Raw genomic sequence first — 288,358 nt, 5'->3', positions numbered from 1 at the left:
GATATTTTCCTTAAGTGCGTTTGTAAGTATGAAATAAAGCTCTCTCAACCCAAAACTGTCATTTCCACATTGGATTATAACTTTGAGTGCGCCGTTATAAGATACCCCTCCCTGAGTCTAGGGAGCCTTTACAGTAATGATATTGATTTGAAAGCTGTTGAAATAACATCGGGCAGTATCTCTCTCAGAACAGTAATCTCACCCATGTTTCCCATGTAATATCCTTTACTCATCTGCTCTCCTGTGAAAGCTAATATCACTTGAAACGGGTCGAGGGAGAAGAAACGGTGCACTTCTGCGGTTTGTTTGTTTGCACTGAATGGTGGTCTATAGCAATTATAAACCAGAATGGTGAAAATAAGGATTAAGTTCATCCAAGTACATTATATTGAGTTTTAGTGAAGACAAACCAACCTCTCCGGGCCCTCAGAGGGACGTGTTCATACAGCCACTTTAATGGCTCCTTGGCCCACTGGCCCGTGTGACGCCATTAAAGTGGCAGTCTGTCGTAAAGCAGTGACAGAATCACCACATTACAGCTGGGTCACTCACCATGAAAACAACTCTGTCTCCAAATCAATACTGAGGCCAGGAGAGTCATCTACGAAAAGGAACACTTGGTGTAAAATTGGCTTTTTTAGTCCCAAAAGTTGCATTCGTCTTGACCAAAAATGTCACGCCTCTATTAAGTTACAGATATAATGTTTTGCGATACTGATATATCTAATATAGAGCATAGCCTGTAATAGTGGTGTAACTTGTTATTTGATCCTGTGTTTGGCCTTTACCCCCCCCGCAGCTCCAGGATGCTCTGAAGTGCCAGCAGTGCCACAAACAGTTCAGGTCCAAGGCCGGCCTCAACTACCACACCATGGCTGAGCACAGCACCAAGGTACGGAGTGCTCAGAGAGCTAATGTTTCGCTGCTGTCACACTGACCCACTAAACGAGTTGTTAGTTATTAGACACTACAGCAAAGCACTACACACATTCAGGAGGTGACACACTTACACTTGTGACTCTCGTATGGAAATCCACCGTACGCTACAGCTAGTGTCAGTTTTCACCGTGTCTAGTGAAGGGTGTCTTGCTTTTTGATTCACACATACGAATGAATCCACATTTATAAAAAAAAAAAAAAAAAAAAGCCTGTTTCTCCCTTGAGTTATATTACATTCATCTGGTGCGTATTCATTGTGGGTTCTAAGCCCGACTCTAAAAATCTCATCTTGAGGTTTGTAAACGATCAAACAATTGAACTGTTCATGTTGATGGCCCTTGAAGTGCTCACGTTTCTGTCTGCAGCTGTCTTAACTCCGACAGCAGAGAGCTTCATTAAGATATTATCATGACGCTCCTGCATTAGAGCAATGGCGCTGCTATGAAGTTTGCTAAATTATTCAACACTGCCTTGTTCGGAAAATTCAATGGAAAATTAATGAATGTACGTGCGTGCACCGAACCTTCTACCACATGTGTTTTTGTGTGGTAACGCTTTCCAATAGTTTATGATAATAATTGGGAATATGCATGTATGTGTAAGGGGCTTTGTCTGTGTATGTTTATCATTTGAATAGTGAAGATAGATGACTGCCATGTTTGACATCATCATTTGTCTTCAGTCTGGACCTTTGGTGGCTGTTTACCTTCTTGGCGGCATTCCAACAGAGAAAAAGCTCATCTCTCAGTGTGTAGAAACTAAGGTATCCTCAGGTGCTCTTCCTCAGCAGACTTCCCAGCAACATTTCTCATGTTAGGTTATTCAAAACTTTTGTGACAAGCTGTGCCGCCTGTGATTGTGCTCCAGACTCAAGTAGCTGCTGATTAGAGAAGGCTCTCATCATTAGCAGGTCTCACTTGTGTCATTCTCTTCTTTTTTCTCTTTTCTATCAACAAGAGCTTTTGAAACAGCAGTTCATTCAAAAGCAAACATCTAGAAGAATCAGACGCATCTTAAAACATATCCCTCTTAGAACTTAGGTGGAATTGTTTACTTTGTTTTCCAGTAGGATGTATGCTGTCCTACTGTGACGTATGAGCAATGTGTTTGGGCTCAAGTTTGCGAGCAAGTTAGGCATTGTATTTATATATAAAGTATATTATTAAAAGCATTTCAATCTATGAAGAAGACAGTTATCTTGAGTTTTTTATTGGTGTAAAGACATTTCTTTGTGTGGCCACAGTACACAACAAGTGATATGCTTGGTGAGAAAATAAAATGTGTGTTATTCCTGTAAATACACTAAGATATTGTATTCTCCAGCGTTCCTATCAGTTGCTACAGCATCATTATATCGGTAAATCAATGTGTTTATGTACCGGGAACTGTAAACAAATACCTTACTGAATTATCTGTGCTTGTTTTTATTGACTAAGTCTCTCTCTTTGTATCCTTCCTTTGAAAAGCAGATTTACTTCAACCTTGTATAATGTTTGCTATGATTTGATTTGGCGTTTGCACTCTCCCTGGCTCCAATGTGTTGTCAGTGTAGTCACGTGGCACAGCCCAAGTGCATTGTGGGAAAGATACAGAGAGCACAGGGGTCACCTTTTGAGTTTGACCTTGCAGTTTCTGCCCTGATCCCACCGCCTCTTCTTTCACTCATCTTTGCTCTTTTGCTGTCTCTGATGGAGGCATTAAGAACACATGCTGATGCAGTTTGATGTGCTCTCCTCCTGCCAGTGTAAATCAATGGCTGAGTTAGTGTCTGTTCTCTTACCTCCAGGCATGAGCTGTATTTATTTGAAGTGTTGAAGTACTCTAGTATATCTCCTTTCCTTCTTACCCTTCCAGAGAGCTTAGGTTGTGTCTCAGTCATGTCAGTGCTTATCTTTGTGTGTCGACATGTAAGAAAACACATGAAGTCCGCTCCACTGGGACTCCTCACTGAGGCCAGACTCTGCACAGTCCTCTGCACTTTCTGCTTTCTTCTCCCTGGCAGCTCTGCCATCTGTTGTTCTGGTCTTGGCTGGGGTTTGGCACCAGCCGACACTCGGGTGAAAACACGAGTTTGACAGTTGTCATAAACATGCCTTGAGTAACAGCCTCACCAAGAAACCATTTAGTGATCCTGGCACAGTGAGAACAACCCGAGATGGAAAATACATTCTCCTCACAATTTTGCTCAAAATAAGGAGGGATGGGGAAGTGTTGTGGTGCGACACGCTTATGCAGCGTTGTGTTTGTTCCCCCGCAGCCCTCGGGGAGCGAAGGCCAGACGGGCGACGAGCTTGAGGAGAGAGAAAGGCTGCGCCGAGTGCTCAAACAGATGGGACGAATCAAGTGTCCTAGTGAGGTATGCGCTACGTCTTTCTTCCTGTGTCCCTTTCTCTTTTCCTTTCTCCCGTTCTTGTGTCCTTCATTTCTATTTGTCCAACTTTCCTATCTTTCATGTCCCATCTTCCTCTCTCCTCGTCTGCCAGTTTCGATTTTCTTTCTCCCTTTTCCTCAGGCTCTTCTTTGTGTGTCTGCCTCCTCTTACCTCTCTCTCTCGCTCCCTTTTCCTTTATGCCTTGTTCTTGACATGTTGCCCAAAACCACATCAACACTCTGCTTCCCATTACTCACACTACAATGCAAAAAGCAGAGAGAAAGAGCTGCAAAAAATAGACTCTCTACTGTGACATGTTCTCACACACAGAAAAAATGAGCAGTTTCCTCCTGTTTGTCGTTCAACAGTAAAAACGAACTATTGACTTATTGCAGTAATATTGTTACATTTCAGTAAAAGTACACGTTATTAGGATTAAGCAGTTTCTCAATTACTGTAATGTGTGTTTTCATTCTGTCCTCATTTCTGTTACTGGCCTCACACAATCACTATTTGTGCAAACTCACACACATTTATACAGGGCTGCTCAGCCCACTTTTCCAGCCTGATGGGCTACCAGTACCACCAGAAACGTTGTGGCAGCGAGTTCTCTGACGATCAGAAGCCTGTGTTTCTGTGCCAGCACTGTGGAAAAACCTACCGCTCCAAGGCTGGCAGAGATTACCATGTGCGCACCGATCACTCCTCAACCATCACCACGACAGCCACCACCAACAATAACGGCAAGGACTTTATCACTGATACCAACAACAACACCGGGAAAGATAAGGTAAGATCACCATGGAAACCTTTTGCCCCAATGTTTACAAGCATTTTTACTAGTTGACTAGCAACAGTTTCCCCATGTGCCACTCAAAAGAGGTGTCCTACTGCTTCCCCAGGTTGTCTCTGAGGAGTCTCCATCATTAGGCCACAAGGAGCCAAGTCCACTTGAGAAAGCACCATCGGGCCACTCTAAGGAGAAGGAAAGAGAAGCCAGGGAAAAGGACAGGGAAAAGGAGAAGGCGAGGGAGCAAGTCAAAGAAAAGGTAGCACAGACTGCGAGCCAGGGGGATGACTTTGACCGGACGCCCAGCGGCAGAGTGAGGCGCCGCTCTGCTCAGGTGGCCGTGTTCCACCTGCAGGAGATAGCAGAGGACGAGCTGGCCAAAGACTGGGGCACCAAGCGCCGCATCAAGGACGACCTGGTGCCTGACAGCAAGAGGGTGAGGACACACCAGACATTCCCAGCACACATAAACATATGCTCTCACACTTAACACACCTGCAAATGTACAGATATGGGGCAGCAATGTGAAGTGCTAGAAGACACAACTATCATCACACACAGCAACACAAACAGGGTTAAACACACATCAAACCCATCACTGTCGTTCAAATGTTCCTAAGAGACACCAGATTTAAGTGGTCAAATAAAGCAAAAAAAGATGTCACTGCGTATCTGTTTTTTAAATACGTACTTCAACATTTTTAACATGCACACTGATACAGATGTTCTCTCTTATGTGTAGTTAAATTACACCCGTCCTGGCCTCCCAAACTTCAGCCAAGAGCTATTAGAGACCTGGAAGAACCAAGTCAAGGAGAAGGGCTTCATCTGCTGTCCCAATGAGGTAAGAACAAGTACTGCTTCACAGTAATCTGTCATTATGTATAGAAAGATACTAACTGTATTAGAAACAAACAAAACGCTGGGTTTATTTCTGTTTTGTCTCAGAACTGTGAAGCTGTCTATTCCAGTGTATCGGGACTAAAAGCTCACCTTGCCAACTGCAGCCAGGTATAAACACTCACCTTTACCTCTGTAGTTATTCTAGTAGATATTAGAATACACACACACACACACACACACACACACACACACACACACACACACACACACACACACACACACACACACACACACACACACACACACACACACACACACACACACACACACACACACACACACACACACACACACACACACACACACACACACACACAGAGTTTCCCCAGAATTTTAACAGATTGTTCATGTTGTAAACATACGTTTTTTTTAAATATTTTAAAGGAGGTTACGGACGTTGCTTTTTTTATTGCTCTATTGTTTTTGTATTGCAGGGAGGTGGAGAACTGGGAAAGTACACCTGTCTGATCTGTCAGAAGGAGTTTAGCTCAGAGAGTGGTGTGAAGTACCATATCAGCAAGACACACTCACAGGTGGGTCCTTCTCAGTGTATACTTCACAGACTTAGATATTATATAGTATTACTTAAAGTACTCTCTTATAGGCAGAACTTTCATGTCTGTTAACGTACAGGGAAGAGATTCACGAGGTTGGTATTTATATATTGTGAAGAAGGTGTTACTGTATGCATATCATGTGAAAACAGGTTCTAAACTTGTATGGACAAGTTTATATAGCGATATTGACAAAAACGTCAATAAAACCTAAAACTGATCAAGTATTTTCTGACAGATAAATATATTTTGTTGATACAAAAGCAACAGACGCTCATATTACTGTATAGAGACATGTTTTGCGGCACCACTCACTACAGTATAAATGTTACACAGTTATACACATGCTTCTGACAGTGTGCTTATGGCTTTAGAACTGGTTTCGTGCAGCAGTCAGTCAGGTGGTCTCTACTACCAAGAGTAAAGCGCCAGAGGACAATGGGGTCAAGGCTGAGGTGAGGAACGGTGCCACGGCTGGTAAGAAGAGGGGCCGCAAGCCCAAAGAGCGCCCCCCCGTGGTTGCACTTCTCCAAACAATTACTGAAGCTCCTACTATTTCTCAAAACTCAACCCCTGCTGTGACCCCTTCACAGTCCCCCTCCCCGCTCCCCGACCCCTCGGACAGTGCTGCCCCAGGCCAAAACAGACAGCCCCTCCCCTCCAGCGCCAGACGAAGCAAACCGTAAAGGCTGTTATTGTCAGAGTAGCTCTGCTTTTGTCCCCCCAGGAGCCAGAGAGGAGTCTCGCTGTAAATGTTGTGCCAGGAAGCTAAGAGACCTTTCTAACTCCACAAGGACTTGGCACTGAGAAGAAAGTAAAATCAACCCTTAGGAAGTCAAACATTTAGGACAGACTTTTTGAAATCCCAGCGTAAATGTGTCTACTGTTATAAACAATGCTCATGTAACAGCGGGGTTTGAATTCTCCATTCCACTTTTGTCTCCTTTTGAATACACATATTTCAGTTTCTGTACTCACAGCAGGGGTGTCAGTAGTATTTCAAGATAAAATCCTGACTACTACATGGTTAGTATTTTCTAAACAGAGGTAGTATTCCAAACAGAGGCAGAGTAATTCTCTCTACAATATCAATGTTGTGTTTGAGAGGTTTTAAAAAGGATATTCTATTAGCATGGTGAAGTCATTTAATGATAGCTAGTGTTTTCACATTTTTTCCACAGATATACTGTACTGTGTACATAAACAATATCTATATCTATATATCTATATACTCAAAGCAATGATGCCATCTGTCATTCTAAAGCCTGACACGTCCAAGTAGATCATGAGCAGTCAGAATCTTTTGCAGTGTGTGCTGTAGTGCAATGTTGCTTTTACATTTGTTTTTTCCTTTCTTGTTTCTTCGTTTTTTTACTTTTTATTATTCAAGTAAGCAAATGTCTCATAAGCTAAAAATATTGGTCAGTTGTTTATGATTTCACTTGAGTGATATTTACTTTTTGTTTCATCTGATTTTAGAACATTATGGTGAAAGGTATCTGCTTAGACGACTATAATTAGGTGATTATTTCTATACTTCTTTTACACTGAAATTAATTAGCAGAATAACCCAAAAAAGTGATTGTTTGAGATTTTCCATTAGAAACGTATATGTTAATAATTAATATGGCATTGTTTAATCGATTTTAAACAAAAAAAAACTTGAAGCATATGTCTAAAATAGGACTGGCAAAGCTTAATGATGGACAGAGGGAAGAACTTTGTGTGAAGCTTGTTGCACCATTGCAGCACAATCAAATGATGTGACACCATTTTAAAGGAGGCCATATTTTGGCTACTGCTTTAGCTTGAATCAAAGAGCTGAGGAGAGAATACAAATATCTTTTATAGAGGTTGAGGGAAATAATCTTTTATTAAACAGAAAATTTGCAAATGAAGATTCACTTTTAATGATGTATATGAATTAGTTCCTGGATGCTCAAAGTTATTGCCTTGCACTTTAACCCCTTAAACCCCTCTCGCTCCCGTCTTGTATTTTTGCACTCCAGGAGTATTCAACCTTAACCTAGTGGCTCTCAGGCACAGGAGCGGGGATATTTAACTCTGATGAAAAAGCTACAGAAAACTACATTTGTCTTTACATGGGTAATAAGCAGCATGGTTAACTCTTTCTAGATAGAATCTGTAATCTAACACAACCGTATAATTATAACTCACAACACAAAGCCATAACAGGTCATGGCTGCTTTACCGATTAAAGTTAGTTTAGTTTAAGATTAAAACAATAAGAATGATGAAATACAAAATGTGTGCAATCAAAGAATATGTTCACTGTAACATCTCTAAAGTTAATACTTGAATCCACAGTTTTATTAAAGATTTGAACAAATTAAAACTCCATATATATGTGATTTATATTTGGAGTTTGTGTCCATACAAATAATGCTTGTTAAAAAAAAGACAGATTGTAAATCTATTTTATATTCTCTTGTGTGTATAACCCATATAGCAATCTGATAGCTTTGGATACAGTTGTGATGTGGGGATATTCTGGTAAGATAACAAGGGTGCTTTACTTGCCACTCTACCTTAAGGACCTAAACTCACAAAGTCCACTCATCCATCCTGCCACTCTCTCCTCACTGGCAAGTCATCAGAATGTTGCACCAACAAATGTCAATGTCATCATTTAAATGGACGACCGATGTCAGCAGAACATTTTCAAGAAACATTGAATTTGAAATAAATGTGTCCCAGGTGGTGTCATCCCTACGCCGTGACCTTTTATATCGTAAAGCAAAGATAGGAGCTGAATTCCTCCTCGATTAATCAGCTGATGGAGTTTTGTTCGGGTGGGGATGATTATGCATGTGTCCGTCTCTGGTAATGGGATGGACCTTTATCTTCTATCCAGGTTCAGCAGACGGAGAGGATAAGTTAGACAAGCACTGATGGGTCTTTGGACCTTTTTTCGATATGAGTTATCCTGACCTTGTGTGTGAGCGTGTGTGTGTGTGTGTGTGTGTGAGCGTGTGTGTATTTGTACAAAACAGTTAGCACCTTTGTAAAGACTGGATGTCGGAAATGGTAACACTTTTTGTTGAGTTTAATGCTGTGGCACAGAATCAGTTCATCAGCTGCTTGTTACTCGTGTCATTAATGACGTCACATTGACTGTGTTTACCTGACAAGCTTTGGTGTTGCAATATGATAGTTAGGCACTGCTTTTAACAGTGGGTATTTTATATTTTATCTCACCCTTTACTATCTGTCTTCCTATGATGTGGAAAACACATATCTATCCCGCAGTGTAAGCTAACTGCAACATCTTTAGATAGTACAGCAATACACCATATTTAGCTGGTTTGGTTGGCTTGCTGATATTTTGATATGGATGTGTCTTCTCAAAAATGTATGGCTTTTTCACTTCCCCTACTTTTATTTCTTTGCTTTTTAAATATTATTAACTCTCAAACAAAAGGGTGAAAAGATTTGTAGACCACAAAGAACATTGTAAGCCCATGTGTCGGCATACACTGTTATTTGATCCATTTTGATGATGCCCATAAATTGATCTTTTTCAGTGCACATTGACAAACACATTGAGCGAGTCCTTTATTACTTGTTATCTATTCAATATGGGACAACAAGGCATATGTATGTGTGTTTGTTTCTGTATTTAGTGCACTTACTATACCATGAAATAGGCTTGAAATAGGAGTGTTGTTGGAGCTTTCTAGTTACCCTGACTGTGTGTGGTGTGACTTTTGTACCTGGGAAAACAGCAGGCTCAAGTGTCTTCCCTTTGTCAGCAATGTTATTTCCAAACCAAGGTTAATCCCTAGACATCCCATTAGAAAGCCTGAGAATTTTCCCCTTTTATTTTGACAACTCTGGTGTGTTTCTATCCAATAAAACCTTCTTCAAAAGCAGGGCCATTGTGACAAAACTGTTGAGAGTTTTAAGAGATGTTGTAGCTTATAAATGGTTATGATATAAAGGTAACAAGTGAAATGAGACTAATGATGTATTAAAGATTTCCATATCTGAAATTGAGCTGTATAGATCCTAACATAGGAGGCATCAACACCTCCTTTGAGTCTGAACATTTTTCTCCCAAACTTGTTGTATTACCTGTGCATTAATATCCCTCGACTGATTAATAAAGGTTTGTTGACTAAATTGTGTGTAAACTGTGTCCACTTGTATTTAAATTGAGCTGTCAACATTTAACTAGTTGTTTTAGTTTACCTTAATTTCTCACAGTGATAATTTTGAGAAATCAACCACTTAAGGGCAACCTAAAGTGCCATGAATAAACCTACCTTTTTATTTGGTACAGTACATGAAAAAAACCTAAAATAATGTAATTAGCTGTAGCTAACTAGTTTGCGGTTATAGATAAGTCATGCAGAGCAATGTAGGTTAAGTAGCAGACATGATTGCCAAGAACGCATCAGTAACAGTTGGACTATCATCAATATTGGAAAAAATGTAATGTTTTTTTTTAATACTAATGCTATGTAAGATATGACTTTATTGTTTATTTTTAGATATCTTTCTTTATCAAACAGGAATGTATTCTCGCCTTAGGTGTCATGAACACCCTGTATAAGACCAATGTGCTAAAAGGAAAATTAAATTACACATAATTTAATAATAAAGATCATAGTCAGGCCAACAGGTGTTTAAAGGTTTGAGTTATTTCATAATTTCATAAAAGTGTGAAGTCATAGAAATATATTTTTTATGTTTATGATAATAATTTATGATAAGCAGCACTGAATCACACAAAAGTGAATACAATATGCCAATGTATTTGGTAAAATAGAGCACAATGATAACAGTCTGTATCAGGCGCATCGCCTGGCAAGCCCCGGATGTTTTTTCTTTAGCCCCGGACAATTCTCCCTCAATAGTATAATGCATTAACCGTGCTTTACCGGAACCTCATCATGACACTAGAGAGGACGGCAGGAAAGTAATTTCCCGTGTTCAGTGAATGCAACATCATGTGACAATGTTTAAACTGTCAGTCGGACTCGGAGTTTTTGAAGATGGACATAAGAAAAACAATTCTTAAAAAAGACGACAATTCTCAAGTGGTGGCTCACACAACAACCCCAGAGCCACCACTTGCGCCAGGTAAACAAGGTATGTAAATGTCAGTAAACTTCCAAGTTATGCGAACATGTAAGCAAAGCATACATTACAGCTACGTTGTTGACGTTACTTTGAATCGAAAAAGCTAAACCGTTAGCAAGTATCTATAGCTAGCCAGAGATATTAAATTAACACTTTGTCATACAATATAAATGTTATATTTTTTAGCGTTACCTGGTGATTTCAAAAAATCCTCTCTAAATGTTGACGTGCTGTCAGTGTTCGACATGAAGCTAGAAGCTTATGGAGCTATTTCAGGGTCATAAGTTTTGATCATTCCAAAAAATACAATTTATTTGAAAGTTCAAGTTTTTATCCTGAACTCTGAAAAATACAATGATGTATTCAAAATGAAAATAAGTATTTGAAATCATTTTTCAGGTTGAATATTATTTTGATTCAGTTCAGCAATTTTTTTAAATAAAAATATTTATTTTCAGATTTCACTTTTAGCCTATAGGCCTACATATTTTGATATTTTAATCCTTATTTTTTTCAGTTACATTTTTTATCGTTTTCAGATTCAAAACAATTATTTTTTCAGTTTCAAATCTTGTTTTTTCAGGTTTCACATTGCTTTTTACCTTCAGATCGTTTTTCGCTTTCAGATCTTTTTTTTCGCTTTCAGATCTTTTTTTTTCGCTTTCAAACTTTTGACCCTTATGTTGCTTGGGGGGGCGGGGCTTAGCAAAGAGTAGTTTGGCATCCTGAGTGACAGGCCTCCCTCTGTCATGTTGCCTTCATGGATGTTAGGTAGCGCGAGAAATATAACTCAATACTTTCTATACACGATACTCCCATGATAGGTGGGAAATAAAACTGATACCAGCGTCAAAGTTCCGTTAAGCGAGCTGTTGAGCATCGTAGTTAGCAACAATCAAGGTATAAGCGCAATAAGATGTGCTAGAATGTGAAATTACGTATCCGCAACGAGCCAGCAGGTTGTTCTGGTGGACCTGACGCCATCCCCCGCTGTCTCACGGAGAGATACCGCAGGTCCTTCCTTCCTGCAGCGGTCAGACCATACAACCAGCACAGCCTCTAGACCCCGCACAAAACAACTCAGACTATAACACCTCTTGTTGATAAATACCAACTATGTGCAATATAGTACATATGCCGTTAAAAACTGTGCTGATAAATCCGCAGAACTGTTACAGGGTGTGTATTATGTAAAATGTGTAGCTTTAAAATATATAATTTCTTTTTTTAATCTTTAATACTTTTTTCATGCATGCTTTAGGTAGCATTAAGCTGTCTTTGGCTCTTCTCTGCTGTAACAATGTAAATGTATCCCCTGTGGGACTAATAAAGGTAATCTGATTCTGATCGCAAAAACCAAGCCAATACTATGCTGCGTTCATGGAGCTACGTGGAAGTGGGGAAGGACAATGCTTGATTGCGGATACGTAATTTCACATTCTAGCACAGTTTATTGCTCTTATACCTTGATTGTTGCCAATCACGATGCTCAACAGCTTGCTTAAAGGAACTTTCACGCTGGTATCAGTTTACCACCAATCACGGGAGTATTGTGTATAGAAAGTATTGAGTTATATTTCTCGCGCTACCTAACATCCTTGAAGGCAACATGACAGAGGGAGACCTGCCACTCAGGATGCCAAACTACTCTTTGCTAAGCCCCGCCCCCCCACGCAACATCAGGGCCAAAAGTATGAAAGCGAAAAAAAATTCTGAAAGTGAAAAACGATCTGAAGGTGAAAAGCAATGTGAAACCGGAAAAAACAAGATTTGAAACTGAAAAAATAATTGTTTTGAATCTGAAAACGAAAAATCTGCAACTGAAAAAAAATAAAGATTCAAATATCAAAATAGGTAGGGCCTATAAAAGTGAAATCTGAAAATAAATATTTTATTCAAAAAAAATTGCTGAACTGAATCAAAATAACATTCAACCTGAAAAATGATTTCAAATACTTATTTTTATTTTGAATACATCATAGTATTTTTCAAAGTTGAGGATAAAAACTTGAACTTTCAAATAAATTGCATTTTTTTGAATGATCAAAACTTATGACCCTGAAATAGCTACATCGAAGCTACCTTACATTACACAGTCACAGGGGAGTGATTTGTAAAATATCCATATAGAAAAAGAAAATCTGTTTACAGTTCTGTTTCATATGGGTGTTGAAAGATGTATCCATATCTCTTAATTTTGCTCTCAAAGTGCACCAGATTGATGCTTTTAACTTCAATATTTAAAAACAAATCTTCCCGGGGGAGCTTGCCCTCGGACCCCCCCAGAGGAGGTGAGGACCCCCCAGAAGAGGTTAGGTCCACCCTCCACTTGTAAAAAAAATAGCACTTTAACCCTGCTTACACCTATATGCTGTGAGCTGATCATCGAGCCTTCATTGTAACAGTCGTAAGTGTAGGCCACTGTGTATGTGCGTGTGGGGAGTTTTGCAGTAGAAATGTCCACTGTAGCGCCCGGTGCCTTAATGTACCTGAATGTGAACTGTGGGCTAAGCCCCGAATGTTTCCAGGTCCAGGAAACGCCCCTGGTCTGTATTCAGTTGTAAAATCTCACACGTGGCCTGTTGAACCCATAGACTGTATATATAAGGTTGAACCTCACCCATTGCCAGCTGTTAGGAAGGCGCTGTGTAGTGTGTGTGTTATATACTGTAGCCTACACACTGCTGGCTGTATCGAAAGTGCAGAACAGATGCATTCTGGGGCTTGAAGTCCATACGCAGGACCAACGCTGAGGTAGCCTCGGAATGGTGACATATGATATTCCTACAAGATCCATGATGCCTCAGCACTAACTCTGCCCTCGACAGCTGATTGTCAACAGTAGCAGTGTCTGCCGTTAGCAGGGAAGAAAGGCTCTCAAAGATGGAGAACGAAGAGATAACTTCTTCTGTGTCGAACAGGTAAAACTGTTACAATTAAGAGTGTTTTTTAAGACCATTGATTTCATATAACACGACTTTTTTAGCCGACTTTTATAAAATAAAATTCACAGGCAGTTGGTTAGGCTAAACATCTTTACGGAAACACGACATGTCAGACTGTGCGCCTTCATTGGATCTGTCACTGTAACGTTACCATAAAAGCAGTTAACATGTCGCTGTCATGGCAGGGAGGAGGCATAACTGTTAGTTTATTACATCTGTCATATCAACGCAGTATACTTCAAGTTCTTCGTATTGTCCACTCCTTCGCTTAGTTCTCATATTTTACACGAGGTGCCCCTCCTTTCATAACGTCACAGTCATCTTGTCAAACCAGAAAAACATAAAAATAATTAACATGACCTCAAACATGCTAGTGTGACGGTTGTCCCAATAGATAAATCAAAAGCCTCGATTTAGCAGTTACATGCATTTTTCTTTGAGCAGTGGGAGGAAGCAAGGCATTTTCTGCTGGCACTGCAGCATGAGTAAAAGGCTATTTCCTGAGAAACAAATGTCCTCCTTCTTGTGGAAACGAGGCTACAAATAGAGCTCACATTTGATTTAGGTGACTATTACTCTAGCTGAATATACATGACGTCATACTGTGATATCGACTCAGTTTGACCAATAGTATGTTCTTGTAACCACCCACAGCAATAGTAAAACAACTAAACTTGGTACACTACTGAGCCACAAGAGGGTGTTGCTGCATTGGTCTATCCACTGAGGGGTTATTCCTGTTTACACTCACTAAACCTGTTCAAAAAGCATTATGTTTAACGTGACAAAGCCATACTGGAATGAATATTCAGGGTGGAGTCAACACACTAGCTTTGAAGTATATCTTGACGACGTGAAACTGGCAGAAATATGTGAGCACAAATGACTGATAGCACTTTAAGTTGCTAAATATAATGTTACCCAACAAGAAGCATTTTAATCCACGCCTGAAAACATAAACAAAACATATTCACAAATACTTAATTTAGCACCATTATGGTTTGTTATTTTGCCCACCCCAAATATCTACTTACATAACTGTCCTAGTTTCCAAACAAGATAAGACAAGCATTTGAACTTTGGATCCTGTTAAAGGATATCTTGTACCTTTTCATGGCCCATGTGACTTCCTTTTTTTCATTTAAGACATTCACTTTCATTAATGACGAAATTATAAAAGTATTGCTGAGACACAAATAGATATGTCCATGGTTATAGGTTGCATATAATCTGTAGTCTAGTATTTCTGTCGCTGTACTTACAATATTAGCAAATGTCCATTTCACTTGGCCCTAAGACCCTTCAGAGTGTCTCTGTTGCCAAAGACAGACAGCTGAATGTTTGGCATGGCAACCAGTTCAGGCTTCTTGTTTCGAGATGGCTTTCTTGCTCTGCAGCTGTCCCCTGACGGCAGCAACAGCGACAGTCTTAAAGCTGCAGTGAAGAGAGAAACAAAAAAACAATTAAGTACCGTGGTTCCCCCCTGTGGTTTGAACAAGGAAGTTAACCGAAATGAGGTCTTGTCAAATCCATACTCCAAATTGGAAAAAGCTTTTAAATGTTGGTTTAAATCTTATTTAGTAGCGTCTCTAAGCCATGTGGTTCTTGAGCTGTGGCCTGCTCAGTTCTAAAGTTTGTTTTTGCTGCACTGGGAAACAATTAGTTTGCCTCCTCTGATCCCTGAGAATAACGATTTGTTTGTCTGTGCAAGTTGTGGCCCGGGAGGAGTGCGAGTGTGTGCACGTGTGACTTTATGTGTTCTGTGTAGGAAATGGCCTAGGGTTGTTCCTCTGTCAGCTGATAGAGCAGTAGTGTTGGGTTTCATCATGCTGTTTACTCCCCAGCCTTCACTGTGAGTGAAGTTAGGGAGGGGACTACACACATTCTGTTTGTGTATGTATGTTTGCTATGTTGTGCTGACGTCTCCAGAGTCAGGCTGATGTAAGGCTCATAGAGACATGGCAGCTCCCTGCAGGGCAAAAAGCACATTGCCTCCCTCTCTGCCCTTCCCTTCTGTCAACTCCCCCCCTCTCTTCTCACCCCAGCACAGCCTAAAGCAGATTTGTTTTACCCAGCTGGTTTATCTATGTCTTTATTGCTCTCTCCTAGTCCCTTCTTGACTTCTACACACATATTACAACACTGACTGTCAAAAACAGATGACCCGGGCTTGGCATGTGTGTATTTGTGTGTACCAGAAGTGGGAAGGCTCTAACCTGGCGCTATTAATACCACCTAATGAACATAATCTGTAGGGCAGGTTATCCTCTTACATTTGTTGGCCGGACGACTGAGGGGAGGAGTAAAGCACAGGGAAAGAGGAGGGAAAACTGTGCTGTACTTTCACATTGAGGTCGCTCTCTTTACCAAGCTGCAGTGCCTTGTCTCTCCCTCTATTGATCCACTGAATAGAAGAAACAGAAAGCTAAACTGATGTTAAAAGTTTCGTTTCTCATTTGATCTTATTCCCCTCATATTGCCCAACCTCTAACTCTGTCTCTCTGGATGTTTTGCATCTGAGGGCAGTGCTGTTAAATGCTCTATTGTGCGTGAGTGTGTATTTATACTGAATATACTTGTTGGCAGTAATATTGGATTAAAACACAGACTGTGCAATACACACAGTGGGAGCCTCCCATATCTTTCTCCGGTTATGAACTCTCTACCATCCTACTCAGGAGCTAGAATATCTGGTTGTTGGACTCTAAGATCTGATGGCAGGTAAGTGCATTTTATTTATTTATATATTTCATATAATGTTTTTGTGTGCACTGTAGTTACTTCAGGTGTACTTACCAATTGAGTATTTATGCTGTTCCATTCTGTTAGAGCTTCTCTCTTTAAAGAGTTCATAAAGACAGTCTGAAGCTCGCTTTGATACGGCCCGGGAATATTTGCATCTGTCATGAAACAACAGGAACTCCATGCGAGTGACTTTTTAAAAATGTTTTTGTCCGGATACCCGATGTTTTTGTGGAAAATGTGGTAAAAAAAATTTTTTTTATAGATTTAAATTGTTCTGTTATACAAATGAAAAGGAGTCAATACAAATTGAAATGAAGTAAAGAGTTAGTTAAGTTGTGTTTTAGGTGTTTTGTATGAAGAATGATGCGAACAGTAGAATGGAGTTTAGATTGACTTATTTCAAACAACATGTCATGGTATTATAAATATCAATTTCAAAGAAAAGTAATGCTCCATAGATTCAATGTTGGGGTTTTATCAAAGGAATCTGCTGCCTTTAAGTGGTCTTTGGCCCCCTCTTCAAAGCAAACATGTCTGGGATTTCTAAGAAGGGAAAACAAAACAACATGTACTGTAAGCCAAGTCCTTCCGAGTTATGTACTGCTCCTGTTCCTGCTAATAGATGGTCTCTACCCTGCAATCAATCCAATCCACTTTACTTCTATAGCACATTTAAAAACAACAGTTAAACAAAGTGCTGTACATCATCAACTATATAAAAACATAGCATAAATACATACAAAAACAGACAGGACATGAAACAAATGTAAGACACGAGACGATGAAACCAGATCAGAAGCCACAGACTGAAAAACTGACTTAAAAACAATACAAAACACTAGTAAGATAAAAACCCACATTTAAAAGCACAAGCGTCACCTGGCCTGTAAATGCAAGGGAAAAGAAGTGGGTTTTTAAGATTTTAAAACAGGCAGAGTTGGAAAAAGTCTAACCTGGAGGGGCAATTTGTTCCATAATTTTGGAGCTGCAAAGGCTCTGTCTCCTCGCTGCTTCAACCTCGATTTAGGGACGACCAGAAGGAGTCTGTCAGCAGACCTCAGTGACCGTGTGGGTGTGTATGGTTTTAAAGGATCTGCCAGGTACGATGGGGCTAAACCATTTAGGGCTTTGTATGCAAACAATAACATTTTAAATTGTATTCTATAATTGACTGGTAGCCAATGTAAAGAGGCGAGTACAGGCGTAATATGTTCACGCCTGCCTGTCCTTGTAAGGAGGCGTGCAGCAGCATTCTGGACCAGCCGTAGGCGAGACAGGGAAGCCTGGCTTACTCCGATGTACAGAGCATTGCAGTAATCCAGTTTAGTGGATATGAAACAATGTATTACTCTCTCAAAGTCATTAAAAGAAAGGAAAGGATTGACCTTTGCTAAAATTCTTAGTTGAAAAGATCAGACCTCTTGACACCCCGTTTCTTCACAAAGAAGCATTTCACTAAGCATCGAGTAATGTCACTGTACTTCCTACACAAGGGAATGATTCAGCACATCCAACTTCTCTTTTATGGCACCCGGGTTCGGCTTTAACTGATAACTCAGGTGGAGTGTGCTGTGCTCGATGATCTATGTGTTCTCTCAGTCGTACATGATCGATACTGAAGCCCACTCCCCGGCTCCATCAAAGCTCAGGTGACCCTGGTCCGATTTGAGCGATCTTTGGTCTCTCTCGTTTGCTTTTCGTCTGACTTGTGACACTCCAACTGGAGATGTGTATGTGCACAAAGAGTTGGAGGTTGAAAGGTGACTGATAAATAAAGGTACATCTAGGAATGCTTAGTTAGGGTATCAAGCTGTTTACAACCCTTACAGTTTGGAGGACTTGAATACTGCTTTGTGTTGCTAGAAACTGTCACTCAAAGAAACGTATATGGCACTACACAATAATACTTTGTTGTCAAGATTGAAGTTTCAAAGCTTTATTGTTGCTACAGTTTCTATGGCAAAGACAACGTTGTGTCCCAGGCTCAGAAATATTTACAAGACAAAACAATACAGAAATAAAATAATGCAAGACTATTTGCAAGTAAATGCAGAAGTAAACTATATACAAATAAAATACAATAATCTAAATGTTGAAAGACCAACGTGCAAGTAAATGCAGAGGTTTATATCCATTTAAAATAAAAAAAGATAAGCAAATTATTAAATGTTAAATGAATGATTGTGCAGTGGAATAAATACTGCTTATTGTAATAATAAGTACATGTATGAACTGCAAACAGATCAATGCTATAAAGTTGCTTCAAAGTTGTCAAATCAAGTCTGAAATGTTTCTTGAATCTCAGCAGCTTTATTTGCAACATCATCAAGGACACATGACAAGAAACAATAAAACAGACTATTACAATCACTGAAGACATTATTAAAGACATTATCATAAACTAAGTTGTTATCTCAGGATTGACTGGGGCACAATAAAGTGACTCCCTGTTGGAGGCATGGTAAGGGTCCGAGGCATTGTGCCTGGCCCGCCTTCACTAGTTGTTATGGTAGGTTGATTCATAAAGTTCCTCAAAGGGTCTTTGAGAATGCTTTTATTTACATATTTTGAGTTTGTGGCGATGCTTGATCGCCACAAATCCTTTCGGCTATTTACTATTTATGACATGAGTGTTATAAAAGTGATTGGAACACTGTTGATGTCCAAGTATTTTGTGTACGCCAGCTAATGCACCACAGAGACCACAGACCTCGTCAAACTAATAATAATCTAGACGGGTTTGTCAACAATAGATGAGTTATTTGTATTGTTGTTCTCTGCCCTGCATTTGAATGAGTCACAACCATTAGCTGGATGTTCTTCAGCACCACAGGAATGCTCTGCTGTTTCTGTTATGCTCTTCTTAGTTTTTTTAATTGTTTAGTTTTTCTTGTGCAGCATGAATGGACTTGGAGCTACAACTCAATGTTGTGAAACCATGATCTGCAGAAGGACAATAAACGATCTTTGAGTCATGTCCCACAATAAACACTATTGTTCTCTATGTTAGCCAGATACTGTTACGAGAGTGCAAAAGCCATTTGATGCTGTTGAAATAATAGAAACAAAGGTACATGCATCTTCTTTGTGGAAATATACTGGTATTGTGTTGCAAAGAAGACATGATGCCCAACCTGTTATGTTTGAATAGTCAAACATGCAAATTCGCTCTGTACCCGGCTCCCATTGGAGGCTTATGCCTGTTTTGAATGTGCTTCTTTTACTTTCTTTATGATGGCCTTTTTTAGCTTTGCTTTCTGTCAAAACACTGTCGTGTTACTGGTTACACCCTTAGTGTGTTACGAATACTGGAGGACAGTAGTCATGTTCTTCAACCCAGTTAACCTTAGTGTACTTTGATGCGGCAGTCATAGTGTACACAGTATGGGACAAAGCTCACCTGTTAAAGATGTTTGAACATTAACCCACGAGAGGACGCAATACCTCTAACTCAGGGACGCTAATTGTCAGTTAACAGGGTCACTTTTGTCTTTCTGCTTTTCTATCCCACAGTTGCAAACACGAATTGACAGACTGTCTGTGTGTTTGTTTGATCACTTTTATGAAAGGATTATTTCTCCTGTAGATTACATTTTCATCGTGATAGTTATGTTGTTCTTGCCATGCCTTATTGGCTGTTTAACACCAACTATCACCACTGTCCAATGGGACACTCATCAGCAGTGGTTGTGCTGTCAATCAAATGGTTTACTAAGTTAAATGACAACCCCCATCCTGCTGTCAAGCCAAAGCCCTTGTGTTATATAGCATTTGATCAAATACAAGTGTTTATATTTATGGGGATTTAGTTCACGTCTGGGCAAATAAAAGGTCAAGAATTAGTAGTTCTCAAAATGTATAGAGTTGTATGCTTAGTCATTAATGTGTTCAGTTCCATACGATAAAAAAACAAGAGGACAGAAAGGTAATTGTATACTTTGTTTTGTTTTTTGTTGCTTTGCAGTGGAGGTGGTGAGGGATCACTGGACCGGCTTCTCCCCGTGGTAACCACAGGCCTTTCACCCAGGAAACGGACCACCAGCCAGTGCAAGTCTGAGCCCCCTCTCCTACGCACCTCCAAAAGAACCATCTACACTGCCGGCCGCCCCCCCTGGTACAACGAGCATGGAGCACAGTCCAAAGAGGCCTTCGTCATTGGTAAGACACAAAGAGTTACACGCCACAATGTAACAGCAGTAATGGTTTCTTATTTTGCATATCTTTGTATCATTTAGAGGACTTGCAGTACTCTAGTAAGTTGCATTGTCATAGAGAAAAATGCATACTGACACATAATGCCAATACATATTTTTTTCTAGTGGGTTTTAAAAACGGAAGGAAAAGCAGCCCTACACTAGATCATGTGCTTAGTGTAAGTAGTCTTAGTGTTTAGAATTGAGTCCCTTGCTGTTACACCTTGGTAAGATCCCTGGTATGTGTCTCTGCCTGTCTCACTATATTCAGATAATAGCCTGAAGCCACTTCAAAATTAACTTAATTTGCCCTGTCAAGCTAGCGCTAGTGAGTTATATCCCAACCTAGCAAAGGTATTTTTTAATACATTTTGCAGTTCAACTTGTATGCAAATATTATCTGATGTCTTTAATGTTTTGTCACAGGTCTGTGTGGCGGCAGCGCTTCAGGAAAGACAACCGTAGCCAGGAAAATAATTGAAGCTCTAGATGTGCCATGGGTTGTCTTACTCTCAATGGACTCTTTCTACAAGGTGCGTTTTAAACTATATGTTGTGTGTCCATTCATCTGCCACACACTTTCTTAGGAGGGTGGTTTTGTTAGGTTAAGATTGTCTATTATTTAGAATATAGCTGGCCTGGATTCTGAGATGTTTTTTCATATCTTGACATCAGTCCAAAGGCTTTCAGATTCTAGAGATAAAAACTTCAGGACTCTAATAAACCACTTCTACTTTTTTTGTATTAAGTTGTATCTATGACTGATCTGGCTGCTTACTACGCAGTGCCCTGAAGGAAGGGAGAGAGTGAGACTAAGTGCAGAACGCAGAGTGAAAGAGATAATACGAGTGCCTTTGGATCCAAGAGGGGGATTTAGGATAAGGGGAGTGAATGAAGAGAAAAGAGACGGAAAGGACTACATTTAAAAAGGCAGATGAGTCAAAAGAAAAGCGCAGCGATGGGCAAAGTGGGAGAGAGGAAAAGGTTTACGGAGGGCAAGCAAGCAAGAGCCATTTTTCTTGCCCCTGTATTCCTCCTCCGGTATCCGGTTATGTAATCCTGCCACCATCTGACAAGCTGTGCGGAGTAGGAGGGATTTACCCTCAGCTAATGATACTGTAGTCCTCAGCAAGGGGCCGGTTCGACCACAGTATTCCCAGAGGTCACCATCCCAAACATTTAGCCTGTCCAAAAAAACATTTCATAATCTTCTGTTTCGTTTTCTTCATGTTGGTTCAAATGCCCCAGGGTAACACCAGTTTATCATTTTTAGAATGTATTCAGTTCACTGGAGAAGGGGGCGTTGCTGTTTTGAAACTGCCAAATACCATGTTGTGGTTTTAATGATAGACTACCCTAGGGCACTCGCACGCACACGCACACACACACACACACACACACACACACACACACACACACACACACACACACACACACACACACACACACACACACACACACACACACACACACACACACACACACACACACACACACACACACACACACACACACACACACACACACACACACACACACACACACACACACACACACACACGGTACAGACGTCACAGTGGCGCATGATGTTCTCCTAAATTTAGGTCTCCTAACTTCAACAGCTCTTTAACAGTAATCTGTGTCCAAGTGTTTTTGCATAAACTGGTGTAAATTACAGTGCCTTGCAAAAGTATTCACCCCCCCTTGGCATTTTTCTTGTTTCATTGCTTTAAATCATTTAATTTAATTAGATTTTTGGAGAATTTGTATTATTTGATATACACAATATGCCTACAACTTTGAAGATGCAAAACATATTTTTTTATTGTGAAACAAACAAGAAATAATAATGAAAAAGAGAAAACATGAGCGTGCATAACTATTCACCCCCCCAAAGTCAATACTTTGGAGAGCCACCTTTTGCAGCAATAACAGCAGCAAGTTTCTTGGGGTATACGTCTACAGTATAAGCTTGGCACATCTTTCCACTGGGATTTGTTTCCATTCTTCTTGGCAAAACTGCTCCTGCTCCTTTAGGTTAGATGGGTTTCGCTCGTGTACAGCCATCTTTAGGTCATACCACAGATTTTCGATTGGATTAAGGTCTGGGCTTTGACTAGGCCATTCCAAAACGTTGAAATGTTTCCCCTTAAACCACTGTAGCGTTGCTTTAGCAGTATGCTTTGGGTCATTGTCCTGCTGGAAGGTGAACCTCCGCCCAAGCCTCAAATCTCTGGCAGACTGAAACAGTTTCCTCAACTATTTCCCTGTATTTAGCTCCATCCATCACTCCTTCTATTTTGAACAGCTTGCCAGATGAAAACATCCCCATAACATGATGCTGCCACCACCATGCTTCACTGTGGGGGTGGTGTTCTGAGGGTGATCAGAGGTGTTGGGTTTGCGTCTGACGTAGCGTTTACCTTGATGGCCAAAAAGTTCAATTTTCGTCTCATCCGACCACAGGACCTTCTTGCACATGTTTGGGGAATCTTCCACATGCCTTTTGGCGAACTCCAAACATGTTTTCTTATTTTTTTTGCGACTCTTCCATAAAGCCCAGCTCTGTGGAGTGTACGGCTTACTGTGGTCCTATGAACAGATTCTCCTCTCTCTGCTGTGGAGCTTACCAGCTCCTTCAGGGTTATCCTCGGCCTCTTTGTTGCCTCTCTGATCTCTCCTTGCACGGTGTGAGAGTTTTGGTGGGCGGCCCTCTCTTGGCAGGTTTGTTGTCGTGGCATATTTTTTCCATTTTAAAATAATGGATTTAACGGTGCTTCGTTGTCTTTAAAGTTTGTGAGATTCTTTTATAACCCAACCCTGTCTCATACGTTTCCACAACTTTGTCCCTGACCTGTTTGGAGAGCTCTTTAGTCTTCATGGTGTCGTTTTCTTGCTCAGAAAGGCCACTTGCTGTGGTATGGAAGACGGAGGCCTTCTACAACAGTTGTATAATAATAATAATAATTAATTAATATAATAATTAGAGATAACGAGGCACTTGATTGCACACAGGTGAACTTTATTTAAATAATTGTGTGACTCTGAAGGTCTTTGTTTGGGCTCAATAGCAAAGGGGGTGAATACATATGCACACACCACTTTTCAGTTTTACATTTTTTATGTATGTTTCAAAATGTGCTCTTTTTTTTCTTTCACTTCACCAATTTTCACTGACTTTGTGTGGGGTCTTGCCATAAAATCCCCCCAAAAATATTATATTTTTGGCACGGGGGGTGAATACTTTCGTAAGGCACTGTATATGGCAAACCATTACTTGAGCATGTGTCAAAACATTTTATCAGTCTTTTTTTATCTTATGTTTGATATGCAAACGTTAATGTGTGCAAATACAAATCCATAAACTGAGACAGGACATTATTTTCTCATGAAATCAGTTTTTAAAGCATCTTTGCAAGTTTGCTGTAATTTAATGCCAACATTGTTGTGATCCTCAGGTCCTGTCCCCAGATCAGCAGACTATGGCTGCCAGTAACGACTACAACTTTGACCACCCCGATGCCTTTGACTTCGATCTGCTGAGCCACACCCTGCGCAAACTCAAGCAGGGCAAGAGTGTGAAAATCCCTGTGTATGACTTTACAACTCATGGGAGGCAGAAGGAGTGGGTAAGGCTGAACGCACATGTTAAAACACATGGCAATGCACTTTGTAAGTTAATGAATAAGCTTGCTGGCGTAACTGCATATAATCTCAGTTTCTCTGTTATCTAAGAGGTTTTCAATCCACCTCACCAGAGAGTCACATTTCAAATCTACTGCTCCAGATGGTCACTGACGAGCCATTTTTTGTATTCTTGTTTTAATACTTTCATGTCCATCTCCACTAAGACATTCCCCCATCACCTGCATCTGTCAACGTTTGATTGATCATGATGATTGTTAAAATATAGACATTATGGCTGCTCAATTATGGCAAAAATCATAACCTCGATTATTTGGGTCAATAATTGATATCATGATTATTAAAAACAATTATCCATTTACTTTGAAAACATCCATTTATTGGAGAATTTCTTTTTAACATTATGTTTTGAACAGTTGATTACCCTGAACTTTAAGTATAATTCAACTGAAAAACCAATAAAAAAAATTAAAAAAAAGTAATAATAAAAAGATAATCGTTTTATTTCGATTACGTTGTTTTGGTAATCGTTGCAAGCCATAATCGTAATTGCGATTTAAAATACGATTGATTGAGCAGCCCTAATAGACATGTGCTTTCTGTATGACCATGCACTGTATGTCTGTTCTACTCTAATAACACCTGCATGTGTGTCCTCCGCAGAAAACTGTGTATGGAGCCAGTGTTATCATCTTCGAGGGAATCATGGCCTTCGCCGATAAAAAGCTCTTGCAGGTAGGGCAAACTTAATCTCCTCTAAATTGTTTAACTAGTCATCGTAAAGAGCTGGTGTCAGGTTCATTCTGATGCGTGCTTCTGTCAAACATGTTGTTATTTGCATAATATGGGAGGTCACCTTTTACTGCTGTCACATAAACCAGCGATGTTTATGCAAAAACAAGCTCATCAACTTTTTCAAATGTAAAATACGCAATTTATATATAAAAACAGGGGATTGTATCTTATATTACTGATATCTGCATATTCATCGGTTAATAAGTGCCAAAGATATTTTGAAGGGGCAAACTTTCTCCACCAGAGAGCACTGACAAGTTCATTGTTCCACCGTAAAATGTTGTTTATTTAATAAGCTTTTATCCTTATCTATTACTTCCAAATTGATTTATTTGGATTTGATTTGATTGACATGTTTTTCAACTGCTGTTAAAAAGCTGTCTTTTGACATCAGCAGATGTTAAGCATTCAACTACAATAAATAGTTATAATCATTCTTTAAAAAACGAATTGCCATTTTGCCACCTGTTCAATATCATGCTGTGCTGTATATATGAATGTGAATAGGATTGCTTTTTAAATCACTAAAAACACTGCCCCCTTATTCTTGCTTTTAGACAAGTAAGTGAAACACATCTGTGGTAAGGTGATACAAAACAAAAGCTGAATAACTTACAGAGAATGAATAAAAGTCACCGCATACGTGTAGCTCCAATGTGATGTTAAACAAAACTGAGGACATTTTTTTTTTCCCGCTGAATTCTCTTCATCAAGGATGCATTGTTTCATATTTAAAAACATTTTTTTTTCGGAGCATTTCAAACTGATTGTCAAGAAAAAGCACGGGTAACATTTCCAATTCACAATGACTTCAAATATCTTGACACAACAGGAACCACACGTGATCCTAGAGTTTTACACAAAAATAAGCAGAAAGAGTATATTTATTTTCTTTTTCATTTTGTTTTCATGTTCACATTTCCTCTCCGTTTCATGTTGTCCTGTCAGCTGCTGGACATGAAGATCTTTGTGGACACAGACTCTGACATCCGGCTGGTGCGTCGGTTGAGGAGAGACATCACAGACCGAGGCCGAGACATCGAGGGCGTCATCAAACAGTACAACAAGTTTGTAAAGCCAGCGTTTGAGCAGTACATTGAACCCACCATGCGGCTGGCTGATATTGTGGTGCCACGGGGTACGTGCATTCTCCACACACACATATTGAAACACACATGTACACACAGGTATATTATAGCTTATTATGTCTTCATTGAACAAGGACCATGCATACAAATACATCTCAAAAGGAGAAAGATGATCTTATTTCCATCTGCAGTCCTTGGGCAGGTTCACACAAAACCATCAACAAAAACTAAAAACATTTCATAGTCTCGATCCAAGTACAGTTCTATAAACTCAAATACAGTACAAGTATATGACAATTCATTTCAACTAAATATTCAAATTACAGTCAAATTAGTTGGAAGGACTGGTTGCTTAATATCCATTTGTTTTGCACCATGGGGAAAAAGAGTGAAAGTATGTTCACTATTAAAACTCAGGTTACTATTACAATGACAGGGAATAAAGAAAAAAATTATTTTGTTAGGAATTTGATCAACATTGCATTTTACTGCTGTTAAATGAATAAGACACTGTATATTTTTGTAGACCTATGATTCTAAGTTAACATCATGCCACCTTGTTTTTGTCGTCCCGTCAGGCGGTGGCAACATGGTGGCCATCGATTTGATTGTTCAGCATGTCCACAGTCAGCTGGAGGAGGTAAGAGAGGTCTCACTACATGGTGTTTTAGATTTTAGACATGTTAGTATAGCATTCATTTAGCCTCTCTGATTTCTGCTTTCTGTTGGGATGCTCCACACTCAGATGTGTGTAGCATCAACCAGCCATCAGCTCCGTCTGTAAATACAAGCTCCATCCCTCCCTCTGGTGGACAGAAGATGAACCACACTAACACATTAAAGGGCAGGATAAATGTGATGAATATGTTTCTGTCTGGTTTAGTGAGTGTGAAGTTAGATATAGATGTTTTGAAGTATTGTGATACAGTAGCAGTTATTGTAGTCCCTTTAGTCTGTTTCAGGATTTACTTATTTGTTTTACTTTAAGTCTCCAGTCACGATTTTTTACTTATTTGTGTCTAAAATTAGTTAGAACTGTATTATTCCCGAGTTACAGCCCTAATTGTAAAACAAACAAAGTGAACCTGAAACCAAAAGATTGAATGTTCATTTCTGGAAAAACATTTGTTATGTCTTTTGGTAATTGATTACATTTTCTGCTTCTACATATTCAACTGGTTAAGATGTCCTTCAAGGTCAATCAATTTAATGTAAGCCTTTTAAAAATGAATTCACATCATAGTAACGTTAATGACAGGGTTCTTACGGTCATTAAAAACCTGGAAAAGTCATGGAAATTCAAAATGCTAATTCCAGGCCCTGGAAAAGTTATGGAAAACAATATTTTTCCCAAAGTTTTGGAAAACTCATGGAAATGTAACTAAAGTTGCATCAAATATAATTTATATTTGATCTAATCGCCAAAATAGTAATACGATAACGATAATAAATACTGTATCGTACAGTAATGAAACTTAGAGGTATTTTGCTGCTGAGAGATTTGAGTTGCTTTAGCGTGTAGAAGCTAGTAAGCCTACTATTTGATTTGTTTTAGATAGGCACAACATGTTTCATATGCAGACCTTATTTTCCTGTTCCATCTTAAAATAAACGATTTTCAGTGGTACGCTGAGAAAGAGTAATGTTTTTGGTCATGGAAAATGAGGTAAAGGTCATGGAAAATCATTGGTGAAAAAGTGTGGAGTCGGCTGACTAGCAAAAACAAAAAAATACATGTGCAGTTAAATAAGCTATTTAACTTTTACCATTTGCTTTAACACTATTAATCTTCAGTTGATAATCATCCATAACATACTAACTTCAAGACTTTACTTTAAATGTATAAGTGTTAAAAGCTTTCATATCAATTAAAATATGATTACATTTTAAATATTTGTTCTGAAATAATTCAGTCCTGATGAGCAAAGAGGTGTCATCAGTTGCACGGCCCTGATAGAAACCCCATGGTTCATCCTTCAGAATAATCCCTTCCACCCTGATCCAGAGTGTGCTGTTTGACTTTTGGATTTGTTTGACAACCTGCACTAACTTTCACCAAAGGCCCATTTTAGCTCGTGGGGAGCACTTTGTTAGTTTGCTCTGTTTCTCCCCACCATACACACACATTAACACACATGCTGATGTACTGCTTTCTCACCCTCTCTCCCCCCCCACTTCCCCGCATTGCCCCCATGGCTCTCAGCGCGAGCTCAACGTCAGGTAGAGTGGCCTTTATCCTGTCTATCGTTCTCTCCTCACCATCTGTCCCGTTCCCCCAGCTTCTTACGGGGAGAGAGGAAAAGAGGCCAGCTAAACCAACCTCTAGCTTCCACTGATCTGCTGGCTGCCATGGCACCTCACCATGTGGCGCTGTCTTAACTCTACAGCAAATACCACTAATTGGAGATCAGTCAGAAGAGCATGAGACTATGCCAAAATATTGTAGTCCACCCTGACTTACTATAATAACTACTTTTAAAACCACTGCCAACATTACATTTAGATCAAAAGTTTGGATGTGGTGTGGTGCAGCCAGCATTTCATGTCAAGCAGTTGGTTTTTCTTCTCTCTACCTTTTTTTAGAGAAATGACAACTTACACTCTTCCTGCCTGCTGTGTCTAAAAATACACCAATGAGTCAAGTCACTGACCCCTCCTCTCAGTGGCAGCACGAATAGGAGAGAGAGACTATAACAGAAGAGAGAGAGAGAGAGAGAGGAAGCTCTTGCTGCATCTATTGTTGACTATCACATACCTCAGCCACACAGAAAGTTTCCAATACCCTGCTACAAAGCGCTGAGTTTTTCCATTGAATGTCGGCCACAGTATCTGAGACAGACACAGAGAGAGAGAGAGAGAGAGAGAAAGAGAGAGGAAGTGAGCTCGCTGCCTGTCTTTAGACACAGGATGTGCCAAGGCCTGTGAGCTGAAATATCAACCTTTACTGTTCTACAAGGTGAAAGAGTGACAGCCGCACGACAGCTCGCGCACCTCCCACGCAGCAATTGATGCACGTCTATAGATATCAACATCTGATCAAAAATCTATTTTCCCACAGAATCTGTAAATAGCTTTCGAAGCATGTCCCGTTGCTTAAATCATCCACTTCATCCTGATATATGAAATGCAGAGATATTCTTTATCTTAAAATGGGAGAGTACCTCTGTCGGAAGCACATCTGACAATGTAAAGCTGTCACACTCTTCACTGCGTGTGATAATCCCTCCATCTCTCCATCCACCTGATGTTGTCTCTTCTCATTTTTTCCTCCTTTCTGTTGTTTTTTTTGTTGTCTTTATGTCCCGTGTTGTGATTGTTGTGTTTCGTCGAAAAAACTCCCTATAGAGGAAACTCCGCTGGGATATGTGAGCAGATTCGCTATGATTTCTCTTTTCTTTGCATCTGGCTAGTGTGTACTCAGTGACATAGTGGACACTGTAGTGTCAACATGACTGCATCACTGAGGATTTGTAACAGTGTGTTGCTCTAGAGCCAGGGTAGACCCAGCTAACTACATATTCAAACCTAATGTTAGTGTGTGGAGTCCGAGGGAACTATTACAATAGTAGAGACCTATTGTGCAAAATGTCCATCATGCATATATTCATTACACACAGTGACATTTCCTTCCATATACATTATGTTAATTTAACAACTGATCAGCTTTCATTTATTTTCCATTATCACGGCCTCTGCTGTTGTAATTTCCCACAGAAATACTCAGGCACTGTGAGCTTTGCAGTTTTGTGCTTCTGCATTTTCCCCAAGCCATCCTATAAAGTGGTTACACGATACCATTATCTCTGCTCTAACTACTCCTCAGAAGTTCTTTGTGATATACTTTGTTTTCTGCATGTACTTACACGTCGGTGTGGGTTTGTTTGTTTCTGAATGTGCGTACAGTACTGCGTGTGCACGCTTGGGTGTAAACCTGCACACTTCATTGTAATTATGTGCATTGTATTCATGCTTCTGTCCATCTTCCCTCTTTCCGCTGCTCTCACCCCGCACCACCCCCGCTCTACTATTTGTTGCCGTGGTTACAGAGCAGCACTGGCTTCTGCACACCAGGCCCAACCCCTCCCCCAGACCCTCAGTGTTCTGGACAGCACACCCCAGGTTAAGGGCATGCACACCATCATCAGGTATGAGCTAAGAAATCAACATCTGTTTCCATTAAAGGAGAGAAAAAAACGGTTGTGTACGAAAGCTGCCATCATCATAAATCCTGTACCGTTCTTTTGTTCATGACCACATTTAGAAACAAGGAAACCAGCCGCGATGAGTTCATCTTCTACTCCAAGAGGCTGATGCGTCTGCTGATTGAGCGAGCACTCTCCTTCCTCCCCTCGCAGGTGATAAACACCTATTTATACTGTTAATTATGTCACGGTGCTGCATGAAGGTGCTGTGATCTTTTGTATGAAGCAGGAGATTATTGACTATGAACCATTAGATATCTGGGCGTAGATAGAGACGGGAGAAAGAAAGGCTGATATTGCCAATGGGTAGGAAGAAGCTGACAAAGCAGCAGAGCCACATACAGTACAATGTGTGGCCTTGAAATGGTGAAAGAGAAACACAAATGGGAGCTGAATGGAAAAAGAGTAAGTGCTTGTATTTGCTGAAAAGAGAGTCAGATGGAAACGTATTGAGTCACCACAATAGAAAGTTTCCATACCTTAACCATAAAATACAGCTTAACACACATGAAATGATTGACTTCTAAAGAACACTACAGTGCTGTGATCAGCATTGTACTCACACTGTTATGATTTTTTATATTATCTCAGGTCCACTTAGTGCAGACCCCCCAGGGAGAGGATTATGAAGGCAGGACTTTTGACGGGAGGAGGGTGAGTGAACTCCATTTACTTCCTGACGACCTTTTTTAATTTTAAGGACCATTGAAAAGAGTTTTGATGCAATTAACCTCTGTTTTAAATTATTATTATTATTTTACTTTCCATTTGTTTTTCTTTAGATCACAGGCGTGTCCATCCTGCGCGCCGGGGAGACCATGGAGCCCGCTCTGAGGGCGGTGTGCAAAGATGTCCGCATCGGCAAAATCCTCATCCAAACCAACCAGGACACAGGAGAACCAGAGGTACAGATTCGAAATATGCAATTTGTGTGAAACATATTGCATTAACTTCACTTTAATCTACTTTTATTGTCCTTTTTCACATATGGAAACTTAAAAAAAAACATGAACAAATGATTTAACAATATTTTACAATGACTTTCTTGCAAAGTCATGGTCCTGTTGTTCCATCCTACTTTTTGCTCATATCATACATTAAGAGGTAGCTACAGGATAGTACTTTTAATCCACTTCCTGTTAAACATTTTCAGCTTCATTACCTGCGTCTACCAAAAGAAATCAGTGAAGACCACGTGGTCCTGATGGACTGCACTGTGTCCACGGGAGCTGCTGCCATGATGGCTGTGCGAGTCCTCCTGGTGGGTGCGCCTGATTGGTCACAAGTCTATGCTGCTTGCAGTGAATCGCTTCCCTCATGTATTCTTTAATCACGTGTGTGTGTTTTCATTCCCAGGACCATGACGTTCAGGAGAACAAGATCCTGCTCGTGTCCTTGCTAATGGCAGAGATGGGAGTCCATTCGGTGGCGTACGCATTCCCACAGGTCAAAATCATCACCACTGCTGTCGACAAGAAAGTCAACGACCTCTTCCACATCATACCTGGCATTGGTGAGTAATGTTGAAATGAAGATATGCTGTTATTGCATTATATTTACCGTCTTTCCCCGCATTATCAATACTTGATGTCAATTATATTTCAGTTTAAATTAACGCTGACGTTCTCTCTGTTGTAGGAAACTTTGGGGATCGATACTTTGGAACAGATGCACCCCCCGACTGGAGCGACGAAGAGATGGATGAGCCCAGTTATTGATTGCATTTTTAGCAGTGTACTAAGTTATTAGGTGATTCAGAGCCGTGCATTTCGGAGGACAGTATGAGGACGTACCCTTTGCTGCTGTTGGGCTGTAACGTGTCCTCCAAACCAAACCAGGGGCCCTGACAAATCAACTGAAACAGAACAAAACATTGCTTTGTACAGTCACCTTGTTTGAATTTTAAAGTATATTATTTTATCTCATGTAAATGCTGTTGTGAAGTGAGTTATTTTTACATGTTGTCCAAATATTTTATTTTACTTTTTAAATTAATGCAATCTCTGAAACTTGCTGGCATGTTGCTTCGAAAATAAATCTTTGGCCTTAAGCCGTGTACTGTAGACGACACACTGAATGTGAATTTGCACGTGCCGTAAAAGGAAAAGACATCAAGCTTTTAAGGTTATTTTAAACCATATACCTTCCTCACAACTTTCTCAAAAGTAAAATCGGAACATGAACTTGTGTTGCTCAACTTCCATCGCCGTAGGCACTTTCTGAAGACCATTCGATCGAAACAATGCGTGGGTGTAGCCGTCTTTCTTTCAGCTCTCTGGTTCACACTTTTTCCACTTTGTGAATGCTGACCCAACCAGTTAGGTTAGAAAAGCCTTTTTCATTTTACAGCCAAAAGTATGTGCTGTATATTTATGCAGCATATCATTCATTTACATATTTCTATGTATAGACCTGACCAGTCAGCAGGCCAGTTATGTATCTTTTTAGCTGCAATGAAAATAGGTCATCTGCATTCAATAAAAACCGATTTAATGTTTATTTCAGTGTAACCCCTCCTGATGAATGCCTCTGTATGTGCTGCAGTAGCTGGCATTTGTTGGTATAAAAAGGGGCTGTTGAGTCAGGGATGCATATGAACTCAGAACATCTACATGTCCTGTCAGTGCCTGATATTTATACTTAGTATAAGTATTACAATTAATGAGATCGGTCTGTTAAAGTTGGTGCCCCTTTATTTTGTTTTAAATGTTTGCCAGGGTTTGTTCGCACTCCACAATGTTGGTTCATTTGGTTACTGTATTTGAACTGTTGCAATGAGAAAGAGGAATGTTGAATATTCATTTTGAAATTGAAATGTAGTTTCATTAATAGGATCTTCAACAAGTTCACAATTAATTATTATTATTATGTATTGCATAATTTGTTTACAAAAAAATCATTATATAGGCCTTTATATATAAATATATGATAATTTAAAAAGCTATTTATTTGTACTTTTTCTTTTTACATTTCTTTGACAAAAACAAATGTACACCCTTAAGGGGAAACACATACAAACGTGAAAATGCAACTTGTAGCCACGTTAGCTACAAGCACTGTTACTACTGTCGGCTCACCATTAGCATTTCTCCATGCAGTCACCTGCCACTGTGCGCCGGTTACTGCTGAATACAACTGTCAGTGAGACATTGAACTGAACATTCATCCATTGTGTTTGCAGCCTGTTTGACTGCGTGTTGTTATGTGTTTACTGCTGCTGCATGTTTTTATATGTTCAATAAAAGTGCAGTTTAGCTTTTTAAATGGCTCAACGTGTATTATTTAATTGATGTCATATTTTCAACAAGCTTACCCCAGTTAAAGTCTTTAGTGTCAGTTAAAACCATGAGGTCAGGGTTATTAAAACACACAGCACTAAGCGTATACCTCTAACTTCTATATTGTTTCCCTTCATCAAACATTGTAACACCTTTAGTTGAAAATGAACAGGAAGGATATTGTGGTTGTCCTCTTCTCATGGAAAGGAACCTTGATATCTCCCATCACTTTCCATAATTATCACTCTGACAGCTGTCAAGACGGCCGCCACGGTAACGTTTGATTGACACACATTTGATGAGGCTGATGGACAATTACAAACCAGCAGCGTATTAGGCAGATATTGACCCACAAGAGGCAGCTTTCTTCACAGGAAGGGGGAGTGAGGATGACACTCAAAAGACGTGCAAGATCTAAATTTATCAGGAAGCTCGGCAGAAGCATTTTTTATTCTTGTGCTCTAGTTTAATCCAGAATTAAATATGCAGCTGTCGTACAACTGAAAGCTTTTATTTTGTTGTTATTAATTGTTTAATGTTCTTCAACATTGAAAATGGCTGACTTCTGATGAAAATATAATAACCAGTTACATTAAGGCAAGGCACATTTATTTATACAGCACCTTTCAACACAAGCAAATCAAAGTGGTTCACAAAAAAAAAGTAGATGTGCAGTGCTGGTGTAAACATGTTATAAAGTGATATTTTAAAACGTAATAATTAGCTGTCTATTTAAACCTTTGTTGGCGGCTATTCATTTTTCAGTCACAACATGTATCACTCCCTCTTCACCAAAGCATAATATTTCTACTTGCCATTGTTTGGTGACATTCCTTAAATACTTTTTTAATTCAATGCATGTGTACTTTATTTCTTAATGTCAAACTGCATGAAAACATCCTATTTGGCCCTTTGAGTGGAGATGTCAGTGGAAAGTTTACCACCAGCACTGACAAACAGGAAGGTGGTTGGTGGGCGGGTGGGTGTGTGTGTGTGTGTGTGTGTGTGTGTGTGTGTGTGTGTGTGTGTGTGTGTGTGTGTGTGTGTGTGTGTGTGTGTGTGTGTGTGTGTGTAATTGTGTGTGTAATTGTGTGAGTTGCATCCTTATTCGTAGTTCTGAACACGATGAGGTCACAGCTTAGTGAGGGCAGCAGGAGTGGCCTTTTTTCAGCTCAACAACCTGCCTCTTTTTCATCCTCCCTTCAATAGCTTGGCTCAAGGTTGATCTGCTCTCTTCCTGTGCGCCTTCTTTTGCTCTTGACTTTTCAAAGATGAAGATTGTTTCCCTGTCTGCCTTCACTGGGTCCGAGGAGTCAGAGGGTCTGCCATGTGGGTAAGAAGTACACAGAGGAAGCTCTTAGAGAGAAGGAGACTTCACAAACTTGCCACAATCCTCCATTATTGTGTTGATTGGTGCGAGATGAAAGGGAGGAAACATAAAACATAACTTTGTATTTATGGTTGCTATTTGCTTGGTTAATGTGCTATCTGGGAGAGAGTGTGTCTAGATTGTTAATGTTGAAGTGATGGTGTGAGTAGGCCAACACAGCAGTGGCTTAATGCAGAGAGTTGAGGATGAATAATTCAGACGGTGGATTTCTGAATCATGAGAGGAGGGTTTGGATTAGTCTGCTGAAAAGGGTAAAGTATTGTCTCTCCATTGCTGCCCTTTCACTCTCGCTTTATCGGTGTGTTTGTGTTCTCCTGTGCTCTCCATCTGCATAGTTTATCATGAGAGTTACATTTCTAAGAGACGGGGCTATCCTCATAAAGTCAGGCCAGGGTGATTTAGATATTTTTAGTATGTGAGGCAGTGTGTGCATTAGGCTGAGTTCGAGAAGTGTTTAATTGCTCACTGAGTGGTTTCAGTGCATTAGCTAACAACAGAGAGCCAGATGTGGTGTTATTTTTGAATGAGAGCATTTACACACAGCCTTTCATGTATTGCATTGTTGACTTTATGAGATTAAACCTAATATATTGAAGTTAGATTACATTTTAGACTGGGAACAACACCTGTATCCTTCTTTCAAGATAAACGGGATAAATATTTTACAGCATAATGTGGAAATATAAAACCAAAATCAACCAGAATATTTCAGTTGTTGCTTTAAGTAATGTTTTTTAAATTGTATTTTTTACATTTTTTTTTTATCTAATTGGGTGAAATTTTTTTTCTGCCGCCAAAATTCTAACATTCACAAACAGTCTATTTTGGTCACAAACATAACAAACCTACAATTCAGCTTATTTTAGGAGATACTGTTGTTACATTTAAGATAATTAGTTAAAACTATTCTATAAGTGCAACCAACACTATTATGTTAATGTGCTTTCTTTCTTTTGATAAAGTTGTGTTTGTTCAAATAAATGGTATTGCATAAATTACCTAGAAGACCACAATTACGTCAAATGTACATATATTACATATTTTTAATCAAGTTATTTTGTTTTTGTTGAAGGAGTTGCGCTCAGTGTGGACACTGTGTGCTGAGGCTCGTGGAGCCCAAAGTCCGCTGTAATTCTTGAGTAGTTCTTCGAGGACTGTCCTACCTGAGAATGGTGATTTCAGGCTCAATCTCAGGTTCGTCAGCCCATGAAAAGCTAACTCACGCCAGCAGATTAGGACGAGAAACACCAAAAAAGAAAATCTGCCAGGACTGTGATGATATGCATTCTGTTATAAAATAAGCAAAGATCTAAACATCAGATAAACAACCTGATTAATAATTAGTTTACTGTTTAATTTCTGAATATTGCATTCAATATCTAAAACTTGCCTGACTTTATTGTCAAAATATACCTTTCCGGTCCTTCTAATATATCGAATGAAATCAAATAATGCATATCCAAACAATGTGGCAAAAATTATTTCTTCCACTTAATACAAATGACAATAATATATTTAAATGGCCTTTGAAAGGGGCTCTTATCCTCACACTGACTTCCCCAGGTAAAATATTAAGACACAGCAGCAACAGTTCCCCGAACATATCCCCAGTAGAGGGAGCAGTGTACACACTAACCAGAGAGCACAGGCTGTCACTGATGTGAACATTACTTTAGTTATTTTTTATTTTATTTCAAAGCTAAATCACCTCAATCAACCATTCAAGGATTTAAAAAAAAAATGTCTTTATGAATGGCTACATAATTACTGAAAATGACTGAAAGAAGGATGGTGAAGGTCACCTCACAAGCTGCTTTCACATCGTAACGACACGAGGACAGAGCTGAAATCTGATGTTATTTTAAAACAAGACTTATATTTTATTATATGTACCCACGTTTTATGATATATTTAACCTGGTTAACATTGTTATTGGATCCTACTTAAGAATAAAGCTGGTAATTCATTCTGCTATTATTATTATTATTATTATTATCTTATTTGACATCTGCAAAACAAATAATTTCTGTTAACAATCACAATTTGTCAGACTAGAATAAATGATGAATGCCAAATAAAATACCAAATACAGGATGAGAAAGTATTTCTATGTACTTGCATTTTCAGTACCTTCATGTTGTCGTACTGATGAGACGTGTTAGTGAATAGAAAAGACAGGCTACCGGATATTATAATCCTTCATGGAGGGATACAGTCAATGTATATTTTATTTGGTTCCAGAAACTAATTTCAATATTTTATGCAGCTATTATTTATATATCATTGTTGTGCATAGATTGTCTGTGCCGAAAAATATAAAAGCTTAAATAAATGTTAAAGAATCTGAGAATTTCTATTTCGGCCAGTTAGTAACGCAAATGTAATTCAACATGTGCTTAATCATCCTGCATAAAACACAACCCTAACCCTAAAATGTAATAAAACTCTAGGAAACACAATAATTATTGTCGGGTATCTTTTCTCAAAACTATCCAAAAATAGTACTGTCAGATGCACCGTGGTATTTGCAGCATCTCGTAACACTTCAGTTTCCTTTTTTTCTCTGAAAGCCGACTTCTAGATTGTTCTGGTCGCTGTCAGCCTGGGAGATTCATTCACTTTGTGTCTTTGCTTTATGAACTGTTTATTAGAATAAAAAAATGATGTGAAAATGATTTACCAAAGGCATTGAACAAAGCGGCATTCAACTTTAGGAAGCACACTCTTCTTTGTTTTTCTTGTTAGATTTGTACCGTGGCATCTGCAAAATCTTTCAGGAGAATATGTGGCAAGCTCTTTTTCACATTATGACCTTTCACTTAGATGTATGTATAAATCAAACGTTAAACTCACAGGTGTCAGATTTTGTACAAATGAAATCCTTTCACAGTTGTTTTTAATTGAGTTTGATAATGTTTGCAGTTCTGTTTCCTACTAACTATCAATGCAATGTTTCCATACCAGATAATAAGAGCGCTTCACTGTTACCGTATTATGTTACTCCAGAAGCATGTTATATTTACACATGTCAAAATCATACAGTTAATGGTGAAAGGAAATAGAAAATCCAACTTTTGCGTCTCTGACAATGTTTCTTTTTTATCCAACAGAGCAAAGTTGAATAGAAGGCATATGATATTTTTCTGGAGAGGGTGAAAATGTTTTCTGCGCCTTAAAAACAAACATGTGCTTTGGGTTTATTAATGTATCACAATGTCCGCCATTGGTTTATTGGCCCATGTTGGTTTTCAGGTATTGTTTTAACTCAAAGGTCTTTATGAAAAGGGTCTAAAGAGACAGCAGGTGCACCCTGTCACACCGCAAATGAAGTGCCGCTACTGTTGTTATTTTTGTTTCCCTACTATGAACCCACATTATCTTTTATTCTGGTTTGCAGTAATCAAATTAAAACAACTTGGTTAAATGTAAACATATTCACAGTAGCTTTCTGTCACTGCAGGCAAACTGATTTAACAAGCACAAGGAAATGGGTCCTGTAGAAAATGGACAAGAGGAGTGTGTGACCCCGGTGACCTTTCTTTCATCGGGGTTAAGGGTCAAATTGGGATCCAGCTCTCTGTGGAGAGATTAAACCCGGTCACCAAGGTAACATAATGGGCAACCTGGATGACCAGGGTCACATCGGTGAATGCTGACTCAATGTATATTACACACTGGCTTTTATCGTATGGGTGAAGAAGGGAACCTGCTTATTTCTGTCATCTGTCTGTATATTGTTCAATTAAAAATAAATGTTTTTAATATTGGAATGACTACAGTCTGTGTGCGTTTGTGTGTGAATGTGTGTGTCTTTTCACGCTAGCTCTCCTGGCTTTAACCTTTGTTGCCCCACAGCGTTCTGTTTGTGAGTCAGCTGACAGGGGGTTGAAGGGTTTTGAGCTTGTCGCCCGGGGTCAGTTGGCTCCTATGAATGAGTTGAATGAACATGTGCGTGGACAGAAAAGACAGATCATGGTGGCCAAGTGTGAGCCAAGGCGGCTGGCAAACAGCGCAGTCTGAGCCTCGGTGAGGATGTTCAGGTCAACTCATGTCACGGAAGAAAATAAAAAGGGGCTCGACTTGAAGGAATTCAATTTTAATCATATTTTTGCCAAATTATTGCTGGTTTATAAACAAAACACATGATCAGATTAAAGTTGTTGCTTATGGGCACTTACTATAATACTCCCATGTCTTAGAGGCTTTTGTCATTTAATAAATTGTACTTATTTTAGCCCATTGCCTAATTCATTTCATTTACAATTGAAATAGCTTAAGATAGCTTTTACTTGAGAAGTAACAGCTTAAGATAGTTCATATATCACAATAAACGTTTAAAATTAAATTATATGTAACTCTCGTGGTGATGGATTGTGTGTGTGTGTGTGTGTGTGTGTGTGTGTGTGTGTGTGTGTGTGTGTGTGTGTGTGTGTGTGTGTGTGTGTGTGTGTGTGTGTGTGTGTAGAGGGTTGAAAGGTGTGGTGTGAGCTGAGGTCAGTTGGTTCCAGCTCCGAAGAGAGCGCCGCCGCGGCCTTGGAACAGAGTGGGGGTGGTTCACTTCCCTTTTCCCAGCCCCACGGCTTCCTGTGAGCACTGTAACCGTTAACCACACCCTCCTCCTCTGGCCTACACCCCCTCACACCACCACCACACACCAAGCCCTAGAAAACCCTCTGCTCATACACCTTCTCTCCCCTCTTTCTCCTTTATTCCCTGGCCAATCAACACAAGCACACACTTCAACAATAGTCCTCTTTTCTCATACTGTAGTGGTCACACCTCTCTCTGACAACAATCTCTCAGTTTCTCTCTGCTGCTCCGTGCCTGACCTCCCCGTTAGCCAACTACAAGTTAACACGAGTGTAAGCATGTTTGTGCTTGACCCAGGTATGTCTTCGCTCCTGATGGGAGTCCGGTCAAATGCCAGTTTCTCGTCCTCAAGCATCTCATTGAAAGATATCCTAAAGATCCTGTATCTGCTTAGCAACTGCTGAGTCACAACTGAAAGGTGTCTGTAAGCGGATACAAGAAATACATTTGTTGTTGTTTAATTCTTATAAGTAGAATAAAACAACAGAAATGCCTAAAAGTGTGAAGCCATGTTATAGCCACGTCTGAATACACCTACAGTACCAGCATCTCGCTTTTCTCTCATCAGACATTGTTCTGCGGCAGAGGAGAATTGTGAACGAGATCTTGTGCGTCAGTGTGTGTGTGAGTGGGCGTATATAAGCCTGTGGTCTGTGGAGGGACAGTAGAGATGTGTTGCAGAGTGTGTGTGTATGTGGGGGGGTGTATACATTGTGTGTGTGTGTGAGCTAGAGGGTGTTTTGGGGGCTGGGAGGGGGTAAGGTCTACTCCTCAAAAGGGAGTGCTGTTCCCGTAGGGGGGAGGAGGAGTGAGTGTATGTGGGGGAGTAAGTGTGGGGGCAGTTAGGCCATCTGGACTGTGAGGAGGCTGAAGAAAAGGGAGAGTGTGTGTGTGTGAGAAGAGAAGGAGAGAGAGAGAGGGAAAGAAAGAAGGAGGGAGAGACGGGATGAGAGGAGAGATGGAAATTGAGGGTGTGGGAGAGAGGATGGCGGTACGTGAAGAGCAACAGAGGGAGGAATGTTGGTTGTGATCATTACGCAAAACATTTCCACCGAAGTACTCAACATCCTGCAATATCTATTGATTTTCCTCGATGGAGACACAATGAGTGTGTGAAGGCGCATCTGAGCATAGGATAAGGAAAAGACGTTGTTTCAAAGCCTCAAGGTAGCTCTTTCTATATAATACATTACAATGAGTAATTATCTGTATAGCATTAGATTGCCAAAGTCATCCCACCATTATATTGGCAATTTTATTTAACCCTCCTGCTGTCTTCGGGTCAAATCTGACCGATTTATTATTTCATGAATCATAACTTTTTTGTTTTACATTCGATTGCATTAAGGCTTTATGATATCCTTCACAGTAGACATTTGAAAATATAAAATAGCTGATCACCACTTTAATTGCATTTTGGATGATTTAGTCAACTTTGTAACACCCATGGTGTTCCCGGTCAAAAATGACCACCAACACACACACACACACACACACACACACACACACACACACACACACACACACACACACACACACACACACACACACACACACACACACACACACACACACACACACACACACACACTTTAAATGTGTCCCCCCCCCTTAGTGCCCAATCCCCCCATGTGAATCACACCTGGCATACGCAATACATGTTCAGTGTCTATTCTTTGTATATTTACTGCAGTTTTTCATTTATACCAGTAGTCTGATACAATATTTACAGTTTGAAAGGGTCTTAAATGACATTTGGTGATGATTAATGGTTTTTGTGTTCGTGTAATAGCAGTTAAAACAGGACACCAAAGTAAGGGGGGAAAACGAAGACAATAGAAGGGTTAAGTAAAGTGTGAGTATGAGTTGAAGTGCAGATTGAACAATGTTAGACCTTGTGTTTTTATTGGATAATGTTAAGTATAATGCATAATGATATTTAAGTTAATAAAATGTTTAATTAAGAAACATGTTATCTTCACACAGACTTAATTCCAAGCCAATATTTCTCAAAATGGTTATGATAATACATCAATATTTCTATCAATATGTGTATACTCTTAACACCAAGTTCATAAAGATGTCCCAAAAATGTTCAGATGCCTCAATAACTCAGCTCACAGAGGACAAGAAATAAATGGACACATTGGCCTATATTCATTGATCCATTATGTGAAAATGTTAGGGGCCAAAGCTAAACAATTGAATTATGTAGGATGATAATTAGTTGAAATTACATTAAAGTATACCCTTATAACTTCCTCATAAGGAGAAAAGACACACTTGTAAGAATGTCAGGTGTGATTCAGCTCAGCCTTTTGGCAAGAGGACTGTGAGCTAAAAGACACTGGCAGGAACAGGGTTAGCACTTTACACTTAACACCTTACTTAATTAGGTTTTCATTCAATCTTGCAAAATAAGGTAGTGATGGCGAGATGAAGCCTTATGAAGCTTTGAAGCTTTGAATCTTTTCCAGCCAACTGGTTCGCAAAAGGGTTCATCTCATGAGGCTTCATTTGAACTTTCTTCCCAATGAGTAAAGCCTTAGAATAACTCTAAACAACGAACATTAAATCATTTTTTCATGTAATCAATTTGTATCAATATTGTACAGGCCATAAGACTATTAAACACCTGAACTTAACACCTGAATTTATTCATGTATTTATTTATACATTCATGTATTTATTTATACATACACATTTTTTTTCATATTTATTTATTATTTTATTTATTTATTTCCACATTTATTTATCTCTACATTAATTTATTTGTCTATGGGCCCGGGTACAGGAGGGTAATATGAGTGTTGTGGTTCCACCGATCTGAAGCACTACCTGAGCAGTCACGTGGTATCGAGGGGCAACGAGGCTTCGTTTTGTCATCGATGACGTCACTGGCCTAAAACGATACAAGCCTCGATACACGCTTCATCAAAAACTTCCTGGATTACTCTAACCACGCTCCGAAGCCTCGGCACAGTACGTAACATCACTAAAATAAGGTGGATTAAAAAGGGTGTTTGTGATTTCAAACAAATCATTTAAAGCATTATGTTTATTCACCTGGTTGATTGTGTGGCTTTTAGTTACAGCTTTCACACACACCAACACTAATTTCCTTAATTACTTTCTGGCAGTGCCGTAACACGGTTGTGATTGGCCCCGTTGCAAATATTGTTTTGGGGCTCCCCCCCCATCGCCCAAAACATAAGCGCACGCTGATGCGCTCACACATACACGGACACACACAACCACTCATAAGCGCCAAATGTAGGCTATCAACAACAGCCTGCCCTGGCGTCAGACCACCACAGCCAGACAACGGCACAGCGAACTAATCACACAATCACTTTAAAGAATTAATTGAGATTTCGAGGACGATGTATGACAAAACAAACGGTCTAAGTTCGTCAGTTTAGCTGTTACATCTCTTTGTTCTCTCTTGTCCTTTCGCTTTTGAGCTTTCTTGTGCTTTGGTTTGCTGTACATTATAAATGCAATCTATTCCATTTTTTATAATGCTGCCGAAATTGCTGCTGCTAGCTACGGTACCTATCTTTTGAGGTTGATTAAACGGTTCACTCGTCACGCAAGGTATCACATGACATGAGAGGGAGCAAGGTAACTGGACAGACAAATTACAAATACATTTAGGTTGCTTGGTCACTTTGAAGACTGCGTGAACCGGTCAATGCCATTGGGGCCCCCTCTCTGGCGCTGCACTGGCTGCACCGTCGATAGTTACGCCACTGCTTTCTGGCATTTTTCTGGCTGATTTCTAGAGTTAAAGGAAAATCTGGCTAATGTATCTCATGATATTCGGCCACTATGTATATATTCCTTGAGTTGCAAGTTAATCATAATGAAAATTAGCACATTTAGAGATGTGGGATAGGATTACTTAAAAAACATGGTAGATGTTCCGGGGAAAAATATACCCAAAAACTCTCAATCAAAATGAGTTTCTAAAGTTGATGCATTAATTGTGTCCCTTACCTGTAGGTGCAGAACCATGCCTCAAGGTATTACATTTTCCATCAGATTATTACTGTGTGTAATTTTTTTTTGACATTTTGTACACTCTAAAAACGAATTCAGGCGACCTTTCACCTCCACTTAATTAAATGCATGGTTGCAAGATAAAAGTGTGAGTTAATTGATTTTGATAAACATTTTAAGTTGCAAACATTAATTTATAAGTTGTGTTGACGTAATAATGTTGGTAATTACATCAACTTAATATTGTGTGTAATTTGAACTCTGATTTCTGCGTTAATTGACTTAAAACAAAATTCAAGTTGTAGTAAGTAATGCAATTGTCTTGATAACTTAATTGTTCTACACCTTGAGTTAAGGATTTCAAGTCCACTCCCACTTACCATGCCTGGACAAGTTCCGACAGTTAAGCCAAATAGAAATATACAAAGGACATTTTAAGGTGAGTGTCATCTTTTGTCATTCAAATACAGTAGATAGCCTTGTAGTTGCACTGCATAGGCAAATTGCTGTTTGACCAAAATTAGCAGCCTTTGAACTGTGAATAGTTCTGTGAGAGGATACAAAGTAGTAGAGGCTACTGTGAGAGTAAAAATACTTTGGGTACTTTTGTGATATCGCTTTTTATTAAAAATGAATCTCGGTGAAGCAGATCAAGGACATGCTTCTTGAGGCAGGATCGTTATTTAGAGTTGTCATTGAAATGCAAGTTGTTGGCAGTCACCCATTCAGAATACATTCATTTAGGTAATTTCTATTTTTTTTACTTTTTCAAAAATAGCACAATACAATTGAAGTACGCAGAGAACTATAGCCATCCGCTGCCTTGTCGTGTAACTTGGAGAAAAGGAATAGGACCTTTTCAAGGAGTTTAGCGACGTAATTAAAAATCTTGAAATGAAATAAAATCCATGGGCACAGTGACACAGGACAAAAGCACTGCTCTCTGTCAGTTACATTTTGAAGCATATTGCACTTTTGGCCACACCCTAATCAATAATATCTTAGCAACGTTCAGCATGGACAGGTTTTGACAGCAATGGCATGGGAAAAGGATTGTATAACATTTGAAAAGTGGCTTCTGCTCTTCACTTAACCAGTTCACATATTGTATGGAACCTGCAAAAAAGATGAGAAGATACACTAAAACTTGTCCAAATGCATTTAAACACTAGGCAAAGTACTCAAAACCACCTCTGTGTGTCTTCAGGACCACATTGCCATGATGACACACACATGCAGACTCAATAGGTGAAAACAATACCAGCGTTGCTTTAGCAGCTGGTAATAATGGCTCTGAATTAACTAAGAGGGACAGTTTAAAAAGTATGCATTTACCTAATTCATTATCTCTTATGCGCTAACCTATTATTTAATGTGCTTCAAAAGGACATGAATATCGCCTTCATCAGTGACCGGTCCACCCCAGGATCTGACCATACGATGGCAACCATCATGGTCGAGGGAAACAAATGAATGAGCAAGCATTCTGCGTTAAATGTGTTCATATTGTTTGAAATAATGACTGTCGGCAGTGTAAACATCTTTGCTACATCTTTTGTAAAATTGATGTGTGTGATCTGCAGATTGGTGGCCATTGAGAGTTTGTTTCTGTAGCTTTACAAAACTTTACAGATTTTACATATTTGGCACTGGTTTTAAATATGCAAAGGCCTCTAACTTCGTTGTGATGGCAGCATTTATTTGCTGTGTCCCCATTTCCAATGGTAATATGGCTAATGTGTTTATTTATTATTTGTGGGGCAATTTAAATTTGTGTTATTTATCTTTTTTTTCAAGATTTAAATGAAGCTCAGCGCAAGTTCTTTCAGGAAGACATATAAGATATATATAAGATATACATTCACTCCGCAGCTGCTTATAATCAGCTCATCACAGGCATTCTCTTTAACCTATTACATTTCACCTCATTCTCCAGCAGCCAATCAACGTGCTGCAGACAAACTATAAACTGGTTCTCCTCTCTCCTGCAGTCAGCTGTGATTTCAGGTGTTCATGCACCTTATCATATGGCATGTGTCAATAAATGTTCAAACAAAATGAATTCTCTCCTGATTGAAACATCATGTGTTGAAATAAACAACTGCAGGTCAAAATAAAAAGTGAATTGCCTAATATTTTTGTTGTGGAATCAATTAATTTCTTTCTTTAAAGGCGAAAACATGAAAAAGCTAAGAAAAACAACGATTGAATACAATATATTTGGAGCAACTTAATTTATAAATTGTTGTCAACTTAAAAACGTGTGTTCACAATGAGGGTAATTAAGTACATACAACTTAAAATTCCTTTTAAATCATACGGTAAAACAAGTTGGAACAACTTCATATTTTTATTTTTATTTAACCTTTATTTAACCAGATAAAAAGCATTGAGATAAAATCTCATTTACAATGCTGACCTGGCCAAGAAGGCAGCAACGTTACACATAACACATAACACAAACATATAAAATACAGAGAACATAACTAAGAAAACAAAAGACGAAAAAAAGCAGTTACTACATTGTGCACATTAGGACAGTAAGAAAGGCACTACTTATTACTGCAAGAGCAGCTGGTGGTAAGGACTTCTGACAACTTCAATTTAAAACAGGCTATAGAAACAAGTGCCGTCAGTTTGAGGCGTGATTGAAGGTCATTCCAAGACCAAGGACCATAATAAAAGAGACTCCTTTTTTCAGCCTCAGTCCGCACAGCAGGAACCTGGAACCGTATCAAGGCACTGGATCTGAGGTTGTAAAAGTCACAAACTGGAGCAAATCTGGCACATATGTAGAGTGGAAGATTTCCTAAAATGGCTTTATACATTAATAAAAATCAATGCTGCATCCTACGCATAGTGAGTGAGGACCATCCAGTTAGGCTATACAGTGTGCAATGATGAGTCCTATAGGGTGCATTTGATATATAACGCAGTGCAGCATGGTAGAGTGGGTCAAGTTTGGCCAAGACAGTGGGACAGGCAAATCTATAAATGGTGTCACCGTAGTCCAGCTGGGACAGGAATAAGCCAGAGACCAACCTTTTACGGGATGAAGTTGAAAAACAACATTTAAGTCTGTAAAGGAAGCCAAGACTGAATTTCAATTTCTTTGTTAGAACTTCGATATGGTGTTTGAAGTTCAGATTACTGTCCAACCAAAAGCCAAGATATTTGTAGATATCAACAAACTCAACAGAGACGCCATCAAGGGTGTCAATGGAGAGGCAAGAGGACGCTGACTTGGGAGCAAAAAGCATTGCTTTGGTTTTCTTACTGTTCAAAAGCAGTTTGGAATCAAGAAGTGCATGCTGCAGCGTGATAAAATCAGATTTTAAATTGGAAACGGCCATATCCAGAGAAGGAGCACATGAATATACAATAGTGTCATCAGCATACATATGATAGGTAGAAAATTGCATCTGATTACAAATATTGTTTACATATAATAAAAAGAGCAAAGGCCCCAAAATAGAGCCCTGTGGAACGCCCTTCTCCAAGGTGACAGGGTCAGAGACAGTGCTACCCAACCTGACGCATTGAGTACGGTCGGTTAGATAACTCTGAAACCAACAAATGGCATTATATTATTAATATTTTGAGTAATCAACTTCAAAACTTGTGTTTATGCTACCAATTATTAAGTAAGTGGTAATTAAAAACACCTCTGATTGTAGAGGAAAATCCTTCTCCCCTAACTCAAATAACGTTGTTGCTTTAAGACAATTTCATTAGAAGTTGTCTTAACTCAATAAACATCGATGCAAACTGTTGCGTTGATTTTCTTTGTTGAGCCAAGGCATTTGTTTTTAGAGTGTATTATCATAAAGAAAAGCATGGGTGATACTAATAAGATTAACCATGACTGTTCTCTTAGGGGTCTCAGTAAGCCATGACAGAGTGAAAATAAGCCAGCATGCACAAAACCAGTACCCTGAGCAACTAAATGGAATCCAGCCGTTATTAAATCTATTTTTTACACCTTTGCTTTTCCTAATGTGACATTTCAAAATGTCTTCCATGAAGAAGGCCTCTGGAGGAGATTAACCTTTGAGGGAACACCTATAAACCCTATGTTCCTCACACTAAGTAATTTCATGCTGTGCATCCAGATTTACTGTTTGGCCCTTGTGCCAGATGGGCAAAAGTATACCCTCTTCAACACAGGGCCACATGATTAGATATCAAACCATGAAATCCAGCTGTCTTGTTGATGCAGCAAGCATGGATTTTTTGGGGCCCTTGCCATCTTGATGGGCCCCTGGGACAGTTGTCAGCTTTGGCTGGTTAGTAATGCAGCCTTAACACTGTGATGGTTGCTGGCTCTTGATTAATGACTATTATTGTAAGTACTCACCACATGAGGGAGAATTTGAGTCTCTCTGGAGAATCAGACAAGACTAAAAAGTGGCGGACACTTTGTTCTTTACAATAAATATTATTTCTATTCAAATGGAGTTTGGTGTTAAGTGCTCTCCATGGAGAAAGGCAACTTTTCCAGCCAAATCTGAGATACGCACAAGATACGTAATGATAGTCAGATATCATAGAGTTTGTTTAAGGACATGAGCAGTTGTGTAAGACAGACTACAGAATCAAGGTGAATTAGATTTGAAGGTTTAAAGAGACATACCACATGTTCTTTGGGTGTCAGCAGAAGATAAAAGGTTTCGTTACTGCCCTTGGATGTTTGCTGATCAACATCCCCTTCTCATCAACACATCACATCCCACCCCCCTTCTCTCTGCCACATCAATACCATCTCCTCCCCCAAGACCTTTCCTCATCCCATCCCCTCTCCTGCCCTGAGCTCCTCGGGCCCTCCTGGCTGACGGGTCAGCAGGGGTCGGGGGCTTGTGACTCCCTCGTACATGCTCCGTCCTCTCTCTCCTGACCCCACTCTTGTTCTATCACTTTCTCTCCATCTCCTCCATGCAAACACTCCTCCTTTTGTTTCATTATTTGACCCACTTTTCCTCTCTTTCTCCCTCCATCTCAGTTTGTCTGCTTCTTCGCTGGCTCAAGCTGTTCTTGGATGGCGTATTGATTGGGGTTTATATTCACCTTCACTCACATCCTCCCTCTCTCTCTCTCTCTCTCCCCGAATCAGACTCTCTCTTTTTTCTTTTGTTCCCCAGTGTACTGTAATGCTCAAACCTGTTTGATCTGTGTGTTTGTGTCTGTCTATCTATTGCTTTCCTAAATGTCTCCATTTACTGTAAGCTCTACCACCATGCTGTGCTCAATTTCTATCTCCACCTTCAGCTCACACACACACACACACACACACACACACACACACACACACACACACACACACACACACACACACACACACACACACACACACACACACACACACACACACACACACACACACACACACACACACACACACACACACACACACACACACACAGTCTGTGCAGTCTGACTTGTGGCTCACATTTAAAACGTTTGTCTGATCTTCAAGTCATTTTTCCCTTTGCTGTGTGTGTGTGTGTGTGTGTGTGTGTGTGTGTGTGTGTGTGTGTGTGTGTGTGTGTGTGTGTGTGTGTGTGTGTGTGTGTGTGTGTGTGTGTGTGTGTGTGTGTGTGTGTGTGTGTGTGAGAGACACAGAATGAGAGTATGTGTAGAAATGCCATAAGCCAACGTTTCTCAGCATGTTAACCGTGAGTCGGATATGGGGCTTGTTTTCCCAAAGGCCACTGGTGTTAAATCATAATTTTTAAGGAACGCATGGGTAAATACATTGAGTACCTGAGTGGATTTACATACAAACGTACGCACACATACACTGTGCAAATACACACACATACCCTCAGAGTTAACACAAACACAGCCAAGGGGAGGGGCTGTACTTTACCCCCACATAGCTGAAGGGAGAGGAGATGAGGTACAGGAAAGAAAAAAATTAGAAACCAAATTAGAGGAACTGGTCAGGCGAGGAGAAGAGGCTGAGAGGAGTTGGAGGGGAGGGAGGGTGGAAAAGGGTTGAAGGCAAGGAGGGCTAGGACAAACAGAGCCAGTGACCTGAGGAGGGAGTGTCTGAGAACCTACCCAGCATGCATCAACAAGTAGGCTGCTGAGAGGACAGAAATACGAGTTACAACAGCTCACGGTGAAAAAGAGCGAGAGCACAATGTCGAACGTGTGTCTGCGCGAGTCGTCTTTGTCCAGCGGCCACCTTCTGACCCTTCCCTTGTATGTGCGTGTCTATTCTTACATAGCAGCCCCAAAAGATCCCAACAAAAGCCTTTCTTGTGTCCACCCTTATCACTCCCTGCCCCCATGCTGACCCCCTCCCCCCCCGCAACATGCTTCATCATCACCCCCCTCACACCTCAGTGAGACAAACACAGAGAACACAGCATCATAGGATGTTTTTCAAACTCACACAACACACATCGAGCCCCAACTCCCAATCCAGATGACTGACTGCTTCATCCCACGGCTTTCCAGTCAGCCTCTCCTTCTGAAAGAGTGTAAAGATCTGGGAAATGTTTTAACTCACAGAAAAAAAGAGTCAGCAGGGTGAGGCTGGATGAAAACACTTATCACATTATCGTCCCGATGACTCTTCCGGTTGTCGGTGCAGTATTATCGTCACGCTGAAATGCATGACAGACACTCATACTGCACCAACATAATGAGTGATGAATATTCCTCCACATAAAACCTCCCTTTACTTAGTGGTAAGACAGACAAATGGGATACTTACACATTACAACCTCCTACTACCGTGACCTCCGCCCCCAGCCTCTTCTAACTCTCTCCCATTCTCCCTCTCTCATCCCTCTTCCAGATCCTTCTCCCTTTCTATCTCCCTGTCTTCTATTGCCTCATCTCCTTCTCTTGTTGGTGTAAGTAAGCAGCTTAAACACCTACAGGGTGTGACATTGGGGCCCCACGCGCCTCCACATGCAGTTAGTGCGGGCGGGAGAAAAGCAGCGCTGAAAAGGAGAGCGTTTTATCCGTCTATTCTGTGTTCCCCTCTCTGCCTGGCATCGGTGGCACAAGTGTGGTTAAGGCAAAGCCAAGGCTGTCCCCTCACATTAGCCCGGGCTGAGCCAGACAAGCCGTCATCCCCCCCGCAAGACTGTCCTCCACTGCTCATCTCACCCTCTCTCTCTTTTCTCATCCTCTTTCCTCCTCTCCTCCGCTCAGCTCAGCTCTGCCATGGGCACCGGTCCCCAATCTCCAAGGTGATTATGACAAAAACGAACGACCCCCAAGAGACGAGGCCAGCAGAGATAAGAGAGAAAGAGGAGGATGGCAGAGGGAGAGAACGAGGAGGAGGAGGATGAGGAGGAGGGGATTGGAGATGATGTAACAGGGAATTTTGGCTTTGCGTTAAGATTTGGGTTGAGAGTCTCAGAACCAGCAGTTCATATCAGCCCATATCTTTCTATATCTCTATCTCGCCATCTTATTTCAATTATCGTTTGCAGGTAGAACGGATTCAGGGAGGTATCCGTGGGAGAAGGTAACTGATTATATTTACTCATGTACTACAATGGAGTAGAATATGAAGTAAAGTGCACTTTTTACCCCCCTATAATTATCAACAAGTGTTGTTAATTAAAGGTCCCATGTCATGGCCATTTCTACTGATCATATTTCCATTGTTGAGGTCTACTAAAATAGATTCATACTGTGCAATTTTCCAAACTCACATTGGTTTCTCATACAGCATCTCTGTAAAGTATGTGTATTCACTCTCTGTCCTAAATGGCTTGTTGGAGCTCCTGCACCCCCTCCCTGTGAGCTCAGTGTGCTCTGATTGGTCGGGACGTTGAGAGGCTCGTTGCTGCGATCTGCTGCGAGGCGCGAACGAGCCTCTCGGCGATACAGCGAGAACAAGCAAAACTCATCCTGAGTACACACAAACACTCACAGCCGAAGTAAAAACAATAAGTGTGGCTTGATATTGAGTAAGAAAAAGGTTTATAACTCTGTGAGCATGGGTCTGAGGAGAGCATTTCTCCGTGATCCCAACTTAGCAGCGCGAAAAACGTTTACCTTAAACAGTCGTGGTAGATACCTTGTTTGTTTTAAAAATCATAAATACACAAACAACAATGAGTACTTACAGGTTGTGTACCCGAATCTCCCGCTGGTCCAAACAAAGTAGGAACAGCATCGTTCTTCAGTGCCCTACACTGTACATATCCGGCATGAATTGCTGAAAGGTTTGGGAAGCTTTGTTTCGTGAAAGGCTGTCAGAGGGTGTGGCCTCTGGGTATCCCCACGTCAGAGTACCCAGGAAGAAAATGAGAAATCTCCAACGAGGCGTTTTGGGGAGGTCTTTTCTGTGTTAGAGTTGTACTCCCTACAGGGTGTACTTTGAGGGGTTTTGATCCTGCAGACCGTTTACATGCATAAAAACCGTCATAACACACAAGGGGACGGGTAATAACCGGAAAAGCATGACATGGGACTTTTAAGATATATATTTTTAAAGGGAGATCGGGGCTATTCTGGATAATGAGCACATTCTACTTTGTGCTTTGTTCCATACATTTCTGTAGGAACATTGTCAATGAAGGACAACAACATGTGAAGCAACTTGTAAACACATTGACATAATATCACATTTTTAGTATTTTGAACCCATTAGTATTATCAATAGTTGCTTATTTACTACTACTGTTGTTGGTGTCTACCCACTCCTGAAGGAAATATCTGGGGCCGTATTCACAAAGCATTTTATCTTACCGCTAGGAGTGCTCCTAACTCGCGCTAAAACATTTTACGTAGGAGTTTTTTCTTAAAAGTTATTCACAAAGCCGCTGAGACCTACTCATACTAAGGATAAATCACTAAGAGTGACGCGCCGTTGCTATGGATTACGTTGATTCTCGTGCATGAGTTTAGAAGCGGTCAGTACGGTGATTGGTTGTTCAGAGCAGGCGGTCTCGGTGAAACTCATCCGCAACATCCCACAAACGAGCCCACTAAATCACCGAAAAACAAGGAAATAGCCTAGGCTAGAAATGTATTCCTATCAAATAGTTATGGACAGTGCAGTTAGCAGAATACACGCATGATGACAAGTTTGTGCAGACCACGATAATGACGTTGTATATGCACGTTAAAGAGAGAGAGAGCAAACAATACAAATACGTAAATTGCATTAAATCAAGGGGGCAATTAAAAGCACCCTGCAAACTATTATCCAATGAGCATATTTCCAGCACTTAAACACTTTCAATAACAGCCCATACCGCCGTTCAAGTCCCCCTATCATGATGAATGAAAACAATCTGCGTGTTGATGGAATGTACTTTCTTTCTATTGACGAACACGTCCTCATCTTTTGATGGCGCAATAATTTTTATGTGCGTCCCGTAAATAGCACCGACCGCACCGGGCATACCTGCAATTGCCATGAAGTTGGCTTTGATCCTGTGTAGTTGTTGATTGTCCAAAGGAAACCGGATAAACTGTTGGATGATATGTGGTCTAGAGAGCGCGATGATGGTTTGGTTTATGGCACAGCTGACTGATGGTTGCGATATTCCTAAATCGTCGGCATTGCAAAGTTGCATTTTCCCTGTTGCTAAATATCGTAGTGTTGCCAAACATTTTATTTCTGGACTAATTGGGTTATTCCTGTTAGTCGGGGATGTTATTGCATCCTGTACTAATTCCACAACAAGTTTGATACCCTCACGATTTAGCCTATATCTCTTGATCAATTCACAGTCTTCCATTGTCTCCAAAACATTTCGTCTCGCAGCCATTTTCAGATTCTTTGTGAATAGGTCTTACTGAGTTAAGAGTCCTCTCGAGGACTTTTAAGCTCTCCTAAACTTAGGTGTCACTTTTAGGCCTAAAATACTTTGTGAATTGCTCTTAGTGAATACAATTAGGAGTCCTAAATTTAAGACTGACACGCCCATTATGTTTAGGAGTTTCTCCTAAATTCGCCAGTTAGGAGCTACTTTTAGCCCTAAGATCCTTTGTGAATACGGCCCCTGATCAGGTTTTAACAGCTGCCTGCTGAGGCCGAAAAATATACTATGTATGTGTAAGTGAGAGGGAACCAAAACAATAAAGCTTTGAGCTGGATGGCTGAACAATGAATAACTATAAAGCTGTGTACAGGGGAGAGGAGCTAAACTCAACTGATAACTCTCTGTAGGTTTATTATTACTGATCGTGTTATTTGATACGTTGTACGTTGTAAATGTTATCAGCTTTAAATACATTATTTGGATTCTTCCTCTATCAAAAGTAGATAGAAGGATGAATGGATGGAAAGATAGATAGATAGATGGATAAAGTAGATAGATAGATACATAGATACATATTGTAGATGGATATATGCATAGATAGATACATAGATTGGTTGTACATAAGTTCATAGCTAGATTGTAACTAGCACACATTATATCCTAGCCCTGTGAGGGTCAGAAATAATTTGTTGTGGTGCGGAATGGGGTCGTGACCCCAACCGGTCAGCGGGGTCAAATCTAACAGCAGCACTGAGCCCAAGAAGGTCGTTAAAGAGACAGAGAGGCCTGGTGGGGGGGAACTGAACGGGGGATGCTGTTAACCCCTTCCCCTGCCTCCCTGTAGAAACGAGAGGAAGCAATGAAAAAGGAAATGTAGTGAAGGAGAAGAGATGAGAGGTCATATTATTGTAGCATAGCAACCCAGGTTTCAGTGTGGGTTGAGGCAGGCAATAATATATAATATTGCAGAGAGGTTAGACAGCTTAGAAGAACCTTTCAAGATGGATGTGGAAAGAGAGGTGCACTTTCTGAGCAGAAGAGGGGGAGGGAAGGTAGGAGAGGGGGTGGGGGTGAACAGAGTTGGTGGAAAAAAATAGCCTAATCCTCCCATCTCCATCCACTCCCCCCTTCGTGTCTCTCTCACTCGCTCCTTCTCTTTCTTTCCCTCCCTCTCCCTCCGCTATGTGCATCATTAAAACAAGCAGAGTAGTGTTCCGAGCGTGGGGCTGCACTGAGACGGTGACCTCCACAATAAGAAGATGTTCTTGCTTCGGGGGAAGAGAAGGTCGTATTGTACTCCTCTATCTCCCTCTCTCGTTCTCCTACTACTTCCAATGAAGTAAATGAGATTTGGAGAGGGGGGGGGGGGGGGGGGTAGGACAGTGGAGGAAGGGATCAAGAGGGTAGACATGCAGAAAGAGAGACGGAGATATTGAGATGAAGAGACAGCAAGGGCAGTTTAATGTAGGATTCATAACACAGCGAGCGGGAGGTAAGATATGAAAAACAAGGAAAGATCTGAATTCCCCTGAAGTAAAGTGGCTAGGAGGGTTAGAGCGAAGCAGACAGGGGCCGAAACCTCAGAAACGCAGCGTATAAAAAGCCTGAATTTGAGTCTGCCTATTTTTCATTTGGGAGGAAGATTATGCCTGCCCTGAAATGGGGAAAATACATGTGTTTTCTCCAGACACGCAGATGGACGGAGTGAGGTCAGCCAGGAGTCGTCCTTATCAAAAAACACCGAGACTTGAGGGAGGACTAGCGCTATCTGCATCCTCGTCCAGCGGCATCTTTCCATCATGTACATACAATACCCACAAAGGCCCCTGTAGGGAGGGAAGGAAGTCCTATGGGTGATACAAGGACAGGCAGTGGTGTGAACACCCCCCCCCCCCCCCTCCCCTGCATGTCACATTCACACAGGAACAAAATGTGTGGGCAGCGGACACAAACACATTCTCTGTATCCTCCAGATGATTATACATCCTTTAAATCCACTAACCTCGATTCATTCTGCTTCTCCTTGTATTCTTCCTTGCAATTCATTCATTATCACTTTTCTTATGAAATCTGCTCATTCTTTGGATTCCTTTCCACTTTTTATTAATGCCATCCTTGCTTCCTTACCTCTTGCCCCTCAATTCTTTCCGTCTTCTCTTCCTTCCTACCTCTTGGTTCCCATACTCTTAATTTGCTCTTTCCCTCTGTGGGTGGACTCTTTATAAAAGCCTTGTCGTTTCCCAATACTGATTTGAGTATCACTAAGCTGCACCTTCACACATATTGTTGTCTCACACCTTGTGCCAAATATTCCTTTGTAAAGCCTTCCCCCATCCCCTGCCTGCACCTGGTAGAGATAGTGCTTTTCCAGCTGCAGGCCCTGCTTTCTATACAAGCAGGGCTAGGATGGCAGAGGCAGCACACAGCTGTTCCCCTTGGTAAATTGATAGTGAAGGGTAGTGGATGTGGCTTTGAAAGAGCCAAGTGCTATTTTTACGACAGTTGTAGATTTTTTGCTGTTTAATTTGATGTGACCAATTACGCCACTGCATTCCTCAGCAGGGGGGCACGCTGGGAGAGCAAATTAATACTCGACTTCAAAAAGTTTTCCAAAAGTGCGTTAGCTCATAGTTTGTCGCTATTCAAACGCAAGTCATAACGAAGCGATCTGGTCTCACTTCTGCACTGAGCAAAGATGTGTGTCTCTTCTCTTGTCTGACTGATTTTTAAATGCTTTATCCCAAGCCTTAGATACAAACTTTTAAAGTAAAAACAACAAGCAATAATCTTTAGAAGAGGGACAGTCCCATTGGATAAGCAGCATTTCAGTCTGACACACTAACCCCCCTCCTAAATGCAAACACACACACAAGTCCACAACACATGCATCACCTTGTGTTTCAAGGACCCTTTGTGAACATAAGTACCACACACACACACACACACACACACACACACACACACACACACACACACACACACACACACACACACACACACACACACACACACACACACACACACACACACACACACACACACACACACACACACACACACACACACACACACACACACACACACACAGAGACACAAACCACCGTCGTACAGAATTCTTGCTTGCCCCCTCACACCACTACTCTTCCTCCTGAGTGGATTGTTGTGATGAGTGTTCCTAGGAATGAATACATGTGTAAGTGGCCTAATGATGCCTAAACCCATCGAAGAGCGGACAGAGGAGGAGGGAGAGGGAAAGGGGGGAGAGAGACAGGAGGCTGATTTTGAGGAGGTGATGCAGGGGTGGGCCGGGGTCATGCTTGTCGTGTCAGGCGGATCGCAAGGCCTCGTTGGCGAGGGAACCGGCTCTGAGTAAAGCAGCTTGTTTCAGGCAGGGATTGTGTTTGGGGAATTTTGAGGGAGAGACAGCGATATGTGCCTGGGCATTACAGAACTACAGCCTTAATCCACATGGCCTGACATTCTCCCTTATCCAGCCCTCGGCAGCCAGCCACCCAGACTGATGGAGGCACGGCTCTACCCCCTGCTGCGCATCACTTTCTCCACACACACAATTTACACACACACACACACACACACGCACGCACGCACGCACGCACACACACACACACACACACACACACACACACACACACACACACACACACACACACACACACACACACACACACACACACACACACACACACACACACACACACACACACACACACACACACACACACACACACACACACACACACACACACACACACACACACACACACACACACACACACACACACACACACACACACACGTACTACACATTATGCTTTGCCACCAGCTCTCTTCCCCTTAAACTTTTCCCACTTCCTCAAACATAAAGTGATTCCTGATTACTGCACATTATTTCCTGAGAAACAAGCCCCTCCACAGTTCCGCATTATACGGACATTTACACACAATTGAACAATCACACTCCTGCCAACAATACTAAATTTAACTTAATCATTTAAAAAATATATAGGCAGTCCTATACTGTACTGCCAGTTATTTTAATCAGTCAAATGCCTTGTACGTGTTACATACAGTGCTTTCATTGGTGAAAAGTACATTTACTACTGTACTTCAGAAAATATTGTACTTTTTATTCCACTTCATTTTTCTGAACACTACAGTTAGTAGTTAAGCTATTTGTCAGACAATTAATATATACATTATCTTTTGCACTAAACTATCTAACTTAATGTAAGGAATTAAAAACTAGACACACATCCAATCTACAACTCCGCTGCTATGCTGTATTCCAATTGAGGAAACCATACTGACATCTGATAACATGTAAAAGATAATAGAGCCATAACCAGGGCTATTTTCTGCAACATTTTTTTTTTTTTACTTTTTAAACTTTTAAAAATATTTTGCTGATATATCAAAAACAATTTAGTTGTATTCTGGCTACTGCAAGTTCACTTAACTTAGTATTTGTATGTTGTTTTATTGGTACATTAGCAAATGTAAAGGTTCTGAGTACTTCTTTCACCTTTGAGTATTTGGCTACATACATTTATTTAAATTCTTCCCTTGCATCATTACTTAGCTATTTCTAGCTGTTTATGAAACTGCTTCCCAAATCTCTCTATAGTCCATTACAAGCATTCAAAAAGGTTTGCCCCCTCATAACTTCCCCTATAACGTACAAAGTGTAATGAGAAAAATCCATCATGTGTGAAGGGGAGAGGTCACGTTGGTGGAATTACCCCAGACTTTTTTTTTTTACCAAAAACCGGCCTGCATGTAGAACATCACATGGCTCAGAGAGGTGTTTTCCAGCCAAACAGTGTCAAACTGTAAATGTCAGTGTTGTTTTTTATACTGTGACTGACTGGTGTTTTCTTGTTTATGCCACAAGAGGGGGTAAGTTACAGTAAGCCTGGGGTCCTTACTGAGCCCTATGGCAACAGACGCACAAACCAGAAGCCCCATGAACCACAAGAGACTCATGACAACCCCCTGCTCACATCTTAGCCCACAATATAATAATAATGATACTAATAATAATAATAATAATAATAATACTAATAATAAAACTGTAGATAATTATGAGTAGTCATCTTAGTATTATTATGTCGTGTTTTATTACATGACATAATTTGCCTGAGTGTGTGTCTTACAGGAGTGGGACTCGCCTTAGATCAGATGGATACTCGCGGTGTGTGTGTTCACGTTGTCTCATTTCCTGACTCTGCCCAGAGAGAGAGAGAGAGAGAGAGAGTGAGAGAGAGAGAGAGAGGAGATACGGGGACACAGAGAGAGAGAGAGAGAGAGAGAGAGAGAGAGAGAGAGAGAGAGGATAGTGAGTGTAGGAGGGAGAGTGAGATAGAGAGAGACGGTGAGAGAGGAAGAGAAAGAGACATAGAAATGCACAGAGGAGAAGGAGGAGGAGGGGGAGGCTCCTGATACCAAGACACGGAAAAGCAGGGGAGGGAAAGAGAGAAAGAGAAAAAAGGGGCTGGTGGAGGAAGAAGAGCCGGGAGTGGGAGAAAACAGGGGGAATAACACTTAAAGAAAGCATACAGAGGAGAGGAAGGACAGTATAGTGCTTTGGACATCCCCTCCTTTCTTCTCCCAGGCTGTCACACCAGATTGGACTCCGAAGGACCGACACCGCGTCCACCCCAGACCCCATGGGGTAACAGGTATGTCTGACTTCCTTATATCAGTAGTAGCTCCCTTTTTACCAGCACTGAGCCCCGATCCTCTGCTAACAGGTTTCATTGAGACGGTGGCGGGTATAGCAGGATTTCCATGCGTTTATATCATGTCAACAATTAGTTTAGTGCCTCGGAGCCATCGCGTCTACAGCTGATAGTTGGTAGGCGCACAGGTTGGAGACATGACACGATGAAACTCCTTGAAATCGTTGCGCTGTTACAGTTGGCCGTCGGAAAAGCTACTGTATACGAAGGCCTGTCTTTATGTTTCCGCTGATTTCTTTTATTCCAGTCCATTGGCATCATGTTAGCCACGGCATGAGTGTATTTCTGACAGCTAAATAGCCGGGCGAGTGAGCAGGCGACAGTCTGAAAGTACGCCTACCTGTTCCATACGTGATCGCCAGCTGTCTGTTGCGCGTGTTGATATTTGGAGACGCTGTCAGTCGTTGATTCGCACATTGTACATTTCACACACTATGAGAGAACACAGGCAGGTGATTTTCAATGGGAAAACGCTATTGATGATTACTTCAATTTGTCTGGACTTGTGTTTATGTTGGCAAACTGCTCTAACATTTAAATACATGCAATTAACTAAATGGATAACCCAGTTGCGCAAATATTATTTAAATACACGTCATACACCTGCACACATGTATTCTTTGTACTTTTAAGAAATATCCCGCACGCTGAGATATACAGTAATATGCAACACTTGCAGACACATACGTGATCCTCTGTTTGGCTTTCTGTCAGCTGATCGAGTTGAATGAAAACAGCCGATCCTGGGGAAATTTGCAAAGTTTTGAACAGCGTGACAACCTATCGCCTACATCGGCTGCGGGGAAATTGTCGTGCACAGATACCATGATGGCACACAAAATAAAGGGTGATGCTCCGTGCAGCCGTCTGGAGGGGATTCAAAATGAAAGCGCTCAGAGGCTGGAAGACAAGGGCTTAAACCCTCCTCCTTCTCCCCTCGATTAACCTCCAAAAGGGGGATTTCTCCAGCTGGAAATGTCTGCTGCGTCAACACCCAACCCCAGAGTATCAGACAAGACAAGATGAGGGGGGATTTTGTTTACAGATGGTGCTGCCTGTCGGTGTATTTTTTCGAATTGTTGAGCTACCGCTGATAATTATCTGATCCGTGTGGAGAGTTAAAGTGTGGCGTCAAGTGTTTGTTGGCGACTGGAGCTGAAAGCGTCTCTCCCTCGCTGGTTCCCTGTCTGTCTCCTGCTCTGTGTGTGTCTGCTGTCTGTGTCTGCCCTCTCAAACCGGTCAGTTCCGTCTTCCTCCATTTTCTACCATGCTTACCATGTGAGGAAGGGGAACAGCCCCACTTCATTCACGCTCTGTATGTGTAAACAGTGAGTCGTGCTCCTCCATCGCTGCCTGCTGCCAGGTGAGTCTCCAACAAAACAATCTGTCAAAGTAACACAGAGCTCAGCTAATCATCATCTCTGCACTAGGGTTTCCCAACTTTTTTAATAAAACCAGCGATTGACCCAAAGATTCCTTTTTTATTGTTTACTTTAATTATTACACTTGTTGGGAAATGCAAAGCGTTGTTGTTGAGTAGATAATAGTAAATGTACATCTACTGAAAACAAATTAAGAAACTCAGTCGTTCTAGGCTGCTAACTTTAGGCAAATTATACCACTACACATTTACTAGGAGATCCTCTGCCTCTCCAGAATAGTCTCTGTGTTTTTATTTTATTCTAGTTTGAGGAACTTAAAAGTGCCAGCCAGCCATGTTTTACTTTGCTTTCAAGTTTACACTCTCAGTTTGAGTTGAAACAGCACAGACAGTTAGATCCAAGTATTTTACTCTGTTTGACAGTGGCTAACTGGATCTGTGGGATTAAGAGACAATCTAGTGATTTTTTCCAAATTGTCTTAAGCCTCACTGGATTTGTCTTCTTGTTTTGTCCTCCCTGCTGTGGAGTTAAGGGTTGGTGCTTGATATGTTAAACCCTCCAAAGTCTTTATTCAGTAATTCAATTACTGTAAGCTCGTGTTGCATGCATGTTCATCCGTGCTCATTTTGTAACTATCGAACAGACGGTAGCTTATCTTTTGTTTTAAATCTTGACAATCCTCAACTATAATGGCATTGCCACACCTTGGCATCTAGGCTCGGAACTTCTCCCAGAATGCTTTGTGTCTGTGTTTTTGCCCCCTGCTCAACCACTGAGGTTTCTTCCCCCGAGGTAGATCTGTGTAGTGTTTCCATTACAAGAGCAGTGGACATCAGTGTGTGCATGTGTGTATCTTTGTGTGTGTCTGCACCTTCTCCATCTGTGTGTTCCACGGGGAAAATATAATACAGACCAAGACAGCAGCTACAAGGATGAGTGGAGGAGTAGTGTAGGCGAGATCGGCCGAAAGATGGAAAAAATATTAGCTGCTCGTGTGCTTGTGGGATTGCAAAGGAGGATTTGAAGCACTTTCCCTCTTGTGTTATCTCTCATGAATGGACCTTTTTAAAGTTGATTAAACATTATAGGTGAATTGAATCTATATTTTTTAGGTTTTTCTTGGTTTAAAGCTGATGTGCTGTTTGTTGAAAGTGGTGGAGTTGTCACTCACTTGGATTTTTGTGGTGAGGGTGTGTCAGGGTGTAAAAAGAGGGTGAGAATATGAGACGAGGGGCTTGGTTTGGGTGGGAGTCAGGTTTGGAGCTTGTGACACTTGCCTCTTCACTGTTTGCGTGTGTGTAAGCCTGCTGGTATGTAGGTGGTACTCCTGAACTGTGTGGTAGCAGGTTAGTCTGTTTAAGTTACGCAAACCCTGAGGATAGTGTGCTACAAGAGTAAATGTTTTTATAGACAACCTGACAATAAACTGAGCAGTAAGTTTAAATCTGGTGTACATTCCCTAGATATATAGACAAAAAGAGGGCAAATGATCCCTAAGCACTCATTTGTTCCCTGTTAGCCACCTTGTACTCCATTCATCTCTCTGTCTCTATCTCTCTCTCTGCCAGTTTTCTCTTCCTGATCCCCCCTCGGAGCTCACTTGTTAATGGGAACACCTGTTTGACTAACACACTGCAAAATGAACCATTTACACTCGCGTGTACACATCGTACATGACACGCCAAGGCTCTCCTGAGTTTTCTGACAACTCTGTCTTCCATTTGTCACACTGTGAATATTATCATTCTCACGTCGGATTTGGAATCAAGACAGTTTTGCAAACATTAACCCCAGTATCCAAAGCAGCTCCCTCCCCCATCCCCTAATAACTCCCAAGGCTTTTTAGCTTAACTGCCTCTATAGCTCATTGTGCAGTGCTGAATACAGGTGTTCCTAATCCCTGTGGGGTTACACGGATGCTGTGGGGGGGGGTTTGTGTGTGAGAGTTTGTGTGTAACAGCTGTCTTCCCTATCCGGCTATCTGACAAGCTCATCCTCCCCCCCAGCAGATAGAACAGGTGAGTTTAAGATATTCCCACCTCAAAATACACACACACACGCTCACCACACAGAAATACTCTCCAACACCCCACTTGTCTTTTCACGTAGGTGTTAATATTTCATAGCTGTGTGTGTGTGTGTGTGTGTGTGTGTGTGTGTGTGTGTGTGTGTGTGTGTGTGTGTGTGTGTGTGTGTGTGTGTGTGTGTGTGTGTGTGTGTGTGTGTGTGTGTGTGTGTGTGTGTGTGTGTGTGTGTGTGTGTGTGTGTGTGTGTGTGTGTGTGTGTGTGTGTGTGTGTGTGTGTGTGTGTGTGTGTGTGTGTGTGTGTGTGTGTGTGTGTGTGTGTGTGTGTGTGTGTGTGTGTGTGTGTGTGTGTGTGTGTATATGCACCTGCGCGCAAAGCAGAATGTCAATGAAAGCAATAAGCTCTCTTGTTCTTTCCTTTTGTTCTTTTGTCTATGAATTTTAAATTAGGAGGTAATTCTCAGCTTTACCTCTAATTTGTATAATCTACAAGCAAGAATTGAAAGTCCAGAAGCGTATTTATAATTTGATTGTTGCTAAAAGATAAATGCAAAGAGGGTATTTGTTCAGTGAAAACGACAGGTTGTCTGAATCTTTCTTAGGAGTTGTTGATATTGCAAAACACCTTTTTGGATCACACATTCCAGAGAAAAGAGAAGATGGTTTTCAGTTTGTGTGTTTTTATCAGGGTGTGTGTTTCTTTTATTTAGGAATGCAGAGCATATCAACTCACTCCAACCAGAGCCTCGTGATCACACAATGCTTATCAGCGTCATGAGTTTTTTTTCTGAAATTTACAACATTTTCTAACAGCAGTTACCAATTGCATCAAATGTCCAGCGTCGGTCCAGCCTTGAAATAGAATCCTCTTTATGTGTACAGTACTCCTAATTGTTGCTTTTATTTACTGTGGATTTTCACTTTTTCAGATGCTGTCATAACAAATATTGCAACAATTAAAGTGAGGATGGCAGTAATTTCACACGTCAGGTTAATGCATTTCAATTAGCTTTCTGAAAAGGAAAGTAAAATGTAAAGGATAGAAATAGTATATATTATCTCCAGACTATATTTTTTGCAAAGAATAATTAGCATTAATGTGACTTTCTTATAGTGGTATGTACTGTAGGCCTATAATGCTTTGAATTTTGAAATACCTCCAAACTAAAACTCACCTTATGTTTAAAGATATCCTGACTGAAACTTTTAAAATGTTTATAATGTATACAACGTTATGTTAGAAAGCTAAAAAATGTGTTTTCTCACTGTTCACAACTCTTTGAAAGATCACATTGACCTGCATGACAGTGATTCTAATTTCCTCATTAGAAACCGCTGATATGACTCCACTAATGAGCTGACAAGGGACCGGTTATTGTTTTCATGATTTCCATTCTTTCACCAGAAACCGACAAAATATGTTGTCTTCCTAAACAGGCTTTCCAACTTACCCTAAATTATTTAACTACTTGAAAATCCTTACACTTTTTTTTTGTTATTTAATGGTTTCCACTTGTCACTTTATATGTCTCAGATGTGCAGGTTGGGCATCGTATTGCAGTATAATTATCTAGCTGAGCAGGACTGGTAAACGAGGGGGAAAGAACTGTCTACACACACACAGAGACAAAGATACACACACAAAGTATTTACCAAATATTTAGTCATATCAGCTACACACTTTGCAGAAGGATCACTATATTTTTAGACCCATTTCATAAGCTCATAATGAAATGAAGGTTTTGGTTGGTAAAAAATGTCTTTGCAGCGTACCGACAGCTGAAAGCCTTTTATTTGAATGCGGTTGTTAGTTGTTTTTTTCCGAGTGAAAGAGTTTGTCTTTTATACACACAGTGTGAGTATTTGATGAGAAATTGAGCGGCTTTGAGCAAATACATCTTTAGAAACAGTCAACTAGCCTCGGGCTGTGGCTGGTGAGAGATTTCCATATCAAAGCTCAGGTGAGAGAGGGAGACAAGGGAGGCAGAGAGAGGAAGGAAAAGAGGGAACGTTAAGGGGAGAAAATGGAGGGAGGGAGGGGGGGGGTTGATGAAACAGACATCCACTCCGTAAGAGTTCTAGCCCTTGTTATTCTGTCGCTTTTGTGTGCAGCACAGTTTAGTCTGTGTGTGTCGGTGCTGTCTGTCTCAATCTAAACTCCTGCGTTTAAAAAAACAACCAGAGGGAAGGTTGGAAAGACTCAAATACGAACACCTTTCTGTACTCAAAACCACACAAAAACTGTCTCCATAACCTTCTGTTGACTGGAGCTGACCGCAGAAACAGTGTGTGGAGAAGAAAATGGTTTTCTCCCAACGATACTGCCTAACATCTGACCTGTGAGCTTCTGCCAATATTTGGATCCCTGTTTAATATTATTACCAAAGCATAAAACCATCTTTTTCCCTGGAAATATTTATCTTCTTTAGCTATAAGCATCAGACCTGACCTCCATGGAATTGATGGCGACACTCTAATTAATGGATAGAGTTTTCATTTGGCGCTTTCAAACGCGTGTGTGCCTCTGTGTGTGTTTCTGATGAACATTATCCTGCTTTGTGGAGTTTTGTAATCCAGCCATGGACTCTGGCTAGAGTGCTAAAGTGCTGCTAACAAGGCCTGTTTAACATTCTCTCCCCTGCTCAACATACAATTATTCCACTTCGCTGCCATTAACATGTACAGTAGGACTGGGCTTTTAATTGGCCTGATATGACTAATGCCAGATCAACTTGGATTTGCTAATTAGTTTTTGCTTTAAAAGTGCCATCAGGACATGAAATATTCATTGATGTGAGGTGGAGCGAGGACTGTGGGTGGTATTAGTGGGATATTAGTGGTATAGGCAGGCTGTTCCAATGTGCTGGGAGAAGAAGATTGAACCTTCATTGGCCTGTTGTGGTCGGTTATTCATACTTTGGGTGAGGTGTTAGTTTTTCGTCATAATTTCAGACACCCACACAAAGACACACGCACACATTCATCCAGCGTACGCACACACCACCTCCATTCTCTGCATCACAAGGCCACCTCTTCTTCTTCTCCAGCCCCCACCTCCTCTCTGTCTCTCCTGATCTCACCTCCCCCTCTGCCCTCCTCCCCCTTCCCATTATTTCAACTCTTCGTTTATTTCTTGCCTCCTCATCTCACATCCTTTTATTTTCTCCTCACCTTTTCTGTCCTCCTCCTCCTCTCTCTGCTATTCCTCCTCATCCACCTTCTCCTTTTCCTTTTCCCTCCCACTCCTTAATCTCCAAACTCTCCTCCTCCTCCTCTCCTCCTCCACCCCCTCCTCTGCTGTAAGTGGGCCAGGTGCCTCCTGTGGCCTCCCCTACTCCATTTCTCATTTTTACCCTTCCTCTACTCCTTTTCTCATTTCTACCCTCTCCCTGTTCTCTTTCTCATTTTTATCCTTCCCCCTGACCCTAGCTCATATTTATACATCCCCTCAATCCAACAGTTAGCAACCATTGAACGTGTTTTCCAGTTTTCTGCTGAAACAGAAACAATTGTTGTCAAGATAACTTTTTGGTTTAGGTTAGAATGTGAGAAGAACTTGGATTATTTGTATTCCTTTTTCAGCACTGAAAAAGTGTAACTTTATAATCAGTGATTAAAATGGAGGGTTATGATTGCTTCTGGACACTTCATGAGCTCCCCTAAGTCAGTTCCCTTTTATTAACAAGAGGTGAAGCCAATCCAAATGTGAACAGAAGTGAGTAGGTTCACATCCCCTTTTCAGTGGTGAGGGGCAAATTTCCCCAACGGCCTTGTTGATGCGACTTCCAACGTTGCATCCACACATACATCACGATGCATACACACATCCTCATTGTTACTGTCTTTGTGTTCTCTTGTCGCCCTGTGAATGCACACAGTGAGCTGGCAATGTGCTTTTCACCTCATCTCGTCCTGTCTATTTTATTTTTTCCCCACTCTTCCTCTTTTCATCCATTGTCATTCTGTCTGCCTTTGTCTCTGGCTGGCTCTATCTCTTGTCCTCTTCTTTTTTACTCTCTCTTTCTCACCCCCGCACCCCTTCCTCTCTCCCTCCTGTCTTATGTGCCACCCCCCTTCTCTCGTTTGTTTTCGTGTGCGCGCTGGTGTGTCACGAAGGGGGTGGCGGTTGATTGTCAGTGGTTGGTGGTTTGGATGGACACCTGATACTGGCACTGCCTCACGATGTGGGAATGTGTGACTTCTTCAAAACTAGGTTTCCAAGGTGGGTGTTGTCCTTAGCGATGGTGAGCAAGAGCATGGGAGTTTGCACAGTGGACCTATTGTCTCTATACCTCTCTCTCTCTCTTTGTTTCCCTTAAGTCTGGTACTGTACTTAAATGTAGAGTTCTTTCCATGTCTGTCGTTAGGGAAAAGAAGCAAAAGCCTGCCAGCCATTGCTTTTCATGTTAGTCAACAGGTGACAGTCAAACGTCAAACCACATTGGAGCAGACGTGCTCTGAGTGGATAGACTGACAGATAAGAAGGAGGTAGAAAGGATGACAGGAGAGGACAGGACAGAAAAGAGGATCCAGGTGAGGCATTTGTCTGGTCGTTCTTCGTCAATCACAGTGGACGTGGTATAGCCTCAAGCCACGCCATGCAAAAGTCCATAGAAGAGTTCCATCAATTACACTTAAACAAAGGAAACTCTTCCTGAAACTTTACTTGAAATCTGCTGTTTGTTTTTCATCAGTTTCCTTGCTGCTATTCCTCCCTGAAGAGCCAATCACGGCACAAACAAGGAAGACAAAGAACTTCAATGATTTTGCGTCTTCACTGATCACTATTAGAATTTACTCAGCACAAGACCGCAAGCCGGTCTGTGTTGGAACTGTTAAAAAGATGGCTGAAGGGGCAGACCCTCAGTATCGATGCTACGTATTGATGAACGTCTGTGGTGATACACTGTGCGGCATATTGAACTCTTAAGTCTCGCAGACAAAATTAAGTGTCCTCCATGTTCTCCAGTAGTCCAGTTAGCAATGCTACAGTAGAGTAGAGGAGCCCACTGAGGCTCTGCAACCATCGATCTCGAGTTACACTGACGCCCCATCCGTCTTCCATTCTTCTTTTGTTTTCTTCATCACTACTTTTCTTATATTGCTTTCTTATTTGTTCCCCATCTCTCTTCACTTTTCCTTTCCCTCTTGCATCTCCCGTCTCCCACCCTCCTTCTTACCCTTCACTGTCTCTTTTCTGACTCCAAAATGTGAGTCTCTATATTTAGATGCTCCTCTCCTCTCCCCTTGATTTCTCTCCCTTTATCTCACCTCCTTTTTTCCACTGTTGAAGGACAGATTCTCTAAAGCGCTCCAAGATTCATCAGTGTTGTATAGAAGCTGCTTTTTGATCAGCCTGATGAGTGACAACACAGCCTCGGGCTATTATATACAAATGTGTTTTTATAAACACTTCTCTATCTATATGTAAATCAATTTGCTGTTCAGTTGTTGTCCGGGAGGCCGTGGGAGCGATGGTAAGTTATAAGGGAACATTGCATGTAAAGGACTAGGTTAATAAAGTTAAATTGTGTTTTTCTTGTTTGTGTGTGCTCAGGAGTGTTTGTGAATGAGATTAGCTGGGAGTGAAGTCTCTTTTAATATTTGCTCAGAGGGGATGGAGGGTGTGCCTGTTGTCCTTGTGAGTACACACGTAAGACGCAGAATCATTGCTCCCCTCTTTGCGTGAGCTCATTGTAAGCTGCGGCCCAGTGTGGATTTGAGAAAGATTCCTCTGTTTGCCGTCTGACAGAGCTACAGTCACACCACGTAACTCTTACACACACAAACACACTCTCTGGACACCCGCCTCGGCAACAGATAGCTACTGGCCACCAGCAATGAGTCACCATCATTCAGTCATTCACTTGCACATTGAAAAACCACACATTTGAACAAACAACAATTAGCTTTAAGTTCACAGACCTGTATTCCTTTAGGGCTGGTAGTGTTGTACCATATGTTCACTCTTGACATTTTCTTCCTCATGGTAGCCGTTTGTTTAATTTCCTTTATACTGATCATCAATTGTTCTACAATATATGTGTGTGTGTTATAGTGTGAGACCTTTGTAGCTGGTGGCTCTTACAGCTCGGGAACAGGCCGCCTGGGTTGTGTGAGCTACAGTCATGTACAGTCGTGTCTAGCTCGGTCGTGACAGCTTCCTTTTTCGCTGTGACAGGTTTTGTTTTAAGACCTATGAAAGGGTCTGGACAATAAGATGCAGACACACACACACACACACACACACACACACACACACACACACACATATATATACTCACTTTGAAAGGCTCGTTGGCAGAGACAGAGATCAGGGTTGGTGGTAAATGGAAGTTGCGAGCTGCTCTATAGACGTATACTGTCGTCATCACTTTAGCCACAAAGCTATTTGGTTGTTTCTTTCAAACTAAACTGAGATTAAATGAAAAAAAGCAATGAAACTGGAAGACAAAAAGCAATTGTGGGTTAAAGTGAGTAAGATGCAGTAGGGGTAAATTAAAAGAAAATTCTGTTGAGTGGAAATCAAAAGTAGGCTCAGCTAAAGGTAATCAAAATGTGAATTATAGCGTTTCTGTTACTCAGAATTGTTTTTGAAAAATTCAATTACACTCCAATTACTGGGCTGATATATGTAAGGGTTTGGTTGTTTAGTTCCAGTCATGGGATGTCTTCAGCTTGCTTTGATATTTTTGATAAAATAGGCTTCCAATTTTCCACCTATTTTGAGAAAGCCCTTTTCCATTCTAACATGTCAGAGAAATGTTTTTTTCAAGTTTGGAGAACTTTACTGGCCTTCACACTAAATCCCATCGAACACTTTTGGTATGAACAGGAACACTGACTGTGAGCCAACATCCCTGCAGCCAGGTTTTAAAATATTGTGGAAAACCTTTCTAGAAGAGTGGAGCCTCTAGCAGCAGAATAATAATGCCCTTGGTTCTCAGATGAGATTTTCAACAATTACAAATGGCTATAATGTTCGGGTGTCCACATGCTTTCGTGTTTATGAACAGCACAGAATTGAACTAGAAAATCAGGCTGCTCTGTCTTTCATCTATTGAATGTTCACAGTTTGGGAAATATTATTAACACTTGTCTTCCTTTTCCCTTTTAAACAACTACACTGATATAACTCAAGGCTTGTTTTTAGCCTGTTTGTCAGACTGATCATCTTTAATTGCCCAGTATGACTCTGAAAATTAAATGATATGTTAATATTTTACTCAGGTTTAAAAAATTATAATATTGGCTTTGGTTTTAAAAACACGAAGAGTATTGATTAGTCTTTTCACTACTAACTCTGGTGGAGGAAAGCAAAAGAAAAATACATGATTTATTTATGACCAAAAAACCACAAAAAGTTCCCAGAAGTCAGAAACTGACAATGTCCTCCCTCTAAACTCCCCCTCCCCGGAAGTCCCTTGGGACTATCAGAGGTTGTCGATGAGAACATCATAAGTCTGATGTAGTGATGAAACTTGGTTTTATACCAAGATACCCCAACATTGAAGTGGTCGTTGTGATATGGGATCCCCCCCTACCATTTCCCCTTACCAGCTCCGAGCTGCAACACCACAGACACTCCCTGCAGGTTATTTCACTTCCCTGTTCCACACTGATAGGTTTGTCAAAGAAGTAGCCCCTTCCTGTCTTTGAATTATACCTAAACCTAAATCATTATTTGACTAGACTAGAGTACAGTATTGCAATTTATTATTAAGTCTGTTTGATGATTAATGATAGAGCTAATAGAAACAACTCCAAACAAATATCCTGTTCAACTCTGATCTCAATACCTTCAAGTTTAGTAGATAAATGGACGTTGTTTTGACATTTAAATGACTCCTCCTGACACAGCTCAGTTCATCAGGGCTCCACCCTTGTTTGCATAGGTGGAAAATCCCAGCTACCCTCTATGTTAGAGGCAACACGTATAGAACAAAAGACTCACTGTTTAGCTATCTGTTCCCGTGCCTTCACCTCTTCTCTCCTCTCCTCCCCTATTTCTGACTTTCACATCCTTCTTATTCTCCTATCCTTTCCTTGTTCCACTCCTTTATTTCCGGCTCTCACTCCTGTTTCTCCCTCCCTCCTGTACAGCCCTGTTTTTCTTGCATCTCCGTTGTCTTACAATCCTCCTCATCCGCCCCTCTCCCACTCTCCCCCCTCCTTTCATTTTGGGTTCTCCAACAGTGGTAATGAGATGTTTCATTATTTGCATTTCACAGCTTTTAATAGAGAGAGAATTTAGGCTAAGCCCCGGGTCGTCAGTCAGGGAGTTACCATGGGAGACATAGCAGGCTTAGGGGCCTAGAGAGAAAGATAGCCCAGAAACTACACTCACATACAGACACACATGCACAACGGTAAAGAAGGGAGATATAGAAAAAGGACAAACAGAGATAGGTAGGGCTGATATGACTTATCTCACTCGTTTTGAATATGAATGTCAACTATCTAAAGCTTAAAGGTTTGTTGAGTAACTCAAGGTGAAGTTAGTCAGGTAAAAGAGTCACTTCTTAGAGTCACACTGTGTTTCAGGTCACTCTAGGATGATCCCTTTCCATCCTTACTATGCCTGGATTTCCATAAGACGACACCAGGCTTAACACCTGCGTGGCCAAAGGTAATGGGACCAGGTGTCGGACATAGCCCGGAGCTGCGGAATTGTGCACCTAAGTGTCCTAAGGGTCCTAAGCCGGACAGGAGGCTTAAAGAGGTAGATCTTTTGGCAGGTACACTGAATGTGAACATGCGCAAAAAAAGCAAGAGTGTAAGGTGTTCAGGTGTAAAGGTGGAGGGTCCAGGTATTGTTTAAGGGCGGTGGGTGTCGGAGGGGACTGAGTTGTAAGAGAGCGATGGACGGAGGGAGTAGCGCTAAGTCTCCCTAAGCCTCCTGGATCCTCTTTGGTCCCTCTCCACATGACATGGCTATCCTTCTATGAGTCAATCTCTTCCTCCACCTTGACTTTTTGGGCGCTGGCCAAAGAAACAGAGAGCGGACGGAGAAAGGGAGAGCAAGATAGAGGTGCAAAATGTGGCGTGATGGGGAAGGTGGAGAGAATAAAGGTGGACAGATGGAGGGTGTGGGATAAAAGAAACATGAAAACGGAAGACAGGAACACATGCAGGGATGTCTACAGAAGAAAAAACGAGAGACAAACATGAACAGAACCGTATTTCCAACAGAAAATAAAGGCCGCTAAGAATGAGGCATTCACAGCTAATGGCTTTGATGTATTAGTTTTTCTAATTGCAGCTTGCATGCCTGCGTGCGAGTGTGCGTGTGTGTGTTATTTCTGTCCGTGCCTGCCTTGTTGATGGGCTGCCACCCTGGCTTGTCCCGGAAGGCTGCCAGCTCCGTCGGATTGGGGATTAACCCCGGGATAATGGCCTTGATGCCCAGTTGAGTGGAAGCAAAGCTGTTTAAAAAATATTGGCTGCCTGAGTCATTCTCCCCTCTCTTCCTGTCTCCCCATCTTTCTATCTTCAGTTGATCTTTTCTGCATTTCTCTTTTCTCTCTGTTTTTCACTGTTCTTTATTCTTTGGCTATTTACCTTTTTCTATTTTCATTTGCTCCCTCTATGTGTAACCTCATCCAGTGTTCCTAATGACCTTTAATGGGCCTCGCATTTGCAAATGTTCAGCTAACATCGGTAACATTAATCACACATTCATGATTTTATTGTGGATTTGAAGAAAGTAGCAGTAAACCTTCGCAGTCTAATACAACTTTTATATTTTCTTTAAATGGAAGAACTAATATATTTTACTCTGGGAAGTAATGGCTGTTTTTAATCATACTTCAATCATGTGTTCGGAGAACAGTGCCTCCATTGTCCAGCCGGATATCATTTTAATTCCCCTTATGCATGCTGTCATTTTTTTCATTTTATTGGAAAATGTTGCTTTCTTCCTGTACCTTTTTAAGAATGTTAAATGATGTATCATATAATGTAAAAGATTCTCTTTCACATCTTTGTTCTTGAGGCTAAAGTCATTTATTCACTTTAGTTTTTTTTAAAGCTTTACACATAAACTCTTTTGTGCAGACCTGACAACTTTTTTTCAGAAACTGCCCACCATGATATGGTCGTGTTCTGGTGCAAGTCTGCAATAGAAACGTGTTGCTTTTTTTGTAACTGAGGCTGGGATAGTTGACAACATAAATGCCAATTCTTGGCTACTGAATCCTGACATGATATCCCCCTCCTCCTCCTTCTTCTTCTTCACAATTATTCATTTCTTCAATCTCAGGCCAGTTTTTACTGCATCCTCCCTGCTGATTTAAAATGACAATGCCAAGATAAAAGTAGAGATGTGAAAAGGAGGGAATTCACTGCAAATAGAGTATCTTTAAAAGTAGAAATGATATGTACTGATAGTGTGATCCAACATACATATTGGAGACGTATTGCTGCACTGTGTCAGTATGGAGAGTTTACGAGTTAGCCGAAGTTACTTATGTGAAAATCTACCATATACGTTTCCAGCCACCTGTTTACACCACTCTCTAAACTCTGTTTTGATGTAAACCAACACTTTAGGAGCGTAAAACTCCATTATGTTATGGTTGATAGCTGGTGACCATGTTTGCCTTGCATTTGGTGCTGGACAGAGCATACAGTCAGTTTATGAAGTTTGCTAAATATAGCTTCTGCTTATAGAAATAATGCTCATGAGATGGCAGTGAGAGGGGTTCAAAGCAGTGAATTAGCTGCCTATATACCCAAAGAATGAGCTGAAAAACCGATGTGGAGCTGAGATAAATTATATGAGATGATTGTCTTATCAGAGCTATCACTTTTGAAAGTTATATTTAAATGATCAATGTTTGCTTTAGTAATTTTTGTATTTACAGAAACAAGTTCAGTCAGCACATCAAATGTATCTTTTTAGATTTTCTCAGTCTGCTTTTGTCTTAATTTATTTATAGGAATTTATTTATTTATTTTACTACTCCCTCTGTGAACTCGAGTTTGACATTCTCCTCCATCCAAAGTCGTTTTATCAAATAATGAGCAGAACTGTTACATTCATTGAGCAGAGGTTCACAATTTGAATGTAGACTGATTAGCTGAGGGTGGCAATTTTACAAGCAGCACACCGGCCACTAAATTAAAATATGCCCTGACCAACTGGAAATCCCTTAATTTTAAATAAGTACAACTGAGAGTATACGAAACTGCTCCGATAGTGCCAACACACATAAAGAAACCTGCAGACCTTGTGCCTGCAAGAATGATAATAAGAAAGCAGACCAGTTTGCTTTGAGTTTTATTCAATAAACTATGTTGTGTTTAATACATTATCAACCTGTTTGAAGATGTTTTGTGTGTTGGAAGACCCCAATGTGGTGTGATGTATCAATACCCCTTAAAATCCCAGCATGAGCCTGCTGTGAAAGCTCTGAATGTGAAACACCTCGTGCAAACAAAGTATCTCTGCCTCTGATCCAAAAGGACCTTGCACACTGTCTCCCCTCGGTCCCATGCGGTCAAGGAGGTTTTGAAAGTGGCTCGGAGGGACAGGCTGAATTAAGAGAAACACAAGAAGGAGGAAGCCCCATTCTCTCACTCCATCACACGTCTCTTCTCTTTAGTCGTCTGGCCGGGGCCTAAAGTGACTTTGCCTTGATGTGACCAGGACAAACCGGGTGTGATGCCGTGACGGCTCTGCTAAGCGTGTCAATGTGTGTGTTTTTTTGTTCTTGCATGTGCTTGTGTATTTAGGGGCAGGGTATATGTGTGTGTGTGTGTGTGTTTTATGGGGGGGATCGGGGCTCTTGATTTTGTGTGAGGGAAAGGAAGGGGGGTTAAGGAGGACAGTCACTTTTGATTTGGCTTCAGAAGGGTGACAGGGACTTGGAGCTCCGGTCGCATGCTTTACTGAAACAATCGTCTCTGACCACAAAATATGCGCTCTCAGACTGTCAACCTGCCTGCTGATGACTTCTCCCTTGTTTTTTTTTCATGGTGAAATTTCATAGAGGGATGGAAAGCTTTTTTTCTGCTCTGTGACATCCTGAAAGCAAGCTTTAGTTTCTGTAGCCTTGGTGAGGCAGCTAATGCTTTGGATGAGACACAAATGTCTCTGCCTTTCTCTCTTTATCTGTTTGTTCGACAAGTTCATTTTATCTTACCTTCCTCTATCGTTTCAAGTGGGGAAAAAACAAGGCTGTACTCACATGGTACAAGTATCAAGTTTTGGCCTTTTTGATGGTCAAGGCTTGAAGGGTAAGATGGAGTAGGTCTCAGAGAAAATAAATAATGAACACTGGAGTGGCTTTTCTGGGTGTTTACCTATTGTAATAGAAGCGTTGGGATTGGTTCATCTGGAAAAGGGCTCTTTGACTGGAGGGAATTGGAAATGCTGAAATTAAACGAGCCAATTTGGCGAGCGAAGAGTTTAGAGGTCAAAGCGCACTCCATTAAAGTGCCACCTCTCTGCCTAACTACTAACTCAGTATGTCTCTGAGTCTGTTGAAGCAATACAAGACCTCTCCCTCTCTTCCTCCTAGGCCTTTGCTGCTGTGCTACCCTTCACTGATCATTGTTTTTGTTGCATTTGAGGCACCATTTAACATGGTTTTGGCTGCAATCAGAGACCCACATTCACATCACATTCATAGTCGCACATTTGCTGAGAACATAATACTCCTTGTCCCACATACTTGGTTGCTAGATTTTCTTAAACCTGCCAAAATCCTGAATGTTTTACTGTATAAAAGGATTTTCAAATATATATTTTCTTATAATCCTCGAGTGTTATCTTGTTATGCAGATCTTTGTGGTTTGATTTATGATTTTGAGACCCAATACAATAGAGCTGGATCTACTTTCTCCCCCCAAAATACTGACAGTGTGGATTATCTTGAGTAATTGGGGCACTGTTTTTCAATTAAGTGAGCAGCACACTTTTAATTGCAATCCCCTCCATCATATTGGAGGGAAGGCAAACATCTCTGAGACAGATATCCTTTAGCTAAGTAGGTAGAAAAGGTATTGAGATATTTCTCTCAGTGAATAAATGACTTTTTGACATCCCATGACTGGAAGTCGTGTTTGTGATTCTCAGTCAGAGCCAATCTTATATACCGGGACTATTCAATTTAATGTGCCAGTGGCCCTGAGAGAAGAAGAGCAAAGAGAGGAGGAGGAGAGCCGCTGTGTCTTTAAAACCCTCGGTTTCTCTGCAAAGGTGAGAGGTGAAGACTCTCAATACCTCCATGAGGGCAATACAGAAAGAAAACGATGACTCAAGCTTAGACTGCCAATAGATGTGAGCTGAAGGAGAAAACTTTTGCTTCAAAACTTGCCTTTCAAAGGGACACTGTTATTCTTCATTCTCGGAATCAAGTTTTTTTCTCCATACTATTTTTTATTTCCTTGACTTAAATAAATGCCAGTCAAAGTGAAAAGTTGTGAGAGAGCCGTGCATTAATACAAGACAGTTTTGGGATGTTGTTATATATTTTTTTTTGGAGAAAGAGAGGCTTCAGCAGTTGTCACCGTCACTCCATCCATCACTACAGCCCGTCCACTGCTGTTCATGGGAGGTGTGTTTGTCCCAGTGGACGTGGGAGACACTGTGGATTTATCTGATCTTACAAGCCATCAGGTTGAGCAGAGCTTTGCTAAACATGACCTGAAGTGTGCCGGCCCCCGAGCAAACGCTGCTGTCACCTTGGCCAACCCGAGCTGTCATCTCTCAGAATGGCCCATGAGAGCTGACAGCTGTGGCGTTCCCAAAACAAATCACTGCTGCGTTTGGTAACACTCTGCGTCCCCACGATTTAGCCCTCACCAAGACGAGAGCGGGAGCGGCGGCTGCTAATGCTCTGGCTAATGCACTGCCTGACTGTGTGTTTGTGTGTTCTTCTTCCCCCTCTGTGAGTGTTGGTGTTTGCAAGGACTTATGAGGTTGATCTTTGTTTTTCTGCCACTTAGTTGAATGGTTCAACACAGAGCAATATTAAGGTCAGCTTTTTTTTCCTTCTGCTATCCTTTCTATGTGGCCTTTACCTGCATTCCTTCTATTGAGTTAGCTCAATATTAAATTAGAAGTCATCTAACCTGAAGACAGCAGAACATATCAGGAAATATGAATCCAACCATATGTTAGAGATCAAGTGGGACCAAAAGCTAGTCAAATCTTTTTCGGGTGAACATTCTAATCTTGAGCTTTTATTGTAAGCTGCAAAAAGATCCTGTCAATCCTGTCAATGAATACTGAAAAGTTGTATCTTCATTCACTGACAGTTGAGCAGGTCCACAAATTGTCATTAAGGATCTTTTTCTGTGTAGTTTTCAGAAAAAAAGAAGAAGACTGAACTGTGATAGATCAGAAACACCGAGGTGAAGGTTCAACAGAGACTTTCCGTCTCAACTAGACAGATGATTAAATATTCACAGTTGAGAGAAGGATGAAGAACAAAATAACAAGGAACTGAGGCTGTTTATTGATAAATGTAATGGTAAAGTGGTTTGTACTAAATGAGGTGTTTTTCTCCCTCTCAACTGTTTTGTGAAAGTGTCACGCTTTTTAACTGACAATTTTAATGAGCTAACCCACACACACACACGCGCGCGCACACGCACACACTCACACACTCACACACCAATGGACCTGTCAGACACGGTTTAAACACAGAGATTTTTGACTATTTGTTACTGGGCTGTTTTTAGACATCAAACTACAGCATTTGAGATGTGGTCTCTATTGATGTCATTGTTTTTTATGTCACAGTCATTACTGAGATATCCTTACCCTGGCGCGTCTTGAAAGGAGAGGTTCAGCTAAATTTACTTATTTTTTTCCCCCTTACGTGAAAATGAATCTGACATTCCAAGCAAGGGGTTTTAATATAGCTAGAGCCATCATCCATGTATATGGACTTAACAGAGAAATACCTGAATATGTTGCCAGAAAAGTGGCTTTGATGTCATTTTCCCTGTACTATATCTCTCTGCTTCTGTACACTCAAATGTCCATACTGTACAATTGATGGCACACTATACTTTATGTTTTGATATTACAGCTGAAGTAAACCTATTGCCTGTCTTTGTTTTGTTTCCCAGCAGACGTTTTGAGGAGAGGCTTTTGTTCAGCTACACAGATGAACAACAGAAAGGAGGACATGGAGATCTCCTCTCACTACCGTCAGCTCCTCAGAGAGCTCAATGAGCAGAGGCAGCATGGCATCCTCTGCGACGCCTGTGTCATTGTGGAGGGAAAGATCTTCAAGGCCCATAAGAACGTCCTTCTGGCCTCCTCACGCTACTTCAAGACTCTTTACTGCCAGGTAAGGGACTGCCACACCTGGGAAGACGGGTCGAGGGAGTGTGTTAGGTCCTTGTTTTTCTCTCCGATCATGCTGTGTGTTATAAAGCAATAACAGAAGGTGCATTTACTGTATGAAAATAAACAAGACTGTTAATAATAATCTTTCTCACCCTTCAGGTTAAAAAAGGGGCAGACCCTCACCTCCAGACTACTGTCACTCACCTGGACATTGTCACTGCGACAGGCTTCAAAGCCATACTGGACTTCATGTACTCTGCGCACCTCGCCCTCACCAGTAAGAACGTGATCGAGGTCATGTCAGCCGCCAGCTACCTTCAGATGACGGACATCGTCCAGGCCTGTCACACCTTCATCAAGGCGGCGCTGGACATCAGCATCCGCTCTGAGATGGCCGATGAACTGACCGACTTTGAGATGGGAGCTGTGGCTGCTGCCGGCATAGGTGGAGGAGGAGGAGAAGGAGGAGGAGGAGGAGGAGGAGGAGGAAGAGGAGGAGGAGTGGGTTTAGCAGGAGCAGGGGGTGGTGCAGGAGCAGGTTTAGGAGGAGGAGGAGGAGGTGGAGGAATCGTGGGCATGGCTTCTGAAGCCCTGGCCTCCATCATGTCTGGTCGCAGCACCTCCCCTTGGCTCGTCCGCCGCACCAGTCCGGCCAACTCTTCTGGGGACTCAGCCATCGCCAGCTGCCACGAGGGAGGCAGCACGTATGGCAAGGAGGACCAAGAACCCCCTAAGAGCCATGAGAGCCAGGAGGAAGCCTGCCACGACTCCCAGCCCGCCTGGCCACACGACTACAGGCCTGTCACCGTCAAAGAGGAACAGGTGTCCCCCGCCTCCTCCTCACATCCCCGGGACACTCCTAGAGGGGCCGCTCAGAGCCAGGGGGAGGCTGGGGCTGGAGGGGCTGCTGGAGGAGCTGGAGAGGGGTCCTGGCAACCCCTCTCAGGGTCAGGGCGCAGGAAGAACAGGAAGAACAAGGACACTGTCAGGCACATTACCCAGCAGGCTGAGAGGAACTGGGACAGAGAGCGGGACAGGGAGAGGGAACGGGACAGTAGGCCTGGGTCTCCCCTGCCCTCCATGCTGGCTGTGGCCGGATGGAACTACAACGGACAGGAAATCCCAGGTAAGGCTGACCAACCTGCTCCATACACTGTTTACTGTCTCCCTTCTTTGAAAAGGTTTTACTGATATACACAAAACGCACTCACACGATATGTGAGAGTAAACCATGCTTTTTCAGATCCAAATAATGTTTTTATAATGGATTTTTTAGTTTGGTTATTAGTTTACTGTCACCAAAGCAGGTGGAATTGACTGTTACTGGCTCTTGAAAATGGAAGGATGGATGCAGGCCAAAAGAAAGCAGACCTGCACTTACGTCTTGGAAAACACTTTGTGGCTCTCAGTTGATGACTTTGAGGTTTAAGAGTCTCCGAGAGTTGATGCAGTTTCCTTGTTGGCCTCTACTCGTTATCTTATTAAATAATTAGTTAATGACCGGTGAGATAATACGATTGGGCGAGATAATTAAGTGAGTGTGTTGTTTCAAAACGTAACTATAGTGAAATCGTATGTGTGCTTCTCTTTCTAACACTTTCTAAACAGATGGGCAACAGGTGCAATTAAACTTGTTAACAATCCTTACAGTTTACTGGTATAAAATGGCCTCCTTTCCCCAGTGAGTTGAGATTAGCCAGGTTTTACACCTAATGTGTCAGTCCTAAGATACTTATCTTAAATCTTGGAGGTGTGAGGTAAAGCCTTGGTCAAAGCAGACGGTAAATACAAAACTCCTCTTACTGCCGTGTATGTAATACACACTCCCACATAAACAGGACAATGCATTCACAAACACACACACACATTTATTTTTGAGAAAGTGTCTCTTGTTCCTCAGCCTTGCAGAATTGTTTAGTGAACTCCTTTACACCACCAACTAATGCTGAAAAACATTTGACTATGTGTGTGATTGTGGTCGCGTGTCTATGAAAGTGTGTGTGTGTGTGCACATTGTGCGGGGCCCAAGGCGTCGATAGGTAGATCATTAAAAGTAAGAGAAGCTAATCCTGGGCGCATTAAGGGAGTTGGCTGTGAAATGGGCACACGAGCCAGCGAAAGAAAACAGGATAATTGAATTGACCTGGGTCACTGCACGGATTACCAGCTCCTCCTCGCCTTCCGAGGCTCCTCCCCCTCTCCCTGGGGTTTAGGGAAGGACCTTCTGGAAAGGGCAAAAGGAGGGAAAAGGAAACGAGAATGGTGGATAAGAGGGTTGAGGAGAGGGACAAGAAAAACAGAGCCAAAAAAAGACACACAGGGGGAAATCTTAGCTTAACTGTAAGTGTCCTAAGCCCATATTTTGTAACCTTCAGTCACACATTATTACGAGGCGAGTACACCTTTATCTCATCTTCACACACACACACACATACACACACACACACACACACACACACACACACACACACACACACACACACACACACACACACATACACATACACATACACATACACATACACATACACATACACATACACATACACATACACATACACATAAACACACACACACACATACACACACACACACACAGTTGGACAGTTTCTTGGTGTGGTAAAAGAATGAGTTTTATTCTGGCTGTGGTGACGAGGCAGCCATTACAAGAAAAGTGTTTTATCACCTAAAGGTTAGAGGAAGTCTAGTGTTGCTACTGGTGTAGCGTCACCTGGTGTTAGACAAAAGACAACCATTTATCTGCCTTTCAACTAGGTTTCAAGACCATACTCATAATAAAAAAAGAGCAGGGGGTGACAAATCAAGAGTCTTTGTACCTTGAGGTTATTAACTATTTGGGTCTGCCATTTAGCAGTAAAATATCATGTTACCAGTGGGCTTACCTGAAGTTTGAGAATGGCAGTGTATGACAGTCAGGATAGGTTTCATATTGTGTGTCGAGTCAGTTTGCAGGAGGTGGTTTCTGTGTGTTTAGCGAAGGTCTGGGGGATTGCTGAACAGGTTTAGTGAGGCCATTGTTGGATCGGGGGTGTTGTGATGGTTTGGTTGTGGGAGTGCTCTTCTACTCCTGTCAATGTGATGCACATATATTCTTACAATATAAATCCTTCCAAGTGAGGTTTGTGGGCTATTTAAGTCAAGGTAAAAAATACCCTGGATCCCTGTGGATTTACGAGAGTTTGTCTACTTAAGTCTTAAGTCCCTTTAAGTCCGGATTTTGTCACCTGCATTAGAAGATCCGAAACAGATGTACAGGCATATGGAAACGCCAAGGAATTAGAAAGTAATGTACGATTCTATTTAAAGTTTTTAATTACAACAATGACAGCATTAAAGCGGGGTCAAGGTATACTCTAAAGATTTATCACATAAGACATAGAAACAACTTTCTATCCAATAAGAAAAACCCTTGCTTACATATTAAATAATATTAACTTAAAAATAAATCTTCACTGTGATTGGTGGATTATTCCTCTAAATGGCAGGCGTACAGCGTGTAGTTTTGATGAAGCATACAATATAAGCATACAGGTGTCAATTATGTTTGTAACCTTTTAGAGTATTTTATTAATCGTAAGGTGTCCTTGGGCGCAGTGAAACGCACCTCCAAATAGAATTGTATTAATGTTATTATTATTAATGATATAAAATAATATCAATGTAGACCACATCAATCTTGATAAATTACTTTTATTGACCATTCCAATTGTCATTACATTTTCTGTCGAACAAGTAATAGACTATTTCAACTTGTCACAGCAGGAAAAAGCAAAGATGTGATTAATCACAACAACGATGGCTCCGTTCAATTAGTTGTCCCAGTAAACCTTGACAGTAATACAGTAGGCACAATATCAGCACCCTGAATGTGATACCCATGAATAGAATGCTACCATTATAAAATCATTAAATACAGCTATGCATTTCCTGCTATGACATTTCTAGATGTCTGTTGTGAGAAGCGCTGTTATTGATTAATGAATTGATCCTTTTTAGCAATACGAGTCCTTTTTTGTTAAACTGTATTTCAACAGTTTAGGGTTATTCGTTCTAATAAGATTAGGGTCGGTTTTTGGAAAATACATTTGGTTTCCATGAAGTGATATGGAAGGTTTAAAGGAGAAAGGGCACCTTTAGTCTGGAATTAGCTTAATTGCTTCATTATTTATTGATGAGAAGTGCTTGGACACACACTCTATCTCTCTCTCATTCGTCTGTGATCGGCATACATGCTTTGCTATTAGTAACGCTTATACTACATACAACACAAGGCCTGCTTGACTGAGGATTTCTCTGGATTACACTTTAATATAGGGACAATATACAGTATAGCTGTGTGAAGGCTCAGTGTATTTGTGCAGAGCCGTTTCAAAGCGTATGTATGAAAATGCTGTGTGCCAGTGTTGACATAAACAGCTGCAGGAATTAGGATTTGTTTTCTTTAGATCCCCTTCCCTTGCAAACATCTGCTGTGTTCACTTGATGTCATTATTGAGGCCACTAAGCACTCAACTTCCCTTTTCTCTCTCGCTCGCGCTAATGTTGATCTCCCCCTTTCTAATGCTCACCTTTTCTGCTGCCACAAAAATTTGAAATCTTACATGAAAATCAGCTTCACTTGCATTTCAGTGATCTGATCATGTGTGCATATTTTTCTACGAAATAATATATTAAATGTGACAATTTTTGATGAGGGGAGTTTTAAATAGTCTCTACTTCGCATGCCTGCTTATGTGGTAAACCTATAATTACCTGGAATTATTTTTAGTTTGCCCCCCGCTGCTGCTTACAGACCTGGATTAAAAAGCATCTGCAAATCAAAGACTGAGTGTTTTAAAAATCAAGCATGAAGCTTTTGCAAAAACGATTTAGTATATACTTATTTTATGCCTCATGTGAGCCTCTTTTCTAGTAATTCAATCTAGTGCTGAAACCCTGACTTAAATAATCAATTAGCTTATAAACATAAAATAACACTATTTTGATAATCAATTAATCATGTATCAAGCAAAAATGTCAAACAACAGTTTCAGATGCATACATTGAGGATGAGCAGCTTTTTTCTGTTTGTTTGATTGTAAATGGAATATTCTTTGCTTTAGTGGTGTTGACTTGTCATTAACAAAACAGTCAATTGAAAGAAATCATCCCAAATTGAACATCCTATCTGCTGTATATTCTGAATTAATCACACAAACTACAGCTACAGTATACTACACTTTATCATTTTGAAGTGTTTTATATATACTGAACAAAAATATAAATGCAACACTTTTGTTTTTGCTCCCATTTTTCATGAGATGAACTCAAAGATCTAAAACATTTTCTATATACACAAAATAACCATTTCTCTCAAATATTGTTCACAAATCTGAAAAAATCTGTGATAGTGAGCACTTTGCTGAGATAATCCATCCCACCTCACAGGTGTGGCATATCAAGATTCTGATTAGACAGCATGATTATTGCACAGGTGTGCCTTAGGCTGGCCACAATAAAAGGCCACTCTGAAACGTGCAGTTTTGCTTTATTGGGGGGGTCTGGGGGGGTCCGAAAACCCTAGGGTTAAACCCTAACCCTAACCCTAGCATGTCACCCATTGAGCATGTTTGGTATGCTCTGGATCGGCGTATACGACACCGTGTTCCAGTTCCTGCCAATATCCAGCAACTTCGCACAGCCATTGAAGAGGAGTGGACCAACATTCCACAGGCCACAATCAACAACCTGATCCACTCTATGCGAAGGAGATGTGTTGCACTGCGTGAGGCAAATGGTGATCACACCAGATACTGACTGGTTTTCGGACCCCCCCAGACCCCCCCCAATAAAGCAAAACTGCACGTTTCAGAGTGGCCTTTTCTTGTGGCCAGCCTAAGGCACACCTGTGCAATAATCATGCTGTCTAATCAGTATCTTGATATGCCACAGTGAGCTGGGATGGATTATCTCGGCAAAGGAGAAGTGCTCACTATCACAGATTTTTTTAGATTTGTGAACAATATTTGAGAGAAATGGTTATTTTGTGTATGTAGAAAATGTTTTAGATCTTTGAGTTCATCTCATGAAAAATGAGAGCAAAAAAAAAAGTGTTGCATTTATATTTTTGTTCAGTGTAGATATATATATATATATAATACACATATTGGTAGTTTGTATCATTATCTTCCATGATAAAATATACTATATCCTGCCACTTTATTTCAGGATTAAAACTTAATGAGTAAATACTTTATGTCCACTTTCTGCCATTTGATATTTCAGTTCTTTCTTTTTAAATAAAAATAGGTGTTTGGAAGACATAGAGAGAGGACACGATCAATCTATCCAAACTTCACTGTTAGATTGAGAAGAAGCCTGAGCTGGTAAAACAACAGTTACAGTAACCATTGATTTCATTCCTCCTTCTTTATACTTGGGGCAGACACCAACTTGATCTTTATCCCACATAATAACAGCCCTGGAAATACTTTTGTTTTGTTTTTGCTGGTATTAAAAAAACACTCACACACACACATGGTGACCTTTAGTGGCAGCTTGGGGGATTTTGGCAATCCAGTACATGGCCGTTATGATGTACACACACACACACACACACACACACACACACACACACACACACACACACACACACACACACACACACACACACACACACACACACACACACACACACACACACACACACACACACACACACACACACACACACACACACACACACACACACACACACACAGCTTAGAGCATCTGATTATGTAGACATGAACAGTTCAATCACACGTGGGTTGTTGTTTCCATTTCCCTCTAGCTGTTGCACACTGATTACATCGAGAATCTTTTTTGATATCTAACATCTTTATCTGACTCTCTTCCTCTCCTCGCTACGGCCCCAGAGTTCCCCTCCTCAACCACTAATACACACACGCTTACGCACAATGACACACATACACATACCCACAGAGACAAAGAAAAAAGTGAAATCATTTTACTGTGTAACCTTTTTCCGCCGTATTTCTGCAAGTTCGGGAGCGCTGCAGTTTGTGCTACATGTTTCGGCTTGTTTGAGTTTAGACCTTCATCCTCTGGAGCTCCGGAGCCTCGACTCACCTGGGGCCCCTCAGACAGGAGCTCTCAGAACTGCCCTCTAGTTTGCACTTCCGCATAAACCTTCTCTCTTTTTTTTTTTCTCTCCTTCCCTGCTCTTGTCTCCCCAAGTCTCTGCAGTCTAAAGGTGAACACTTGAAATAATGAATCGGATCCCCCTTTCGCCCCCTTCCTCTCTGTATTCCAGTTAAGACTCTCCCCATAGTATTTGCACTTCATTAAACTTGAAATAGGTTTAATATTTAAAACACCGTGAACAGATTTCCACCCCCTCACCCCACACACACCTTTTTCCTCTACCTTCTTCTCGTTCTCGGCTTAATAATCTACTCTCATATTTCCTACCTAATTCACTCCTCCTTCATTAAAAACCAAAATAGATTTAATATTTTAGGCTGTGTGGACTTAATTTTTAACCCCTTTCTTCATGGATTGGGGCTTGGCACACTATGGTTCAGATAACCCATCGTCTCGGGGCCTCTCCCCCCTGTATTTTCTCCTTTCTGTCTATCTCTTTCTCTTTTCTTTTTTTTGTGTGGCTCCCGGTTCGTCTTTCTCACTTTTTCCAGAGTCAGTCTCAGTCCTGTCTCTTACTGTCTTTGTACTCCCGGCCTCTCTCTGCGTCTCGCTCGCGCTCCCCCACCCCCTGTTTGCTCTGCTTCTTTGTCCTTTGCCTGTACAGATGATTTTAGCCCTTTCCTCCCACCCTATTGACTTTTGTGGCCTGCTCACCCCACCTCCCTCAGTTTCCCCCACTCCCTCCATCCTCTCCTCCCCCTTTTTGTGCTCTGTTAAAACACATACATACACACACTCATTTCCCTCTCATCTGTCCTTTGTATTTTACACAGAGGGGTTGGCATTGAATGGTCGAACGTTAGTCAAAATGTGGTTATTTCCACTCTATCTCCTGTCTTCCTCCCTACTGTCAGCCTCGTGATCGCTCCCCACTAAATACAAATCAAAGTTCCATTATCACCGTGGTAACCAATCATTTCTCAACGCCCACCAGCCATCTTTGTCATATGACCTCACATCCTGCTGGACATTATGGGCAGTCCACCAGCTAAAAAGCCCCTTCTCCTACACGCCATCAAACACACACACACACACACACACATTCACACAATTTTTCACACTTTTGCTGTCTGTCTTTTTCTCTCACAGCACTATCTCTCGCTCAGTTCTCAATGCTGACACCTGCTCTATTTATAATTTGGTTAGCTTTAAGGGAGCCATTTTGGACAGGAAGCTGCTCCCTCCCCACTCCTGGTTGTGGCTTTTTTCCAAAACGCCAACACCCCCTACCTCTCCACCTCCTGCCCCTGAAACAGGCCGGAGAAGGATTGCTGGGCGGAGAAGAGGTGGTATGTGTGTGTTGGTAAATGCATGCATTGGTGGATGCGTGTGTGCAGGGGGGTTAAATATTAGCCATCCCGCTCACATGGGTTGGGCCCATGTGTTTTAGTCAACCGTGGCACTCACACACACACACACACACACACACACACTGTCCTACCCAGCACATGCATTCATAACATTGCAAATTGCAATACATATCCCTATAAATCCTACATTTAGATGGTTAAACTCTGTCTTTACACACACTCATTGGCATTGATCGCAAGGGTCTACCCAGAATGCATCCTGACAGGATGTCCTGTTGGCAAAGCGCAGAGTGAGTTTCTGTGGTTGAACATTCAGAGCAGTACCCCAGAGCTTAAACCCCACACATCAAAACACACACTTCAAATTCCATCCTAACCCTAATGTCTATACACAGCTACATTAATGGTTGTGGTTAACTCTGTACAAGAAACACTCACACTTTACAACTCTGCTCTGTTATTTATTGACATCCTCATAAAGTGTAAGTCGCACTTTATTTAGAAATATATGTGTGATGTTGGTGTGTGGAGATTTGACAGAGAAGAGAAGTGTTATGAGTTTTGAAGCTAATTAGAGCAATTGGGCAATCACCTTATTTGCCTTTCGCACCCCCCTCTCGTAGTTTGAAACTTCTGGTCTAAGCTATTAGTTTCTATCCTTGTAATCATGGTAACAAGTAGCCTCTTGCAGCAAGTACACACTACTTTTGGGTGATTTTGAGCCAACAAACTTGTGCAAATACTTTAAAATCAATCATATTTTTTTATATCTGAAAGAAAACTGAGCCAGTCCTCCTCTTCGATGAGATCCGTGACAAGACTCCTCGCTTGGAGATATAAGATTGAGATATGTTGTGAGAAGGATGCCTCGCTCCTCTCCTCCAGTGATCTGATAGCCAGTATTGGGCCCTGTAGCCATGAGCCTGGCAGCAGTGCTCACTGTGGCTTATGTGTCACACTGTACCCAACATTCACCAAGAGCTAGTCGAGCGCAAGCAGCCGAGATATTGAGACTAGTAGTGTGTTTGTGTGTGTGTGTTTGAGAGGGAGAGAAAGAGAGGGAGACATATAATATACAGTGGCAGACTGACTGACAGGAGGAAGCAGAAGCAGGAACCTTTTTTGCGAGTTTAACCTTAAGAAAGTGCTTTACAGTAAGCCCATGACTGGATCTGTGCTGTCTTTCTTTCTCTTTCTCAGTCAACCTGAAGTTCCTCTTTCCCAGTATGTTTATTTTAGAAAGGTGGCTTTGTTCTATTTACCGTACCCACTCCCTCTGCGGCCTCTCCCCCCGTCAGACCAGTTAGAAAGGGGGAGCGAAGTAGAGAAGGAGGGGAGAGAGGGAGGGGGGTGCCTGCGCATGATGTTTGGACAAACGGACAACCCGAACAGGATATAGAGGTCTACAGCCTGTGGGTGTGTCGGTTTGGCCGAGGCGCAGCTCGCACACACACACACACACACACACACACACACACACACACACACACACACACACACACACACACACACACACACACACACACACACACACACACACACACACACACACACACACACACACACACACGTACACACAATCGTGGGAGTGTTCCGCTGGAGGGCAAAGTCTCCCTTCCTCTTACACATTCATTCTCTCCTTTCCCCTCCTTCCCCTCATTCCCCTTTTTCCGCCGTCACACCCCTCCACACCTCCTTCCTTTAGACCTCTCTTGCTCCTTCATCCCTCATTCTTTCTCTTGTGACAACCCCCCCCCCCCCCTCCCTATCCTTTTGAAAAGAGGAAAAAAGAAAGTGTTAAAGACACAGAAGAGTTGGCCAACAGCAATGAGAGACTCGGAGGGAGAGGCCAAAATCACCGCAGGCGACAATTATGGCTCGGGCTGTGTACATACAAGTGTGTGTGTGTGTGTATTTGTGTGCGCGTTTGATCGTTATAGATGCGATGAAGAAACTATCTGTCCTTCACAACTATTTGTCCTCTCCTTCTCTCTTCTATCCATCCTTCCCTCTGTCTGTTTGGACCATACTTCCCATCCCCTCAATTCACACTGTCACTTCTGTTTTTACTCATCTTGTTCACTGAAGCTACAGCCACTGCTTATATACAACGTGTGTGTGCGTGTGTGTGGTTTCACATTGAGTATAGGGGCGTCAAATGACGGAAGGGCTGTGGGTGATGCTTCCTTCTCATCAGTAGGATCTGTAAGCTTCTTTTTGTTTGTAAAAATGAAACTTCCTGGTGGTGTTTGAAATTTCCTTCATTTGACTTTTACCTTGTGAAAAAAAGAAAAATCGAGCTCTACAACAGGTTGTATAGAAAAGAATGGTACAGTATGACATTTTTTTTTCATATTGTTGTGTATTATTGATATTCTTTTCGGTTTCACCTCCCTTTATCAAACAAGATGTTCCACTGAAGGTCCCCTGCTGTACAGACTGAGGCCAGTCAAGGGGCAGACTATGAGAGAAGACTTGTCAATGTCATTCGTTCAGACATGTTTATAACAATAGCAAACCTTCTCACACAACCTTTAAAAAAATGAAACAAGTAACAAGAAAATATGTGGCTCATCGTGACAATCAGAAATGTCCCTCAGCTCTGTTGATATGTTTAGTGTCTTTCACCTTATTATTCTGGTCTTGGATGTTTTGGTTCACGTTCATGTTAGTCTCCTAATAAACGTAAAAACCCAATACACTCCATCTCAGCACTAAGCTGAAGACACATTTAGCGATGAGCTGCTGAACATAGTGGAGAATTTAGCACATAACAAGCCAGATATTTTTCTCAGGAGTAAGTAGAGGCAAAAACAGCTACAGATGGAGTAAATATTGGCACTCGCCTTGTTACCTGCGACAAGACTTCAATTTCTTGAAGTTGCTTGTATTTGCTGAATGTGTAAATAACTGCTTACTAGTTTTCCTTATCAACTTAGATTGGAATCCTTTATCAGTGATGATTATTGCTACGTTTATATAGGCCCCAAAAGTACAGAGAGGGGCCAATATGAGGACAATGAAAGATTATAATCACGTTTATAATGAAAAATGCAATGCTGATAAAAACATGTATTAACTTTGCCAATTTGTTATGCTTTTCTTTGTTTAAGTTTGTTAAAAACCCATTGTTTTTAGGTTTGTAAATCAGCAGGTGAAGTATATACACATTTAGCTTTACACAAGGAAGATATTTCACGTTTTCAGAAAGACAAATACAAAAAATAACTCAATAAGAGCCTTCATTCGAATGAATAGAACTGAAATCAGTACTTTGGCTTTCAATATCCTCTGCTTATTGTCATTATACACCTGGTGTTACTTTTACAGAAAGAGGCCAAACTCTCCTTTGTTCTCTTTGCACCCCACACCTCAGCCAACCCCTTTGCCCCATATCAACCTGCCTTCCTGTACTCCTTATTGTTCACCTTCCTCCCCCTACCTCTTTGCAACTCTTTCCTCTTCGCTACCCTCATACACCAGCAGCAGCATACAAACTCCATGCAATCCATTTGATCTCCTTTCTACTCTCCTTATCTCTCTCCTCAGCCCCCACCCCTCTTCCTCGTAAGTCAGACTCTTATAAGCCGAAATTGTGTTAGTTTCACCTCCCGCGTATTTATCAACACTTATTCTCCTGTTTGAGACCACATGTGACCTGAGTGAAAGAAACTAAACAGTTTTCAGGGTGTGAATTGATGGTGAACAAGATAATACTTCAGTGCCTGAAAGTGACAGATCAAGAGAAAAGAGGTTTCAGAGTTATAGAAGTGTGAGATAGATAAAGACAGAGTGTATGTTGTGTAATTGTCGCAGCTTTTCTTTCTTTTTGTGGTTGGGACTGTTTGGCCTTCCCATACTTACTCTGGCCTCAGAGTCATCCAGCTTCAAGGCTAAGAGTGTGTCTCTGTGCATAGATGTGTGTTGTACAGGATAGGAAAAAGGGAGCGATGGAGGTCAGAGGTGGATTTGATAGCGCAAGACACTTACACCCCTCTCTCCCCTCTCCACCTCCATACCCCCTCTATTCAGCCTTGATAAGTGGAGCCGCAGTCTGTGGGGGTTAGGGATTCCTGTCTGGCATAAACACACATAGAAGGACACACACACACACTGGGATCCGCCCGCTCTGCATTCCTGTGTCCGACTAAGGAAGCAGCCTAGCCGTCTTCCCCTCCACTCCCAAATTATCCCCTTCTCCTAAAGTCACTGCATACTTATCACCCGCCTCTCTACCTCTCTCCTCCACTCTGACTCATACATACCTCCCCTATCTACCATATATTCGTCCTCTCTACCCTTCCACTGAGCATGTTGCAGACCGCATGTCTAATCATCTCGTAGTGTGTCGTAAAATGTTTCATTAGAGCAAGTGAAGCAAAGACCTGCCAGTGCAGTAACATATGTTATTGTCTCCTTATTGTGGTGCTCAAAATCTATCATTTTTAATAACGGTCTTGGTCTGCCATCATACATATTATATGTATATATATATATATATATATATGTATATATATATTATAAATAAACTGCATTCAAATGAATCCATTGTTTTTGCTTCAAAACCATCAACATTTCTGTTATTTAGTTTGATCTTTGACTGCTTTTCATTTTTTGCTCATTGTTTGAACTTTTACATAATACTCTTTCCCTTTACGCCATCTCTGCCTTTCACCCTCTTATCATCCCCTGTTTTCACTGCCTCCCCTTTTGCTATCTGGCTCTGTTTTATATATTTTACCCCTTTCTCTCCTTCCCTCCCTCCCTCATTCTCTTTCTCCCTCCCTTTCAGGGGTGTGTAACAGGGGTTAGGAAGGGGTCATGTGGTCCTGCGCTGCCCTTCTCTCTAATGGCTTCTTAATGAGAGAGCCAGAGATGGACAGTGAAGAAGGGAGAGGAGCAGTTTTGAGAAGCGGGGTGAGATCTCAGTAGTTTTGCTCAGGGCACTGACTTCCTGTGCCTGTGTATCCATTTGAAGCTGTGGGGACTGTGTGTGTGTGTGTGTGCGCACGCCTGCCTATTTGACTGACCCCTTGCTCCATTTCAAACCCTTTCCGAGCTTTATATTCCTCTCCGGGGAAAGAGGAAATGACACGTTTGTAGCCTTGAATAAGCGCCGGGGCTCGTCACACGCAGTGTCCACTGGGTCTGGCTCGGTGGAGGAGAGAGGGGGTTTGTGCTGTGGAGGTGAGGGAGGGTGTGGGGGACGAACGAGGCCCGCTCTTTAATTTGCACTGCTTCTGCTGATTTGATCATAAGCAATTAATCTCAATGGCTCAGCTCGGCTGCAGTGGGGGAAGCGAAGATGAACACAGTCCTCTATGTGCATGCGGCCCTCGCTCTGGTTTTTCCCTTCGTCCACACAGTGTCATTTCTACTGTTCTTACTTATTATACTCAGCATCGTTTATGGGCGAGCATGCTGAGGGAATTTTTTCTTCCTAATCTCACACGATTCCAACCTACAGGAAAATGTTAACTCCCTTGTAAGTTTGAGTTATTACAGAAAAATCACTCCAAAGTCATCCTTTTAATAAAAACAAGTGTTAGTACTGCATGTCTCAATTTCCAACTTTGGATTCAGAACTGCGTCAAACAACGACTGCTGAGGTAATGTGTGATTCAAGGTCCAGATCTGACCTTACTTGGTCTTGAGATCCATCCAAGTTTTATCAGCTCAAGAGAGACACAAATCTCCGCTTATCCACCAACACTAAGTATGTCGCTTTCACAGGTTGTGCCCTCTCCTCCACGTCTCATTTGTCTCACTTCCTTCCTCCGTGTAACTTCAGTTGCCCGTCTGTGGGAGACAAACATTGCGACCTCCTTCCCTAACTAACTCTCCCTTTCTGCACAGCCGCTCTGCCAGTTTTCCATCTCCCTCTATCTCCCTCGTCCTTGGTTTCCCTCTCTATGGCACCGTCCTCCTCTCATGCTGAGGCCAGAGCTCTCTCCATTGTTGGAGGCAGGTTGCCAAGGATACAAGCACAGAGAGGCACAGTCTTAATATCATAAGATGGGAGAGATGAGCATAGAGAGAGGAGAGGGGCAATAGCTCTTGTGCTCTCTGTTCACTGGGCAGCACGACCCCACACACTAATGCTCTACAGGGAACACGTCACACCCCCGGCTCCCCTCTCTGTGGAGGGTCCCTCTGTGGACGGAGCACAGTGACATTGACTGTGTTTTCAGAAAAACCCTTGTGCTGGTCATCTGCTCTCTGCTTGCCTGTTGCGACTGGAGTGTTTGATCGTACTTCTTCATGTGGTGTCTTTTTTGTGCATTTGTCAGGCAGCAAACTTGTCAAACAATCCAACCTGATAGTGTTATTTCCGTAAAACAGGGTGAAAGAGTGGGCTAGTGTCTTCAGCAACAGTATACTACATACAAATTGTGAATTGTTCTGACTGCTAGTGCACAGATCTATTTTATTATTTAGTGTGACACTAATATTTTTGGAAAATGTGTAAAGATTTGTAGAAAATCATAACATGCATGAAACAATGCTAATAGGTTTATTTTAAATTATTAATGAACAAGGAGCAGGAGAAAACAGTTACACTATATTGTTACTTGTATATTTTGTTTTGCATTTTGTTTTATAGCACACCGCATAACTTCACACAGGAAATAAAGGGAGAGAGAGGCAGATATAACATGCAACCACAGTCCCTAGATGGAAAATAGAGACGCTGCGCATATGTGTAGACTCCTTAAAGGTGGGGTAGGTAAGTTTGAGAAACCGGCTCGAGATACACTTTTTGTTGTATTCCATGGAATGCTCTCAACATCCTGATAGCAGTGAATATTTGAAGTACTTTGACAAAAAATTCATAAAAAAATGTCATCTGTGGAAGCCGTAGCGCTGTAAAAAGCACAACCAATCATTTTAACCGGCCCAGCTAAAATAACTGGATGGCCTACCTGCCTGTCAGCCTTCCATCTGTGCACAAACTTATCTCGTGCCCTCATTGGTCATTTGCGCGTTCGTGTGTGTTGGAGGAGGGGCTCTGTAAGGAAGTAGTACATTTTTTCCGGCTGTGTATTTTCAAATTCTAGCGCACTCGAGCTGGTTTCTCCAAAATTACCTACCCCACCTTTAACATGATACACTGAACTGTCAGTCTTTTAGAAAAAACACTTTTTAAAAAGCAGAGCTGTGTTTAAGTCCCTGATATAGCTAAAAAAGAAACACAGCCACAGACAGCAGATGCACACACTGTTGTGTATACATTTGATGTCTTTGTACTGATATGTTCAACATGTGCAGTCGCCAGATCTGAAGACGCAAACAGTCCGTACGCGTACGGTCATACATTTTCTATTATTCATTTTGCAATCCTCTCCAGGTGAACAAGATGGAAACGTATTGACTTCGCCAAATTTGTTCGACTGTTAAATCCATTATCAGGGAGCAGTTAAGAAGTTATTATGGCTAGTTAGTGGCCCTGAGCTTCTGAGCTGGTTAGTCAGAGTGTGTTCACCCTCAGTCTCTGGACAGCATCCCCACCCAAAGTATTGTCGCTTTCCATTATCCCTCCTCTCAACTGCTCTCTCCCACCTCACCCTTCAAACATGACCCTGGACGGTGCTGGGCCGAGCTTTTGGGCTCTTGCCCGCTCACCGGTTCCTCCCCAAGCGAAGACATAACCACTTTCTCTCTCTCAGTCTCTCCATCGCTCTCTCTTTTGCTTTTAACACAAAGCCCTGCGTGTCTGCCTTCCTTCCCCACCCAGCATTCTTTCCCCATACAGACTTCTCCCCCGCTCTCTCTCTCTGTCGACTTCCCTTCTACCCGCCAACTCGCTCAGCCTCACCCTACCTTTCATTAGCCCACTCTTTATCTCACTCCGCTCACTCTCTCCCCTTCACTCTGTTATCTCGCCAGCTTTTACACTCCCTGTTCTCTCTTTCTCTCGTTCTCCCCCCTCAGTTGCTTCGGCTTTTGTTTCTGATACATCTTCATTTATTTCTCTCTTTCCCTGCTGACCCTATTATTTTTATACACTCTCTCCCTCCGCCATCACTCCCCCTCTCTTCCTCTCTCCCTTCCTCTCTCTCTCTCTCTCTCTACCTCCCTCCCACTCCTCTCAGTCCCTCTAAGCTGCATTAACTCCCCAGATTACCTTGAGCCCTGCAATCCTCCATCCCCCACACACTCACCCGCTCCCTCTCTCCCTACCTTCCTTCACTCATTCCCTTGTTCACTCATACGTCCACATTAAGGCGGCTAATTTTGAAAACAGAACGTTGAAAAAAAATTAGTATTTTTTTCATGTTCTTTTTAGAGAGATCTCCGTCCACACCAGAACACTTGAAAAAAAAGAACCTTTATAAATCTGTTCTTATTGCTGTCCTTTTTTGAAGAATGCAATAAAACTGTACATCACTGCCAAGAAAGATACAGCAGACTGTCACATCCTGTTATCTGTGTATCCTATTTTAAACACAGCAGAACTCACTTTATATGTTTCTGTTGCAGACAACTGAAAGAGAATACAAAAAGCAATTTTATCGTGGGTCATCAAAGCTAACAGCGTGAACGCAACTGCTGAGATGATGTATTGTGTGATATTGACAAGATAAATGATCATAGAAAGCATAAAGGTTTATTGACCTCTTCTAAATAAACTGTTTTAAAAAACAGAAATGTTTTTTAGACAATTTTGAAACAGGTTTTACATGTTTAATACACTGTGTGAATTTCTTTATGACTGTTAGCACCTGAGCTAATGCTTAACAACAGTCTTCAGGCTATCTTACTTGAGAAACCTTTAGCTCCCTTCAATAATTCTATTAAATTAAATTCCTTACAATCATGAGAAGGAAGTGCCAGGGAGGATAGGGGGGACAGCAGGGATTATACCACACATACAGACAAGAGACAAGAGAGGCTGGGAGCCCGACTAGTCTGCTACAGAGTGTGGCCATCTTCTTAGCAGCCCTAAAAAACTAAATATCCACGAGGCAGCGTGGGCCAAATCTGCGGGGTCCACACCATGGTATCTTCCTTGAGTATTTCAAATGTTGTTAACATAAGGAAACATCACAACAGAAAAAAGCGAAAGGCGCACTAGGGCTTCACTTCCTTTTACAAATCCCCAACAGCTTATATGTTGAAATGTACATTTTCGTTGTGTATTACTAACTTATTACAATACACACAGTTGATGTCCTGAATGCGTTTTAGTCTGTTTTTGGGGTCTTGAAAGCACCAGAGTAACGTGGACAGCGAGAAACTTGCATCTTCAAATTTAGCTGGCTCGTTCACCCCCACCATCACTAACCACCCTCCCTCCCACAGCCTCTGTAACCTCCCCCTCACCTCTCCTTACTCCCCCTTCACTCACCCACCCACCCACACTCCATCACCCCACCATCCACCTTTCACCCCACCACTCTTGCAATCGCTCTGCTCCTCTTCTCTTCTCTCCTCTCCTCCCCTCCACCCACACTCTCTCTTTTACTCCGAGCCCCCAGCAGTACCACCATCACCACCAGCACCATCATCTCGCTCTCTATCTCTCTCTCTCTCTCTTCCTTGTCTTTTACCACTCTCTTCCCTCTGTCCCTCCCTCCTCTAAAGCCTTCAGGCTCTGCTTGATTTATGCTTGCCCTCCCTATCCACACACACCACACCACCACCACCACCACCACCACCCACCCTTCCCTAGCTCTCCTGGAGGTTGTGGCCCGACTATAGTCCCTAAAAACAACAGAGAGCGCAAGTGAGGGAAAGAAGACAGAGAGAAAGGGAGAGAGAGAATAACAACCTCTTTTCCTTTCCATCCTCCCTCCTTTTTAACCCAGCATTTTTTTCATTCCCCTCTCCCACACTGCTTTTTAAATTGCCTCTGAATTCTTGAGCTGTTTTAGTGCCTCACTCCCCCTTCTCTGCTGAAATTACTTTTTTACCCTCTCAAACTCTGGCATGCTGAGGAAGCAAGTTCCACCTTCCCTCCCCTCTTTGTCCACTCGAGGACAAACACGCACTAATCGCATGTCCAAGTGTGCCGAGCTGCTTGTAAAAATACACTTGCGATGTCTTGTTATGAAGCATGTCGCTGTAATGTCGCACGGACAATGCAGCGCACAGCAAAGTCTTGTGACAACACAGCTTTTGTAATGCCTTGGCCTTTTGAACCTCAGGCTGGCCAAGCCATTACCAGGCCGACTTGGGGCAATACTTCCTTATGCACACACAAACACACACTGACATACACACACAAAGATACATAGTGAGTGAGTCCTTCTCTTTTGTTTGCACTCCCATACTCAAACATGCACACAAGCCCTACTTTCTTCTCTGACAGCTCTCTTGTGGTCGACAAGCCTCAGTAACTCGTTGCTTAACCACCAATCTCTCCATTGTGTTTGGCTACTGTCTCTGTTGATTTGAAGGTGTGTGTGTGTGTGTGTGTGTGTGTGTGTGTGTGTGTGTGTGTGTGTGTGTGTGTGTGTGTGTGTGTGTGTGTGTGTGTGTGTGTGTGTGTGTGTGTGTGTGTGTGTGTGTGTGTGTGTGTGTGTGTGTGTGTGTGTGTGTGTGTGTGTGTGTGTGTGTGTGTGTGTGTGTGTGTGTGTGTGTCAATTAACAGCAAGATCATTTGTTTGTGTGCCATACTGTAAGTAGCGGCTGTGTATCAATTTACTTCATTCATTCATCTATCTGGCAAAAGTATTTTTGGAAAACAGAACTCTTCATTTAGAGAGGAAGGGGGTACTTGGTGAGATACACACACACACACAGAGACATACTCCTTGAACACAATCAGAACAGAAGATCAGGGGTCAAACTGGGTCAGCTGACCCTTCCCTCCCTTTTCAGGCCCTCTCTTTCCTTCTATTTACTGCGTCAAAGCGTGCTCTCTAATAATACAACTCCCCTTGTGAAACACACACACACACACACACACACACACACACACACACACACACACACACACACACACACACACACACACACACACACACACGCACACACTTAACTCAGATATACAGTGCACCTTCCAACCACAGCACCATAAAACTGTATCTTCTATCCATTAGCCGTAACTCTCTCAATGGACGATAAATGCAGTATCCCTCACAACACATTTGAAGTATAGTTCAACACACACATCTTTTTATTCCAAGGCAAGTCTTATTCCGCCTTTGCTTTTTCCCACTCAAGCCTCCACATAGCTTGCAGCATCGCTCACGCACATACACACAAACACTCACATGAACAAAGAGAAGCACCATTTCCACATATTTGTCTCTCCTTTTTAAAAGGGGTTTTATTTAGCATAAATGTTGAAGCCAAGGGTGCCTGGCTACCATGGCAACCAAATTAAACGGAGGATCTCTTCAGAAAGCAGAAATCTAAATTATTCGGACTCTTTTATGAAGGGGAAAATGAAAATTCCCTTCACTGTAGAGAGGCCACTGCACTGTAAAGGCAGAAGAAAGGAGGGGAAAATAGATGATGGAAATGCTATTGTTTTTTTGTATCTGACCATGCCGTTCAAAGCCATATCAAATGCCATTGAAATTCATAGGTTGTCTCATGACAAACAGTACGTTAAGACTCAGCATATGTGCACAAAGGAATGATGTAACCACAGTGTCTCTAAAACTCCAGATAAACCTATTGCGTCTGAAAGACAGCACAATATGTGTGTTTACAAATCCTCTGAGAAACCCGGTACACGTATGATGAAATCCATAAGCTGCGTGCATAGGATTAGGTGCAAGTCTTTCTGGTGTGGTAAATGATTTTATCTGTCGGAACAGGATGAGGTTTAAGTAACACACCATCTACGCTGGGCCCGATAAAGCTTACATAAGTGAAGGAGGATTATGTAGTATATTCCGATTATTTGGTACGGAAGCCTGTTTGTGGTCAGCCGAATACTAATTTCTAATATCTCACGCTTAGTCTCAGAAATGCGGATAAATCCTCAGAACGCAGGATGCTGTTTGTGGCACGGCAGATTGTGTCGGAAGGACGGAGAGAGTTCTTTCCCTAATGTGTACAGCACAGATGTTAGTTTCACACATTTTCTGAATTTTGACTGTTATGTGCGAGGAAATCATAAAGCTTTTCCATAACTCGGCCATTTAATCTGCAGAGTGTGACTGAAGCATTGTTACTGTATAGTATGAAGAGGGCGGACATGTTCCATCTGTAGATGCACGAGTCCAAGGGATGCTGGGAAAAGTGGTCAGGGGTCATTCGCTCGTCCAATGAACAGATGAGTGGAGGGAGATGGGGGTCAGAGAGGTGACCCTCTTTTCTCCCTCTCCCTCGCTTCCTCTCCTTCCATTTGTCTGCCTCTCCTTTCTACCTGTGTGTGTGTGTGTGTGTGTGTGTGTGTGTGTGTGTGTGTGTGTGTGTGTGTGTGTGTGTGTGTGTGTGTGTGTGTGTGTGTGTGTGTGTGTGTGTGTGTGTGTGTGTGTGTGTGTGTGTGTGTGTGTGTGTGTGTGTGTGTGTGTGTGTGTGTGTGTGTGTGTGTGTGTGTGTGTGTGTGTGTGTGTGTGTGTGTGTGTGTGTGTGTGTGTGTGTGTGTGTGTTGTTGGCGTTGTTGGCCCACAGCAGATCTATGTTATTGATTGACTCTTGTGGCTGCTGGGCTGCCCACTGAAGGAGGGGGCAGAGCTCTAATGAATTCCTGCACCTCATGCCCCTTGCGCCAACCCCTACACCCCCTCCTTAATTAACTTTGTGTGTGTTTGTGCGCGGGTTTGGGAGTGGGTGTGCGTGGATGCATGAGTGTGTGTTTTGTGTGTATCTTCTGTGCTTCCTCTACAGCTCAACACCCCCGCTTCTACACCCGCCTTTTTTTTGTATCTTCCTCTCTCTCTCTTTCTGTCCGTGCCTCCTCTCCTCTGTCTTCATTCCTCCTACTTTATCTCCTCTTTTTATATCTTCCTCTGCGAGTAGTTTGACGGCCGCGGATTACTTCGTATGTGTGTCACTCTTATCTGTCACATCTTCTCCCCCCCGTCCTCAATACCTCTATCTCTTCACCTTTCGGATCTATGCGTGTAAGTGCAACTGTGCATACAGAGCGTGTATCCAGCCATCTGATCTGTGATCATTAATCTATACTGAGCATGAGAAATGACTGACACTGTGTGTGTGTGTGTGTGTGTGTGTGTGTGTGTGTGTGTGTGTGTGTGTGTGTGTGTGTGTGTGTGTGTGTGTGTGTGTGTGTGTGTGTGTGTGTGTGTGTGTGTGTGTGTGTGTGTGTGTGTGTGTGTGTGTGTGTGTGTGTGTGTGTGTGTGTGTGTGTGTGTGTGTGTGTGTGTGTGTGTGTGTGTGTGTGTGTGTGTGTGTGAGAGAGACAGAGTGGTCAACATTGACCTAGTAGGCTGTGAAGAGGCGTTTTACCCATCGGTATTCCAGACGTGGAGGCGAACTACTGTCTCTGTCACCTTGACTCCCCCTGCAGCAGATGAGCTCTTGGCTGCACAGGAAACACTTAGCTACTGTAGTCAAAATGGACAATAGGGCTTTTCTGTTCTCTTGCTCCCATTTGATATTTTCCTTCTGTCTTTATCCTTTGCACCTCGACTTGTTTCTGTTCTCCATGCCCCTGCACATCACCCCTGTTTGCCTTCATGTTGTTTATTCACCTTTTAGAATGTGCCATTTCAGCTGTCCCTGCATGGGCTTTTATTGAATGGTAGACTTAAATATTAGGATGTCACAAGGTTTCTGTCCAGAACAATCACGCATATTTACGCACACACAAGTCTGCATTAGTACTCACTTGTGTGTGTTTGTTTTACATTTAGACAAACCGTTCTTTTAAAGTCTATCTGCCTGTGATGTGTATTTTTGTCTAAGTCTTTGTTAGAGAAAGAAACCTGTCATCAGTTAAATGTCAATTAGAAAGTGTGTTTGCATATCTATATTTGTGTGTGTGTGTGTGTGTGTGTGTGTGTGTGTGTGTGTGTGTGTGTGTGTGTGTGTGTGTGTGTGTGTGTGTGTGTGTGTGTGTGTGTGTGTGTGTGTGTGTGTGTGTGTGTGTGTGTGTGTGTGTGTGTGTGTGTGTGTGTGTGTGTGTGTGTGTGTGTGTGTGTGTGTGTGTGTGTGTGTGTGTGTGTGTGTGTTTGTGTTAAGCGTAGTTTTCGTCAGCGGTGTTGTCTGACAGTCTTGTAGATCTACAGTGGAACCTCCAGCGACATGTCTACCGCTGACAGCTTCTTTACACACTCTGCTTTCAACGACACTGACGGCTAAACACACATACGCGCAGACATCACGCACACACACAAACCACTTCTATGTCTGTCTTTCTCTCTCTCACTGTCTCCCTATGATCTCCCTGTATTTTTGTTGACTGGTGATGATGAGGTGTGTTAGGGAGTCGAGGAGGGAGAAAGATGATTCAGAGCGGTGACGGCTTGGTAGTTACTGCCGAAAACACTGGGTGTAAACGATGACTCGGCTGAGAGGTTTGAAAGAATTGGTTTAATATGGTGGGCTTTTAGTGTTTTCACTCAAGAGGTTATCACTGTCGGCTGAAAGTATTCAAGTACATGTTAGTTGTTTTTTTCATCCCCTTAGAAAGGGTTTCACAAATCTAACTGTCAGAATCTTCAGCCAATACAGAAGCATGTAATCCCCTAATAAAGTCAAAAAAATGCTCTGTGAAATGTCTGGAGACATTTTTCCGTGACACCAACTTGGATTTCTTTGCTTTACTTTGTGTTTCTTTACAAGCCATTGTAATATCAGCCAGTAATGGCTACAGGAGGACAGAGAAGCCTTAACTCATCTTCTCTTACTTCATCTCTTTTCAGGGGCAGACGTGACCGAACCCAACAGCTCAGACAGCCGTGGCGAACGCCTCGACTTCTTCCTCAAACAGGAAGAGCCTCTCACCACAGAGCCCAGCTACCTGGGTCCCCACGAATCAGAGGAGCCCGGGGGAGGAGGCGGGGGCGGAACAATGTCGTCTGTAGCCAATCTGAAGGCGGCGCTGATGAGTAAGAACAGCCTGTTGTCTCTGCGGGCTGAGATGATGGGAGATGATAACCCCTTACTGTTCGAGTACCTGCCCAAAGGAGCACACTCCCTGTCTTGTAAGTCACTATTTACTAACACTCTGCTCACACTGATTGTTACACACACACACACACACACACACACACACACACACACACACACACACACACACACACACACACACACACACACACACACACACACACACACACACACACACACACACACACACACACACACACACACACACACACACACACACAACTCATTATAACGTGGGTATACACAAACTGCTTTGGATCTACTGGTGTATGTTTGAGTAGCAGCTCATTTGGTCACCTGTGTGAGGCATAAAACATACAGGCTTGACTGCTTTTGACATGAGTATCCTCTTCTTCAGCAGAGTTGTTTCGCTCATCAGCCACTGTCTTTGGATAACTGTGTGTGTGTGTGTGTGTGTGTGTGTGTGTGTGTGTGTGTGTGTGTGTCTGTGTGTGTGTGTGTGTGTGTGTGTGTGTGTGTGTGTGTGTGTGTGTGTGTGTGTGTGTGTGTGTGTGTGTGTGTGTGTGTGTGTGTGTGTGTGTGTGTGTGTGTGTGTGTGTGTGTGTGTGTGTGTGTGTGTGTGTGTGTGTGTGTGTGTGTGTGTGTGTGTGTGTGGTGCCACTTGAGTTTGTAAAGAGTTTGTGTGGCTATGCCAGTGATGACTAGTCAGCAGTGACTCAGTGAGAGAACATTTAGCTGGGATGGCTCTTGCTTTTGTGAGAAAAATGTGTTTGGTTTTATGTGACAGTTTCTTTGTGCATATCAGTGGGTACACGGCTGTATTTTACAGCGGCAAAATAACAAAACAAAATTGCAGCAACTGTTCTACTATTGCCTACTTACTATATATCATCCCCAAAAACGATGAAACGATTTGCGCTTCTCATCTACGACACACACCTATTCATCTTGCTAACAGCACCTTCAAAATAAGGAGTATTTTCCTTAAAATTGTATCCATAATAAACAGTGAAACAGAAAATGATGATAGAGAAATGTTAGGTTATGTGAGAATATATTTAAAAAAAAATGCAAACATCAAATTTTTTATATAATTATTCATGACTGCATAGAGTGTGAAGTGCTGTGTGCCTTCAATGACCTTCTCATCTTTGAAAGTCTGAATACCTCCACAGACAGATGAGAAACAAAATAACTCTTTTTATCAACTCTTCAATTGAAAGCTTCTACTAAATTTAAAATTAACACTTTTTTAACCACAACCATTTTTCTTATCCATATGTATGCCTAATTTGTCCATGTTAACATGAGATAGTTCCCTTTATTCGTTTTTTTTGCATTCAGTTAGGGTGTTAATCTGTCTGCATGCGTGCATCTCTGTGTGTGTGCCAGCGTGAGCGTATTATTTGTTTGAGTCCATTTCTGTGTGGGCACATTTGTGTGTGTGTGTGCAACGCGTGTGTTTGTGTCTCTTTGCTTTTACTGGCTAGTAATTGGATCTTTTGTCCTGAGTTCTGCCTGTCTTTGTGAGCGGAAGAAAAGCAAAGGAAGGGTACAACTCTGAGCCGAGTGATGCCTTTTGAGTTCAGCCCCACTCACCTACAGAATAAAAGACAGGGGCCAGCTGAAAAGAGGAAAACACACGTTTGCTGTTGCAGCTCGCACACGCAAGTCACATCAACCCTTTTGTGTAAGTGTTAAGTGTGTGGGATTGAGATGTTTCTGTTGGCTTAAAGAGGAGAATCAGATGCTGTCACAGCACAGATAGACAGCCTCACAAGCCACGAAAGAAGAGAAGAAGAAGCTTTTCTGATATGAATTCACACTGTGCAGCAACACTCAGCCTTGCTACTGCATGAAAAGGAGATTTTGAGAATTCAGAGAATGTTAATAATTTGGCCCCTCGAAAAAAAGAACTGTGCGAGTCTTATGGCTGTATTTCGGTTGTCAACAAAGAAACCTCAGGGAGGGTTTTTGGTTAGCCAAACCTTATTTTGAATTCACTACACAATAGGGGTTGGGGAAATGGGCTTGTCGAGATGCCCAACAACCTCCCCTCCCTCCCTGGGTCGGTCCCTGTGTCTAAATGAGGAGAGAAATAAACAAACACTGTACCTCAGATTACTGGGCGGAGGATAAGTCTGCCTGGTTTGACAGATCGCTGCTCCCTCCCTCCCTCCCTCCCTCCCTCCCTCCCTCCCTCCCTCCATTCAGCCCTCTTTCCCCCTCCTCCTGTTCTCCTCCCTGCTTCTCCTTCACCCCTGCTTAACATCCTTCCTGTCCTTTTCCCCCCTCCTGTACTCCCCCTCACGTCATCCATCCCTCCTTCCCTTCATCCATTTCTCCTTCACCCCTCCTTAACACCCATCCCTCACACTCTCCCTCCCCTTTTGGCCGGCTCATGCAGTTCCTCCTTATATGTCTCTCTCCTGTCTCTTTTCCCCTCTTTTACTTCAACTGTAGAGCATCAAAGTATGTTGGTTTCAAATCCTGGGAAAGTATTGATCTAGGCAGAGAGGAGACAGAGCAAGGTCACCTGGCCCAATTCAGGAGAGACCGCTGAATATCAGCGGCAAAAAGGCCTTGACACAGAGCTCCCCCCTCCCCCTCTTTCTCTCTTCTGTATATAATTGACTGTTTAATAAAACATGCTTCTCCTAAAGATTCATACATCCAAAATCGTACCAAACTGAGAATCAATAGAGTTGCCCCTGAATGCTTTCTCTCTCTTCACATTCAGCAATTCAAACCAATCCAAACTTCACCTTGTTGACAGGGCCTGCCATTCAAATGCACATCTCCTCTCTTTGCTATCCTTTGCATGGGTCACGGACTACATCCTCCTAGCATGTGGAATTCCAAAATCTGTAAATCCAGTCAGTATGTCAATCAGCCTCCTCAATCCAATTAAGATCATTGGGATTTGTCCCTGCTACCCCTTTTGGACCACAGACAATCAATGCCAGACAATGGATTTGGCCGGACCATCCCTGCGCACCTGTCCTCACTGCCACTGTCAAGAACATCCAATTAAATATAGGGATCATGCTGACATTATTGAACTTTTCTCTTTACTTCCTGCACTCTTCAGTTCACATCTACGTTTGACTCACTCCACAGTGGCTTCACAGTTTTTTATGATTTTTATTTATGACAGTGACACAAATCTTGATTTCATATTAAACATTTTTGGATCCTTTTATTGTAAAACCATATCCTCCTCCTGCATTTTTTAGTAAGAACAAAGTTAATGGTAGATATTGATGCAGGAGTTCTAACTTCATAAAAGGACTCATAATCCATTTATTTTATTGGAACTGCTGTAACTTTTTTTATTTAATCTCTTCATACAGTGTCTGAAACACAAGTCCAAACCAGGTTTGTTTCCCCGTATCATTAAGCAATAAAAGTGCAATAAACCTGTCCAAAGGCTTTTGCTAATAGGGCGTCATTAAGCGTTTTGAAAACTCCTGCAAACAGACTTGAAAGTTGATTGGCTATTGGCAATTGGTCAGTTAGCTTACAGTAATTGCCTCCCTAAAGCCTAAACATATGTAATATGTCTGACCCCACTCAGAATGGGGTGGAGGAGAGCATGCAGGTTGTACAGTAGTTGTAAGTAATTTAGTTACTCTACATTAATGTGTTTTTCTTCTATTTCATTTACTCGTGTCACTTTGCACCGAGTCAGCCTGCTGTTTTTTGTAACCTGTACGGCTTTCTAGACGCAACTGCAATATTAAACTCAGTCAGACAAGATTGCAAAGAAATAACAATTGTATTTTGAAATTCTTTAAGAAGCTTAAACCGAGACTGTTCAACAGAGCTATTCCATTAGTGTCTTTTCCTAAGAAGGGTCCACTGCCAGAAGACAATTAGTTAATGAGCTGCTCCTCTCACCTGTAGCTCATTTCTCTACTGTCTCCCTTTCTGCCTCCCTCTTGCTGTTGTTCTTCCCGACACTGCCGGGGGTGGGGAAAAGGAGATGGGGAGTTGAGCATTTGTGTGTGTTCTCAGTAAGTGGGAGTGGGGAGTGTCGGGCGCGGTAGTTTAACATTCCAGGAATCCGTCCACGGTCGAGCCTCATGGTTGTGTGATTCTGTCCGTTGTGCAGAGGAGGGCAATGAATGGCTAACGCTTTGCATAACTCTGGACACATTCCCCAAAACGCTGCCCACACTTGCGCATACTCGCATACGCACACACACAATCCACAATAACCTGCAACACATTACTCTATGATTTATATGCACTTTGAGAAAAAGAGATGCACTCACAGTACCAGCTAATGGTGATGTTAATGTAGCAGAAAAAGCTTCTGTGAGAATAGTTATAGCGAGCTAAAGGCCCTGTGAGGAATTTGGAAATCATCATCCACCCTGCCTTTTACTTGTTGCCGGTAAACATCTTACGTGGTCGATACAGTCGTCCTTTACCCTGCGCGTACACAAAGTCTTTACTTGAGCTGCAAGATGGCTCCTCTCCAAAACAATCTCCCTCCACGCTACAGAGGATCCTCAAGCCCTCTCCATATATGCATTTTACTCACACAGCACATGCACACTCTCTCAAGAAACACAAACACACTCACTGCCATCCTCTGCGCACGCATGTGGGTGGAAGGAGAAGGAGAGCAGAGGAGTGAAAGAAACAGTGAGAGAAAGAGAGAAGAGAAGCCCTAACCCTTTCCCCTCGGCTGGTGGAAAGTGAAACTTCAGAGTTTTTCTTCCTCCCCCTCTCCACAGTGTTTGATAGTGTAGCACTGGCAGCCTCTGTGTGCCCCCCTGCCCACTCTCTCCCGTTGTGTTCTGGTGGCCAGCTGCTAGCAGAGTTGCAGTTGTACGTGAGTGGGTGGGTGAGACTCGTTTCCTGTGCTCCTCAGGGCTCCGCTCCAACAACTACTGCAGCACACTCCGGCCAGGGGCCATGGGGGCCACTATTCATAACAAACAGGGGGCTGGCTCCTCTCCTCCTCCTACTCTTCCTCTTCTTTCTACTCATCTTCCACCATCACCACCACCACCACTACCGCCGTCATCATCAACTCACTACCCACCCACTCCACCCACGCCACTGCAACCCTCTGAGCCTCGGCCCCTGGAGGCCCCCGGGCAGCGGGCTGGGGCACCCCCGCTGCACTCAGAAGGGTTGGACATGGAAGTGGAGGAGGCCCCCAAGGGCCCGGAGCCCTACACACTGCCTGAGGTAAGCCCACAGATCCTGGCTTAGCTCCAGGTCAGAGGTCGCTCTCTGGGTATGACTCCTCCACTCAGACAGCTTTCAAAGAGTGGAGAAGAGCATCCAGGGAGCGGCTTCACCCTTTTTCTACAAACACACCGAGGGGGGTTGAGATGACAGATAAAAGAAAGTGACTTGAAACATGGTGGGGTTGTGGGGCTTTATCAGGAGAAGTAGGGTTAATGGGGTTGTTTTTCATGATTAAAAAACATTACAATTACGCAGCATCTCTCAACCGCCCTCTGTGTGGAATCTGGCAAAAATTCAGACTGTTTTCTTTTGTTTGTCTTTCTTTTCTGTGTGCTTTGTTTGCCTTTTCTTCCTCATTCTGTACTCTTGTCTCCCTTTTTAGTTTTTTCATATCATCTTTTTTTAATATAGCCAGACCCAAATCCACCTTCAAGCCAAGAGTCTTTGCTCGGTATTAGCGATAGTTTATAGTGGTTACATGAGAGATGACACATCTGGTCACAATGGCTGCGTGTGCTAAGAGATGGCAGATAACGGGCGAGGTAGTGAGACTGACTAGAATCAATACAAGTAGACAATGAGAGGTTTGCTCTCGCAGCCCAGGAAATTGTTTGTTCTGTTCAGTGTGTGTGTGTGTGTGTGTGTGTGTGTGTGTGTGTGTGTGTGTGTGTGTGTGTGTGTGTGTGTGTGTGTGTGTGTGTGTGTGTGTGTGTGTGTGTGTGTGTGTGTGTGTGTGTGTGTGTGTGTGTGTGTGTGTGTGTGTGTGTGTGTGTGTGTGTGTGTGTGTGTGTGTGTGTGTGTGTGTGTGTGTGTGTGTGTGTGTGTGTGTGTGTGTGTGTGTGTGTGTGTGTGTGTGTGTTTGTGTGTGTGAGGGAGTGTGGGCGTGTGTGAGCATGGCAGTATGAGCATGTGTGGATTTGAGTTTTGTGCCAGTGTGTGTGTTTGTGTGCGGGTGAGTGTTTTAGGAGCAGCATTTGATTTCAGTGGACCTGCCTCCCAACAAGCCTCCCTATCTTGGTGGACAAGCCATCTGTTTGCACAGTGCATGGTGTTCTGTTCTCAGAGAGGTGGAGGAGGAGGAGGAGGAGGAGGAGGAGGAGGAGGAGGAGGAGGAGGTGGAGGAGGAGGAGGAGGAGGAGGAGGAGGCGGATAAGGCGGAGGAGGCGGAGTGTAGGGGATGAGGATATGGGTGGGGGCTAGTTCTGAAATTAAGTTGTTGTCTTCACCTGCCACTGTGGTCAGGTCGCTGAACATTTCTATTTGCCACTTATTTATTTGTCTGCCACTTCTAAAATCGATGTAGAACGCTTAACAATTGACAATGCTAAAATGTCTTAGAAAATGCCATAAATTGAATCATAGCATTGTATTCCATTCAAGTCATAATAAAGTATGTCTTAGTTGTAGGTATAGTAAGGTATGTAAGAAAAAGTCCTAGTTGTGCATGCCATAAAAAAGTCATATATAAAGTCATAGTTTAGTTCTGTACATCATAACAAATCATTGAAAAATCTAAGTATAGTAGTTTATGTGAAAATGTACAGACAATTTCCTAGTATATCAATTATTAATAATAGTATAGTTTATCGTAAAACAATTATAAAAATAAAAATATCATAAATAAATATCGTAGCATATCATGCAATACAATATAATAAAACTAACTGGAGAGAGTTCATCACAAACAATGTCCATGTATATTATATCAATATCTTACAAAACAGTTATTGAATATTTTGTCATAAAAAGTCATACTATGTTTTTTTTTGGGGGGGGGGGGGGGGGAATGGCACGAGCGTGAAGAAGATTGAGGAAGGATAGAGTTCAGATGGGGTGTACATGAGAAAAGGGAGAGGTCTTTAGGGCGCCTTGCTGTATCAGGCAGATATTATTATTAATACAGTAGATCAAACTTACTGCTCGTTCTGTGTCTCCCAGGAAGCCATCCAGGATCTGTCAGCTCTTTGCAAGATTGTGTTTGCTTGCTAATCTCTAACAATGTATCCGTGTCTTTAAATCACTCTGATCCATGTATGTGTTTCTCTTCTTTTTCTTTACTGTTTTCATGTCTTTGTTATTGTGTTTCTCACAGACTAAAGATTGTCTTTGCAGACTGTCCCACCTGCCTGCCTCCTGCATGCCCAGACAACAATCCATACACAACTTATTAATGTGTGTGTGTGTGTGTGTGACATAACAAGATCTTTTGTGCTTACAGGAGGGTGTTAAAGACAAAGAAGTCATGCAACAGTTCAGCACAGGTATAGTTTAGGCTTTACATTCAAAGCATATCACACATTAAGATAACTTAAGAGAGAGTTTGCCCCTTTTATCTATTGCTCTCACTTCCACTCTTTCCTTCTCGCTATCTCAGCCTTGGAAGGTGACCAGTGTCCGGTGGAGAGGGATCAGATGGGCGGTGAGAGCTGTGCTGGGGGGTTGACTGTTCCTGCATCAGTAACCGTGGCTGCCAGAGGGACTAAAGGGCTGACGGTGCTGGGCGGAGAGGCTGGGTCAGGGAAAATGGGCCTGCCAGAGCCCGGTGCCTGGCCCTCTCAGGGGTTCGCCTGCTCCCTGTGCAAACGGCTGTGCAGCAGCCTGGAGCATCTGAGGGAACATGAGTACCGCCACACCCTGTCTCTGATGGCCTTGTCTCTGGACTGGCCAAACATGCAGGGTCCGCACCACCAACCGACACAGCTCCGTCACCATCCACAATCCCAGCCTCTTCACTTCTTCCAGTCTCTCTGCCGCCCCACAGTGGCCGAGCCCACGTCGGCCCGCTACCTTTGCTCCCAGTGCCCCGCAAGCTTCACCCTCAAATCAAATGCAGACAGACACGAGAAGACCATCCACTTCAAGAAGAAGCTGATGCAGTGTGTGTACTGTATGAAACACTTCAGAGACCGCACCGACCTGCACAGGCATCTGTCCTCCGTGCACTCCAAAGAAAGAGGGCACACCTGCCCAGCCTGTGCCAAGGCTTTTAGCACCCAGAAAAACCTGGCGACACATGTTAAAGTGTGCTGCCAGATGGGGTCAATGCCAGGAGCTCTGCTGGGAGTCAGCACTGGGATGGAAATGACTCAGGGTGGGGTTATAGATTCCCTGTGGAGGTTTTCTCATGAGAGGAAAGTTGACAATCATGATCCCTGTATCAATGTGGAAAATTGAGGCAGACTTTGTGCTCTCATTTATACCAATCAGTTAGCAGCGTATCCTCACGTGTTTACGTTCACGCCAAGATGCTCTGTGGCGCAATTGCACTAAGAAAGAAAACGTGAACACATCATCTTAGGGACACCTTTTTTTAAATTGTGTTTCTTTTGTTAAATATTGTTTATATATGTCAATATTTTTTTAACTAGAATCAAGAGCTTACGTCAACAATGGACAATTGGTATGCAAAGCTGGGCTGTTTAATGAACTGACAGTTTCTTAGTTATCTTTGGGTTTTTGAAAGGTTTCAGTTTTCACTGATTGGACAAAAACAGGTGAATAACCTTTGGTTGCATTGCCGAGTGGGTCGAGGGGGGTGGGGTCTTTCCGTCTCACCAACCTAAAGCACTTGTCTGGCTCTCTGTCGCCAGTCACCAGTCTGACTAAACTCTTCTCTCCTTTTTAGGCAGAGAGATCTTTATCTGTGTGTCCACCCCTGCACTATGGGCACAAAGACACTCAGGCTTTACTTTGGCTCACAACCCACACAACCACACCACCTGCAGGAACTTTGTACAATTGCAGCATGAGAGCAGATTAAAGACACAAATTCGATTATGTCCAAGGCCAGTGAAATGGCTTGAAACGAAATGGATGGTGGTTACTTTTCTTCAAACTGAAACTCAAAGAAAAAATCACGAAGTCATTGTATCACCATCCCCACTGGACACGTAGAGTCTCGTTGTCAGTTATCCCTCTGACATGATTACCTTCAGTCATTGCTGTCAGATGGGTGCAGATGGAGGGGGTGTTCCCAATGAGACAAAGCGCGCTAAAACAATAAAGCAGTAGCATCTCAGATGGGGGTTGGGAGGTGTCATTTTCTCTCTCTCTGTCCTTCTCCTCCGTCTCATATCTGTAAGTCCTCTGTTGGCCAGAGCTGGACAGTAATTGGTCCTTCATGGCTCTGTCCCCTCTTGACCCCTGACCTCTTCATCTGAAGAGGAAGTAGGGTCAGAGGGGCAGATGCCCCTTAAACCAGATGAGCGTCTTGATGCCACTGCTGCGGACAGCTAATGGTTTGGTTGTGAGACAAGTGGGTTAAACGCAGGAGAGGAATATACTGTCGATGGTGAAGACAGTAACGCAGAGGGTGTTATAGAGCTGCAGGATATTGGAATCAGCATGAACACTGGCTTCAAAATCATCGCTAATGTAAATTCACACCAATTTCTGCCAAAATGTTCTCAGCAGGCCTGTAACTATAAACCAATATATTTCCCTGATACCAAATGATAACGCTCTTTTGTGAGTATCCAAATGGAAGACATCCACCTGTGTGTCCTTCTAATAGTACACAGTCGCTCCAACACATAGGACTATTTCTGTGGGCTCAGTAAAGGAAGAAAAGGTGGGGAATATGCTGTTGTGTAAACATACACACAAAGTACTCCCAAATGCCAAATCCTTTCTGATATGACACCCCAGGTAGGGTGTCCTAGCCAGCAGAAACCGACTGGCAGGCTCAGAGAAGTCAGGAACTGATCAGGAACTCTGCAGAGACAGCCAGTCAGAAGAAATGGCAAATACTGTGTGGCTCGTTCTGTAAATGTGTTGTAAATACTGAAAGGTATTTTTACTCCAGATTATACTTTATTTTCCTTGGGAAAAACACATTTTGTACAGAGATAGGACATTTTTAATAATCCTGCTTGTAGTTTTGATGCTGTAATTAAACTGTGATGCAAAATGAAATGAAAACCTCTCCGTAGTTCTTTATCTTTTATCCGTGCCGTGCATATCATTCACACAATCATAAATATTCCTTTCTTTGTCTTTTGATTTTAACTCACCGCTCAGCAGAATATTATCTGAATAAGATGTCCGTATCAGTTGTGCATTTGATGTGTGCTTGCATGTTTTTGTGCTGTTGAGTGTTTAATCAGGGCAGAAGTCGATTTGCAGATTGAGGTAATTATATTGTGTCACTTTAAGCCTAAAACCCTAAACTGTGTGTGACCCCACCTTTCTGTACAGTAGTTATGTTGTGTTGTGTGTGAGTACCCCGACATCCAGTCCTGATCTCTCATGGTCATACACTGTATGCCTTGACTGCAAAGCTTTTCACACACACAATCTGTTTATTTTGATGCCCTTCTTAGCAACCATTTGAGTCTAGACCTTGAGATGATTGGCTTTCCACAGCTCTACACAAGATTGTGACAAGTTATTAACATTAGTTTTCTTCTCATATCATTGCTAAAGCATCTCTTTGTGTGTGTGATTTTATTTCCTAGCCCCCAGGCCTCTTGTCATTGTCTGTGTTTGTCTTTCTGTCTGTGTATTGCTGTCCATAGCAGAGACCCTCTAGAGCAACTAAAGCAGACTGACTGTTGTGTGTCGTGTTTATAGTATCTCTTCGCCTTTATTGCTTTAGTATGGAGGAAGAGCTGTTGCCAGGGCAACTGTAGCTTTGACTGGGATTGGGGTGACCATGGGAATTGATGGTACATTTCTAGACCTTGCCGCTAATTAAATGTAATAACTGAAAAGTAACGTCTTGGTTTATTTAAAAGAGCTTCATTGAACACTAATCCTTTTTTGTATTCTTTTTTTCTCTCCCTCTTGCTGTCCTTACAGTGAATGACTTCACTGTGATCCGTAAAAAGTTCAAGTGCCCCTACTGCGGTTTCTCTGCTATGCACCAGTGCATCTTAAAAAGGCACATGCGCTCCCACACCGGCGAGAGGCCCTACCCCTGTGAAATCTGTGGCAAGAAGTTCACCAGGAGGGAGCACATGAAGCGGCACACACTGGTGAGTGCAGCTATCCCATCACCCGCAGGAGACAGTCAATCACACATACATTGGGTTTTTTATGGGGGTCTCTGGGCACACCTTAAAATATTGCAATATTACAATATACACACTTTTTGAAATATCCAAATCTTTCAATGGCATTTAAAGGAGACATAACTGTCCGAAAAATGTATAATAAACAAGACAGGCTTAGTGTCTGAGGAAGGGTCGAGAGGTTTGACGACACCGCAGCAAAATCCACGCTCTGAGGGCAGCTCACTCGAGGGGGGGGGTTGGGCAGAATCACCTTCACCACACTGCTCACCTGTAGAGTCACAACATCTCTAACACTAGCTGGTGTCTATAACGTTGATCAACATAAATTATGACTTTGTTCATGACATTTTAAACATGCTTTGCATTGACGTACTGTATTAATTTTTTCGGCATGTATTACTTTTTCAAATTTTGGACAGACTATCCTATGCCTTTTTTTCAAATGTTCAGCATACTATCCTATGAGACTTTTTTTCACTTCCCATACCGGGAGTTTAACCCGGGCCACCTGGGTGAAAACCAGCAATCCTAACCGCTGGACCTTATGGGACAATATTTCATCTATTTTTAAAAACATACTATACAATATATTTTTGTCAACATAATATACTTTGATTCTTTTTTCAAACCTTAACATTCTATACTATGACTTTTTCCGATTTTTGAACATACTATATATGTAACTGTGACTTTTATTGGCTTTTTTTGCTTTATTTTCGCCATAATACTACTACTATACTAATATAATCCTATAGTTACTTTTTTCACAATATTTAAGATACATGTACTATACAATTACTTTCTTCGACAAACGTTGCCAATTTTTATTTTGACACATACCGTACCATACCATTCTATAGCCTTTTGTTCATTATTTTAAACATAAAGCACCACGTAAACCAAGCCAAATAACAATAGCAGATTGCAAAGCCAGGGTAACACATTTAGTCAAAATATACTTTGTTCAGGATATGCAGGGCTGATGATGGAAGAGGGTAGGCCTTTGTTTAACTCCTGGCCATAGTGTAAAATATGACATTAAAAAAACGTTTGTGTTTCCTTTCAACAGGTCCACAGTAAAGACAAGAAGTATGTGTGTAAAGTGTGCAGCCGAGTCTTCATGTCGGCAGCCAGCGTGGGAATCAAACACGGCTCTCGGCGTCACGGCGTCTGCGCAGACTGCTCTGGCCGAGGCATGGCCGCGCTGCTGGACCACAACGGGGAGGTGGGAGGAGACATCTCCCCCGAGGAGGAGCTGTATCCTGGGGACCGTTTCCACGATGACCAGGCAGAGTGTGACGGTGATGGAGATGGCGAGGAGGAGATGATGGTGGAAGGGGACGGAGAGATGATGGGAGAAGGGGAGGAGGAAGGAGGGAAGTGGAAAGACTCGGGGATGACCTCCGAGGCACACGGAGCACTGGACAATGAGAAGGAGGAGAGCGACTCCTCGGCACAGGAGGGGGAGCAGCAGAACGGGAGCGAGAGGGACTTCGCCTGGATCTCCTAGAATCTGTCAGGCTCCTGTCAGCGGCTCATCAACCAATCTCTGAAGATCTCTTGCGATCTCTTGGGTAGAATCCTCTGCTCTCTTTACCCATTCGTCCCACTGTGGGCAGGCCTTCCTTTGAATGGAAATGCTGTAGGGTGATGCGCAACAATGATCTAAAACCATTACGAGTAACACACACACACACACACACACACCCCCACACACACACACACACACACACACACACACACACACACACACACACACACACACACACACACACACACACACACACACACACACACACACACACACACACACACACACACACACACACACTTAGGCTATTCTCAACCTTGACTGCCATAGTAGAAGAAGAGAGGTCGAGAGAAGGCTAAGGTGCAAGGCTTTTTCTGCTTACCTCCTTTACTTCTGATGCAGTGCTTTTGTGTTTCTTTTTCTTGAGGGTTCAGGCCAGAGTCCAGTAGTTGTCTACTCTGTCACAACAGGAATCAACGAGGACGCTGCCAAGGACATGGCCAATGCAACTTTGTATGTTTGCCATCACAATCACCATGGAAACCAAGGATCACTGACAGAGTATGGAAAAAGCCAGGAGGGTGAGGGTGTCTTGGTGCCACCTGGACTGTAATGTTTGTGGGGAAAGTGTCTCTCTACAAGGGAAAGGGAGAGTCTAAATCTATTGCAAAGCTACGTGTGTCGGAGCGGGCAGCTCGACGGCACATTGTTGATGCAGAGTCCTACTGCCACAGACTTGCACTTTAACGACAACTGACTCCTATCAAAGCCCTGAACCCGTGGTTTACATTTTTGATCTGATCTTTACCTTAACAACTCGGTGACCGCACCTACCTTTAAGGATATACTTTATGTCCTCTTGACTGTTATATAGAAATCACTGAATCTTTGTGCAGATTGCTGTTTATATAGCCTATGCCTTTTCGATGGGGTCCTTAATCTTTTCTTTACTTAAGTTAACCACACGGTTTCTGCCAATCCATCCCAACAAATACTGGAGATTTTACTAATGTACATACGTTTTTGGGGGATTTTAAAAAGGGAGTGTGTGTGAGACGGCAAGAGACGGAGAGAGTGTATGTCAGAGTTCATACACAACGTGGAGATCTGTTTCTGCTTCCCTGGTTGAAGATTCAACAATGATCCACAGGACCTACACTATTAACTCTTTCTGTGTCTCTCACTGTCTCTGGTTCTCTCAGTGGAGGTTGTGATGATAGGACCTGAGAGCCATGTCTTTCACACTGAAGGAGGAGCTGCCTTTGTTCCAAAACGTTTGGTATCTTTTCTTTTTTCCTGTCATGTAATATCAGAATATGCAGTCTCCCTCCATGGTTCAACTTTCTTTTGGTTATATATTTTCTTCGGTTTTGTTTAAAAGAAAAGGATCAAATTGTGCTTGAAATGTCTGAGTCTGATAATCTTAGAGAGTGTAATATTAACTTGTTTTGTTTAACAGCTATTTATTGAAAACCTGTTTGTGGATTTCCAATTATTTTGAGAAGTCATTCTCTCTCTCTCTCTCTCTCTCTCTCTCTCTCTCTCTCTCTCTCTCTCTCTCTCTCTCTCTCTCTCTCTCTCTCTCTCTCTCTGGGGTGGATCAGGATGGGTGTCTGTATGCAAGAATGCTTGAGTGTCCCAAAAAAAGTCTATATTGAGTTATAAGATTATTTCCATGTTTATCTGCGATGTTATGACAATTCAAGTGAGGCAGGTGACATGTCTTATTATTATGATTATCAGAACAATGGTTACTGTTGTTGATGTTACTATTATTAATTATTATTAAGTGCTGGATGCTAAGCTTTATTGTGTGTTCTTTTTTTGATATTTTATATCTTGTACAAGAAAAAAGCTTTTATACTTTGCCTTGTTGTGGACAGCAAGCCATAAGGCTTTTATCAACCTTTTATTGTGCCAGTTTACGCTTTTTCTGTCGTATTTGCTTTCTTTTTTACCAAGGGTAAAAACAACTTCACTGTCAAACTTTTAGATATTGATTGAAACATATATTCAGCACACGCTTTTGCATCACTTATGTACACTAATTGATAAATATCAAACCAAAAACAATCTATTACCTTGTATACATGAAGTGCTTTCGTTTTACAGTCTGTATGTGCAGGTGCTTTTTTGGATTTTATTGTTGTGGTTAACAGTTTTGTTGTTGGGTTGTTTTTATTTTTTGAACCTGTCACTATTTGTCAGTTTGAAAAAGTGCACATGTTATGGTATTATTGTGAATATGAAGAAGGGCTGTGTGAAAGTACCAGCCAGCTTTTGAAGATCGCATCTGAAAACCAAGCTGATTATTTTGTAGTTTCTACTGTCTCACGCCTTGCATGACACACAATCACGTAGAAATGCAGCATGCAGACAATGCTTCCTCTCAGACAGTGTTTCGTTTAGATGCTGTGTTTCTATCTGCCATACTGGCGAAAATCTTAACAATAAAAGGGAAAGCGAGCGCTGCAGAAGTAACTCTGGGAAACCTTTTGTCGCCTGTCTGCTTCAGGTGCCATGGACTGCACTTCCCATCAACCCCCACTTAGAAACTCTAAGTACAATTTGATTTGTGATGCTTTCTTCACATCTGGCTACCGTCTATATTTTGTTTGTATAATTTATTGTGTTTTTGTTTCGACCCATTTTGTAAAAATTTTGGGTAGAAAAAAAGAAGAAGAAGAAAGTCAATGGGGTAGGATTTTAATGAATGTCAATGGTGGGTGTGGAAGGAGCCCATGATCGGCGACAAATCTCTGTCCTGTGGTTCTGTGTAGCCACTGAGAGACATCTGGATGTATGTGTGACTCCCCTGCCCTGCGCTCTTCTCACGACCTGTACTGTATGTCTTCTTCCTCATACTGGGTTGTACTTCAGGAAAAACGTCTGCCATCAACCCCTCAATATGTGCCTCAATGACATTTCACCCGTGTGCTTGTGAGAGTGTGTGTTTCCGAGAGATGTGTATGTGTTTGTGTCGACGGATAGAGATTACTTAGATGCGACCGATCAGATTAGAGGTGCAAAATGTTTCGGAGGAAGACAAATCATGATGGGCGACTAGATTCTCCTTCCCACCATTTGTTGATGACCTTTTGTGCCCTGATTCTGTGGTCTTAACTGCATGCCTGTGCTCATTTTGTCATACCAAAGCGACGTCTTCGGCATCTGCACACAACTGTCTCATTCCACATGATGCAAAACTGGAACTGTTTGCTCTATTGCAGATGATTATGGGTATTCTTAGACGTGTACAAATTGCAATCCTCATTTAGCCTGTATAGCTTGATTCACACGTGCAAATCATGAAGCCATAGATATGGGTATATCTATATTATTCTATATTTCAAATTTGGCGCTTTTTACTTTAGATTTTGTTCTTCTACTAAGAGTGATGTGTGTATACCTTCATATATATGAATTTATATTACGATTATATATTATTTATTTTCTCAAGTTTCAGAGGGTCTTTGATTTGTAAAAGGTCACGCTTGAGGTTTGTTTATTTTCATTGGGAATATTGTTCAATATGATACTGACTTTATATTGATGATTATCATAAACCTGTGTTTGTAACAAAATGTGTTAAATAATCAAAAAAAAACCTGTCCTGTTTTTACACCTGTTTTGTTTTCGGGCAGATTTATGTGCTCTTGTGCAGATATTTTTTTTTGGTTGATAGTACTGATCACAAAACATTTTTACAGCCAACCATGAGCCTCCTGTTTTGATGTTGGGGCGGGCCCAGCGGGCATCCAAGCCTCTTTCTAACTTCATGTTTAGTGGAAGAATTAGCTTGACTATTATTTGCAAAAACCAATCAGTCTCAATAAATTTTGAAATTGCTGCTGTAAAGAAGTAACACGTGTGTGCCTTGTCTTCTGTTTGACGGGACAAATGTTGTCATAACCCCCTGCTGTCCACAAGGGGGCAGACAAGTCCAAGGAAGTAAACACAAAGGAATTCATCCTGACTGTTGATTTTACATGTCCTTCTTTGGAAGATACGCAATTATAAACATATCATGCATTCAATATTATTCATCTGATTAAAATAGAATCTGACAGCAGACTTCTTCCATTCAGGTTTATTTTTCTTCCTGTCACATTACATCACATAGATCACATTATTAGCATCATACATGGTCATCCATCTTTTCAAGCACTAGTCATAGGCTTGACATTCACACAAATACTCCTTGAGTGCACCACTCCTCAGAAAGTGCTTCCTCCATGTGCGTGGGACTGCTGATGAAGAAGAGAGGCCGAGCCCACACACAGGAGAAACGTTGCCCTCCAGTAAGACCCGAGGCTGATGTCACGTTTCCTTTAAAAAATTGCTTTTAGCTTTGTGTGTCTTTTTCAGGCGGCAATGATTATTTTGATATTTTGAGGAGAACAACGTACATCAGCCTCGGGTGATCAGTTACTGGAAAGGGAAATCTAACATGTAAAACACTTCAGTGTTGTATCTCCAAACAAAAAACTAAAAAAATAGCAATGATAGACATGCAAAAAAAACACTAATTTAAACAGACAATCAATCAATCAATGAAAAACTAAAATAAGCAGGAGTCAGTTTTCACACCAGCCAGTTTAAGGCTCAGTAAAAACACAAGAGAAAAAAAAAGGTCATCAAATGTCTGACAAATAAAGGACGAATAATAAAAGCGTGAGGAAGCAGAGAATTGGGAGGAGCTGCCATTGCAATGCATTACATTACATTTGATTTGGAAGGAGATCTATTGGCTTTGCTGCTGCTGGTTTTCACACAGATACACACATTGACATTCAAGAAAGCAGCACATCCATTTCAACATGTGGAAGTAAAAATAAAGGCTTTTTTTGATGCACATTTGAAGGGTTTAATTTAGCTTAATAAACTGGGTAAAGGCTTGGGTGGGACCACTGTAAAGCTTGATAGAACAACAGGTAATGCAAAAGGACGAGGTGAGAAGAATCAATGTAGTGAGGAGGAAGGATACGTCAGTTAGGAAACAAGGGGAAGACTCAGCAGTGAGTGTGCTGTCAGTTGGAATGTGCAGGACAGGATAGATTTACCCACAACATTTAAATGTTCATTGTGACCAAAGGTCGAATGTTATCCTGCCTAACAACAACTAAACGTCACAACCACAAACAACATTCACGATGATGATAAACACGTTAAGAAAATGGCCATTTGGCAGGGAGAAAGACATTTGACAAATAGCAACAGTGTAAGCAAGTAGCCCAGACGTCACAAAACTGAAGTTAGTTCTTGTTCCCCTATAAAGCATCTCATTGCACAAAGTCAAATTGTAAAGCAATACTGCATGGTTGCGTTATATGATATGATTTAGCAGTGTGGCGACAGCTGTGGGTGTTAAAAGAAGGTTTACTACAGGCAGTACAAACTAGCGAGCAATTATAACAACAACAAGACTTGTTTTTGTGGGTTTTACATTCAACAGGTTTTTTTTCTCCCCTTTGCCTCAAAGCTACATTGAATCTTCTACGTATTATGTTCACTATAGCTTCTCAATCAAATATTCTGAGCAACTATAATGTAAAAAAAGTGTACTTTTCATAAAACAAGATAACAAGGAAACAACAGTATATGGAAAAGCCTCACACTTCTCTTTATGTTGCATATGTACAAGAAAGCCCTGAAACTGTTAATCCATCCATATCGTCACTGCGTGTCCCGTGTCTGCTCTCCATCAACTTTCCCTGCACAGTCAACTTCAGTTTCTACTCTCATTTCACAGGTCAAACATTCCTCATCAATTTCCACAAGAGCAACTTTGTACCCGCAGTTTTCTTCTGGCCCTGCTGACACAAGCCAAGCTCCAACTGTCTTGTTCATCACAGGCCAGTTTTAGTGCAAAGAAAAAACTACAGTTACCACCTCACAATGTCATGCCTCCACCAAGTTGCAGTTTACATCCATGTCCGTCCAGACTCAGATAGCACATGTGGACTTTGAGGGGGTTTAACAAAAAGTGTTGTGTGGATTTTGTCAGAACTAAAGTATGGGTCTTGTCACAGTGATCTTTGACCACCAAAATCTACTCACTTCATCCTAAAGTCTAAATGGACGTTTGTGCCACATGAAAAGAAGTTCCCTCAAGGTGATGATGGTCCACCAGAAATATGAAGACTGGTGAAGGTGAAATAGTGAGCACCACAGGAGCCTGTTAATATATCAAAACATCGGCCTCTAATCCTGCTGGTGAAATCTAAAAGTGCTTTAGATGGAGAGACACCTGATTGAATGTGACACTCCATCAACAAACAGCAGTAACAGCTGTCTCCAGCAGTAATAACTGCAGCAACTACGTCAGCTCAGGGAATCGTAAATAAGAAAGGAAGCATAAATGTTATGGATAAAAAGTGTGAGTATTGTGAAACAAAACTCCAGGCAATAAAGCAGTGTAAAAGCATCTGTTATCTAGACATCAATGTGTAGCCGCTGACTAAGACCGGTGTTTTCCAATCAGGAGACAAGGCAGGTGCTGCTTTAAGCCCTTGGCACTCCTCCAAGGAAAGGCAGAGTGACTAACTACCTAAGTACCACGCTGTACTTCCCAGTACCACACTTCACAAACAGCCAGTGTGTTTAGTGCAATACATCTGACACACAGAGCAAGACAATAACTGTGACTTAATGTAAAGTTTACTTGCTAGTAATGGGGGACCCTAGAGGTACAAAACACCCTTTCCCTGACACCCCATTTATTCCATCGGGCAGTGACGACATCCCTCCCGCCCCCTTGAAAATAAAAAAGGAAAATTCTTTCACTTCAAAATGTCTGTATATAAAATGTCCATGTATAAAAACATGTTTTTGCGCAGCGCAACATAGTGCAATTTCATCAGGTAAGTATAGCTTTTTCCTTTTTTCATGTTCTTTTCATTGGCACTTTGTGAAGTTTCTGACCAGAAGAGGAGGAAGATTATCTGGGATGCCACTGGAGATCAAGATTTACAGGTAGACATCGTTTGTATCCAAACAAAATGGTGGGTTATTATTGGAACTGATGAGATATCATTAACTACTATGATCGTTTTCAAGTGTGCTTAATTTATTTGACTTGAAGCCACTAATTAACAGGCATCTGCTCTTCAGCTTTTATGAGAAGTGATAACTGTTCGCCTTTAATGTGGCATCAGCACACAGCTGAGTGACCTTGTGGCGACAGGGGGAAAGCACAGTTGTTTCTATGGCGACAGAGGTCTGAAGTCGTCATGCACCTCAGTCCAAGCTTGTGTAGGAGAGGACACTGTGTTTGTCCTACGATGCTTTGGTGATCACGTCAGTGTCAGGAGCGCTTAGAGAGTAGAAGACACAACGCAGACTCTACATTCAAACAGCACAACGTCAATCTTCAAAAATACACATTTAGTGTCGTGATTCTGAGAGCAGGTCAGAGCATTTGCTGGTGAGGGGTTTCCCTTTATCCAAATAGAGGGGCTAAGTGTCTAAAGATAGAAAGTGTCTCATGTTGTACAGATTGTGAAGCCCTTGGATACAGATGTGTGGTTTGTTTGGTTTAAATAAATACATTGACTTGCCTGTTTTTTGGGCAGTAGGTTATCATCTTGACAAGATCAGTATTGTCTTTAATCAAAATCGTTTCAATTAAAAATAACGTAACTAACGATTGGAAAGAATAACAAAAGTTGATCTCTCTTCAGGGTATGCTATAATTATTTCAAAATGTCCTTAAGTATGACTCTGGGTTTGTAGTTACTTCTTTTACTTTCATTAGTATCAGCACCAGTAGGAGATCAATCCTAAATGTCCTATCCATGCCATGTAATGACAATTACAAAGAAGAATGACATGCTTGGAAGGTTTCATTGTTTTATATTTTCATTAGAAACACAATATAGGTTTTTAAATTAAAGGGTGCTTTTTTCAAAGATTAATCAATATTGCTCTATTCTTTATTTTTTTTAAATACAGGTTAAAGGGATATATCAAAAAATTACAATTTCTTACGATATAAAAATGTTACCACATGACATGTAATCTTACATTTGGAAGGCTTTTAAATAGAGAGCGCTTGTCATCCAGTAACTTGATATTGCAGATCTATTCTAGAAACATCTTTACTTTCACTCTGATGAAATATTTGTTTTACTCCACTATCAATCAGTCGACCACCTACACCCTGGTTTGATTCTCACTTTTCATTCCCAAATGTTAGACCAGAACAAAAACTCCTTCTAAACGGTTGAAAACATTTAGTTAAAAAAGTAGGAGATAGTCTTGTTTCCTATGAAGTTTGGCATCTAGAAATGTTGCAACGCTGGTTAGTGATCGTTATTCTGAAGACTAAAGAACTAAAAACATCTCCTTCTTAAAATGTTTAGAGATTATTTCAAATGACTGATTTATCAGCGGGTTGTTGGGTTAAAATCTCTACATACAAAAGTTACATTAGTCAGTCAAGTTACGTTAGTTACGTTTCAAAGGGCAGTTATCATTCATTGTGGTAAACGATCTCTTTAGAATAACTGGTTGTCAAAGGTTAAAAAACGGAGCCTTTCTGCCTCACCTTAATAACAACCACAAAGCAAGACAATATTGATAATAAATGATATAATTCTGCCGATTGCACAGTGCAAGTGCTCGTTGCTTCAGCTAAACATTGCTGAAAAATAAACTCTATACAAGACATCCACTTTCAGGCAGACACTGACATTTCAGTGATCCTCTATAATATGTCTCATTTCTTCAAGGTGCATATAAGAACAAATAAGAAGAACTATCTAATATATTGTGTTCATCGCCAAAAGATAGTTTGTTCGGCCAAGGGGAATCTTTTTGTACCACAAATATATATATATTGTTGCAAAATCACATGAAGTAAAGCTGGCTGTACTGAAGTTGCTTAAGGAACAGGAAGTCGATGATGAACAATTTGTACTTAAACATAACGTTGCTATCCAGTAAGGCTGCAGAAGAACAGTGATGCTAGATTCAGGATTAGGCTTACATTTAAACTGTTGGTTGTATGTGAACAGGCGTTCTGCCTTTGGTAGGGGTGAAGTCCCTTACACAGTGACAAAGGAAAAAGGATCTGCTACAGAGCGAGTGCATCTGACCCTTGACCCTTCAACAAGTCATGATCCACTACAGGATGCTCATATAAATCACCCACAGAGCATAACAAAAAGCTTATCCGTAGTCTTTAAACATTGCCTGGAGTTGAGGCTGTGAGAAATGAGAACAAATATCAGGAGATTCCAATTTAAATGTTTTTGTTATTGATGAAAATGTTTCAGTCTTCAAAAAGTCTAAAAAAGTTATTTTTTCTTGCTGATTTCTTTTGTTTGTTTTTACCCACCAATTTGATTTTCTCTTTGTGGCTGCAAACAGGGAAGAGAGAAGGCGAACGCCCTGCTGGGCTGGAGGAGCAGAGCGCTTCATCGTGGAGAAACCCCCCCCCTCTTCTCCTCAGTGGAAGAGTCCGTCTACAGCTGTCGCTCCGCGCGAGGAAGAACTCATCTCACAGACACGGGAAGGGGACTGGATTAGTCGGTGAATCTCTGACAGGCTTTTTTCCAGCGACAGGCTGTGCACCACATGTCTCTCTTCTCCATGCCGTACACCTTTCGGCACTTCTTTGCTTCCCCACGGGGTTTCCTAGGTAACAGCAGATGTGATAGCATAAGGACATGAACACAGACGTCGCCCACACAGGCATAAAAACACAAACATGTGCATGTAGGTGTGGGGGCAGACCCACATAAAAACACAAGTCTTTCTTTGTAAACATCATTTAGCAAATATAAAAACTATTCAATACAGGGAGGCCATCTTTGAAAAGGGGGATTATTTAAAGGAACTGTGATATAAGAACAAAGGAAGATAATAGAAAAAGAACAATTAAGATGAAATGTTTTATGTTTTAACCCAAATGTTTTGATTGTACACTTAACCCCAAAGCAATTCCACAGACAAATGGCGGCAGAATACCTGGTTCCTAGTGCTGATTTAGGAGCAGGCGTTATTAAAGCGTGGTTCTTGATGACAGTGCTGTGTGTGATGGCTGCCGGCTGACGCTTCTCTCCGATGCTGACGGTCCGGACTTGGATCACAGGCCCCTGTAAAGCAGAAAGACATCATAAGTGACTTTTAGAACGTTACACTAATACTCTCCCTGTCAAAAGGAAAAACACATCCACAATAAAGTCCTTACACCTCGACACATAGTATGCTGCCGAAGCCAAAGGTCGGCTGTCCATTTGAAGAAGTCTGGTAACCATTTACAGCGTCAAATACAAGGTATAGATTTGTAGTCCTGCGTGTTTAAATCGTTACAGAGACAAAGACATGATTTATTAGAGAAGCCAATTAATCGATTGACACTGTGATAGGCACAGAGCGATAAGACCATGCTTCACACCCTCTGATTTATCACCGTCACCCAACCCTTTTGCGCTACTGCACATACATGCATCAAATTAGCAGGTGTGCTTGGTGACGCCCACACAAACTGTGCACCAAAAGATATATCACAAGATTAAAACCGGGCCCAAAGGGTTAACAGCACAGAGAAAGTCTAAGTGACAATTAGGAGTAAATTAAGAATCGAGATCATTTGTCTTGGTCTTCTCGGTCTCCCTGCAGCTTTAAATACTGTTGAACATTTGATTCTCTATGACAGACCTTGGATGGCATTCACTGTTGCTATCCCTACAGTACCGTATACTGAATATTCTTTATTGCATCTGATTAACACGAGCCACCATACGGCCTTGGGGAGCACAGCTGTACTTTAAAACTTCTGAAAGCGCTCTACAACAGGAGACAGGCAACAGTTATTACACATTCCTGGATGACACACCATTTTGCATTGCAGAAGCTCCTGATAACACAGACTGCATTATTATTGGGATTTTAAAAGTCTTTATATTTCTGCGACACAACCAAATGCAAGACAATGAATGGGGTTGAGTCCATGTTGAATACATTAGGTAGGAGTCATTCTGCCCTAAACGTTGAATTAAATGCCTATATGAGGTTGTTCCGAGTCAAATATGTGCTGCGGCTCACGCTGCTAAATCCAGTGTTGGAAGATGAATCTGCACCATCGTCATTAACTGGCTGCACTATCCTGATGCGATCCATTCTGCTCTGCCTAGGAAAGCCACAGTTCAAAATCAATTCATATAAAATCATTTTTTCTTTATCTAGGACCATAAGAGCTCACATTGCATATGTTTTTGTAGTGGTTTCCTGACTTCTATTGTTTTTTAAATCTTTAAACAGTTCTGGGCCTGGTGTCTGATATGCGTCTAAGATACAAAATGTTCCCCCTCGATCCCTCAGGTCCTCTGGCTGTCTGCTGGCTGTCCTGTGAGCGCAGACTGATTCATGACCACGCTGCTTCAGCCATTTTGGCCCCAGCCTTCTGAACAGACTACTCGAGGCCATGATGATGTTAGGGTTACCTTAACTGTTGTTGTAGTTTGATTGCTTTTATTCCTAAAATGTACTTCATCTTTTATTTCCATTTATTGAGGAGGCACATAGAATATAACGTTGGCAATGTTTATAGTAACACCTGCTTACGCTGCTATGGACTATCTGGCAATAATATTTTGCACATTCTATGTACAATCTTGCACTAATGTACACTCAAATACTGAAGTGACTGTTATTTTGTATATATTGATTGTTGTGTTTTTATTTAGGTCTTAATGTGTGAACATGTAAAAATGTGTCTTTGATTCTATGTATATACATATTTGGACACATAACTTAATAAACATTTATTTTTATATTCAGGATTGTGGGAAACGGTTTTTCGATCTCTCTGTCTGTACACACAAACTGGGAGATTGACAATAAAGTTGACTTTGACTTTGCATGCACATCTGGTTTAATGTATTCTTCTCTGGATTTTATGTCAAGCCTCATTGGATTGATAGTACTATATAAATGAAAAGACAGATGTTGTATATAATAAGATGGTATAAAGGAAAAGGGAAAGTTCAAAAAGATAGCTATGAAAAGTGGTAACAAGTGGAAACGGCACTTAGATTAGGATAAAAAGCCGTGAGACAAAGCCTCACTCACCAGGACGCCTTTGAAAAGGACATGAGGGGATTGCCATGACACACTGATGCCGTTCCCAGTCCCATGTCCAGGCCCGGTGCCATTACCATTGCCTAACCCAGCCAGCTCAGGACCCACTGGGATTCTCACTGGAGCATTGGCCTGGAACATGGACCACCCCCCCGCCACAGCCAGAAGGGGACACAACAGACAGGAGGGGACACAGGGATAGCGCAGAGAGAAACAGGGAGGAGGACAGTACAGAAAAAAAGATCAAAAACTGAGCAGGAGAGGCATTTGTGAAGCTCTACTTATACAATGCACCTAAATATCAAAGGATCAGGTAACTAGAACAAACTGTGCCCACTGTGACAACTTTACAGAAAAGGTGCGTGTGTTTTACGATTAGAGATAAACGAGACTGGCTCGGCAGCAAATTGATATCCTGATAAAAACTAGATATGGTCTCAGACTGTCAGATGCAGTATAGGTATTTGTTTTGCTGTTTCTGAAAGCTAAACTACAGCGTGGTGACGTCATTTCTGAACTTTAACTGTTATAGCTCTTCCATTATTTGTCTTCAATTATGTCCACATTATTGACAATCATTTTTAATCCAAAAATAACCATCTGTAAATATTTGGTGAAAGCACAAGCCTACAACCCACCATCGTGGTAAAGGACCTGAGATATTTGGCCAAAATGTTTTCGTATTTGATTTTTATACATTTTCTCCACGTTGCCCAGCCCTAACTGACAGGCAGATTAGGAATTAGGCACACAACTGTTTTAAGACCGCTTGAAGAATAGCAGAACATCTAGTTAGCGGTATTAAAGAGAAGAGTATAAGGACAGTGCATGACCAGTAGCTAGTGTAGTTTTCGTGCTGCATATATAAACTGAAACTCTATTTTCATGTGCATTTTAAGTTGTCATGGCAACTGAAAGTTTCATATAGCCTTGAACCATTGAGAAGGACTGAATTCAATATTCAATATAGAACGATGCTTATGCTTTAACCAAATGTGTTTCTCCACCTGAAACCATTTCATTTTCAACTTCAAGGGCTTCCGAGTGAGGAGTGCACATGCATTTGTACAGATTGACGAAGAAAAGAAGAGGAAGGACGAGGAGAAGAAGAGAGAGGAGGCATGAATACCTAAAATGCTACAAAGCAGTTCAAAATAAATGCGCCGAGCAGGAATGCAAACAGGATTTATTCTCTTTTCCTACTTTAAAATATTGATAATGTGTGTGAATTTGTATTAATATTTGCAAGAAAGTCTTTTTTTCATTTCTCTCCCCCACAGTGGTGTGGGAGTCAAGGATCATACTCTGACCCCGGAGCTTATTTCATACATTCATCTCAAAATCTTCCCCTGCAGATTCTCTACCATAGAAACCTAACACTTTGTGGCTTTGTATAATACCAACTAGGGCGATTATTTTAACTGACATGTCTAACTCTTGAGAGTACGATTCGTAGGCTTGAACCTCTCTGTAACACCCCTTTACTTCACTTAAAATTGTATTTTAACGCATAATTAGCTTTTCAAAATGATTGTGGTGTGTGTGTTGTGGGAAATACCTGGTAGGCGTGGTCAGTGCGGATGTGGCAGAGGGTGGAGGGCGCTGATTGGCTGAGCAGCGTCGGGGTCGGGCTGTGAGAACTGTTCATGTTGATGCGTTCGGAGTGAGGGACAGCAGTGAGCGGTGGAGGGAAGACGGGCGGGGGGCCGCAGGTGGTGGGGGAGGTGGGGGTGAGGCTGGACAAGCCCTCCGTCAGGCTGTCCATGTTGATCTCGATCTCTGAGTAGTAAAAGTCCTCCTCTCCATCCGAGTCCGAGTCGGTGTTTCGCCTGCAGGAAAGGAGCAGCTTAGAAACTCTGAAGGATCTCTTAACTTCTCTTAACTTCTCTTAACTTCTCTTAACTTCTCTTAACTTCTCTTAACTCCATTTTAAATACATGTTCAGCTTTGAAGATAAGTGCTTTACTACCACAGCTGAAACACTCATCTTACTCATTATTTTTGCAGGCCACTAATTTTCTTTTATCTGCAAACATGTAGTAGTTGGCGCAGCTCAATAATCTAAAATTGACATTTCTTTGAGGAGCATTGACCTAATGACTGATACCTCCACTGGTTTATGTTAAGTATGCTTAATATGTTCATGCTGTTAGACAATTATATGGAAATGAAACAGAAAACATTTCAGTGCACTAAAGGATATTGTTTATTTTGGGGGTTTTTATAATATCAAATTGTCTAATAATTATTTGTGGTTTCCCTTTATCTTGCTTTAACTATTAAGTATCATTTTGAAGCAAAGGCACAGACAAATTCAGCCATTTTTTGCACACATGTATGTGTTTTTATTTATATGAAAAACATATTAAGAAGTAACAAAATAAATGTGACCTCAAAGCATAAAAGCTCCATTTAAAACATAGTGACTTCTGATTGTAGTAGCCATTAAAGATGACAATAACTTTAGCAGTGATCTTCAATTTGACTGAACTGCCTCTGACCTAAGCACAGCTGTCACTTATAGATGTGCAGAAAGTGGTATCGCTTCCCAGCAGCAGGGGGCAGTAAGAGCCAGTGTGCTGCACGGCTGCTCAAATAAACAAGCTGGTGATGAAATGACAATAACTGTGAGGACAGTTTTTTGAGGATTTTCCAAAAACTAATGTTATAATACCTCACATGTACCTGAAGCAGTGTGTAATAACAGTGCACTGGATAGCTTCAATAAACCACACACATTTCTAATTATATTTTTTTAAGTATTACAAAACAAAAGGAATCGGTTTCTTTATATTTAGCTCTAAGCTGTACTACACAATCAAGTCGTATGTAAAGACAGTTAAGTGGCATCCACGCTGTGAGTAGTCATATATCCTTTTCTTGTATTACTACATTATTTAAATCACAGAGTTTAACATTTCTACCCACGAGTGGCAATGCCTCACTGACACCTACACAGTGAAAGTCTTTATCAAAGTGAAAAAAAGCCTGCAGTTGTGAATAAAAAAAAACATGAATACAAGCAAAAAACAAACTTTTAAATACTGCTTGTTCCACTATAAAGATAATCAATGTGACTCATACATATCATCATATTGCCTGCTGGCGGTGTGTGGATGTGTGGGCGAGTGTGTAATGGTTTAGCTAAGACAAAAGATGTGGCTGAACGCATAATACACAAACTAGGCAGCTTGTAATACTTTATGGAGAAACAAAACACTACGAGCTAAGGGGGTGAACTTTAAATACTGTGAAAATGATTGACAGCTTTAGTCTTAGGTTTATAGTCAAGAATCCTAGCTGGATTCATTAACTAAGCATTACATGAGTTCAGTTTTGAAACTCACCCCAGGTGGACGGTGCGAACGTGTCGCTGGATCCCTGAGGAGGTGCTGAGGACCTTTTCACAGTTCTTCCACAAGCACTTGAACATCACCTTCATGGAGTTCTGAAAGAGAGATGTTCCCCACATGAGTGTTAACATAAAAAACAAATATATGTCATTACATCTTTCCCTGTGTGAATATTTGCATGCAAGCCTTTAGTTTGCCGCTTTTTGTTAAATACCAATTATGTGCAATATATATATATATATATATATATATATATATATATATATATATATATATATATACAGTGGGGCAAAAAGTATTTAGTCAGCCACCAATTGTGCAAGTTCTCCCACTTAAAAAGATTAGAGGCCTGTAATGTTCATCCTAGGTATACCTCAACTATGAGAGACAAAATGAGAAAATAAAATTCCAGAAAATCACATTGTCTGATTTTTAAAGAATTTATTTGCAAATTATGGTGGAAAATATTACAATTTAATATAACAATTTGGTCAATAACAAAAGTTCATCTCAATACTTTGTTATATACTCTTTGTTGGCAATGACAGAGGTCAAACGTTTTCTGTAAGTCTTCACAAGGTTTTCACACACTGTTGCTGGTATTTTGGCCCATTCCTCCATGCAGATCTCCTCTAGAGCAGTGATGTTTTGGCGCTGTCGCTGGGCAACACGGACTTTCAACTCCCTCCAAAGATTTTCTATGGGGTTGAGATCTGGAGACTGGCTAGGCCACTCCAGGACCTTGAAATGCTTCTTATGAAGCCACTCCTTCGTTGCCCGGGCGGTGTGTTTGGGATCCTTGTCATGCTGAAAGACCCAGCCACGTTTCATCTTCAATGCCCTTGCTGATGGAAGGAGATTGTCACTCAAAATCTCACGATACATGGCCCCATTCATTCTTTCCTTTACACGGATCAGTCGTCCTGGTCCCTTTGCAGAAAAACAGCCCCAAAGCATGATGTTTCCCCCCCCATGTTTCACAGTAGGTATGGTGTTCTTTGGATGCAACTCAGCATTCTTTCTCCTCCAAACACGTCTAGTTGAGTTTTTACCAAAAAGTTCTATTTTGGTTTCATCTGACCATATGACATTCTCCCAATCCTCTTCTGGATCATCTAAATGCTCTTTAGCAAACTTCAGACGGGCCTGGACATGTACTGGCTTAAGCAGGGGGACACGTCTGGCACTGCAGGATTTGAGTCCCTGGCGGCGTAGTGTGTTACTGATGGTAGCCTTTGTTACTTTGGTCCCAGCTCTCTGCAGGTCAGTGACTAGGTCCCCCTCTGTGGTTCTGGGATTTTTGCTCACCGTTCTTGTGATCGTTTTGACCCCACGGGGTGAGATCTTGCGTGGAGCCCCAGATCGAGGGAGATTATCAGTGGTCTTGTATGTCTTCCATTTTCTAATAATTGCTCCCACAGTTGATTTCTTCACACCAAGCAGCTTACCTATTGCAGATTCAGTCTTCCCAGCCTGGTGCAGGTCTACAATTTTGTTTCTGGTGACCTTTGACAGCTCTTTGGTCTTGGCCGTAGTGGAGTTTGGAGTGTGAATGTTTGAAGTTGTGGACAGGTGTCTTTTATACTGATAACGAGTTCAAACAGGTGCCATTAATACAGTTAACAAGTGGAGGACAGAGGAGGCTCTTAAAGAAGAAGGTACAGGTCTGTGAGAGCCAGAAATCTTGTTTGTTTGTAGGTGGCCAAATACTTATTTTCCACCATAATTTGCAAATAAATTCTTTAAAAATCAGACAATGTGATTTTCTCATTTTGTCTCTCATAGTTGAGGTATACCTAGGATGAAAATTACAGGCCTCTCATCTTTTTAAGTGTGAGAACTTGCACAATTGGTGGCTGACTAAATACTTTTTTCCCCCACTGTCCCTCAGAACTGTTACAGGATGTGCATTTTGTAAATTGTGTAATCTTTCTTCTTAATTTGTTATCTTTATTTTTTTTTAATGCATGCTTCTTAGGTAATATTAAGCTGTCTCTTTTCTTGCTGTAACAAATGCAAATGTCCCCTCCGTGGAACGAGTAAAGCTATTCTGATTCTGAACCAAAGGCTTGAAATACCCGCTGTCAGACAAGGTAGAAACGGTGCTGAAATTGAACATATTCTCAGCAGAACACTGATTATGGGAAATCGAGGTTTATGCGGTGTGCCGTGTAATGTCACGTTCCTGTGTGTGTGTGTATCTCATAAGCAGCCTCACTACAAAGGCCTTCGTGGGAGATTGAATGCCACGCTACAAGGGGCCAAACACTACACCTCATTTGGAAGCTATTAGAGCAGCAAGTCTATAAAAATAGAAATCCGATATGTGACAAGTTCAGGCACATAGAGAGTAAAAGAGAAAGATTTAGACATCGGAGAAAACAGGGACAGGCAAACAGGACAGACAACGAAACTGAACTATTTTCTGTCTGCCTGCTAATACATGCATGTCCCTGACTGATCGATGAGTGGACTAAATGCACTCTTTAGATTTGAACTCCTCCTACTCTCTGTTCATGTTGTGAGCTCGGTTGGAGATGATAACATAAATAGTTTGGTGTGAGGGTGCAGCCTGGGGGGTGCCCCTAAAGTTTAAAACAACATTCAGGGCCTCTCAAAAAAGTACAACTAAATATAACCACAAGTACACCGCCATTTCCCTGTAGACGTAGACACCTGTGACAACCACAATAACTTCTTTGTCAAATGTACCGTTTGTAAATGCTTATCACATTTGATCCTGCTTTTACACAAACAAAGGATAACTCTCCTTTATTCATAAGCAAGCCATGAGGAGATATATAGATGGATTTGTTTTCAATTCATTTTCCCTTTTGCCTATCAGGGGCTGGCAGCTGTCCGATGAGCAGGCAGGGACCTGCATCTCTTTTAATGTAAAACAGTGGGTGTGTACTGTCATTCCCTTTCAGCAGCCTCTGGCAGTAGGAGGGCAGAAAAGGGAGGGAGGAAAACTGAGCCAGTGAAGAAAGAGTAGAACAGGTTTTTTTTTATCAATGGCTATGTAATCTCTGCTACACTGCTCTGTCTCTGAACTGTTCCTCGACACCTACCACTCCCTTTCTTATTTAACAGCAACATGCAAATACAATTCTCAAGTGGGGCTTGGCTAAAAGCACGTCCCCTGATGGTGTTATAGGTGCTGTTTACATGAGAACGCAAACGGTTGTATCCGCTACTTTTCTCTTTCGTATAGCCCGTTCGTTCACACGAGGCCGTAACGGAAATGCGGAAATAGACCCCGCAAACGATAACGGGTCCCAAGGTGGATAGATCTGCAAACGGAACGCTCTGGGGGGCCAAACGTATGTACTACAGCGTGTCCAGCGCTTTCAAGCAGTCTCGTGTGAACGGAAGACTTTTTGATATCGTATTTTGTTCGTTTGCGTGTAAATGAGGTCTTAAACAACCCAACTAATACAAATGACACAGCAAAGCCAGCCTTTAATCCCACAAACAATCCCAAATCACTTAATTCCCTGAGCATTTTCCTTGCATCTTAACACTGTTACAGTACGACTGATGACAGTGATGTTTAATAATCCTCTTAACCCAGTGCCTGCTCAAAATCAAACAGCATCCAACTGAAGGGGCCGCCGCTCACAGAAGGCTTAGACCTCTAGGGTTGCTGTCGTCGGCTATATTGCGGCACTAAGCTAGCCGGCCGGTGAGCTCATAGTTTAGCTCTCTTCCGAACAACTTGTGTGTCTATATTCCTCCAAGCCCGGGTCATCCCACTTCATTTCCTGTCAGCTTATCTATGGTATGGCATGGGTCACTGGCAGCATCGTCCTTGGATATATTCAGCAGCTCAATAATCTTTACTGCTCCACTCCAGGGAGAGGGAATTGAAAACTCCTGCATATTGTACAGTATATGAGCTCTTCTCGTGGCTGTAGGGCTAGAGGAAATTCATCTCGAGAATTCCTTTTTTCCTCTTGCTGCTACCATGAGTATTGCATTAAACCTCCTTTGTAAGCACCCTTTCAAGCTTTTGCTAATTGCTGCTGTGCAACCAACCCTCTCCTTAATTCTTACTAACCTTTCTTCCTGTGCTCTGTGAGAAGAATGAAGAGAGGACTATTTCTAAAGTTACAAAATTAAGAATTAACCTTTTGATCCAGACATGCAGAAAGGAACTGCTGCTGTTAAACTTCATGGTGCTACCATGGTTTGGTTTTCTACTGGGTTACTAAAGAAATATTAAAGCACATCATAGTTGTGTCTGTAAAGCTGTGGCCATGAAGTATTACTCAGCATGTGCATTTTTTGGATGCACAGGATTAAAGTTGAACAGACAGCATCTGGGGCTGCTGTCATAACCACACAACCACAGATGTGACAAACCGTATTAACTGTGGATTTCAACTTGAGTTCAACTTACTTATTTCATAATATACAGTCAGTTTGATTAGATGTGTGATAAATTATATCTGATCAATTAGCAGATGTGTTTCTAATCTAATATCTTTGTTGTGCTTAGTCATCAAACCCTATCCTATCCTGTTCAGGAGCCATAGTAATTATTTAGCCAAAGTTAATTTGCATCAGTGATTTATAAATTAAGTGCCATACATATATCGAGTCATATATAAATGCTAACTGAAGATTCATTTTTACCTTTCGCTTACGAGGTATTGGGTCCTCAAACATGAAGTGTGTGCTCTCTGGGACATCTTCATTAACATCATCCCCCGGGGTCAAGAGAGGGAAGTTCTTGTTGGCATCATTGGAAAGAGGCGGTGACGGTGTGGAGGGCACTGATTGGTCGCTGGTGTCCCAGCTCCAGTTACCACTCGTGGAACTGCTGTAGCTATTTGACAGCACGTCTTTCCAAGCCCTGCTGCCTGGCTCTGGGACTGCAGGTCAAAGAATGCAAACGGTTAACATATGTATTATATATACAAAGAAGATCATATGTGAACATTATGGTAAGTGCACACTACTCTTAAAGACCTGAAATAAAAGTATAGTAACATAATGATTGGACAGCCTCCCAATCCTGACCTGGATCGTAACCGTAATGGAAATGAAAATGTAAAAGCTCACAAAAGCCATAAACCATGAAAGCCTATTTGATGCATATATCCTAATATGTTATATAAAGTTGACATTTTTCATTTATCTATTCTCATCTTTGCAAATTAAGCCCAACACAGCTTTCATTTCCTTGACAAGGTAGCATATTATCTCGCTAAGTCTTGGCCCACTAACCCTTCCTATACCCATTGGCCTTTCAACCTAAAATACTAGATAATCGCACCGGCTTGACTGGACATTAATGGGCCAAAACATGGGGAAGGCAAAACCTAAACCCCAAGATAGAAAAAAAACCTAACATCTTGTATGTAGGGGATTAACATATACGAACCAATCATGTTTTCCTATAGGAATATAAGGATCTGAATCCCTGTTAATGTGTTGCATAGATCAATGTGTTTATGAGGATTACGTTACCCAGAATGTACTACTGTAAAGCTTTAAGAGAAACAAATAATATCATTTTACCTCCTACCAGTGTCCCATAAAAAAAAGACATTTAATCTAAAATAGGAAAAAAGAATCTCATTTTGATGTGGCATTTACCAAAACACATAAGTTGCATTCATGCACCAACATTCTCACAAGGTTTGAGAAGGCATATTTTTTACCACACTGACTGCTGAATCTTACAATGAAACTCTCATTGATATAGACAACTGATTTGTTTTGACAATTAATACAGAAGAAGAAGAAGATGGACCTTTATTAATCCCGGAGGGGGACATTCAGTTTCCACTCTGCCGTACACACACATGCGTTTTTATAGAGGTCATACAGTACACACTTTTTAGAACATGCACATACATATACACACACAGTTATATGCACACATGCACATGCAGTTGAGAGGTCAGAGCGGATGCAGCCAGTCCAGCCGGCGCCAGTGAGCAGTTGGGGGTTAGGTGCCTTGCTCAAGGGCACTTCGGCAGTGGCCCAGGAGGTGAACTGGCCCCTCTCCAGTACCAGTCCACACTCCGTGAACCGGCAACCCTTCGGTCCAAAGTCCAATCCTCTACAGACTGAACCACTCCCGCCCCAGAAGTGTCCGATGGATGATGGCATTTAAACTGCTACATGTTGCCTTACTCAATAACAGTAGCCTTTGTTTTATGCTGGCAAAAAAGCAGATGGGACTTTGACCGTCTGCGGTGATAAGGTCACGTCTGAACAATTGGCAGCAAGTGCGCTAGGCTTGGGTAACATGAATGTATACAAAGATAAGATAATCGAGCTCATGATACTGTAAGAGTCCCTTTTATTAGATGAAAAATGATAAATGACTCAGCTGATCAGTCTCATTAGCATAACAAAGATCAGCTGATTGATGATGAGATTTTGTTCCCACTGCCCCTCCGCTTCACATAGTAACTCCTCTGCATAATGAAAGGTGACATTCATTTGTTTCATACAGTGGATGAGTCAGTGTTTGATGGAGCAGTTTCCATTGCAGGTATGTTTTAAGGGCAGAATGCAGCAGAGGCTGTGATGTTACCTGGTGGAGCAGAGGAAGGGTTGAGCACCAGCGGAGATGTGGACAGTGAGGTCAGGACGGTGGCAGCCATCACTTCCTTATCAGCATGACCTGAGGGCCTCCTGCAAAACACACACATGTAGAAAAGGAAAGTCAACACCGCTGCTCTTGTCTTAATATGTTTGAACAAACACAATTTCAGCAAAACACTTTAAAACAGTTTGTTGTTTTGCCTGAGTAATGGAAAGTTATTTCAGAAGAAAAAGCCTGGACTGGTCCCCAGAGAAATCTATAAATCTCTGTAGACCCCCAAAATATCACCACTTAAGAAATTCTTAAAGCAGTCTGAGTGAATAAAGTGTTTGATTATGAGCGTGTGTGCGTGTGCGTGCGTGTGTGCGTGTGTGCGTGTGTGCGTGTGTGTTTGAGTATGAGCATGTGTGTGTGTGTGTGTGTGTGTGTGTGTGTGTGTGTGTGTGTGTGTGTGTGTGTGTGTGTGTGTGTGTGTGTGTGTGTGTGTGTGCGCACATGAAGATATAACGGAAAGCCCTGAGAGTGAACAGGTTTTGTGGTGTGTTTCTGCACAGCTTGTGCAACCTCAGAGAGACCGAGAGTACACCCCATGCTGAGCAGTCAACCCTCAGCTTAAACCTAAATACTGTAGATTTTTGCAGCGTACACACACACAAAGTGCTCTTTTGCTAAGACATACAAATTCACAGTAAGCTCAGAGTGGCATTACACCATCTAGTATTCTAATACAAATGTTATTGAGCACAGTAATTTGTGTCATACTGCAAAGAAGCACAACGTTTCTCAGCCTCAAGCAGCCTTTCTCTTCATCTATTCTTTTTTGCACTTTTAACCTCTGTTATGTCCGAAACAAAACAGGGGGAATTAATTCAGAGCGGCCAAGGACTCACCCACACACTTGTGCACACACATAAACTGATTGATATTCTTGTGTCAAAAAATCCCCCCAAAAAACAAACCGTCAAAGCTAATACAATAAAGTGAATATGTGTTGACCATGTACCGCTATGTCATATGCAAATCCCAATCCTATCAAATGTTACAACATATGAACAGATTAAACACAGATGCAACACAAAGCAGGGAAACACACAAGAGAGACAGAGGCAGAGACACACATGGTCTGCAGCTTTAAGAGGTCCCTGTCCCGCCCCCAGACTTCTCCACTACACAACCAGAGTAAACTGGTTTGAGGCGTTCTCTCAGCCAAGCCCTGAGCCCTGGCTGAGATCCACTCGGAGTCGCAGTGCACACACACACACACACACACATACTGGGAGCAAAAACTTCAGACTGGAGTCCAAAAACACAAACAAAAGTACGCCGTAAATCAGCGAGCGTGCGTGTACCTGCTCACACACCCACTCATAGAAGAGACTTTAAAACTTTATGGACATCGAAAAAGTTTAGATAGTGTTTCAGCTCCCACACCGATGAGAATGCTTTGGATGGGAGGCAAACAGATCACAGAGGAATGTACTAGATATGAAGGAATTACCGAACGCTACGCAGCCATGTCCACACAAAAAGAGGCTGGTTTTCAACACTTTAAAACAAAAGGGTTAACTGTGCATCTGTGTGTGTGACAGTTTGTGTGCAAAACAATATAAATACCAACAAGGAGAGGATCACAGTATGCAAAGAACAATATCTGCACTAAAGCTTAGACAGAAGACATAGGCGGGTAACACACATATGCACAACACACACATACATATGCATAAACACACACACACAGTCTTGATGAGAGATAAAGAGATAAGAAGATTAGCCGTGTCCTGTTTCAGTCATTAGCCTTGTTTTTAGCACTAAACGGAGATTGCCAGGGACACGCTTCTTATTTGTTGGCCTGCGACTCTTTCTTAATAATATTTCTGTGCTGTTTTTATCATTTTGTTGCAAACCCGGACCACATGTTGTTAGCTTGACTTTAGAGTTGAATAAATTGACTATATGGTACTGAAAAGTACACTGATAGCATATCACTGTCTGTCTTTGGTGTGTGTCAGTGAAACCGAAAAAAACTAACATTTAAGAAGGTCCCCTGGGCTATTAGTTGATTCAGGAGATTATTCAAACTTTGATATCCATTTCCCGTACTCACACACTCACACAGAGGATTACCAACACACACACCAAACCCCATTAATGCCGTAGCCCCCCCAAACCTTCTCTGATTTCCTGACAGAGAGCTTTTTCCTTCCTCTGCTTCCCGGCAGAGGCACGGTCCTCACCACAATTTTATTACATCTGGAGACAGTTGTTGTGTTTCAGTGTGTGCATGTGTTAAGCGATAAACAAAACTAATGGCTTGTTTTAGACATCCATTCTGAAAAGAAACCATTGATGATTGGCTCTGACTCATGGTGACGGCTGCGGAGCTAATCGTCTGTTGCTGACTTTAATAATAATGGTTACACCAAGTTAGATACAGATGCTTGCCATGCTCTGCCATCTGAAAAACCAGCTGCGTCATCCTTTACTTAAGGGATGTATACTGGAAATCAGATACAGTGTCAGGTGTAGGGTACAGTTCATTCATTTGAAAAGGTACTCTGTGTCGCATGAAGCCAAAATAGTTTGCTTTCATAGTATATGAAGTCCATTAGCCCCGCCTTCTAGCCACTCAGCCTTTGGATTAATTTACATGAAATAAGGAAAGAAAATAACTCTGAATTCAACTCTTTGGAATTTACAACTTAAAAAGGTTTTAAAGATTTAGATCAAGTTGATTTATCAAACAAAAATTGCCACGCTGCTCTCTCTATAAATTCACGTCCGTTTGCGAAATCATTTAGGAACCATTAAACTTGGCAGCAATAAATATCTTAAGAGCGACTGTACAAACGGAAGAGTTATCTTGTCTGGTTATTCTTATTTTAGAGCAAGTTAAATTAGGCATACCTCTATTTAGCGCCCAGAAAGAGGTGATTGTCGAGCAGAGATATCTGTCAACAAAGTGGGGCTATATGTGCATGTTTGGGCGGAAGGGTGCTTTGGGTTTTTGTGTTTTGACTGCTGAAAACTGGATGTTTACTAAAGTATTTTAGTCCAACCACGGTTTATAGTGTGCAGTAAATGTAATGATGACATCATAAACATGTCCTCCTCCATACATGCAGATGAAGATGTGTAGGCACATACGCACTGAGGTTATTTAGTGTACTAGTAGTGACACCTTCCATGCTCTAAACTGTGAAATTACGAGCCCTGTCACTGATAAACATGTGTTTTATGAGACAGGTGCTATGCCTCAATAGGGAAGTCTTGATCCCATTAACTGTGTGTGTGTGTGTGTGTGTGTGTGTGTGTGTGTGTGTGTGTGTGTGTGTGTGTGTGTGTGTGTGTGTGTGTGTGTGTGTGTGTGTGTGTGTGTCTGTGTGTGTGTGTGTGTGTGTGTGTGTGTGTGTGTGTGTGTGTGTGTGTGTGTGTGTGTGTGTGTGTGTGTGTGTGTGTGTGTGTGTGTGTGTGTGTCTGTGTGTGTGTGTCTGTGTGTGTGTGGTGAGGTTGAGCATGTTGTGTTTGTCTCTGATTGAAGCATTTGGCCAACTTAAGTAGTACATACACAAACAAAATCATACAGTCACTCTCTCACACCCACACACACACCCTCTTACCTTCCTCCCTCCCTCAACTTCTGTTGGCTTCGGCTGAGCCAAGAACCAGCCCCTCTGGCAGCGGCACAACACATGGGCCGGCTAAAGTCAACAAGCCAGGCCCAGGCACATACAGGGAGAGGGAGGGAGAGAGAAACACTACCGCTTTGAGCCAAGACACAAGTAGCAACAACAAGCTCAGAGTGCAGAAAAAAGGGTAGAGTATTGTGTGCCCAAGCATGAGAGAATCTGTCTATTATGTGCAATCAACAAAATAAGCTTTGTAAATGACCATATTCCAGCCAAAATGCGGAATTGTGTGAGTTGTTTCCAAGATACACTCACTCATTATTGGTTGGATACAGTTGAGAGAAAAACATCCAACACTCTAGATTTCCACCCCAGGACCTACAGTAAGAGGACATTTGGACTTTGATACGGCAGATGGTGATATGATGCTTTCGTGTTGGTGTTTTCCAACCCCCCAGCCCCATCCACTACTAGATTGGGCTTTCTGCTGTTGTTGGGGAGACAACTGGGCCTTCCCTCTATATTTAACATGGCACATTTGATCCAGTTAGCAGCCCAATAGAAATCCAAAGGATCTCAGTGGTTTATAGTGCACATTGCAATCAGTATAAGCCCACTAAAACGGACCAGTGTGTCGGATTCAGAAATGGAAAATAATATTCCTAACTATTTGTTCATTAGTGTATAATCCTCTGAAAGAAAGTATGGTTAGCTTACTTTCCGTAAGCTTAGAGAATTAGCCTTTTGTATATAGCCTATATATGGAGTGGTACATAGGGAGCGGTTCCTCTGCCAAGGAGTCCGACAAGTTGCACCACCTTGTTTCAACAGTATAGTCCAGAACATTACTGTATAAATACTGCTGCTGCTACTACTTTTCTACCCGAATGTGTACTTTGTAAGCTGTACTAATAACTTATTTCAAATATTATGTGCATGCCGTTGGTCTAATAGTGTTTTCTTTTTTGTCTCAATCTCTACTTTTGCCGTTACAATGGAAATGTCCTCTCTGTTGGACGAATGAAGGAATTCTTATTCTTGTAAGTCGCTTTGTATAAAAGCGTCAGCTAAATGTAATGTAATGTAATATTATGAAAGATCAAACCAAACACGAGCTGAAGAGAGCTGCCTCCAGGTTTTTAACACCACCTTAAGACCTCTATAGGTAAATGTCCCCAATAACTGGCCCCCAACAAATGATCAGCTAGCAGTCCACACAAATTACACTTCCTTAATGATTTAATCATCCCCCGCCCCTTCATGTGTTTCCCACCTGTTTGGCACAGTCAATACTCAGTTTACCACATCGCAATTTTCCACAACCCCCCTCTCACTGGGAGTATCTGCTGCCTGTTAAAAGTGCAAACTGTGAACATTCTTCAGCAATTGTAACAGTCAACAGGTTACAGAGAATGATTGTTCCATTCTCAAAAGACCAAAATCAATGTAAGTGCTGGACCAAACTAAAAGGCTATCCATTTTACCAGGGGGAAATACAGTTTTTTGCACAGACTGCATGGAAGAAACCTATCTGTTTGGTATCAGGATGATTCAAAGCTGAGCAAAGTTCAATTTGGTGGTTCTAGTTTTCACTGGGGTCTTACACTAACAACACTAATCTCTGATCTCCCTTTCAGCACCAGTGCTGGTCACTTTAAATAGCACCTATCCAGCCAATGTGATCATGTGATGGGCATGAACCACAAAAAAAGGCCTCAGGTTGTATTTCTGAGTCTCTGTATGTACTGTATGCATGTATGCCGGCTTCTTCATATCAGAAACAGCTGCGCGTGCCCCAGATTGGCATAGAGACTGGTATATGACCTTGCCAGTCAAATAGTCGAAAAACACAGTCAACACAAGACAACAAAATCAAAGTCCAAACACCCCTCTGGTTCGTGATAGGACTACACATTCAACAAACACTGAGCGTGTTTTCATACTGCTTTTTTTCTCCGTCTGTTTCTCTCATTACCCTTCGAACACAAACAAATGCAAATGCACACAGCGGAAGAGAGATACAGACACAAACATAGGAGTTATGTTTCCAGTTATGAGATCAACTTTTCCTTAGGCAAACCATTTCATTTATTAATCTCTTAAACATACGCTTGCATCGCTCATCCTCAGGCACAGAATGTAAGGAAGGCTAAGAGATAACGTGATGGGATCACCAAGAGCATTGTTAAACATACATGACATCACCGGTTCCTATTTGCTTCTCTCCTCTTTCCTTTTAGCCATTTAAGGCTCATGAGATCCTGCCTGGCTGGCTCTAAAGGGACTTTTGACTGTGCACATGAAAATGAAACAGTGTGTTGCCCTAAAGCATAATAACTCATAGATGAAGATGTAGAAAGAGGCTTTTGAAAAGAAAAGTGTCATCAGTGCACATATAAATCAAGAGAAACTGGGCTCCTGTTGTCTAACTGGTATATCCTGTATAATGAGGTAATGCAGTGACGACTGAGGCAATAAGAACTGACCAGGCTGCTGTTGATGCTCGTCTGCCGGCTGTGCCCCCCCCCCCCCCCCCCGACAGCTGCCCCTCCATACATATACTATTAATAGAAAACCAACCGCCCTCCATTTCACAATCCCTACGTCCCCCATTATCTTACCCCCACTCCACTGTATTACGTAATGTCCTCTATCCCCCCACCCCCTTCTCTCTCTATTGCATTGCTGGCAGATGGTTAATGATTGGCAGTAAACACTCACCCCCTCAACCCAACACAAGCCCCCCCATGTTCACAGCTCTGATCCCCTGTTCTGTCTTGATCACTCACTCTTTCCCTTATTCCTATGTCTGTAACGTCTTTGTGCAATGCAGAATGTACGGTATGTATGTACACAATGAATACAGATATATTACGATAATAATGTGGGTACAAACATTAGGTAGTGCAATCCATCATAATTCACCCATTGTTGTGCAGTCTGTAGTACACATGTTGCCCCTTTAAATATCCAGGATGAGCCCCCTGGAGAGGGAGAGGCTGTTAGGCAGGAGCCATGTCACTTTAATGTGGGCTGCGAGTGTAATGGCTATTCAGTCCCCAGACAAAAAGCCCTCTCTTTCTGACTCTTGATCCTCAAATGTAGTCTGTTGCCTTAGGGCCACGCACAAATAACGAAAGGCTTTGTTTTGGCAAAACAATAGAGAGACACACAGAACAATCCGTGGTGTGATGTCTGACTCTGCCTTAAATCTCCAAAACTAAACGGATCATATTATGTTTGAACAGCAATCTTGCAGTGTACTTTAAACATCAAATAGAAAAGGGTTGTTACGTGTGCAATAACCTGAATGTAGAACAAGAGCCGAGCTGTGCATGAGAGCACGTTTCTCAGGGGAAAAATGTTGACACAGCACAAGCAATTAGCCAGCTGACGACAGAGTAAATCATGACGTACTACCTGACATGCCCACATTGTGGAAACCACCAGACATTGGAATATTTTAGGCCATGAAGTGTCAGCTCGACCCCAACAAAGGTTAACTGTTGGCAAAAACAGTTGGTGTACACACACACACACACACACACACACACACACACACACACACACACACACACACACACACACACACACACACACACACACACACACACACACACACACACACACACACACACACACACACACACACACACACACACACACACACACACACACACACACACACACACACACACACACACACACACACACACACACACACACACACACACACACACACACACACACACACACACACACACACACACACACACACACACAATTCAACTGTTCAACAAGCAAGTAAATTGAATCTGTTACTTAGGCCTGGGTTCACTATTTTTATGATATTAAATCCTTTAAATAACAGCTGCAAACCTACAACTATTAAAAAAGATATCAAAGGGAATTCTAATTAGTAATCCATGGATGGAAAATGAATACACAACGTCTTATATGTTCATGTCTCTGGGCAAACTAGCTTTACTTTATTCTTGTCACTTCTGGCTATGGAGATTAACTTGTAGCTACAGCAACTTCCCTCACAACTTCTGTCAGTGCCCTCCAATAACAGTGTTGTTGCTAGGGGGATGCAGGGCAGTCTCGTCTGTGTTGAGGCCTTGGATTCTTTTCCCCTCCTATACTGGGGAGAGCAAACAAGACAGGCCCTTCTGCCTGAAAACACTGCTTCCTTATCAAAACGCTTGTCGCTTTTCATTTGAATCATGGGTTGGTGCAGCGAGCCAGAAAAGTCAGCAGAGTAGTTGCGTTTTTTCTCTGTGAAAAACTATTCTTCTCCTGGCAGACCGTCAAATCATATTTTCATGTGTCTAAATAATCCAAACCACTCTGGGCTAGACGGAGGTTTTGATTCTCGAGAATAACAAAGACATCTTCTGGCTGAGCATTAAGAACAACTGAGCTGCTGGTTTACTATGGGATGTCATCAATTAGGTTTGTTTCCCTATGATTTAAACATGGAAAGAGCATCACAACATAGACTGACAGATGGTTAGCAATATTACAGAATGTAAACTGTAAACAGTAAACACAGGCTGAAATGAGCGGTCAGTTCTCTTTCTGGAGCAAACTTTTATTTTGTTCCTCATTCTTTACTTCCCACTCCCTCTCTCGCCTGCTCTTGAGATTGGCCCTTCTGCCAGCACAAGCCAGAGCAGGCCTTCGCTTGGTTTCCTGTGTTTTGCAAAAGCAAACCGATGCTGTTCCAAAAGGCACTCTGCTCTGCTTACTCCCATGAAGCCAAATATCTACAGGGCTGCCTCAGACAGACAAAGACTCCAGCCAGTACAATAAACTGATCGGTATCTTTTTTTCTTCAAGAAAGGGATGAAGCTGGGGCGAAAGAAAAAGAAAGTATCAACATAAAAAAAGAGCAGTTAGTTGAAGAATGGCTGCAAACTTAAGAGGGAGTCTGAGTGGTAACTTTAGAGAAGCAAAAGTTATTTAAGCCTGTCGTGCATACGATTCAGCTGTTGAAACATATGCAGGAATGCATAATGATGATGTTTAGAAGAAAGTCAACAAAATAAATATAATATAGTATCATAGGTAATTAATAGCTTTCAAACCTTTAAGTGAACACTATATCTACCTCTCTTGTGCACAGTAGCATAACCAAAACAGACAAAATGTAAGAAACACACAAGACTAAAAAAAAGGGTACAAACACACATATATATAAACAGTTAGATTTTCAGTGGAAATTATTTAGGAAATAAACCATAAAAACATGTTAAGTGAAAAACAATATATCATAAATAATGTATCTGCAATATAGAAATGAAATATAACTGCAGTACTATATATACAAACTGATATAGCCTAACATACTATACAGTATCTCTTGTAAGCTATACTCTTCTAACCGATGCAATATTAAACTCTACTCTAAGAAAGGAAAAGACATTTGAAGCTGCATCTCCCAGTGAGTGTACTGAGCAGTGTGTGCCTGTTGGACCAAAGCCAGCAAGTTGTGTGTTCGGTCCGGCAAATCTGTTTTGGGAGTCAAATTTCAAAACAGCACACTTAAACTTTGACACAGCTTTTCTAGTTGACATTCAAGCTGGTTGTTTTTATTTGGTTAATTAATAGCACACGTCATCCAAAATGATTTCCATTTACAGTACAGTGCAATATTCAGCCATAAATAATAACCATGGATATTTTCAATTACAATATGAAAGAGTAACAACAAAACAATATACTAAACACGTACAAGTTGTTGTTGTGTAGTAAGGATGCATTGGCAACAACCAGGCAATACCACAGTATAATGAGACGGGGTCAATGTATTTAGACTTTTTTTAAAACCTATTTTATATGTACTTTTCTTTAGATCTGTTATAGTTTAAAGAACCCACCAAAAAAGCATTACATCTCATTTAAAAAAAAGTGTATTTTTTAATGCAATCAAAACAGTAGGGTTGGCATTCATCGTCTCATTTAAAATGGATAAACATTTTACACAGTATTAACAAGTCTATTGATATACTCAAATGTGTTAATATTTTTTAACATCCCTATTGTGAATATCCGTGTGTTATTATTTTGTGTTGGTGAACATGCCTCTCAGATCGTGATTCAGCCTGAGGCTTAGCCCCCAGTGGCCCTGTCAGACTGCACTGGATACCGAAAACAATACAAAACAAAATGTCATAAACCATGTTTTTAAGATGTAAGTCTCCCAGTGGGTCTTAGGGCCCTGTGTCTGCAAAAGCCATTCACCCCTCTCCAAATGATCAGTGTTTTAACATCCTGCAGAGGGGGGATGTGACACTATTGGGAATAAGCGAAATAAAAGGGCCCTTCCATCGCCCTGCAATCTCAAAGACAGGATAGTTAAGAAGACAAATGGAGGCATTTAGAGCACATCGTGGAAACACCAGGGAGAAGATGATCATAAAACTCTAGTCTACCTAGAGACAGCTGTGGAGAGCCAGAGAGCTGCTCGTCTATGAGAAATCTGAGAGGATGTTAAGCCCTGAATCTGGATCAGACTGTTATTTTTTTATTGTTAAAAAAAAGTGTTAAAATATGATGGTTTGGTTACATAACTTTCCATCTCCCTTAGAGAGTTCAGTTTTGCATTGGCAATGGTCAGATTAGGGCAGACTGTTTCTCCTGAACAGACAGACAGATCGGAGAGTTTGCCAGACTCAGCATGCTGTGTGTGACTAAAATGTTTTCTGTCAAACAGTCAGAACTCTCTACAGCCAAATCTCTCCAAAAACACACTCAGTTGGCCTTCTTAGAAATGTTAAATAGCTGATGTTGGAATGTTATGTAAATGCAAAAAAGGTGTGTGTATTAATGGCACACATTAAGCTAATTAAATCTCCAACTGTGTAAACTGATCATCAGCAAATGAGTGAGTGGTCTTCTTGTTGAGATTGTTTGTCAACTATTGTTTTAAGGTTCATGAATGAACTGTCAAAGTTATAGTGTTTTCAAAGCGACCGTTTAAATTGTAACGCAATGCAATAAAGGGTTAGGGTTAGTTAATTCATTCACCAAATGTATATATTTTTTTCCATCTTAAACATTAGCAGATAAAGGGCAAGCTAATGAGGGCAGCTCCAGTAGTTAAGCTTTAAGTGTAAAGGTTGGATAATATTGGTTGGACAGGAGACAGAAGTGGCGTTAGGCTAGCGAGGCTTCAGGGGCTTATAACAGATAGCTTCAGGAATACCAACATACGCCTACACCTCATTCATTAGGAGCTGAAGTGAAACCAGAGACAGAAACAGCTGCTCAGCAAGCCAATCAAATTTGTAACACTCGCTGTTCCCCTTATACTCTTTTAGTTACAGGGATGCCCTTTCCTAATCTGAAAGCTCACTCAGTAATAGTCCATTTACTAATACCAACATCTTGTCTACATTTAAATTGTAAAATAACTGTAATTGTACAGAGTAAGGAACGTGTTAGGTCTTTAATTCTTCAGTTTTAAACCAAAGGGGCCATTGTAAATTCTAAATAAGACCACAAACAGTAAGACGTGTATTTAAATCTGCATGTTTATGGGGATTTATACGTTTGTGCGGATGTCACATGGCTCACTGCAGAGAGCATAAAGTGATGAATTGCTATAAAGACAGTAGTTTGAAGTAAATGTTAAACTGAATTATTGATGATGTTTTATGTTGTGGGGTATATAGATTTGGCAATTTCCAAGTCTGTTGAAAGGAGAGCAAATTCTGAATTCACTCTGAAAAGACAGCAGGGTGTGGTTACTTGATGCTTCACCAGCCGTTATAATTTAAATTTACTGGTATGATCCTGCAAGTTTCCTATGCCCTTACCGTCTCTCTCTCTCTTTCTCTGTCTCGCTCTTTTCCTCATGGTGTAATTATGGTGAACAAAATATGCACGCCAGTGTATATATTGAGACCATGGTGTTGACTCTTGGTCAAAACCGGATTGATGCAGATTGAACAAGAGCAAGGAAAAGCAAATGCTGTTAGACAAGAGACTGGAGATCAGCCTTGCTCTGCACACATCCCCAGCAAGCAAACCTCATGAAATAAGTCAGGCTTAAACAGATCGCTTATTGTATATCAACAAAAACCAAGAAGAAGCATGTCTGGATGAAACCAAGTATAAGTGAATACTGCTGATCAGAGAACAGTGAGAATGATCAGTTCCCATGACCTGGAGAAGCTACAGTATGCGAGTCTCTGGAGGTATTTGGGCAGTGATCAGCGCTCTGCACCCGACGGGACGGCCTGACACACCCAGGGCTTTGTGCAGCGGGGTGTTGCTGCTGGGAGCCACTACCTCTAAGGTTAAGCAGAGGGACTTTCTACCTCTCCCACGGCCGGAAATTACCGCTTTAACTTGGCAGCAGTCAGAGGAATCGAGGGGGTGGATGATGATGCCCCAATTGATTCATCTTAAATTATCATATTAGAAATGGAAACTTAGTTTTAAGGATGTTGAGTGTTACATTTGTTGATCTGTTGCGGTAAGCAGAGCAAATAAAACAGTGTTTACAAGATGGAAAAGTAAATACAGCAAATAACCGCATTGATGCAATAATTTTTTTTAGGCTTTCATTTTACACTGTTTCAATTTCAACCTGTGGATACCACAAAACAGTACAGAGCAACAGTATTGTGAGCTATAGCTATTGAATTACAAAAACCCTTCATGAGGCATCAGCAAGGTTATGTTTGTGTGGGTGTCATCAGTGACTTCCTTTAGTCGATGTATGCGTGTTGAAATATTGCTGCCTGACTCAGCAGGGCATAGCAAATACTTCAATAAATTATGCACCAATCAGGAGGTGAGGGGAGAGTGTCATTAGCAGATATGCAAAAACCTGCCTCACTACGCAACAGCCACACAATGAAGAATGTGTGTACCGTATCTGCGTATCTGAAGGAGAAAAGGAAAATGAGATTAAAATAGAAATACGGCCTTGCGGTTCTATTCTTCCGCCAACCAGTTTTAAATGACATTTATGTCTGTTGTGGCTGAAATGATATGTGTTATAACGATTGAATAAAAAACTAGTATGCATATGTTTTCATAATAAACTAATGAATTCCAGAGATGTGTCCAAATATAGTCATGGTACCCTTGACATTTGACCACTAAAACCCAATCAGTCCATCCATGATTTAAATGGACGTTTGTGAGAAATATCCTCAAGGTGTTCCTGAGATTTCGCTTTCACCGGAAAGAGACAAAGGGCGGTCGGACAACAAAAACATAATTCCTCCAGCCATGGATGTCATCGGTGCTGAGGCCTAGGAAACACACAAATCAGTTCACTTGTGGAGCTTGATTGATGGTGTTTTCCTCCAGCACCATTCATTAGAGGTCACGGGGATAAGTCATTATTTAATCCCACACAGCCTTATTGTTAAGGACGTGCATGTACTCTCAAGGACATGCACAGTAAATATGGGGCTTCTGGGAGATTAAGAGTAGACCACTGTTTCTAGCGACCTGGGTGGGGTATGCTGTTCAAAATGGTTTATTCAAGCTGAATATTTGAAATGTATTTGAATGAAGTTGCTGACTACATAGCAGCCAATCAATCTATGCATTGCTCTGGGATTCTTTTAATCCCACTTTGATGTGCCCTATCGTCTCATGCAGTCATTGCTCAGAGTACTTTACAGTGTCAACACAAAATCAATTGGAAAAGCTAGAAGTTCAGCACAACTCTCTTTCACAAGTCAACTAAAAGACAGGGTTGTCGATAATCCTTTAATTAAGAATGAGAACATCTGGAGTTCCTCAGGATTGAGTTAGAAATCTTGGCCAGCACTGTATTTACAATGTGTCCGACATTCGTACTGACATAGTGATGTGAAGGTATCCTTGGTGTGTAATGGGTCACTGACACAAATCGGAAAGTAAAGCAGAGGGCGAGGAGAAGAAAGACGCAGTATTTTCACGTCTGAAGACGATGGCTAAATATTTATAGAGCTGCCTAATTGACAAATCCTCCCAACAGAGAGAGGAACAACTTGAATTATATTCTAGAGTTAGAACAAAATATTACTCAACTACATGCAAGACAATAATTTAAAGATATGAAATAGATGCAGGCCATTCAGCTCCGTACATTACGGAGTGTTAGGTGTTTCTTAGACTTCTCTCTGTTTGCAGAGCGGACTCAATTTCACCGCTTGTCATCAGCAGACAGGGATGACTTATGATAGAGTTGTGCAATAAACTGTGTGTGTGTGTGTGTGTGTGTGTGTGTGTGTGTGTGTGTGTGTGTGTGTGTGCGCGTGCGTGCGTGCGTGCGTGCGTGTGTGAGGATATGTATAAGTGCGGTGATTGAGAACAGGAGAAAGCAAGGCTTACAGAACATTAAGAAAACCGTTACTTTAAACTTGGGGAAGATACGGTATTTGTAAATCCACTGAAGCATTATAGTACATGCAACACATTTAAATTTGCCAATTAATCTGTCCCAGTTATAAAACTGGCAAGACACGATTTATCTTTATTTAGTTATCTTATCTAATTAGTCTGTGTTGTTCCAAAATCTATATTGGAACTTGCGAAACAACGAAGAGAGATTTTTAACCAAAAAAAGCCTCTGGCTTTGTAATGTCTGCAGATCTGCAATTTCAGTGCCAGTAGAAACATTGTGAACATTCCAATGATGAATAAGCTATCCTTTTACTTACCTTATGAATGGATACAGTCACTGAAACATTAAACAATATCACGAACGTTGCAAACTGAAGACGTGCGTTTGAGTAACTAAAGGGAAGTAAGACAAACATATGACAGGCGGATCAGACATATCCTATAGGAGTATGGAATAGCCTTGAGAAACTCGGTATTGTTCAGAGGGGACCATTTCAATTTAGCCGGTCATTCCTTCAGACAAAAGGGCCGCGGGCAAAAGGCCAAACGAACAAAAAGGAAAAAGGGAGGCAGGGACAAATCAGAAAGAGTTGTGACATCTCAGGCACAACAAATGTTTAAAATTACACCTTTTTTTTTGTAGGGGGCCTTTATTGGAGATTTTAGAGTTGAAAGGGGGACACAGAAGGGAGTTCATTGGCTTACTAGGCAGCGTTGACCACATGTGTGGACATAAACTCAACTTTTGTAACACTTTTGTGTGCCTGCCAACAACTCAAAAGACAGGGCGGTAAAGATATCAAGGGAGAGATAATTGTTAGGATCAAGACGCGTAGTGGGAAGTCGTGATGAAAGTTGAGAAAGGTGGGAGAGTTGGTGGACAGAAGGTAACGCCATGGAGCAGCTGCTGCTAGGAGAACACAAAGATTGATAGAAAAGAGGGGAAAGACGGTTGACTGTAGCATATCTAAATTCTATTGAGGCAGAACAGCAGGCCTTATATAAGTATCTATTAGTTTGGGTGAGCAATCGATAAAGTATTTCACTGCAGCGAGACAGAGCTGCGCAACAGGAGTTCTATTTTGTCCCTACTGACCGCCAGAGGCGGTGCTTTAAGCACTGGATATGTCCATCGTGCGAATGCGCAGCTCGAGTACCAATAACAACAAAGTCACCTGTGACCCACGTGACACCGGCTATATCAGCCGGTGTCGTCAGAGGATCTGTTCCTTTCATCTTCTCGAGAGTACCGTGGCTACATTTTTGTAGCAACAGCATTCAGGTTTGAACGTTTGATCTGAGGGATTTCTCTGCAAGCAGCTGGCCGCGTGCAGCTTCGCGACTGACAGTCGGAGCTACGGGTCGTTAACGCGTCCTCCAGGAGCTGTGGCCGGCTGTGCGCTGTGCAGAGCCTCAACAGACAGGTTTGTGTCAGCTTGTTGCTGGTGATGGCTGTGTCCCCGCACCCTCTCCCAGCCAAGTTGTCCTGATTTTATTTTGATCCCGTCTTATTTTTTGTTTGGCTTAGACTTTCTGGTGACGACAGTGTTCCCGCTTCCTCTCCCATAAAGTTGCCCTTTTGAAAGTTCTGCTTGTGGCGTTGTGCCCGAGCTATCATTAGCATTTGAGTCCCAGCTTTGGCTGCGTCCCTCATTTAATATGGAAAGCCAATAGTGTCATATTTTAAACCCGTTTTTCGTTTAGATGCTGAGAGTAAGGTAAGTACTTTCTATTTCATAGAAGCTAATTATCTGATCTTAACATTTGTGTTCTGACTTGGTCGCTTGTTTGTTAGCAGCAGCCGCTTGGCTAACACCTTGCATGTACTGTTAAGCTTCATTATTTAACTCAGCCGGTGAGGGCAGTGCTCCCGCTCCCGGTAACATAGGGTTTGATTGCAGTAGCGCTATATCGTTGTATTACTGCTCCTAGTACTAGACTCCTAGCACTAGGATGATATGCAGAGAACATCTTCACTGCGGGTGGTGTGTGCTCTGCATGTGCGGTTACTACTGTAACCATGGCCTACGGTTCTATGCGGGCTGTTCTCTTTCTTAGAAGCTAATTATCTGGTCTTAACATTGTGTTCTGACTTGGTTGCTCGATTGTTAGCAGCGGCCGCTTGGCTAACACCTTGCATGTACTGTTAAGCTTCATTATTTAACTCAGCCGGTGAGGGCAGTGCTCTCGCTCCCGCTCCCGGTAAACGCATGGTATGGTTGCAGTAGCGCTATATCGTTATATTTACTGCCCATAGTACTAGACTCCTAGCACTAGGACGATATGCAGAGAACAATCTCCACTGTGTGTGCATTGTGCTCTGCATGTGTGGCCATTAAAGAGGATTTCAGCCTCCCAATATTATATTATCTAGTGTGCAGCCGTTTGGCTCTAGGTGGTGTAAGTACTGGCCATAGTTACTACTGTAACTAAGGTTCTAAGCCGTAAGTACTGGCCATAGTTACTACTGTAACAACGGTTCCAAGCCGTGTAAATACTGGCCATAGTCAATACCGTAGCTAAGGCTCTATGCTGTGTAGCTGTGTAAGTACTGGCCATAGTTACTACTGTAACTACGGTTCTAAGCCGTGCAAGTACTGGCCATGGTTACTGCTGTAACTACGGCTCAGTGCTGTTCTCTTCTTTAGAAGCTAGTTATGTGGTCTTAAAGATGTGTTATTTGACTTGATCTCGCTTGATCGTTAGCAGCAGCCGCTCGGCTAACGTCTTGCGTGTACTGTTAAGCTTCTTTATTTTACCCAGCTAGGTGAAGGCAGTGCTCTCGCTCCCGCTCCCTCTGCCGGTAATGCGGATGTAGCTACATCCCTTTTTCTGGTCGGCGAGTAGCAGCATCGCTCTGCTCTTCCCGTTCAGCAGGTAGCCGGTGAAGGCTGTGTTCCCGCACCCGCTCCCGGTTACGCTGCATCTGGCATTCGTCTCCAACTCAACCCGTGACAGCAGTGTTCTCGCCCCCGCTCCTGGTAGCCGCTGAACTGCCGTGTTTATTAATCCAGCCAGGTGAAGGCAGTGCTCTTGCTCCCGCTCCCTCTGCCGGTAACGTGGGTGTAATTACATCCCTCTTTCTGTTCGGCGAGTAGCAGCAACGCTCTACTCTTTCCATTAAGCAGGTAGCTGGTGAAGGCTGTGTTCCCGCAGCGGCTCCCGGCTACGCTGCATCTGGCTACCTACAGAATGGCTCATTCATGTAGCGCCTGTATGGCTTCTCTTGAGCCCGAGGACGGCCACGTCCACTGCCCCTCCTGCCTCGGCCGCCTCTGGCGGTCAGTGGGGACGAAATTCGAGCATCTGAGGGAGGTTCTCACGGTAAACACCTGCATGAGCTGTAGCTGCATGCCTCGGGCGCTCAGAGTGGCTAGAATAACTGAGGTGGAACGTCTGGCAGCAGCCAACAGACACCTCTCCTTGTCACATCCTCCTCCGTATCAATTCGGCCGTTCCCGGCGACTTGAGGGAGCGATGGCTATGGGTGCTCCCCCCAATAGAATGACTAGAAACAGGCTGTCCTCTAAAGTGGATCGGCTAGCTGCCGGTAGGGGCATGATGAAGTCGCCTCTTGGCCCTTCAGCCTGGGACCGGTGTAGGGGCTGCTAGCTGGCCGCCTGCCCCCCCCTTCGGATGACGCCCCTCCTTCGGTTGGCGCACCTCCTTCGGCTGACGCACCTCCTTCGGTTGACGCACCTCCTTCGGTTGACACACCTCCTACGGTTGACAAACCTCTGTATGAGAACACATTGCCGCTGGTACAGTCTCGTCGCCAGGTTTGGCTGGCCCAGTCACCACTAACGGAGGCATGTAGGAGAGTCCTCCGTAGCGTACCAGTCGAGCCAGGGGAGCTGTTTGGGTCAGCTGCCCTGGAGGCACTGGAGTGTGCTGCCCAAGCTAGGCAGACCAGGCAGCAGCTCTCGGGTCTTCGCAGACCTGTGCCCACTCCCAGCAGGCCCAGGGGCCGCTCTAGCAGCCGCACTCAGCCGCCGGATTACAGGGGTGGTCTGCAGAGGTCTTAGTGGCCCACTCAACCGCCTCCCAATGAATTTCATGCCCCAGGTCGCCCGCCTTCCAGGCGGCCTCGTGCCCCAGAGCCTTACCGGCGCCCCCCAAGGGGATCCAGGGGACGGGGGGCTGGGGGCTGAAATCCCGGGGGCGGTCGTCGGCTGCTTTCCCAGCAGCAGATCAGTTACTGGGCGGTCTGTACTTGCGGCCCTTGGGTGGTTTTCACCTTAACCCAGGGGTAGGGACCGCAGCTCCGGCCCCTAGCCTTTGGCTGGGTCTAATTGACAGTCGTCAGCGATCCGGCAGGGGCCCTAGCTCTGGCCCAAGAGTTGTCCGTCCTTCTGTCCAAGGACACAATCGAGCTGGTAAGACCCTCTGCTTAACCCAGGGGGTTCTACTCGGCGTACTTTCTCGTGAGCAAGAAAGTCGGCGGATTTCGCCCGATTTTGGACCTCAGAGGAATCAACAGATTCCTGAAGGTGCTGCCATTCTATATGCTGACCACTGCACATGCACAGGTGGAGTGGTTCTCAACCGTGGACTTGAGGGATGCCTACTTCCACGTGGGCCGGGCAAGATGGTGCCTTATATTCAGTTCCTCCGGCCCTTGGGCAGACTGGCGGCTGCCTCGGCCGCTGGGCCCTTAGGCCCGCTGTCGTTGCGCCCCATGCAGATGTGGCTGAACAGCCTTCACTTGGACGCCAAGTGGCACAGGCACAGGGAAGTCAGGGTGTCGCAGCATTGCCTCCACTCTCTGTCACGCTGGAGGGGCCTATCTCCTGATGGGCGTGCCCATGGGCGCCATCCCATCTCGCCAGGAGACCATCACCATAGGTACATGTCTCTCAGGGTGGGGTGCAGTGCGGCAGGGCAGGACTGTTCAGGGGCAGCGGTCTGCCCTGGAGGGTGCACGTCAGGTCAACGTGCTAGAGCTTTGGGCTGTGCAGCTTGCACTCATGCACTTTCTACCCCAACTGGGGGGCAAGAATTTCTGCCCGACGGCGCCACGGCGGGGTGCCACAGGTCGGTGTCCCTCTTTATGAGAGGGGCTTTACGGCAGCGTCCCCCTAGCACCGCGAGGGCTCCGGCTTGGGACCTGCCCCTGCTGCCGGATGCCCTATCATCTCCTCCCTTTGAGCCCCTTGTCCAGGTGGGGCTTAGGTGGCTGCCCACGAAGGCAGCATTTCTGCTTGCCATAGCCTCAGGGAAGCGAGTCGAGGAGTTGCATGTCCTCTCCATAAACGATACATGCCCGAGGTGGGACTCTCAGGCGTTGCCCTTTGGGCAAATGTGGCATTCCTGCCCGGGGTCCTTCCACAAACCCACTTCAAATCAGCCTGCCCAGCTGGCACGCTTGACATTCAGGAGTACGGCACGTCGAAGTTGCTGTGCCCTGGGGGTGCCCAAAGGGCGTATATCAAGGCTACTGCCTGTATACGCCAGTGGGAGCAACTCTTGATTTTGCCCTGGCGGCACTAAAGGAGGTTATGCCCTCTAACCAGTGGCTGCCCCACTGGGTTGTCGATACCATCTCACAGGCTTACGGGGCCAGTGGCCGCCCCCTGCCATCGGGCTGAGGTGCCACTCTACAAGGAGCATCTCAACATCTTGGGCCACCCTGAGGGTGGTGCCCCTGGAGACCCTCTGCGCCGCGGCGTCGTGGGCGTCTTCTGGCACATTCTCCAATTGTCATCAGGTCAATGTCGCCACTCCCCATTCTTTGGGCGTGGTCCTTTTGCCGAGCTCCGCTGCTTCCAGTGGTGAGCAAGGGCTTGGATTCTTCATGACATTGTTGGTATAAGTCATCCAGTGCTTAAAGCACCGCCTCTGGCGGTCAGTAGGGACGAAATAGAACGATAGTTACGGCTGTAACTACGGTTCTATGAGTCCCGGATGACCGCCAGAGTTTCCTGTCACTCAGAATTCTTGTGTGCTCGCGAGAAGATTCTGGGAACAGATCCTCTGACGACACCGGCTGATATAGCCGGTGTCACGTGGGTCACAGGTGACTTTGTTGTTATTGGTACTCGAGCTGCGCATGCGCGCGATGGACATATCCAGTGCTTAAAGTCCATTTAATGTCCAAAATAAATGTTATTCTGTGTTAATAAATCGCTTCATCACTTTCCACTGTTTCATTTGACATATCAACATCAATGATTCTTTCCATAAATACCCCCCAAATAACATGAAATGTGTGCCACTTTCCCGTGTTATTCCGCTCCGGTAGCGAAAAGCTTGCCAGCCATTAACCCAGCTGTGTGACGTCACACGTGGCAAACACCAGCCTCGTCTAGATTGTTTGTTTTGTATCCTTCCGCTATTTTCGCTCAACATATGTGTAACCGGACCTCGCTAAACTTTTTTTATCTAACAATTCATGATGGGGAAGCGATGTGTAGTTGTGAGCTGTGAATGTTTCCTGATTGCTATAAACATTGATCATGGGTGCTGGAAGATTGTGCACAAAACTCGGGTCAGAATTAAGTTACTACAGGTGTTATGCCAGCTTGAGCTAAATGTCACCAAAGTACAGTGAACTTGCCTAGTGACTGAAATATATAAAAGTTGAAGTGAAATAAGTAATGCCAAAAATGAATTACGTCTGAATATCTTTATTATTTTTACCACTTTTAATTATTTGTGGGCTCGCACATACCAAAATAGACTAATGTACACTGCAATAAAGATCAAATGATACAAGTGAAAAATTAACAAAAGAACCCTTTTTTATTTATCAAACAGTAAATTAATACAATCTTACAAACTTGTGATTTGGAAAATGTTGTTATATTTACATGTTTCTTTGGAAAAATAATATTGTAAATGATGTACTTTGTAAATTATTTACATCATGCGAAACCATTTTAACCAGTTCAGCTGCATGACTTATGTCAAATTACAGATTTGGCCATTGAAATCCCTGATAGCGGCCTCCCGGTTCAGGGTAAATCTTCCGTATCTCGGTTACAGCACATGCAGGCAGCGGGACTCTGATTTTTGGGCCGAGTACACCCCAGCACCAACGTACAAACTGTCGATAAGCTGTATATCGATACTTCCTAATGAAAAAAAAGTATACAGATTATAAATATATTTGGAGAAAAATAAAATGTTATGTAGTACTATTATGTAGCAATGGTTACAAATTGGCTTATAACATGATATTTGTATTTTACTTGTACAAAATAAATATGAGGTTATACATGACTGCTTGACAGAATCATAGACCTCTTATATATTTCCTCACATGTGTAGTTGTTTCTTTTCCCAAGCATACATTGAACTTGCATACACAGAAAAAATAAAAGCCAAGCTGTTTTTGACTGCTTGAAAGAGTTTAATGGTATCTTTAAAAGTGTACCATATCTGTAGCGACTAAAAGTATTATATGAAAGCAAAGCTGCAATAGGCAGTTGGGTCAATCAATATTTACTTACTGGTGTAGTGGGCCATCAACTGCTCTGTGTTGTTGTTTGTATTGAAGATACGCTATTTTCAGTGTCCAAACACTGAGACAGCCTTCTCTAAAGCCTGGGTGGCTAATAATGCACCTTGGTTTCTCGTCGGTGTCTTCTATCTGGCAGAGTCCTGCACGGGTCTGATTTTCAAGATCCGCTCCCGCCCCGCACCCGTGACGTGCAGTACCGAAACCGCCCCGCTACCCACACATATTGCCAATTAGTTCCGCAACCCGACCCGACCCGCCGGCACAAGATCCGCAACCCGACCCGAACCCGCATATATATAAGCAGTGACAACGTGCAATTATTAACACACGCAGTTGCATATTTGGCTCAAAAAGCCTGGGATGTTGTTTATTTTCTCCATCTAGGTTGACACCAAAAGCCTCCCAGACGTTGGATTTCGCTCTTGAAGAAGAGTTATTGAAAATGGTGTATTCTCCGCTAGAGAGCTTCACCTCAGCCATTCAGAATGTGGTGCGCTCAGCAGCAGATAGATGCGCTGCAGAGGTTATGATTATGCTCGGTCCCGCGGAGGAGAGGTCTGAGGATTTAAACATTAAACTAAAATATTATTGTTTAAATATATTTATTATGCAACACCCGCAACCGGACCCGCATCATCTTTGTTTTACCCAGAAGCGAACCCGGAAAAAAGCGTTTGAAAAAATACCACCCGCAAATCACCTTTTTTGCGGGTCACCCGTCGGGTACCCGCGGATACCCGACCCGATGTAGGATTCTGCTATCTGGTCAGTAGGTTGCAAACTGTCTATTTGTTCCATCACCTGCCAGATCTCTCTGCAGCATACACATTCATCTGCAGTGGGCATGCTTTCACAGCATTGACATGTAAACCTGAATATTGTACATAACATTAAAAAAAAAACAATATCTGCCGGACGTGTGAGGAACAGATGACAAATTAAGATCGACATTTAGTGCAGGTCAAATTAAATAAAACAGAATTTACCATTCAGTATTGCCGACTCGAGTCTCGCCGGCTGCGGAATCCGCTTCTCTTTCACAAGTTTCTGCCTCGTTGTTCGATTGCCGGGCAGGAGGCTCGTACTGATAAGGCAAGATGCCTTGAAGTGAAAGGCTAGCTGGTTCACTCTCTACTTCTGTAACTGAATCCAGATAACCCACCGAATCTGAGCTTGAATGATCGCTCTCGCTGTCGCTGTCTGAAGTTATCGCGTTGCTTGCCATTTGGACTGATTTGATCAAATGGCAATGTTTGCCACGTGTGACGTCACCGCTCGTTCGGGAGTGATCGGGGGCGTACTCGGCAAACTTCGGAACCAACATCGGTTTTTAACGTATATGTCATTTAATTATGACCAAACTTTAAACATTTGTATTTATTTTTATTCTGGTGATATCTAAACTACATGTTAAAAAACACCTGTGTTAGATGCATTACATGGCCTTTAAAGCACCGCCTCTGGCGGTCATCCGGACTCATAGAACCGTAGTTACAGCCGTAACTATCGTTTCCTTCCCTCTTGATAAGTGAAAGTTTGTTTTCCTGTCTTAACGTCAGATATACAGTTAGTATACAACCTATTTTTAGCAGTTTTACACAAAAAATATGTCAAGATGTATAATATAATATGTAATGCAACATAGCGTTTTGTAGCTAGTTCTAACCTTGTTTATGTAACATTACTTGTGCATTACTCTGCAGAGCACAAGACATGCCTTCATGCCTTACTTGTGAAATATATTTAGCTTCTCTTCTTCACTGCATAACAGCAGATGATTCATGTCTTATTTGTTTATTGTACACAGACATGCAGAGAACATATTTCAGCCATTAGCTTCTTCCAGAGGCTCTCATTAGAGTTAAACAATGAATGATTCAGACTAGCCGGTCCCAGAGCTGCACCGTGAAAAATAAAAATAAATAGGTTTTCTTTCCTACTAGATCCTCACTCCTCCATACACCTCTCACTCAGGGCCCAGTAAAGCGGTAATAATAGATGATAAGCCATCTGCTTCTATGTTCTGCGGTTGTAAACTGTCTATGTAGCACATAACCCAGTTCCTAAGGGTTACTGGCGGATATTCCAGATGCTTGCTCGTGTCCTGATCTGACCCTTCCCCCTCACGACTCCATTCATTGAGGATGACCTTTCACCTCAGCCTGTGAGTGCGAGAGCATTAACCTCTTGCAGTCTGGAAGGGAGCCAAAATGGGAAACCAGAAAGGATGGTAATACTGCAACAAATACAGAAGACGTTTTTTCAAATAATGATGATTCTGCATTGGTAAACATGTGCACTAAATGTTTTATCTGTAAAGAAAATGGAAAAACGAGCACCTGAGAAGAAGCCGGCTGTTCCACTCGGGATGCCATGTCAGCAGTCTGGATGTGGGTTAGACTTCCCAGACTGGTGTGGGGGCGGGTAGCTGTTCCTCTGACTCTGACCTTCAACAACCGGCTGTAATGTCTCCTTTGGGAGAAGGGGATTGGTGGTGGGGTGGTCTGAGGGGGTTGGAGAGGTGATGGACTCTGCTACAGCCTGCCTGCCTCGCCTAAACCCTCATGGTGACTCTTAACCGACTGAGTCAAACACTGGCCAGTAATTATGTCCAAAACAGAGCCGCCTTTCTCTCTCTCTACCCCCCGCACTGCAGTTAGTTTTGCTGGTTTCTTGTTTATGCAAACTCAGTGTTTGCTATTCATGTGACCCGACTGTGGTGACAGTGTACCTGACCAAGGACAGATAAGAAAGAAAAGCATTTCACAACAAAACAGAACGCCCCCTCCCCTCTTCATCTCGTCAGACCTCTTTTTTTGTGTTAATTTAGGCTGGTCTTTGTTCTGTTATCCCATTCTGTTAGATCCCACACTGATGAGTATTGACAGGTAGAGCGAGCTCTGCACTAGGGTGTGAGTGAAAAAGAGACAGAACAAGGAAAAGAGAGACACACACACATAGAGGCAAGGTTGACCAGAGGTGTTTAAATATACAGAGTAGCTTTGAATGTATTTACATGAATATGGACATGATGTGAGCGAGGGAATGTTTTGGTCCCGCCTCTTTCTTTCTTTTCTGCAAGATCTTTGCCCTGACTTGTCTAAAGTAGAGTGACACGCGTTCCTGCATTTGCAAACTGACGGGACGAGGTGTGAAAGCACTATGATGTATGTGAGAAACAATATGTAACTGATACACTGGTGGATGTAAAACACACAGAGGTGAGCAACAGCTTCATAGTCAAATCTCTTCAAACATATTTAATCCTGTAACACAATGGCAGTATTATGTTAGCTGTTAAAGAGCGAAGGAAAATAAATGGTTCTGTTGAGATGATCTGAAGCAGGGCACAAAGTGCAGAGATGCACAATGAGTCACACCCCCTCACACAGATGTGTGTGTGCGCACACACACACACACACACACACACACACACACACACACACACACACACACACACACACACACACACACACACACACACACACACACACACACACACACACACACACACACACACACACACACACACACACACACACACACACACACACACACACACACACACACACACACACACACACACACACACACACACACACACACACACACACACACACACACACACACACACACAGAGAGAAGTCAAACGCAGCGCTGCCACTGAAGCCATTAAATTAAGACCTCACAATGCAGTCCCAAAGTGTGCCAGTGTATAGTTATTGAGTAACTTGGTGAATTCATTGGCACTGAATGACTGTTTCTTTACTACAGTCCATTTTCAAACTGCTCTATACATTTGTGATGAATACCACATGTGCATTATACATCTGGATAACAGCTGGAATAAAGCAGGCATTATCAATACTAGAAAGGTTGAAAACAAAATGTGAATAATTGCTTTGAGGAGGAAAGATATCCTCTTGTCGACAACTGCAAAGCAACAGCCAATATAAGCAGGGTAGAGAATGGGAGTTAATCTTAAAGGTCAACAAAGAGGCACGGCTAATATGACCACACTGTTATATCAAGTTGTGCAACGTCTCTCAGCGGCTGTGTCGCTTCAACTCAGAGCTTTATTGTGGTGCTGAGATAACCACCATCAACATGCTGTGAAAAAGAGACGTTTCAAACTTTTAAATCTGGTTAGGACCTGGCTAGAAAGGTGAGAACAGCAACCTTGTTTTCTGTATTGGGTATACACACTTGAACACACACTCAGAAGTAGACACAACACCCCTCTAATTTAAAAAGCATGCTCGGTCTTGCATGCTCCCCACAGACACTCCCTCATGTCATACATGACCAGCGGCACATGAAGTTCACGTGATGATGACAGAACGCAGGAAAGAAATGTGGCGTTTAACCCCCCAACCCCTACAGACCACACCCATAATCAATCATAAGCTCCGCAGTTGAAATCGGTTTTTAGTTTTTACTCTTCTAATAGCAGAAGTACTGTTAATGTGTAAGGGCCGTCTGACAGACAGGCAGCATCTTGCCATAGACAGTAACCAATCGCGGCATAAAATGAAGGAAACTGTGCTCAGGCACCGCCTACAGTCTCTCAGTGCTCCGTAGTGTTAAATAATCACTTATCAGTGCACTTGGCTTGTCCCTGGATGCATGTTCTGCTTCTTCCGTTTGAAAACAGTGTGTATGTATGTTCCATGTCCAGCAAAAACTCCCTGCACATGTAACATGAAACAAAACACACCCACACACAACAAAGCTCGCTGTATGACAAACACATCACACTGATAGATGCATTAGCATGGCTGTCGAAAGATGGTCAACAACAGGGATTAAGTATTAAGCTTAGAAGTAAAGCAAGGTAACAAACCTGAAGGAAAAAAAAGATTTCCTGAGTGTAGAAAGCTGATTCAACTGTAAACAAAAGCGACACTGTAACTATCTTGTTCTGTTGCTACTTGATTGTGCAATCCTGTGGAATCCTGGCCTTCATCTCCGGCTCTGGCTCTCTTAGGGCATATTTTGAAACTATTCTGGATAGAACACCAAACATGTGGTCAGTTGACCAGTACACCCCCGCACCATTCATGCTCAAACCAATACACAGTTTTAGCCAGAAGCTGAATTCCACTTTTAGTCAACACTCTGTCAAGGAAGGCCTGGAATCGAGTATAAGATTTTTCAAGATATATACAAGAGGGGTTGATGCCTTGATGTCATCAGCAACTTCATACCTGTTTCTGGGGACAGGGATGTGGGAGGAGGGAAGGGGTTGCATCTCTGACGGTGGGATGATCCATTCTTGTGCTGCTCTGAAGTTGTTGGCCAGCTCTGCCTGTTTCCCTGGGTTCCTGATGTCCAAGTGCATGAAGACGCCTGGCGACTGTCCATTTGTGCCTGGGCAGTGAGTAGGACTGGCCCTCTTCAAGATCCCAGAGGAACCCGTGTCTTTCTGCTCCCCCAGGCCAGTCTAGGAAATGAACAACACATTCAAGTCAGTCTATCATTTTAAGGTCAATTGGCATTTCTTCTACACGAGAAGCTTAATAATGGGATAGTGATAGAAGGAAGTTTAACAAATTCAACATCTAAAAGCTTCAATGCACATATACATATACAGTGGGGCAAAAGAGTATTTAGTCAGCCACCAATTGTGCAAGTTCTCCCACTTAAAAAGATGAGAGGCCTGTCATTTTCATCCTAGGTATACCTCAACTATGAGAGACAAAATGAGAAAAAAAAAATCCAGAAAATCACATTGTCTGATTTTTAAAGAATTTATTTGCAAATTATGGTGGAAAATAAGTATTTGGTCAATAACAAAAGTTCATCTCAATACTTTGTTATACCCTTTGTTGGCAATGACAGAGGTCAAACGTTTTTCTGTAAGTATTCACAAGGTTTTCACACACTGTTGCTGGTATTTTGGCCCATTCCTCCATGCAGATCTCCTCTAGAGCAGTGATGTTTTGGCGCTGTCGCTGGGCAACACGGACTTTCAACTCCCTCCAAAGATTTTCTATGGGGTTGAGATCTGGAGACTGGCTAGGCCACTCCAGGACCTTGAAATGCTTCTTACGAAGCCACTCCTTCGTTGCCCGGGCGGTGTGTTTGGGATCATTGTCATGCTGAAAGACCCAGCCACGTTTCATCTTCAATGCCCTTGCTGATGGAAGGAGGTCCTCACTCAAAATCTCACGATACATGGCCCCATTCATTCTTTCCTTTACACGGATCAGTCGTCCTGGTCCCTTTGCAGAAAAACAGCCCCAAAGCATGATGTTTCCACCCCCATGTTTCACAGTAGGTATGGTGTTCTTTGGATGCAACTCAGCATTCTTTCTCCTCCAAACACGTCTAGTTGAGTTTTTACCAAAAAGTTATATTTTGGTTTCATCTGACCATATGACATTCTCCCAATCCTTTTCTGGATCATCTAAATGCTCTTTAGCAAACTTCAGACAGGCCTGGACATGTACTGGCTTAAGAATGGGGACATGTCTGGCACTGCAGGCACTGTGTGTTACTGATGGTAGCCTTTGTTACTTTGGTCCCAGCTCTCTGCAGGTCATTGACTAGGTCCCCCTCTGTGGTTCTGGGATTTTTGCTCACCGTTCTTGTGATCATTTTGACCCCACGGGGTGAGATCTTGCGTGGAGCCCCAGATCGAGGGAGATTATCAGTGGTCTTGTCTGTCTTCCATTTTCTAATAATTGCTCCCACAGTTGATTTCTTCTCACCAAGCTGCTTACCTATTGCAGATTCAGTCTTCCCAGCCTGGTGCAGGTCTACAATTTTGTTTCTGGTGTCCTTTGACGGCTCTTTGGTCTTGGCCATAGTGGAGTTTGGAGTGTGACTGTTTGAGGTTGTGGACAGGTGTCTTTTATACTGATAATGAGTTCAAACAGGTGCCATTAATACAGTTAACAAGTGGAGGACAGAGGAGGCTCTTAAAGAAGAAGTTACAGGTCTGTGAGAGCCAGAAATCTTGTTTGTTTGTAGGTGACCAAATACTTATTTTACCGAGGAATTTAACAATTAATTCATTAAAAATCCTACAATGTGATTTCCTGGATTCTTTCCCCCCATTCTGTCTCTCATAGTTGAAGTGTACCTAGGATGAAAATTACAGGCCTCTCTCATCTTTTTAAGTGGGAGAACTTGCACAATTGGTGGCTGACTAAATACTTTTTTCCCCACTGTATATTGACATGGATAATTTCCCACAGAAACCGAAAAGGGAAAACAGAAGCATGGCATCTGATTAAAACAAAATGTATGAGAGCGATGAAGGGAAGTTAAGCGACTAACATGACAGCATTGATTCACTGATATATTGAAAGTACCTTTAATGAGAAACATGATTATACAAAATATAACTTTATTTTTGTATATTATATTATGTTCGTTTTGTATTGAGTGTAAATTAATTTGCAGCTCATTTGGTGTTAAATGGCTAACTACAGAGTCTATTAAATGTTTAAAAATAGCATTACATTATTCAAGTGGTTTGTTTTTTCAAACCAACAGTCCTAAAGCGAAATATTTTTGGTTCATTTGGACAGATTAAAAACAGCTAATCATCAGATATAACTCATCAAATTGAACTAACCTTTGGAGCTAAATAATATTAATTTATTATTTATTTATTTAATTTATATTAAGTTCATTAACAACACCATTGAAAAAAAGCTAGGGTCCATATAAGTGCCGTCACATTGATGTGTTAAAATAAACAAGCAGCAGTTTGTTATAAACTGCTATCTGATCCATATCAAAAGCAGGCTTTGCAATTCGTCGCCTTTGCATATTTGATGTTGCACGGTAACTAAATGACATGGTTAGACACGCGGGCCACAAGTTGCAATGCAAAAACATATAAGCAATTATAGTGTAAATGCACTATGCAAACAAAAACCCTGCTGCATATGATAAAACTTGGAAAATATCACAGTTCTATCATGGACTATTACTGGTTCTGTGGTGTGTTCAGGGCAGAGCAGGCCGGGCCGTGTCGTGCAGCCAGGAAGGCTGCTGTAGCTCCACCCTACAGTTATGGGGGAGGGGGTTTGGCTAGTAGTTTGAAGTCCCTGCCCCCCTTTTCTGTAAACTTTGCACACAGAATGCTCCGCCATTTAAAGCGGTTTTGATACGACGTTATTACTTGTAAGCGACCGTTGACAGCAGTCGGTGAAATGACTGTCACAAACAAAGTGGGTGAAGGCGGTACTATACACAAAACAACACAAAATAAAGAAGTGACGTCAATGTGAGCTTCACTGTGGCATATTTCAAAATGCAATAACGGCGTGAGAGACATGTCAAACTTATAAGTAAACCGCGTAATGACCATGGTAATGACACAACGTTGCATGCTTGATAGTATTTGCGGTGCAACTTGTGTGCGCACAGATGACTTTACCGGCGAATGGAGTCGCGCGTACAAAGTTAACATGAAAAAGGCACTTACTTTTTCCACCTCGTGCAATATTCGTCCATTCCCTTTGGGAGAGGTTCGCTCGCCCTTAACTCCCGACACCGAGCCGCCGTCCATTAACAATTTGTAAAAGACGGGCCCGTGTGTGTAGACCGGCATGGGACCGTTTTTCTCCGCCGCGGGGACCCGGGTGTCGCACAGCACGGAACGGCCTGGCCGGTAGTTAAAATCAGCCCCACCGACCCTTGTCCCAACCGACGTCTGCTCCAAAATGTATCTGGTATCCATACTCAGATAGGGCGAGGAGAAACTAAAGAAAGAAAACCAGCTTTCTATAGATTAAAGTGCAAATTGCTGGAGTTTGATACATTTAACTAATTTCGCAAGTTGATAGATATTGTCCTAACTTCTGTACTAGTCTACATCTGAAGTTTGCCACCACTGCTACCCAGGATATCGAAAAAGCCGACGGTCAGGAGGATAAAAGATTGTTTTGCCTCGTTCCTCCAAAAGAATGCCACGCCCCCCTTACTGTGCTCCTATTGGCCGGCTGCGTACATAAACATTGCACTTTGGCACGCGTCCACAGCGAGGCAGTCTCTGATTGGCTGAATTGGTTGTGTCAATCACATTTTTATCTAATTCGAGTCATTTGGTTGGACGAGGGAAGGGGAGTGTTCTGCAGTTTACCGGCCGGTGTCTGTCAGCGACGAAGAGCCGGTCTGCGAGGCAGGCGAGAGACAGCACAGGAAAAACAGTCAGCCGGCCTCAGAGGCAAACTACGCAGTTATGTTTACTGCTAATCAAATGTTAATTGAATGGATCATCTTTACTCGCCTTAACCGTACATTTAACAGGGTTTTACCTATGAATAAATAGCTTTGGTTAGAGTGTTTACTTTTTCAAAAGTTATCAACCATTCGTCAATGTAAGCTATTAATAATGGTTGTTCAAATGTAAAAGTTGTGACTCCATACCATGAAGCTCTGTGCAGGGCAAATTAATGGAGTAAACAGCCCTGCAGTAAATACTGAGGCTTATGAACTAGCCCAGTGTTCTGAGATTGTCGTAAAGGCGTGATTGATTTAAAGTATGATAATATTAGGTTCTGTTGACATTGGCTTGGCTGCAATACAATTTGGATAAGTTAATAGAGATACATTAGTACTGTAATGCATTGTTAGGGCAATTTCTAGTCTCCACATAATTTGTAAAAAAATACAATACTTGATTTAATAATGTGTTCTCTAGGGTGAATACCGAGTTTTAGCAATTTTTTCCAACAGCCTTCTTTACCTAAAAGCGTGCTTGTTGGAAATGTGTATCTCATAAACATGATCAAATAACTTTTGTATTAATAACATTTGTTTTATTCGAGTTTCAGTTGTTGGAAGCTCCTGAATGCCTCTTTATTCAACCCAAATGTCTGCGCAGCCAAGACTCAAGGTTTATTGCCTAATAAAGCAGATACACATCTTTTTTGCACCCAAGCTGCATTATTGCAAGCTACAGTTAATACCGTGAGGCTGCTACACAGCTGCAACAACTGACACTGTAGTGCTGCTTAATTTGATATCCTGTACAAACACTAAGGGAAAAGACAAACACACGTTATAATGTGTCACTTTATTAGAAAAGTAAAAACTCACTTTAATATTTTATGAAGGTTAATATAAAACATTACAATCTTTTGCATATCTGCACTGTCACACTATATTGTATTATATTCATTATTTTTTCAACTAAACCCTGTGCTTTAAGAACATACAACATTGGCTACAGCTGTCACAGCAGTTTTGGCCCATAATTATATCTGAAGACAATTAACAAACAGCATCTGCATGGAAAGCATGAAACATATTGCATCCACAAGTACAATGTGTCTGTGATAACCATCTTTTTTTTCAACAAATATACTGTATACTGTATGTTACATTAGAACAACATCAGAACAGCAACCGAGTATTTTACACATTTACATCATCATACTGTATTTGTTTGTGCAATGAACATCTGTCTCGATCAGTGTATACTGTAACAGTGTTCAACAATATATATCAGATCAGTGCTTTCTCTCAGGATAAAGAAAATGTGACACATAATGTGACAGCCAGAGAAAAAGGATTAGGTGTGAAAGCGATTTCAAGCCAGCATTGTCTAAGGGAAGCCTCAACAAAGCTTGTAAAGCGTCTCAGCTGTTGGCCATTTCTCATATCAGACAGTAGTTGAGCTGTTGGTGCATTGTTGATATCAGACTGGGTTTGGCCTGACCCCGCAGCCTCTGCCCCCCCCCCCCCCCACTCATATCCCTCCCTGAGTCCCTCAGAACTGGACATCAAAGGCCCCTCCCCTACACAACGAGGGAGAGGTGATTGGAGAATGAACACAGCTGAGGAGGGAGAAAATGCATGGAAGCAAAATGTTCTTCATCCCCTAAACTGGAAACACACATGGCAGTGTGGGCCTGATTTCGTGTGTGTGTGCACGTACGCAAGCAAATACACATCAGGAGGGGGAGGGTCCTTTGGGTCCGTGTCCATTTTCAGTTATCCAGTTTTACTAGCTGTTCTTCGTCCCCCTCCTCACCTCTATCGCTCCTCCTTGTTCCCCCAGAGCGGAAGGATGAACAACGCTCCGCTCTAAAATCCCAGCGGCTTCTCCCTCACTTTCTATTTCTCTCCCTTCCTCCTCCAGGTCGCTGCTTTGGGAAAATAAACTGAATGCTGCTTTGCATCTCATGGCAAAAAACAGAAACATATTAACAAACAAAGAGATAAAATAAGTACCACAATATTTGTTTTCATCTCCATATATCAAAGCATGCACTTTTTTTGATCAAGCAGGAAAAAATTGCACCAACAACACAATACTGTTTTCATGGCAGTGGCATGAGCTATTTAACCAATGGTATTGTCAGTAGGTAAGAAAAAATTATCAGTGCATTAAAATACAGAGTGCATTTGTTTTTTTTATATACTTTCTGAAACAGTAGCATTTATCATTGAATTACTAACCCTACTAAACCCGTCTTCTCTTTGCATGGTTGTCTCACAGTGTGCTTTTTCTAATGCATCCTTCAGCTCGGTAAGCATTTTATATCCCTCTTCACCCCTTATCTTTATGCCCATTCACTAAACGTCTGATATTTTGTTTTGATTCCTCTGTTCTTTTTTTAATGTTCCCCAAAGCTACATGGAAAAGACATTGTTTATTATGGAAGAGAACTCGGTGCAGAGACTGGAGAGAGGGGTAGCGAGAGAGCGAGGGGCAACCTTCCAAAGACACTCACTGGTAATGTTCATGCCCAGCTCTTTATTTTCCTTGGAGTCCAAGCCCTATGTTGCTATTTCAACCACCAGACTTTAGTCGGGTGAGCTTTGGGGAGCTCTAGCTATGACTTGAGACCATAGATGCCTTTTAGAACTGTACTTGGAAATGCCCTTTACAGCATGTTAATGAGCAATTAAATTAAAACCCCCGCAGCTATCGAGTGCAAAATTATAACGGTCAGAAAATAAGCAGTTTACAGTCCCCAAAGGACATTACATGTTATTAACTGCGCAGGAAAAAACATCCTGTATTATTTTGGGCACTCTTTCGCTTCCTTATTTTTATAAATATTCTACATTTTCCCAATGATGTATACAGTGAACATTTTGTATTGTGAAATATGTGACCCGTATCCTTCTGGAGAAGTTCTTTCACAACCTTCTCGATGCCACTGATCTCAACTTACCCCGCATGATTGTGCCAAGTATGTTTGTATCTGAGCTGGGGTGTGTCATCATGCTTCTGGGTACAGATGTTTGTCAAATTGGAGTATTGATTGTTGATTGGATGTAACATTATTAAGTTAAGGGCTGATATTATTAACTGCTATGTAGAGCACAACGATGAACCTTTTTATTTATTTTTTAAATGTAGACCATAGCCCTCGCTTACTTCTGTGTTGGAGCAAAGCACCAAGCAACCGCCCATAGCGACCAGAGAACTTGTTTCAGATGTTTGCTTAGGGAGAGCTAAGCACCACAAATCTCTGTGCCATCCATCTGCTTATTACATAAGTCCCTCCAAAATGAGGCATATATGTGTGTGTGTGTGTGTGTGTGTGTGTGTGTGTGTGTGTGTGTGTGTGTGTGTGTGTGTGTGTGTGTGTGTGTGTGTGTGTGTGTGTGTGTGATAATAGGTAACAGTGTGCCTCTTCCTCTCAATATACCTACGATTTTCCTTGCTACTTTTTTCTATTTTCAGGTGTGTGTTTGCACAATGCATGCACATACATTACTTTTTTAAATATATATATATATATATATTAAAGTGTGTTCTTCTTAGGATGTGAGTTACACCACATACTTTTTGAAGAGTGTTCATATAAAAATAAAGATATTATGGAAAATGATACACAAACAGGTGAGTATGGTCAGTGACACAGTAGACTGAAGATGTATATTCCAGTTTTCTTAATCTTTTTTTTTTTTTAAAACGTATTTGGTCCATATTTGGGCTGGACTAGGCTTAGGCTGGTTCTGAAGTACAGACCAATTTAGGGATGTCTGAACCTGGATTAAGACCCTGTTTGTACCTGATGTCATCACAAAATGGATCCTCATGTTTTTTGTCTATAGAGGGCCTTGTATGTATGTACAGCAAGACGTTTGGCAGGTGAACAGGAGGGTCCCTTTCATGACTCTGTACCAGTGGGCCCTGGGCCCTTTCTGCCTGTCAGCCAGCTACAGGCCAGTGACATACATCTCCATCCCATCATTGAAGGTGAAGATGGTGGTGGTGCTGGAGCTGTTGGCCCCTTGTTTCACATCGCTGATAGTCTCGTAGAAGTTTTCCCCACCAGGAACGCCTCTAGGCAGGGCGGTGGGTCCTGAGCCCTGAGGTGCAGCTGGTGCCGCTGGAGCCGCTGGAGCCACTGGAGCCGCTGGAGCTGCTGGAGCCGCTGGAGCCGCTGGAGCTGCTGGAGCTGCCTGCTGCGGCGTCTGCTTCTTCCTTTTCAGAGTGGCAGAACCCCCAACTGGGCTGTTATTGGTTCCCCCCTGCTCCCTTTTCCGGTGGGCGTCGATTGTAGCGTACGCGGGGTCAGACTCGGGCCAGGACCTGTCTCCTACCGGCTCGTAGCCCGGCTCCTCCTGGGAACGCGCCGGGCCCTGAACTCCTCTGCCTCGTCCTCGTGAACCTCCACCAAAGGAGCGTGGGAGGGTCTTTGATCCGTTGTTTTCCATGGGAGGTTTCTTCTTCTGGGTTTTACACACAATGGAGTAGGTGTCTGCAATCTGAAAACACACACGAGAGGAGAAAACATTATGGTGTGTCAGTAAAAGATACACATCTACAGTACAATTCTATGTATGGGTAGCAGCTCCAATAAAAGGCCACTCTTATTCTGCCTCATTCACGGCCTTGCACCTATAAGTACATTTATTCAACCATAACTGATAATACATTCTTAACTTTGCTGGGATTCAAATGAACAGTCACTGTATTAATGTTCACCACCTTTTAGTCAACTTTACTCTTCGTATGTGCAAACTTCCTAAATGTATTTATTTCGGTCTGTGAGTATTTCACAGACCAAAATACAATATTTGAGAGTAAACATACATTGGTGCTAATAGTGTGTGAAAATGAATGTATGAAGATTGATCGTGAGGGTACGTGTAAACTAGTTTGCGCATGTGTTGACACAGCTTGCTCTGCGCGGTAACCTGACCTATTTTGACAGGGTAGGATAAGACAGAGTAAACTGTGTTATCAGTCTGTTGAGGTCTAGGCTAGGGTTAGAGTTAGCTTTGCAGTGGACGAACCTGTTAACATTTCTCCATAACTGCTTTGGCAACAGACAACGGGGTATGGTGTGAAAGATCTGGATGACAGCCAACTCGCTGTGTTCACTGATGGACTTTGGGCACATACGAATGGCTTTGAATGAAGCCATTGTACATGTTCTTGACTTTATGCGTACGCATGTGATTGTAAATGCATCTACATACTGAACAGTATTTGCATGTGTTTATTGTAGACCTGTGAAACTGAAGCATGTAGCATTTGATATCGAGGACTCACAACTGAAAGTCATGTTTGAGGTCCTGTGGGGAATTTGGATAAACCAGAGCTGTGACCTCTGGAATTTCTGTGTCTAAATTCCACAAGGGGAGCACAAGAGCAGAGGATTGTGGGACATGGTCATGTTTACTTTCAATGTTCACACCCATACCAGCAGCTCTGCTCTAGCGGCTCTTAACTCTTAACTCTCTCTCCTGCACACACTCAAAGATCAGCCTTGTTTTTGTTCCACTCCCAAAAAAACTGAAACAATCGACAAGCTTCGACAATGGCAGAGAATGCTTTCTGTTTGTGCCTTCACATTGCCTTCACTTTCATAGTTCCTTTACATAAATGTCTCATATGAGGAAAAACAAAACACTGATGTAGCTATTGGGTAATACATTTGCAAAGCACTGCCTATCTCTCTCTCTCTGACAGACACATAAACCCTGCCCCCACAGATCTCTTGTGTGACCCTTTTTGGATAAACAAAGACCCTGGCGTATGCTACAAGTGTGTGCACACAATGTGCTGAGTGTGTGTGTGTATGTGCAAGTGTGTGTACATTTGTGCACCGAGAATTTGCAGCGCTGTGCAGCAGAGGAAGGAAGTCACAAGATGATGGGGATTTCAGAACTGGGCTGCAGCTGTTGAGGAAGCTGTGCATTGTGTGTTTGCTTTTCTCCTCCCCTTCACCCATGCTCTTTTCTGTTATGATACTACTTTAGCTCTCTGCTCAAACCAGGACTTTAAAAAGTCATATTTAATTTCAGTTTACACAGATTATCCATGGAAACAACTATGTGCATGACTATGACTGACAAATCTGTTTGTAATCAACTGTGTGAATTGCTTATTTGGCAAACGTTTCCAAAAGGTCTGCTAGCAGCCGATATTCCTCTTGTGAGACAAGCTTTGTGCAACGTGATTGGTTGAAAAAGGCAGCGCCTCCCAATAGCAGAAGTAGAGTGCCAGAGGAAAGGAGCAGATCTAGGTGGGAGTGGAAACTCAACACCCTTCTGACGGCTGCCTGCAACTGACAAACTCCAGAGGATACAAAGTATATGGGCATGTTAGGGCAACAACAAATGTACAAATGGAAGAACACAGCGGCTAAGAGAGAGAAAAGTTTGGAAAATAAAAAACACTGATAAAGAAAGAGATTGCAGAATGCAGTAAATGCCAGCTGCCTTGTGTGCCCGTCTAATTTGCAGAGGAGTTGAACTCATGAGCCAAACAGCAGGGATTTAACCCCTTAATCTCCACATACAGCTTCAAGCGCTTTGCCTCACTGGCCACACTGGCTTAGACAAGAAATTTAGCAACAGATTAAAACTGCTGCTTTACTAAACTCTTACATGGCTTTCAGAGTAAATACAACTAAACATAATGTCCTTCTCCTGTAGATTATCTTCTAATAGATCCTGTGAACAATACATTCATTCTCTGGTTTATTAATCCAACAACTACTACCAACAAAGTTATTGACATGGAAGTAAGCCTTTGGTGAGCTGATAAAGATGATAATAAAAAGGGAAGCTAAGTTAAACATGGACTAATATTAGACAGTGGACTATTTTGGGGACACACCTCCATCTACTCAGAATAGCTTCACCCTGGCATGCCTCAAATTCCCCAACTGCTTGTATCTCTTTCAGAATCATAATCATAATCAGAAACAGGTTTATTGCCAGGTAGGTTCACACATACTAGGAATTTGACTTGATGTCATGGTGCATAGATACAATATAAAAAAAACAAGAAATCTAATATAAAACAAAAAATCTTTTACACCGTAATAAAATATAGTTAAATAGCAATAAAGTAGGTTGTAGGTTTTATTGTGTCCAGTAGTTATGTGAGATGACTGGGGAGCGCAGACTTCCCCTTCTCTCAACACCAAACAGACTCTACCATACATCTTTACCTAAATGTGCATAAATGTATATAGGTCAGTTTGCAACCCGCACCAAGATCACATTCTGTCTGCATACGTTGACAAGGCAAGACAGTTAACCTTTAACAAACATCTCTATAAATAGAAAGTGACACTTCATTAATTTTCAGCCGGTGATGTTCAATGCGTCTGGTGAGTTGTGAGTTGGACACATATAGATGGTGGGGGGGGGGGGGGTTTGGGTCAGGGTTCAGGCAGGCGGTTGGGAAGGCTGGGTACATGTAACGTTAGCTCTGGCCGTAAGCAGAAACTTCGTATGACAGGCAGGTCACAAGGTGGCGGTGTTATGACGGCGTGCCCAATCAAAAGGGCGCCCCGTCAGTAAACACAGCAGTCACAAATCAGAGAGCTGTCCGTCTATCTGTCTGCCTGTAGTCACGCACGCACGCACGCACGCACGCACGCACGCACGCACGCACGCACGCACGCACGCACGCACGCACGCACGCACGCACGCACGCACGCACGCACGCACGCACGCACGCACGCACGCACGCACGCACGCACGCACGCACGCACGCACGCACGCACGCACACACACACACACACACACACACACACACACACACACACACACACACACACACACACACACACACACACACACACACACACACACACACACACACACACACACACACACACACACACACACACACACATAGTACCTCCTTTGCAGTGGGGGGTGATGGGTGCCCCTGTACACTCTCTGCGCGGAGTGGAGGAGGGTGCAAGGTGATGATGTCATCTTCCTCTGGAGGCTTCCAGATGTACTGCTCCCCATTGCCCATGAACACTGGCTCCTGGTAAGCAAAATCAATTGAAGAGGCCAGGTGAGGGAATTAAACTGACACAGTGCAGCAATTTTCAAAACATGTTTTTACATGTATGACAAGTTGTGGTGTGTCTGACTGAGTGTCTGTTTTTATAGGTACATAATGACCATGTTGCACAGCATTAGGGAAATGGTGTGTGTGTATGTGAAAAAGTAACAGTTTATTAAACCCCAGTATTGTATTTGCATATTACCATAATATACTTAAAAAAATAAGGTGTACATGAACTGCTCTTGTTACTTTTTCATCACTTCTGGTGTTAACAAAACAATTAGAAACCAATTAGAAAGAATGTAGTAGTGTGTGCACATGTGACAGAGGAATATTCAACTTTGATTAGCTCCCCCTGTGCAGTGAGGCTGAGTAATAGAAGCAGGGGCACAGCAAATGGCTTCAACATGTGAACACTATTTATTCCCACACTGGCTGCTGGCTACCTGTTAGCCGTTTCTAGATAGACTTGCTGATAGATTGAACACACACACACACACACACACACACACACACACACACACACACACACACACACACACACACACACACACACACACACACACACACACACACACACACACACACACACACACACACACACACACACACACACACACACACACACACACACACACACACACACACACACACACACACACACACACACACACACACACACACAGAGGCTTTTTGGAAGTCTGCCAAGCTCTTACATAATCCTTCCTTCCACTCTTTACTCTGGGCACTCTAATACTGTGCTGCAAAGCACACTGCAAAGAGGCGAATGGGCGGTATAAACACATACGCACAAACATGCACATACATGCACACTCACACACCGTCAAGGATTTAGCAAGCAAAGATAAAAAGGTCAACAACTGGGCAGACATCCACAGCAAAGTAAAAACTGTTTGAACAACTTTATCAAGCTCCTAAAATCACTAAAGGGAAAGACAAAGTCACCTGTTTTATGCTCTGCCAAACACACACTCACACACACAGTACTGCACGGCAATACACACATACATAAAAACTGGATATGTGTGCCAACAAACCCACAGGAAAGGCTGATCACCATCCGATCATTGTCCCTTTATTTCCCTCTCAGAACTGCCCTAAACTGTTTACAAACACATCCAGCTGGCACACACAACTCCATTATGCATGTAGGAAACTATAATCGGAGACAACATCTTAAAAACAAGATATTAAGGTTGGTTTATGTTTGTGAAATTCTATTTAACCTATTTTATTTTATTTGGGGTTATTTTTTTTTGAAAAACTGAAAATATGATGACACATACAATGACTATACTTGATCATTGTAAAGTATAAATGTGTGATAAAAGCAAGATAAGCCATCAGGTTCTGTAAATTGGAATATAAAGAGTTGTTTGTTTGCAGACAGTGCCCTCTGGTGGTAACCATACTGAGTTACAGTTTGGTAAGGTGACTTGTTAGGGGATTTGATGCATAAAGCTTTGTACAGAACATATTGATCCGATGATTCCTGTACCTTCGGGAAGGTTTGCAGGTGAAACGGCTCCAGTGCTTTGCGCGGAAACTCCTGACTGCGATGAAGTGGAGGAGGAGCTGTAGAGGGTGAATCACTCACACTCGAATGGTCTGAATGGCTGTCACCACCGTTATTTTCCTTCCTGTTTGTCTTGTCGACCTTGAAGTATTGAGTCACCAGTGGAAACATCACTTTCAGTTATAGAATACAGCTAAAAGCCCTGTATCATACATGTAAAAGTAGTTCAAAAAATCAAAGTAAGTTCATATCAAGCAACTTTTGTTTATCTTTGATATCTGTCTCCAAAATGTAAATATAAACCGCTGCCTGTTATGATGCACTTTTAGAGAATTTATATTTATTCCCAGCCAGACAAGCTCATGGATGCCTTTATATCTCTCTGTGCCAAAACCAACGGTTTGGCAAATATAGAACAGCTCAATTTAAAGTAAATAAAAAACACTTTCTCTAACACTGTATACATTCTTCTAACAGTTCTTCTTAAGATGACAAGTTATTTCTTTCTTGCTGCTTGACCCAACTTTCAATTTCACTGAATCAGGTGATGTTATCTTTAGATTTTTGTTTGACGGTGTCATGTTAAAGCCTACATATACAGTACAGCAGAAAATCTGTGTTTTGTTTTAGTACACAATACACTTCTTGTTGGTATGCTACAGTATCGTTGAAGTCTACAGCCATACAACACATCACAAGGAATCCATGAGTTGATTTAAGTCTGAGAAAAATAAAACTTCCATTAAGGGCGCCACCACCACTACTAATTTAACAGAATATACGATTTAATACAAATCTAAGTCAATGTTACCTTTCGGAACTTCCGTATGGAAGCATACTCTGCTGCAGTTTGATCTTGGATGGCGAGAGAGTTGACAGAAGACAGAGGGGACCTGTTGACCCCATTCCCACCATTACCTCTTCCTGCCATCGTCCCGTTAATGACGCCATTACCTCTGCCGTTCCCTCTGCCACCCTGGAGGAAAAAAAGACGAAGAAACACACAAGTTATAAGCTTACAAGAGATGTCAGTTTCTCACAAATATTTGTGATGATGCAGAACACACAGCAGCTGCAGCTTCAACACTTAAGAGCCACACACACACACACGAGTTGATGATGATGTATGCCATCCACAGGCAAACAAAGAAATAACTGTTATAGCCGTCACACTAAAATCTAAAATATTGCTGCTATTACTATGCTTTTCTGCAGGCAACATGTTAGCTTGGGTTAGACTTGTGAAGTAATGACCATATATTTACCCTTTGAGATCATTTTCTGTCTAATAAATATGAATCACTGGGTGTGAGGCACTTCACATTTTCACATTCAACTCATGATACAGGTTTACAGGATCTGTGTGTATGTACGTACATTCACATGACCGTTCCCATTGCGAGCTCCGTTGGCCTGAGCGGGGGGGCTTTGGGCCGCTCTGATTGTAGCCGGAGTGCTGCTTGAGGAGGGCGGCGGGGCGGAGGGGACCTTGGGGCCTGTATCACCTTCCCGGACACCTACGCTTTCATACAGCCCGTCATCCAGGCAGTGAGTGGGGGTGGGGTTGTTGCGGATGCCCACCTCAGTGTAAGTGTGGTCTCGAGTCTCCCCTCCTACTACTACTCCTACTCCTACTCCTCCTCCTCCTCCTCCACCTGCGCCACTTGCGCCACCTCCACCATCTCCTCCCGTTTCCCCTCCTCCCCCCTGACCAGATCCCGTGGGACTGGTGGGGATCTGGGGAAGCTGGCGCCCATGGGAGGGTCTTAGGTCGTTCTGCGAGCGCCGACTGTGGAGCAGCAGGAGGTCCATGCTGGCTGGACGGCTCTTGCCAACAGCTGCACAGAGAGGAAGAGGAAGAGGAGGAAGATGGCGGATGAGAGGGAAGCACTGAAATAGTGTCATGGTTGTATAATATCTTGTCACTCATCACTTACAGTTTCCATTGCAGGGAAAGCGATTGATCTCATGCAGCCTGGTGTCAGATTTGCTCATGGAGTTCAGTTTTGGGTGTCGAAGGGAACCCTGCTGTCACACACATATGAACACGTTAGTAATACATAAGGTTAATCTATTTTTCCAACCAGCTATTTAGGGAAAAACTCGACATGAATAGTGCAGAAGGAGATTGCGACAGGGTAGATATGGAGGAGGGAAAGAGGGAGTAAAATGAAAGCATGTCTCACCATATTTACAGATGTCCCTTTCTCTCCGGCTGGGGGGTGCTTGCTCTTGCTTTTTCTGTCACAACATCAAAGGGAGGAAGGTCAACAGGAGCCGGTGGACAGAGAGAGAACATACACATTCAGAACAGAAAGATACTATCAGCATCTAACTTTGGTCGGGGCATAAAAGTCCTTGGTTTATATCAAGAGCCCAGTCGAACAGAGAGTGGAGCATGACTCAGGGTTTTGCCAATGCGGAGGATGTCCTTTGATGACAAACTTTTGTGTTTCTTTTCATGATAAGAACAAGAAGACTCATAAATATTATTTTGTAGTTTCCCTATGTGAATTCCCTTTACTATCCTGTGGTATTAATCCTGTGCAACAAAGTATCCGGAGTAGTTTAACGCAGCATCGTAGATCCCTGGAGGTGGCAGTAGCTAGGGGAACCTGTTGATATGGTGAGAGAGTGACGAGATGAAGACAAAAGCTCCTGGGTGAAGGTGTGAATGTGACAACTGTTCTTCTTCTCAACACATGAGTTCCTAGTGCTGCATATTTAGCATTATGGTGCTAGGGGCAGACATTATAGAAAGATATTCGAATGATACGCTTTTCTCAAAATATAACTGAAGATATGACGGTACATGGTCGGTTGTTTTAAGTCCATGTCACTGCAGCTAGCTTTAGTTTCCCCACGTGAGCTGAAACCCACTCCCTTTCGCACAAACAGATGGGGCCCATGGGAAAGGCTCCTCCTATAGATGTTCATAATCTCATGAAACAGGAGAGGTGTTAAGATAAAAGTGCCATGAACGGATAAAGATGTATAAAGAAGTTGTTGACTAATATCTTGCTCAATATCTGTGATCCTAAGGGGGATTTTTTCAATCAATAGCAGAAAAATCAATAGTAGGTCTATCCTTTATTTGTACCTGACAAAGTTATTCTTAAACTGATTAAGCCTCTTAACATGACGTATATCCTTCTGGTGGCATTTACTTCGTTCTTTAGATCTTAACAATAGTGTGCTTTTATGTCCATGACATGAGCCAGACTGACATTTCTCTACATCCTTATCTGTGTATCCCATGGCAACAAAGCCACAGCGCAGCTTATGATTGGCCCCCGAGGGTTCTGAAAAAAATCACTGGATGTTCCATTGCTCTCGCCTGGCTCGGAGTCTGATCCTCTCTAAACCGCGGGGTGCTCCATTGCTTTTGCCTGCTGAGGACTCTGCTTTAGAGGGGTGATGTGAGGCTGCTCTGACTCTGGCCTCTGCCTCCTCAGTGTCCTGTAAACATCATATCATCTGATCTGACACTCGCAGCAATTAACATTCATTACTGCCACTCGGCTCAGAGCAGGGGATAAAAGAGGCAGAGAGGGCGGATGGAGGGAAGAGAAAGACGGGAGGAGAAGAGTTCAGAAGTAGTAGAGGCACATAAGTAGATGATGAGAGTGATCTGGGAGGGCACATAAAGCTGGCAGCAGAGATGATAAAAAACTCTCTTCTTGTTTTTTCAGTGTGCCCTCTACTTTTTTTTAAATAATGTGACAGCCCTCTTACCTTTGGCATCCAACGCAGACAAGGACAATAAGGATGGTGACCACAAAGGCGGACGCCGCCGCGATGGCTCCCAGGAGCAGCAAGTTTTGGTAGGTAGTGTTCGGGAAAACTCCATCTCCTTTGTCCTCCATGACACCCACTCCCTCTCGCTTACTCACTCACTTCCGATCAAACTCAAAATCCGCCACACAGACTGTCTGCTCAGGAAAACCTGCAGAGACAAGGGTTGAGAAAGAAAGGAAGAAAAAGACACAACATATGAGTGACATGTGAGATAAGAACAACCTGAAGAAATGCTGCAGAGAGAGTTGACAATGTGTGTGTGTGTGTGTGTGTGTGTGTGTGTGTGTGTGTGTGTGTGTGTGTGTGTGTGTGTGTGTGTGTGTGTGTGTGTGTGTGTGGTGTGCCTCTGGCTTTTTGTCACTGTCTCGTTCTGACATATCAGTTTCTATTTTTGACTCACAATAATGCACAGGAAATAGAACACCTTACAAGGCAGCCAGTATGAACGTGCCAAAAGAAAGGTTTCATCACACTGCTTCTTTTTGGTGTTAAAAAAAGATCAAATGATACCGTAACATTCATTTGACTAGCAGGAGAGATTCTAGTGTTAGTTAAACAGGAAAAACCAGCTGAGCTCCCCAGAGAAGTGTCTTGCTGTCGGAAGGACTAGATCTAGTGATGCTACACTTCATTTAGTGACAGCACAGTTATTTTTTCTCTTCAATAAATGTGGCTCAAACACTCAATAACATGTCTATCTTTTACAGGGGTACTGTATGCTGTACTACGAAGAATTAGCACTTTCCCCTCACTTATACCCTAAATACTTCTACGTCGCTGACACAAAAGGGCAAATAAACCATCTACAACCATCCACTCCTCACACACACACTCAGTTTATATCATATTCCTGCACTATTGGATTTGTTTAGACATATTTTTTGACTTGTTCTCAGAGAATACTGCGCGTCAGATTTGAAAGGAATAGTTTTGGAAAAATACGCCTTTTTGCTTTGTTTCTGAAAGTGACATGTCAGACCCACTTGTGTGTAAGGTATATAGCTGCAGGACAGTTATATACATAAAGTGGTACATTTTCAAAAACATTTTTAAACTTAGAAAGACCCGGTGCAACTGGCTCGTGAAGTATAGCCTCCATAATGTCACTTAAACACATCATTTGTTCAGTTTGAGGAACATAAATGTTCACATTTTCTGACCTATCAGCACAGGACATATGGAATTAAGAAGAGTCAAAACCTCACTGCTCTGCACATTTCCCGTAGGAACTCACATATGCTGTGCATTCCTTTATAGATAGAGACAATGGCAGCAATGTGGTTTAAGTATTAGATTAGAGACACATCAGGGATCCAAATGACAAAGCAAGCAGCGAGCAGAAGGAGGTCATGGCAAGCTACTGTATATATTGTGAGTGAGAGAGATTCTGGAACATACCACCACAGGATCTGGCTCTAGCTTTCTGTTTCTTGGAGATAAAACTGCATCTTTTTTCTCTCTATGTCCTCTTTTCTTGGTCCCTCTCTCTTCCTCCTCCTCCTCCTCCTCCTCCTCCTCCTCCTCCTCCTCCTCCTCCTCCTCCTCCTCCTCCTCCTCCTCTCCCTCTCTCTGTCCGTCTGCCTGACCCTGCAGATATGTGAGGCGATGCACGGCGAATGAATTAGCAGAGCAGAGGCCTCAGACAGCCCTTTATGGAATAGACAGACAGGCAGGGTGCAACACCGTGGAGAGAGGAGAAAGGAGATGGAGAGGGTGAATGAAAGGGAAGGGGGGAAAAGAGAAGCGACGAGAAACAGGAGCAAACGAGTGGGATGAAAGGACAGACAGGTGGGACAAGATGCAAGAAACCGAGGGGGAGACAGAGAAAGAGGGGAGCACACTTACATCACGAAGGAGGAACGAAGAGGGGAGGGTGTATTAAGCAGTGGGGGAGGGAAAAGAGAAAAGAGAGTGATGAGACGAAGAAGATGAAGACAGTGAGAGAAATAGCGGGGAAGCCTGTGCAATGAGCGCAGAGAAGGGGGGGAACAGAATGAAAGGGGGGAGAGGCGCGATGAGAAGGAGGTCATCATCAGTGGTCTGTTTCTGCCTGCATTTTGTCAGCCCACTTCTGAAATATTCAGAGGAGAAACACATACAAGGGCTTCTGAACTGCCAGCGCACACAAAGCAGAATTGGCGCACATGTCTCGCAGCAGACTTAACAGAATGTGAAGCTCACAAGTGGAGAACAAGCCTCTGGAGGAGGAGAGGCAGTGTGTGCACGACGCGCACAACGCCCCTGCAGCACGCTCGACAACGACACACAGTTAGGGTGCAAGAATGTTTATTTCAGCATCTGTATTCCTCTCAGAAACATTATGAGTGAAATGATGACAATGATAATAACAGCATATTGAGAATGATGACGGGGATGGTGATAGCCCGGTGGACGCCTGCTGCTGGGTGATGATTATCATAAAGATGCCAGGAATGATGATGATGATGATGATGAAGGGTGCAGATACTAATACCGATGTTAATGATGGCGATAATGAGGTCAAACTGAGAGCTAGGGAGACGCGTTGAGGGGCGGATGCTAGCAGAAGAGATGGCAGAGCAGCGAGCAGCGAGCAGCGAGCAGGATGCAGCAGTGCAGCGCAACCACAGGGTGGAGGTTTCCTCTGAGATCACACAGACACGCACACAAACACACACACACACACACACACACACACACAGACACACACACACACACATACACACACACACACACACACACACACACACACACACACACACACACACACACACACACACAACATTATGTTGCAAATCTAACTCTTAACATTTCACAATCTTTGAAATAAAAATTCAAACCATCAATTTATTTAAGCTTTAGATGTACAAGCTCTACAGTCTCTTCATTATGCAATATATGCTCAACAAAAGATAATCAGTTTCTACTCTTAGTAATGCTTGTTTTAAAAATTCAGCTTAATTTTCATAAGTCCTAAAAACAGTTTTTGAGACAGTTCAAGGTTTATATCCTTCATTTTAAGCTCTCAGCTTTAACGTTTTGTGCCTTTCACATTTCCTCTTAGGGTGCGTCATTCACAAAACCATCTTCTGACCAAAAGAGTGTCATGGGTTTCTTGTAACATTTTGATGACGACCCTGATAACGTAATACGTTTTTTTCTGTACCAAGGAAAGCATTTTACAGTGTTTTTAACGTGTCTTCTGTTTAATTAGATATTCAAATGAGTCATTAATAACCCAGAAGCTGGTTTTTTAGACAATGCTTCGACAATGAATGAACAAAAGTGGGTCATTTCTCAAGGTTTAAAAATAACCTGATTTCAGAGATGACATTTAGATTTACAGTTACATTTGGAATGACATCATAAGTTGTAATAAATTGTTAATGCTTTGCGTAGACAAGACATGTGGGCTCAGCTTTCTGTGTCCGACAGCTTTTACTGAGAGAGCAGAACGAGAGAATAGAAGCGTCTGCAATAACAACAGAGCCAAATGCTGGAGAGAGCATCAACTGGGAAGCTTTTATGAGGCTGAGTGTATATAAAGTATATTAAAGTTAACCTCAGCATTTCTTAGGTGATTCCCTGTAGTGATCTCAAATTATAGAAATCTTTGTAGTTTCTTAAGGAGAATTTTTTCGGGGGATATGAAGTGCATGGTTGTTACCGCACTGAAGCATATGGATGTAAAAAACATATTAGTATCGACTGTAAGAGGAAACATTTCAATAAGCTTAACGTAAAGGTGCTTCAGTGTTGTTATGAGAATCCCTTCAAATAAGCAGTATGTAACAGCAGAGTATAATACGGTTTATGTAGACATCCCAACCTACAACACAATACATCTCACAGCATGAGATGCTCATTCCCTGCTAGTTTTAGATCATAATGTTTGCATCTTTAGAGAAAGTGTAGGTTTTCCAAGTGTGAACTTCATATTAAGGCCCGATTACATTTACCCACAATATTATGACCACTAGGTTTTGGATGCAACATATATATATGTTTTTAGATTCAGTTGTCACGCTTTCTGAGGATCATTATACCAGTTGTTCATAACAAATAAAAGGTTAGAATGGAAATCACTGATAATAGAATAAAGAAAACGATGCGTCTCCTCAATTTGCGTGATCATTGTTTATTTCAGTATCAAAGTTAAACGGGACAGTTGTCAGAATATTGAAGGGGCAAATCTGCCCTTCTTTCAATCCCATGGCAATTGTATATACTTCCAAACTCAGAGCAAGATTATATTTAAAATAAAATGTATACCCTTTAACTCAAATTATCTTGATCAATATTAACCTACAAATTCCAGTAATGATTGTGCTCGTTTGAGGAAACCTGTGTAATAATGATAATAATAATAATAACTTACATTTATTTAGCACCTTTCAGGGGACCCAAGGTCGTGTAAGATTTCCTGCAATAACTTTTGTGCTAAACAATTTAGAAAATGGTAAATTCTTTTGAAAAAAAGCCTCAGTCACTGACTTACATAACAACAACAGTTTTAATTGGAACTACTTTCAACCCATGAAATACTCCCTCTGAAAACTTCTCACAGAGAGGACTTCTGTTCTGTTTCCATCAAAACCTTGAGCAGCAAATTAGCTTTCATTCATCTCCTTTGTATTAGTGTCAGAGATGGATATCTCAAAACCTCAGCATATAAAAGTGAAACTATCGGCATCATGGCTCTGCCAGCAAGTCACAAAATAATTTGGGATTTGGGTGATTTTGAGTTAGATATTATCGATTTGTGTAGTAAAGTCATTGACTGTATATGAGTAAAATACAGTAGAGGGATCAATTCATTAGAGATCCACCCAAAACCAGTTCCTCTGAACCATATTTATATTATTTCACGAATGTACACATCTTTGGTAAAAATGTTGAGGATTACGTTTAGTAGTTTCTTATCTTCTAATCTTAGTTTGCTAACATCTTGTTTTCAGGTGTCACTACAGAGGCTTTAATTCTGCATACATGTGCTGAGACAGTATTTTCCTCAAAACTTGCCTAATGTATGTCCTGAGTTGAATGTGCAAATGTATGCCGATGATGCGGTCATCTTTGTACATGGGGAAAACACTGAGATGATCTCATATTGTCTCTCTAATGCTTTGGACACGGTTCAAAAAACAGTATGCATGATGTTCAGTAAACGACCAGTCAAAATCGAAGGATCCAATGTGTTTTTAAACGGAGCAGAAATAGAACTAGTCTCCCACTTCAAGTATCTTGGAGTCATACTGGACTCGAACTTGACTTTTAAGAAACATATCAAAAAGTATCCAATACCATTAAATTCAACTTGCAACATTTTAAACAAATTAGACCTTTCTTAACTGTCAATGCTGCAAAGTCATACCTCCACTTAATGATCCCACATTGAATACTGTTTTACAAACTGGTCGTTTGCTTGTGCCACAAACCTGAAACCCATAGAACAGCTGTACAAGAGAGCTATCCAGGTGTTTGACAGAAAGCCTTATTCAAACCACCCCTGTACCATCCTTGAAAAATATTATTTCTTAAGTTTTGACAATTTTAAGTCTTTTTAATAGTATGTGTATAATGTTTATAAATGTTTACATGGACTGCCTCCCCCCCCCACCCTTAGGGGAATTCATCCACAAAAAACACACTGGACGCTGCACTAGGTCAGAAAACAGAGGAGACTGTGAAGTCCACCGCAGACAGACCACTTTTGGTCATAATGTCCTCTCCATTAAAGGCAACTCATTGTGGAATAGCCTCCCAACTGAGTTACGGGATTGTCCCACTTTGAACAGATTTAAAGGTCAACTTAAAGAATGGTTGAGAAACAGACAGACGTGTAATCACCGCTAAATGCACTTTAATACAGGGGTGTCTGCTTTAGGTAGCTCTTTTATCTTATCTTGCACTTTATATGTCGTAGCTGCAACATTGTACTGTCATGTGGTTAATGCTTGTATATGCTGCTCTTGCTCTTTCTGCATATCATGTATTTATTTTTGCTATGTTTATAAATGTCATGTTCTTAAATGTTGTATGTGAGGGACTACGGATGGAAATGAGCTAAAAGCAAAGATCCGGCATATTTACATTTTGAAGCATTAATTGTTAAAAATGTTCATCAATGTGCACTCTTCAAATAAACGATTAAATGAAATGAAATGAAAAAAACATGTGCATTACACTAAACTATTTAAATGACCCTAATGAACTTGTTCCCCTCCTCACCTGTGAACAGCAAACTTCCAACTCAGCTTCACACTCCGCTGGTAACGTCCATGTTTCTCCCACCCAAAGCTGCCAGCATTTATCCCATAAAGACTCTCCCCAAAAAAGCTTATTCCTCCCCACATTGGATTAACAAAGCCGGCGTCCAAGCAATTTTCCTAATTGTAGCTAGAGATTCACAAGGCCGATATGTTCCTGTCATCTTCCTGAGCGCAGCTTTCAGTCTCTGTCATCACATTAGGACAAATCCAACTAAGTGATTATTATCAAGGGCAGCTATTGAGTAAACCCTCCAGATATGAAGATGTGTGCTTGTGTGTGAGGAAGTGTAAGGCACTACTCTTGCTTTATACATTAAATTAAATAAGCACAGGCCACTTCAGAGGCTTTACACTGGGCCTGCTCAATTAATCGTATTTTAATCGCAATTACGATTTTGGCTTGCAACGATTATGAAAACACCATAATCGAAATAAAACAATTATTTATTTTATTTTTATTTATTTTTTAATTACGGTATTATTATTATTTTTTTGTTGAATTATAGGTCAAGTTCAGGGTAATCAACTGTTAAAAACATACTGTTCACGTTTTTTTTCTTACAATAAATTGATGTTTTCAAAGTAAATGGATAATCGTTTTTAATAATCGTGATATCAATTATTGACCCAAATAATCGAGATTATGATTTTTGCCATAATCGAGCAGCCCTACTTTACACAACCTAAAAATCATTTATTGGATAATACGAATGAGTTCCTTTTCATCACCTCTTCAGCACCATGCCAACTCGATATCAACCTGTAAAGCAGCTTGTCCTCTAAATGCCCCGCCTCCAAATCAATCTATCCCGCTATCTGAAGATCAGACATCCATGCACACATAATCTGAGATGGGCCGAAATAAATGGCGAGGACAGAGAGAAAGAGGGGAGCACAGAGGACAGCATGTCTTTCTAAACATCGCTAGGGCAAGTTCATCAGAGGCACGGACTACAGCACATTACATCTGAGAGACGAGAATCACATCATGTCCATGGCAATCTTCGGCCCCGCGGGACACCACTGCACTGTGCATAACAACATGGAGTGATGGAGGAGACAGAGAAGAAAAAAGGGAGAGAGAGAGGGAGGCTGAGAGACAGTGGAAGGGAGGGTTGCAGCTTAACCCTCTGACATTTCTGCCATCAGGATCCCATCTCTAAGCTTCACACCCACTGAGGACGAAGACCTTATATCGCCACTTAGAAATTCTGTTCGCAATTTAGTGCCTATCCCAAAGTGACCTGCTACGAGCGGCCTGATAACAAATCCAGTGGATTTAACCTGCTGAGCTATTTGTCCTGGACTAACGCTCTAATCTTATAAGCAAGAACAAGTATCATTTGGAGTCTGGTCAAAGCTTCTGGCAACATCCTGTTCTTAATGAGTGAGAGTATTGAGAGACAACTGTAGGCTTATCTTAACACGTTGTAAGTACATAACAAGTTCATTTATAAACGGGTAAAGAGAGCGATAATCGGGATCCAGCCACTTAGTTGTTGCTATTTAAAATCTAAGCTTGACATAAAATAGATTTTCTATTTCTGTCCAAAACAAAAAATTATGAAGGTAACATTTATTCATCTCACTGTTGAACTCACTCGGTTCCCTCATTAACATGAATGTGGAAGTTTACTTTAAGTTGATCCCACACACAAGGTGCTGCTAGTGTAAATACTAACAAGAGCACCATGTGTACTGATCCTGTTGAAAACAGTCCAAAACAAATGTGCGATTTTTACCCAATTTGATTAACGTTTGCCAAAGACTACCGCTCTCAACTCTTTAAGCAAATGAATGGAGCTAAGAAATGTGACATTACATTTGTAACAATTTTAAATACTTGCAGTTCAGAATCTTGCCCAAGAAAATTTCAATTAATGACATTTACTTTACATTACAATTTGGTGAGTTTTCCTTTGTACAGCATACTCAAAACATATTATGTAATTCCTAAATGAATAAATTATAGGCTGTTTATTATATATGATTGCACTAGGACCTGCTACGTGATTATTGTGCTATTTTTGTCGTGCCTGCCTCATTTATATCCTTTAACTCGAGGGGGAGGGGAAAGAAATCTTAAAATGTTAAATGCATAAACAATAGTAAAATCCACTCTCTACTATCCTCAGCAGAGGACAGTTGGCAGTTGCACTCTGGTTGCTGTCGGGTATAACGGAGTGTTTGTTTTATCCCTTCCACGCCCAATAGTGTGTCTATGATGTTCTCAAATGGCAGCCCTGATATTGTTTTATTTTTAGAGTAACAGAGGATTTTGACATTTCACTCGTTTGCCTCATCCTTTGTCGCATGGCGAAATCTTTCCACCATAAAACAACAAAGAAAATCCCAAAGGTTGCTCAACACATTTCTTTGTTTCTCTGAGTTCTGGGTTTGAGTTTGTGAGTGTGTGTGTGTGTGTGTGTGTGTGTGTGTGTGTGTGTGTGTGTGTGTGTGTGTGTGTGTGTGTGTGTGTGTGTGTGTGTGTGTGTGTGTGTGTGTGTGTGTGTGTGTGTGTGTGTGTGTGTGTGTGTGTGTGTGTGTGTGTGTGTGTGTGTGTGTGTGTGTGTGTGTGTGTGTGTGTGTGTGTGTGTGTGTTTCAACTGCTGAGTACAGGATGTGCAAAGCAAATAACATCGAACATAAATGTGGGCTAAATGCTAGTGTACATACCCTGAAGCCCACTGCTAAATGAAAGCATTTACCGTTGGTTTGTATGTAAATGTACCACCAACGGGAGGTGTGTGTGAGAGTTTCCGTGTGTAGAGAGGCTGTGTGGGTCAAGCTAATAAAAATATAAGGAATAGAATGGATACATTTTGTTCCATCTGTGCTTCGCGAGTGCACAGAGGACAGTACCACTGAGAGACTTCATAAGCCGCAGATAGAGTTTAGTGCTGATCCTACACACTGAGGCAAGGCAAGACCCCATTTTCCTCTCACTTGACTCGACTTAATTAACCAGAATGAGTCAGAAGCAACATTCAGGATTTAAGATGTATTCTTATGGGATTGAGGATCTCTCTCTCTTTCCCTTTCTCTCTCTCTCTTCTCTCTCTCTCTCTCTCTCTCTCTCTCTCTCTCTCTCTCTTTCTCTCTCTCTCTCTCTCTGGTTGACTTCAGTGCTAACTTCCTGCTCATTACTTTAATGATGGTGCTGCTGTGAGCTTATGCTCACGAGTGCAGTTTGCTTTTTAACACTGCAGTCTGGGAATAGGGAAAAATACATACACACCATCAAACTCATGCATACAGCAACATAATCAAATGAAATCACATATGCATTATGTATGTGTGTTGTGTCAAAAAATACTAAATTCCAAGAATATTTCACAGCATGTATCGGTTTTGCAAGTTGCATGCATGGCCACAAGGCACATTTACTGACAATAAAATAGTTTATGAGAGAAGGAAGAGTAAATGGGAATCTGGGTAAAGAGCAACAAACATAGTTTTTCTCCTCTGAAGTATCAGCCTAACTCCCTACATAACTGTAATACAGAGAAAGCGCCTGACAGACAGATACATCCAACCCCAGCTCTCTGCTTTTGCTTTAGATGCATTATTCATCTGTGTGCCAATTTGGAGGAACCCTCCCAATCCCCCTGCTAGCACCAAAAAGGGGAGAAGCGAGAGAGAGAGAGAGAGAGACACAGGCAACTAGAGAAAAATAAGTCACAGCTAAAATGTCAGAAAAGAGAAAGAGAGAGGAGAAGAAGAGGAAAACACCAGAACAAAAGAATGAGTGAGATAGACGCAAGAAAAGTGGGAGCAGGAATGGCTCAATCTCTTAGGTGCAATGTAGTGAAACATTGAAACAGGATTTCAAATGATCCAGGGAGAACTCTCTGGAGAACAGCTCTGTCTATTTCATCTACGTAAAGCAGATTAATGGCGATTTCCACACTAAAGACTATTAACCCTGTCGAAAACACAGAGGGAGCAAAGATCACGGGCCTGGAGCGCCTTTCTTATAGCCTGACCTGAACCGCGCACTGTCACTAAATCATACGTTGCAGTATAAATGTCAGTGCCAGCACACCGTGAAACATTATCCGTACAGTTGATAACTGCTCAATGGTACTTGGAACTTCCATTTGTCTTCATAGCCCCCTCTGTCATCATCTTGGACTGCCTTAACCGTCTTGATAATGTCAGGATCATTCCCTCCCAGTCGACCACGTCCATGCTGACAGCTGTTGAAGCTCCATCCCGCAACAGCCTGCCCCAGATTTTACCCCACACGTTCAGCCCCCCCCCCCCCCCCCCCCCCGCAAACTCTTTCCAGGTTCGTTACCTATAATGGCAGAAGGCTGTCACACATACAAACCAGATCTTTTTTAACATCCCAGACTAACAGAAGATAAATAAGTCACTCATAGCGCTGCCTCTTCACCAAGATGGATGTGTGTGTGTATGAGGGGGAACGGGTGTGGGGAGGGGGAGTGTGTGGGCTGGATCAGTAGGATTGCCGTTAATCTGCCACCGTCTCCCCACAACGGAGCTTTTAGACCCAACAGCTGGTTGCGTCTACCCCCAAAGCCAAATGCACAGAGAACTGACTACCACACTATATCAATGTTAACACTCATACTTTAAAATAATCTGTGTCATATGTATCCGACATGTGGGTTCATTATTTCATGCCGCCTTAGCGCTATGTGATCATTCCTACTGTAGTGTTATGAAATAGCATTAATGAACGGTGCTGCTGTGAAGGGCGTTGGCTGACGCTCCTCTGCTGAAGGATCTGTCAAACTGTGGAGCTGCTCTGAGGATTCGACTGTCAGATTTGGCCTTATTTGTCAGTTTGCTGTGATTCTGCTCCCTCAGCTTTGTGGTGTCACCATTCGGATTGCTTCAGATGGCTCCTGGGAGTCGCTCACATGGAGAGTATATGCCAGGCCTCATAGCTGATTTACATCAGGTCAGTCTTTACCGAGACAGACAGAATGCTAAAGCTCCACCAATAACTCTGGTTATGAGGATTTACGCAGCTATGATAATCTCCAGAGGTGCTGTCATCACAATCATACAAGGCTGTTAAAAATAGGTCTCACTCCTTGCATCAACAATTTAAAAAAAAAACGATTTAGCATTGAGGATACACTACAGATTTGCAGACAAATGTGCTCTAAAGGATACTTGGTTTCTTTTACATCTCAAGGTAATGTACCATAACATAAAGCTGCACTGCTTCCCTGTACATCTGCACAATCTAATTATATGTAAATGGAGATGGACAAAATATTAGCGCCCTTCAGCAATGCATTACAGCATCCCTGCTAACTATTATCTCAAAAATGATAACAGCATTGACTCAACATTTCTCCAACACTGTCAATAAGTTCATAAGCACTAAGGTAGAACATTTGCCTACTGCATTGTATTGGAATAGATTGTACTGCTGTCTCTAATAAACTAACTCAATATATTGTTTATAAGACACATTTGAAATGCTTTGGGCTGTGTGCACATTATTTTGTGACACAGCCCACATGCTCCCACAAATCATTTATGTCAGCCAGCAGAGAGCACAATCACATATCAACGCACTGAAATAAAGATGTGAAAGTGGGGACTCAGTTTGTGTACTTATTATTATTTCACAAACAGTTAGATTTCTCAGTTTCTAAGTGTGTTTTGGCATCAACTTAATTTGTGGCTTCGATACAACATCTGATTACTTCAGGATTACACCCCGTGTTAAAACAGAAACACAAAAGCCAAGTGTGAGTGCAAACAGAAACACATACACGTGTAGACCCGCATGGCAGAGGCAGGTCCCAGGTCTCGGGTGGCAAGTGATGTTTTCACACTTGTGTGGGGAGATTGCTATTTCTGCACGGAGCCAGATAACTCAATTATTAATCGCAGATGCTGGTGCACTCACTTTACCTCAATAAGGAAGGGGGTGGTTCGTCTTGCTCGTTGTGTGTGTGCCACGCCTGCATGTCTGTGAGCGTCAGAGTGTGTGCGTGTGCACGAGGACCTCCAGCAGAAGATGAACTGCTGACATGCCACACCACAAAGTATGAGAGAGAAAGAGGCAAGAGGAGAAAAGGTAAAAGGAGCTGTCATAAACATGGCAATCAAAGAGATATGATGCGGGAGGTGAGGATCAAAGAGCAGAGGGAGAAGAGGGAAGGAATTAGTTCCCTTATCTTCTCTCTAAGCCAACTGTGCACCTTCAAATCCTCTCCGGCTCAATAAACAGTTACAAAGAAAAATACTTTTTGAATTACCAGCAAAACTGAAACTCAGCTACTGTGGCATTCAACCCATCTGCAAAAAGAGGTTATTTTTAAAGCTTCCTGTGCAGCTTGCTCCTGAGGTCTGAAACTAAAGCAGAACATTTCAAGTCTGTTATTGCACTTGTTGTTATTCTCACACATATATCACACACATTTCTTCATCCCCTTTTGCCAAGCATTGTTCCAACAGTAAGTACAGAAGGAGAAGACGTACAGGAGAGGAGATAAATAGATAATATGCAAATTATGTGGTGACCTCGGTCGATTCAAACCCACGTAACGTATGGGTTGATGCCTACTTGATCTTTACACAGTGTATAGAGTAAAGGCTGTGGCTCAGTGTGTACGGTTGTAAGTCTACCGACAGCTGCTTAGTGCTGCCCCTAGAGCACATGTATCACCCCTGACACCATATGGAGTCCTGGGAGGTCCTGAACAAACACACTGCACACATAGCCTATAGACATAGCCCACATATGCCCAAATAGTACATGTAAACAAAGACAAATCGTCATACACAAACTATTTAGACACGAAACATGTAATCCAAGTAACATGCACATTTTTTCAAAATTCTGCACTTTTTGCACATTTGTTGCATTTCCTGGCATCAATCGTTGACTTACAACAAGTGAGAATGTGCACATATAGGACAGATTCATAACTCTGTCAGCGGCAGCCTATCTCAGCCTGTGCTGCTGCCCTTATTTCCCTGAGGACGACTCCAGAGAGCCAATTGGAGCAGTTACACATGTCGACACTTTCATGCAACCATTTACCACAGCACACTCGCCCAGTGGCTCTTTTCATCAGCTTTACAGTCTGTAACTCTCACACCGACACACACTGTAGTCTGTATGTGCATGTTGTAAATTTGCTGCAACACGGAAAGACAAAGTTCGCTGTCTCATTTTGACAGATCACACAAACACACACACATGTATTCACGCTTTAATCTTGAGGGCGGGCAGAATCTATGAGCGATTTATTTTAGACCATTCCCCAGGGGTTTTACAGGACAGAGCCAGTACTCAATCGGATCACAGCATTTGCTTTCTATGTCAGCAATTTATGACTCCTTCCGTTAGCCTGAGTGTGTCTGGTGTGTACATGTGTGTGTTTGCAAGCAAGCCGATGAGGAATAGAGAGAGAGAGGTGGGACGCGGAGATGTGGGGAGAGGGAGAGACAGAAAGAGCGAACTGGCACTGTGATGAGTGAATACTGTAAGTTACCATACTGTCTATAACACACGCCCCCATGGTTTTGGGTGAGTCACTCTGTGCTTGCAAGCTTGCATCCCATCTTACAAGCCCTCATATGCGACACAGTTCCTGTAAATGTGTGTTTGGGTGTGTAACATTTAAGCGAACCCTGAAAAAACATGAACCCCCGGTCGCTCTGTAAAAGCTAAACTGAGGCACAACAAAGCCAAAGCGCGCCACACCCCTCAACCGTCACGCTACCATCTCCCATTCACCACCCAGTGCTAATACCATCCGGATGACTGTGTCTAATTTTCACTGGATATATCATTTCCATTTGAAAGGTGGTTAGCACCCATTGAACAGTGTTATCGTGGCTGTGCAGACAGAGAGAGGCTGCCCTGCTCCTCCCAGCATCAGACAGAGAAGCCATCGATTTGATTCAGTCTTAAAAGCCGGGTTCGGCATCAACAATGGCGGCTTATGGAAAACCCATTATCCCAGGTGTATTCTGAAATGTTAAACTACATGCATGTTTGCCGTCTTTATCACTCTCTTTTTCTCTGACTGTCCTACACAGCACCACAGATGGAGAGGAGACAGGAGGGAGAACTCTGTGGGTTTCTTCTCAATGGAGTATGCAGGCTCTTCTCTAAGTGAGTCATGCTGCCTTTCTTTACACTTCTTGTCCAAGGCCACCTACCTTACACCTCCACTCCAACACAGCTACTGGCGAGTTACTACGCCTGCTCATCTATAACACTACCGTACTCACAACCTCTGACACAATAGAAATGTCAGATGACATGCTGCTGCACTGAAAATGATATGTGATGTTTAACAATAAGATACATAACTTAGTAAGAGTAGGTTTGTCATTATTTTATGTTATATGGCTGGTAAGCCACATGTTTAACGTGTGGCTTATTTTCATTGGTTGACTGACTGTCCATGTCATGCTATTCAGTCTCATTAGCTTCCTAAATAGCAAAGTGTGAGTGGTGGAAAACTCCAATGTTTTAAAATGTTAGTTCCACTTAACGGCAGGATCAACATTATCTTCGGCGCCACTCATAAAAACAAGAAGCCATTGTGTAAACACCTAGCTAAATAAATGATGGTGCTAAAATAAACATCTCACTGTTAAAAAAAAGATTTAATATTAAACTATAAGTCCATGTATGTATTTATCATACAAACGCCTTTATACTTGGATTAAGGTTGTGTACCTATTTGTCTTTATTTTTATTTTATTACTAATGTGTGCTTTAATTTTGTATTATTTCATGTCTTTTTCTGACCTGCTATTCAACTTTTGCTGTAACACTGCACATTTCCCCAACGTGGGACTAATAAAGGATTTCTGATTTCTGATAAAGGCTGCATCTACCAATTATTTTAATTGTTGATTAATCCAGATTATTTTCTTGATAAACTATATCACATATTTCCCACAAGCCCTGGTTTTCTAAAAGTCCAAAGTCTTAGGAATTAGGATATATACTTCATTTATAATTTATTCTTCAAGAACCAGTAAATGTTTATTAAAATAGTTGCCGATTGCGGAGTTACAAAAAGATATCAGGCAAACTTGAAATACATTACTATTAGCTACTACCGTTGTTACACCTAAAAAGTAACTTAATGTTTTTTCAACACTGTTCTAAATTTCATAAATACATAAAAGGGACAGAAATCACATTTTTACAGTGTGGAAGAAGCTAATCCTATCAGTAGTGATTTCACTCTGTGTTTGACTTGCTGGCCTTGCATGTTTGATGCCAGCGAGATGTGTGTGTGGCAGTGTGAACGGGGTTAATATAGTGCAGAGTTCTGCTAATTAGTTACTGCACGGTTTAGATAATTGGGTTAGTAAAGACTCCATGACAGTGACCACGCTGACAGACCCAGCTTGATATTGATCTGATGGCTGAGTGAAGGGGACCAACTCAGCAGGTGCTTTCATTAAACAAGTCCAACACATGCAAACACAATGAGCAGCACACACACACACACACACACACACACACACACACACACACACACACACACACACACACACACACACACACACACACACACACACACACACACACACACACACACACACACACACACACACACACACACACACACACACACACACACACACACACACACACACAAACGTGTCAGATTACATTGGAACGTATTGCTTCTGCTCAGTGCTGACAGAGGGAGAGTGGAGGTGTACCGATCCCGTCAAATACAGTTTAAAAGCGCTGAAAAGGATGACGTGTGTTTACGAAATTGGTAACAAATGGCTAAATAAATATGGATTTGTGTCTGTGTTTGCATGAAAGAGAAGGAAAGTGTGTGAGACAGAAAAAGAAAGAGACCACTTGGGACCGCAGCTCTCTTTCATGTGGAGGTGAATACATAAATAATAAAATTAAATCATCAAAAACAGCCCAAAATAGTTCCAGCCCTTCTCGCAGCAATATACACACAAAGCATCGTACGTTCCACATTCTTCAAAGTTATAGAAGATGCTAACACTCTTCAAATTTTATTAACTCATATATTGAAATTTCACGACAGAAATATACTGTAGCTTTGTGAGGCAACTATTCAAAAGACATAGGTATAGAAATAGAAACCAAATGTCATTGTGCAATAAAAAGTTTAAAAAATGATATGGTTGGGGAAAGGCAAGCCGCAGCTTCCGTTGCTACCCATTATCTGATGGCAGTTACGTGCAATCTGCAAGGTGCTGGGGGAGCGAAGAACTAAATAAAGATGTTTTCAAGGTTTTGAAGCACTGAGAAATCTCAACCCCAGTTGTGTCACTTCACTTCCTCGCTTAACGCAATCTGCTGCCTCTTAAAATAGCTCAGAGTTTCTCTGAAGCCAAGCTCTTGAGTTAACACCAAGATAGACAGATAGTACATGCTGCAAAAGAAACACAATGTCAATGCGAAAAGCCACAACATCCACGCTGCACCAAAACACAATGCAACATCTGGGGATTAAATATGTGATGCAGCTGTGTGCCTTGTGTTAAAGGTGCAAGTATGGTTTTGGCTGCTTTGGTTTTTGTTATGAGCCACCTGTGATAATTGGCACAACCTTTTTCATGGCAACAAATGCTTGTGACCTTTACTTCACTTTTGAAAACTTGAAGACATTTCTGACCTCAGAGAGAAAATGTCAAAGCAACGTCTGCTTGCGCAAAGAAATATCACGTTCATAAATGTGCCAGCAAAGTCTATACAGATTAGCTGCTCTTGCTTATGTTTTGATTTTGCTGTGTACTATTTCTTAAATCCGAAAGACAGCCTCTGGAGTGGAGTTCAGCTGATGTGATCTCTCTTTCCACAAGCCATTCTTATTAAGCAGCACCACTAAAAGCCTGAGGATTCTCTTACTAAACCAATCAATATAGGATCTGCCATGCCACAGTCCCCAGAGCCCTCGACTCCACCCTTCATTCTTCCTCCGGCTTTCCCTGTCCCTACTGACTCACTCATTCATACTCACCATGAAGAGGATGCTGCTGTGTATGTATGTGTGCATCAGTGTGATCCTGCACACAGAAAACTGTTCCGATACCAAATGTAGCAGCTAACTCAAACTTCAGGAGGTGAAACAGGTGAAAACGGTCTTCTGAGGCTGAGTTGAGGGCAAACTGCCGGGTAATGAATAAATAACAAACCAGTCAGCACCAACGCCCCACTGTCCTCCCCATCTTTGAGTGCAGAGGCTGATCTCCCATCACTAACACCTGTGTGACTGTCAGAGGGATCAATAAACTGCTACTGTTGCAAAGGTGAACGCGCCTACCACTGTTCACAGTGCTTACACTGGTTGCCTGTGTCTCATAGAAAGAAACATTCAAGGAATAGTAGCACACACATTCATGGTGATACTATAACCGTGTTGCTATTCAGAGCAAAACATACAAATATTTGCATACTGTAAATATGCAAATGCAGACAGATGGATGAAAAAGGTGTAGAAACATAAATACATGCACACAGCCAAATGCACTCGTGTGACAGATTGATCACAACAAGTAATTTTTTCATACTGAAATCTAACCGCTGCACATCACTCGGTTATCTCCATGTCTGATGCAAGAGGCCCTTTACGAACTCAGTTGTGTTTGCTAGTTGATGCTAGGGCTTGTAGCTGCATTATGAGTACTACACACTGCCACTCTGTGTCTAGACAAAATCAGATATTAAATTGGCTCAGTAGAAAGAAGCAAAGTCTGACGAAACACACCTGTGGCCAGCAAGTCGCTGCACTCACAGTATGAAAGCGGTTATGTAACTCTTCCCTTACTGAGAGCAAGAGCGGGCAATATTTTTATGTAAAAGTATGCCGAACTAAGAGCATAAAACACAAAGCAGAAGCGCATCCCGTCCCCGCTAATGGGACCCAGATGATTCGCTCTGTTTGCGCAGATTAGACTTGTTGTTGGTATAAACACTTCTCCACCCACAAGTAGAGACAAACTTTAAGAATGAAAAACTAAACAGTCTTCTCTTATTTAAAGGTCCCATGTCATGCTTTTCCGGTTATTACCCGTCCCCTTGTGTGTTATGAAGGTTTTGATGCATGTAAACGGTCTGCAGAGTCAAAACCCTCAAAGTACACCCTGTAGCGAGTAAAACTCTAACACAGAAAAGACCTCCCCAAAACGCCTCGTTGGAGATACGTCACTGTCCATTGATTCTTCCGGGGGACCTCATGATGTCATGCGTTACCCGGAACGAAATGGACCAATCCATGGAGCCGTTACGTTATGTCCGCGGAGCCGTTACGTTACGCCCCCGCTGATTGGTCCAAATTGACCAATCCACGGACTTCCTCACACACTCAGTGCAGGCAGCTCTGCTGATCTCTCCTCCCTGGCTGCAGGCTGATAACAGACAGTTGGGATCGCGGCAAAATTCTCTCTGCAGACCCATTCTCACAGCGTTTATCAATCTTTTTCTTACTCAATATCAAGCCACACTTATTTTTTTTACTTCGGCTGTAACTTTGTGTGTGCTTAGGATGAGTTTGGCTGTGTTTCGCTGTGTATCGCTAAACAAGGAAACAACACCTCCACGGAGCTCAGCGCGATTCACAACGTCCCGACCAATCAGAGCACACTGTGCTCACAGGGAGGGTGGGGGCTGGACCTACTGGAGCTACAACGAGCCGTTAAAGGCAGAGAGTGAAATTCAGTGAATACACGTAGTTTACAGAGATGCTGTATGAGAAACCAAAGTGATTTTGGAAAATTGCACAATATAAATCTATTCTAGTAGACCTCAACAATGGAATTATGATCAGTGGAAATGGCCATGACATGGGACCTTTAAGCATATATTCAGAGTGTACTGCTGTAATGTGGCTTTTGGGCTTTTACAGCGAGTGAAACAGTCCAACAGCCATCAGCAGTGTGCCATAAAAAGGTCAGTTAAAATGTCAATAAAAACATTGATTACGTGGAATAAAAACGGTGTGGGGAACTTGTGCTGGTCAGTTTATGCATGTTTTCATGTTTCCCTCACTGAATATTTTTAGTTGTACTGCACTTTATTTTAAACTAGAGTAGCATACTGTTCTGGCATTTTCAGAATCCTCTAAACCTTCAACCATCTGGGTGAAAAAATATTCCGTCTGTCACTTGATAAAAAAAATATTTTAACCCATTTCCCAACTTGACTGTGCATATACTTCCTAATGTAGGTAGCCTATAAAAAAACTAATTGCTTTTCTTTACAAAAAACGCAAGGACAATCTCTTGTTTGATGTGCAAATATAAAATACTGAAAATAAACGTCAATATACATCCATGATAAATGCAATTATGTTTACTTTGTATGAATTGAACGAGAGTAGTGGAAGTACATGGGAGGCTCAAACTGGGGCTAAAGTGGCAACTACATGGCCTTAGACGTCTAAAGATAAAGGGCATAGGTGACAGTGACTGTGATAAATTATAAAGCCACACATGAATATATTAAGGAAGGGATTTTGTATACAGCATCATAAGAAGGCCAATAAATCAAAGAGCACTGTTAAGACTACATATGTGCTGAGGCTGAACAATCTGTTCCCTTAATGGAGCACATTGAACCTGATGCTGAGACCTTGAGAAGGTTTTCAAACTCTAAAAGTTTAAAGAAATGCTAGGACTATGGTTTTAACCTTGGAAACAAATGTGCCTACAGACACACAGTGTAGCATTTTGGTAAATCTCTCACTAATAAAGCACCAAAACACACCTCAGGTGAAAAGCATGTTTCTGAGTACGGGTGGTTGGCTATAAGGGAAACTAGGATGGATTATCTACATGTAATAATGCAGCTACACTCTTCTAAACAAGCTTATTATTTCCTGTTCTTGTATAATGACTGTATCACATTAGACTTAATATCTATGTAAATCAGTGTTTTTTTCTTTGCTGTTTGTTTATAGTGTTGTATACAGTCATGTTCAGGGACATTATGCTGTAATGCTGCTGAGGCATGAATCAATACTTATGAATTACAGTGCTCCCACTCTAATGGCAAGCTACTGCAATGCTGAACGCAGCCTGAGATGTATTTAGTGCACACTGAAATGACAGATGCTAAACTGCCTGTGCACTCAGCAATTATTGAGGGGCATTCTGTATAATTACATGTTAAATGTACAGATTGAACAAGCAGGACACAGGAACAGGTGTCAGCCTTGAGATAAAATGTACCGTAGTGTGAAAAAGATGAAGGTCAATGTCCTTTTTCTTTCTCTAGGAGGAGAGTTATTGAGACTGTCAATAATGTGCTGCGCCATCATCATCTGTCTTAATTTTTGGTTGCTATGCTGATCTCCTTTTGTTTATATGTGGTATTATATGTGCTCAATGTCAATGTTCAATAGGACAATAGTGGAGTAAAAAAACGATTCAAAAACGGTTTCATCCATTCATCTCACTTTTATCTGCCTGTCATGCCTTTGCTTTCTCCCTTCACTGCCCATTTCCTTGTTTCCTCCCTTGGTCTTTGCAATGCCTCTTATTGCCCTATACACGGCATTAATAATTGAGAGCATTTTATGCAGACAGTGAGTTTTGGTGCCCTGAGCCCATTGGTCACGGATCCATGGCACTAATGCTGGGTGGCAGGCCAGTTCCAGGCCCCGCACTCCAAGTCCGGGCTAGGGCACATCTGTCTGGCTGACTGGCCAATCTACGCCCCCCCCCCACCCGATCCCTGAGCTATTACGCACTCAGCTGACATGTACGTAGACATGTGCGCATACACACTTCAAAGATTCACGGACCATTTACTCTGTGATCTGTAGAGCTCCAATCACACTCTAGCACCTTTTAGAAACAACCGAAGGCTTTGGACAATGACTGACATTTTCAAAACCCTAAATAACTGTGAACCTTATAAACACTGTAATTCTCACTAACAGACACACCATCATACACTCTCTCTGTTGAATCGGTATTTATCTTTATAGGACTATGATTACCTACTCTGTGAAAAAGAGGGAATGGCTGTGGTGGAAAATATTATTTAGTGTTCATTGAAAAGGAAGGTAGTTTTATTAGACAGGAAGGCAGTTTAAATTGACCGGTTTTGGTTGGTTTAATGCCTATTGAAAAAGCCTGTAACTACTATGTGGCATTTATAGCGATGTTAAAGCTTCAAGGAGAATTTAAACCAAGCAGCAGACCATTTGAGGACAACTTTAAACTCAGTAAGTTTGGAAGAACAATAGCAAGGTCATTGGCACTGTGATTTGTCTCATTGTTTGGATAACAAATGTATTGCTTAGACTCTAGAACGGTAAGCAAACAAGGAAATACAAGTGAAATACAATTTACATTTTGATGAAATGCTCGCAGCTATTCTACACACATGCAGTAATTTTCTATATGATACAGTTAACTATCATTATATTTGTAACAATATTCTCAATCGCACAAGATATATCATAATATTTCACTAGCAGTTTCTCATGTTTTTTAACTGCCCAATAATAGCAGGTGTATTGTCTGTTCATTGGTAAGCTAGCAGTGTACGCCACAACTATGTGCATAGAGTAAGCCTATGTTACGTTTGATGCACAGCTCAAAATCTGACTGACATCAAAACATAAATAAACGTGTTCTTTATATTATTTTCCATTTAACTATTATGTGTAGCTGTGTTTAGGACATGTTGACTGCATGTATGAGTGTAGATACCTTAATGATTGATCTACACTCAGTGGACACTTTATTAAGTACACCTTCACAATCCATGGTCTTCACTACAACAGCTATGTCATAAATGTACCTGTGTGAAAGCGTTCATTTTTTGTTGGTGGAAATGTATTGATTATATTATATATTAATTAGTGATGTCATGGTAAAATAATGTGCTGCACTGAATTTTATTATATTGAGAATTTTTTACAGTTTTTTTGCCATGTGGCAGAACATCCGAAAGATCTCCCAATATAATGCAGTCTAGTAAAAAAAAAACAGTAACTGGTAATCCAATGGGAGGCTGTGGCTCAGTGGTATAGTGCGCTGAACTTTCAATCAGGGGATAGCAAGTTCGAGTCCCACTGCAGTCAGCATGTCGTTGTGTCCCTGGGCAAGACACTTCACCCCAAATTGCTCCTGTGGGGATTGTCCACAATACTGAACGTATGAAAGTCAATTTGGATAAAAGCATCTAACAAGTGACATGTAATGTAATCCTATAATCTTATTAAACACCTCAGTGATAATGTAAGAAAAACTGAAACTTACAAGCAACAAAATGCAAACTTTATTTAAGAACAATTGTATTTGACTGCATTAGATTGTATAAGTGTATCTGATAGAGATGCTTAAACTAAGCGTGGCTATTATTCTGGATGTAAGGAAGATATGGACATGGAAAATTATACTGATGATCTGTGTGAGAGCAGGTATAATGTATAAGCTTAACAGCCAGTATTAAATATCACTCTTAAGGTTTGCATGTGAGTTTATAAAAGAGACAACATTTGCACGGGTATGTATGCCTGAGTAGGAGAAGAAGAGAGGGAGGTAGACAGTGCACAGAAACCGCGGTGCAGGTGTGCAAGTGAACTCAAGAGAGTGTTTTCAATGAGATGAAGGTGGGAAGGGAGGATGGGATGGAAGGTGGAAGTGAAGGGAGGGATCGAGCGATAGAGGGAGGGAGGGAGGGAGGGAGGAGGAAGGAGCGCTCCAGTCCTGTCGCCTTGGGTGCATCAGCAGCAGGAATTGTTCTGTGCCCTGTGGGGGCCATCTGACTGTTCTGTCACCCTCCACAGAAGGCTGACTCTGCCTTAAAGTGCTCGGCCCTGCGCCTGCAGTTCGACATGCTTGATATTTAATACATACAAAGGGAGAATATTGAGAACGCCTTGGGAGAAATGCAGTACATAGGCTGTAAGGGAGATGTTTTTTCAGTTTGTAGAACAACCAAGAATAGAGGAGCTCCTGTGCAAAGTGTGCGTGGGCAGGCTGTGAACATAATTGCCCAAAGCTGGAGCTCAATCGCAAATTTGAAATATACGAGATCCAAGAGTTAAGCACCTCTCAACAACATGCACTTGCAGTAAGTGGGGGACAGTTTAATACTGGTGATTGTGTAATGCAGTGGCTTATCTATGCCTGGAAACATACGTCACATACATTTGTGATGTTTCAGTCAAACAGTGAGGCTAACCTGAGCTGCAATGCTTCTCCCATTGTGCCCCTGCCCCTGCAATCAGTGCTAGTGTGGTGTAATTCAGGGCATCACTCCTCAATAAGGCAGGAGAATGGGCCTCAGGGGTGACCCTCCTGCTTAAGTCAACACAATGAGTGTAATGAGGTGAAATACACACACATACAGGCACACACACCCACTCACACACACTGTGGAGATGGGAACCCTTGCTGCATAGTAAGAGGATTTCATTCATCTACATGCACTGAGCTTGCTTGAGAAGTTCTCCTCACACCCACACATTGAGCAGCACCGCAGGGTTCACTCCGATCTTATTACAGGTGAGACGTAGATGTATTGCAGACTATTTTAGATATACCATAGTTGTTCTATATAGTTCTAGAAGCACTCATTTCAAGACAGAAAGCTATATTGTTGTATCTTAACAGACAGAACTTGCATGTTTTGCAAAAAATCCTAGCGGAAGATTAAACATCAAATTGACATTAAGCCCCTGTTTCTGTTTGACATGCCCGTGTTTGCTCTCTTGCACCTTACAGTCTCTGAGTTTATCATTTTCTGAGTCCATAATTAATCAGCCCTGCTATGTAAGTAGGACTGGTGCCTTTCTCTTATCATCACATACAGCAGCAACCCACGCCCTCCGGGCCATCAGCGGATTAATGATGAGTGCCTGTGATAGGAGAGCCCCTCACAAAGGCTTTATTAATTAGCCTTGCAACGACACAGTGGCCGCAGTGTGCAACACATGCTCACTCTAATCAAAACTTTAAAGGGAACATGATCGACCTCCCAATCACCCACTGTAAGGCACTGCATGATATTAAACCTTGATGCGTGCATGCATTAAGTTGTGGGTGTGTGCAATGGGAAAGTGCACCGTTTCCAAATTAGCATGGTAACTTTCACACATCGGTGACCCACCCGTTATGCTGCACTTTACTAAGAAGCCTATGAATGATTGATCAGACAGGTGGGACTGAGCAGGAAATATTTCAGAGGCGATAAAGAGGGACGGGCGCGCTGAACGGTACAAAACTGCCATATGTCACCAAAGTAAAACCGAAATGAAAGAGGTGGAGATGCATTGTACTCACTCGCCCCCCGGTGCGTTAGACGAGCATCCCGGTCTCTCGAGGCCAGCTCTTCAGATGAGTTCTCCTGGGACAGCACGCCTGGATCCTCACTATCATTCTTTGCGAAGCGCCAGCCTCCTCACAGCCTCCCCTGACTCTTCTTCTTTAGCATCACATGCAAAAACAGCTGCATGTCAAGTGAAATTCGCCTTCAGATTGTTGTTTCAGGGTAACAGTCGCCCGTCTCTCAGTATGTAGAGCAGAAGTGACAGCAGCGGATTCCTATTTGAGGGGATGCTGACGCGCAACCGGAGGGGCTCGCCTCCTGCCTTTCTCATCTGGCTCCATCAGCTCTCGGTAAAGCAGCACCATGTGACTGAAACAACTGTCAACACAAAAAGAATGAAAACATCGATTTCCAGTATGCCTTTCAGAATAAAACACTAATAAACAAATAAAAATAATCCTAATGAAGATGGATAAAATAAAACGATTAAAACTGAATATCAGCCCGCTGGAAATGTTATCAATAAACCATAATAGCATTTGAGAAAAGCGGCTAAAAATAAATGGAATTAAAAAAAGTTATTAAAAGTGTTCTTGATTTTCTACTTATGTTAACGTTTGGCCAATTATAATTGGATTAATAAACCTATATTTTTAAACACGTGCAGATCAAATAAAAAATATTTGAATACAGTGTTATTTGTATTGTGTTAATTCATTGCTATGTGTAGGGTTTTGTTCTATAAATTCTAGTGATAATAAAAATCACTTTGGCTACCTTCAGCAAGGTAGGCCTATAGCCTATATATTGTAAAAATAAAAAAAATAATAAATAAAAGTGAGTGTTGATTTAATTCATAATATTTATATGTAGCCAATTAAATCATGTCAAGTTATTTATAGAACTTCATGCAATTTAAATATGTTTCACTTAGCTTAGCTCTTGTCAGTGTTCTCAGGAACACAAGTAGGCCTGTGTTACAATGTTACAACCATCACAACCTTACACCAGCGAAGACATGCAACCCTCAAGAACCAGACATAATGTTATATTGGCTTCGTAGACGAAAATGGGATTTCAGGTGAAAACTCGACTTACAGCCTCTTTGAGCACCTGTAAAAGCGCTAACAAATTAAATCTATTATTATTATTATTATTATTACATTCAACATTTCTCTAGAAAAAAGACTTCACAGGTATGCTTCATTGTTAACAAGCAATGTGTTCAATTTTGCATCAATTGTAACATATTGTTAGCCACCTTAGCTCAGGCCACATTTATTTTATTGAATATTTGCACCCGCCAGTGGTTTAGGTGGAGCTTTTCTGAAATTGCATGGTATTATGTATAATAAAACAGCCTTATTGTCCGATGAATAGTTTGACACATCAGCATCACGTCAGCTATTTGGCCCATTTTAAACAACAAAGAGTACATCAGTTGAAGGTCTACACATAATTAAACTCTACTTCTCCCAATCTTAAATCGGTTTTGAATGTGGGGTTATAATTTCCTCACCTTGTATAAAGCAATACACATTATTATCCTCCCCCAGAGAGCTTCTGATTCCCTTGTTATTTTTCGTATTCAAAGTGTGCATCTATTCTAGGACATAGACTGTATACATTCTAGTGTTTAGGTTAGGCCATTATATTGTTAGATACAGTAATGGGGGGAATACATCCAACTAACTATATGCTTTTACTTTGAAGGAAATACCTTATATGCTGTGTTTTCCAAGTTTGTTACTGGCTTGACGTAGCTGTAAAGGCACCCATTCAATAAAACTGACCTCATAGACGAGTGCCTCCAAGTGGCCAGCGTTAGAATAACATGAAATGTTCAAAAGCGATTCTAGGGACCAGTATTTTCACCAAAGCATAATCCCATTATTAATTATTGACATGCTCCTCATAATAGCCTCTGTATTTATTCTTCATCAAGTCTAGGATTTTTCTTCATGGCAAGATAGTGAAGAAAAATCAGACGAGACTCTGCCTCCAAGGGCACATGCATAATCTTAAACTTTTATGAGTATGGGCCTAAATAAAGAAACATTCATATGCTTGTGGGACAGCTGGTGGTAGCTGTAATTTTCAGCTACAGTATGTAGGGTAGTTTGTGTTGATAAATGTATTTTAGAGCTGAAGGGAGCAGCTCATTCAGCTGATTTAAGGTTATGATGTATTATTTGCCACAGTAGGTGTTAGGTGCACCAATGACACATATTTGATGTTTTCCTTGTTGCACAGCAACTCAGGTGACACACAGTATTTCAGCATGAGTAATGACATCTTTTGTATGCCTGTGGTGTAAGCAAACCACTGTTTCACCGCAATTATTCGGGAGAGTCATTCAGAATGCTGCGAATGTAAGAAAATATACAATCTAGTTTGCTGTCATGTCTTCGTCAGCCTCACAAAACGAGGAATTGGCTGTAAGATAATAGTGAAACAGACAGTGTCTGCATGAAGAATTTTCGCTGGGCTGTTTGAGCGCCAAAAAGTATGACAAGAGAAACAGAGAAAGAAAAAGAGTAACAGAGGGAAAGGCAGAGAGAGTGGGAACTAGAAGCGACAGCCTAAGACGCTTTCAGAGAGAAATAAAGGCTTGTCCTTTTGAGGTCTTTGCTCTATTGTTGTCCACCTACTAGCCAGACTCTTGGGTCTCCACCACAATGCAGGTCCCCTCAGAGCAGCTCACCACTGGCTGTCCTGTCACTTCACATTAGTGTCTTTGTGGAGAACAGTAGCCCCTGAGGGCCTGGACACACTTGTCATGAAAGAAGTGTTCTAGACACACACACACACACACACACACACACACACACACACACACACACACACACACACACACACACACACACACACACACACACACACACACACACACACACACACACACACACACACACACACACACACACACACACACACACACACACACACACACACACACACACACACACACACACACACACACACACACACGTACACGTACACGTACACGCACACTCGCAGTCACTCGATAAGGAGGTGTTGAGCAAAAACTGGAACACAAGGAGAACTTCCATCAAGGCTCCTAATAGAAGTATAACAGTGACCTTATTTCAGCCTTGGCTTTTCTCTCTGAGTCTCCCTCCCACCCACCCACCCAGATACACACGCACAGACATTTCTATGGCACACATTTAGAAAACATGTTCTCATAAGAAATGCAGTTGTGAATGAGTGAGCTTCATGCTTGCAAGACGTTCAGCACAGTCACTAATGTATTCTACTAGCAGCTATTGCACTTACTGGCTTCATGTGTAACCGTAAAACATGACATCCATTATAAACAAATTGGTTAATGCCACTGACTACACACATAAAATTGCTCCTGCATTTAATAATATGTTTGATCCGCTGGGACCAACCTTACAACCTCATGTAATTTAGACAAACTGTGTTTTTGAACACTGTCTTAGGAGTTAAACGTTGTGTGTAGCAAGATCAATAGTATGTTCATCACAAGCAGAAATAATGGTTAAATATAATAAATGTTCATTCTTAAAATTGAAAATAATACATTGATAAATACAACCCCAAACCGGGTGTTTAACTGTAGTATTTGGCCTTTGGAAATTGTCTTGACATGCAAGCACTTTTGACTTCTTTTAGTTGGTTTATAGGAAGCAAGTGGACCTTGAGCTCACATCTTCACCTGCTGATGGAAAAAGATATGGTTAAAAAGCTCCACAGAAAGGCTGTAAGTGGACTGCCAGGGACGATTATTGATGATTGTTAAAAAATGCAGCCCAAATGGCTTGACTGTAGTGTAAAGCTCTCCATTGGCAACATTTGTAGCCTACTTTCCAGTCTCCAAAAGGTAAACATTTTTAAGTCATAAGCACAGTCATAAACCTACAAAGTGTAATAATACTGCAGGATGCTGATTGGGCACAGATAACAAAGTAAAAACCTAAGAATGCTTATCTAAAATAATTTATGACAAGAGTTGAAATAGAGCACAGACAAACAGGGTATCACACAGATGTAGCGGGGGGTGGGGGGTAATGTGCAAGCTACTTCAAATTGATCACGATGTTTTCAGACTGTTCACTTTCATGATGAAAGAGCAGCCTGAAAAAAGCCCAATTCGTGCTTGCTAGTCAGCTTCCATTAAGACTCTGTGGTTATTTTTGGCAATGGGGGGGAGGAGCTCCTCCTGGGCCCGGCTGGAAGCAGGTGGGCAGGGCGGTGTGGGTCGGTGGAAGAGAGGGGAGGAGATAAAAAGGGAGGAGAGAGGAGAGGAGAAGAGGAGAGGAGAGGAGAGAAGAGAAGAGAGGAGAAGAGAGGAGATAAAAGGGAAGGAGAGGAGAGAAGAGAAGACAAGAGAAGAGAAGAGAGGAGAAGGGAAGAGAGGATATAAAAGGGGAGGAGATGAGAGGAGAGAAGAGGATAGGAAAGGAAAGGAAAGGAAAGGAAAGGAAAGGAAAGGAAAGGAAAGGAAAGGAAAGGAAAGGAAAGGAAAGGAAAGGAAAAGAAAGGAGACGAGATGACAGGGAAAGAGAGGAGAGGACCGCTGCCTTTAAAGGAGCTCAGCGGAGGAGTGTGATGAAATGAGATGTGAAGTGTTCCCTCACTCAGCCCGCAGACGCGTAAAAGATTTATCAAGCTGGTGTGAGAGAGAGAGAGAGGCGGGACCTGCCTCCATGCACTCCGAGAGGAAGAGGGTGACTGAGTTGCTTTCAACATATTTTTTTATAATCTAAAACATACCAAACAGTGGCTACCCAAGATGAAATTGGAGGTTCAAACAAAAAGTGTGTGTGAAGAAAAGAAAGGCATGGTGAGAATGATTTTCAGAGGTGCAGCGCATAGGGAATTATCCTAAGAAATTGCATTAAAAATGGATAACAAATTATGATTTAACCAGAAAAGTACCTCAATAAGATTAAACCTATCGTTTGGAGAAGTCCCCAATATACTTGGGACCTGAAATAATTATATTATTTTATTAATATTGTTGCCACTGTAAAAACCCTCTAAATGGTGACCAAATATGAGATTTTTCATAGAAGTAATAGAAGTGATAAAAATTGGCTTCCATTTTGAATAATGACACTATGCAGTGCGTTAAAAAAAACTTGACAGGGTGCGTCTTATCATATAGTCACACGGTGGCGCCTGTCCTCCATCAGCAGCATCAACATTATAGCAGCTGATTTAACCCGATGTCCCTGATGTATATAGTGTGATCTTCGCTCAGCACACAAGCTCAAAAACACTCAATAAATAAATAAACCTCAGACTGGGACAGTGACATTAGTTGTAAAAAAAACAAAAAACAGAAACCTAGTATGATTCTTAAAGATGCCCCCATGCAAATGCCTTAACTTGGCTTAATTGCTTTATCTGTGTAATCAAGCCTTTAAATTGGCATAATAGATGTATATTACGTCTCCATTGAAATTAATTGATTGCCTCTTGTTTAAATAATTTTTGAATTACCGGGCGTGCACTTTCTCTCCTGTCGCACCACAGGCAGCTAGCAGAAACCAGTTGACGCCCCTCGGCTGGCTACCCAAACACCCTCCCACCCCAGACCACCCCCTGCGCCTCCTCCCCTCACACACCGGCTCGCAATCACCTACCCACCCAGCCAGTCACCTCAAGTGCGGCCGGCCGGCAGGAGCTGAGGAAAAACAAACAGACCCGGAGCAGCCAGGGCGAATCTGCCGCGTGTTTTTGGCTCAGCATAGAAACACCGGAATACCGGAGGAGTATGGGACCCTTGTGCCTGGATCAGGACTGAGTCTGGTCGGCACACTGAGAGCTCCTCAGACCCGCTTTCAAGTCATTTTCTCCCGAAACAGAGTTACGTTTTCACCGCTGACACAATGGGCTGCTGCAGCGGACGATGCACTCTTATCTTTTTCTGCACTTTACAGCTGGTGAGTTGAACCACACTTCTTCTGAAGTTTTAACTTAAGTGTTAATGTAAAATATGTTGAAGGATATAATAGGCTACCTTACAATGACATCTCTATGTCTTTTAACTGTGAAGTGGCCCACGTTGTCATTAAAGTATCACATGTTGATAAACTGATAGCAGGACATGTTTTATGTATTACCTTTTAAAAGTTCTGTAACTCAAATTAAGAAAAAGTCTCCTTGTTTTTTAAATGCTCTATTATACTTCATATCTTGACCCTGGATTAATGGGTTTGTTTCCATAATTCAAGTAGGCTAAGTGGGGGAAATTCACTGTTGTGAGAGAAAACATAGAGCTGTTGGTGTTAGGACACAGCTCCCCTCAGCTCTTACAGCCTTAAGTATTGGCACAGTATGGGGGTGCACTGTTCTCAGTGATGCATCATGAATAGCATTTAGCAAATGTAAGGATTTGCCCTTTTGAATATTGTAATTAATACCATAAGTCACCATCGTGTAGTTCTGTGAGGCGTAAGCTAATTATTCGAAGCCCATGTCTGCATTTCAGATTAGTATTCTGAGTTGCTGCCGCCTTATGATGTAAAACATAAAAAAAGTCGCCTAATACATAAATCCCCTCTCTGAACTAACCATCTAAGGACTTTGTTCATCAAGACCTCAACCCGGCTGTATTATGGGGGGTGCTGATCCACAAAGCATGTCAGTTTCTGATCAGTGAAGTGTGGATTGTGACATTTTACTGATGGTAGCTTTGTAGTCGCAGCTTTCACATTGACACACAGGCCAGCCTGCCTCTGCCACCATCCCTGGGTAGAGTTTACTTGACAGGGTGTGACAATGTTATTTATGGTGGTATTAAAACTGAGCCTACTCACACCATAAGCCCTTCGAGTAAATGTCGATGTATTGTGTATTGCATGAGTGAATCCAGAAATAAAGAAACATGGAAGACATAACGGAAGGAAAGCGTTTTATAGGAAAGGGGGCAGTCGGTATCAGTCATAACTGTCTTAAAAATAAAAGACTCACCCCAGCCCCTCCCGTTTATTAATACTGAATTCCCCTAAGCCAACATCGCATAACCCCTTCAGAGTTCTCGCGGAGAGTTACTTGTTTCTGGCTACACACTGTCTCAAGTTCATACACAAAAAATGCAGGAGGCTGTTCATTCAAAATGGACCCATGCCTATTGCCTACAGTTTAAATACTTTTTAAGAGTCAAACAATAAAGACAAGAATTTGACTCCGTTCCTGTCTTGCTGTCATTTGAATGACTTCCTACCACCTCTGGCTGTAGTATCCTGCTGCCCTTTTCCTGCCTCATGTTCAAAATTGATGTTGAGAATTTGTGCCTGTGTCTCAGTAAGTTTTCAGCTCTGTCAATTTATTAAAGCGTGAGAAAAATGAACATTTGACAATCTGTTTGTGACTAATGTATAGGTCACAATGGCCTCAGAATTGCTCCCTTGTTAAAATGATGTCTCTCTCTGAACACACACACACACATACACGCACACACACACACACACTCACAAACACGCCAGGCGCTTCAACCCACCTTGAGGGGCACACCTGTTTTCCCTTGCCTTTCGGACCTCTTTGCCTCATTAGAGAGAAGGAGGTCGGCCATTTGTTAAGAGGTTTATAAAGCTGTCAGTGGGCTGCCTAAAAAGTCCCTGAAGACTCCTGGAAACAGCTTTATTTCCCCCTGGTACTTATTCTATATGACCTGACACTTCCTGTCTGAAGAAACACACACACACACACACACACACACACACACACACACACACACACACACACACACACACACACACACACACACACACACACACACACACACACACACACACACACACACACACACACACACACACACACACACACACACACACACACACACACACACACACACACACACACACACACACACACACACACACACTTCTGATGAGTTTAACCTGCAAAAGGGGGTTGCAGTAAACCCTGCATAACCTTTTGAAAGGTCATCACGTCTTAATGGTGTGTGTTTATGTGTCCATGAATATACATGTGCGCGTGTGTGTGTGGAGCATCACAGGCCCCCCCCCCCCCCCCCTCTCTCCCTTGGCTGAAACCTATGCATTGACAATGAGCCAGGTTATTCCCAGTCCATTACAGGGTAAAACTACCATTAACAAAACAACATGCTCTGCTCCTCTGATGTAAAAATAGCCCCTGTGAACCGCTGTGTGTGCTAATTAGCAAGGCAGAGTGCTTTGATCAAACCTCTTTTGGCATCTCGGCCATCTCCTAATTGAATTGTGGTGCGCTTTCCTCATCAACAGGCCTAGCAGTCGGACTCATCTCTATGGGACAGAAGGCAACAGATAATGAGCCTGTATTGATCGAAACGCCTCTGTTCCCTCTTCCCTCTGCAGCCTAACTAGTCCAGACAGTAGGGCTGGATCGTTGTCAGAACCCCGATCAGCCCCAGAGAATGACAAGCGTTGGCAGGAAGCCTTGTCTGTCTAATGATTTGTTTGTATTGCGAGACACATTCAAGCTTGTTTTTTGTCTCAACGGGATGGTTGTTTGAAGAGTTGAACTATAGTTGACCTATAGGGGGACCTGGCACAGAAGCGTTTCGATTGGTCAGACACAGAACTCGGTCCAGACATATTGTGATTGTCAGCAACTGGCCGTGAGGAGGGACCATGTTCTGGATGGAGCTGATGATTAATGCAGCTCCGTGGACAGTGTGTGATTTATGAAGGAAGCCTCTTCGTTGGTCATAGTGTTTTTTTTTAGAAAAGGACAGATCGGGACCCACGCGCATGCAACCATAATCACTCTGAACAAGGGTAATGAGCTCAGAACTGAACATTGACCCTGAAAAGGCCAGGCCATAACTGCGCCGGCAGCACTGGCGGATGCAACCTCGCAGAGACACAGACACTATTTCATGCACGCCTCTTCACACACAGACACAGCTGCACACTCTGACCTGTGAGTTATAGGTTAGTGGGTCTAGTGTTGGGGAAAGATGACAGCCTTTATGTGAGAGGAGGAGGAGCAGCTTTGTCATGTTTGACATGAAGACAGAAATGAAGGAAAGAACTGTAAGGAGATGTTATTTGATCACGAGAAACAATAAGAAAACTGTTTTCATATTGTCACATTGAATCTTTTAATTTGTTCTGTATGGTCTAATTATATCATCCTTTCTCTAGTGCTTTATTAAAGGGATCCAGAGACAGACGATATTTGCAACTTTGACCTCAGCCTCACAAAAAACGGATTCAGAATACCCACAAGTGTTGTGTGAGTGTGTATGTGTGTAACATCTTACATTAGGGATGTCCCGATCACCTTTTTTTGCTCCCGATCCGATTCCGATCATTTGATTTTGACAATTTGCCGATACCGATTTTTCCCGATCCGATCTTTATGCAATGCATTAAGAGAAAAAAAAAGCATTCAAGTTGTCCCTTAAGGTTATTTTTTTTATTTCAATTGGATATTCTATCCAACATGGATATAGCTTCTTTCTTTCACAGCAGCATTGGATCAGTTCAGTTGTGCAGCATTGGATCAAAACAAAATAAAGCTTTCAGTACTCGTTAGCTTACTGCTACAATTAGACACTGCGCCTTGCCCACTCTGTTGTCAGATTTGAGAGAAATAAGCAACCAGGTCTATGAAAACAAGCCCCAAAGAAGCAACACATACATGATGTTCTGTAATTTGAAACCAAAACTAAGGCCTCAGGATGACTTTAAGACTTGAACATGGTCATTTTTGTTTTGTAACATTGAATACAACATTTTAAAAAAGTATTTAAAAAAAAAAAGAAAGAAAAAGAAATCCCGATCCCCGATTTTTTTTCCTCCCGATTCCGATCTTTTGAAAATCACGTGATCGGCTCCGATCCCCGGTCACGTGATCGGATCGGGACATCTCTATCTTACATCACACTGCCCACTTTTACTCTACTCTTTTGATGACATAGCTAGAGACTATACCATCTTTTGTAGTGAAGTTTTCAAAGAAGGCCGAGTTCAAACAAAGTGCTTCCAAGAAAGTTTTAGCAGAAAAGCAGAGCGCCTCCTCCTGAAAAGTGTTATCTCTTAAGGCGTGACATTATCCTTTGGCAGGCATCACGTCAACTCCCACACATAACAAAGGGTTTCAGCTGTTATTTCTTCCTCTCTGCTTTTACTGCTAACAAATTTGCTTTATGGAAGCACTAACATTCACATTTCCTGTTGAATATTCATGAGTGTAGAGATGCTGGGTGTCTATCAACGTACTTTTCTTCCACCTCGTCAATTTACATGTGCATGTGTGCTGACAGTAACACACAAACACAAGGTCTTGGCCCATAACTTTGATAATAGTGCATCACACAGCTGTAATTAAAAATAACTACTGCAGCCGAGGCAAATTGCATGGCAATAAAACACTGTATGCCATCAGGCCAGCAGACCTGGCTGTGAGGGTTACTGCTACTGTATAATCCTGTTCTGTCTTGCTGGTTCCCTGGTGAGTAGATATACAACTGGTAACATGTGAAATATGAAAGCCGTTCTTGGCAAGAGCTTTCCATTTTAGAAGTTACAGATGCTACAGACATCTGTTTAGGGTGCCTCTTTTGTGTGTGTGTGTGTGTGTGTGTGTGTGTGTGTGTGTGTGTGTGTGTGTGTGTGTGTGTGTGTGTGTGTGTGTGTGTGTGTGTGTGTGTGTGTGTGTGTGTGTGTGTGTGTGTGTGTGTGTGTGTGTGTGTGTGTGTGTGTGTGTGTGTGTGTGTGTGTGTGTGTGTGTGTGTGTGTCTTCTTTAAAGCATCTGTGTGAGTGCGGAGTAGAGTGTGATCAATGATAATGAACTGTATTTCCTTGGCACTGCCAGGTTGATGGAGGGGATAGGCCAGCAGGAATAGAGTGGATGGTCACGGCTCTCGCTTTGCCTCCCTGGCTATTAGGTCTTCAATAAGCTTCTCTGGACTGTGATGCACATCATTGTGATCCGAAGCACTTTACTTTTTTTATTTTTCTATTTGCTTTAACTGGCACAAATGGCGGAAGAATAAGATCGTATCCCTGTGTGAATTATCTACACACATACATAATGTGGTGTCTGTGTGTGTACCAGGTGTGTTCACCAAATGCAAACAGATACCAGCAGCATTCATTTGTCGACTTCTTAGCCAATTTTTATTATTTGGAAAGTAGATTTAAACTGAGCTGTACCAGTATGTGCTCAAGGGTTTGAAGAAAGTGTTCACTGTGACATTCAGGTTTGCACATTGATGACTGTAAAAAATCAGATGTTGACAGTGGTTATCCAAGTCTATTTTTGAATGAATACAAGCCAAATTGTGTCCTAGAATCAAAGCCTCATATATTACTGCAGGTCCCCAGGGCATCGTCTCAACAGTTTGTATAATAATTTCAAATCTGCTAGATTAAATGGTTCAGCAGGATCTGGAAGGACATGGCCATAGGTGGAAAATTCAGTGGCTTCAGTGGCATTAGGACCTGGTTAGATTAATAGCTGTTCAATAAAAAATACATGACCATTGATTAATAGCTTCTGCTCAGACGCCAGCCAAACACATCAAAGAAGGGCTCTGCTCTATGACACTCAGCATTTTTGTTTAATATGTACAAAATAACTTATCTTAAAAGAAAGTTAATGTTTTAGTTTAGTCAATTTGAAAAGGGTTCATGTGCTGGGATATTTGTTTTCTTTCTGGCGCTGTTGTGAAAGGGGTAGATGGAGGTCAGAAAGCTCTAACAGTATGTGATCATACGCCACAGCTCAAATAACTTGTGTGATTTCAGAAATGAAGGTCTTAACCCCGTCTTACTTTGTCTCTGGGCCCTTATTCTTTTCTTTTTGAAGGTTATGCAGGTCGACATAATTAAGTAGAATGGGTGTGTGTGTCTGAGTACTCTGCTTGTGCTGTCAAATGGCCCCTGGTGTTCAGCTCTGATTGTGGTCTTGACCTAGACAGTGTTGATTGCCATGCCTGAAAAGCCCTGATCCACAGCAGAGCGTACACTGACAGTTCCTACCTTAGCCACAGGTAGCATCCTAATCAACAAAAGTCGATTAAACATCAGCCTGCAGTGTTTAAAATAATGTGTTTATGCACACTGTGGGTTACTAAGGCAAGGTGACTGCTTCATAAATTCAAACTCACAGCTCTGACTTTTGGAGCTCCCCCAACTATGGCATCATCTCACCTGAGACCCCAATGCAAACTGGGTGCTCAGGGAGAAGAGGCATGGCTTGAATGTGTAATGAATGTTCATACCCCGCCCCTAATGTGTATTCTCTGTTAAAACACAACGGGGCTTTGTCTTATCTCTCCTTTCTCTTTTACTCCGCCAGACATCTTATTCCCCCCTTTTCTCCCCCTGCTGAGAATATGTTTGAATTATTGATTAGCAACTGATTTATCAGCAGGCCCAGAGCCACTGGAGATTTAGGGGGGATGCAGATGGAAAGGTGGAGAGAATTGAGAGAGAAAAGGGGGGATGGGTGATGTTTCGACCTCTCACTCTGGGCCAATTATGAGCATGACCCTGGAGACCTGAGATCTCAATGTTTAGCTTTCCTTTTCCCTCTTTTTTCGCTTTCTCGCCGTCTACCTCCCTCCTTTTTGGTGCACTGTTACCAAGGAAACCTTTATGTATACATTACGATGCTAAAGAGCCCGCAGGAGATACAAAAAAGAACCTGTCAAAAGGAGACGTGAGAATGTATGATGCAAATCTAAGATAGCGTGCTGAGGAGAGAGACGAGTGGTGGTTGAGGGCCTCGGGGGGTTGGGCTGAATACAGCATGGAGCTCAATTCACATCCTGCTCTCAGGACAACTGTCAGTCTAAAGATAGCTCTACTTACATACATAGCCTTTAACCTCACCACACAAACGACCCACCCAAAATGCAACATGGCAACCAGTCAGATACAGCTGAGTGGTTAACGTAGGAGTAACCATATCTAAATGTGCTGTATTTATACTTTTGTATGACTTTTCTTGTTTGTTTGATTTCAGTGTTATGCTAATTGAGGAGAGGGGGTGACTTTCCTGTTGTTTCTCGACCTACCCTCGAGTTGGGAGTCACTGCCCTTGCTGCGTGCGTGCATGTTGGTTTATAATAATATGTGTGTTCTTGGAAAAACCATCCCCTCGTTGTTCCCGGTGGCCTTTTACAACTGCTCGCCATTTTTATGTCTTCAATTTAACAGACCATTAATTATGTGGCTATAGTGAAAACCTTGGGCTGGCAAATTTGAGCGTGTGCACATGTACCCATGCACGCAGACGCTTGTGTGAGCGTGCCTGTGTGTGTTCCACATCAATGACACTGCAATATTAAGCTATAATGGAGATAAAACTAGAACTATTTGCAAGCCCATTTCTTTCTTTCCATTCCACGGTTCCAGTGGTGTCATTTGTTATAGTGTGGCATCGAATAAATTGCTTTGGGAGCGCCACAGCTGGGATGACTATCTTGACAGATCACATTCAGTTGAATGGATGCAAAGCATATTCGTCTCACTCAAAGCCCCCCTTACTGTTTTGGGCAATACGGTTCTTGTTTTACAAGCAGCTGATAACTTCACTGATGTATTTGCTCTAATTGTGTTGTGTCGTCAAACGGTCTGACAGCAGGGATTCACACGGCCTCCTCTACTGGTGGATGAAAGATTAAGAGTGATGGAATTATGATGTAAACAGCTACATTACTGACTCAATTATGGAAAGTAAAGCTGGAGGGTACAAGCTGCTGACAGCTGTTTGCCGTTCTTGACTGCATATTCTTGGTGCGAATTTCCCCCGTCAAAGCTAAATTGCCTACTTGTTAATTGGGGCGAAACCTAAACAGTTTTAGTTGGATCTGGGACATTGGGAGGCAGGACGGAGAGAGAGGATTGGCTGATTTAAGCTGCTCTTATTGCATCACTATGCCTTCCATCCTATCAAATTGTTTGTGTGTTTGGGTTTTAGCCAGGCTGTATTCTTGTCCTTCTTTTCTTCCATCATTTCCTCTGAGAAGTATCTGTGTGTGTGAGAGAGAGTGTGTTACAGTTTGATGTCTCCTCAACAACAAACAAAGAATTTGGAACCACAAAAAAGAAGACCAAACCTCACAAGTGACATTAATCCTTTGGGTTGAGGCTGAAATCATAACGGCCAGTGCTGCTGCATTTCTCTTCGAGTTGTTACAGCCTAAACTAAACTAAATTAGCGCATGTCATAATCCTAACATTGCTGCCACCTTTGCAGATCAAGTCAAAAATAAATGCTGGCTCAAGAGAAATAAAGGAAGGAAAATACTAATAGACTGACTGTTCAACAGATTCAACCATGTGAGGAAGGATGTTTGCTGTCACTGTGTGAATTTGGGTCACATCTCAGTGAACCTTCCTTAACCATAAAGTGCTGTTTAGATTTTTGCATGCTTCTGTTATTGAGAAAGTAAGCGTGAAAGCAGGTAAGACGTGTGACAGGTTGTCCACTTATAAGCGTGTTATGTTTCTTCTGGCAAAAGCTTAGCTATGAATAACATGCACACAATACTTAATGTCGTCTCTATGAATTCAAGGAATACTCTTTTAGACATTTACTCAGTCATTCTTTCTGAACCGTTAACACAGAAAGGTCTCCATCAGAGCCTGATGTAGTTGATAAGCAGTGGAAGAGTATACACTTTATAAACGAACACATGTAAATGTGTCAATGTATCAAGAGGATTATACACACTATCAACTGAAAAACATAGCCAGACTTAGAACATTCATGTCTCAACAAGACCTTGAAAAACTAGTTTTTAGCAGGTTTGATTACTGTAATAGTGTATTTACAGGTCTCTGTAAAAAATCGGTTAGAAAACTACAACTAATCCAGAACGCCGCTGCCAGAGTCCTGACCAAAACAAAAAGTCAGAAGGCCTATTTCAAATAGACTCATTAATGAACTTGTCATAGTAAGAAAAGCACAGGTGTCAAAATATCATTAAAGAAGGCTCTGTCCCAGTAAGCTGTGATAATAAATCAATGAAAGTAATATATATATATTTTTAAAGTAAAGCAAGTTCATGGGGAAAAAGAGATAAGTTAAGGGTGAGGAAACCGGGTAGCAGATGGAGAGACAGAAAGGAGGTCATAGTTTCTTAAAGTGGCTCAACTTGTACTATTAGATCAGACGGGCAAGGACTCTCTGGGTCTTATCATGGACTGTATACAAAGAAACAAGCTTTATTTAACTGAACTGATAAAGCTCAAATGAACTTCTCTCAGCTGCCCTCAACTGTATTGAAGTGAACTGAAAATGGGCCAACACAGTCCAGTCCAGAAGATGCTTGTAGCCTTATCTAAAAGTGAGCAACAGTAAGTGAGAAAACGCTGCAACACAAATCAAACTGAAAAGTTTTAAAGTAGATTGCGTCTGTCCAGAGGGAGACTCAGTTCAAAGCACTGGCTTTCAATATGTTTCTTTCAGTGGGACGGGTTTGTGCAATATGTGTTCCCTATAGCTCTGAGAGATTAGCATGTTATTAGCACTAAGAGCGCTAAAAGTTTAACGTATGTTCATCTTAAACCAAGAGCTCTTTGATTCATAGGTTCTTAATAGCTACTTTGCAAAAACCAGAGCTGCAATGAGCACTCTACTCCGTGTCTGTTTAGCTCCACTTCCTGAAACAAGTGATACTTAGTGATGTACAAAGGGACTAGCTGCTGTGTTTCACTGTGCAGACTATATTTCAAACAGTCAGAAGAAAGTGGCTTATGAAGGCACCCTACCTCTTAATCCCTGTCTCAGCTCTGCTACACCAAGCACCACCAACGGCTATCTATCTATCCAACCCTTCATGTACCCAGAAAGCCACACACATACACACACACACCCCATCCCACACACTGAGATTGGCACCATTAGTTACACAAGGACCGGGCAGGCACCAGAGCATAATGACTTTACCCGGGCGAGAGGTGAAAAATTGGATTATAGAAAGTTTTGAAGAAGTACTTTACTGCCTTCTGGGAGACACAGTGCAAAGACAAGCCAGGTCAAAGCATGGCATCTTTAATTTATGAAAGAAATACCTGCCAGCCTCTTATTCATGGCTTGTCTCTGGGACCGTCTTTCTCCTAATTTAGATTTGGAGCAGAACACTTGCTTGTGTCTGGAAATAGACTTTACTCAGTTACACCAGCACTGTGAGTATGTGTGTGGCTTTTACTCTGTTTAGTGGACCGTTTATTTTACATCCTGATCCTATCATACACCTTCTGTTCAACTAGTCAATACAATATTTTCTAATCAATTGGTAATACTTTATATTAAGGTTGTTAATTAACATGCATATTAGCAGTATATTGGCTCTTTATTAGTCATTATAAAACACTTATTAATGCCTTATTCTACATGACCATATTCAATCACTATTATACCGAATATTACTACCAAACTCACCACACACATCGATAGTCTCCTGTGTGTCATACTCCAGCAGAGAGTTTTGAAGAATATGCTTTTGAATAATTTTGGGGAATATTTATAATGTAAAATCTTCAATAAATATGGCATCATTTTGAATAACTTTACTATTATACAGTATATTCAAACTCACTATTTGCATTGTTGTTGTTAGCATCTGGTTAGCTAGCTGTGCTAACGGATATTAAAAGCTGTTTCTAAAACAAGGAAAGGGAGAGGGCTCTCTCCTGTCAGACTGAGAGAGATAACTAATCTCAGTAAGGTAAGGGACTCTCTGTTTCGATAGTTAACTTCAGTCTAGTTATCTCAGTCGGTCTCAAACGGTTTGGTCACCATTTATGAGAATAAATGAAAAACAGTCATGAAATACTATATGACAGTAAAACAAGAATACAGTTCAAAAAGGAAGTGATTTGTAAAATATCCATAAAGAAAAAGAAAATCTGTTTACAGTTCTGTTTCATATGGATGTTGAGAGAAATTACTTGTAGAATATGGTCATGTAGAATAAGGCATTAATACGTGTTTTATAATGACTAATAAAGAGCCAATATACTGCTAATATGCATGTTAATTAACAAGTAGTTGATGGTTAATTTGTGTACCTTAATATAAAGTGTTACCAAAACTAATTTCCTAAAATATTTACACAGTGATTGTGACCAATTGTTAAGAGCTGATACAGAGTTACACTCTGACAATTCAGGACCACTCTATTAAAGAGTTGTTCAGTAAAATGTAACCTAAATAGACTAAATAGATTCTCCTTGACACCCAGGTACCAAGAGTACCCTTGATCAGAGTAAAGCTGTACCTTCTATTTTGTTTCTCTTCTTTGTTGTTACTTCAATTATTCTTAGAGCTCTAATAAGTGCCAAGCAAAATATGCAAAGAGATAACTGTAAAGAAATTACCAGTTCATGTAGCAAAGATATTTTCAGATTTCCTATCCTGTTAACCATCTGCCAACCCCTTAGACTTGTTGTTGCGTTGCCCTGGGGGATCTCAACAGCTGATTTTGGAAACATTAATTTAAAGGGCTCACAAATACTCTTAGAAGTGGAGTAACTGCCAGGTAATTTCCATATCCCTGTGGAAAATCACAACAACAGTGCTATGTCAAAGCTATATGAAGATAAAGACAGTAGAAATGGCAAGCCGTGAATCAGTCTGAATGGCTTTTTTATAATGTGCCATGTTTTACTCCCAGTGACACCCAGCAGGCAGTAAAGTGTGTTTGCCAGGTGCAGACACATATGAAACAGGAATGGTAATTGGGATATTCAATGCAAATTGAACCTCCTGAATCATTTCATTTTATCAGGCTTGGCCTCATTGGCTAATGCATCTAAGTTAAATTGGCACATTAGCGAGTCCATTGAGTTACAAAAACAGGAGATGAAGTGGTGGTAGTAATTCAACCCTCATCTCCTCCTCAATGACGTCCTTCTGCCTGACTGTGAGTCAGAGATATATGCTTCAACATAAAAGAGACTGACTCATGCAGCCTAAAGTCCTTCAGAACACACACATGTTGCACAGACATCCTTTTTGAATCACTGATACTGATGACACGTTCAGTAACATGTTATCAGAGGAGATTTCACAGCCGACGTGCGCAGAAAGGGATAAACACTGATGTGATTTATAGTATCTGCAGGTTGATGTGGAGAGCCGTGAAAATGAGAGGGTCACCAGTCACATCAATCCTCTCGCTTTGTGTCATCAGGTCTTAACACCTCGACAGGAATGTGTCTCAATACTGCATTTCACTTACTTGTGACAACACAGTCAAGGCACTAATAATAAACTGTCAGAGCCACTCTGCTACATGTTTTGGTCTCTACTTGATGTCCCAGTTGGAGGCTTAGACTATTTTTCTTGCATTTCAGACACTTATCGTGAGCACGCATGCATGCAGCTCTTAATGAGCTATCAAATGATGAGGATCAAACATGTTTTTCCTCTCAGAAACATTCACTCTGATCCGCTTGTCACTCTTTTATGTGTGGCTCCCTTCATATCACTCTTTCTTCATTTCATGTTAAAGAAGGTGGGGTTGATTACAATGTTTTTGGACATTTGATGTCCTCAATTTTGGTGTTGAGGAAAGAAGGGATTATAATTTAAGGCTGTCTAACTGTGAATTATTTATCTCTTAGGGTATCTCTGCTTGTTTATACCCACATCTCTAGAAACCATGGATGTATTAACAGAACTGGATACCGGGTTAGAGGCAGTTCATTCATATGAAAGTTGCTTACTGGTGCAGAAAGCCAAGATTTACTTGAACCTTCGGCATCTGTGGAGCCCATTGAGCAACGTGCACTAGTCTTTGACGTAACCTGTCTCCCATCTTCCCCGTTTCTTTACATAATGACAGTTCCTTATTCCTCGGATAATAACCAAGTTTGGTTATTTATTTATTTTTTACAATTGTTCTGACATTATGTTTAAAAAAGGGCTATCAATTGTTCTTACTTGGAAATAGATATTCCTCAAATAAATAGAAAAACCTGCTGTGTCCTCGCCAATGTAAGTCAATGGGGAAACCTTTTGGGCCAAACTGGTGTGATGTACAGGAAGGTTGTATTTACGGTTTTGTAGTAATGGTTTGGCCACTATGCTATAAAGTCCAATGCTGTTCCTTGACACTTGCTAGAAACTGAGCAAATATACACATGTTAAAACCATCTCACAGTAGCAGCACGATTGAGATCTACAATACTTGTTGTATCAGATTGCTAACGGAGAGAATAATTAATGGTAAATAACAAATGACAAGAGAGAAGAGAACAGAACAACAAAGGATGGGTGAAGCTGAAAGAGGGGCTTGTTGCATCCTGCTGTCGTACCATCCCCTAATTGCTGAGTATTTATGGTGGGAGGAGTGGTATGTGCGGGCAACATGCTTCTCCACATATACACACACACAAAACCAAAATACACACTTAAGAGATTCCGTCACCCTAGAGGGAGTCATTTGTGCTGCGGGAGCTCGGTGGGAGGCTTTTACGGGCCGTTATGTAGCCGGCACTCTATTCCTGGAAGAGCATTGGTATCTTTTGATCAAATTCTACCCCACTCTCCTGTAACCTGCTTCCTATGAATTGCGGGCTAATTGTGCCACATGGGTTTGTGTGATTGTGTATGTGTGTGTGCCCGTATGTGTGTCTGGGTGGGCAGAGGCCTTTCTATTCCTGATTGATTGTTGTCATCTTGGTGGATTATTGAGTTAGCAGTGAACGTGATAGGCTGACTACAGCATCTCAGTGGAGCATGCACACATACACACTCCCTCACACCGGTCCCTCATACCTATACACTTATTTGATTGAATGACTGGTGGAAATATTTCAGGGAAGGGTCCATGGCCATGTAATGAATACATCGTGTGTGTGTGTGTGTGTGTGTGTGTGTGTGTGTGTGTGTGTGTGTGTGTGTGTGTGTGTGTGTGTGTGTGTGTGTGTGTGTGTGTGTGTGTGTGTGTGTGTGTGTGTGTGTGTGTGTGTGTGTGTGTGTGTGTGTGTGTGTGTGTGTGTGTGTGTGTGTGTGTGTGTGTGTGTGTGTGTGTGTGTGTGTGTGTGTGTGTGTGTTGCTCATTAGCATAACTATTGCCCTGAACTGGGGCAGCAGTCCACGTAGGAATGCATGTGTGCACACAGAAAATATGTGTTTGCGTGAATGTTTGAATAATAGTTAGCAGTGTATGGTGACTAAAATAGCAGGGAAGGGGACACAATATTTTACAGTTAACATAAATTATTTAATCCAATTTTAATAAGATGAAGAGGTGTAAATGAGCTTTCCCTAAATGAAATTGTTTTTACATTATTGCAATTAACGAAAATGGTACTAGCTAGTGAAGAACTAACGGTCATAGTTTTATCCAGCCAAATGGAATAAAAGCTTTACAGATTTTCGCAAAGCCGTTGGATATTTATATTTCCCACCAATATTACCAGAGGACATTCTGATAGCTTAGCTGAAATGACTCTAACACGGGCAAAACTAATTCCACCCAAAAACATTGTTATGCCATGCAGAGAGAGAGCTACAATTATTTTAGGGGAGATGGGCATCGTAAGCTATTTGATATTCTAAAAACAGTTATGGTTAAACATAATGTGGCACATTGGGGCTTCCTTTGTCAGTTACAGAACCATCCCTGTTTGCCCAGCCATGCGTCTTAAAGCCAAAGCTGTTTATTAACCTCTCAAAGGTTGTAAATTCCCAAAGACCAACAAATGTAACTTCCCCTCATCTTTGCTAATCTCCTCCTAGAGCTGACCACATGATGTTTGACTCTTTTGACTTAGTTAATGTCCCTCTGCCCTCTATCCAAGGAATAAACAGAGGTTATTAAGTGGGAGGGAGCTCAGTTGTTCTACGTTAGAAATTTCCTTTGTGGTTTTCTCTGCATTTTCTAGCATCTCTCCATTTATCTGTTTACCATCTTTGTATATAATACTCTCCACATCCATCTCAATTTTGTTTCCAGGCTGTTTTTGTTTTTTCTCCTCCTTCCATTAGAGTGAATCTTTTATCTTTGAATTGCTGAGCCCTTCCTTGACTTTGGTATGATATTGGTGCAGGTTGCAGTTCACTCACCACGACCTCTGTCGCTCGCACCCTGTCTGTGGAGTTATCACCCTCGCCCCCTGTGAGAAAGAGTGTTCATTTTTAATTATCATTCAGTATTTGATCATCTCCCTCCCCTGCCTGTCACAACGTCTCATTGGGTTGCTGGTAACATTTCCATTACATTAGGAAGAGCAGCCACGCCTGTGCATCGCGTTTGTGTGTGTGTGTGTGTGTTTGTGTGAATGTGCTCGATGGTGTGTTCCTATCAGTGCGGGAGAGACGAGATTCATCCCTCCCTCATCCATCTTCACGCGCTTGGATGGAAATGACATGTCGACACACAACGAAACACATCGTTGCTCGAGAAACACACACACGAAAATACACACACTGGGAATGGAATTGGTTTGGTGATAGAATTCTAATTGAATGGTTCACCCCCCCTCTCCCCTGTTTTTACACCCAAATAGCATGCTAATTGAGTTGATGCAAATAGAGACTCACAGTCTTAAAGCTTCAGATTGCTTTGTTTCATGAAATCTTGCACACACAGGGCTCAGGTAGAGGGAAGGGTAATAGAAAAAAAGGCACCTACATTAATTAATCAATGCAAAAATAATTAGCCTGTAACCTTTGTTGATGTAGGTGGGGATAAGAGTGAACCTGAATTGGGAATACTGAGGTATTTCTCTTTTCATTAAAGAGGGTTTACCTCTGCTAATGCATGTGAGTGTAAACACGTTGTTTGCATGCACATATTTCATGAAGCGTCTAAGCTCACTGCAGTGGTATTATTAAGGAAAGACTTCACCTCCCATAAAGTTCCCAGAGCATTCTCATTCCTGGAGGCCATTGGCAGGAAAGGTGGAAATAGTGAGAGGCTCTTTAGCTCAGCAGGGGTTGAATCGATAAATCCGTCATTGTTTATTTTATAAAACGTACAGTGTTCACCTCTGGCGCTCCCGCAGTTGGAGGCCCAAACCACTCAAGCTTTTCCTTTCAGCTTGCTGTATGTAGGATTTTGTAGCAATTGCTGTAAGGTGATATATACAGTACATCATCAAGTTGCCAGTGTGTGTATGTAGGCTGCAATTTGTCTTGGATTGTGTATCTTTTGCAGCTGGAGAGTCACTTTGCTTCCAGGATATACCAACCTGATTTGAACATTTGATCGTTCTCTTTTTCTCCCCCTTTAGGTCTTGGGTTTAGAAAGGCAGGTCTTTGACTTCCTGGGTTACCAATGGGCCCCAATCCTTGCCAACTTCCTCCACATCATCATGGTCATCCTCGGCCTCTTTGGAACCATCCAGTACCGGCCGCGCTACATTGTGGTGGTGAGTACGTGACTGAAGAGAAGGGGTTTTTGTGAAACTCTGTACAGTCTGTCACATAATCCTGTTCCTCAGGGTTTTTGTTAAGCAGTGTCACTTCACTTTGCCTTAGTCCTCTGCCTTTGAATTTGATTGGACATGTTGCTGCCTTTCCTCTTTAATTGCAAAGTGTGCAGCACTCTCTTGTGCATTGTGTGACACCCTTAAATCACTCTAAGCCCGCGATAATTAGGGATAATTAAAGGGGGTGGCTGTGTTGGGGGGGGGGGGGGATAAGAAGCTCATCAGATTTATACTCTGTCGAATTTCTGGACAGAGAAGGTCATTCTTTGAAACACGGTGCCAAGCATATGCTGCCTTTAGTTGTACTGGCTTTGGTATAAAGAGCCACGTCTACGCGACATAAATATTATTTTATGCACTTTACTTTTTATATTAAACCATACCGTATGCTTTAAAAGCCTATTTTGAGTTGCGTAAGTGTAGGCACAGATGGTGATAGTAATGACAGGAAAGGATTGGGGAAGGGAAAAAGAGATACGAGGAAAATAGAGTAAATAAAGAGAGACAGGGGAGATATAGAAGGAAAAACGAGAGCCACACAGGAAAAAGATGAAGAAACAGAGGAAGGGAGGACAGGAAGGAGCGGCAGCAGAGCTATTGTTCCATGTCAAGTGGAAAAAGGGAGAGAGCAAGCTAAGGGGTTTCATGATCCAACATGTATGTTTTTACGAAAAGCTACTCTTGCCCTCCGCTCTTCCTCTGACATTTTAAACATAGGGATTCATCGTGAGTCAGAGGATTTCACAACCTTCACAATGATGAGTCTTTTACACAGTTTCAGTGTATGCAATCCATGTCTGTCATCAGTTGGCTCTCTGACTGCACACTTTTATAAAGTCGTAACCCTTATTCAGTCTGAGCAGTAAAAATGTGGGATGCTCCCTCAGGGCTCAAATAAACTGGCTGAACTCACTAGCCCCTTTTTATAGAAACAAATGTATTTGTGTGTACTGTGTTTACAAATGATGGGTATTAACCCATTTGAGAATATGTGTGTGTGGGATAGGATGCTGTCCACTGACTTGTCTTGCTTAAGGGGTTACCTGCCATTTTCGTTATCATCCTTCACATCCTGCTTTGTTCAGTTTGTGTAGTTTCTATGGTGCTAATCTGTCTTTGTCTCTGCCCTGCAGTACACCGTATGGGCCGCTCTGTGGGTGGCCTGGAACGTCTTCATCATCTGCTTCTACCTGGACGTAGGCGGCCTGTCCAAGGTGAGACATTTCCTTCTGCTGTTTCCTCCGAATATTTCGTTGTGCCTCTCTTAGCGAAGTGGGGTGGCTTTGTCTGTAATGTGATGAATGTTCTTCTTTCTGAGGTCACGGTTTCAGGCTGGTGGCGGATTGAAGCTTGATTTATATCTTAGTATTCTAGAGTTAAACGTTAGTAAACTTATGTTTTTTTGTTTTTGGACGTAATGAGAATTTTCTTCATACCCGATGTCGCGCTTCTATATAGCACATCACTTAAATCAGCCAGCATATTAGTCTAGATCAGGACCATTTTTGACACCATTGATTGAGATAAATTAACATGTCAGTACCCTTAGAAAAATACTGATTGTAGTTACAACATCGAACTGTTAAGTTAACTTTTACAGGTTTATATGTAGTATATTTAGCTTATCATGAGTTAATCTGTCTATATAATATAATATAATATTTTTATTATATCATAACTTAGTACTTTTCTTAACATAGGTAACATTAAGCTGTCTGTGGCTCTTTCCTGCTGTAACGATGGAAATTTCCCCTCTGTGGGACTAATAAAGGTATTCGGATTCTGATTCTGATGAGACAACAAAGAAAGGCACCAAAAGAGGGATTGATGGTTGTCAAAAAAACAAAAACATAATTTCTTTTTTGTTTTTGCTTAAAAAAAGCCTCATATCAGAGATTCTTTCCCCTATAAATTATTCAGCTATATTCTGACCCTGTGCCAATGTTTTTTATTACACCAGACATATCTTCTCTGAATTGTTGTTGTGAAATAGAATAGCATAATTGAAACATTCTTGAGGTTTATCAGCTCTGAGCATACATTTCAGCTATGATTAGATATGCTGCAGGTGCTCTTTGCCTATGTCAGGCCTGAACGCCCGCATGAAAATAGCAAATGCAGTCCAAGTAAACATGATTACTTGTGGTACATAATGACTGCGTTACACAGCCATCTAGTACACATCCTACACTGAACTATAAATCACTCCCTGAGCTTTAGGAATCTGTACCGAAGACACAAACAACGGCTCAGCAGAGCCTCATTTGGCCCCGAAGAACGTCTCTCTTTCTTTAATGTTTGTGTGCTGCATCTCTGCTGACAGCAGGACGGTTACCTCCCTGTTGAGTTTCAAGTGGAAGCTTAAAGCTTAATAGGTAAATAATCTGGAAAAAAATCCTCCTTCCCAAGCCACCACGCACACACACACTCTCTTAAATCTTTAGAGCCCCCCTGTGGTTCCCGAGTGCAGATTAGATGCATATTTATCCAGACAAAGAGAAGTGTTTGGGTGGTCACCTCTCAACCTGTAAACGTATCCACCCTCTTCCTCCTGACATCTTGTCTTCTCCCCCTCTGCTCACTGCTCCTTTGATCTTTTTAAATGTATTCCGCACATTTCGCAAGTTTTCTACCTTGCCTTTTTAATTGTAGCATACTCCTCTCCTCTCCACTCCCCCCACCCTCCTCTCCTTCTTCACTGGCTATTGATGGATATCTGGCCCAAATGCCTGCCTGACCATTGGGAATAATTAATTAATGTAGACAACGTTCAGAAAATGAATTTCAGACACACCTTCCCAAGCTCTGGTGACTTTGTCATTGTGTGATAGACCATCAAGTGTGTCTGTGTCTCTCTGCATATGTCTGTGTGTCCACTACATGTGTGTGTTTGTTGTGTGTGCTCCTGCATGCTAGAATAATGAGGCTTGTACGGGCCAGCTGCTTGGGGCTGCGGCTGGGCATTAACCCGACAGATGGAGCCAGCCTGGGCTCCCAGCTCTGCATATGGTGGCCAGGACGAGAGCTGGCTAATGGATCGCACACACACACACACACCCACACCCACACCCCAGCTAAACATGCACGAACATTTTTGGCACGCAGCTTTCTGAGAGGTCCCCAACATAGTTTATCATAAAACCGAGTCAGCAAATTCTGTTCAGCTAGCCTTGACAGATGTTGACAGGACTGTTCTGAAGGTTGTGTCTGCATGTATGTGTTTGCATGTATTTGTGTAAGTTTGAACGTGTAAGGGTAACCAGGCCCTCTATGTGAGGGGGTAGGTTGTTGGAGTCATATGCCACATGCTCTGTCACCTCCTATTGATCCTTCATCCCCTCCCCCACGGTGCAAGACAGACTGACAGACAGACCCCTGCTACTCTACACAAACCTCTGTTTTAAACAGTCCCCAGTCCTTTACCACTTCTCTTTTTATTCATTACATCTCACACTCTGCACACACTGACCGCAGACACAGAGTCTTTGGATGTCAGCAGAGAGCTGTCTGAATTAGAAACAGATTCTGTCACACTCCACACTGAGCTTTGTTTCACAGAAAATCTAATGATAAGCATATTTTATAGAAACATATCTCTCTTCTGATATCAGCATATAACCATTGACAAAACAAAGAGTCACTTGCTTGTATAGAAAACATATTATCTGTCTGTATTTTTATATATTCAGATTTGAAGCCAAGCTAGAGGCTGAGTTCTATGGAAGTTGCCGAAGCACCTCTTTGGTCTTGATTGAAATAATCCCAACAACTATTGGATGGATCTACAGATAGCTGTAATGTCTTGTTAAAGCTGTTTTTGTATTGTTGTTGGGTGAATAAATCAATCCTCTTGTGTGAATTAATCACACGGTCCAACAGTGCTTCTATCGCTGTAATCGCTCATATAGATTGCCAATAAAACTGATTACACATTCGATAAAATGTATTTATATCCATTTTGTGGATTAACTTCATGAGCATGAAGTAGAAATTTGAGAGGTGGCTCTGTGTTCAGTTTGATCTGTACTGCCTTGTTTTCATATATCAGTTGTAATTTCAACCAGAAAACTAACAATTAACAATTGTTAGTTTCAGATTTGTCCGCCTCAGTGGTCTTCTTGCCTCTCTTTCTCACAGCATACACACAAAGTAACTGCTGATTGTATTTGAGTCATGCAGACCCCCCTCAACACAATCTCTTTTGATTGGGTGAATTAATCAATTTGCAGCGACTGTACATGGCATGCACACCTTTATGTAAAGTCTATATGAGACCCTCATCAGAGCCTGAAGAGTCTACAACCCCAGTTAGCCCTCAGGTTTGCCCCAGTGATCACACAAACATAAACTCTCTTCTCTGTATTTCAGAAATAATAAATCATGAATAAATAGAGTTTAAAATCACTTGATCTTTAACTTTATAGACCGCCCCATATCTCTAATGATTCCAATAATAGGATTGTCTCTAAATATATCTTGACTTTAATAAAGAAAATAGTTGGAGCAGTATAAGCAGACTAACCTTGAATCTGTGATGATGAGGGATTGATTTGTGCTTTAGGGTGCATGGGAGCATAACAATACCACTTCTGACAGTAAGTTGCCAAAAGCTTCAATATTGACTTTAATGTCCTGCAGTTGTGAGCGAAGCTACAGCTTAGATAGAGATGGTTTCCCTAGCTCGCAGGCTCAATCAATGGCATCTGTCAAGTCATTAGTCTTCACAATTCTACCTTCTGACCTTCAGCCGCCCTTGTTTTTGCTACTCTGACGGAAACGGGAACGAGGAATAATCAACCTGAAAAAAAACAGGAATAATATACAATGGCTTCTTTTTAATATCGTTCATGACTCCTGTTCTTTCCCACTGTCTGCAGACGTCTGTTGTTGACAGCTGTTGATTCCAGCGATAAGTTTGTGTTGTCGAGGTTTACATGTTAATGTGAGTGGGGGTTGATAGGAATCAGAGATGTTTCCTGACAGCGCTCGGCTCTGTTAATAATGCATGTCTCGTCACCGAGGGGGCAGATGCGGGGTTAGATTGCTGTATTGAGGTATTGATTGGTGTGAGCGTCCATACGTCTGTATGCGTGGGCTCATATGGCTCTGTGCAGATTAAACATCACCTGGGTGTACAAGAGCACATGAATCAAATGCTAGATTTAAAAGCTGTAGTAATCATTTGGTGCACTTTCAGAAGTCATAAAAGTTCACTCTAAAAAGTTTGTTGGCTTAGTCTAACAAAGGCTTTTGTCCTCGTAACCTGTGTCCCGTGGGCTTCAGGCAGGTCATATGTTCTGTCAATATTCACTTAGACTATTCAAAGGGCAGTCACCCAAATTATATAAAAAGGACATATATTACATTATATTATGATATACCTATGCTGTCTAGCCCTACTGATATTTTTAGTTTCATTTGCCCTGGTTCTCAGAGTTGATTCTTCACCCCAATACGGTGGAGGTGAATTAAGTTTGAGCTGTTGTGCTCAAAGCACTTTAAAAAAAAAAATCCCATTTAAAAATACTCAACAGAAACCTTTATTTCCTGTCCCTGTTACTCTGGATGAACCACAAAACACAGTGTCAAAATGTTGAAAAAGCAATGATTTATTCATTAGTAAGTACCGGTAGTTCAAAAATAAAACAGTTTACTGTGGTTTCTATGGATTTGCATTAAGAAAACAAGTGCATTGTTCTTGGAAAGACACAGCAATTTTGAATGACATTTTCAAGTTTTGAGCACAAAAAACTAATATCCATAAACCTTCATTATAACAGCAGAAGTCTTTCAGATAATTCCTTCAGTTAGTATTGAATGGACTCTGACATTTATATCAGGCTTAGGAAACTTTATAACTGCTTAGCATCAGTATTTCAACGTGGCCTTGTTGAGCGTTTCAGCATGCTGACCTGCTGACTTTAGCATCTAGCTGTGTCACAGAGACAGAATACTAACACCGTTGCAAGTTTCCTGAGATAAAACCCCTGCCTCTCCTCTCGTACAACATGACCTGTGATTCAGCCTTGTTTTTCTCATAAAGAATACATGTACATCATAAGTTATGCATAGACTCCTTGCAAAGAAAGTATTGTTTTTTCTGCTTTCAGGACAGTGACCTGCTGACATTCAACATCTCAGCACATCACTCTTGGTGGAGCGAGCACGGGCCGGGTTGTGTGAGGAGAGAGATGCCTCAGGCTCCAGGGGTCCACACTACGGAGAGCCACTCCTACATCACTGTCATGGGCTGCCTCATGGACTACCAGTACATCGAGGTCATGCATAGCGGCGCACAGATTCTCATTGCCGTGAGTACAAGTTGGTTATGTGACTGTAGCACTGACACATTCACATGCAGGGACATGTCATCTCACAGGCAGTGATCATATCCCACATTTTAGACGGATTCCTCAACCTCTGTGGGATTCAGAAAGGTGAACATGATAGGAAGAAAGTTGATGTTTTGGTTTTCGCCTCAAGCGCTTTCTTCAGTAAACTTCCACAGCGGTCTGTTAATTTGTCTATCACAGCCTCCCTTCTTGTGCCCCGGTCACTGAATGAAAAATTGATCTGTTGTTTTGTCTGGCTGAGGTTCAGACCTGCCAGCTGCTAACAGGTTATTCAAACACTGGAAGGACTGTTATTGTCCTCTCCGTACAGCACTGGATGAATACACCAGAAACACACATCCTGCCAGCATACACATTAACACACACTCATGTATGACTAGCTAATCCTCGTAATGAGCGAGGGCCAGGACCTTCTTAGCTGCCAGCACAGCGGGTAGTTGGGTTCAGACATGAACAATACAAATATTTGCTCACAGTAGCATTGACTTACCAAACTTTGACTCCATTGCAATGCACATAAACACATCCAAGCTAACATAGCAGCTTCATCAACCTTCAGTGGGTTTCAGAGTCCTGTTGGTTTTCATTCTTACCATTTAATCTTATTACCTGAGAAAGCACATTGAAAGCAGTTAAGTTCATGCTAGAATAGAAAAAAGACTAGCAGAAGGACCCAGTGTTGAGAAGCGCTGGATTGTAACATTCATCCCATCACCCCCATGGAGGGTAAGGTAATAAAATGGCTGACCTGACTTTATAGCCTCTCACTGAACCTCATTGGTGCCTTCACTATAGGTAATGAATTGGTTTACTCCTTGCCTCACATGTACAAGTTACGGCAACACTTTTGCCCACACTTTTACATGTAATGTTCAACCAAGCATTCAACACCATCTCCAACAGTCCCTGTAAGGAGAAGGAACATTTTTACTGATGTCCCATGTGTCACAAATGGCATCATACTCCTTGTACCCTTACTTCCTTCTCAGGCTAAAAGTACCTCTTTGAATATAAGTCCTTGGAGATGTCTACTTTTGTTTTGTTTTGTCCTTTTTCCTCTCAGAGGTTACCTTGCATGGCAGATGAATAATCGCAATATCACAAGATATACTAAGATTAAAAAAAAGTTATTTGTTTGTGTCCAAACCACCAGCTGTTTAAACCAATGGGTGTCCTGTGAGGAGCCACTGGCAGCTAAGGTTGTAGTTAAGGTGTGCGTGATGCAACTTGTGAGACGATGTCGCTGTAGCATCAGTTCAATTATTATTTTATTTATTGAAAGAAGAGCAGATAAGGGCACCGAAGGCTTGTCCTCACGCAAAAGATGGTCTGCGTCTCTCCTGACTGTCTACGCCAAGGATTTGATTGACAGATGGTTCATCAAATCACCTGCCAAGTATTTTTTTGCAAGAGCCTGCCCTTTTCCTTAGAGTTTCCAATGACGGCTTCTCAGATGGTTCTGTGTAATAAACCATCTGGTGTGTGAAGTTAAAACAGAGGGCCAGACACAAAGAGGAAGTTGAGGGAGTGAATGAAACAAATCAGGCGAAAAAGTGGGATGTCCCTTTGTCCTTTTCAGGGGGGTTTCAAGGTTGCAGTGGGAGGCCATTAAATATTTAGTTTTTGCTCTAAGGAGCATGTTTCATTAGGATGAAAAATGTGGATCCATTGGCCTGTAATGGAGCCATCACTGTCAAATATCTGCTCTGATTCATCATGAGCGAAAAGGAAATCGTTCAGAAGTGAAGCTTTGGTAAAGTCAGCCAGTGTTGCTAATGCCGCTAAAGGCTACATTCAGTAGAGTCAAAAAGTAACTTAAAGGTCTAAAAGATGAGCTTCAAGTGGAGGAAACACTTTCAAACTGGGATAATGTATTATTCATAAATTCATCACTGAGGGGAATATTTCTGCACCATCTCTGCTGTTCTTTGTTTCCTTCACTGAAACCTACAGTAAATATTTGTATTATTGGTTTTCTTTTACTACCATGATAAAGGCTGATTTTCCTGTCAGTGAAATCAGCAGAAGAGCCACACACATCTATTTCTAGCCTCCCATTATCCTGTCCTCTTTTTTGCTCCTGTGCACCGTCTTCGCTGTTAAATAAAACAGTCAAGTCTGTGATAACATCTCCGTTGAGGTGGAGGGAAGATGGGAAATTCAGTTTACATCTGTAGACTTAACTCTTACACACAAAAGGAAGAAGTGAGAGATGTCAAGGGGCTGTCAGAGCTAGTGAGCCTCTAACAAAATGCGCGGACACACACACACACACACACACACACACACACACACACACATACACATACACACACACACACACACACACACACACACACACACACACACACACACACATTGATATCTGATTATTTTGTGTAGGTTATTGCTGCCACAGGCACTTCCTTTTATCTGGTGCCTTTATTCCCTAGGAACCTGAATTGGTATGATTGTGTGGAAGTTGATAATGGCAGGAACTGCGTCATTCTCTCGCTCATTTGCTCATTTGCTCGTTTTTCCTCCTGTCTTCTTTCCTTTCCAGATCTCACTCTGTTTGACCTTCATGTCAATCAAACTCTCAAACAATGACAAAAATTACAATTGCATTTTTCCCTCTCGCTGCATTTCTCACTCACTGTCACTTTTGCTCCTTCACCCATGTTCTTTTTTGGATCTAATGAGATGACTCTCTCATGTCTCAAGTGTAGCTTGTGTAACGCCATGGTGGGGGACGGATAAGGGCCCATGGTTTATTAGAAAGGTCCCCTCAGCAGGCTCGGCGTGGGCAGACCCCTGTGATCAGCGCTCGAGCCTGTGCTTTGCCTAAAGGGTCGGTGCGTGTTTTGTGGTTGTTCAGGTTCACTCAGTTCAGCAGCATGAAAACAGCATGGCAACCCCACTCACCCCCGCACTCATCCAAAAGGTCAGGGTGCTTTGTTTGATAAGTCCATTAGTGCATGTTGTGTTTTTGAAACTCTCATGTTAAACAACCACCACCACTGTGGGGAATATGGGGTTTTGGAGTGTGCACATGCTGCATGGGGAGCCAACTGGAGGGACCTTTGATGTGCTTCTATTTGAAGTGCCGTAATTTGGCCAGACCCGAAATGACCATGCATTGTCAAGTGTAATAATGGCATTAAGCATCTCTGCAATATGTCAGCGCTGACACTGAATGCCTGAATTGTTGCTGCTATATACGTTTTACAGCAACTGCTTCAAAGGATTATAAAGATCCCAGGATAAAAAGATGGTTGATGCAGTAATACAGAGCAGTTTTAGGTCTGCTGGCTAGTACAAAAATGGGGAGGAGAAGAGAAAGACCTGAAGACCAGAGGAGAGAGAATTAGTATCCAGCGGTGCCTCTGAATATTGTGAAAGGCTACTCGCTGTACATCGTAAAAATATGACTGCCTGCCATTATACTTCAAAGGCTGTCTCCGCCAAGAGCTTTAATTGTTAATCTGTTTTGCGGGGCAATGGATTTTCTTCAGATTAATTTTTTAATATTTAGTCTTCTTAAACTTCTGAGAGTTGGCAAGAAATAGAACAGGGAAAAAAGGAGAACTTGTCAGTTAAAAATAAACAACATTAAAGAAGTAAACCTTTCCCTAGTGGCATGTTTGGTTTTCTTTGTGCTTGTTGAGTATGTATCTGTTGTTTTATTTGACTGCCTGTGTCGCAGTTTGTCCATTCCTTTATTGGTCCAGAGAGCCTCATAATTCTCCCCATCACTGAGTCCGGTCTACTATATGGGGCTGAATGTGACAAACAGGCAGTCTTTTCTTTGTTGCTATAGCTTTCATTTCTGTAAGGGCAAACTCTTGTGTCTGTGTGCTTGCTGTTATTGCAATTATGTTATGTGGAAGATGCAAATCAGTGCTCTCAACAACCCCATGTGGTCTGGTATGCAGTATAGGTGTGCGTGTGTTTGGAAAGGAACAGGTGGATATGGTCCCTGCTGTCCCTATCTCATCTTGTTTTATCATTAAACTTGCAGCTGCCCACACACACACACACACACACACACACACACACACACACACACACACACACACACACACACACACACACACACACACACACACACACACCTAATTAACCTACAAGACATCTGGACCACCCCTTTCTCCCTCTCTCTTTCTGCTCCTCCTCTCACCTATATGAGATATATATATAAATGTAATTAACTTTAACATAAAACCGAGAACAATAAATCCCATTCAGCAAGTGTCGGGCATTTTTAGCTTGTTTGGTCCACCACTCAGGTACACAGTTATCTATAAGTGTGAAATGTATTGCCATGTAATTGTCTGAAGAATAAACATGGAAATCCTACTTACTTTTTAAATCCCTATGCACCTTTTCAGTGCCACAAGCAAGAAACACCTCAACATCTACCAAATGAATTGGCACGCATTTCCTGATCTAGAAATTCTCAAAAAATGATACAAGCTTAATATAAGCATGTAAGCGTTGTAATGAGAAGCATGTTAACATTAATATATTAGCATCTAGCTCAAAGTACAGCTTTCTTTGTTGAAATGGCTCAACATAGATATCCAAATAAGTGACTGTAACCCTGATTCATTGTTGTGGGGTGAATGCACGCTTCTAATCATTAAATAAATGTCTAGTAGACTGATGTTTATGAGTAAAGTGTCAAAGTTGTATCTTTCTGTACTCGCACATTCAGAATACACCTGACCTTCATTAGCTTATGCAAATACAAGTAACCTTCCTTTTTAGCTCAGAAGCTGGCCTTCTTCTCCTGACGTTTTTCTTCCTTGAACTTCTTGTGGCCCTCATTATCTTTGAGAAGAAGATAGTGCTGAACTATCAACAACTTGTCTATTATTTCCTATGCAACAAAGAAAATAGTAAATCAAGGCCCACCGGAGGACAGCTTTGCTTTTGATGTATTCCCACATCTTGAGCTGAACTTTTGGTGACTGGTTTTCTGCTGTCTTGCTTCCTTCTGTTAGCTGTACAGATAATTGTTAACTACTCAAAACTTTCAGAGGTTACAGACAGAAAGGCCACACTTACTGAAACAATAAAACAAGGACACATAGATAGATGAAGAGAAAGGATAAGATAGTAGGATTTGAAGATAGTGGAGTGACAGTGATGTGGAGACCTGTGTTTAAAAATGTACTAACTTAAACAAGAAAGTGCAGAGTGCAAAAGAAAAAATGATTGGCAGCTAAATGAGTTGACTTAAGTATGGCACGTCCTCATAGGCAGACTGACATAAAGCCTCAGAGGACATGTGCGGGCTTTATGAGCTTAATTAATTTGGCATCAATCTCCATAATGATCCCTGAACTCCAGAAGTGACGGTGGGAAGTCAAAGAAGGAAACCGGGGACTGTGTGTGTAGGGAGGGGGCGTGGGGAGGATTTATGAGTGTGATTATTTAATATGCAAGGATATATAAGTGGAAGTGTCACTTGTTATTGAGGACACTGACCTATATTGGCTAAGGACTGCAATGCCTCAAGCAAAAAGCCAACAAGTGTTCACTTCTGATCTTGCTAGCTTCACATAAAATGTACTAAGCTATAAAAAAGGAAAAACTAGAAGCCAGAATGGTTTAGGATCAGCCCATGGAGATGGAATCGCAAGGAGTGACAAATGGTGGTCATTTCCCCTAACTGAGCAGCGATAAGGTTTGACATTCACTAATTAAAGGTATACAATGTCATAGAATATCTGTTGTGTTGCATCTGTCTCTTCTTAACTGCTATTTATGAGGGTGCAATCAGGCTAAGGTTTTTCTTTTTTGGACGATCCTGCATTTTTCCCTTGGACTGCTCTGCATCTGCACTCCCGCTGCGTCAACACAGTGCTCTCATTGAAAGAAATGAGGGGGCTGTGTTTTTCCACAGGGCTTCTTTTACTGTTCGTAACTTGGCCTAATAGTGTTCTCCACCACAACCCCAAATTAAAATATATCTGTGTATCAAGTATTCACCTACTAAAGCCAAAATTGTCCACCGTTTCCTTTTCAAACGTGTAGCACACAACTCAAGATTGTCGTCAATGTCAGAATCATTCTCAATAACCTTAAATCTGTCTTTGGTTTAGACGAAAGATGACGCTGCAGGCATGACATGACGGAGATAACAAGACAGTCAAATAGCCGGTTCATAATTGGTATTAAACGACCAAGTCTCCTGACATTTAATAAAGTATAGTCTGATGATTCCAATGTCAATCCTAATGGACAGATGTTCCCAAATCTCGAAGTTGTCATAGTTAGACATTGTTGTGTGTCTTCCTTTCATCTTTATCCTTGGATGTTTAGTTTCTACCAGTTCCAAGCCAGTCGCGATGAAAACGTCAGCCACTGGCTCACCGAGGTGCTTAGTCTGACATTATGCAGACGTTGTGCTATGAAACTGGCAGGGTAAAGACCAGTTGATATCCTGTTTAAAAGACATATTCATTCTCTCATGCAGCTCCTACAGTAGTTAATGTTTCATTTATTCAATAATGTCATTTAAATGATAATTTCAGGGTTGCAGTGCTTATGTGAAAGGAGCTTTAGAGCATTTATGACATGCCACACTGAAGCTGTTCTGGCGGCTCATTATGGCCCAACACCTTACTGAAACACTTTATATTGAGTTTTCTATTAATTTGTCAGACATCTGTTTATATGCTTTCCAACAATTCCTTACTTTTCTCAGTCTCAAGCCTCCTCTGTTGTGACATATTGGCTTTGACTCAATCCCAGACCACAACACTGATCAGAGCCCTTTATGGAAACTAAACGGAACAGCAATCATGCATAGATATGAACTCCTACTCGCTTGGCTCACACTTTTAAAGGAAAAACACACACGGACACAATAACACTGAAAACTGGGTGCACCCTGCTGTTAACACCATCTTGTGTTTGACACTGATTTTATACATATGCAAATTCACCTCCATTTCACCGCCACTGTAATGGTAGGGGTGAGACCAGCAATTACATACTAGAGAGAGAAAACTGAGTGAGAGATAAGCTGAGAGAACAGTTGTGTGTATCTTATCCAACCCACACAGAGGCAGACCCACTCCGCTTTTCTACTAGACACCACACCTGCGTTTCATTCATAAATAAAACATTTAATCTACATCTGGGTGGACTTCAATCAAGCCCTAATATTAAACTCATGAATAACGGGATTAAAACCCAAATGAGATGAAATGAAATGAAAGTCATGCAAACTGCACTTCATATAGTTAAGATATAGCTCGAATGAATGTTATATAAAATAAGCACCGTCACAGACAGTCAGTCCCCTCTTGGGTTTTGTGTTTGTGTACCCAGTGTGCGAGGAGGGCAGTGTGCCCGATGCTGTTTTAATTGGCATGGCAAAGTGCCAAGTGATGGATGGATGGCTGGGTGGAGAGAGACTGTCTCTCAGTGTCTATCTCTCACTGTGATGGTTTCTGAGACAGCCATCTGCTAGTTCCACAGGCTATTCTCAGCTCTGCTTCCTCGCACGAGCATCAACATACAGTCATAAGCACCGCGCAGCTTTTTTGCTTTCTGTAGTGTTTGTGCATAACTACTGTATGTACACTCGAGAAGCCTGTTTCCGTGAGCCAACACTGCTATTACACTAAAGCACTGTAGAGATGTGAAAAAAACACTGAAAAAGGATACCCTTTTAAGATGTTCTGGCGAGTATCAGCAAACCGTTGTGTGACTGTGGCTGCTTTCGGCTCTGTTTTTTATCTTAAACCAACTCCTGAAGGAAATGTATGGTTCTTCAGCAGCTAAATGCTAGGAACACTAGCTAGTCCCTGACTTTGTGTGTCTGTTGTGTTGTGCTTAGCAGATAGCATAGGTTGGGTTTTCCCAACTGTTTTTTTGCTGCCTGCTGTGGAGAGAAATAAAGTTGATAAGAGCAAAGTGACTGAACCAAAACGGTGACGGTGCGGGGCGTAAAACCAAAAACAATGAGCTGAAAGATGCAATATAAAACTCTGAAGAGTTGAAGAAAACCTTAGAGTGAATATGAATTTGATGTTGTTGCTGGGTCCTGTAAATTGTTTGCTTGATGGTTACCCTTGAGGAAACCCTAACAAACACCAACCCACCATCTCTCAAAATTGAGGCTTCATCCCCACACAACCCCTTTTTTCAGATGTTCTGTATCTTGTTGTCTATCAAAGCAAACACACAGCTGTTTATCAACTGCACACTGTCAGCTCTGCGGAGTCTAACCTCTCTTTGTTTGCCTGTGTGTTCACAGCTCCTGGGCTTCGTGTACGCCTGTTATGTTGTCAGCGCTATCACCGAGGAGGAGGACAGCTGTGAGTTGCTTTACCCCACACACACACACACACACACACACACACACACACACACACACACACACACACACACACACACACACACACACACACACACACACACACACATTCTTGAAACAGATCATTGCAACAATTAATGAATCGTTGCAGGTCATTACATTTCATTTCAGCTGAAGCCTTTATCCAAAGCGACTTGCAATAAGAGTCACATTCAGTTTTGCTTACACTGATGAGATGAAAACACCCTCATTGGGGAGAACAGGGCTACATCTTTCTTCATCTCCCTCACTTCCTATCCCACCCCACACTACCACCTCTTCAGCTCTCGCCTGTCTCCCTCCTCTCCTCCCCCAGCCAGCTGTACCCTCTCTCTCTCCCCCCTTTCCCCAGAATGAAGCAGCCATGTGTTCCCTCTCCACACCTCCTTCAGCCAATTCTTTCCTTTCTCTTTCAACGTATCCTCTCGTCGCCTCTTCTCTCCTCCTCCTCCTCCTCGGTCTGTGTGGTCCTCGCTGTTGTTGTAGACCTCCTTTAATGTACTCTGGCTTTCACTTTTCTCACTTTCTTCTCTCCATGTGCCCCCTTGTTTGTCGCTCCAGCTGTCTGTCGCCTTTCAGGGTGGCTTGTTTTTATACCGCAGGACTGCACCTCCCCCACTCTCTTGTTCATAAACACACCTTCCTTCCTTGTGCCTGTCTCTAATGCAGCTAATCCGACATGAACATCCTTCCTCTGAGGTTGCTCAGTGTTTTCAGTACTGTATTTCATGTCGGTGTCAGCGTAAGTTGGTCTGCGTTAAACCTTTAACATGGAGTCACATGAGGGCAGGAGTTGACTCTCATTCTTTCCCTGTCCTGTTTAAGGTGTAAAGGGTGTGGGAAAAGAAGACAGGGGGTCGTGAAATGACTCTGAGTCATAAGAGAAGGGGAAACCTTAGATCGACACTTGTGATAAATGACTGCTGTGACCTCATAGGCAGCAGGTCAGAGGTCCTGCTGGAGGTTAGCCAATCAGAGGGCAGGAAACATTCGATCTAAGGGTTAGTTGCAGTCATAAATATCTGATTAGCACCGCAGTAACTCTCCAACACGCATAGCGATGTCCACATGCATGAGAATCTGCCTTTAGAACATTTTCGTCAGTGCTTTGAAACCAAATGGCTGAATGTATGCTCTCTGTGAGGATTAGTTCAGGTTAAATGGAGTTTCTCAGGGAAATATTCCCACATACTGTACGTGATTGTTAGAATACTAATTATGAAGTATCCTGAGCTGGGTTGTAATCATGTCAATCCCTTTTTTAAAAGACACTCAAACTCAATTTTTATTTGAACACAGCGTAATGCACAAAGCAGTACATGCACTAATTGTATCTTAAGCAGCTGACTCTTGTAATTTAGGGGACTTGTGATGTGGTTTCTGTGTGTGTTCCTGTAGACGAGTGGTATGGAAGTTCTTTGGTGGTGGTCACATACCAGAGATTCACTGGCTGTGAGTGGTTAGCATCACCACCCCCAGCTCTGGGCAGTACCACTTAATCACCAGTCACCCCTAAGTAATCCCTGGAGGGCTATACCATTTCAGCATGCAAGTCGAGTCAACTAAAATAAAAAAGGACTTTCTCCATAATGACTTCCTTTTGTCTTGTAACATTTTAAATTTGCTCTTCCAATGTGTGGAACAGATTGTGTGTTGTTTGAACTGACGATCATTCACACTCAGAGATCAACATATCAAAACGGAAATAAGGAAATGTTGGTTAAAAAAAAAAAAGCCTGAGGTGAGAACATAACATTGGATTTGTATTGGTTTTAATTATCTTTCGGTTTTTCTCTAATCCAGGGTGTGCTGGAGTAAATCTCTGCTACATTGCTTACTGCTAGCTCTTTGTTATTTACAATAAGCCCTTTGAATACATGCCCACACACCCACACACACATTTGTTCAGGCAGACACAGGTGCAAAGACACACACACTGGAAGCTGCACAGGAACCAGCTGAAACATTCTGCCACTCTCATTTTCCCGCTCTCATTTTCCCACTCTCATTTGATGTTTAGATTAAAGAAATGTTCTGCATTGAGCTCCCTGGCTGCCTCAGCACCTCTCCTCCTGCTCAGAACTTTTCCTTCTCTTTACTTCTCCTGCATAGGCTTTATCCCAGTTCTCGGTTCCTCCACAGTACGTGGGAATAATCATCTATGAGAATCCAATTTTAGTGTGTTTTTAGAAATGTTTCGCTCTCTCCCTCTCCTCTCTGTCTCTTTCCCGCATCTCTGGATTTCGAGCTTTAATGAGGTGTGCTTGTAAAATGTTAGAGGTCTCTGGTCCCTCGTTTTATCAACCTCATTAAGCGCTTGCTGGTCAATAACTTCCACAGTTGATTGCCCCTCTCCAAGAGAAGAATAGTTGAATGAATGCACAGGAGGGAAAGAAAGAGGGGAAAGAGAGGGGGAAAGACGGGAAGAGGAGTGGATGGGAGCTAAGGGAGGTGTTTGTCAGGAGTAAGCCAAGGAGGGGGAAAGGAGTCAGGGCAAAATGCAGGAACAAACAACACAAGACAAGATGAGCTTTTCATGAATAAGGAGATAAGACAGTAATTCCTCTCACACCAAGCACTCTCTCACTCTCTAGGCCAGGGAGACCAGTGAGTTAGATTTGAGTGCTCAAGCTTGCGTAAAGAATAACAGAATGAAACACACACACGCGCAAGAGGCCAATATGACACAATGGGCAGAATGAAAAGCATCATATATACCATCAGCTGGTTGAGCATGCGTTCATTTAGTTCCCCCATTTTGAGTTGTCTCTGTCAAGCGCTTATGTATAGTTATATATACAGTATATATATATATACACAGCATGCATTTGTGTGTGTGTTTTGCTGACTGTGCGTGACTGACTTATTGTCGCGTGTGGGTGTTTGGTGTATTTGTGTGTGTGCATTTGTTACACTGAGTTATCGGTGGTGAGCAGACACACCGACAGAGTGAGTGGTGGGGAAAATCCTCTTTGTAAAGTAGGTCATGGAGTTAGAAGCCTAGCGTCGGGATAAGCTTGCTTTAGCATGTCTGCTAATTATGCTGCCGCCCTCTGTGCTGAGTCACATCCCCAGAAAATCCTCCGGAGCAGACAGAGACACCAGAGGGTGCATGGATGTGTTGGTGGCAGCTTATCCTCAGGTCGTAAAAAGAGTGAAAAGGTCAAAGGATTAATACAAGTCTAACCCTTTTTTATGTTAACACCTTTAAAACATAATGAAAAAGCCAGGTCAAACATTGTGTTTAACAAAACACAACTTCAAATTGCGAATAGCTTATTTGACCATGGCAAATCAACATTTCTGTTGTGAAAAATGATCCTTAGCTGTATTCAAATATTGTTTTAGTTTTTTTAAATACTACAGCTAAAATGGATTCACAGACCAAGACCACACCATGTCCATATTTCTTTAGTTAATATTTATTTAGTGAAAACTTCTACACACCAATTATACACCTAAGGATGAACAATTTGAGGGCAAAACAATTTGACGAAAAATGTAAACAAATATCAAAATGTACTCAAATCTGCCTTTCTAACGCTTTCAGTATAAAAACCTACACTTTGCTTGTTGAATTAGAAATCAGAAAAAATTAACTTTGAAATGCATAAAAAGTCATCAATACTAAAATAAAGATGTTTTCTAATGATATTCTCTAACAAAATGTGCAATATCGCAGTCTTTCACAATGTATTTATTGCGCAGGTTGACAGTCCCGATTAGGGCTAACACACACTGGGCTAGATTGACACTATCAGTGTTGTTGCACTTGTTTGTACACAGAGCTTGTTCCAAGCTGGGAGAGTAATTGAAAACACCTGTTTTGGTGTACAGAGCCTTTAATCTGCATTTTGATTGGGTAGATTTAGAAGGTATAGCAAACACAAAGTGTCCAGCTGTCCTTGTTGTGGTTCACATTTGGGATTTACTCTGGGTAACAATATGTTTGACCTTTTTATGTACCGTTTTATTTTCACCACCATGTCAAATTATTTTGGGACAATGTTTTCAGTTATAAACCAACATAGTTAGAATCTGTTTTTCTTTATTAATATTGAATCAACTTCTATACTGTAGTAATGGGCATGATGACTGGTTAAGTGCATGCTTGGAGATGCATCTTACAACAGAGTGAAAGCGTGTAGGACATTGTGACAAAAAGGAAGTTGGCAGTTTAATTGACCAAGACACAAAAATTAGGGGTTAACAGACACCCTGACACTAAAGGTGCACAAACGACAAACAGATCAAGTATTTTCTGTATTTGTGTTACTAAGGTTCTGATCTAAGCCTAATTAAACAAAATATGATGATCTCATGGTCCATTATTTCCTGAAAGCATTCTCCTCTTTGCATGGTGATAAACTTTAAGTACGCTCTCAATCAAGCATACCTGAAGTTCTCATATGCAAAATAACAAAGCAAAACCGGCCTTATAAGAAAGTGAGTAGCCTGGATAGCCGTGTTGGCTGTGTAATGGTGCGTGATGACAGAAATGTCAGGCTGCCTTTAGATAAAATCAGGCGGTCCGGCACATCCTCCTATTCATTTGTGTGGAGTATTCAGGAAAAAACATGTAACCAGGGAGTCGATGAGAAAGTACAGTAAACATCCCTTCCTCTCCCTGCCATGGGTAGCATTTGATAATGTGTTTCCTGCACAAAGCTCCAGCAAAAGGTACAGTCCCTCAGCCTATTTGTGTCTATCTGCTGTAAAATGAAAGAAGATGCCTTTAAGTGCTTTTGGAAATGTCAAGATCATAAGAACGCTTTGACGGAAAACAATAACTGTCAGATATAAAGTGTACTCGGGCTACACTGGAAGGTCTAAGGTCCCAATATAAAGTAACACAAAATGGCCTATTTGTTGACAACTCCTCACTGCTGCACACCCCTGCAGGTAATCACCTCATCAAGTGATCTGGTGGAAATTCAGCAGACAGGCTTTTAACTCACCTCTGCCAGTGTTACAGACGAGCCCTGAACTATCTGTCTGGCCTTTATCTCTGTCCATGTCTCTCCTGGTTTTTCTCTCTTGATCTTTCACACAAGCCACACTTTGATTCTCACCAACCCTGTTTTTCCCTTTTGGTATTTTTCCCCTTTATATCTGTGCCTGTGTTTCATTTCATGGTCAGCTCGCCAAACACACACTCACTGTGGGAGATGCCAAATTCTCCTGTATTCCACTGGCTCAGTACAGATCCTCTGATTTCAACCACTTGACCTGAATCATAATCACATTACATAACTCCCTGCTTCTATAGGAGCACCACATACTGTAGATACCTTTACTATTGACCTACATTCCTTACATTTCTTGCATGTTTTCACACAAGTGAAAATCAGCTCGCTCCCTCTGCATGGAAAAAACTGAGTGTTAGCCCATTTGATCGTATAACAGGATGACATGCACTCATCGGCTGCCAATAACTGTTTCCAAGGCCACTATCCACACCAGAGGGACAATTCAAATACACATTTCAACGTGGAACGTTTTCTATTTTTACTGATGTTTTCTGATCATGTTTTTAAAACGTCCATCCACAAGTGCTTGAATCACCCGTCAAGAATGATGCACAGTCATTTGCTGTTTTCCACAATTTGATCCAAGCAGGTATTTTTGCTGATAGAAAGCATAACAAAGGCTCTGTTGTGCCTCTTGAGGACAAACAGAGATTTTTAGACCTTCAAGGTTCAGTGAGCAGCATAGAAGATCCACCTCAAGGTCAGGGGCAGAACAATGTGTGTAATAATTAATGGGATAAAGATTCTCCAGCCATTTTCAGACTGACATACACTATAAAGTATGTAGGATGGATGGTGCACAGGGTTATATATGAGGCTTTTAACAAGGGCCAACAACTAAGGATTTGACAGATTTGATGTCTATTAGAGTAAGAGCAGGTATAGTGGCACTTAGAGGCACCTGTTGAGGCAGATTCTGAGCTGCCATGTTTATTCAGGGGAAATTGACAGGGACCATTAAGCTCTTGTACAGCGATGCACTGAAGTCCCATGTATACGAAGATATACAATATATAATAACAACCACAGTAAAAAACAAAGTGATGGGAAAATCCAGTCAAAATCCTACCCGCAGACATGTTGGGGAAGATGCAGCAATAAAAATAGTATTATGATGACAACAGTAAATCAGGTTGCCAAGAAGAAAGGATATATAACAACAGTAATAAAAACAATAACATGTTCAAATGTCAGATAAAACCAATGAATAACAACTCTGTCTGCAAATTATCTAAAGCAAGAACACAGTGCATATCATCTAGCATACACATCTGTCAAATTTGAATGCCTCATCAATTGAAGGATTATTGATAGGTGGTGACATCTAATGCTAATTATACCATTATTCCTATGAATATTGCACAAGACACATGGCAAGATCATGGCTTTTAAATGTAAAGGTATCCTGTCATGAACAGTTTGATCTGGTACCGGTCTTTGTGTGTGTCTGTGTTGGTGGGATGTGTGTGTGGGTGTGTGTGTTGTACAGATGAAACTCAGAATCCCAGGAAACCAGGGCAGGGTCAAAGGAAAGGGACCCTGTGGCTCTCGGCTCTCATCCTGCTGACCTATCAGTATTCAGCAGACCACCCTGCCTCCTCTTATCAGGGTTGAACTGATCTGGCCTTGCAGTAGTTTCCATGCCTGGCCAGTGACCCCCCCCCCCCCCCCCCCCCCCCACGCCATAGATTTTGGTTCCCAGAAAGAAACAGATCTGCCTTTTTTTTTTAATCCTCTAAAACTGGTTCCCAACATTCTTTTTTTTAATACATTTCTGTGGTGAACACTAAATGAAATAATTTTTTATGGTTTGAATCATAGTTTTTAAATGTCACGGGATAAGGGCACGGTGAAGACTTAACTTTAAAAAAAAACAAACATAGAATTTGTATTTCAAAAATAGGCAATTAAAACAATGTATGATTATAAAAAAACACAATACAGGCAAATGTGCTCTTAAAGTTCCTTACATTAACAGGAAAACTCATCACATGTAATAGTCACAGGAAATAATCTGCTCCAAATCCACCCAGAATTATTGTTTTACACAAATGACCTGCAGTTGCTATGTTCACTATTTTGATTACATGTAGAGTGTATCAGTTGCTCTGTACTCTTATTGTTATGCATTGTATATTAAAATATCCATTACATAAGGGTCTTCAGTTACTTAATGATAGAAATGGGCCCCTAACAATAAAGGTTGGAAACCATAGGATCTGCTTTTTGTTTAGTGTCTTCCTCCTCTGAATCAGTTTCTCCTCCCTCTCCCCACATGGTGTTCACAGCTCCTGGACATTCTGGCATCTTTCACATGTTCTCCTCCAACCTAATCTCTTTGGCCCCCTGTCAGTCAGAGCGACAAGCGTGACGCACCCCGTCCAACCCTCTCTTTCTCCCCTCTCAGCCTTTGTGTCCCCTCTAGAGTTGCTAGCCTTTTCCTTCATCTCAGAAATATCTCTCTGGATCTGAGCAAAAACCCACAGCACTTTGGTTACCAGCATGTTTCGTCTCTTTTTCCCAAGTGACATAACAGTGGTGTGCTCATCTGCACATGGCCTACAGTGTGAACTCTTAAGTGAGAAAATAAACAGAAAGGCTTGAGCGTTCGGTCGCCGGCTGAAGGTCACCTCTGTTTCTGAGCGATAAAAAGGGTTTGGCTATTTTGACAGCTGGCCGGCTTTTACCTGTTCCCGAGCTTCGTCATAGCCCCAGGCAGACGCACAGATAAAATTAAAAAAAAAGTTATAGTTAAAACTAAAAAAAGAGTTGTATTGCTCTTGGCAAGCTGCCTACCTTTCAACATCACTTCATTGTATCTGTTCCCACTGCGTCTCATTTCATTTCTCACTCAGCTGTGTGCTTTTATCATTTTTTCATCATACATGTCTTTTTATTTATGTCAGTGTCTTTTTTGTCATCATTTGTCTTTTGATTTACTCCATAATTTATGTGTTTAATCCTTTGTTTTCAGTTGATTTTATTGGTGGATTTGACCCATTCCCACTCTACCATGTCAATGAGAAACCATCTCATCTCCTCTTAAAGCCCATGTACCTGTAAGTATGTCATGCCACCATATGTGTGTGTCTCTGGTCTTAAGATGTGCCTGTAAGAGCACACATGTGTAAATATTAACATTATCCGTTGCCTTTTGGGGCCACATACAATTTGGGTTTTACCTATGTGTTGCCTGCTTATTATTTATTATTTCTCCAAAGACTTTCATGAATAGGAACAGCTAATCTCAACTCAAGGCCAAATTACTCTCTTGTTCCAGAGCTCTGTTAATGTTTGATCAGGATTCAGGAGTTTAGAACACAACACTGACTAGCACTGATGGCTCTGGAGCTGTCAGGGGCGTAAATGTCTTTCTGAAACATGCCACATCCTGTCAGAGGGCTGTTGAAAATATGAAGGCCTCTCATGACACCATTTTGTGTGTGTGTGTGTGTGTGTGTGTGTGTGTGTGTGTGTGTGTGTGTGTGTGTGTGTGTGTGTGTGTGTGTGTGTGTGTGTGTGTGTGTGTGTGTGTGTGTGTGTGTGTGTGTGTGTGTGTGTGTGTGTGTGTGTGTGTGTGTGTGTGTGTGTGTGTGTGTGTGTGTGTGTGTGTGTGTGTGTGTGTGTGTGTGTGTGTGTGTGTGTGTGTGTGTGTGTGTGTGTGTGTGTGTGTGTGTGTGTGTGTGTGTGGCACTTGTGTGACAACTAACTGAAAGAAGCATATGGAGAAAAACGCACACAAATCTGTCAAAAATTGGATTAATCAATTATGTTATGCAAAGAACTTAATAACAATAAGTCTGGGAAGTCATGTTATAATTCTCTTCTCACATGACATGAATATTTTATTAGCTTCTTGACAGTTTAATCAGCTCCGTCTCTAATGGGAGAGAGGACGTTTTCTTCTCCCCCAATCTACCGGGAGTTATATCCAGGAGACATTTTTGAAGGGGGAATTTGTGTGTTTGACTGTGAGTTGCCCAACAACCGCTTACTCTCTTCTTTCTCTTCCCATGTTTCTGTTCTCTGCAGGTCTCCGTAAATAAGAGAGCGTCCAGCGGGGAGGTGACACAGCAAATTCCCACGGAGACAAAATGGCTGTTGTGACACAAACATCCCAATTCACTCGGGCACACCAGACATTCCTCCCCTTTCTTCATTTCAGTTCTTTAAAACATGTCATTTACTGGTCTACTGCCCAGAAAAACCAACAATTCTCAGTCAGGCTCCATTGTTTTCCAGGGAGGGATGAAGGGTTACGGGAAGGGAGAGATTTCGGTGAAACAAAGCCTCATATTGTGTAATATGTTATGGGAACTATCAATCTTATTCTGTGAGTTCTTTGCTGAGGTTCCATTGCTGTGACCTTCCTATAGTGGTCTAATACTCCCCAAGACTGTAAAGACTATATAAATACATTATGTGTGTAATCAGAGACTGTCCAGCGTTCCCAGTCTGTGGTGCTGTGTCTTAGAGGACTCTGTGATTTAGCATGTTACTGCTGGTTTGGCTCAGATCTTGGCCAGAGGGCTGAATTACAGTGTAGCCCGTGGAATGAGCCATTGTGCGCTGCCTGTTTACTTTAGGCCAGGATCTGTGTGCATAAATACACAAGCAAAGCAGGAAGAGGCAGGGGAGTGGAGAGGTAGAGGGAGGGAAGGGAACAAAAGCACCAAGCCTACAGGGGCATCTGTCAAAAATAGAAAATGTAAATAATGAAACGAGAAGGGGGAAGATTTGGGGGACTTAGAGTTTGAAATGTGAATTATGATGAATGCAAGAGCGTTTAAGAGATGTTCAAACAAAAGGAAGGCCATGTGAGTCTTGCTTTTATTTCTGGCATCTTATTGTGACTATTTTCAACCAACAGCCACTACAGTATTTCTCAAGAGTATGGTGATAAAAGAAAGCTTTGTTTCACTTTGCTTCTTCTCCTCTATCTATTGACACATTGAGCGGCTGACAGACAGTCAAGAAAAGGTTGCACCACCTATTTTAAGTGTAATAAAACAATAGAAATGCTTTTACTTTTCATATTCCATTCTGGAACGTTGATTTGAATGGGTATGGCCTGTCAGTTGAACAGTGTTGATTCTCAGTGCTGATAGTCTCATTTGTGATTGTTTTATAGCATGTTTTTTTACAGGGTTTGTATTGTAAGTATGTGTATAGCATATTAAGTCATGACGAAATTGCAAAACTGATGTCTTAAACTGGCTGTGTATACGCTGGTTAAATAGCAACTCAAAGTTTCTGCTGAGTAGTTTCTTCCTCAGATTAATTGTATTCTGAACAAGCTATGTTACACATTTATATTTAGGCAAATGTGGGTCATAACTACTATACTGATTGGTAGCACTTTTTGTTGTTAATAGCAGATATTTTAGAAGTAAAGTCGGATCCCTGTTGCCTTACTGGCTGTGTGAATCACTACTGCTCTCTGGTGTTCAAAGAGTGTATGTACAAGTTGCAAGGGTGCTGCATATCTGCTACAAATCCCCATGTTTTGTCTTAAAAATTATAATTTTCTATCTGCAGATTACAGTTAATTTTACAATAGTATGTTTTTTTGTAATTGCCATGTTGGAGGGGGTGACTCTCAAACCTATTGTTTTAGTGTTACACTTGGTCCTTTTCCTTATCATTCAGGTCAGGATCAATTGTTGTCTACCAGATTTAATTGCAAAACATTTTTGTCCGATTTCAATATTTCTTGGTGCTATGTTTGAAATGTTTTGCTTAGCATTTCTTGGGGGGGGGATCAAAAGATTTCTGAGCAAAGGAGTTCATTCTGTCGTCAGTCTTTTTTTTTTGTCAGCACCTAAATATATCTCGCTGTGTGTCAGATTCCTCTGTGATACTAGATGTTTTTCACTGCCAGATGACAGTCCACAAACTGTTATGATTCTTAAATCTGACCTCTTTTGCCATCTTATTTCAGACTAATGAGTGACCTAACTTGATTTAATTTGTCACCCCTCTATTGGCAAGATGCAATAATTCATGTCTTGTCTATGTCTCTAAGGTTTACCTGGTAGGCTTACTGGTGTGTGGTTTAGTGAAAACACAAAGCACCTCATATTGTAACATAATCAGTATTAGTAGTAAATGCTACTATGTAAAAACTAGTCTTCCTCTCAGTGCAATACAGCCTCTTCCTAAACCCCGGTGACTGGAATTAGTTGAGACCTGGTATGGGTTTGTGTGTATGTGCTAGTCTCCACTGAAAACGTTTCCACCTGTTTGTAGATAATTCTTTTTCTTTGTATATGAAGTGGAAAACATATTTTTTTGTTTCTCTCTCTTCTATTTTGTGTCCTGTGATGCCACACCCCATGTGACCTGATTGTGTAATCCTATTTATCCAGAACTGTGCTTTGTGCTCCTGTAAATAGATGTTTGTTAATAAAAGAATGTGCTCTTTTAATTATATGTGTCATTCAGTAGATGTGTTGTGCATTTAAAAAGTGTTCTTGGTAAAGTACATAAATAATAATACATACTCATATTGAACAGCTTTACATTTTTATTATAGAAAACGATCTGCAAACTCTGACGGGAAATAATCATTTTTTTTCATCACTAGTAGGTCAAATTAATACAGATTTAGACCACTCATGCAACACCTGTGAAACAGCATTTTATCACTACAGCGTTAGGACATGAAAGCACGAACGCTGCCTCTAATCACCGCTCTGCAGATTGGACAGTGACGCAGGCTGGCAGCGCAGTCCCCGCAAACCACCAAATGACCACAGGGGATGAAGACGATGGACACCAGTTTGTCCATGCACACCTTACAGGTCCGCTCCTCCTGCAGCTGTCTCAGTAGCTCCTCAGGGCTCGGGTCCTTTACTGTTCGAGAAACCACAAACAGAAGGTCAGATGAGCTTTATATTACACGCATAATATTTACCAGTCAAGTGTTGCATCTGCAAAGCAATCAAATGTCAGCAACATATTGAAAAGTGTTACAAGCTCAAACGTTTCTTATTTTCCTGCAAATCATACAGCCTAGGCTTTGGCCTCTGACCTTGCTCTCTGACGCGTGTTTGAGTCCTCACAAGTCCAGCACTGGAGCCCTGCACAGTATCTGTCTCTGAAGGACAAAATGTGAAATAGAAAACTGTCCATTGTAACATTGATGTTTACGTCATGTTATTGCTTATATGAAAATGGTCAAACAGATTGTATTTGAAGGTGACAATGGAAAATTACAGCGCTTCCGCATGTATTAAGATAATTGTTATTATTGTATTAAGATTTTGGTAAAACTAACAATAAACATTGTAAAAATACTTTAGTACAAGCTACAGTCTTCCATTTAAGAAAAGCATCATTCAACTGTTCAACCCTAAAGTATCAAAAGTAAGTCCAACTACTGAAGACTCATTAATTTGTAAAACATCCAGCCTGAACCTAAATAAATGGAGATCAGAAGCCATAAACGTTGGAAACCACTGGCTTAATATTTAACAATGTTCTCTATTTTAGGTCATGTTAAATATTTAATCCGAATGAATGTCAATCAAAACATACAATATTTTCCTCTGAATTTTAGCGGAGTACAAGTAAAATAAAGTAGCATAAAATGGAAATACTCAAGTAAAGTACAAGTATCCCAGAAATATAAATACTTGAGTATATTAGTTTGTGTCTTCCCACTGCCTGTTACCTCTGCTCTGTAGTCCCCTCTGTCTGTCCTCCTGCTCCGCCTGCAGCACGTCAGTGACCAGGTCGGACACAGAGGTGTAGTGCTGACCGGACAGAAGGTACTTGGTCTGCACCAGACTCTCCACCAGGCTCGCCTCAAAGCCCATCTGCAGCACAGTCTGCACCACAGGAGAGAGCATGGTCGAGGACCCTCCCAGACCCCCGACCACATCTGGGACATGAGAGGGGGGGAAGAAGTGAGGAAGACACAAGCAGTGACCAGCCAGAGAGGACAAAACATCTACATATCGACTCCATGTTACATTAAAGGGGACCTATCTTGCAAAATGCACTATGTGATGTCTTTCATACATAAATATGTGTCCCCGGTGCGTCGGGGATCTCACGCAGCGTCAGAAAATAAAACCCTCTTTCTTTTCCTCCGTACCCAAATTTTTTTAAAACAGGGGTACAACGAGCGGATACAGATTTGCTGCCGATCTGACGTCAAATCGGCAGCAGACCCACAGAAAATTGCTCAGAAATAATGCCTGACGTGTTTTGGACGTAATCTCGTCTTTGTTTACATTAGCAAGCCTCGTTGAAACTCAGAGCTAACCTGTACTGTAGGGCACATGTTTAAAAAGCAGGAAATAAAAAAAGGAACTCACCTTGTGATAAACCCGCAAGAGAAAAAGCATTTGAGCTCCATACTGTTTCAGGAATAATCTTTTATGTGGTTTAGAACAGGATGGCGTTTTATCACAGCAGAATTTAACTTTATCTCCGGTAGAATTCTGATCAGGCATTAGCTCCGCCTTCTCTTTTTTTTTTTTTAAGCTAAGGACCCAAAATCCTCGTTTCTCTAACAAGGCTGCAAAAGAGGGGTATGAGCTGTATGAGGCATGGCTACAATGGGTGATTTGTTTGGTATTTTAAGCAAAAAACTTCACAGACATGTTTTGTATAGGTATGGCCCTACAATATATGTTTCCAATATAGCATAATAGGTCCACTTTAACTATAGGGACATTTACATGGGGAAACATAAGATGTAATGACAAATGGTGCATCTACTTGTACCTTAACATTTTAAACCACTTGCCTTTGGTGTACACATGCTGAAATAGATTATAATTGTTATCCTACATTTTATGGTAATCACGGGCTACAGATGGTTTCCATAGGCTACTACAATCGTATAGCAAACATTAGCTGTAGTTATTTCATTTGCAGCAGCGTCTCAAAGAAAAGTAATGGACCTACTTTATTTCAAAGAGTAAGAGTCTAATTAAATATTTTAAGCAGTGCTGTGGTGTATGTATGCTTTGCCAACCTTCTTTGATCAACCTTGTGCCAGATTAATTGAATCAACTGGTTGCAGCATTTATTTATTTCTTCTTGCACAACCTGCAATGCTCCCATCAATGTTTACTCTATCTCTATTATTTTGCGTGAACAAGCAATAGTTGATGTTGACACTTTGATTCTTTGCACCACTGGCTGCACAAAGATAATTATTGGTGTCAGAGCAGTCTGCTATCTTGTTATCCAGTCTGCTTAGTGGGAATATACATTGTTGGTAAATACCCAGCATTCCTTGCTTTTTTTAAATGTTATTTGACTTACCATTTCTGGATCCAATATCTCTGCCTGTAGGAGTCTGTGATCCAACCTAGAAAAGTAAAGTGACCATGTTTTTTATTCATTGGTCAAAGTCAAAGTCGGCAATTACAAAAGATGCCATTTATGAATGTGTGATTATAATGTCTGCACTACCAGACTTTATTCTGAACAGATAGGAGGGATGAAAGCTCTCACCACAGTCTCACCCAGATGGAAATGAGCATCCTGTATGTTGCTGATATACTCCCTTCCTCTCGCCTGGATTAAAAACTCACATCTGAGAAATATAAAGACACTGTTTTATAATCTGCTGAAGCATTAAAGCAGAACACAAAACCAAAACGTTACACTGCTTTTATATTGAGAAGACATTTTCCTTTGCCAGTGCAAAGATTGGCAAGTAATGCATTGAACTGATTTCTTTATCTGTGTGTTATAAGTCCTGCTGTTACCGTGGGAACCACTTGGCATGCTCCTGCCAGGGGTCGTCTCCTGCCTCCCAGTTCCTCAGCCCTCCGTCACAGTAGAAGCATTTCACATTGTCACCGTGGCCTGTAGGGGTAAACAGCAATGCCGTGAGAGGAGTCTAATGACACTAACAATTTAACACAAACCATCTCTTTACACTCCTTTTGTCTTAAATTCACAAAAACATCGCTATATACGTCAGATTGTAAAAGGAATCAATATCGTCCAAGAACTGAAACCTATAATGTGACAATAGGGTGAATTAACTCCTCTTTGACCGTCGCAAAAAAACAAAAACAATATGAGCTTCACAAAAGCACAATTCATTATAGGGTTACTTTATGTATTGTACTATTTTGTATTGGTTTTCACAATATTGTGCCCACTCTGTGAGTGCCTGAAGCTGTGGAAGCCCTACTTCTTTAACAGCCCCAGCTCTGTCCAGCTTGTTCTGTCCACAACATCATGACTCAGCAGGACAATTGTACCATGAACTCTCTCACAAAGAGAGGTCGCTCTAGCAGTGACTGGGACAACGCTGAATCTTTCACTCAAATGTTCTCATGGACACTCAAATGCTGGTAAATGTTAAGACATTAAAGAAGTATGATATACTTTTATTTAAACGTAATAGTGAGACAATGGTGTACCTGTGTAGAAGAATCCTGCTCTGGCAAGAATATCTGGTTGGACTGAGGCATCTGTGGGCCAGTTGTGGAAAGTAGTGTGCCGGGAATCCTCTGCCTCCATCTCTGGGTACACCGCCTGTCCAGATGTGCCCTGTTCATCCATAGTCATCCTCTGAAGTTGGCTCATAAGTTGGCCATCCACGGAGTCAGAGGATCCGACTAGGAGAGCAATATTCCCCACAGATCGACCCAGTATGAAACTGCAAGTGGGGAAATGCCTCTTGTGTTCTTCGGCCGGGAAGTCCCCATGTACCCAACATCTTAAAATCCCTCCACAGCAGAAACATTGGACTTTATCCCCGGGGCCTTGAAAGAAAAAGCCCGCCTTGGCCAGCTCTCCAGATGTGACAGGAGCATCTGCTGGCCAGTTCTGAAAAGTTTGAAGTCTCGCCCCTTCTCTCCGCATCTGAGGCTCCTCAAGGATGTGCAGTGTAGTACTCCTGTCATCCGTCATTCTGTTGCTTGTAAGTTTTCCTTTCTCTTCTTGTCCTGTGCCAGTCATTCCTATTGCGGTCCATAGTGGTGCCCGCACTGAAGGTGAGTATAGCACAACAGCTGAAATAATATGATCAGCTGCGGGGGCCTGCACCTACAGGAGACTGCTTTCCAGAAAAGCCACCAAATGCCAGAATGTATGCTCATTGATCCTTGAATGGATGAAAGCGTGAACATGCCATGGGGCTCCGCCTCCTAGTAAAAACATGTGAAGCATTTCAGAAGAATACTATAGCCTTACAACTAATATGATTATTAAAAGGGATGTTACTTTACTTTTATTTAAAATGTTGTTAAGCACAATGTGTTAACTTTATAGCCTACAACTCAATGAAAGAAACCTATAACTTTTACAATTGAAGCAAAAATTGGCTGGTTGTCCTGTATCCTATAGTTGTTGAATATTATTGTCTACAATGGATCGGTGGTTGTATCCTCTATGGCCTACACTACAGGAAGTCGAAATCCTTTGCTCTTGAGTTTGTGTGAATAAGTGATGATTAAGGAGTTAAGTGAGTTAAACAGATGAAATAATAAGCTGTGCGGTTATACTTGATTCTGAGGCTATATAACTTACAGGGTCAGGGAACACCTATGTAACCTTTTTTAATGTGATGTGTTGTCTTTTAGAAAGCTTTTTTTGGAAGACATAAAAAAGTATATTGAATATTGTTGGCTAAAATGTTTGCAATTCAGGATCACACTTGAAATAGCCAGACTTGAGTCAAAACACAAGTTACAGAAAATGGCGAATTACCTGCTCTAATACTGTCAATATTGTGAGTAGAAAAATTCAGAAAATGACCACTTGTAAACATTAGGATATAGGTTTGACCTTTGGCAGAGTTTAAAGAGTTGGTGGGTTCATCATTGCTGCCTCCTGGTGGTAACAGAGAGTAATAACTACATTCATTTAATGAGGGTTAGAACCAAATCAGTTCATTATACACTACTAGACATGACGAAATCACCACGAGAAAATATTTTTCAGTTGAAGATTCAACCCGTTAAGTACTACATCCGCTGTCTAACTTACACAATAAATAAACAGTCAAATGTCCAGTATAAATTCAAGAAAGTAGCCTAGATTGTTATCCGTGATTTTCTGTCTTTCTCAGTTGAGTCACCTACCAAAAAAACTGAAAACTGGTATTTGACCAATTTTGAATATGGTGTATTAAAATTTGGATTTTAACTTACAAAGAATGTGCTTTGGTTTTAGGTGCACATTAAGAGGAACTTAACTAGACATCAACACATCAAAAGCATAAAAAAATACAAACATTAATCAGATACTTTAAAATAGCATACTATAACAAGTATATTCTGTAGGCTAGAATATGACGGTTTAGTGAAGGATTTTCAAAAATATGAATTGTGTGCCACAGTTCACAGTAAAGAGAGAAGATGTATTTGAGTACTGCCACATATACTTCGCAATGCTAAAGTTGACTTTTTCCTTTTCCTACTTTGTATCATTTTTACATTCCAGTAAGTCTCACATGAGCACTGTGCTGGGTTAAAACATGGTTAAAACACATCAGCTTTAGAGCCCCTGTAGAAAAAAACAGTCTGCTGATAGCACCCCAGGCATTGTTTACAGATAGATTGCAGAAAATAGCACCAATATCAGTATTAAGTAAAGAAAACAATTCTAATTCACTAGTCATGTTTGAAGTTTGCTGGGTTTATTTTCATTATCTTGGTATTATCTTAATCACAGACATAAGTGGAAGAAGTACTCATATCTTGCACTTTAGTGAAGTAGAAATACTAGTGTAGGAATACTCTGGGAAAAGTAAATGTAAAATGTTTCTCAACTAAAAGTACTAAAGTATTAGCATTGAAATATACTTCAAATATCGAAAGTAAAAGTATTCATTATGCAGATTGGCCCTTTTCAGAATACTATACACTTATGTTTATAATGATTATTGATGCATTAATGTGTTTATCACAGAGCAAATGGCAGCTATGTTTAATCACTTTCTGCTGAGTAGCCTGTGGATTTACTCCAGGTGTAACTAAAGTCTTATTTCAGTATTTATTATATTTCCAATTATGAATCCAAACCTGAATCCTAACTTTAGGTATAAATACATGTAGTAGGCTATGTAGTAAAACTTGTAAAGGTACAATATTAACCTCTGAATTGTAGTGGGGTAGAAATACAAAGTCGCACACAATTTAAATGCTAAATAAAGCACTAGGGTCTCAAAGTTGTACTCAAGTACAGTACTTGAGTAAATGTACTTAGCTACTTTATACCACTGATTACAGATAAGAGCTTATCTCACTTTGATAAACAGAAAGAAAGCTTCAAAGTTGGGCCACCCCGCGGGGAGAGACGTGAACTGCAGCGGCGGCTCAAAGCCCGGATGGAGGAGCAGCCATTGGGGAAGTGTACAGGGCTTAACGTAACTGAGGAGGGCTCTCTCTCTCTGGAATAATAAAGACAAAGTAAAAGACGACCGAGGGCAGAAATATCCAAGCTCTGAAAGCTCCAATCGGCGATACATAACGTTTACTTGAAAACCAGTAACTGGACTTGACTGATTTTTGGACACAAGTCTCCTAGGCGACAGACTTGAAGTGTGGAAGTTGGGGATACGAGCACACAGCGGAAAATATACAGCTGAGCCTGCGCTACAACTGCTAGCCACACGCTAAGCGGCACAGCTAGCCACGGAGCTAACTGTAACTGAGCTGTGAACTTGCTTTCTAAATCACGGGGCTTGAAATCCAGTCACAAGCGCAGGCTCTGTGAGAATCCAGGGACTTGCTTAATGAATTATGTCTGCCACAAGCATTGACCCTCAGGTAGGAAAAACGATGTACATTGCCTGTAAAAAAAAGCTTGCAAGCTAGCTACCCGCTGACGATTTACTGGGCTATGACTATCGCTCGGAAGTGCTAGCTTAGCCACCAACGTTGGCCGGTGCATGCAGCTAGCTGGTTAGCTACATTCCGTTAAAAAGGTTAAATGTGTTTGATAGACGTTGGAGAATAATGACATGCAGTTAAGTGTTAGCAAAAAATGCATATTTGACTTAGACCAAATGTTTGTAACGCCAACGTAGCTGGAAAAAACTCAGCACCTATGGCAGAAAAACCTGAAGCTATGGTTAACATAATGAAACGGGTTCAAGCTAACGTTACTCATTCAGATAATCTTCAACTTTTGTATTGAAGGTGGTACAATCACCGGTATTATTTCAAGAGTGATCCAGCTAACTAAGTAAAAAGCTGCATTCGTGCTATTGGCGTCTAAAAGGCCATTTTAAAACGGCTAGCGTTAGTTACGATAGCTAGCAAAGTTGTGCTTGATTTGACCAAAGTTGCAAATCAAATATGGCTTTTAACTAATGTAGCAAACGGTAAGTATCTTCATCTTTAACTGAAGAGTAACCTTAGGTAATTATTTGTTTGCATTGCTTCTCTTCGTGAGGTAGTCGTAATGTTCATATTCTGAGCCATACATTGTTAACATTAGCGGCTGCACGTATGGAAAATCTCAATTTACTTAAATGAACCATGTCTCCTTTTTTCCCCTTTTTATCATCCTACATTTATGCAGAGATCAAAGGGACAAGCATCTAAAGGTGAGTTGTTGTGTCACAGATGACTGAATTTGTTTGGATATATAGTCTGGGTACACATTCCCTGACTAAATCAGCATTACATACAGTACACCAGCATTATGTGTAGTCTTTAGCCGTCTGTGATTTACTCTACTGTCAAGATTAAAATCTTTGGAACATCATTTGATATAATCTGCTGGCGCAAATGATTCTACAAATGAAATGGTTTATGGGTGATGAATTAAAGCTCAGAGAAGCTTGGAGAGGTAACTCAAGCTTAATTATAAAAATGCCAACTCTATTACAATGAAATAATCTAAAAGTCACTAAATCTAGCTAGAAAGTATCCAAGTTAGCGACACTGATGTCACTAGGACATCTTTTTGACAGTGATGCGACAGCCACAGATACCATTTGATTTTTTGGGGTCAGAATTCTTAGTTATTGATTGCGGCCAGGTAGTTAAAAGTATTTCAATGATAACATGTTTCTAATACACATTACCCACCTAAGTTTTGATTAGCTATTATCTGTTCATTTGTTATTCAGCAGAAATTGAAGCATACATTTTCAGACTTTATTGGGAATATGTTTTGCATAAGTGTGATATTAACAATCTCGAGATCAGGGGTTTAAATGTTGGGTGGCGACATACTGTAAGACCCATTGAAGGACAGCGTCCGCCATTTCAAAGGTCTGATGACTTTTAGGGAATATATGTTCTCAGTTTACCAAAAGTATTCATGTTGTGGCTCCTCCTGTCTTGCATTTCCAAGTGTCCTTTAGCAAAGACACAGTTTTCTCCTTAATTGCCAGGCCATTGCCTCCCAGAGCATCCCCGCCACCATTGATGTATTAAGTTGTGTTTGATTGGTAGAAATAGTCTGGTAAGGCAGAAAGGTACTACTTGTATAAAAATGTAATCCATTTACCATGATGCTTATGCTCAGTTTTCCTTGCACACTTCTGATGCAATCTCTACTCTTTTTCCAGTCATATAATTGGTTAAGGCAATCTTTAATCTGCTGCTTGAGTATAACACGTTTAACCCCTGTATCTTTGAAAGTTGTGAATAAAGGTTTGTGATTTGGTATTGCAAAAAAAATGAAGCTTGGAATCTAGTGGACATTTCCTTTAAAGCATAATCGACTTTGCCAAATTGCCAGTGTCCATACTTTTTTTTAGGATATTTAAATGATATTCCCCAAAACGCTGTCTTGATTCTTAGCCTGTAAAGGTACTGGATTGAGCACCTCCTAGTCCTACAGTTGTCCAGTCTCAGTCTTCCCTCAATGCCACCAGCAACCCCAGCTGTACATATTATTTTAGTAGTAATTCATTGTTGTCAGTTCCTCACTAACGACAGTATTTGCAGTGCTGTGACAGTGCTGTTATGGCCTTTTCATTGTTTTTATGATGTTAAAGTCATCTTGGATTTACTGCATTTGGTGAAGTGACCGGCAGGTCTTGACTTCGCTTCACCTGCAGGCCTGGCTGGCAGCAGGCCACGGGCTGATTCACCTCCACCATAAGCTTTGCTTGACATGGCTCAGGGATTTGACATGTTTTGGAGCACATGGACATAGAGGGGCTGACAAGTTTGAATACTTTATCTGTGAATTACTCATTAGATAGATGAGGATTTTAATTATAATGTGTGTGCTGTGTTGAAGCTGACAATGCTTTTCTTAATAGCATAATAATTGTAACCATTCAAATCTGTCACAACTTTATATCTAAGACTGGCAAGTTTGGCCTTTTGAAACAAACTGTTCAACTCAACAGGTCGTAGATAGTTAAATATGGGTTAATTCAGTTATAAAACAAATCTGTCTTAAAAACTGAACATGTATATTTAAATGTACCTTCATGTAATGTTATTTTGTCTTTGCAGTGCAAAATGGTTCACTGCATCAAAAGGAGAATGTCCATGAAAATGACTTTGAGCCGTACCTCACTAGTCAATCAACTCAGGTAAAACTCAATATCCCTATCTTAAGACATTTTAGAAAATAAAATATAAGAAAATATTATTGTTTTTTCTTAAATATCCAATATCAATGTGTCCTTCTAATCAGATGGCATTAAGTTAGTCTCATGTTGAGTGAAAAGAGAGTTTTGTTTCAGTAATGGATCTGATTTTGAAAATTAAACTCCTGAGTCACATGTTTTCCTATTATACACGCATGCATTTCCAAACATTTGGACTACCTATGTATGTATACACGGCATCTATTGCACGTCTGTCCGTCCTGGGAGAGGGATCCCTCCTCTGTTGCTCTCCCTGAGGTGTCTCCCATTTTTCCCTTTAAACTGTGGGTTTTCTCTGGAAGTTTTTCCTTGTACGATGTGAGGGTCTAAGGACAGAGGGTGTCGTATTGTCATACTGATATTCTGTACAAACTGTGAAGTCCACTGAGACAAATGTAACATTTGTGATATTGGGCTATATAAATAAACATTGATTGATTGATTGACATGTTAATGCTGTGGCTTTGCTGACCTTTATTCATCCAGAACAACAGCTACCAGTCCATCACCGACCCCTATCTGTCCAGCTACTACGCTCCCTCCATTGGATTTCCGTATCCCCTCAGTGAGGCTCCCTGGTCTACAGGTGGGGACCCCCCTATTCCGTACCTCACCCCCTATGGAGCCTTGAGTAATGGAGACCATCACTTCATGCCAGACACGGTGTTTGGCCAGCCGGGTGGCCTAGGAAGCAGCATCTACCCCCACAGGTTTAATTTTTTCCCTGAAAATCCTGCCTTCTCTGCCTGGGGCACAAGTGGCACCCAGGGCCAGCAGACTCAGAGTTCAGCCTACGGAGGAAGCTACAGCTACCCCCCCAGCTCCCTGGGGGGCACCCTGGTGCCTGATGGTCAGACGGGCTTTCACAGTGACACCCTCAACAAAGCCCCCGGTATGAACAGCCTGGAGCAAGGTATGATTGGCTTGAAGATCGGAGGGGATGTCACTGGCCAGGGCTCAGGAGTCAAGGCTGTGGGATCTGTGATCGGTGGCCCTGTAGTGGCAGCCACAGGGAACGGGGCCACACCTATTGGAATGCCACCCCCCAAACCCACCTCCTGGGCAGCCATTGCCAGCAAGCCCGCCAAGCCGCAGCAGATGAAAGCAAAGGTGAAGCCAGGAATGCAAGGTCCAGGAGGAGCTCTTCCCCCTCCACCCATCAAACACAACATGAACATCGGGACCTGGGAGAAGGGCCCGGTGACTAAAGTAGCCACAGCTCCAATGCAGCATCAGCAGCCTCTCGGCATGCCTCATGGCATGCAGCCTCAAGGCCACATGCAGCAGGGACCCATGCACCACCCTGCCCAGTCCATGGTGCAGCCCCAGATGCAGCAGATGACCTTACAGCACCACCATCACCAGCACCACCAACCACCACCCCAGCCCTACCAAAACCACACCCAGCCCCCACAACCCCAGACCCGTTGGGTTGCCCCACGCAACCGTAACCAAGGCTACGGGCAGGGCGGCCCTGGCCATGATGGTAGTGGTGTTATGGGTATGGTTGGTGGTGGGCACGGTGGCCCCCCAACTTGCCCCAGCCAGGGACCTGGTGCAGAGTCCCACCCCGTGCTGGATAAGCTGCGTGCCAACCACAGCTACAACCCCAAGGACTTTGAATGGAACCTGAAGAACGGCCGTGTTTTCATCATTAAGAGCTACTCCGAGGACGATATCCACCGCTCCATCAAGTACTCCATCTGGTGCAGCACAGAGCACGGCAACAAGCGGCTGGACTCAGCCTTCCGGGCCATGAATGCTAAAGGCCCCGTGTACCTCCTGTTCAGTGTCAATGGCAGCGGTCATTTCTGCGGTGTGGCAGAGATGCGGTCACCAGTGGACTATGGCACCAGTGCTGGTGTTTGGGCGCAGGACAAGTGGAAGGGCAAGTTTGACGTGGACTGGTTGTTTGTTAAGGACGTGCCTAATAGCCAGCTTCGCCACATCCGCCTGGAGAACAACGACAACAAGCCAGTGACCAACTCCCGCGACACCCAGGAAGTTCCTCTGGAGAAGGCGAAGCAGGTGCTCAAGATCATCGCCACCTACAAACACACCACCTCCATCTTTGATGACTTCTCCCATTATGAGAAGAGGCAGGAGGAGGAGGATGAAGAGGTGGGCCAGGTGGGCACATTAATCTTACTGGGTTAACCTTAAATATACCAAAAATACACATTCTACACCATTGATCAGAAAAACATTATCTATTTCTAGATAGACTTTTTTTTAACTGTTTTGTGTCTGATAATAATTCTTTTTTTCTCTCCGTTTCTTATTTGCTCCTCTCGACAGACTTTTGAACCTTCCCCTATACCCAACCGCTCTCGGTTGGATCAGGTAAGAACTTGTCATTAAAAAATAATTTTCAGACCGTTATTATTAATTGTGCTTGATTGAGTTGTTCAATCGGTAAGGGTGAAATGTATGTTTAAGATTTGATCAACACTAAATAATGATATCTAGACCTTATCAGAATGTCCTGCAGCTTGCTGTGCTGGTATGTCAAGTTTTAATGTCTAATATCGTTATGTTTTTCTGCTTCTTTTTTTAAACAGGAGCGCCAAAACAGGAATAAACAATAGAAGACATTTATCCTTGGCTTGATCAACAGTTACACTAGGACTTTTGATTTAAGAGACAGAAGAATATGAAAATGCAACCAAGCCCTTCATTTTTTTCTATTTAATTCTGGTGAATCTCTGCCATTGTCGAGACTTGTGCTTTTTTTTGTCCCATGTACCACCCACTTCTTGTGCAGGGATAACAAGCTGATTTATTGTAACACCTAGGCACCACCACACTCTTTAGTTCAGTTTTTTTTTTGAAAGAAATATTTTTCTTCCCGTTCCATCTCGTACTATTCTCTCACCAGACTGGTTTTCTCTCTCCGGCCCCGGCCCCCACCTCTTTCCAATTGAATCAGGGTTTGACTGCACCATGGAGAAAAATCTGCCACTTTATATTTCAGTACAATCAGGAACCAATGTGTCCTGCCCCTATTTGTCCATTTGGGGGCGACATTGCCATGCTTCAGCGGTTTAACTGTGCCAACAGGGTTGGAGGATCCCAAAGGCCATGTCGGACTTGGCGCTGTGCGATTATACAACTTCAATGGTTTATCTATTTTTCATTCAGATCGACAAAATCTCTATTTTTTGGCTTACTACTGACAATTTTCATTTCAGAAACCTGTTTTCTGGAGCCTTAATGTTTTTTTTCTCTAATTATTGGTGACTTTTCAAAAGAACTGCTCAAACAGTGACACTGCTGGAGAAATCAGGGATAGTGTGAAGTCACACGGGACTCGAAACATTTCTGAAAGAGGAATTGCTAAGGCCTCTGGGATAAAGAAATAATGGATGTGTCCTCCACAACCAGAACTCACCATTTTAGTCCAAAATTGTACTATTGACATCCCTCACACCCTTCTGCTTCGCTGTCTTTTTGATGTTTGTCTTGAAGGGGTCTTTTGTATGTTTCGTCAGGAGATTCTGCTTGTGTACGCAACCCAGTCTGAGAGAATTGTCGCACCCACCATTTTAAATTGTTTTATAATCAGAATGATGTAACTGCTACATTGAATTAATTGTTGCTTTGCGTTTTTTGTTTCACAAATGGGGGGGAGGGTACACATGTTTGTCCATTCACCATCATTCTGTCTTAATCCTCTGTTTTTGTTTTTTCTCCCTCAAATTTGGTTTTGCTAGGTCTATCATGTTGGTCGTAATGCTAAGCTTTAACGTAGGAGCCTATATATTCATGGAGAAAGCCTAAAAATGTATAACCTAAAAATTAATGTAACTGATTTACTATCGAGTAAGAAAAAAATAAGAATGAAATGTGGTTTCTGTGTGTTTTTTGGTTGTTGCTAAACTAGTTTGTACAAGATTGAAACCATTGATTATAGAGTACTTTCAGGTTTGTCAACAGAAAAAAAGATTGGATATAAAAAAAAATCTAATAAATGTGTGTGTCCATGCAAGGCAAGCTGCAATATAAAAGGTCTGCTAGATATTTTAAAACTATTATCCAACCTGCAGCTCGTCTGTAAGGTGAGAGTGGTGTCGTAAACGGTCGTTTTTAAAGGACGGTGTCTCCTTGTGTCCGTCATTTCAGAGCATTCAAAGCCAGAATGCTGTTTTTTTAGTGAGTCTTTGATACCAGCCGGTCCTCTTCCCTCCTGAGTTTGTCTGTTCAGTATTTGGTGGCTTGAGGTTCTACCCAGCTGCAGGGGATCTGCTAATAGAAAACTCCATGTTCTGGGATCTTTTGGTCTTTCACTGTATTCGTGTTAGACTCGAGGTTGCCTCATGGTAACCTGATCAAAAATTCTGATCCCATTTCTCAACTTTCATTTTCAAATATGTGACCTGAAAGAGATAACTGACAGTTGTGGCCTATAAGATCATTCACCGTACATTGTTTGGTCTTCAGAGTACATGATGTATTCTGATAGTCAGAAGTTAACCCCATTATTACCTTGAGATGACAGAAGGTCACTCAAGTGTGTGTAGGAACCGTATGCTTCACAGCTGTATTTCCAGATGTGTGAAGCTGCGTTGTATTTTCTTTACATGGCCGGTTAAATCTAGGGATCTGAATTCTAACAAGACCCTTTTTCTCTTCCACCTCTTCTCCTTTTTACCTGCACTAATCAATAGCTAGGTTGATCCAAGCAATACGGTGAACGCCCTCTCACGTGTTTGCCTTCACCGACACCGCTCTCTAACCGGCACAGAGTCAGGGGGAGAAGCTGAAGGACGCCACCGAGTTGCAGCTGCCTTAGCCTCAGGAAGCTTGTACTGGTTGTGTTTATAGTACAGGAATAGAGTGCATGTTGATGTCAGGAGATGTGTGTTGCAAAAGAGGGATGTCAGGTTAGCGAAAGTATATGTATAACACCACAAAATAATTAATGAAATGACATTTTAAATATCCATTGATTTATCTTATAGACCATAATTGTAGTGGGCATAACTTGTTTGAAAGATCTATCTTGGTTTTCCTTTTTAGAAGAAATCGAGCCTTAATAAACTGTCCATTTAGAAATGACTTTGTCTTGATCTCGTGAATTCCCTGTTGGTTCTCAACAGCCACCCACGGTGACCTTATACAAAGAGAGGGAGCTCTGTAGGGCAGCCCCAGTTCTTAAATGTCACTAAAAGGTTTTTCTCAGCTGGAATTGTTTGTCTTTTCTCATCATGTTACTACACTTGACTTTACACTGTATCTTTAAGTACTCTTATCAAAGCAGGTCTCTGTTTCCAAGCTGCAGCCTACATCAGAATATGATGGAGCGTACAAATGGAAGAACGGTTAACGGTATTTAAATTGTTTTAAATCAATAGAAATGTGTATGTCCATCATATGATTGTGCACATTAGCACATATAAGATTTAACATTTTCGTTACTTATTTCAAATTTAGAGGTTTTTCTTTTAAATTACTAAAAAACATCGTTTTAAATATGGGATATTTAGATGTCCTTTACACAGGTTTTTGAGATTGAACATTGTAATATAATAGCTTTGGTTTTAAGGTTTACATATACAAATATATGTTTAAACGCTTTTCAAAGGATTTCCTTCTCTTTCCTTGGCAGGAGCTCTCCATGGTGCTGATTTCTGGGAACTGCTGGTGGGATTTTAAAGTCAAATAATGATGGTAAGAAAAACTGGAGTACAAACACAGCAGGTGATCTTATATAAAATGGTGGTGGAGTTGTACCTGTTTTGAATATGGGTTTAAACAAAAATACACTGAATGCCAAACCATGGTTTTATACGCTTAAAGAAAATAGCCTTATCATCTTTGCTACAGATCACCAGTTTGTCATACCAGGTTCAAGTCTTCCTCGCAACATTTAAAAGGTTTTAATTTGCGTTATGTGAAAATAATTAACATGTAGTTCTGCAAATACTGCATATATGGTGCAATGGACATGTAAACATCAAATAATCACAGGAGAATCACAAGCAGAAAACTCAGTGCAACTCAGGCTTTATTTGGTGTCCAATCATTACAAAGTGAAACATGCATTAAACACATTTCACACACAATAAACACAATCACATTCAGAGGAAACAGTGTCAAATATAGATAAACATGACTAACAAAGACCCTATAATGATGTTCGTATTTTGCTAAATGATTGAATTCTTGATTTAAAAGACATATTAAATGCATGTTATTTATAAAAAGATCCTTTTCAGCTCAAATATGGGAACACATGTTCAAGTTACATTGTGAAAAGTTTGGGCGATCAATGCTTAATTAAATACATCTAAAAAATGTTATGTTGACAATAAATAACCTATAATGCACTGAGTGAAAAAATGATAATACTACTTTGTCCTAATTCTCCTATTTCTGATTCGTTTGGTTATATTTCGTTTTTTGGTTCTTTCTCAAAATATTTGAGAACTGGTTGAAAACCAAAATGCTCTAAGTTTCATTGAACCAGTATTTGATGCAAACCAATTTTGTTGGTGATAACACTTGATAGAAAACTAATAGCCTATACTTATTTCCTTTTGGTCCTGTCCTGAGGCCTTCACTGGGCTACTGCTCCTCACATGTGGTGTCAGAAGGACGCCTGTAGGTGGCATTGAATCACTGACATGTCTATACGTTGAATGCTTCAGACTAAACACTGCAGGCAGCGTCAGAGTGAAGGCCTGAAGTTGGAGCCACACAATGAAGGTGTGGTAGACTGTTGGCCTAATAAATGAATAAATGATTATAGTTGATACTACATTTATGTTGACTTCTGTCACGTTTTGTAAAATATCTAACTTTCACAAAAGGGTTTGAATAGACTAGTGACTGTGCACAGCCTACTGAATATGAGGATTTAGCATCAATGCATTAATAAATATATTTCCATGATCACACTTTGCCTGTCTTATTCGCTTGAATAGTATAGGTATTGATTATATTTATACTTCAAATTAGATTTACAATCCAACTTATAAATGTATTGACCTCGTGCCTGACCATAATGTTTACTCCGAAGATATGGAAAATATTTTCTTAAAATAAAACAAACATTTCGCCAGGTTAAAATCGTTTTCGAAGATAGGCAACTAAAAATGTAAACGACTGCCGTAAGATTGGTTAAACCCCATAGCCATTGATCATTTGGCAAAAGTCCAATTGTTTTTGTAAACCTGCATCGTTTTCTGTACGAGGTGTTTTTCACTGTTTGGATAAAACATTGAAAAACAATCATTTCTGACAAAATATAAGATGTTAAAATTAACTAATGGTAACCTTTATACATGCTGTAACATCATATCAAAGTACGCATTGCGCTCACCCAGTACAGCAACTACACACACACACACACACACACACACACACACACACACACACACACACACACACACACACACACACACACACACACACACACACACACACACACACACACACACACACAGTGAGTCACAGTACAGCAGTCAGTTTTATCCTGCTGCTGGTTGCAGCCAGGCCTACTACTAATGCTGCTGATAAAATGTATAAAAACCTGAAGCTGTAGATTCCTCTCTTGGCATTCACCGCGTGCCTTAATTGTATGGACATTAAATCAAGGTCCGCTGTGAACACGCAGAGTGACAACCCTTAAAGAAGCCCCCTCCTCAGCCTGCTGATGGCTGCAGAGTGAAGCCAGAGCCTCCAATCCTTCCTGACTTCCACGCGCTCAAACCTGCAGCATCTGCCGCCGTATAGGACACACACACACACACATACACACACACACACACACACACACACACACACACACACACACACACACACACACACACACACAGTATGACTGCGATTTAAGTACAGCTCCCGTGTCCGTGCGCTCGGGCACACACACACACACACAAACTGGTATAATCTAAAGCCGATTTTGCAACACATTTGCGCGCACACATGCATGTAGACATTTAAATCTAAAACCGATGTATAGCCTACACCAGCAGAAATGCGCGTGACCACATTCTTCCCTTGCTCCTCTTTGGTTTGCTCGCAAATAATTATTGATATCACTGCGCCACGGCTCTGCGTTAAAACCAATCAGCATACAGCCCATAATCGAAGTATTGGAAGACAATATATAAAAAAACACTGTTATTAGCATAGCATTGTAAATCTGGTTGTGCGTCTTTTACCCTCTCTCAGCAGGTTACCTGGCACAGAATGACAGCTGAAGCCACACAGGCTCTCGCTTTGTCCTTTCTTAAAACCACTCAATGTACAACATTAGCCTGACCTGAAACACCAAGACAACAGTGAAAAGAGAAGAAAGCAGAGATGGCAGCACGTCACAAAGCTATTTCTTTGAAGTCATACATCCCACTGCGAAGAGTAGGCTACTGTATTTTCCATTCAACTTGGCTTGAATGCAGTTCCCCGAATTGTCCACGATCAACGCCCTCGGACAAAACGCGCGATGCATCTTCTCTCCTCTAATGCAGTTGACAAACTACAAATTTTACATTTGGCTACTGCACATCTGGAGAGAAAAAAATGCTAGTCGTTCTTCTATGCACCACACGGGCACTCTAGCGTATCCCTAAAGCTCGATTAGTCGGGAGGCTGATTTTCTCGTGCTAGAGGTGAGAGAAAAAAAGGTTTCTTCGTCTTCAGAAAGGTCCTCTCTCCACCAAAAGCCAGTGGGTTCCTTCTTTTTAATCTGACCCATTTCAGGCACAATCCAGCCCTGGATGCATGCCGCCTCTCTCACTCTGCTCTCTCTCTTTCGGGCTGTGTGATCCACTGTCTCCCGGATTAGAGCGCCCCTCTCTTCCCATCCTAGACAATTGCGAGTCTCTGCTGATTGGGCTTCAGCGCAAAGGATTACATGGGCGCACAATGACGTCATGGCCCGGGGCCCAAGCCCCCCCTCCTCCCCTTCTTCTTCTCCTCACCTCCCCCCATTAAAACCAAATCCTCATCAGCCTCAAATGTCCTTGAAACCACCGGCCTGACTTTCTGTAGCGCGTCATGCATGCATGCACCAGGGCAGACTACTAAGATTAAAGTTGTAGCCAATGGTTGCCATTAACTAACCAATGCAATATTGCAAGCAAGGAAGCCACGGTTATTGCTGTCACTGTCACTTATATACACCTACATATCAACAGCTTGAAGCTTTTGCCTTGGCAGGTGCATACGTTTATTGCTGCTATGTTGCAGGCGTGTGTTAAATAAAAGGTGGACAGGTCCAACTGGTACCTGCTCTCTGTGACCATTGTGACACAAACACAAGTCATAGCCCTTGGCCTAAAGACTGAAATTATCCTAAAATGTAAAGGTGCCCACAAGGTGAAGGAATTATACTGCAAATGTAACTAAGATTTTCTCATTTGGTTGTTGTAAATGTTTTAACTGTTCACATCATCCCTGTTGCAAACATGCCTTTAACAGCTCAGCTTTCTGGGGACGTTTTCTGCAACATCTAAATAGAACAGGATCTAAAGATTAGTGAGTGTAGTCTTCTGAGGCCTGTGATCCCAGATGGTCCGAGCTAAAGCCATATGCTGCTGTAGTGTGCATCATTTCATATTTTGAGTAAAAGCTCAAGATGGAAATACACTATTAATGTGGTGCATTTTTAAGCTACACAGTATGACACATGTACGTTCTGTAATGTATAGCATGCAGCTGCACTGTTGGAGAGAATTCCTTATAGTTTTATGATGTGATCAATTTGAGTAAATATAGTTTATTTGCATTCCCATATCTGACTAAGTAAGTATTTTACCATGGTTTTAAAAGTGTTAACTTGAGATTTTAGTATGACCTATATTTGACCTACATATTTATTAGTTCTTGCCAATGCATTCCTGTATTTAATATTTTCAGAAATGGACTTTCTTAAAAAGTAAGTGTTTGGGGTTTCCCTGCCAGGATTCAAATGCCCATTTCGGTTTCAAATAATTTTCAATTATAATTAAATAATTGTATTTAAAATGTGTTCTTCAATTGACAAACGTGAGTTAAGAGACCGGCCCTGTTTCTGCAAGTTGGCCCAAATATGGGCCTGCAGTCTGCAGCACCTAAATGTGTGTAATTTAATCAACAATTGGTATTTCACCTAAAAAGTGAAGTTATAATCACTCTCAATGTATTCATAAAATGCATTTTAACGCCATTTCAATAAAATCTTACAGGAATATATCGATTTCTGTCCCGGAAGAAAATGTCATTGGATTTTCAAATATTTCTCCCTCCTTCTTGTGTCTACCTCCCACTGTTGGCGGAACAAAGAGATGGAGAGGAGGGACAGTCAGTGGTGTTTAGGATGAAACCGCTGCCATTCACTCTCGATAACTGAGCCATAGACTCGCAAATGTGCTGTTTTTCAAACAAATACAATTATTAACTATTTAACAGGCGTGCCTATTGTCTCATTATAGCCTTTGTCGCAATCTACATCTCAAAACGAGCTTCCTGCATTTACATGAATGCAAGTCAATTGACTAATGCAAGTCATTTGTTAGGCCTATTGGTCTATTGGTTCCCCGTTGGCAGAAATGAGGAAACTGTAATAACCCAGCCTGCAGAGCGACCACCTGCTACAGGAGAAACGTCCTCAGTCCAAATATAGCCTATACTGATAAATCCACGCTGGCTTGGACTCAAAATCCTTTGTTTTGTCTTGTCTTACTCTCGTCCTTGCGGGTATCCTCCATCTATGCACACTGTGGCTCCATCACGTCTTCCTTCCATGTTGTGCAACCGCAAGCCTTCGTATTTGCAGAAAACGCAGCGGAAAAAACGCCTAACTTTAGTAGAAATGGCTCTCCGTGTGTCTCCACATGCAGGATGGAGCAGAGAGAGAGAGAGCGAGCTTGGGAATTGAATTGCGGGAGCTTTTTCTCCCTCCGCCGAGCTGAGCGGCCTCCACATCTTAAGCTGAATGAAGGGGGAGTTGTCCCTGTGCATTACAATGACATTCAGGCCCCATTCATTCAGCCACTGTCTAACGGTCTTTGGACAGCAAATGCACCCCCATCAGGGGGTCGCAGCCCCCTCATTACACCCCCAATCCCAACATGCAGCCCCCCACAATAGCCCAAACAAAAGAGAGAGGAGAGTCGGCCCCAGTTGTGCGGGCTGCGGCCCCTGGACTTTAGAGGTACGCTGGGAAAATATTCCTGTGCATTTGAATTGCTTTAAGGGACGTACCGTAGTATCACAGGATTGGAAGCATTTCAAAATATTTAAATGTTGTTTATAATTGTTAACCAAATGTCTTTGCGAAGCTCGGTCATCTGTAGGCCTACTGCAGGTAAAGCTTGGCTGACCGTTTATAATAAAGTCAGGTGAAGTAACATGCTAAATACGAATCGTTTAACTGTGTTAAAAATGCGCAAACCAAGTTGGCGCACAAACAGCTGACTAGAAACATGGTGCACATATAGAGGGTAAGCTGCAGGGTGAGGGGTGAGACTCATACAGGACTGCGTACATCAAACAAATAAAGGAAATCACACGACGGATAGTGTATAGTTAATTTAAAGCAATGTTTAAAACATTGCGGTGCCCTTTATAATAAAAACATTCACAGAAACGATCGCTGAAAAATGATCAAACTATTACAAAAAACAATTAGAAGAATTTGAATCCTTGTCTCATAAAAAAATGTATTTTTTAAACGTAGCTCTATAAACTAAATGCATCGATCTGGAAACAAACATCAACAGCTCAACTCATACGCTCTCTGTCAAGTATGACAATTAAACCTTTCTGAATGAATTTTAATAATTGATTTCAACATAGCCTACACATAATTATAATACTACACGAAATTATAATCATAATAATAATAGAACAAAACAGTGGATATTGTTGGCGAAAATGTCCCGGTGTGGAAAGTCCACTTTCCCAGGGAAATCATACCGATTTCCGAAATGCTGTTGAAGGCCCGAATAGGCACAGCTGGGCATCTGCTTATGGGCCCATTCACCGGGAGGAGAGAGGTCAGCGCTGCGGCCCGCGGGCAGCACCGCGCTATAAGCTCGTTATGCAGATACACAGCTTATACTTTACAACAGGCCTGCAACACAGCAAACACACTCTGAACCCAAATAATTCACCATCACGTGATCAGAAAAATTTGCTTGATTAAATACATTTTTAAAATGTTATTTTGAGATCTTAGATATTTATTTTATTTTGTATTTAATAAGTTAGATTCTTACTTACTTGTAAAATATGCATGTTGTTGCAATTATTTTCCCTTTTTATATTTAGCATTAATTGCAGATAAACAGGCTTGAAACATTTTCAATTAATGAAGGGCCCCAGCAAAAAACAAACAAAGGTATTGGCATGCTATTCTTAAAAGCAGGAAATTACCTTTAAAACATTGACTGAAGTTTATCAAAGAGAAAGGAAGGAATCTCCGGTGCATTTTCTCCCCTAAACCGCCCACACTTTTATACTGGCTACTGCTACTTGTTTTGAGAGGCATATAAAGAGGTGTAATTTTGCAAACATTTCTTAAGTGCAGAGAGCCAGAAGGACCCTCCAGTATTGTCCAGGGAGAGAAAGAGAAACACGTTGACAAAGGAATCCATTGTTCCTGGCGAACAATTCAAGGGGCCTAGTAAGCTGTCCTCTACGATCAGGCAGCCGGCCGCTGATTTGAATGCAAGGGGCCCCTCCAAGGAGAAATGGTAATATATGGCAAGATATAACAAACACTAGCCTATATTTAACCATGCAAGTCTGCTACCAAGTCCTGCACTCACATTTTACAGACACAGTAAGCTCAGGGAGGTGGAAGTTTGAAGAAAACTTTACTGTACGTTGTTGGATACAATGTGTTAAACCTGCTCTGACAATATTTGATATTCTTTTAGGTAAAGCTAATGTGGTGGTCACAGGTAAGCTTATATTGATGCAGAAATATCACCTAAAAATACATGTATGTATATTATACATATTGTGTGTGCTCCTAGAATATTGATTGTTATCTAAATGTAAATTAATTATAATTTTCTATTACTATAATGTTTTTTCTAAATGACTAATAATGCAAACTGGGTTGATAGAGTTAAAGCTCAGTTTACACCGTACCCAAGCCCAACCCATCTCTTTTTTGAAAACCTTTTTTAAGTAGTAATTATTTTCAAATTACTTTTAGCCTTTAATATCTTTGTGCAGTAAAATATTCCATGATTCCCTTGTAATGTAATATCATTTAATTGTGTACACCTTTCAAAAAGCTACATTCAAGAGATAAAACATAAACAAATGTATACTCACATTAAGTCACACACAAATGCAAAAAAGAGCGTGTGTGTTGACATCAAAGTAGTTCTAAAATTAATTTTTGAGCGCTGAGGAAGACTGCAGTTGTATGTTGGCCGCACAAAACCTGAAATCCTAGATGTCACAGTTCACCGTTTCACAATGAGAAAATATGCAATGGTTGAGAGATATACTGTCACTTATAATTCTCTAGAAAATAGACTGACACACACACACACACACACACACACACAAACACACACACAGACACACACACACACACACACACACACGCACACACACACGCAGGTTATAAACCCAAAAGCACTATTCCTCAAATTATTATTCCATACATAGGATCTCCAGCGATTGCTCATTTGGATGTTCTAGAGACGAGTGACTTTTGTCCTTTGCTTGTGGACTAACATATCAATAATGTGAGCCACTTGACCATCGAGGTAAACATCAGCACTAATGTGGGGGTCCTTGACTCTCTCTGATAAATGTCATGAGCTGTTTGCATTGATCTGTTTATGACACAGCGAGTAGAAAAGGGCCATTATCTTGTCTCTTTCTGCATGTCTATTGTACGTTTGAAAGATTGCTGCATCTCAGATCTGTTTTGAACTCTCCATAAATGTGTGTTTGTTGGTTTGTATGCATATTTTATCTGAATATGTGTGTATTCACTGACAATAGATTGAAGCCCCAAATCGATACCTCCCAGAGTTAATGGTCATATGAAGATTTAGATTGGAGTGGTGCTGCAGATCACACATATTGTTCATTGACAGTTGTGTGAATGAACGGCACATTTGATATATGAGAAGTGAAAAATTGACCCCAGTGTGTATTTGGGCGTATATCTGTACAGATGAGTCTTTCTTCCACATTCTATCAGTGCATGCATGTTATCATTAGGCTGTACATTACTGAAGCTGCTCCTCTTCATGTACTCTAGTTGGAGTAGAGAGGTCAAACAGGAAATACTCCTGAACAGGACGAACTGAATAACTGCCTCTATAGATACTCATTGCTAACTGTTGTAAATCAAGTCAAATGAGTGTAGTACATTGCCAGCAAACCGTTTTTTTCCTGTTTTTCACTGAGACAGAGAGCAGAGGTGACACCACTGCTGAGGTGAGTTTTACACAAATCCTGCATGTCAGCCGTTCGCATGAAAACAAAGGCGCACGTTTAACCTCCCTTCAAATCGCTGCTCTTACTGACGCTCATTCATGTCCAGCTGATGCTGTTTTATAAGTGCATGTGGAGTAGCACAAAGTCCTTCTTTTACTCTTTCTGGCTTTGCCACACACAAACACACACAGCATGAAAACTTGTAACCATTAAATACAACCTTATGCACAGGCTTTTCCCATCCACACACTGACTAAACCTGGCTTTCGTCTCATATTCACAGTACAGCGCTCCTCCACGCCGTCAGTTAACCCTGCAATTAACCCGCACCTCAGCCAAACATCATTAGAGAGGGAGTGGAGGAGAGAGGAAGATTGAGGAAGACGGGAGACAGATAAATGGAGCAAGTGGGAAATTAAGCATTTTATGGCAAACTTAAACATGACCAACTGTAAATAAACAAAAAAGTGTTATAATTATATTTATAATTTTTGCCTCCATTCATGCTGATTTGTTTTTTCATTTGTGTTATTTAGAACATTTTTCTTTTTATCTGAATGGCTTTACAGAAAATATACAATTATATATATTTAAAAATTTTTTTTAAATGGATGTGTTACACTAACCATATATCCTCACCCCGATGACCTCTCCCATCCCCCACCCTTTTTTATTTTGCAGATTGAGTAGGCCTCAGTCGAGAGGTTTGGGCGTTGGAGATTCAGAGAGGTTTTGCATACAGCTGTATTCAAGTCTGGGGCAACTCCACGGACTGACTGAGGATCATTATGGAAATGTGATCAAACACAACATTTATATCATTTACTGCAATCATTTTTTTGTGTGTGTGTATGTAGGTTTTAATGCCAAGATAGTAGACATTTTAGAATTGCTGTAACATTGAAATGTAGAGCGGGGATTCTGTATGAGATGGTTGAAAGCTAAATGCTAAATATTATGTTTCTGACCTTTAATCATCTCTGTTGTGTATTGTAGGAGATACATCCAGAGAAACATCAGAATGGAGGCCAGGAGATGTTTCTTTACACCGTTCTTCATCACTGTAACCAAGGGCAGACAATGTGAGGGTGCAGCCTTCACAAAATATGGTAATGGATTTTAACCTCAAAACACTTCAGCTCTAAAATAAACTGACGGGTAATCATTTGTTTTGCAAGTCCAATATACACAGCCATTTTTAGATTCATTGTAAAAATTCACAGCTTGAAACATTATTCATAGAAACTACATCACAACCCATATTAAACAGTCTTCTAAATGTTACTATAAATCCCTTTAACCTAAGTTAATTTCATATCCTCAAGAACCTAATATGTTTGGATGATATTAATGCAGCGTGAGATAAGGTTGATGAGGTCGTACACCGAGGTGATGGTTCAGCCATTTTTTTCCTCCCTGTCCGCGGTCCGTATATTGGTACAGTGCGGCGTGCATTGTGTCTAGTGGGCATTGTGGAGTATCTGGGGGAACTGTTTAGTCCCCCATAAGAAGATTAGAGATGATTGGTTTTATTGACCGGCCTATGTCGCGGTTATCAGGGTGACTCTGAGAGCACCGAGCCACGCTTTTGTCTGGCCCTCATTGTTCTTCCCAGCCCAAGACCCTGCGCTGATATGAATTTGATATGACAGTAAAGTGCCAATTATGTACATACATGCAAGGCCGAGCCCCCTTTCAGCTCCGTGTGGAGGGGACAGGCAGGGAGGTGAGGAGGAGATAAGGTGACGGAATATCTTGAAGGGTTAGCGAGCGGGTCTCAAGGATAATTTGCTGCAAGAAGCTGAAGTCCATTATTTTCCCCGAGCCTCATATTGTCAATAAAACGCTGCCGTTGAAACATTGATGTTTGATAAAGAGGTTACGTGGGTGCGTTTTTTTCCACCAGCCTGTCATATCTTATCAGCTTCATCTGTGATGGACTGATTATTGTCACGAGTTCAAGGGGTTACTAAATTACAGAAAATATAAACATTACACTGGGTACATGATTTTATTTTATTTGTTAGATTTAATGATCTTTCACTTCACCTCCATTATTGCACTCTAATTAGCCTATAGTTTATAAACTTATGTTAGATGTGTCTTCTCAACAAAAACAAATCCCAATTAGGTATAGTTAGCTTTACATGAGTGATATACACTATACAGCTGGGTGGGTGTTTACATCTGCATTTGTGTACGGTATTTGTGTCACTGTCTGCGGACATTTCAAGTCGGAAGCAGTGTGTAAGTCCATTTCTAGTTCCCTTTTATTCCCCTCTTCCTTTTTTCTCACTCTTTTATGTTCTTGTCTTGGAAAAAAGGTGTTAAATCATCTAAATCATTCCCTGGCTATTATATCCAATTAATGCCTCCTCATGGTGTTTTATTGTGTTATAAACTGCTATTGCTTGTGGTTCAGTAGACAAACACAATGTGTGTCTGTGCCGCCTGCCACCGGGGCTGGCTATGGCTGTGCTGGGGAGGGACAGAGGGGGACTTGGCCACTGCCCATGGGGGCCCTGGCCACTCTAAATCAGTTAGTTTTGGAGGAGATCCTAGTCGGCTTTTTAAGAGGGTCCATTATAGGCTTGTTAATGCCTCAGCCGAGGGGGAAACACTAGTAACTGCACTCAATTCTCTATGCACTCAGTATCCTTCTCACTGACTCTCTTGCACACACACACACGCACGCACGCACGCACGCACGCACGCACACACACACGCACACGGACACACGCCCATTTTCTTCTCCCCCTCGTGCTCCCTTCACTTGTGTGTTTCTTTTGAGATGTGTGAGCAACTGTGTGTTGTCTTCTCTGTGAATCCTGTGTGTTACCAGCACACTCGACACACCCATCCCTGCCTCTGTGTCCTCTTCATGAATTTCATGGTTTGGCCTTCGCTAAGAGTAACACGATATAACAAAGTCTCCCCATTTCTTTCATTGATCTGTGTGCTCTGGGTCTGAATATGTCCTTTTGTGCAAATATGCGAGTGCAGCTATGGCCGTGTGTGTGTGGTGTGTAAAATGTGTTAAGCAGATTGAGAGTTTCTTTGAAGATGTATTTTGGAGCCTGTAGGGGGGTATAGAAGTGTGTCATTGCATATTTAGGACAGAGTATGAGTGTCTTTTGAGGGAGTATGTGTGTGTGAAATTTTAATTCACACTATAAGTGTGAAGCAGCTTAGTTCATTTATCACCACAAGGAGATACCCAGAGAGCCGTTTCGACTCCCAATAGGTCCTCTGTCACATCGAGCTCTGGAGGATCCTAACTAACTGTTAAACCAGAAATCGCAAAGTTCACCCAGGAACAATTGCTTGTGTCAGTTCCCACTTCGTCTGCGGTTTCACCCATATGTATGCTCGGCTGTCATTTCCACTCACTTCCATTTCCCCGCTGCTTTATGTGTTTTCTCCTCCACCAAAGTGGTCACGGCGCCTTTGTTCTGCTCCTGGTCGAGCTATAGGCACCAACGTTTCCACACCTGAGGTGCAAGCTAATGTCCTCCATCTCTGCATTGTGAACTGTCGTCAAGGAAAGGTGCCTCTTGGTTGCCCTGGAAACCATGCCTCCCAGCATGCTTTGTGTGAGTGACAGGAGGAAGGTGCGACAGAGTGAGAGCTTTGTGTGAATGGACATCTTGCGAACGGGACAAGCTCTTAAGGCTTTTCCATTCATCAGCTGAGCCTTAATAGCCGCTTTCACACCAAGTACTTTGCCGTACTTAGTGCCCAGCACTTAATGCCCCCATGGAACTAAGTACAGAACGCGTTCACACCGGAATAAGTTCCCTAAGGTAAGATTACGCAAATGAAGCCGCTGACAACACTTCTTCTTCTTATACTTTGGGTTTACTGGCAGGCCGCAAACCACTTCACGGCGTATATTGCCACCCCAAGTCCCTGGAGTTGGGGACTGGCTTCAGTAGAAGCTGCTGGGACTCGCAGCAAAATTACAGGCACTATTGGAACTAAACAGGAAAAGTACGGGTAAAAGTACTCCGATGTGAACGCGCTATTAATGTACCCAAGATCATTACTCGCATGTTTTTACATTGTGAAAAATATATTGCTATTAATATACTGTATTATTTTCTGTTCTGTTCAAGAGTCTTTCCAAGGTGCTCAGTCCAAGCAGCCTTGTTCCTTCTCTTCCCACATTAAAATTCGTATTCTCTTCTGGGAAAGAAGTGTAAATTCTGCGACTCCAGGGGCAACATAATTTTGCTGTTGGGGGGGGGGGGGGACGAGCAGGATAAGTGGCTGCCATGATTGGTTACAGCAGTGGCAGCCTATGTTCTTCTCGCTCCCCTCTGAGCTTGCTCATGCGAGACGCTCCGAGAGTGTGTCCTCCTTGAAGAAGACATGTGTGTCTCTGCATATGTGTCCAGAGAACCTTCCTATTATGTCAGTTTTATTTTGTGCGAGTATAGGAAGGGTCCTTGACTTCTTTATAGGACATTTAGCACAGTAAAGAGTGTGTGTGTGTGTGTGTGTGTGTGTGTGTGTGTGTGTGTGTGTGTGTGTGTGTGTGTGTGTGTGTGTGTGTGTGTGTGTGTGTGTGTGTGTGTGTGTGTGTGTGTGTGTGTGTGTGTGTGTGTGTGTGTGTGTGTGTGTGTGTGTGTGTGTGTGTGTGTGTGTGTGTGTGTGTGTGTGTGCTCTGACGTCAATACTACTCAACTACTCGATGTGTGTGTGCAGGGTTCAATCTCAGAAGCCAGATAAAGTGTGAAACCAATAACTGATAAAGTATCAGACAGCAGGCAGTGCTTGTGGGCGACCTAGAAACGGACCTTTTCCTGAACATTTACCAGATAAGCAAAATCTGAAATAACTGTCTCCAGGGAGCACCTGTCAGGTCTCACTGATATCTAGTTTGACTTTCAGTGTGTTTTCAGTTTGCAGTGGTCTTTGCTGGACTTTTTGTTCATTAGAAATAGGTCTCATTTGAATTATGATGCTCCTTTCATCCAAGGAGCTCAGAGTACAGCACTTCTCAAAGCACTCAACAGTGACACAATAATGAAGTAAACCAAAATGTGAGTGGATAAAGCTGTTTATTTTTCAACTTCCTTTTTTAACACAGATCTTGAGGACTTTTCTGATGGCAATGCTTAAATCTCGCCGGTTCTTTCCTCCCTGTATCACTTTAACATATCCAATCTGATCATTTCGCTTGACTTTTATCGTGATTAAAATGTATATGTGTATCAAATAAAATGTATTTTCAACCTAGGCTTTTAAATAATTATTTGGGCTATTCTTTTAAATAATAGTACCAATTATTTATTTATATAGGCTATATGTTTTTATTGATATACTTATTTATACATTTTTTCTTTCCTTTTTATTTATATTAAAAATAAATGCTTTTGGATTTGGGGCGTAAGGTAGGACTTGTTATTTTTAAATTGTATTGTTGTTCTAATAAATTAGTTTTTTGTTTTTACATGCATCAAAGTGAAAAACTCACATTTGAGAAACAAAAACAACAACATACACAATCAATTGTGACTGAACCCCCCCCCCCACACACACACACCCACACACACACCCACACACACCCACAACACACACACACACACACACACACACACACACACACACACACACACACACACACACACACACACACACACACACACACACACACACACACACACACACACACACACACACACACTTTCCCACCCTATTATCATTATCACCATGTTATCACCACGTCGTCATTAGCTGCTTTAATGGTGTCTTGTTTTCCTGTCTCCAGCCTGTGTTGTGCCTTTAAATGTTTTTCTATCAGGTTTTGATTACCGTCGCTCAAGCTTCAGATGTGGTGCTTGCTGTGCGAAACAGTAATAACATATATTTCACCAGATACAGTTGATGCAGTGTTTGTTGTTGCACTAATGGGATGAATATTCTCTGAATTCATGAATCTATTAGTGACCATATATCCCCTGAACATTTCCCAACCTACTTTTGTTTTCCTCTGCTTGTCATCTTTTCTCCTAATTTTGGTTCAAATCTTTTCATCTGACCAGCCAAGGCTTTTCTCACTTAGTCTATTCCTGTCCTTGTGACCTCCTACTTCTTTTACCTCATCCTTCCTTATTTAGTGTCCTCTTATCATTTAGATTGTTATGCTCATTAGCCTACTTCTCTTCCTCTTTTCTTCCTCTTCCTCTCCTCTCCTCTCCTCTCCTCTCCTCTCCTCTCCTCTCCTCTCCTGCATACCTCAGCAGCCTCTCCTTCCTGTCTGTCTGTGTTGGCATGAGCCTCCCTGGCTCTGCCCCCGCCTGCCCGCACTTTATGCTGATTGGACCAGCTGTTCCACTTAAATTCACCATGGCAACCACAACCTGTCGCCTAGCAACCCGGCTCTTCTCCCTGATTCCTGCCAGTGTTCTCCACAGGCGGAGAGAGAAAAGAAGAAGAAGAGATTGAAAATTCCCTCAGATATGGGTGTGTGTATGTGTGCGTGTGCTTGTGTGTGTGTGACATGAGTATATTTGGCTCCTCTTCTGTGAGTCAGAAGGAAATGTGTCGAGTGTGCTGATAAGATGGTTAAATGCAGACTGTGTTTGCATGTAGGCTAGAGGGACCTTCAGTTAACGCAGAGTTGGCCGGCAGGCAGAGATGTGTGTGTGTGTGTGTGTGTGTGTGTGTGTGTGTGTGTGTGTGTGTGTGTGTGTGTGTGTGTGTGTGTGTGTGTGTGTGTGTGTGTGTGTGTGTGTGTGTGTGTGTGTGTGTGTGTGTGTGTGTGTGTGTGTGTGTGTGTGTGTGTGTGTGTGTGTGTGTGTGTGTGTGTGTGTGTGTCTCTCTCTCCTGTTGACTGGACTTGTCCTCTCATGCGTGATGAGAGCAAGGGTACATGCAAGCTCATGCTAAAGAATTCATGGCGCTGCTGCTCTCAGAGGCCCTACTGTCAGAGTAGCCTCATGACCCACGCATACTAATCAGAAACTCTGGACACACACACACACACACACACACACACACACACACACACACACACGTGCAAACACCAAAACGAGTTGAGTAGGCACTCTATGCTGGCATTTCGTTCTCTACCTAGGAAGATTAGCCAGTTGCTAATAGCCTTTCCTCCAGTCTGGGAAACAGTCCCATGGTCAGGTAATCCCACAGCTCATCCCCTGCAACATGAACTGTTATCCTGGGGAGAGCAGCAGGACGCTGCCCTCCACCTCTCATAATTGGATCTCATACACGTCCAAAGGTGTTTGTCGGGTTAGCTCTCACTTGGCCCCTGTCTCTTAGAAATGCTTACTTAATCTTACATTTATTAACTGCTGTATGCATTCTGCCACAGTCCCAGTGTGTATTTTAGTCATGACATTCACATCATTAATTATGATTTTTCTTTTAATGTGTGTTCATGCCTTCATCACCTCTATTTAGAATGTATCCCTTCTTGCTTATTAAACTGAGCAACTAAACATGAGCAAAAACAGATCATTGTGATAAATGAGGAGCTATAAATGCAACATAGTTTCTTCATTAAGTAATACCAGGAACTGCCATATGTACTTGCCATTGTGTAGATTTATTAATTTGGAGGAAATTAAAAGGAAAATACTTATAGGTTTCTATGTATATGTTGGGCCAACAGGACAAATGCTCCTTGATAGATATATATATATATATATATATATATATATATATATATATATATATATATATATATATATATATATATATATATATATATATATGTATATATGTATATAAATGTTACCAGCGACTGTATTGTCGCTGGTAATATTTTGCCGTTAGTTAACCAGCTCTTGTTTCCAGAGACAAAATTAAGTTCCAGCTAGAGTCAATTGTGTCCTTGTGCCTTTCACCAACCAGGCTCATACAATGAACTAAAATATAAACGCAACACTTTTGTTTTTGCTCCCATTTTTCATTAGATGAACTCAAAGATCTAAAAAAAAATTATATACACAAAATAACCATTTCTCTCAAATATTGTTCACAAATCTGAAAAGATCTGTGATAGTGAGCACTTCTCCTTTGCCGAGATAATCCATCCCACCTCACAGGTGTGGCATATCAAGATGCTGATTAGACAGCATGATTATTGCACAGGTGTGCCTTAGGCTGGCCATAATAAAAGGCCACTCTGAAACGTGCAGTTTTGCTTTATTGGGGGGGGTCCGAAAACCAGTCAGTATCTGGTGTGACCACCATTTGCCTCACGCAGTGCAACACATCTCCTTCGCATAGAGTTGATCAGGTTGTTGATTGTGGCCTGTGGAATGTCGGTCCACTCCTCTTCAATGGCTGTGCGAAGTTGCTGAATATTGGCAGGAACTGGAACACGGTGTCGTATACGCCGATCCAGAGCATCCCAAACATGCTCAATGGGTGACATGTTAGGGTTAGGGTTTAACCCTAGGTTTTCGGACCCTCCCCAGACCCCCCCAATAAATCAAAACTGCACGTTTCAGAGTGGCCTTTTCTTGTGGCCAGCCTAAGGCACACCTGTGCAATAATCATGCTGTCCAATCAGCATCTTGATATGCCACACCTGTGAGGTGGGGTGGATTATCTCGGCAAAGGAGAAGTGCTCACTATCACAGATTTTTTCAGATTTGTGAACAATATTTGAGAGAAATTGTTATTTTGTGTATATAGAAAAATGTTTTAGATCTTTGAGTTCATCTCATGAAAAATGGGAGCAAAAACAAAAGTGTTGCATTTATATTTTTGTTCAGTGAATATTTCTTCCTCTCTCAAAACATTGAGGTGCGCTGTATCACCAAGGGTTACATTTTAATTCAATATAAACATGTTTTACCTTGTCACTTTTTAAACTCCTATTTGTAGTGGCAAGATTGTACTCAGACTTGCTGTGTTCTTGTGTTAAACGGTCAACACCAAAGCAAACACCTCCCTAATAATTAGTGGGAGTATGACTTTTTCTTTCCCCTTGATCTTTTGATTGACTTTTAATTCCTTCATTAACTCTCCTCCCAGCTTTTCTTCTCTCTTGCTGCTGTCGCTCTCTCAGGGTCTCTAGATGAAAAGCAGATATGACTTGTGTCTGATCTCAAGCTTCTAATGCATGTTTTTGTTGGTTTATAGATAACCCTCCTGCTCACGTAATGTCAACATAGACTGCCTCAGCAATTATATGTTTTTGAACTCCTTATTTTCATCGACTTTCCCAAAACACTGCAGCCACAGGGTCAGAGATGCGTCACGGATAATGGCTGGTATCTTTTAAAGCTAATAACACGCACACCACGACACCTGTGCTTGCTCAGACACTCAAACAGACCTCCAGTAAACACAGTGAAAAACAACACCTCTAAAAGGAAAGGACCTTGCTGTAAGTCATTTGCATGAGATGGTACATGCATTGTACATTAAAAGAATAGGATGAAGGGAAAACAAGCCAAGGCTCTTATGGTAATTGAAATAGGTTTCCTGAGAGTCTGCCAGTTGGCCCAACAGGATTTGAAGCAGCAGCGGGGCCCCTCGTGTCAAATAGGGCCCCAACACCAATCTGTCTGATTGGAAACCCCCAAGTTTAAAACCCAGATGAACCGCTCTCACACAAGGAGCTGGGATCTGAGGTGTCACACTTTGAACCTGTCAGTATGTCTGCTCCCTTCTGCAGAGGCTTGGTGTGCGTTCGCCTTGACAATTTTGAGACTTTAAAAGCTCCATAAAACAATTTCTCCACTTTGTATGACGAGTGATGTGGTCCTACACTATTATAACATCTTCTTTCAAAGTTTGACCAGTTTGGGTTTATTTCAAAATATACATTTCTAGCCATTTTGAAGTGGGCAAGTCCCAGTTTGGAAGAAGGTGATTTCCATACACCAATCAGCAACATTCAAACTAGACTCTCAGTTTATTTTCTTACCTAGACAGCACTGTTTTAGAAAAGATGAGATCAAATAAGATAAAATGTACTTTATTAATCCCAATTTGGGAAATGTTTTTGTTGTATCAAATCTGATACAACCACAAGCCAACAACCTTGATGAAGCATATTAGCTGAGCGTTTGAGTGTTAAACTCTTAATTAAACCGATTTGTAAGGCCGTTGGACCTTCGTGCAGAGGCAGTTTCCGCAGCAGAGGAACACACAGATTACACAGGGATTAGGTGCTGTAAACTTGAACGTTGCTCTGCCATGCTGAGGAATAAGTAGGGCTTGAGCAGAGACTACGATATTCACACTTGACTGTAAACACAGAGACAATATCCTTGAAAATAAAATAATTTCAAATACACATTGAATCTAACAACCCCCACCGGTGCAAAGAGAAACTGATAATTAAGAATATAGATTCCCACAGCACTTTAGCTTTCTTTTCAGTATAGAGCCTTATAAAAAGTTGTTTCGATCGAGCTCTTCTTCAGTCTATCCTTCTTTATCTACTGTTGACAGATAGTTGACCTTCCTCATCTCTGCTTTTTCTCTTGTGAGGGAGCGATAAAGGAAGAGCTCGGACTCTTGGAGGGTGTGCGGTGTTTGGTAGGATTGAGGATGATTATTTTTGGGGATGGGGAGCAGGTTGCCGGATGAAAACAGAGGTCCTGCCCTGCTTTAAGACTGCCTTAAGTGATGCTTTGATTTGCTGTGACAGTCGATCTTTATTATGAAATTCCATAATAGAAAATCGACCCTGTCCACTAAGCCTGGGACCTTATCTGTGGGCGTCTGCACTGGATGGAA

The 288,358-nt window shown here is 41.8% G+C and overlaps 8 protein-coding genes and 1 long non-coding RNA gene across 29 annotated transcripts in view; 5 read left to right on the top strand and 4 right to left on the bottom strand.

Annotated features, from left to right (window-relative positions):
• znf512b (zinc finger protein 512B) overlaps positions 1-9,700 on the top strand; it is a 26,394-nt gene extending 16,694 nt beyond the window's left edge. For 8 of the 10 annotated variants that reach the window (XM_079678944.1, XM_079678942.1, XM_079678940.1 and 5 more), the window contains 8 exons: positions 800-892; positions 3,197-3,295; positions 3,852-4,100; positions 4,213-4,536; positions 4,843-4,944; positions 5,049-5,111; positions 5,438-5,536; positions 5,932-9,700. In XM_079678944.1, coding sequence (XP_079535070.1) covers positions 800-892; positions 3,197-3,295; positions 3,852-4,100; positions 4,213-4,536; positions 4,843-4,944; positions 5,049-5,111; positions 5,438-5,536; positions 5,932-6,243 — 1,341 coding nt within the window. In that variant the 3' untranslated portion in view covers positions 6,244-9,700. The remainder of the gene's footprint in view (positions 1-799; positions 893-3,196; positions 3,296-3,851; positions 4,101-4,212; positions 4,537-4,842; positions 4,945-5,048; positions 5,112-5,437; positions 5,537-5,931) is intronic. The other 2 variants (XM_079678946.1, XM_079678947.1) reach the window with 1 other exon arrangement.
• A 3,624-nt stretch (positions 9,701-13,324) lies between these two features.
• uckl1b (uridine-cytidine kinase 1-like 1b) lies at positions 13,325-33,540 on the top strand. Of its 3 annotated transcripts, none has more exons than XM_079678955.1 (15): positions 13,325-13,584; positions 20,318-20,511; positions 20,973-21,079; positions 24,005-24,175; positions 24,855-24,926; positions 25,935-26,124; positions 26,653-26,714; positions 29,420-29,439; positions 30,121-30,219; positions 30,336-30,429; positions 30,868-30,930; positions 31,059-31,181; positions 31,430-31,537; positions 31,633-31,789; positions 31,915-33,540. In XM_079678955.1, the coding sequence occupies exons 1-15, from the start codon at positions 13,547-13,549 to the stop codon at positions 31,992-31,994; spliced, it is 1,578 nt and encodes a 525-aa protein (XP_079535081.1). In that variant the 5' UTR covers positions 13,325-13,546; the 3' UTR covers positions 31,995-33,540. The 3 variants fall into 3 exon arrangements, with proteins under 3 accessions (XP_079535081.1, XP_079535080.1, XP_079535082.1); XM_079678954.1 differs by lacking the exon at positions 13,325-13,584 and adding an exon at positions 15,039-16,329; XM_079678956.1 differs by lacking the exons at positions 13,325-13,584; positions 29,420-29,439 and adding exons at positions 15,039-16,329; positions 28,278-28,294.
• Positions 13,797-19,354, bottom strand: LOC307037816. Its single transcript, XR_013807785.1, has 2 exons — positions 17,307-19,354; positions 13,797-15,042 (listed from the first exon to the last, which is right to left on the bottom strand). It is a non-coding gene; the product is annotated as an uncharacterized lncRNA (long non-coding RNA).
• A 25,107-nt stretch (positions 33,541-58,647) lies between the features above and the next one.
• zbtb46 (zinc finger and BTB domain containing 46) lies at positions 58,648-117,879 on the top strand. Of its 5 annotated transcripts, XM_079678939.1 has the most exons (9): positions 58,649-58,975; positions 77,526-77,749; positions 77,908-78,874; positions 101,054-101,335; positions 106,144-106,466; positions 108,688-108,730; positions 108,844-108,969; positions 112,269-112,444; positions 113,553-117,879. In XM_079678939.1, exons 2-9 carry the CDS (start codon positions 77,564-77,566, stop codon positions 113,991-113,993), a joined length of 2,544 nt encoding a protein of 847 aa, XP_079535065.1. In that variant the 5' UTR covers positions 58,649-58,975; positions 77,526-77,563; the 3' UTR covers positions 113,994-117,879. The 5 variants fall into 5 exon arrangements, with proteins under 5 accessions (XP_079535062.1, XP_079535061.1, XP_079535065.1 ...); XM_079678936.1 differs by lacking the exon at positions 113,553-117,879 and having other exon boundaries at positions 58,648-58,975; positions 77,529-77,749; positions 108,844-112,319; XM_079678935.1 differs by lacking the exon at positions 113,553-117,879 and having other exon boundaries at positions 58,648-58,975; positions 108,844-112,319.
• A 210-nt stretch (positions 117,880-118,089) lies between these two features.
• slc2a4rg (SLC2A4 regulator) lies at positions 118,090-166,364 on the bottom strand. The gene is made up of 8 exons (XM_079678957.1): positions 165,907-166,364; positions 162,671-162,906; positions 136,008-136,108; positions 134,093-134,331; positions 129,449-129,549; positions 127,660-127,930; positions 123,987-124,114; positions 118,090-123,653 (listed from the first exon to the last, which is right to left on the bottom strand). Exons 1-8 carry the CDS (start codon positions 166,159-166,161, stop codon positions 123,542-123,544), a joined length of 1,443 nt encoding a protein of 480 aa, XP_079535083.1. The 5' UTR covers positions 166,162-166,364; the 3' UTR covers positions 118,090-123,541.
• Positions 166,365-167,480: 1,116 nt separating this feature from the next.
• On the bottom strand, positions 167,481-204,881 carry LOC307037812 (uncharacterized protein). 4 transcript variants are annotated; one of them, XM_079678950.1, is made up of 9 exons: positions 204,556-204,880; positions 179,984-180,194; positions 178,435-178,489; positions 178,186-178,276; positions 177,626-178,086; positions 177,060-177,224; positions 176,231-176,389; positions 174,553-174,687; positions 167,481-171,155 (listed from the first exon to the last, which is right to left on the bottom strand). In XM_079678950.1, exons 2-9 carry the CDS (start codon positions 180,112-180,114, stop codon positions 170,604-170,606), a joined length of 1,749 nt encoding a protein of 582 aa, XP_079535076.1. In that variant the 5' UTR covers positions 180,115-180,194; positions 204,556-204,880; the 3' UTR covers positions 167,481-170,603. The 4 variants fall into 4 exon arrangements, with proteins under 4 accessions (XP_079535076.1, XP_079535078.1, XP_079535077.1 ...); XM_079678952.1 differs by having other exon boundaries at positions 178,186-178,273; XM_079678951.1 differs by lacking the exon at positions 204,556-204,880 and adding an exon at positions 181,445-181,528.
• Positions 204,882-210,111: 5,230 nt separating this feature from the next.
• Positions 210,112-253,117, top strand: nkain4 (sodium/potassium transporting ATPase interacting 4). Of its 2 annotated transcripts, XM_079673560.1 has the most exons (7): positions 210,117-210,480; positions 226,757-226,894; positions 228,088-228,168; positions 233,065-233,265; positions 241,562-241,622; positions 249,665-249,749; positions 250,723-253,117. In XM_079673560.1, exons 1-7 carry the CDS (start codon positions 210,427-210,429, stop codon positions 250,730-250,732), a joined length of 630 nt encoding a protein of 209 aa, XP_079529686.1. In that variant the 5' UTR covers positions 210,117-210,426; the 3' UTR covers positions 250,733-253,117. The 2 variants fall into 2 exon arrangements, with proteins under 2 accessions (XP_079529687.1, XP_079529686.1); XM_079673561.1 differs by lacking the exon at positions 249,665-249,749 and having other exon boundaries at positions 210,112-210,480.
• Positions 253,118-253,267: 150 nt separating this feature from the next.
• Positions 253,268-257,628, bottom strand: birc7 (baculoviral IAP repeat containing 7; the record flags this gene model as incomplete). The annotated part of the gene is made up of 7 exons (XM_079679725.1): positions 253,268-253,545; positions 253,724-253,789; positions 254,366-254,575; positions 255,973-256,018; positions 256,165-256,246; positions 256,422-256,521; positions 257,088-257,628. 7 exons carry the CDS (start codon positions 257,626-257,628, stop codon positions 253,346-253,348), a joined length of 1,245 nt encoding a protein of 414 aa, XP_079535851.1. The 3' UTR covers positions 253,268-253,345.
• Positions 257,629-259,968: 2,340 nt separating this feature from the next.
• On the top strand, positions 259,969-268,291 carry ythdf1 (YTH N6-methyladenosine RNA binding protein F1). 2 transcript variants are annotated; one of them, XM_079673504.1, is made up of 6 exons: positions 259,969-260,441; positions 261,199-261,223; positions 263,097-263,176; positions 263,720-265,354; positions 265,532-265,576; positions 265,795-268,291. In XM_079673504.1, the coding sequence occupies exons 1-6, from the start codon at positions 260,415-260,417 to the stop codon at positions 265,819-265,821; spliced, it is 1,839 nt and encodes a 612-aa protein (XP_079529630.1). In that variant the 5' UTR covers positions 259,969-260,414; the 3' UTR covers positions 265,822-268,291. The 2 variants fall into 2 exon arrangements, with proteins under 2 accessions (XP_079529630.1, XP_079529629.1); XM_079673503.1 differs by having other exon boundaries at positions 263,720-265,363.
• The last annotated feature ends 20,067 nt before the right edge of the window (positions 268,292-288,358 follow it).

The sequence above is a fragment of the Notothenia rossii genome (assembly GCF_949606895.1).
Source record: "Notothenia rossii genome assembly, chromosome: 4".
Taxonomy (NCBI): Eukaryota; Metazoa; Chordata; class Actinopteri; order Perciformes; family Nototheniidae; genus Notothenia; species Notothenia rossii.
This window is presented reverse-complemented; position numbering and strand designations above follow the sequence as displayed.

Bases quoted from the DNA above. Each gene is read 5' to 3' on its own strand.
- uckl1b (XM_079678954.1), top strand. From the start codon at position 16,262: ATGAACTCTCTACCATCCTACTCAGGAGCTAGAATATCTGGTTGTTGG. The intron at 26,125-26,652 runs GTACGTGCATTC...TCGTCCCGTCAG, and splicing joins TGATATTGTGGTGCCACGGG to GCGGTGGCAACATGGTGGCC. The intron at 30,430-30,867 runs GTGATAAACACC...ATATTATCTCAG, and splicing joins TCTCCTTCCTCCCCTCGCAG to GTCCACTTAGTGCAGACCCC.
- zbtb46 (XM_079678936.1), top strand. From the start codon at position 77,564: ATGAACAACAGAAAGGAGGACATGGAGATCTCCTCTCACTACCGTCAG. The intron at 106,467-108,687 runs GTAAGCCCACAG...TTGTGCTTACAG, and splicing joins AGCCCTACACACTGCCTGAG to GAGGGTGTTAAAGACAAAGA. The intron at 108,731-108,843 runs GTATAGTTTAGG...TCGCTATCTCAG, and splicing joins CATGCAACAGTTCAGCACAG to CCTTGGAAGGTGACCAGTGT.
- slc2a4rg (XM_079678957.1), bottom strand. From the start codon at position 166,161: ATGGATACCAGATACATTTTGGAGCAGACGTCGGTTGGGACAAGGGTC. The intron at 129,550-134,092 runs GTAAAAATGAAT...TCTCTCTTTCAG, and splicing joins CAATACCTCGTAAGCGAAAG to AACTCCATGAAGGTGATGTT. The intron at 127,931-129,448 runs GTGAGTTTCAAA...CCTTTCCTGCAG, and splicing joins GTTCGCACCGTCCACCTGGG to GCGAAACACCGACTCGGACT.
- LOC307037812 (XM_079678950.1), bottom strand. From the start codon at position 180,114: ATGGAGGACAAAGGAGATGGAGTTTTCCCGAACACTACCTACCAAAAC. The intron at 174,688-176,230 runs GTACAGGAATCA...TTTGCTTACCAG, and splicing joins ACCTGCAAACCTTCCCGAAG to GAGCCAGTGTTCATGGGCAA. The intron at 171,156-174,552 runs GTACTATGTGTG...GTGTGTTTTCAG, and splicing joins CACCCCCCACTGCAAAGGAG to ATTGCAGACACCTACTCCAT.
- nkain4 (XM_079673560.1), top strand. From the start codon at position 210,427: ATGGGCTGCTGCAGCGGACGATGCACTCTTATCTTTTTCTGCACTTTA. The intron at 233,266-241,561 runs GTGAGTACAAGT...GTGTGTTCACAG, and splicing joins GCGCACAGATTCTCATTGCC to CTCCTGGGCTTCGTGTACGC. The intron at 241,623-249,664 runs GTGAGTTGCTTT...CTTTGTTTTCAG, and splicing joins CACCGAGGAGGAGGACAGCT to TTGATTTTATTGGTGGATTT.
- ythdf1 (XM_079673503.1), top strand. From the start codon at position 260,415: ATGTCTGCCACAAGCATTGACCCTCAG. The intron at 261,224-263,096 runs GTGAGTTGTTGT...TTGTCTTTGCAG, and splicing joins AAAGGGACAAGCATCTAAAG to TGCAAAATGGTTCACTGCAT. The intron at 263,177-263,719 runs GTAAAACTCAAT...TTATTCATCCAG, and splicing joins TCACTAGTCAATCAACTCAG to AACAACAGCTACCAGTCCAT.